The 288,358-nt window shown below is 43.8% G+C and overlaps 1 protein-coding gene and 1 non-coding gene across 2 annotated transcripts; both read right to left on the reverse strand.

Moving 5' to 3' along the window:
- Positions 1 to 14,329: 14,329 nt before the first annotated feature.
- On the reverse strand, positions 14,330 to 215,649 carry TPK1 (thiamin pyrophosphokinase 1). Its single transcript, XM_090286846.1, has 9 exons — positions 215,573 to 215,649; positions 215,187 to 215,245; positions 176,524 to 176,595; positions 145,825 to 145,894; positions 136,399 to 136,471; positions 120,041 to 120,136; positions 105,780 to 105,926; positions 78,330 to 78,441; positions 14,330 to 14,742 (listed from the first exon to the last, which is right to left on the reverse strand). The coding sequence occupies exons 2-9, from the start codon at positions 215,227 to 215,229 to the stop codon at positions 14,624 to 14,626; spliced, it is 732 nt and encodes a 243-aa protein (XP_090142972.1). The 5' UTR covers positions 215,230 to 215,245; positions 215,573 to 215,649; the 3' UTR covers positions 14,330 to 14,623.
- A 51,192-nt stretch (positions 215,650 to 266,841) lies between these two features.
- Positions 266,842 to 267,003, reverse strand: LOC150002299 (U1 spliceosomal RNA). The gene has a single exon (XR_016513242.1). It is a non-coding gene; the product is annotated as a U1 spliceosomal RNA (small nuclear RNA).
- Positions 267,004 to 288,358: the final 21,355 nt, after the last annotated feature.

A 288,358-nucleotide genomic window follows, 5' to 3' on the forward strand; every position in this document is an offset into this window, starting at 1 on the left:
GCAATGGAAGGAGACAGAGCCTGAGAAAGGGAACCAGGTGCGGGGACGACAGGGGAGTGGCAACAGAGGCTGACGGTGGCCCCGGGAGGGGGCAGGGGACCGGCAGACGGGCGCGCAGAGCGCCTGGCTCGGGGTGAGCTCGCTGAGCCTCTCGGTGCTCCGTGTTCTCACCCATGTGTTGGAGTTAAAACAACCCGACTCCTGGTCTTACTCGGGAATTACATAAGATCACATGAACACACTTGCTAACTAACGGATGCTTCAGAAGTGCTAACTTGGCGTGCAGGGCGTGAGAAGGGAGCAGTCTTCCATGACCTGCCCAGCGGTCATGCCAAGCACACGCGGCCACCAGCAAGTCCTTACCGAAGCCGGCTCTCCTCGCGGCACAGGGGACCTACCCGGACAGGAGGAGGCTTATCATTAAGCACCGTCCGCACCGGGTGAAGGATGGGCTGGAGCTGTTTTGCTCATAGAAGTGTCAACACCCAGTGGCTGGCAGGCCACCGAGCGGCAGCGTGGAGAGAGCTGGCTGGCATGTTTGCCGCACGCCGGGCTGCGTGTTAACACGCAGGCCGATACGCCTTGTAACTGACAGTCTGGGGTGGTGGTGTGTTCTCACAGCAACAGCGGGGGACGGATCTGAAATGCGATTTGAACGTAATCATTTGGGTGAGGTGGTTTCATGGCTGGCTAATCTAGCAAACTATTTTTAAAGGGTGCTAATTAAAATTTGCCCGGGGTTATCAATTTGCTGCCAGCACCGCAAAAAATGGGCATGGGAGGGTTTTGGTCCAGCTAATTATTGACTAAGACCTGATTACCACACCAGGGGACTTTTTAAATGGGCATACTTCGTGTTTTCATTTGGAACCTGTCTTTGCTTTGGAGTTGTTGAAAGATTAGCATTACATAGTGTCTCCTGCGATTTATTTTGTTCACTGTTAATTATATTTAGTGTCATCGGGGAAAATTAGATTTTCCATCGTGGACGGAGGGACCTCTGCGTCCTGACTGTTGTCTCTTGGCTGTGCTGGGATAGCGGGGAGGCCTGGACCGAATCCCGTGGCTACGGTGTCCAGTTCAGTCCCCAGAGGCTGACGGTTTAGCTGGAGCATTGAACATGCTCTGAAGTGTGGCCGATATAATCCTTCCTGGTGCTTTCCTACTTTTAAAAAATGTTTATTTATTGATTTTAGAGAGAGAGGAAGGGAGAGAGAGAAACGTGCCCTGACTGGGATTGAACCCACAACCATGGTGTATTGGCTGACGCTCTAACCAACTGAACTACCCTGCTGGGGTCTTCTCCCACTTTCTTTTGACTACAGCAGTCCCTCTCTATATCGGGGTTCACTTATCATGGCCTCACTGTACCATGGGATTTTAAAAAATATTAAATTATTTATCGCGGATTTTTCGCTCTATCGCGGGATGTTGCGGTACCGTATACGTATGTTGTTAAACTGACGTAGGTTTAAGAGTGTAGGATAAATGTAAGGTTCCTACTTTGCGGATTTTCACCTATTGTGGGGGGTCTAGAACATAATACCCGCGATAAGTGAGGGATCACTGTGCTCTAAAAATTATGTGTCCCCAGGAACCCTCAGTAAGAATTAAGACTCTAAGGCCCAAGGGGACAGTCAGCATGGTTGTCTCATTCTGTACCCAATTCCCAGCGCCTGACACCTGATAAATTCTCAATAAGCCGGTGTTGGCTGCAGAAATTCACGATGTCCCAGGAGCCTGGGATACATCAGTGGTTAAAAGAAAAATCCCTGCCCTAGGGAACATTGCATTCTAACAGGAAGAAGAGGGAGAACCTAATAAAAAGTAAATTATAAAGTAATGCTAGCAGGTGATAAATTCTCTGAAAAGAAGAAATGAAAGCAAAGCAAGGCGGACTATGTGAGCCCCAGGGACAAGGAGGGGCGGAGTCCGGTCCATTTCCTTGTTCAATAGCACCCTCCAGGTAGGCCTTGTAGAGAAGGTGAGGGCTGAGGAATGGATACCTGGGGAGGGTATTCCAGGCAGGGAGAACGGCCAAGCAAAGGCCCTGAGGCAGCGCGTGATGGGGGTGTCTGAGGCCCAGCCAGAGGCCCGTGAAGCTTGAAGGGAGTGAGCAGCCGCAGAGTATAAGCTGAGTGGGAGGTTATGAGGGGCGTGGGCCGGATCACCTGGGCATTCTGGTTCATTTAAGGACTTTGGCTTCTTCCTAAGCACCGCGGGGTTTGGAGAACAGAAATGGTGAGGGGGCCATGGCGGCCACAGTGGGAAGAGTTGGGGAGGAGAGAAAAGACGCATGGGCCACCGCGGGTGGCTGCCGTGATTCGGAGGAGAGACAACAGTGTCCTGGACCCATGGGACGATGGCAGAGATGGGGACAGTGGTCAGTCCAAGTGCACCTCGAAAGCTCAGCTAGAAATCAAGAGAGAAGAAGAGAGGAGAGGAGCGGAGGCTTTGGGCTTGAGCAGCTGGAACGGTGGGCTTGCCATTGCCCAGATGGGAGGGTGCAGCTGCAGCTTCGGGGAGAAAGCGCAGGGCGGGCGGCGGGCGGGCCAAGTGGGGGACAGGCGGGTTTCCATGCCGACGCCTGAGGCCACAGACAAGGTCACTAGGAGCTGAGCAGACCCAGCAGGTCAGACCAGGGTGCAGACTGAGGCAGGAGCCATCCCACAAGCAACGGCTGGAGGAGAAGTGGAGGAACCTGTAGGGATGGAGACAGCAGTGGCCAGGAGGTCGGAGTAGAACCAGGAGAGCGTGATGTCCCGAGGCCGGGGAGGAGCGCGCTCGCTGTGATGGACGTTCCCAGTGGGTCAAGTCCAGTGAGGACTGGACGTCGTCACTGCCGTTAGCAACACGGTTGCCGTGGGCTCCCCGGGAGACGGTAGCCCCATGGGGTAGCAGGGCCACGCACTGGGCTTAAGAGAGAAGCGGGAGGTGGGGAGTTGGGAAAATGTGCGCGTCTTTGGAAACTTCGTGAAAGGAGTTTAGTGCAGAGGAGACTAGAGAAATGAGGTGCGTGCGGGCTGCTCGGTGAAGTGGGGCCAGCAGAAGGCTCTAAGACACCGTCTTTCTCTGAGCCCAGCGGGAAGGACGCGGGCAGGCCGAGGGAGAGGACCACGCAGGGCGGGACTGTGGGCAAGGGCCGCTTCAGGAACGCTGGGCGTGCACGCACGTGCGTATTTAGTTTCAGGGGAGGCTGTCATCGTGGCTGCTGCTCTTCTCCAGCTGTTTTCGGGTCAGGAGAGGCAGAGGGCTGGCTTTCAACAGAGCTGAGGGGACGAGCAAGGGTGTGATCGCAATGACTGCAATGGACTTTGAGAAGGAGGTGCTCAATAATGGGTCTTTAATTTTTTTTTCAATTACAGTTCATACCATATTAGTTTCAGATGTACAGCATAGTAGTTAGGCATTGATATAACTTACGAAGTGAGCCCCTTGATAAGGCTAATGCCCATCTGGCAGTTATTACAATATTATCGACTGTATCCTATGCTGTACATCACAGCCCCATGACTGTTTTTATTACTGGAAATTTGTATACCTCCCCCTTTTCACCCCACCCCTCCCCAATCATCCTCCCATCTGGTAACTATCAGTTTGTTCTTTCTCCGTATGAGATTGTTTCTGTTTTGTTTGTTCATTTACTTTGTTCTTTGATTCCACACATATGTGAAATCATATGGCATTTGTCCTTCTCTGACTTATTTCACTCAGCAAAATACCTTCTAGGTCCATCCATGCTGTTGTAAATGGTAAAATTTCTTTTTTACGTCTGAGTACTACTCCGTTGTATGGATGTACCACAGCTTTCTTATCCTCTCATCTAGTGATGGGCACTTGGGTGGTTTCCATATCTCCGCTGTTGTAAATAAGGCTGCAGTGAACATAGGGGTGCATGTACCTTTTCAAATTGGTGTTTTGAATTTCTTTGGCTGTATACCCAGAGGTGGAATTGCTGGGTCAAGGGTACTTCTATTTTTAACTTTTTGAGGACCCGCCATACTGTTTTCCACAGCGGCTGCCCCACCAGTGCACGAGGGTTCCCCTAGCTCCACATTCTCACCAACACTTGTTGTTTGTTGATATACTAACGGTAGCCATTCTGACAGGTGTAAGGTGATATCTCATTGTGGTTTTAATTTGCATTTCTCTGATAATTAGTGACATTGAACATCTTTTTATATGTCTATTGGCCATCTGTATGTCCTCTGTACAGAAGTGTCTATTTAGGTTATAGGTATGAGTTCTTTATGTATTTTGGATATTAACCCCTTATTGGATGTATTATTGACAAATATCTTCCATTGGGTAGGTTGTCTTTTCATTTTGTTTCTGTTTGATGTAGTTCCATGTGTTTATTTTTCTTTTTGTTTCCCTTGCCTGTGGAGACATACCCAAAAATATATCACTAGGAGCAATGTCAAAGAGTTTACTGTCTATATTTTCCTCCGTGGTTTTATGGTTTCAGGTCTTAACATTTAAGCCTTTAGTCCATTTTGCTTTGATTCTTGTATATGATGTAAGAAAATGGTCTAGTATCATTTTTTTTGCATGTATTTGTCCAGTTTTCCCAACACCACTTTTTGAAGAGACTGTCTTCACCCTATGATATATTCTTGCCTCCTTTGTCATTTTAATTATGACGTGTCTTTGTGTAGACCTCTTGTGGTTCATCTTCTTTGGGGCCTTTTGCACTTCCTGGACTTGTATGTCTATTTCTTTTGCTAGGTTAGGATGCTTTCCATCATTACTTCCTCAACTAGGTTTTCAATCCCTTGCGCGCATGCGCTCTCTTCTGGTAACATTATGATGAGAATGTTTGTGTGCTTAATGGCCCAGAGGTTCCTTAAACTATCCACATTTTAAAAATTCCTTTTTGTTTTCTGCTGTTCCTGTTGGGTGTGTTTTGTTACCTTGTCTTTCAGATTGCTGACTTAATCCTTTGCCTCATCTAATCTGATATTGATTCCCTCTAATGTTTTCTCCCTTTCAATGATTGTATTCTTCATTTCTGACTGCTTTTTTGTTTCCTATCTCTGTTTATGTTTCCTGTCTCTTTGATGAAGTTCTCATTGAATTAATCCATTCTTCCCTTTAGTTCACTGAACATCCTTATAACCATTATTTTGAACTCTACATCTGGGTGATTGCTTATTTCCATTTCACTTAGCTTTTTTCTGGAGTTTTGTCCTGTTCTTTCATTTGGGACATATTTCTTTGTCTCCTTATTTTGGCTGCCTCCTTTTCTGTTTCTGTGTACTGGGTAGATCAGCTATGTCTCTGGGTCTTGGCAGGGTGTCCTGTGGGTCTCCCTGTCCTTCTGAGCTGCGTGCTCCCAGTGTCCCATTTGGGTTGTGTGTCCTCCAGCTGTAGCTGAGCCTTGGCTGTGGGTGGCGCATCAGTAAGTGGGACTGACTTTCCAGCCGACTGGCTGTGAGGACTGGCCGTGACTCGAGCAGATGAGCTGTTACGCGGGGGCCGACCCATGGAGGGGATTTGCGTGACTAGGGGCTCTGGTACCCATGGAGTCCATCTGCTTGGTGGGTCATTTGCAGACCTAACTGGGTGTTGCTCTGCCATGGTCTGAAACCATCCTCTGGGTGTGGTGATTGGGGGACCTCTTGGGAGGGGTTCTGGTGCAGGTCAAGGCCAGCCACAGCCTGTGTCCATCCAGGGGCCACAAAGTAATCTGACGTTGGTTGCTGCTTGTACTGGGCACGGAGGCACCTGGGGGAGACTAGGGTGAGAACCCAGGCTGGCTGCCACTAGTGCCGGGCTTGGTGCCACTGAGTAGGAGGGATGGGGCACACCAAGGCCCGTTTTGGGGGGTTTGTAGGCCTATGAGAAATGTTAGGAAAGTTTGCCTGGGTGGGAAAGTCACTGGGAGAGGGTTGGCCTGCTGGCACTTCCGTCCCTGGGAGAGAACTGCTCTGATCCCTGTCCCTCTGCCCTTGCTCTGAGGTCAGCCAGTTTAGTTCTCCCCCCCCGCGCCCCCCCCCTGGTGCTTTCAAGCTGCTGCCTCTCACTGGGGCACAGTGATGAGCTCGTGAGTGAGGGAGACTCTTCCAGGTCTGCAGCCCCCGGCTCTCAATTCACCACCATCCCAGCTGGGTTTCACAGCCAGGTGTTAACTCCTCTTTCTGGGGCTGGTGCCCTGGGCTGGGGAGCCTGGTTTGAGGCTGGGACTCCTTGCTCCTCCGAGAGGACTTCTTAAAACAAAACATCCCTCCTGTTTCTTAACCCTCACACCGTGGTTGTGGGATGTGCCTGTCACACACACCCCCGCCCCCCGCCCCAGTGTCCACGTGGCTGCTTCTTGATAGCCTTAGTTACAGGGCTTCTGTTAGTTACAGGGCTTCTGTTAGCTGTTCTCTGGGTGGTTGCCTATGATGGCTGTTCTGTAGTTCAGCTGTGATCCTGACGTGGTTGTGGGAGGCGGTTGGCACAGCATTACGTACTGTGCCATCTTGACCAGAAGTCCAGAGTCAGGACACATCTGTCAATAGCTTTTGTTAAATGACTGTGATTAAAGGATAAGCTGAAGTTTTGTTCATGAAAAATTAAAAAAAAATGTTTTTGGAGTAATAAAACAAAGGTTATTTCTTAAAGCCTGAAGAAATACAGAGCGAATCAAGAGAGTGGGGCTCTCCCTGCTGGCGGACGTCCTGTGGACGTGTGTCAGTCTTTGTCACTGCTCCGTCCGTCAGTCCTGGGCCCGTCTGTCTGTCTGTGCGCTCCTGTTTACCAGGGCCTCTCAGACCGCACCTGCCTCTGCATGTCTCTCTGGGCCTGTGCCTGCCTGTCTCGGTAATGCTACAAAATGATTTTAGTGAAATGCGATGATTAATTTGTCTTACGTCTATGGATTTTAAATATTTGTTTCTGCTTTACTGAACGTTAGCTCATTGTGCTTTGTTTTTATTTTTTATTGCGGTAACACTGGTTGCTCACATCATGTAAGTTTCCGGTGGACAACGTTGTGCTTCTCTGCTGTATACACTGTAACTAGTACGCTCACCACCGAACATCTGGTCCCCACCCGTCACCAGATAATTGACCCTCTTCACCCATTTTGCCCTCCCCACACCCCCGTCAGCTTCCGATCACCACCAATCTGTTACCTTTATCTATGAGTCTGAGTTTTGAAATTATAATTTTTTTTTTTTATCCTTTTCTGCCTGACTTCACATTTAGCACATGACCCTCCACGCTCTTACAAGTGGCAGTATTTTGTCTTTTTTATGGTGGGGCGGTGTTCCATCACGCATCTATGGGTGCGTACGTCTTCTTCATCTGTTCATTCATCAGTGGACACTTAGGCTGTTTCCGTATTGTGGCCGTTGCAAATAATACTGCAAGGGGCAGGGGCGCGTCCACTCAGTGTGACAGTGAGCCCGCCCGGGATGAGCCCTCTGTCTGGGCCCTGGACCTCTCCGCGAGCCAGGGAAGCTCCTTTCCACCTTTGTTCTTCCCTCCGCTTCCTTTCATAGGCTGCACGCTTCACCAGCTCTAATTCTTCAGCCTAGGACCCTGACTAGCTGATGCCACCGTAGTAAAATTGCAGTGGGGCTGTGGGAACACATTTGCAAAATATGACAAAGTTAAGATCGCTTCTGATGATTTTAGCTAAGCAGTACAGCTCTCAAAAGCAGCCTATACCTTCCCCCTCAGACTTCATACGGGCCTAAAATCTTGGCTTTCCTGGGGAGTTATTCAACATAGAATCTTGGGGATTGAGAGGCCGGATCCACTCGTGTCTGTCCAACCTTGGAGTGAACCCCAGGGAGCGCGCCGTGCTGAGAGGGAGGGAGTCCTTTCTGTGGCTTTCGGGTGGCAAACGTGTTAGGCGATTCTTTTTTTACACGTAGGTAAAATGTGCCCCGCATAGAGTCTACAAAGGGACCTGGTATATAGATTGTTTTGAAGAGGCTAGAATATGAATAATTGGGACATTCCATAACTCAGGGCTTCTGTAACTCCTAATTGTTTGTAGTTAATCCATTCACCCTGTCCCCTTTGACCTAGTATTATTTTTACTTGGTTTTTGTGCTTTGAAGGTTCAGTGCTTATAAATTACACATCTACCAATAGAAAGGTTAAGCCTGGGACAACATATGGAAGGCGATTCCTTCCAGAAAACAGGAACAAATAACAATAGCATCAATGTGACTAACACCATGTTTGTATTTCTGTGGCTACACAATTACTAGCAAACATCTGATCTAGAGAAGAAATTATGAAAATGATGTGAATATTTTCTTCTTAAAATTTAGGGCAAATTTTTCTTTTATGGACAACTTACTTTATTCCTAAAAAAAAAAAAAAAAATCTCCCCTACCTCCATTGAGCCTTAGAGAAAAGACTGTATCGGCTTCTTCATGATTTAATCTGATTTTTTCCACATGAAAGTCACTGTTCAGTACCCTGGCACACAAATGTTCCAACTGACCATACTGCTCCATTCCTTGCAACAGTGTTGAATAAAAACTTAGATTAAAAGGTCAACTTTAAAATCGTCATCGTCGTCGTCGTCGTCGTCGGCAGCCGTCCGTCTCGAGAGACGATGGTGTAGCTTCTTAAGAGTCCATCTGCACCGCCGAGAATGGCTGTGCAGTCCCACTCGGGAGTGACATGGTATCTGTCTCCTCCCGTGTTGAATCGACATCTTGTGATGACGCTGGAGTGTCCTCTCCAGTGAAGCTGAAGCTACAGAGCCTGGGCAGGGTGATATGGAGGGTCTGCTGTTGCCCATGCAGCAGACTCCCCCTCTCTTCGCAGCTGAAGGGTCCAAGGGAAAGACGGAGTCGATACAGCTTGGCTTCAACTTTAAAATATGCATAATAAATTCATGGTCGAAAAGCCATCCCAACAACATTCTGCTCCGTTTCTCCTCATCTCGTTACTCAAGGAGGCATCCCTGAACCCTAAAGAGTGCCGATAAAAGGGCAGAGTGTGTCAACCACTGGGGCCTGGGGATTTGTTTTCACGGATAGGGAACGAAAGGGGGAGTGAAAAGGATTGCCGTTATTCTAAGAAAGCTCTTGCTCTGCCCTTCACATATTTGGTTCCACAGCCATTGTATTGAAAGCCTCACTAGACTGTTTTTCAAATTTTATAACTGATAATACTTAAATTATTGGGGTTATACAGCAAGTGAGGGGGGGAACATAAGAGTGGGAGTTCCTATAAGGGACAGGTGAGTTGCATATCTTAATATTACACAAAGCTGCGTTATGCATTCTATAGATATTTGCTTTGTATTTGTGTTAATAAAATAGTATGAAGATACATTTTTTTTTGGAGAAGAGAGGTTGGTTTTTCTAATAAAATAATTCTTTTATGGAATTTATTTTTTAAAAGTTTGGTAACAGTGCTATTTATTATAGAGAATATGAAATCAAAATAAGAGATAATGACGTTTAGTGTGGGTAATTCAGCTGGTGACAGCGTATCATTATTTTTCATGGTTTTAGAGTCCTCAGGCTAATTTCATATGCATTAGTTAAGGGTCTAATTTGTGGAACAAGTAGATGCAAACACAAATAAGGAATATGTCAGAACCAGATGCCATGGTTTCAAAAGTATTTAAAAATAGCACGTGTTCCTGTCCGTTGTTCACTCATGGCAACCAAGGTCATTCCCTGAACCCCCACAGCTGGGGCAGCTCCTGCTACACACGTCCCAACTCCGAAAAATTTCTGTTAACCTCTTATGCTCTGTTTTTTCCCTGCAAGTCAGGCCAGTCAAACATGCTCTTGGCATTTACTTTGACCTTGACTGTTTTAGGCCACAGAGACCTTCCTGACCTCTGTCACTGCTGGCCTTGCGGCTTTCCCTTTTCCTTATCCATCCATATCAAGCAACTCAAAATTCCTTGGCCTTTTGCTTTTCCTGGCTGTGCTCCCCGCCATGGGTCCCCCTGGATGGCGTGCGTGAGCCCAGCCTCGGGACCGTGTGTGCCGTGTGTCTGTCCTCGGATCTGCGGGTGCACCGCTTATGTGACCAGGACTACCCGGTGTAGAGTCAGAGCCCTTGTCTTTAGGATGGAGGAACCTATTCAAGGGAAGCCTGAGCACATCTTCTTAAATCGTGCATGGTCACGAATCCAGGGAGGAAAAGAAGACGCGTTCTCAGGGGTGTGGGATGCTGTGGACTCCGTCCCTGGGGCCTGGGTACACACGGGGAGGCATCCCTGCAGCCATGGCACCCCCATGCATTTCCTGTGTACCCTCTGCACACAGCAGACAGTGAGGAACCCAGAGCTCCCACTCCCATGGGGTTTACATTCTAGCAGCGGGTTGAGGAAGACAAGCAACTGAGCACAAAACTATACCGTCCTGATGGGACTCGGCTCATTTCCTGCAGAATTTTATACTCATAGTTTCCCATATTTATTGTCCAAAAAAGTAAATAGCTATTAACTATTCACCAGTCTTTTAAAAGAAATAAGGTACGATTTTAAATCTCTTAACAATTCCTTTTACTATCAGCTAAAAACACTTTTCAACATTTGGGCTAACACAATATTATATGTCTGATTTCTCGGTCCCGAGGGACAGCTGTAAGTCCATTATCAGAAATTTCTTATTTCTGAACGGTAGATGATCTCAGGGCCCTGTTTATGTTTTCAAGTCACCTGCAGGGACGGCACCCATTTTTATTTCACTGTCCATAAAGCCCTTGCGTTCCGTGGTGGAATTCAGTCCACAGGGAACAAGTCCTTGGGTCGGTTCACTTCTCCGTCACTGCGAAGCAGCACGGTGCCGTGTGACCCCTGGCCAGGCGGGAGCTGTTTTGTGTGCAGTGGTAAATCTCACGTGAGCCGAGCCTCAGGGTGCCAAGCCGATGGGCAGGGATGGATCCTGGCTGCTTGGAGAACCGTTTTGAGATGGGGCTCATCAGAGAAGAAAACTATAAGTGAAATCTGCTGCAGGCAGGGAGGGGCTCACTTGAATGTCCAAGAAAATTTCCGTTTCATGTGTATTAACTCCCTGGCAACGGCTCGACCTTGCGGCTTCAGTTTTGACCTCCCCCAGGTATAAGGACCATTTATTTTCTTCCGAATCGGATGCCCTAGATACAGTTTAGTCATCTAGGGTCCCCATTCCTCATGAAGTTGAGTTGATTTTATTATTCCCAAACAGCATTGCGTTCAGCTCACTGTCACGGGTAGGTTAGACCTCTCAGCACACGCAGAATACAAACTGCTATTACTAAGAGCAAAAGTGGTAAATTATACTCGTCCTACATTTCGGAACAGGGATGTGCTGAAGGCAGAACTCTGGCGTGGGCACACACACTTTAAAAAGCCCTTTGATGCATTTTACCCTAACCCTTGGTGTGTTTTTCAATCTAGAACAGATTTCCTGGTGTTTTCTAATTTGGAATAAAATTACTCGAGTACTATGTGTATGTGTGGGAGGGTGTGCTGGGACTAGGTCACAGGACAGGGTGTTTCTGGTGGGTCATGGTGAATAGTTTGAAAGTCACTATTCAGACCTCGCCCCTTTTGTAACGATAGCGGTGGGGAGAGAAGGCTGGTTTCTTCCTGATCGGCGACTTGGCACAGGTTGTCCGCCTCCATCACATCAGACCCATGTGCTGCTTGACTCTGATCATTCAGGCAAATCTTTGGAAAACATGAGCGTGAGCAGGAGCCATAGGCAGGCCTGCTGCGGATGCACAGCACGTGCAGAGGCGCCGCACAGACGCTCGGGCAGGTGGGGAGCTGATGGCGGCCCGGCCTCCCGGCTGAGCGATTCTCCTGCGCCTCGTGACGCTGCCCTCGTTCCCATCCCAAGCGAAACCTGCTGTCTGCTTAGCAAAAATTAAGGAATGAAGATATACAGGGGGCGGGGCAAAAGGAGGTTTACAGTTCTTCACATAGAAACTAATACAATCATTAATAAATAATCAGACAGGAATAAATTGTCTTGCAAACGCGAAACTGTAGACCTACTTTTGCCCGCCTTGTCCTACGCTGCCCGACCCACATCTGGGGCTGTGGCCCCCTCCCAGTTCCTGGGCCCACACGGTCACCTGGGACTCCAGTAGCGACAGCCATTGGCATATTTCTTCTGAAGAGAAGAGCGACCAGAGCATGCTTTTTACTAATCAGACTCAGGGAGCCCAGGCCACTTTGGGGTGACCATCACTAGATTCATAAAAGCTATAAAGCAGACCCATGTAAGGAAGAGAGATTGAACTCAGAGGGACCCAGGAAGCCCGGTGGCTTTTCCAGGAGGGCCTAGCAAGCTGGAGGTCAGGACGGGGCCTGGACAGGAGCGGGGTCTGCGTGGGAAAGGCGGCCGGGCAGGCGACCGGGGTGCACCGGGGACCTCGTCATGTGCAGGCTCACTGTGTTAGCATAAAAAAAAATCAGTGATGCTTCTTTAAATGGCGTGGTCGGGCGGCGGAGAACTGCACTTCAGCAGCTTTGAGGAATGGGAAGGGGTCAAAGAGCCTGTTTGTGAGCGGCCGGGTAGGAGTGGGGAGGGTGCCCCCTGCCGTAGGAGAAAGGACCCATGGGCGCCTGTGTGACAGCGTGAACTGTGATGGGGGGGGGGGGTCTCAGTGGTCCCCGTCAGTGCTGAGCTTCAGCAAACGACATTCTTTTTGCGAATGACCCACTTATTTTCAGAGTAAATAGCACGTGCTTTCTTGCGTAGTGGAGTCTTAAAACAACGGACACGTTTCTCTTGTACGTCGTGAATACGTTTCTAGTAATGAAGACGCAGCCGCCGAGCCTGACCTGTGAGTGAGGCAGACGGCGTTGCTCCGTCGGGTGCCGAGGGGGCCCGCACTCACCCCGCCACGGCTGCCGCAGGGGTGGCCGGGGACAGCGGTGGTCTTAGGTCAGTTTTCCTGCTGGGGTTCCCACTTAAATGAGCCAGAGAAGGAGCCATGGGCCAGCTGACCTCTGCTGGGCTGCTCTGCATTTGTTCGTGCTGGGAGTGGGGAGGGGGGCAGGATGGGGACAGACGCTCTGGGCCTGAACTTGGGTCCTCCTCCACCTCTTCCCTTCATTTCTCGACTAAGGCAGGTCCTTCTCTCTGGTCACTCCGCTCCTGTGCACAGAGCTCTGCCTGTCCATCCTCAGCCCTACAAGGGAAGCAGGTCTGCACACGGGTCCTGGTTTATAACGGGGTCACGTGGGATCTGGAGAGTAACTCCCGTGGGGAGAGATGAGAGGATGTATTAACGACAATCCTGGGTGGTTCCCAAAATCAGATGAGTGGAATATTGTTATCAATCATCCTTTGAGCAAATCGTTTTAAAATCTAGAAACATGTGAGTGATGGGTGATAATGAAATACAGTTGAGAAAAGAAGGTTTCCTTAGAAATGCACCGCAGACATGCACATTAACTAAATATTTTTATTTGGCATCTGGATTTGAATGTCACGTGTATTTGCGTAAATAAAAATGATCTCCAGCGATGAGCCGCCCCAGCTGCGTGCTGGTTCTGCAATGCCTGTCACCGGGAGGGGCGGAGCTGCCGGTCCCTTTTCGCACAGCGACGTGGGCTGCGTGTGGGAAACCTGCTGGGCAGGTCCCCCTTGCCCCAGAGGTTACATGGCAACATGTAGTTTGAGAAACGGGACAGAAGGGGTAATAAAAGTGACGTGGCTACATCTCAGGGCCCCGGGGGTTCATGCGCAGGTCGCCCTGGACGTCACCTGCCCGAAAGCCGTCGGTGTCAGAACCGCAGTGTGGGCGGCAGCTCAGGCCTCCGGTCCCAGCCGGGGACGGGGCTGCAGGGACGCCGGCCTCAGAGCCAGGCTCCTCCGCACCCAGTGCTCGCTCACCCCCGCGGCTGCCCAGCTCACTCCCCGGCCACGTGAATAACGTGCTGTCCACGAGCAGTCAGTTTTCTGTCCATGGTGTGTCAGGAGCAGCTCCTCACCAAGCCTGTTTCCTGTGCGAGGCTGTGACGGTGACAAGGGCAGGCTGGCTGATCACCCCCCCAGAGCGTGGCCCTGGGGCACGTCATGGGCTTTTATGAATTGTCACGAGTCTCTCATGCAGCTTCTCTTTCCAGCGAGGGTTTCCAGAACAGCCTGTTTTCAAATCTAGTAATTGGGTCCGTGGTTCTCATTTTTACAAGACAAGGCCAAAGGGTCACAGCCACAGGGAACCGGTGCAGTGCCCGCGTCCCAGCCCGTGTTACACGGAGGGCCCGATACCGACCGCCGCTCAGAGCAGCCCTCGGGGCGAGCGTTGGCGGGGGTGCAGGAGGACGCGTGCGTGATGGGAACCGAGAAGCCCCACCGCGCCTTCTCAGCTTCAAACTAGAGCCATTTTCTGGGGGAAATGGAATGGTTGGTTCATCAATCACAGAAGGGGAATGAGCACTGACCTGGATCGTGGAACGGCCCACGTTAGCTTTCCAACTGGATGGAGTCGCTCTTCTTTATTTCCTTCAAAATGACTTCCCCCCTCACTACAAAACTGGGGCCTGTCACGTTTGTCACCTGAATTATCTAAACATTAGCATCTTGACAACGAGCGGGCCTCCCACGCAGAGGCTTGGATGCCTGCAACCCTAGGCGGCCGTTGCCGGGCAGCGGGGCGGGGGCCGATGAGGTCAGTCGGAGGCACCGCTGGGAGGGCCGGCCCCGGGTCAGTGTTTGACGGCCATGGTCCAGAGCAGCGGGCGGTCCGTCTCCACGGTCACGACGCCGGACCCGTCGTAGGCGTTGGACGTGCTGACCAGCGTTCCAAAACTGAGCCCGTGATTCGCTACAAGACAACGAGGGAAAAAAAGTCTGGTCAAAGCCAACCTGTGTCCAGTGTGAAATGACTGGCAACAGTTACCCAAAAGCAAGTCAGCACGTGTTTTGATAGAAGATACAGAAAACGTGGGACAGGGATTTGGAACCGAAAGGCTTCCAGCCTGCGGGAGCCACGTTCCCTGGAGCTCGTCACCGACACTCGGATAGATGCCATTTCCATACAGAATTGCATTAAAGCTTTTTCTTCCCTTTTTTTCCTTTACCAACTGTAAAACCCAAATCCATTCCTGTAATGTGCTACTTAATGCCATGCCTGGTGCAATTTTAATTTTTCCTTGACGATTCAGAACACTTTACCTCAGTTATTAAGCTCCAGAGCGACACTGTTTCAGCGTCAAATATAAATGGCATCAGGCAGAAAACTAACTGCTTCCAGAACGCATAGGATTTTGATTATTTCTCATAAATCAAGAAAAGCCAACGCGGACAAGGATGAGTTTTCTGAAAAATTAATAGGAACTCAAAGGGCAGAGCAGACTTCCCAGGGTGCAGCCCTGAGCGCAGCTGCAGAGCGAGGGTGAGAGACGCAAAAACCCTACAAAAGACTTCAGTTACCCACGGGGAGGCTTACAGGCTAAGTCACACAATAAGACGACACATTCGCCGGTGACGCGTGTGGGAATCTCTGTGTACCAACGGCACAGATGGCAAGGCTCACGTGGTTTATACAAGAGCAGTTCACTTCATCAACATGTCTATTTCCTCGTTTTGCTAAAATTCAAAGAGAAAAGTACACAAATGCTATGGAGCCCACCCTGTCAGAGTCAGAATGGCCCCCCTGCCCCACAGTGTGAACCCCAAACTCCGATGTTGGGGGAGTAATTCGGTTGTAATGCTCCCTCCCCACCAGAGGGAGCCTGTTACCTTCCTGAGGAAGCCTTTGAAGAGGCCACTTTAAAGTTCAGCGATAGCAGGATGACAGAATAATGTATAAATAGTATTATCAGCTCACACAGCTTCCGCATTAAAACTCAAATTATTTTTCAGAGCTGTCAGCACCTTCACGAGCGTAAACACAAAGGTATAACGGAAACCCACCGGGGGGAGCGTGAACCTCACGTGGCCGGTGCCCTACCGTGTCACTTAGAACAGGGGGCTCTCGCCTGTCCCGTAACACGGAGTGTCCCAGCGCTAGCCGTACGCACGAACGTCGGATGTACAAATCCAGGCACTGTCACGTGGAGAGCAGGGTGGGGTGACTGAGGGCTGCAGAGATTCGCTGCAAAGCCAACGTGGGGCCTGCTAGACAGAGGCCCGATTCTCCTGACAAGCAGGCCAGGCCGAGGGGGAGGGCTGGGGAGCAGTCTGGATGGGCCAGACCCTTATTCGCAAAGGCAGGTGTTGCTCACACAGGGTGCCCCCCGGAGGCCCGTGGCCCTCAGAGCGGAACCCCTCTAGTGAAGGGCCAGGCGTGCCCCGCCCACGTGACATGGACAAGGTGCGCGCTAAGGTTCTGGAGATGGGTTAGATTCAAGTCCCAGTTTCTCTCTGGGCTCCGAGGGTTGCTGACTCGAGTCCTTTCTTTTTTCCGTGGTCAGCCTAGTTCAGGTTTGTTCATTTTGTTTATCGTTGCAGAGAACCAGCTCTTAGTTTGCTGATCTTTTCTACTGTTTCCCTGTTCTCGATTTATTTCCCCTGTAATTTGTATAATTTCTTTTCCTCTGCTAACTTTGGGGTTTGCGCCTCTTTTTCTAGTTCCATAGGGGTAGAGTTAGGCTGTTTAGGTGCAGTCTTTCCCTATTCGTTTTTTTTTTTAAGTTTATTTACTGAATTTTTTAGAGACAGAGAGGAAGGAGGGAGAGAGAAAGTGGAGGAAGAGGGGGAGAGAGAGAAACATTGATTTGTTGTTCTACTATTTATGCATTTGCTGGTGGCCTCCTACATGTGCCCTGGCTGGGGACCGAACCTTCAACCCTGGTACATGGGGATGACATTCTAACCAACTGAGCTACCCGGCCAGGGCTCTTTCCCTGTTCTTGGTGTGGGCATTCATAGCTACGAACTTCCCTCTTGGAACCGCTTGGCTGCATCCTGTACGCTGTATTTCCAAGGTCGTTAGTCTCGGAACCCTTTTATTTCCCTTTTAATTTCTCCTTTGATCCATGGTTGCTCAGGAGAGTGTGGTTTAATTTCCATGGATTCATGCATTTTCCAATTTTCTTCTGTTAGTGACTTCTAGTTTCATACCACTGTGGTCAGAGAAGAGGCCTGGATTTGTTAAGACCTGTCCCAGAAAATGTTCCGTGTGTTGTCCTGGTCACCTGCCAGACTGCAGGCTGAGCTCCACAGCTGCCTTGATTTCCCGGGACTCCCCACAGGGGCAGGGCTGGCCCTCCACTCCCAGTTGTCCCTCAGCTTCCTGCTTGGGCAGCACCGCAGCACGCCCCAGGGCCAGCCCGCCCTTGTTTGGAGACTGAGTCAGGCAGGACTGTCCTGGCCGCATGAAGCCACCAGCTCTGCGCTGCAGATAGGGGCAGTCCCGTGCCTCTGTGAGCAGGGCCGCAGGACGGGCTACATGTCTTCCCGTGGGCTCTGGTGAGGGTCCCCGGCTGGGTAGGCTGTAGGCTGTATCCCGTAGTGGGCAGGGTTATAAATCAGTGTCCCTGCCTGTGTATGGCGGCTGTCCAGGCTGCAAGACCAGCAAGGCTCATGTCTGGGGACCAAGTTAGGTAGCATCAAGCACCAAGTTCCCTGGCCCCATGGGTGCTATACTGGCTCTGCTCCAGGGGCCACTGTAATTGGGGGTCACGATGGGCTCTGCAGATTCCTGGGTCTGGTTCGCTTGGTTTCTTCCTCAGGTGGGACTGGAGGGCGCATTCAGCAGTGGGCAGGACTACAAACGATCTTCCCTACCCAGTCAGGGCCACAAAACAGGCCCCAGGGCTGAGAAGGTTTTTCTCTGGGGAACACATCAAGCCGGACTGTGCACCGAGCTCCCTGGCTAAAGAAGCCACCATGAGGCTCTGCAGAGGGTAGGGCTGCTGGGCTGGGACCTGCACTCCGTGCAGGCGGGGCTGTGAATTCGCTTCCTGCCTCGGAGGGGCAGCCCAACCTGCTCTGGGGCTGGCGTCACAGATGGAGTATGTGCCACACCGGCCTTAGGCAACCATGCCCAGCCTGCTGGGAGAAAGGCTGCAGAGAACAGAACTCAGAGTTCAGTAGCAGAGAAGCAAACTGTGCTGCCTTTAGAATCAGTTCACAATAGTTGGTCTTCATAATTTTTTGAACTCCAGAGTTAAAAAGGGTCTTTATAATTTTTTGAACTCTAGAGTTAAAAAGGGGCCTTTTATATAAATGTGGGAGGCAAACTTTTTTTAAAAAATGGTTACTTTACACTTTTAAAATAGGAATCCTCGCTCTGACTGGTGCGGCTCAGTGGGGTGGGTGTTGTCCCGCAAACCAAAAGGTCAGCTGTTTGGTTCCCGCTTCCTGGGTTGGGGGCCAGGTCCCTGGTTGGGGGCGTGTGAGAGGCAGCTGATCCACGTTTCTCTGTCTCTCTTTCTCTTCCCTTCTCTCTAAAAATAAATAAAATCTAAAAAATAAAATAGGAACCCTGGGGCGCATTATTATTTAAATTATTTCCTATAAAAAAGCATTTATACTTAAGGTTTTCTGGAATATTTTCAGAAATTAAAGTGAGACACTGCCTTCTCATTGTATCCAGAAGGCAGAAACTCAAAGCAGGCCTCGTTTAGAGGAGCAGGGCACATGCCTTTTGTGTATTCATGTTGACTGAAATCTTAAAAAGGAATGAAAAGTCTGAGACCACAGATCAAAGGAATACAGTAAGTCATCTGTGCTAGCACTGTTGACTGGAAATATGTGACCCAAACATCCACCTTTTAATTTTCCAGTAGTCACATTAACAAGTGCACAGAAGTAAAACGTTAGTACGTGTACGTGCTGTTGTGGAGATACAACGGACGTATTAGTTTCAAGTGGACAACACAATGATTCAACATTATGTATACTCGCACGAGACAAGAACTTTTAAGATCTTTCTTAGCGGCTTTCAAAACTACAACGCAGTATTGCTGCCGCAGTCCTGGCCCTACTGCACATTAGGTCCCCGTGCCATTTATTTCGTCACTGCGCCCGCCACCAATCTGTTCTCTGTACGAGTTGTTTGTTAAGATTCCACATGTAAGTGAGATCATAAGGCATCTGTCTTTTTCTGTGACTTACTTCACTTCGCAAAACGCCCTCCCTCAAGGACCATCCATCTCGTGGCAAGTGGCAAGATTTCCTTCTGTTTTACGGTTGGTATTATTCATCGACGAACACACAGACTGTTTCCATGCCCTGGTTATTGTAAATGACGCTGAAGCAAACACGGGGATACAGATACCTTTGCGGGTTACTGGCTTTTTTTTTTTCCTTCAGACAAATACTCAGAAGTGGAATTGCTGGATCATGTGGCAGTTCTATTTGTAGTTTTCTGAGGACCCTCCGAACAGTTTTCCACAGCGGCTGCACCAATTTATATTCCTACCAACAGTGAACAATCTTTCCTCCACACTCTAGCCAACACTTGTTATTTCTAGTCGTTTTGATAATAGCCCTTCTATCAGGTGTGAGGCTATATCCTAGTTTTGATTTGCATATCCCTGATTAATTATGTTTCGTGTACCTGCCGGCCATCTGTATGTCTTTTTTGTAGAAATGTCTATTCAGATCCTCTGTCCATTTTTTAAACCAGGCTTTTTCCACCCCCTGCTATTGAGTTGTATGAGTTCTTTGCATATTTTGGTTACGGATCTCTTATCTGATAATTTGCAAATATTTTCTTCCCTTTAGTAGGCTGTCTTTTCATTTTGTTGACGGTTTCCTTTGCTCTGCAGAGAACATTAATTGGTGTAGTCCCACCTGTTTTGTTTTCACTGCCTTTGCTCTTGTTGTGAAATCAGAAGAATTATTGTCGAGGCTGATGAAAAGGAGACTCCTCCCTATGTTTTCTTCTAGGAGTTTTATGGCTTCAGGTCTTCTGTTCAGATCTGTGACCTGTTTTTAGGTCATTCTTGTGTGTGGTGCTGGATGGAAGTCCAGCTTTCCCAACCTGATTTATTGCAGAGATGGTCCTTTCTCCAGTCTACTCTTGGCTCCTTTGTTGAAAACAAGCAGCACGTGTGCATGGGTTCATTTCTAGGCTCTTCGGTCCATTGATCTAGTTGTCTTTTTAAAACGCCAGTACTATACTGTTTGATCACTAGCGCTTTGTAACACAGTTTGAAACCAGGAAGGGTGACGCCTCCAGCTTTGCTCTTCTTGCTAAAGCTTGCTGGGTCTATACGTTTCTACAACAAATGCCGTTGCAATTCTGGTAGGAATTGCAATGAATCTGTAGATCGCTTTGTGCAGGAGGGGCATTTTATCACTATTAACCCTGCCAACCCATGAGCGTGAAATAGCTTGCCATTTAGTTGCGTCTTCTTTAATTTATTTAATCAGTAGTGGAGATCTTTCACCTCCTTGGTTATATTTCTTCCTAGGTATTTTATTTTATGCAATTGTAAACGAGGTGGTTTTCTTAAATTCTCTTTATGATGGTTTGTTATTAATTTATAGAAATACAATAGATTTTTGTATCCTGTGTGTTTACTGAATTTGTTTATTATATCTAACAGTTTTTTGATGGAGTCTTTAGGGTTTTTTTGTTTTGTTTTGTTTCGATAACATACAGGGTGGGCAAAAGTAGGTTTATAGCTGTGAGTCCACGAAACACAGTTTAGATTTGTATTCTTATTTACTGATTATTGTATTATATATAACTCTAAGCCTGTTTTTGCCCACCCCTGTATAATATTACATAATCTATCTGAAAGTAGTGACAATTTTACAATTTTACTCCTTCCTTCCTGATTTCAGTATCTTTTTTTTTTTTTTTTTCCATTTTGTCTAACTGTTCTGGTTAGGACTTCTAATATTAAGTTGAATAAAAAAATATCAAGGATAGGCCACCTTATATTCATTTAATCCCAAATGTCTAAAATGTGATTTTGACATGTCAGCAATATAACCATTACTGAGATGTTTTACATTCCTTTTTCATATTTAGTCTTTGAAATGACACATATTTACACGAACAGCACAGCTCAGCTTGGACAAGTCCCATTTCAGGTGTTCAGGGTGGCTGCTACATCAGTTGGACGTGCTGATGGAGCTTATTGATGTGGGAACCATACTCAGGACTCCTGTATCTAGTTTCCAGAGAAGCATTGTTTTTGGACTCATTATTATAGAAAGTGATGTTGACTTAGGTTATACTGGGACTACTAAATTCAAAATGAGAACCTTAAATCATTTAAAGATACTTAATATACACAGTCAGCAGTGAGAAAGACAGTCCTCTGTCCTTCAAGTTGAAGGCTGAGAAATATGTAGACCTTTAGAAAACTGGAAGGCAACATCTCAACCAACCTAATCTGAAATTACAGAATACATACTCCACTCTCTAAGGAATATAACGGGTAGACACCCGCCTGGACACACACCAGTGACCTTCTGATTATACTCATTCCAAGCCATCCGCTCTCCTTCCCACTTCTCTACAGTCCGTCTCTGAGTGTGTCATTTGCACGTGGAAGAAGAACTGATAGGACCCCTGCCCCGTCACCTCGCTGTCCCAGACCCCAAGCCTCTTGGCCTGGTATAGGAGGCCCTTCACTGTCTGGCTGCTTCCTCCCATGTAAGCTACTGGCCTTTTCTTTAACAGACCAGGAGCTTCCTGCTCCCCAGGGAAGTTCTGATGTGCCCTCTCCCCCGGCACATCTCCAGTCTTTTCTACGCTTGCTGTGTCCTTCGAGGTGAAAGTCAAATGTCGCCTTCTAGCCCGCACAGCTCTCTTTGGTTCCCTACCCCTGCAGGTGGAGAATAATTCCCTCTTTTCTATTTACAAATGGCTTCATTGCTTCCCTATAACATACTTTGTATTGAAAGTGGGCTATTTAAACTCTTGGTCTAGGGCTGGCAAAGAACAGGGTGAATCTGAAACATCGTGTTCCAAAAAGCAGGAGAGAGCTTTAAAACATTAGGGTCATCTGCGATAGAGGAGAATGCTAAGAGCGATGCAAAATAACGTGTCAGATAATAGAAAGAAGCCCCACAGGCGAGTAGAGGAAAATCTCTTCTAGGAAGAGTGCTGACCACAAAGGGAATGGGCAGTGGAATCAGAGATGAGCAAGGCAGGAATCATCTGTCAGTGGCTCTAAAACCACTGGGCGAAATGTCACAGGGGAGCATGATATTTATGGTCTCAAAGAACCACTCCACGTATTATTTTTAATTAAAACAAAAAGGTAGCAGACAGATGTCACGAATATCATCTTAACCAAATGGTCAAACTTAGCGTCACCAACGAAAGGACAAACCGACATTATTATATGCATCCTGATGTGATGCTGGGATGGATACAAATACAACATCACTTATGTAATGATTTTTGCCAAACATGCTTAAGCTGAGTCTAATCAGGGGGAAACTTTCAGGCCAATGCAGGATCCTGGACACTGGACAGGCCAGCTGGCCTGGGCTGTTCAAAACGGTCAGTAGTAAGACAGACTAAAACGGTGTGTGTATGAATGGCAAGATGTGGGCAAAAGGCTAAAAGCTTATGAAGGGAAGTACCTTCCTCTCGTTCATCTTTAGTTCCTGAAATGCTGAAAACAATGCCATTACAAGAATCAAATCAAGACATGCCCAGTGATCTGAAGTGCATTAAGATAAATCCAAATTCAAGCCAATGGGAGCCAAACTGAGGACGAGCTTGCCCAGGCTGTGAAATCGGCATCACAGCTCCTTGGAAGAGCCCACTAAGAGCAGAGACGCTGAGCGCCCAGCCCGGCACATGAGAAGGAGTCCGTCCTCTGTCAGCACCCTGGGGATCACCAAGGATGACCTTTCCTTACCCTTACTGATGCAGGAGGGCCTGAACGTAACCCAAATTACATACCGTGCCTGCCCAGCGCAGGCCTCTGATAAGAGCAGGCTTGTTCATTGCTGGGCGTGCCCCAGATAGCCAGCCCTCAGCTGGGCCTTCTTTGTGGACACTCTCTCAGAACCCTGATTTGCTGAAGACTCCTTCCCAGGTGAGTGCTGGCCAGCTCTCTCTCCTGACGCTCAGCCCTTCCTGAATTCCGGTGTCTCAGGAAGGGCTGTAGCTCTGTGGACAGTGGTTGTGTTCACCTTCGTCTCTCTCAGAAGCCACACTTATCCTGCGCCCTTGGATTGGGGCCGGCAATATGAGGTGGCTTCCGATGCTCACTTACTCTTCCTTCTCTCTCCGTTTCCGGTGTCATGACTCAGCACGCTGCCCAGACAGCAACGAGACCAAGAACATGCTGCTGCTTGAAGGTATCACAGCTGGTTCTGCCAGTTAGAAAATGTCTCCCAAGATTAACATCTTCAAACGAGCCAAAAAAATGGTACTGTTTTCTTTGCTGAAAAGAACCCCCTAATGTGTTATGGCATTAAGTCTCTTCTACTTGCCCCCGGCCGCGGTGAAAGAGCCAGGAGAGCTGTTTTGGGGGTGGGGAGCTTACTGAGCTTACAAAATGGAAAGGACAGTTGGAACTCATAAAATGAGGTCTATTTACAGTAATGATTAGTGGTAAAAGGAATGACAGGTGCAGAACTGGTCAAACATTTTCAGTGTGAAAAGTCATCAGATTTAAATGCGTATGCAGAGGGGAGTATTCATCTGCCCAAAGGCTGCTTGGAACTGATTTTCTTTGCTCTAGTTACTTCCTTCAACTCCTGGGGCCCTGCCTTGAGGGCACTGGCCTGCCCCCAAAACACGTGAGAGCACGAGAGGATGACCACACGTGGCGGAGAACGCTGGGTCCCAGGCTCAGGGTCCCAGGCCCTACCCAGGGCCGAGTCACCGTGTGCTGCTGGCCCCTGCCAGCTTCCCGCTGTGATGTCCTCACGGCTCTTGCCTGAAGTTCCTCAGGTGACCTCGGCATCTAATGCAAAGGATCAACAGCACCTGTCCTGCTGTCCCTGAGACAGCTGTCCTGAACACGAATGAGGCCATAAAAGGACCGAGAATTTGTTATCACCTCACCTGCACCGAGGAAGCGTTCATTTGCTTGTATCCTTCAAATGTCAGCAGATTATTCTAAGGGCATCCGACGATGGAAATGGCATAGAAAACGCAGGAAGAAGAGGACGCACGCGGTGGCCCAGTGCGGTGACTGACCACCCATCTCAAGCCTGCAGGCGACACCTGCTCAAACCGTGAAGGGGACACGGCCCGTGCTCCTCTAGAATTCACCAGACAAAGCGCATAACCCCAAACTGACAGACACATGGAAAAACACGGGAAGAAAGGCAGCGCCGTCGTGCGTGGGATGTGTGGTAAAGGCTGTCCCAGAGGCTGCCCTTCCGCGCACTGTGTGTGAGCGGAGAGCCTAGCAGGAGGGGACGTGGGAAAAGTGGGAGGCATCGCCCCCACCCCCCAAAAAACCTGCTTGGGACTGCATTACAAATTTCGAGATCTGACTGGACCAGCATGTTTCCGCTTCCTGTAGAAGTGACTTGTCACATAACAAGAAGGACTTAGGCTCCATCGGAGCACCTAGGAGCCTTCTCTGTAACCACACAGGGTTACGTGGCTGTGGCGTGCGATGGGCGGGACCTGGGTTACAGCTGTCACCTTCAGTACAGATGGAGGTGGCGAAAGTGTGGCCATGACACCCATTGGGTGACATCAGAGAGGACAAGCCCAGGGGCAGCCAGGCAGCTATGAAAGGGGATGAAGGCATGGTGAGTCTACTTTACAACCCACGGACAAAGATGCATTTGCATTTAGTTAAAAGCAAATTTCTTCCCGTTTTTCAGTGCCGAGCTAGTATTATGCAATACACGCTACCCCAGCGGGGAGAAGATAACGCACTCGTCAGAGGTCATGGCAGCACTCATGCTGCCTAACTCGGGCATGTAAGAGAGAAAGCCACGTTTCAATCTGTACCTCGTCCACAACTGGGAGAACACGTTCATGCGGAGAGACTGAAATTTTCTTACGATACATGTCAGCAACAAATGAAGAAAATGGAAGGCGTGGATTTTCAGAGAACCCATGTGAGGACGGACTACCTCCTGAGAACGAAGAGCAGGACCGCTTTGGAGAAATGTTTCCAAATTCTGAACACAAGGTACTCATACGAGGCTACGATGAGGGTGTTTCCAAAAGTACCTGTATTATCTCACACATTTGCACATAATCTCACAGTCTTCCCATTTCTACCACGTGGGAGAGTCAGAAAACCACTGCCTCTACTGGTGAGTCTCCGGAGTGACGCTTGGGTGCCATTAGAAGTGGACCCTCCTAGTCACGCCAGGGACCATGTAGTCAGACGGATCAGGGGAGCCCGGGTCTACAAGAGCGCCGACGTTCCGCAGCGTTTGCCGCGCCAGTCCCTCTGGGAATCGGGCTCCATCTTGGTGAGTTCAGCCAGGCAGACCCGCTGCTCCGCGGAGGAGGCCCCTGGCTGACGGAACGCCCACTTCTCTCATGAAGGCACCTCCCTGCCACCTGTGTCCCTGCAGGCTCCCTGACTTTCTCTCCAGCTCCTGCTAGGGTCCCTGTCACCTCCAGTACCTCCGAGCTCCTGTCACCCCTCCCTGCTCCTCTCTACTGGGGACATCGGTATGACTTGTCTTCAGTGCCTTTAGCATAATGATCTATCTGATACCCCTCAGCCGGGAACTTGGTGAGACCCCTGAAAATGAAATCCCAGTGGTCACAGTGACTTTCACTTGCTGAAAATCTTTCCAGAACAGAAATAATAGGTGGATGCTGACCACTAAGCAGAACTCACTAAAGTATGTGGCTGTTTTTAGAACAAAACTTCAGTAGTGTGGGTCTGACCACTGTCTTTGAGGAAAAATAGCATTTAAGTCAGATGTTTCAATATTAACAGATATGATTTGTTATATTGAAGGTAATAACACAGTACCTTACACTTTGCCCATAAACCTATAAGTTTCTATGCTTGCTCCACGTGTATTTCATCATGACCTACTTCATTTTTCATTTCCCCTTACTGATCTACAATGATAATATTTCATATAAGAAACAGCTGGCATCATATTATGAGTATTCTAATGAGTCTGAAAATATTAGCCATTCTTAAAAACATGCTGCTTTGCCTCACATTACTGTATTCTCCCTGCTGTAGTTACAATAATCAATCCATTTTCAATATTCACGCCCTGGTTCCTTTGCTGATGATGACAGCCTCAACTTCTCTTTCCTGGATGAACTTTCTTTGTATTTACTCTTTGCATGCAAAGTTGATGTTACATTATCGCAGCCTCAAATGTGTAACTTTCTGCTGAGCATTTATGATATTCCTGTGGGGTGGTGGCATGTATATTTCTATGCTGCATGTTAACTGTTCGAATGTCTTTTCCCCCCAGGCAGGTATATGACCTGGTCTAGCTTACTTTAGCATGGAATTTGTAACCTGAAAGGGACTTTATTATCTAGTTGCGTGGCTTGACAGATAAAAGTGAACTGTTCCTACCTGAACCAACTAGGGTGCCAGGCTCAGGGCCCTGTCCACTTGGCATTACACCCCGCCCACACTAGGGTGGCCTTAGGGAATGTACCAGGTCTTTACGGCCTCAGAAGAGGTAGTCCAAAACCACTGCTCTAATACCCAGCCCTTTATTTCTAGTCTTGGAAAACAACACAAGACACCTTATTGACCTAAGAATGCACAGCACCAGACCTCTGACCTCCAGCCTAGCGTGCTTTCTGCTGTCACGGAGTTCAACTAGGCTGCTTAACCCCCAGAGGGGTCCAATCTGAAAATGATGCTGGAGGGCCTAAGTTAAATGCTTTGAGCTCCGTACCAAATATTTAAATTGCTTGAAATGTGGCCATGTTCCCTAACTTTTTCTAAAGCTTGGTCACAAAACAGAATAAAGTGATTCCTGTAGTTTGACCAATACTGTTGTCTTCAGTCCAGCAGAAAACTGAACTGAGGGTTTTCACCCCTTCTCTTTGAGTGAGTAAGCTCACGGGGTGCAGACATGAAGCCCTAACCCACGCTCTCATTTAGGAAATGCACTGCGAAATTCCACTACTATGACACTCTGTAGGAGGCTTGTTGTCAGTGCTGACCATGACTTAATTAAGTAGTATTAACGGTCTAGACACGGGGGAGGAGAAAACCACTCAACAGGATTAGCAGCTAGACGTGGTTCAATACTCAGCTTTCAGTTAAAAACATTTTGCTCTATCTGTAGAAAACAATAAAATCTAAGGTAAAATTCAGGTAATCTGCATTCACTTTTAATAGGGGAAGACAATTCCACTGTAAAAAGGAAAGATTTAAATTGTAGAGTGTTTTTTTGTAATTCTAGGGAAACTGATCTATATTTTTACAGCAGATAAATTCATTTGTAATAAGTGACTATTTACAACTATCAGTGAAAATTAATGCTTTTAAAAATCTATATCAATTACACCTAAATCGGATGATTACAAAATTTTTATGTAGAAAAAATATTTACTTTGGAGGGAGGGATGGAGAATGGGAATTTTGTTATGCGAAAAAAAAATCATCCCTTCAAAGCCGAGTTACACGCTACTTTGTAGAGGCCAACGTCACAGCCAAGCTGCAGCGTAAGAAGTCATATCCACCTCGCAGGATATAAACTAATTTACAACTCTGATCTGTTCGACAAAAACCGTCACTATGATATTAAACTAGTCTTAAAAATCTAAATCACAAGTATGTTCGTGTGGAAATAGCTTATAAATAGGTGTTCTGCATTAGTAAGTAAGAAGTAAACAATGCCATCTAGCTCCTGCCACGATCGAGGCTGTCAGTGAAAAGCCAAAGTCTCCCTGGTCCTCTGGTGCCGCGGGCAACTAGAGGGGGTGCGGGGTGCGGGGGGCAACTCCGATTAGGCCCTCATGGCACCTCGTTGGCCAGCAGGGCCTAAGCTACTCATTTCCATCCAATCAGTAGGGAATGGAGCTTCTGAACCCGCCCTCCTGATGGTGACAACCGAGACGTCTTCCTCGTCTACTCTGAAAGACATTTTTTCAAGAAGCCATCTGGGAGCAGCAAGTCTCTCCCTTCTCTTCCTAGAACATCTCTCCCGCCTCGGAAAACGCGAGTATTGGACCTGGGCTCCTCCGGGCTCACGGATGAACACTCGCCAGGCAGCTCTGCTGTCCTCGCGCCTGCTGGCCGAGCCCGGGCGGCAGACGTGACAGACGCAGGCGGTGTCCCTCTCCTACGCGCCGCAGCGGAGCCTTGCCAAGCGGTGACTGCGGATGGGCTGCTGCTTGGGCACTTGAGACCGTCCGACAGACATGGAGTAACGCCTGCCACTGATCTTAGAATGATATACGAGCAAAGATGTCCCCAGGCCTTCAGTGCTCGAGTGCCCCTTTCTGTACGCATGGATGGACATGTCTCCGCTCCTCAGAATCAAAGGGGCAGTTCCTCCAGGACACACCACAGGGCTGGGGGCTGCTGCGGGCATCGTCTGACGACAACATCTCTATTCTTGCCCTCACCCCATAGAGGCCTTATCCTTCCAGACGAATCCAAAGATACCAACACCTTGTTCCAGGCCCCGCCTCCTTCCAAGGGGTACAGAAGACTGTCTTTCCTTCTTGTTTGAGAGACGTATGTGGAGAGTCGCCCTGGGAACGGCAGGTCTGCGTCGCCCACCGATCCAGGCATGATTTTAGGTTTCCAGTCACACACTGGCCCAGTGCGTGCCCTGCTTTCACCGGCTGCCTGGCAGAGTGTTTGACCTCTTCTTAATTCAGGATTTAAATTACGCCAGCATTCTTAACACGCTACTGCTTACTAACTTTGCCTTTCAGTCGGTCTTTTTCTCCCTATGTTTCCCTAATGATCTAAATTTTTTAATCAAAAAGGAATATAGACCTTCATGTCCTCTGCCCATTATTTGATCAGATTATATTTTGTTATTGAGTAGTATGAGTTCCTTACATGTTTTGGGTACCAACCCCTCATCGCAAGGTACATAAATGCTGTGTCATTGTACACCTGAAACTAATAAAAAGATTGTATACTTTAGTCAAATGTTTTTAAATTAAAAAAAGATAAAAAGGAATAGATTTTAAAAATGCAAGCTAGTTTTTAAAGAGGTAGTTGGACCTGTATACCTCTCCTCATGTGCCAGGCAGGAATGGTGGTGTGTCTTATGGTTAGTGTAGCTTATGTACACGGTTTTATATGTCATGAAGAAAACCTGTAAAATCAAGGTAAAAAAGCTCTCTCTACTCTTTTAGGGGGAGAAGGTTCGTATATTAATCATACTGAACATTAATCGCTAACAGTCCCGGTGATGTGAGCCTACAACCCTAAATATATCGGTATACTCCGTGGGCAAACACGGAACTTTTCACAGTGCAGCTGACTGCGTGGAGTTCAGTCCTTAGACACTACGGTGGTATGTGATACGTTCCCTGTTTCGTAAATGCTAAGATGAAAGGATCCACTTTCTGTTGAGATGTAGCCTAAGCCCAGGCTACAGAGGGACTGATACAGCCTCCGAACAGGTAAGAGGCCCTTGCAGGAAACACACAAACAGCAGCCTTCCGGTCTGAGTTCCTCCCGCAGAGCTAACTGTGACACTCGGGATGCACGAGATGGTATCATTCCCACGGGAAAGGAAGAGAATGCTCCTGAAAGACCTCGCCCTTTAAAAGACTGCAGCACCCTTCTATTGGGGCCAGAGAGGCCATTTTAGGGTGCCTGAAATCTCTGTCCCTTCGTATATCCTTGAATTTTTTAACACTGTAAAAATTATGAAAAACACCAAATTACTGAGATCTACCTAGACATTCATAGGCTTCATTTTGTACAAGAGCAATTCTTAGGGGTAGAGTGGGAAGCTGTGTGTGTAATTTGAAAAAATATTCTTAAACTTACAATTATGTTAACCTCTTTTTCAGTGCCAAGTTTACTGAGAAGAGTTCAGACAGTAAGGGTGATCTTTCTGTGATAATTTAACAGTTCCGAGGCCCTGGCACAAGCAGGCAGTGAGCGGAGGATGCAGGCAGGTGCCACCCAGCCCGCTCTGCACAGACCTGCCGCGCCCCGCCTTTCAGGGGGCTGCCGTTGTGACGCGTGGGCAGGGCTCACCGCGGGAGTGAAGGGCTCTGTGTGGGAGCGCGTTTCCAGCCCCGGTGTTACAAACAATGGCCTCTATCAAGATGAAGTGCACAGGCTGTTTTATGGTCATGCTTGGGGCTATTCTCAATGAGTAGAATGGGGTCTTCCAATTCAAGAAACTCCAATAAAAAGAAGCAACCCCTAAAGGTATCTCCCTGTTTACATTATACAAAAGTATTAATATTAAAAGCATTATTTCTACCGTTTGCTCCCTGTCCTGCATCATGGAAGCCCACAAGAGACCAGGTTTGTTTAGCTTTCCGTGATACCTGCCTGCTTAGCATAGTGCTGAGTACCTAGCGGACTTATTATAAATATTTACTGAATGAGTAGATGAATATCTGAATAAAGCAACCAACATAAAGACTAAGAAAGCCTTTGGTATTCATGAAAAAACCACCAGACCTAGAAGTGGTGTCTGCTCTATAGACACCCACCCCGGCCGCGTCGAGGTGTCAGGTACTAAGTTATCCAGAAAGTTCAGACACAGCCAAACCCACGCTATTCCTTTGTACGGGTTCTCCCTGAGCTCTCAAATCACGGGTCTTTGGCTGACCTCACAAAAGATTCCTCTGCTAGGACTCAGCACTCAGCATTTCCTTAGTGGGTCACTGCTGATCGAACCACACCAAGCCCAGGTGCTCCCGGACCGAACATTGCTTCTAGGCCACCGGACTGACACAGGTGCGTCCGGAAGCACTGGGGTGGGGGTGGGGGTGGGGGGAGGAAGAAACACTTTCCTCAGTGGCTAGACCCTCGCTGCCCATTTGGTCCCTCCCTCTCACCTATTAGTTACCCTTGAGATCATTACCTTCTTTTGACCTGTGAAGTACCACACACCCAGGGATGGAACCCCGAGAAAGGTTATTGTGTTTCTGATCAACTAGGTTTTCGGTTAAGCTTTGCGTTTTAGCACAGCGTCAGTGGAGAATTCATGACCCTTCCGAGCAGGAATCAAGGTGTTTCTCACCAGAAGTAAAACGCACTTTCTCTGCGGCTCAGTGGTCTTACTTCTGCAGGAAACAACCCATTAAACTTCCCTGTCAGGCTGGAGGGAGAAAAGAGATTGATTATGTGAAGAGAGACAAGGTAAAGGTTTACTATATAATCAATCAACGGTAATACGCCCTTGTTTTTCTTATCAGGGAAACTGCCCCTCAAATATCTTACAGGAGCAGGGAAATTTCTGGAAGAGTAACAATAATTCTCAAAGTTTGCCTACTCCAGTAGACAATTAATCATAACATTTATCATGCCTTACGGTTATACACTTCTAAGTTTAAATTCTCCTTGAACTCCCGTAAGCCTAAACAGCGAGAACAAATAATAGGTATTCATAATAGCTCCATGGAGTAATTAATGGACTGTTTGGGTCGATGTCCTGCACTGTTTGAACAGCATGATTGTAGATTTGAAAAGGAAATTTGCCACATGCCTGACACGAGGGCCAGCGAGCACACGGGGTTGGAAGTCCGGCCTCAGGCAGCTGCGAAGGACCGAGGCAAGTCCGTGTTCCGTCTGGCCCTCGGCGCGAAAGGTGTGAGTCTGCGTGCGGTGACTTGTTAAGTCTCTGTCCTCTAGTCCACTAGTCTGAGAGATCTGGCCTGACCCTCCCCGTCCACGGCTTGGGTTTCCCTTGTCCAAGGCTCAAATGTACGTGATACAGTTTAAAAAAAGGACTGTCCTTATGGTACAGCTTCAGCTTCCACTTTAATTCCTGAAAGTATTCCTACAAATTTCCTTACGTCTATTCCATTATTGACTATTTCCCAAGTCTCTCCTCTCTCAGGTTCTTTATTCTTTTAACTAAAGGAATAATATAGTCTGAATAGAAGGACAGTTTAAATTTCATAATAATCAGGTGTTGAAATAGAAAGACGGAACATAGAAACGGACAATGGCCAGACCACAGATGAAAACTGAGCTCTGACCCCAGCCTTCAGAAATGTGCTCAGAAAACCAGCCCCTCATCTCCCATAACCAGCCAAGGGCGCCGGCCTACTGGGAGGCAGACTCATGGGAAGCCCGAGTCCCAGTTCTATTAACAGCGCAGGAGACCAGACAATAACTTCACAACGATCGACCCCCCATGGCGGACTTGATGAGTGACTGAGTCTACGCTCCCAACCCCATGGGTGGCGGGAGGGGACTGACTACCACGCTCAGCTGCCACTCGAAGGTGCGCCGAGCCAGCCCGTGGCTGTGTGCAGGGCGCCAGGCCTCATCCATGGCTCTGCCTCAGCGCCTCCTGCTCCTCTGCCAGCACACGTCACTCTGCAAGTGACCCTGTTTATACCCCCCTAAAGTGTCAGCCTCTGAGAGCGATGCAGTGAAACATGCCGACCTACACCTCCATCTTGACAGGAAGTTTGGAGTTGACAAATTTGAAAAAAAGGAATACAACGATGGAGGTTTCTATAACTTGATCATTTCTTAGTAGAAAAATTAGGAAACGGAGTTGTTAAGGCCAAAAGCTAGATAAGAACTACTCCTCAGGTTAAAATTTTCTGATGCATTAGTCATTTAAAAACTAGGTTTTGTTTACCCCCCAAATTTCTCTTAAAAACATGATAAATTTACCTACAGTACCTTGCTATCTACAGCCGAGACTTTTCTGAGTACAATAGTTGTTACAATTTTGGAAGAATTGCCATCGGCCGCAGACTCCTAAGCCCCTGGACAGAGGGCAGCGTGGCCGGCAGCGCTCGGCTCCCGAAGCCCCGCAGGCTCTGGGTGCTGTGTGCAGCATCTGCACTGGCCCCAGGCCCGTGACAGACACGAGGAGCCAGGGGCTCCAGGCGTCCCGCGCCCGACTTTCAGAGGTGCTGTGAAACTGTCCAGTCTTAGGGCCACCAAATCCCACCGGAGCCACAGCTAAGGGGGCAGCATGAATGACCGGCTTTGCACCCCGGCGCAGTCAGGGCGGGCGAAACAGCATCTCTGTGCTAACAGCTCATGGGTGCAGGGCACGCGCGTCAGCAGGACCCAAGTTTGCGGGCTCCTGTGTGAATGCGGGTCGTATGTATCCCTGTCCCTGCCCACACTGTGGCAGAGAACTGCCCTTTCCAGCAATCTCGGGTTCTGGGCTTAACGACCTCACTTCCCACGGCCGCTCCGACTGTCAGCGTGCACGTATGTCCCTATGGCCTTGGAATCAACTTTTCTACTTCCACGGCACTTTGTTTTCTTTCTTGGAAACCTAAACTCTTTAAGACAGTGGTCTCTTCCTCTAAGAAGTGCTTCCACCTTAAGGCTCTCACAGACCCTGGGGGAGGAAGGGCACATTAATAACAATCTGTTACCATCACTCTGGCTTTTGCTGGATCTTAACCAGACCAGGTTGTGACGACTTAGGGGATTCCTCCACGACTTGCTCTGCTTTTTTTCATTAAACGGCAGTTTGTCCATCAGAATGTATGAACGAGAAATGCAAGACTGGAAGCGCATCCCACGAAGTGCTTCGGCCGCTCTGGCAGCTGTAACTCATCACCATAAATTACCGGGGGGAGCTGCAAAGCTTCTGTCCCGGGGGAGACAGGTAACTGCCTAAATCGCTTCCTGCCCTCTTGGATAACCATCTTAGGTTTCGCAACCTAGATATCCCAAGATAAAACACCCTGATGCACAGAGAGAGAGAAACGCTCAGATTTTATGTACGTTAGTGTGCACCCACATGCTGCTCTGTGCATCTGCAGATCTGTGTCTTTTTTCTGTCTGTCTGGACGTGGCCGTAGGTTACCTAGGTAGGAAAATGTGGGCAGGAGGGCCCGGAGAGGAAGCTCAGCAGGGGCCAGTCAGCTGGCCTCTGGCTCACTTTCCTCTGAACCCACGAAGAGACCCGATACAATTCGCTGTTGGCTTCTGAGGGGGAGGTCCCACAGCACTAGGGCAGGAGCGCCTCTCTCTCTGGAGCATCACACTAGAAGTTAATTTTTAAATGCGCACACTGGATGTGTTCCTAAAGGCACCATCGTTTGGCAAACAGTGTGATTAAGTGTCTTTGAACTGCTTTAGAAACTTTAAGCGCTGATATTTCTCATTTTCAAAAATATCTGCCTTTTAGAGGTATATGAGTTACGCTACCAACCAAATGAAGAGTTTCATACGCGTTCATAAACACCTCGTTTCCTGGATGTACTGAATTCCAGTGGACTTTCTAATCAAGAGATGAGCTGCAGGCTGGTGCCAGGCCCCCGTGAGCGGCAGACCCCCGCACTCCCTCTGCTGTGCCGCGCCGCCCCAAAGGCAGTGCCTGTCCACGCCCGCCTCGTCCAGGAAGCCGGCTGTAAGCCTGCTTACGCCCCGTGATGCCCAGCTGCTGAGCCTCTTTCCGCCAGGATTACAAGAACAGAAACTTCTGTCTTGGAGATTATAAAACAGGCTGATTAAGAATAATTTGCATGTTTACTAAGCTTTCTGCCCTCATAACTGGTTCCACAACCCAGAAGGGCCACAGGGACAAGACCAGACTTATTCAGAGTCAGCTTCTTTGCGAGTCCCTGCAATTTCACGAGCCGTCACCGGATGTGCCGCAGCGCCAGCCTAGCTAGCCCGGCCACCTGCGGCGCATGGAGTCCCCGCTGCCCGAAGACGTCCGTCTCCTAATTCCTGGACCTGTGAATCACGCCTGTTACATGGCAAATGGGGAATTAAGCTGGCAACTGGGACTACGTTTTCTAACCAGCTGGCCTTGAATAGAGAGGTTCTCCTGGATTCTCAAAGTGAGCCCCGTGTAATCAGAAGGGGCCCTTAGAAGTAGAGAAGGGGGGCAGAGGAGGAGGCCCGAGTGGCGACTCAGTCCAGGGCCGCTGGCCTCACAGGTGCAGGCAGAGCCACAAAAGCCAAGGCGCGTGGGTGGCCTCCAGAGGCTGGGAAGGTCGGACGCACAGACTTCCCTAGGGCTTCCAGGAGGAAGCAGGGGTCAGCTGACAGCTCGGTCTCAGCCCTGCAAGTCCATTTCCGACTTCTGAACTACGGAACTACAGGACAATACATCTGTGGTGCTTTAAGCCATCAAGCTGGTGGCAATTTGTTACAGACGTTATATTAACTCATACACCATCTTACTAATGAGATGTGTTACCATCTAAATTACAGCTCTTAGCTCTCTCGAGGCTACACGATAGATAACTAAGAGGCAACAAGAACTTAAAATAAAAACGGTATCTTATTGCAATAAAAACAGCTTTATAATAGAATAGCAAAGCATGTCTAGCCAAAGAAAAAACAGATGAACTTGTGCTTCGTCAAAATTTAAAAATGTCAGGCTTTACAGGACAGTACCCAGAATGGGAAAAGACAACCCACAGAAAAAGAAAGTGTTTCCAAATCATATGTCTGCTAAGGGTGTCATGTCCAGAATACATAATGGGCACTTGTAACTCAACAATATATCGACAACACAATTTTTAAAAGGGCGAAGGATTGAAAAGGTCTGTTTCCAAAGAAGACATACGATTGGCCAATAAGCATGTGAAAAGATGCTCGGCATTACTAGTTATTAGGAAAATACAAATCGAAACCACAATCAATCTACTATGATGGCTATCTTTAAATAAAGCCACATTGTGGGCGGGCCTGTAAAATGGTGCAGCCAGTGAGGAACACCGTTTGGCTGTTCCTCAGAAAGTTAAGTAGGGAGTTACCCCATGACCTAGCAGCGCCACTCCTAGGTGTGCACTCAGGGGGACTGAAGACATATGTGCACAGAAAGACGCGTGCATGGATGTTTACAGAAACATTACTCACAATAGGCAAAAAGGGAAACAACCCAAGTTTCCATGAAGTGACGAATGAATTAAAAAACGTGATGTACCCACACAACAAACTATTATCCAGCCACACAAAGGAATCGAGTGCTCTTCCGTGCCACCACGACTGAACCTTTAAACCTGTATGCTAAAGTGAAGGAAGCTGGATGCAAAAGGCCACGCACTGTATGGTTCTGTTCATATGAAATGTCCAGAATCGGCAAATCCCTGGGGACAGGAAGTAGATAGTGGTTGCCGGCGTGGGGGCGGGGGGGGGGGGGCTGGAACAGACTGCGAAGCCATTCAGGGTCTCATTTGGGGGACGATAAAGACATTCTGTAATTAGGGGGTGGCAATGCTTGCACAACACAGTGAATATGCCAAAAACAATGAATCACATGCTTTAAAGGGGTGCATTTATGTTATGTAAATGGTCTCAATTTAAACACCGAAAGGAATAGGACCCATTCCCTTAACTCGCCTCAAAGCTCAGAACTAAGCATCTAGGTGGTAACCATCGTCTGGCACCGTGCTGAGGTAAGGTGATCTTGCTTTTGGACCACGTCTTGGCTTTCCCTTGCACGTTAAGGTCCACCAAATGCTGTCCTTGATCTTATGATGAACTCAGCTCCATTCAAAATAAAAACATTGCTTCAGCATTTTTAATTGAAATCTGACTTTCTGGGGTACTTTTTCAATTTCAGCTCCCCGTCACAGCTTATGGACTTGAGTTTTCATTTGTTCGCATGTCTGTGGTCTCCTCATTGACAAGAGGCTCCCTCGACCGTATGCGACCCTTATTCTTTTTAAAAGGGAGAGGGAAGAGAAACATCAATTTGTTCTATTTATTTATGTAGTCATTGGTTGATTCTTGTATGTGCCCTGACCAGGGATCAAACCCGCAACGTTGGCGTACTGGGACGACACTCTAACCAACTGAGCTACCCGGCCAGGGCCTACCCTTATTCTTTATCAACATCAAATTCCCTAATGACCGCATTCTTAGTAACTATCTACCTATCTGTCTACTAGTTTGGAAGTCAGGTGCTGTTTCTAGTCTTTTAGTAGTTACCTTAGGAATTTCCACATACGAATGCTGACAAAGCCTGATATTGGTCAATACCTCTCCCCCCTCTGGAGAATACAGCAATCTCAGGACACTCTAACTCCATTTAATCATCCCAATTTACAGGTGCATATGTTCCTATTGTTGTGTATTTTAATTGTTATTTTCCCTTCAAGTTTTTAAAAAACCCTTTATTTTGAAATAATTATGGATTTATAGGAGGTTTTAAAAATGCACAGAGAATATCGATGTACTGATAATTCTATAATATGATCCCCCAATCTATAATGATAAAGAAGATTATAAAATAATAATCTATTTTACTCTTGTCTGTACTAAAAGTAACGTAGAGATTACAGCCCTCTGCTTCACTGTCAAAAACTTGAAAAGATCAAACGATTTTGGTTGTGATAAGCATATACCATTTTATTACATTGTGCCAGTAGGTCCAAAGATCTATGGAGAAAAACCTGGTTAATATATTTATCATCTTCTTACGTTTCTTTGAATCAAAGAGGATTCGTGTTTCTATTTCCTTAGGAGACACTGAACTTCCTCATCAGGTCATTCCCAAGTGATCGTTACAAGTAAGGGCAACTCTCCACCTCCCACCCACGGACGTGTCCAGCGGGCGCAGCATGACACAGAGGGATGGCGGGCCGGCTGAGTGCAGAGCCAGAGGCTTCCTTTCCTTCCCGCAGAGATGGGAGGGGGTGCGGCAACAAACGAGACCCCGTTCCCTCTGCAGGGAGGGGGGTGGGTATCAGCAGAGCTGTGAGCACGGGACGTAAAAACAGCAGCATCTTTAAAATGAATCTATAATAACGGCCCTTGATGGTTTTGACTCATTTTCTCTGCTGTCTTTTAAAAACCTTTTAAGTGTATTATTCACATGAACTAAACCATCGCCACTGTTTGTCCTGCCTAATCAAGCTATCTCAGCAGTGAGGATACGCGGCAGCCCTGAACTTGAGTTTTAAACTGCCCTTATCGGGAAGTCTCCAGCTAGCACACACCTGTGTCTATGGCTCCGTCTCCTACACAGGAGGTGCTGAAATAGTCGTGACGGGTGTCAGAGGGGTAGACTTGGCTTCCCAGCCTCATTTGAAGTGCCCCGAAGGCCCCATCAGCTCCACGTGGGTTTGTCAGAGAAGCAGAGTCCCAGGCCTCGCCCCAGGCCTGCAGAACAGAGTCTGCATTTGAACAAGACACAGGCGAGCGTGAGAAACACGGGTCTAGGCCATACTTCAAACAACGGACCCCTCCGTCAGGCGGCGCCAGCATCTTTGTTTCCTTGACCACTTCCTTTCCTTCCTTCTTGAAACAAGCCAGGGTTCGTTACTGAAAATAAGTAAGTAAAGGGAGTTTCTCCCCACTTCCGCCTGCAGTGACTGATATCTCCTCTTTCAGGGATCAGACTACCCCGGTTTCTCTGGTTACCACGTTCTTGGAACAGTTCTATACCCTACTCCTTTTATTTTTAATTCACTTATTTCCTTCTTAAAACTGTGAAACTTGGCTTTCATTCCCATGGATTATAGTTTGTACACACAGCACTGCTAAAAAAAATGATACAGTTAACACATTGTTGACTGGTCATGAAAAAACTTGTGTTTTCAAGCCCAAACGTTGTTGATCGATAATGAGTTGCCTCGTGTTTGTACCTGTAGTACCTTATACAAGTCTTAAAACTGAGCCATATAGGATTTTGTAAAAAAAAATTGTAAATTGTTTCCTTTTCATATTCAATCACACACAAAAAAAATAGTCGCTAATATGGGATAGCTTTTGTAAAAAATTGTCAGTGAACAATGTGTTCCCTTTGGTGAGCTTAGATGAACCTTTAAAGCATCTCTAGTCCCTACACTGACTGGGAAATGTTAGCAGCATTTGGTGCCTGGTGTTTCTGCCGGGCCCATGGTATCCTGCACCTCCCGAAGGCCACCTACAGAGATCTGTGCTCCCAGCCCGATTGGCCTTCGCGGGGCCAAAGCTACCGAATGCCCCCCCCACCCCGCAGCATTGACTCAACCTTGAAAAGCAGAAATTTTGTATCCCGTAATCCCAAAGCACACGCAGACACAGAATGCAGAGCAATGAATCGCCCCTGGGGGGACCCAGTATTTACTCTCAGGCATCACACAAAAAGCCGACACTGTTGAAGAAACAAAATAACAACAGAAGCAAATTCTCCTCTCAACTGCAATGACTTTTCCCTTTTTCTTTCCTTTTTACTGCGGTGAAACACAATGTGAAATCTACTGTCTTAAAAAAGTTAAGCGCACAATGCGGTACTGATAACTAGAGGCTCGGCGCTCAGCGTCCTTAGAATGGATTCATCTTGCAGAACTGAAACTTGAAACCCACTGAAAGGCATTTCGGACAACAGAGGTGTGAAGGTTGAGATGCTTTGAAATTTACTGGGCACCACTCACCTTCTACGGCTTCTGAGCAACGGGTTCACGAGTGATCGGATGTGGACCGATCATCAGGTTGGCCTTTCATGGAGAAAAACGAAGAGCATAAAAGAAAAGAAGCACAGGGAAAATAGGGGTGTGCTGAAAGGTTAATGCGCTCTTCAGCCCACCTCACATAGATCACTGGGCGGCCACACAATCTGTTTATCTGATGCACGCAGAAAGAACTGTCACGCGTCACCTTTGGAAATGGACCATTACTCCTGCTGACAGGTTATGAATTGTGGAATGTGGTCGGCACCTGGCCAGACAAGGAAGAGTTCATAAATCAGACTCAACAGAGAAGTACTTAACTCAAATCCTTGAATTCTTTAGGAGGCTGAAAAGGACGTATAAGGAGAGAATCAGGTAAGCCTACATGTGTATGTGGGTACTTGGGGGAGTGGGCAGTTGTGATTTTCTACAGGCTTTTGTTTAGGTGCTACAATGAAGTACTTTTGTTGTGGTTTTTTGATTGACTGAAGAGTTCTGCTTCACCGTGCAATGGGGGGAAGGGTAGTTGGGATAAAGATTTTGGTCTTGAACAGGAAATTGGCTTGGCCTTCCATAGGAAGAGAGATCAATGCAACAAAAATTATAAATAGTTGATTCTTAGGGGTCAATGCTTGTTCTTTACAAATAATCCGGAAAACAGGCCCATAATTAGAAAACAGCCACAATGTGGTAGATAATCCTAGGCAAATCATTAACTGGTGAGAATAAATTAAAAGAAGGGTTTATAGGTATTTGAAAATAGCCTAGAAAAACGTCAACTACAATAAAATGTTGACACACAAATGCCCTTGAAAAATAATCTAAACCATTTGTAAGGGGATGGGCTCAGAATATTTTTTATGACGTAGCAATGAAACTCAAAAGTAATTTTTAAAACTATTATTTGAAAATATGTCCCACCGAGTCCCCAGTTTCATCACACCTGGTATAAGTCCAAGTGCCTTTATACCTAGTCTGTTGAAAAAGAATGTTAACAGTCTTGTTCTGATTTTTCATTTTGATGTTATCCCACGATTTCCTTCTAACAGGTCCCCCAAGAAAATGATGGTCAGACATGTATCTCAGAGAAAAAAATGATTCAATAATTAATCCTCAATCAATTGTCAGACCATCTTAAAAGTAGCCAAGAGCATTATAAACAATACACATCCTGAAATATAAATTTCTGTGCCTCAGAGAAATAATTATATTTTAAGGTTTCTTATGAAAACCTGTCTTTAACACTCAAGCATTAGTGACTGAGTTCCCTGCCCCACGTGGAAGGTGTATAAGTCATCATGTTCTGTACTATGAAAAAAATCCTCCAGGTACATGAAATGCAGAATGGGACACAAGCTTAAATTCATATGACTTTAAAGTTCAATATAAATATATAAAGAATGTTGGAAGTTAGTAGGCTTACCAGATGAATTTTAGAAAAAAATAATCATTATAAAATTCACTCTATTGGCATCGTGTAGAAAAACTGTGTGTAAAAGATGGGAAAGAGCTGCATCTTGAAGGGAAGGACCCAGAACATTCCAGCCCTAAAGCTGCCACATTGAGTGGAAGACACAAGGAAACAGCAGAGTCACAAAGGGGTCTCTTTTTCTACCCCAAAGCAGGGCATAACACTTCCCGTGACAAAGGTGCCCTCTCTGCACTAGGAAGAGAACATTCTTATCACTGGAGACCAGAGTCAACGCCCGGATGAATCTGGACAAACAAAACTACCAGGACACGCTCATCTTCCGTTAGTCCCCTCCATGTGTTCCCAGGTCCCTTGCCCACAAGTTCCCACCACGAGCCCCACCCCTTCTCCCTTTGTCTTGAACACACACATCTGCACAATTTATCATTCTTTGCTAAAATAGTACGTGAGCTCTCAGGCTCATCTGCTTCTTTGGGTCTTCATTTCTCATATAGGAAGGCTTCCATGTACACATAGAAATATAACATCAAGTAAAATTTGTATGCTTTTCTCCTGTTAATCTGTCCTTCATTAGTTTAATTTTCAGGCCTACCCACAGAACCTAAGAGGAAAACGTCTTTCCTCCCCTCCAACCTTAAATGGAGGAGTAGCATATGTATAAGATATTTTGACTATGAAGGATTCATTTGTTAATTCCACTAAATCTTCAAAAAGCAGAGAAGGCAGACAGAAACAATACATTTTTTGATGTGAGCTAATATAGCTCTAATACAAAATATAGAAAGATCCAGTTATTTAAGATAACTTCAAGAATTATAAAATAATTTGTGACAAATCTGACAAAAGGTTGTAGGCAATATAAACTAAAAATAATAAAACACTGCTGAGAGGAATAAGTTCTAATCTAATGGAAAGATAACAGTGTTCTTGGGCCATGAGACTCAGTATTGTTAAAAAGATTAAAGTAACAAGACTTATACTACCTTATTCCGAGACATTATAAAGCTACAGTTCCCAAGGCATTTTGGTACTGGGGTATACACAGTCATCTAATTAGTGGGACAGAACAGAAAGTCCAGAAATAGACCCACACATAATTAAACAATTACTTTCAACAAAGATTTCTAAGCAATTCAGTGAGGAAAGGAAAAAAATTTCAACAAATGGTTATTGGAACCATAGGATAGCCAGGTAAAAAATATAAACCTCAAGCTACAACTCACCATTTACCGAAATGAACTTGAGATGAATCATAGATCTAAAAATAAGAGCAAAACTATAAATCTTCTAGAAGGTAATGTAAGAAAACATTCTGGTGAGCCTGGGTTAAAGACTTCATACGCAAGAAATAAAAAGCGTAAATTATAAAATTTTTAAAATCAATAAATTGGATTTCATTAAAATTAAAAACTTTAGTTCTTCCACAGAGAAGGAAAACTCTGACTCCAAAAAACCTCCGCTGCCTTGCGGCATACCTCTTCAGGGGAAAGGCTAAGGGAGTAAACCCCGACAGAAAATCCGGAGCCGGAGTCCCTAAGGCGGTTTGACATTATAGTCAACACCGGCAACTCCTGCGGCGCACCTGAAGCCAAGCTGTATTGACTCCGTCTTTCCCTTGGACCCTTCAGCTGCGAAGAGAGGGGGGGTCTGCTGCATGGGCAACAGCAGACCCTCCATATCACCCTGCCCAGGCTCTGTAGCTTCAGCTTCACTGGAGAGGACATTCCAGCGACATCGCAAGATGTCGATTCAACACGGGAGGAGACAGATACCGTGTCACTCCCGAGTCGGACTGCACAGCCATTCTCGGCGGTGCAGATAGACTCTTAAGAAGCTACACCATCGTCTCTCGAGACGGACGGCTGCCGACGACGAGTTCTTCCAAAAGGACTTTTAGGAACATTTGTGCTAAGTCAAATAAGCCAGTCAGAGAAAGAAAAATACTACATGATTTCACTCATATATGGAATTTAATGAACAAACTAACCTAACAAGCAAAAATAGAGGCCGACTCATAGATGGAGAGCAGGCTGACAGTTCAAGGGGGCGGGCAGTTAGAGTCGGAGGTTTGAACAAAAAGGAAAAATCCTGGACATGTGGTGACTGCAGGGAGGGGTGGGGAGTATAAGGGAACTAAATGGTAGTGGAAAAAATGCAATAAAAAATCAACAGGAAATGAAAAGTTAGCTCCAGACTGGGAAAAATACTTCCAGGACTTGTATCACCGAAGGACCTGTATCTAGAATGTGTACAGATCTATCACTGACTAATACAAAGACCAACAAGCCAATAAGACTGGATTGTGTTTTTCAACTGCGGTATCACAGACACCCCGAGCTGGACCCCACTCTCCCCGTGGGAGGCTCGCGTGTGTCCTGCAGCACGTTCAGCAGCGTCCCCAATCTCTAGCCGATAGATGCCGATAGGACCCCTACTAGTGACAGCCCCAAATGTCTTGAGACATTGTCAGAGGTCCCATAGGAAGCACAGTTGCCCCAGATGAGACCCACTGCTTTGAATAACATTTCACCAAAGACGACATACAGATGACAAGTCCACCTGGGGGTGTTTGATCAAGTTATATAATATACAAATGTTAAAAAGAAAACAAAATGGGGACATCTGCAATAGTGTCAACAATAAAAATAAAGAAAAGATAAAAAAGCAAATATAATGGAAGGTAAGCTTTCACACTCAATACAATAAAAATCTTTTAGAAAATGTCAGAAAATTTCTCAAAAGAATTAAACCTTTTTGAGGTAAACTAAATTACATACACAAGTACATGTCAGAAAACAAACTACAATTTATAATACACATGTGTAATAACACTAATTAAGAGAGTTTTTTCCCATCACTGAGAAGACAAACAGTGAAACAGGAAACACAGCAAAGACAATGAGCAGGCAATTCAAAAACTTTACAAAGCCTCTAAGTGTAAGGAAAGATGCTCTCTTTCCCTAATAATTAAACAATAATTTGCCTAATAATGACACTTACCTGATAATTTTCCCCACTGACAAAGTTCCTTTTGGCAAGCGCGTGACCCAGCCACGTCACTGTGGATACCGGGTCATTCTGGCCACTCCCACAAACACATGTGCCAGGGTGTTTTGGCTGCACTCTGGTAATAAAAATCCCAGACAGACATAAGCCATGTACATGGCAAACGGCCTGGCTTACTAAGTCACGGCAGGTCTCTGTAACGCGATGCTATGTATGCATTAAACAAGTTAGTTGAATGTGTGTTTATAAAATATGGGAATATATTTAATAACACATAATGTGTTTAAAGTGAAAAAGTAAGTCTAGAAGAAAATATTAGGGCCATATTTTTGGTTAAAAATATACACGGAGAGTAACAAAGTATAATGTTCTAGGAAGAGAAATACCGAGGTTTTAGAAGCAGGGACCGGTGGCTGCTAGACTGCGACGGGCCTTCTGGTTTCTGTGCTGCATGTTTCTGTCATTTCATTACTTTGACAATATAAGTTTTGGAAAAAACAAAATTTTAATGTGTTTTGAAACTATTTATTTTTGTAGGAGCTCAGAATCACAGACATGGAACGTAAGTGGAATGGGAACTTGAAAAGAATTTCACAAGATTTTACATAAAAGGAGGCAGAAAATATAGTATGTATTTCTTTAAATGATATGTTATGTATTTTATACTGGATGTAGAGACTCTGTGATTATTATAAATTCTATAAGTTATAGCATTGTGGCCTTAAATTATTGATTGCTCTCCTAAGGACAAGTAACTATAAAGAAAAATATATACAATTTTCTACCTGAATACAGTATTTGGAATGTTTATCTATATGCAAAGTAGGTCATATTTCACCCAAGTTGTCATCAATTCATCTAATTCTTGACATGATATATAATTTTTAATGATGTGCAGAGTAATTCTGGAAGTACTCTACCCAAAATCATCTAAGTAGGAACAAGACCAAAAGTGATAATGACGAGAAATATAACCAGAGCTTAGGCAACAGTCCCGCTCCTCTGCCACAAATAGGAAACGTTAACTCACAGACGCACAGCCCAGGCAACAAATGGGAAGTTCCTTCAGCAGCTCTTGATAAGTGGTGCCACGAACCCCAACCACGACATTTTAAAATGAGCCCTCTAGCTGCCAGTTCCAAAACAGATCCTCTCCTCTACGCCAAGGCTGAGCCAGTCTTAGAAACCAGGTGGAAAGTTCGCCTCCTTTCTCTCCGTGTCTGAGTGACTCAGGTACCCGGCAGCCCCCCCAACGAATCCCCTTCAAAGTCCAAGATCAGAGCCCTTCCCGGTCTCTGTCATCTCGAGCAGAGAACCCAAAGCTCTCTCTGGTCCATTCTACTTCAAGTGGACTGGCATGGAGTTAGGGGTGTTCACAACCCTACCCCCGCACAGTCGAAAATCTACATGTAATTTTCGAATTCCCCCTAGCGTTTGTATTTCATAGGTATCGTCGTTGGCAGCCGTCCGTCTCGAGAGACGATGGTGTAGCTTCTTAAGAGTCTATCTGCACCGCCGAGAATGGCTGTGCAGTCCCACTCGGGAGTGACACGGTATCTGTCTCCTCCCGTGTTGAATCGACATCTTGCGATGACGCTGGAGTGTCCTCTCCAGTGAAGCTGAAGCTACAGAGCCTGGGCAGGGTGATATGGAGGGTCTGCTGTTGCCCATGCAGCAGACCCCCCCTCTCTTCGCAGCTGAAGGGTCCAAGGGAAAGACGGAGTCAATACAGCTTGGCTTCAGGTGCGCCGCAGGAGTTGCCGGTGTTGACTGCAACGTCAAACCGCCTTAGGGACTCCGGATCCGGATTTTCTGTCGGGGTTTACTCCCTTAGCCTTTCCCCTGAAGAGGTATGCCGCAAGGCAGCGGAGGTTTTTTGGAGTCAGAGTTTTCCTTCTCTGATGTGCCCTGACTGGAAGATCGAACCAGCGACACTTAGCTCGCAGGCCGACGCTCAATCCACTGAGCCAAACCAGCCATAAACTATGTACGTGTATATTTTTATCTATTATGTTAACCTTGCTAATTATTATTCACATCTTCTACGTCTTTTTGTTTACTTGCTCTGTCATGGGCTGAAAGAGGTTAATTACACCCTGTAAATACTATTTTGTTTCTGTGAGTTCAGTCTTCGACTTTCCTGTTTTTTTTTGTTGTTGTTGTTTTTTGTTTTTTGTTTTTATTTTGGTTTTTCAATTACAGTTGTCCCCTTTTCCCCCAATTTCTCTCCCCCACCCAACCCACCCCCTCTCCCGCAATCATATCCCTCCCCGTTGTCCATGTCCATGAGTCTTTTATACGGGTTCTTTGACTAAACCCTTCCCTTACTTATCCCCCTTCTCTCCCTCTCCCCACCCCCCTATTGACTGCTATTCTGCTCTTTGTTCTATTTAGTTCCTTTGTTTGTGTTGTTCTTGAGTTTCCTGTATTGGGTGATATCATATGGTATTTTTCTTTCTTTGCCTGGCTTATTTCACTAAGCATAATTCTCTCTAGTTCCATCCATGTTGTTGCAAATGGCAGGAGTTCCTTCTTTCTCTCTGCTGCATAGCATTCCATTGTGTAAATGTACCACAGTTTTTTGATCCACTCATCTACAGATGGGCACCTAGGCTGCTTCCAGCACTTAGCTATTGTAAACAGTGCTGCAATGAACATAGGGGTGCATAGGTTCTTTTGAATTGGTGTTTCAAGATTCTTCGGGTATAATCCTAGCAGTGGAGTCGCTGGTTCAAAAGGCAGTTCCATTTTTAGTTTTTTGAGGTAATTCCATACTGTTCTCCATAGTGGCTGCACCAGTCTGCATTCCCACCAACAGTGCAGTAGGGTTCCCGTTTCTGCACATCTTCAGCAGCATTTGTTGCTTGTTGATTTGTTGATGATGGCCATTCTGACTGGTGTAAGGTGGTATCTCACTGTGGTTTTTATTTGCATCTCCCTGATGGCTAATGATGTTGAGCATTTTTTCATGTGTCTATGGACCTTCTGTATGTCCTCTTCTATTTACGTTTTATGGATTATGGTATAGTAGTATTAGAGTCTAGACTTACACCCCCGTCACGTCCTTTAGTACTGTAAATTCCTCTTTCATATCTCTCGTCTTAGTTTATCTGGAATCCAGCTTTGTCTACTACAGAGCTCAGCAATAACTTCGTTCTTCTAAGGACTTCTAACTTTGTTTCTAGTTCGCCTTTTTGGGTTACTTTGCTTTAAATGGATCTCTCACAGTCAGTAGGTAGATTTTCTTTTTGACCCAGTCTTTAAAAACTTTTTAAACTAGTTTTGTTTCCTTCTATGTATGGTTTTGTTTTTTGGCCCAAAGTTAGAACCCACACAGCACACATTCTTACACACGAACGTGTCTTTCTGTCTTCTGGATGGAAAGTTTCTGGATAGGTTCATGTTTATTAATTTCTGGATCCTCTACAATTCTTTGAGCTGTCTAAGGATTGGATTCAAAATATATTTGTTAACTGAATTGTACTGAGAACTTGTCAGCAGGCGTGAAAACCCAGTGGCAGAGTTGGGAAAGTAATCATGAGGCCAGAGGTGATAAATTTGGGGCAGGCGTCTTCCTGGCTCACCTTGAAGCACAATCCTCGGTCACTACATCCGTCAGCAACATGCACCCGCTGCGTCTGAGCTTGGCACGGACTAACCAGATAGGCGTGTTTGTGGCCAACAAGAAATAAAGTACTGTCCCCTCCTCTTCAGCGACCTCGTCATTGCTACCAATCAATCCAGAGGCAGTTCCAATTTGGGATGAGATTTTAACTGCCCTACTTGCTTCTCCTAGATCAATGTGATAGCTGCAACAGCAATAAAGGGAAAATTCCAACGAGTGTAAAATTCGCTGGAACGCCGAAGATGAGAAGGCCTGAGAAACAGCAGCACCCGAAGCCACTTTGTTCTGACGTTCCTGCTTCCCTGCGCCTCTGGCTGTGTCGGCAGCTTCCCTAGGCCGTTCTCCACAGGCTTCCCATTCACTGTAAGCTGGTCTTCCTCAGAGGCCCTGGAGAGACGTATTTCTGAATTCTTCAAAGCAGCCTTTGAAAGAATGAGACTGTAGTCCCTGGATTATATTCCTAGACGAGGCTCAAGGAGGGAGAGATTGTAAAAGAAGGAAAAGCGACGGTCAGCTCACCTGTCCTACCCACAGTGGGAGCATCACCTTCAGCACCCAGAAAGGGACAGGGATGGGGGCGGGGGTGGGAGGGGGGTTGCTGCTAGGTTTCCTTTGTAGGAAACATGATTATATTTCAAAAACAGGCATGTACACTTAGAAGCAATTTTATTAAGAGATAAGTTATGCTTCTAGATACAGGCCAAAAACACAATCACAGCTAGATAGAAATCCAGCTGCTGGACCGGGAAAAACTGTGCCGAGTGAACGCTGCCTACTTACCAGAATGGAAATGCAAGACAAATGCATGGTCCTGTGTTTTTTTTTAAACCTCAAGGAGAGAGCCAGTGGCCTAGGGAAAGGAATATTTACACCCTCTCCCGGCGCCCTTCCTTTCAGTACTAGGGAGAACCAACTTTGAAAGGCCGTGACACATGGGTCTCTATGACCACGGGTCGCCATCTTAATTAGCTTTCAAGACTCTATGGGTAATTGCTTCATAACAGCTCAAAGGACACTGTCTTCTGAAAACAGATATCAAATCAATCAAGCTTTGCATTCTCTGGTATGAAGTGATTCTGAAAATAAGCTAAAACTGGAACAGTTCAAGAACTGGAAAGGGCAGAGGGAGGGAAACAAGGAAACTGTAGCAGGCAGCTGAGAAAAAAGGTATGCAGATGTGTTCTTCCTTCCGTGCTTTAGGTAGTTTCAGTAGCAACAAGTTGAGAAGAAGACAGAACACCCTTTATTTCTCGAACTTTGGAAGGCTGTAAATTTCACTCTAACAGCTCGGAAGCAAAGATCGAAAAGAAATGGAGCAACAGAGAGCTCTCACATGATAGACGTATGTATTTGATAGAAACTACACAAATTCAAATCCAGGTAAATGAATATCGTTTTCTCTTAGTAAGTGTCCAAAGAAAATAGCAGCTGGTGTCCAATTCATTTAGATACTGTGGGTTTCTGTATTCTTCACCACTCTTCCCAAGTTAAATTTCCAGACTTAGCAAATTAGCTGTCAGGCCGTTCACTGGTGAGGACAGAATGGCTGAGGAGAGCCTGGGATCCCCAGAACGCTTGGACACACACTGGAACTGCTCCTCAAGGGAGAGGCTCCCTTGCTAGGGTTCTCACGTTCTGATGGGACTGACATTTTGAGTCAAGAGATGATACCTGCCCCCAGTCTTCCCTTCATATATAAAATAAAAGGGGGGAGAGGGAAAGCAAGTAGGCTAAGTGTGATAGACATCTGACAAAAATTCATCCTTCTGAGCAGAAATGGGTGATTTAAAATATCCACTCAGATTAGTAGGCTCTTTGCGTCAAAAGGCTCCGTTTCCCCCTCTTTACCTGCATTGGACAGACTGGTGGCCGTGGAGAGAAGGCAAGTTCGTAGGGCCCTGGCAGGCTGCGTGGTCTGGAGAAGTATCACTTTTCTGCCTTTGTCTTGCACACACAGCGACTCTGCGAGGTTGCTTTTTCTTACTGTTACTCATCATGCTTTCTAAACAAACTTCTTCATTCGAAGGCGGTAGATCTCGTATGAAACAGGATGTAAACCCCAAAGTTTATAGATCTGGGTGGCAACCAATGTGACCCCAAACAGTTCTCCGGAGGCGACTTAGGAGTATACCATCTGTGCAAAGTCCGTCCGGGGTTACATGAGGGGACGGTGGGACTTGGAAGTGAATGACTGAGGCGGCAGGAGGGAAACCATGACCGGCAGGAACTGCGCTGAACGCATCTCTAACCCAATCCAACAAAAACTCAGCCATCTCTCTCCTCTCTCCCTGGTTTGGATCCAGGTCCACGGGCCCTGGGAGTTTTGAGGGGAAAATACAAAACAGAATGATCCACCTCCTGTGGCATTAACAGTCTGGGCAGAAACTGCTCACAGTCCCGATACCCCTGTTCCCCTTCGTCCAGGAGAGCCACACCACCGACGATCGGCTGGGTACCCTGCTTCTGCGGACAGAGAGGACACTTCTCAGTCCCTCTTTCTACTACTATGTCCATGAGATAAAGTGCTGCCTAAAAAAACACACACACGCAGAGATTTTACAGCAATTTTAGGGGATTTTTTTTAAAAGAGACAGCTGAGGCGTTTGCTTGTTCACTTCCACGCCGCCATCTGGATCCCACGTGGCACGGTTCTGGCTGCCACCAGAGGCCAGAAGCCCAGCGGGCCCGGCCCTGCCCGGAGGGAGAGTAAGGAACTGATTCTGCCCCACGTCAACCTTAAGATTCTCCTTCAGTGACAGGTAAAAGTGAACTAAGTTTGCTACCCAGCCCTTCAGCTGCTGACTGGGCTCCGTCCCACACACGGGTGAGATTTAGCATGGAATCGGTGTTTTCCTGAGTCTCATTACTGTCTCCCCACGCCCTACATCTCCTCCTGGGATGCGTGTGTTCCCAGTCTGCTGGACTCCTCCCACGCGTCCCCGCAGCCCAGTGCAAGGTGTCCTGCCGGGCCTCAGAGCCACGCCTGCCGGCCGCCCCTGCAGATCCCCCCCACCGCAGAAGAGGGAGCCATAGTTTGTAAAGATACAATGATCTGCAGTGGTTTCACAAGCCTGGATGCAGCAGAGGGCGGACACACTGGCCCGTGATGACCTGTGGTCTTTTTACAATGTGGCAGCCCGAGTATTTTTTGTGAAATAGAGGTCAGATATGTTATCCTTGGCTGAAGACCCTCCACTTCAACTCCACCCCAACGGCATGTAAAAAGCTGAACTGAAAAAGCAACCACTCTTCTTTGATCTGCAAGGAAAGGGAAGTCAGGGGTCAAACTGCTGTCCCCAACACTGGAGAGACCGGCGGGTGAAGGGAGAGGATCAAACGTGTCTGGAGCCGAAACCCCCACGGAACCAGTGCAGGTTGCTCAGTAACTGATGAACTGCTGGTGGCTTCGTGTGGACAAGCCCGAGAGGTAAAAACTCCCGGGGGGACCCAGGGAAGGTGGTCACAGCTCTGTGAGCTTTACTTCAGAGAAGAATCCTGCCCCCACCCCCACGTCTGGTGCTGCGGCGCAGGGAAGGGAGCCAGGGCACTCCACTCGTCTCAACAAGGCTGCCTGCAGGAGGAACCACTGAACCACAGCCTACCCTGCTGGGCGGAGGGAAACACCCAACTCCAGCCCACGTGAGCCTCCCTTGCCCACCAGGTGTGGGGTGGGGTGGGGCGGGGCGGGCGGCAAAGCAGCTGAGAATCGCGTATAGGGTGCGCAGTCCGGAGGCCCGGGCTCGTGGGGCTACAGGACGTGCCCCCCTACCTCGCCATCACATTACCAACAGCCCATTTACAGCAGCTCCTTTTCCCTCGTATGTCAAATCCAACTATCAAGAAAAGAATTATAAGGTATATTAAAGGCAAAAACAAAAAACAAAAAAACTCCAAAACGGAAGGGGCAGAGGCAGCACCAGAACTAGACCCAGATATGGTAGCGATGCAGGAAATTAAAACAATGTGATTAATATGCTAATAATTCCAGAGGATAAAGTACACAGCATGCAAGAATGGCTGGGAAGTGCAGAGAGGTTAAAATCCTAAGGAAGAACCAGAAAGAAAGGCTGGAAATGGAAAGCGCTGGAGCAGAAGCGAAGCCTTTGGCAGGCTGACCGTAGACTGGGCACGGCTGTGGACAGACTCTCCGAGCTGGAGGTGCCTGGACAGAAACCTCTTCCAAACCGAACGGCAAAGTGAAAGAAAACAACAGCAGCAGGAACGGGAACAGAATCTCCAAGAACCAAGGGACAGCGAGAAAAGGTAAAACGAATGTCTAATGGGCGCACCAGGAGAAGCGAGAAGCAAACAGAGGACTGCTCCATTTAAAACAGTGATTGGGGATGTCCCCCAAGGTAATGTCAGACACGAAACCTCGGATCTGGGCGGCTCAGTGAGCACCAAGCAGGATAAATGCCAAAAAACGACACGTGGACGTATTTCCAAATTACGGAAAATAACAAGATAAGAGAAATTCCTGAGGGAAGCCAGAGGGAAAACTTAAAAATTCCCCTCTTACCCACAACAAAAGCCCGTGTTTAGAACCCCCTCCAGTCCATACAGGGACCAGATGAGTAGATAGGAATCTATGTACTTTTACACAGAAGCAGCAACACACATTTACTTATGATTCTTACCAAACTGTCCACTAGAGAGAGAAACGCCCAGGCTTCAGGAACATCATAAAGTCAAGTCTTTAGGAGGTAAGACAATGCAGTGCTTTCGTTACTTATGGTCTTATCGCTATTCTGTCTTCTTTCATGACCCTTTATTTGGACATGAGCGCAACGGGTCCTCAAATGACATTGTTGCTTTGGTTCAATGTCATTTTGCTGTAATGTTGGCGACATGCTCTAGGGACTTAACTCTTGCTCCGATCAATTAGCCTGTGATAAAACTGGTTTCCTGATACATCATTCCCCTTGAAGTCACAAAGCTCCTGGATAGCAAGAGAGGACTTACTATAGTTCGTTTCCTTACTTATCTACTGGTGAGCATTTGGACTTTACCTCATATAGAAATTCTATTTTAATTAGGAGATATTGGCCAGAAACGATAAAACCTTGTGAAAATTAGAAGTCTGAAGAGTTCTAAGTTTTTGTCCCCGAATCTGTAGCTATCTGAAATAGTATGCGGTGAATACCTTAAAAATGTAAAGTACTTTTCTTTTATTATCTTTTTTGAATTTTGCCACATCCCTGTCTAGGTAAATCGTTTGCTTTCTGTCTGACACATCTGTGGTCTGATTTTCACCCTGGTTTCCATGTCTTCCCCTATTCTGGCATTTTATTTTAGATGACTTGTACGCTCTGCCCAACATTTTGTGGAACCAAGATGATGACAGGGAAAAAAGAAAAAGAGTAAGAAGACTCTCACATTAGAAAACCAGGAAGCACACAGGAGACGTGGGTGGAACCAGGTCCTCTTATCCCAGGCCCATTTCTGCTCTATCATGCCCCCCTCCCCCCCGCCTCCCCAACGTCCTACTTCCTTCCTCTTCCTGCCCAGAATCCTGAGCTCCCCAACACCAGGGACCGGCAGAGAGCAGCGCTGACCATGCAGCAGGTCCTCAGGAAGCTAAAGTCTGAGTAATTTTTACCAGTTCCTATTTATCTTCTTGACAACCTCACTTTAGCTCGGACTCCTGGGTTGGGCTCAAGTTCAGAAAGACGGGCCAAACACACAGGATTAAGTTCTCCGGATTCAGAGGCTACGGGAAACCTTGCACACTGTTTACAGAACTTTGGGTGCATGTCAGAGGCCTTATTTCCTGGTCACGCTTTCTGTATTTTTCCACCCTAATATATATATATGTTGCTTGTATCTTTGTTTCAGTGGGTCAAATATACTCAATAAATATGATCAAAATTTGTCTGCCTTCCCCAAATACGCGCATGCGCACACACACACACACACACACACACACACACACTCCATTTGGAGAGATGGGAAGAAATGCCACTTTACCTGAACAGCATTAGATGATCTACGTAATTGCTTTCAACTTCAGGCAACGCAGTACCACTAATATATTTTTTCAGCCCGTAGGCCAGTGATCCGTAAACCCAGAGGTACAGGCTGCCCAGCTTGTAGTGCTTGCTGGCTGCTCTTCAGCGAGACCTCAGCAGTGCAGGGACTTTTACATCCCCACGCTGGGACCCTGGGCTCCCTGTCAGGCCCTTTTACTCTAAGTAGCCACGACCTGACACATGAAGTGGTGACATGGGGAGAGACAGGGAAACTGCCCCAGTCCCCCTGGGACATGCCACATCCCCGCCCCCACCTACCCTGCCAGGCAACCACCTGGAGCGTCCGCATTAGACTGATCATCCCCCTTTCCAGGCTGTGTTTCTGGGAGGCCAGCGGCTGTTTCCAGGGGTGCAGAATGACACACACATAATGCCATCATCAATCACTCAGCAGCTATAATTACCATTTGCATCCATTTATCTAATCACAGCCTGGGGCGATGACCACCCAGGAACAGTTCAAAATCAGCTGAACACCGAGGGTGATTATAACAGAGCCACCCATGGATGCTCTCACACCATCAGATATGCATATTCATGTTTCAGTTAAGAGGCCAATATGCGTTCCCCCTCCCCCATAGCACACGCTGAAGTGGGGGGAGAGGGTAGACTACGGGCGTGCCGTGAGAATCTGGGGGTGATTACACCCCACACTCCCGCAGAGCAGTAAGGAACGTGTCCCTTGAGGGGCCAACTCCCGGATTGCGGTTTTCGGCACATTCTCACGTCCAGGGCATCACTTTGCAAAGCTGCTCTGTCCTTGCCTCTGTCTCTCTCAGATCGCCTTCCTTTATTCCCGTTTTTCACTTTCCCCCCTACCAGGCTTTAGCGCAGTGGGTTTTATTTAATATTACAATTAGCCTTGAAGTTTCTATGTGTTCACTGTACCCACGACGTCCTCTGGGAATTGCTACAAACCACCGTGGAAGCACCGAAGGTGAGCACTGACGGAGCCAGTGAGTGACCTTTCCTTGCCCTCTACGTGGAAGCCTCTCGCGCCTCTCCTGTCACAACCGTGTGTGGTCGTGCGCACAGATCCGACTCCGAATCATACGTCACCGGCCAGACCTCTACTGAACTGATTCCTGTTCACATCTTATGTCATGAATGTGCCTAGGCACTTGCTACTGCACGTGACATCACAGAAGGTCCTTCGACCTCCAAACGTCACGCTTTGTTTTAGGTTGAGAGGAGCTATTTAAACAATCTAACGCCTAAGGGACAGCGAAATGATTTTGTTGTTGAAGAATAAAGTTCTCATGAGGCCCACACTGCACGCCTGGGTGCGTCAGGTACACAGACCTGCGGCAGGCGGCAGGGTCCCCGCCGGCACAGGAAGCCTCGGTCACTGACCTCTGGCCCTGCTACTGGTCATGTTAAGGCAGCCATGACACCTTTGTAGGGAGTCATGTTACATTGAACCCATGCAATCTTGTAACTTTAAGTAAACCCACTAAACTGAGCAATGAGGTGGGGGGCCGGGGGGAGATGCAATGGGTCACCTGCCAAGCCGTCCCCAACGGAGTTACCGGAACCTCTCTTGTTCTTCAGCTAAAAGTCTCACTGCTGTCTGCATGCGTCCTGCTTGGAAGCCTCCTCAAGGAACTTGAACACTCGGTCAAGACCGAAAAGTGCGCTCTCCAGGTCAGTTCCTTCTCCCATTTCCCTGCCCCACGAGGCGGGACTCTCCAACTGGTCGCACCGGGACGCGGGGGGCAGCACAGACACTGCCTCCCGTGGGCTCCACGGGGGGCCTGGCCTCACCCCGAGTCAGGTAAGACTGCGGGCCCTTCTAAGGAGAAGAGGAGGGTGCGCAGTGCCCGGCGTAGTCCTGCTTTCACGTGCATTTTTATAGTCTTCCTCCTGCCAGGAGCGCTCGTTCTCTCTTTCTTTCCTTTTTCCACCTGTTCATCTACCCAACCACAAATGGAAGGCCAAGTTCAACTCAGTTGTGAACTGTGAGGCCTTCCCAGACCACGGCCGTGATTTCTCCTGTATGTGTCCCTTCTTGCATATTTTCTGGAACACGTGACGGAATTTTATTACACAGTGCATTTTTCATGTATGTACAAGATCATGTCTCTTCCAAGGGACAGCAGTGAGCTTGAGATCAGGCTCACACAAGCACTGGGCTCTTAGGCTGAGGGAAGACAGTGCTACTGAAATTGATGTTGCTTAGAACTGGGATATTTAAATTATTTCGGAGGCAAGGACAATCTTGTATGCCTTAGTGCTTAGAAAGGGGATATTTTTAGATTTCTGGGAAACTATCAAAACAGGTAACATCAAAGCCAATTAGGATAGAGCTGCAGTGTCTATGTGTAAGTCACAACGTGAATGGGTTTATCATTTAATCATGTTTTCAAACTTTAAAATGCTTTAAACGTAGGTATATTATGATACTAGAATCCATTATAAACGTATTTCCGGTAATAAAAAAACAGGTTAATACATTCACCAACAGTTAAGCAAGATTATCTAAATGAGTAATGGGACTTATGAGCCATCAAATGTTTATCTAACTATAAATACATCATTTCTTAGAGATCACATACAAAATGAAGTACGCAGGAGAAAAAACTGAAAAATATCCTTTGTTCATTTATTTTAAGACATGACATTAGAGTGCCTTATTCATGAGCATCCCATGATATATTAGTCAGCATGCCGCAGGGGATTCTGGAAAAGCAATGGAGGCCCAGTAATTCGAAGGCTTTTCCCGGCCTTCTCTTCTAAGAAATAAATGAGGTGAGACTTCTTTTTCAGCTCCAGACTCCAGCTCTTCCTGTTCACAATCCGTCATGCGCCCTGCACATGGGTAGACCTGCCGACCCTTCTGTGCAACTGCTCCAGCTCCTCTCCCGGCGGCCAGCAGTGCCCGTGGTGAGGGAGGGTCTGGGGGGCAGGGGCAGAAGGCCCTAACGCCAGGTGCGCAGGCTGCGCCAGGTGCGAGCTGGCACTCCGTCACCATGACCTCGTGCGTCCACACAGCTCTCTTGATCCAAAACCCCCATCCAGCGTTTACTGACTCTACGCACCTTCCGGGAAACTCATAAGCATATAAGGACAAATAGAAACACGGTGCGATGGTTCTGGATCGTACCGGGAGGGGCAGGAGTCCCGGGGCAGCTTCTGCTGCTAAAACGGGCAGAGCAGGGCGCGGCCGGGCGAGGAGCGGGTGTAAAACAACGGACCGCGCCAGGAAGACCCCGGCGAGCTGATTTCCGAGCACGGACTTCATCTGATGGGCGCAGCGGGCACCCCTCAGACGGCTCAGGAGGGAGACCGGGCAGCTCGAGCGTCTTCTCCGGCCGTTCTGGGAAGCACGCATTGGAAGGGACAGAACTGAAGGCGGGGAGGCGCATTAGTGGGCGGGATGAGAGCGGAGAGACTTCCCTAGGGCAAGGGCATTAGAGCCGGATATCGGGGGGTGGGGGGGGCAGGAGCTACTCTGGAGGTGTGATTACCCCATCTCTTTCTCACGTGCGTCACGCACGACTCCCTGGCTGACCACCCCCCACCCCCACCCGAGACAGTGCCCTGCAGCGCTCCCAGGCCTCCGGGCCCCCCTGCGGGCCCCTGTATTTCGTCCCCACGCCCAGGCTACCACCGCCCCGTCCCGGGTCCCGGGCACCCTCAAAAACGCCTCCCCAGTCTCGCTTCACATTCGTTTCCCGTCTTTCCTAGAATTCTCTTCCCTCAGCTCTTTTCACGGCGAGTTTCTTCTCATTCTTTCCGCCCGCCCCCCGCCTCCCCGAAGGGGCGTTCCGTGGAAACCTTATCGAATGTGGCCTCCTTTGCTTCCTCTATATTTTCAATTTGCTAACATCCTCCATAAACCTATCCCAGCGTCTGATTATCTTAATTCTCGATTGTAATTGTACCTGACCTGTTCTATTAGCTCCCCCTCCCCAGATGTTTCCTGGGCACCTTGAATTAATTTATCAGGATCAGCACCAGCACAGTGGTGCTTGGTACCTGGATGCTCCTCTCCCCACCAAATATATATAAGTTAATGAATGACTGGCTGTAACACTTAGAAGGTGAGTTGGTGGAAGAGCCAGAATATGCTCCTGAGACCAATCCCAAATTCCACTTCCAGCCGCCATCCAAAATACTCCCGCTTTGTTTTAGAGTGAATGCAATTCCTTCATTTGCACTGCAGCGTAAGCGCTACAGGATAGATGATAACGCAAATAAAGACACTGTCTCTCAAGACAAACCAAACAGAAGAATGCCTGAAAATATGTTCAACTGGCCGGAGAGATACTTATGTGCTGTGGAAGCATCTGCCTATCTACCTACAAACCTAGTATCACACACAGATATGTTTCACTTCTTACACAGTTCATCTGCAAAGCTGGTCATCTTGAAGACACGATCTTTCCCATTTATTTCTCAAAAAATGCTTTAGAAAACAACATGGCAGATAAAGAGTCTCAATGCTCAAGAGCTAACTAGTTTTATAATATGCAAAAGCATATTAATACACTGTATAGCATTTTAGCATACAATTTAAGTGGCATTTCTTAAATGAAACTAAAAATGAGTCTTATAAAAGCTTAGGTATTTTTATTTTTGAGTGCTTTTAAAATTTTTTTTATCCCATTTGCTACTTTGTGAAATATATGTAAAATTCTCTAAAATTAAATATTTTGCATGTTTTAATGGAATATTTGTTTACAGATGCCTAGATCCCTATAGTCTAAATTTCTTATGAAATTAGGCAGTGCTCTACACCATAAACTAAATAATAAATCAATTAAATTTTTCTATATTTTACTTATGACAAGGAAATATATCCTATCAGAAGCAACTCCCTATCAGGAAATAATTGAGGAAGGGGCTGTGTTAAAGAGGTAACTTTCATTTAGATTCAATTCTACTTCATCCTCTTTTTTTTTTTATGCCATAAGTTCTGAAACTTTAGTATTCTTGAGGATCATCTGAATTTTTCTTAAAATAAACACTGGTCCTACCTGATATGGGCTGGAGCCAAAACAGGTACGTTTTAAAAGTGCCTCAGGAAATTGTGTGAAACGGTTACATTTTCTCCATTTCTAGAGCTCTTCTAAGAATAAAAGATGATACTTGGAAAAAAATGCCTTAATTTTATAGTGCTTATGGTTTATAGTACTTTGCCATCCATTGTCTCATTTAATTTTTGTAACAACAGAAAGGAAGGAGAAGCAGCTATTGGTGTCCCCATGGTAAAGCCAAACCCTAAGGTTCAAGGACAGTAATGACCGCCTTTCACCGTCTGTTCCTCTCGGGAGCAAAGCACAGTCTAGTGATATTTACTCGTCTGCACAAATATGCGAGTTGTTGCTTTTGTGCGGGTGTTATTCTAGGTTCTTGAGAAAAATTAGTACATGAAATAATTAAAATCTCTCCCTCCTGGCGATTATGTCTGGCAAGGAAAGACAGATATAAACCATAGATGTCGTCGTCGGCAGCCGTCCATCTCGAGAGACGATGGTGTAGCTTCTTAAGTGTCTATCTGCACCGCCGAGAATGGCTGTGCAGTCCGACTCGGGAGTGACACGGTATCTGTCTCCTCCCGTGTTGAATCGACATCTTGCGATGACGCTGGAGTGTCCTCTCCAGTGGAGCTGAAGCTACAGAGCCTGGGCAGGTTGATATGGAGGGTCTGCTGTTGCCCATGCAGCAGACCCCCCCTCTCTTCGCAGCTGAAGGGTCCAAGGGAAAGACGGAGTCGATACAGCTTGGCTTCAGGTGCGCCGCAGGAGTTGCCGGTGTTGACTACAACATCAAACCGCCTTAGGGACTCCGGCTCCGGATTTTCTGTCGGGGTTTACTCCCTTAGCCTTTCCCCATAAGAGGTATGCCGCAAGGCAGCGGAGGTTTTTTGGAGTCAGAGTTTTCCTTCTCTGAACCATAGATGTAATTAATAAATAAATCATGAATCTAATATGAAGTCCAGTGCAATCTATTCAGAGTAACCAGGAGGTTAAATACTACATCTAACACAAATATCAAATGGACTTCTAAAAAAAATGGGCTCTCCAGTTAATGTAATAAAAACCAAAATGAAATGCAACACTCCATTCCCGTAGGAGTCTAACTAAACAGTCAACCATTCCTTAAAAGCACCGGGGTGTCAGCGTATGAACAGGGCTAATTATAAACACACCGGCACCAGCTCCCCTGGGCTGCGGGCCCCGACGTGCGCAGTGGGGCCGGCAGTATCTCATCTCTTCTGCAGGTGGCACTGCAGGTCCAACGATGGGTCTTGGCTCACTGGTCTCATGGTCACGGCCAGGCACAGCGAAGCATCACCTTGGACGCTACGAAAACCACAGGGACTCCACAAGCAGAAATCTCTTTGCCGTGGCAGACACAGCTCTAGCTTATAGTTTAATTAAAATTTTCCTTACAAAGTACTAGATCCCGCAAAGGCTGAGCTGCTAAAATGATTCTGTTGACTCCGCTGTATGTGTTCTGGTTTGCTGCCAGCGATAGCATCGTGTCTTTTCTCAAAGTGGACAATGATTCACCGATAAACCGATACATAATAGACCATTCTTGTGGGTTCTGCCTCGCACTCAACCAGAAGAATGCTTTCTGTGGCGTTGGAATTGGGCTCCTGACCCAGGGAGGTAGGTGACATTCTGCAGGGACACGGATTTGATGTCTGCTGCAGGCAAAGGGCGAAGGACGTGAGACAGGAGCACTGGGCAGCAGGCAGGCCGCAGCGCCGAGGACGGGAGTCTGGCATCTTGATGGGAGCAAGAAACTGCCCTAAGTCCGCTCAAGTGTTTAAGAAAAAGGTCAGGGCTTCTGGTCCGGAAACCCAGACTTTTATTTTACGTCATGTTGATGGACTGATGGATTAGCCTCTCGCAGGGGTCCCTAAAGGCCAATGTAACTGCACCGGGGACAAAAGAGTTCAAACTACACCACAGGTTCGGATGACTCCCTTCGCCCATACACCTGAATCACACTTGTTTATTTCTGGCTCAAGGTCTAAGCTCAGAAACACGTCACAGGTGACCAGACATTCAACAACAGGTCTCAGGGGCATGCGCCCATTTCCTTACAGGTGAAGCCTGAAACATATGCAGGATGGCCAAGTCTGGCAATGGATCGTCATGGCCATTTGAGGGTCAAGGTCAAGCTTCTCAATCAAGGACACGCTCTCCTCCGTTAGACTGCTAAAGACGCAGCTGCCGGCAGTCATCACTGTCTCGGCTCTTTAAGCTCTGGACCGAAGATGATGAGCATCTAGCTCTTGCTCTATCACAGGATACCAGGTCCCTGTACCGCCCGGGCTGGACAATCTCTCGTGTCCTGTGTCTGAGATGGGGCCTTACAGAGCTGACAGGGCAGAGGTGCGCTGTCCTCTGTCCCTTCCCTGGAGCTCTCCCACTCCTCCTGCCTGCCCCTACGGCCAGCTGAGCCTGAGGGAAGGGAAGAGTGAGCAGTAACGCGGATACAGGTGTTTCAAAGCCGGGAGCAGTGAGCACGCTAGAATGATGAGCACACAGGATAACACCTGGGACAACGGGAGACAGAAAGGACCCATCAATCCTGATCCCCAATTCCTCCAGCAGGCCACAGTGATTGCATTTTTCAATTATCCAGGAGGCGAGATATTGAAAGGAACCCGGCAAGGACCCCAGGGCCCTCGGCATCACGACAGGCAACAGTTTGTGGCAGGAAACCAACAGATAAACTGTCAGAGCGGCGACATTACTCTTCGCCCCTGCTTCTCAGGCTGCGGGGAACAGCCAGGAGGTTTGTTTTCAAGAATTCCCCCAATGTGATGACATACAATCAGTGTGTCACTTGACAATAATTTCAATAACTCTCATATCACATGTGACATTTTAATTTAAAAATTTAAAGAATAACTTTTTAGTGATTCAACTAAAGTCATAGTCAGCAATTCCTAAGGGGAAAGCTGAGAGAATTATGCCCTTCTGCCCTCCAGCCACAAGGGGGCACTGCAGGCTGACGCAAATAAACTCAAATATGTAAGTTATTTTTTTCCTCCATTCATGTCTTTCCCAGGCAAGTATTTGTCTTCATGCTTCCGTGGATTCCGTTAATCCACGTTGTAACAAAATCCACAGAAAAGAGAAAATTTATCTACAGTATATATAAAGTGATACAGAAAAATTATAAATGATAATCTGAATGTGAAAAGGGACAAAAGGAATAAATCATAGTATCAATTCTAATTTGTAAATTAAAAAGGAACCACCTTAATGTGACAGCAGAGTGCTTACTGGAACTGAATAGTGGTGATTAAAAAACCATTACATCACAACACACTAGACCTGGCATGTGTGTGGGGGGGAGGCATGGATCTTTGCGGGGAGATGGTGTTACCCCACAAAACAAAACAAGCATTTGTTTCCTGAAATGAAAGTCACTTGACGGTGTATAAACTACTTGTAGTTGTTTCCAGGAAAACAGCATGTTGACTCCAGATGAAAGAGTAATTGCCTCTACCTGTGATCACAGAAAAGAACGAATCTCCTTGTCCCAATAATAATTTAGTGGTAAGCAAGCAAATAAATCTTTTCCTTTTTCTCCCCCCCCCCATGTATCAATGTATGTATAACCGGGTACATGCATGCTAGGGGGGTGAGGCCCTCCCTGGACACTGATCGTTTTGCTCTGCTGCAGCCCCAAAGGGGACTCTCTGTATGGCGTGCCCTCTAGCTAAAAGCAGCAGTGTGAGCCACTACAGAAATAGGGAGAGCTCCATACGAGGAGCAGGTTCTTAACCACGAATGCTATTAATTACTTTAATAAACAGATGTTCCTTCTACAGAACCATCCCATTCTCAGTCCTATGTTCTATTATCCGAAACAGTGCTTTTCCAAACTTGATATTTTATTGCTTTTCACATCACAAACAAGGTGCAGAGCAAGGGGTCATAAAACATAAGTACAGTGAGTAAGAGCACCTAGACCGATTTTCAAGGACCCTTCAGAGCTACTGGGTTGCAGCGTGGAGATGAATAAAGGAAACCTCGTTCACCTGGGGGTCAAGGTGCCCTGCAGGGGGCTCTGCCACCTGCTGCATGCTCCTGGCAGCTACATCACCAGCAGATGAAGAAGATAAGAATGAAGTTTACAAGAGAACATTTTCACACAGGAACCTCCTCTCCTGCTTCTCACAGAAGGAGGCGGCTGGCTCCCCACCCCAGCAGGGACGGGCCACCCTCCACGTGCACCCAAAGAGAAGCTGCCGCAGCCTCCGATGCCTCTTCCTCTCCACGGACTTTTGATCAAAACAACCCTCCCCAGTTTCCTCCGCAGAACTAATGAAAGCCGACCTTCTCTTTCTCACCTTGGCCTTGCCTGTCCACACTGCCATTCTCTGCTCGTCCTGAATAAACTCATTTGGCTGGTAAAACAACTATTTTGTTTTTGAGGTTGGCAGATATGAAGGACAGTGGGGTAAAGACTCAGCATTACTAAGTGGTCCTGTTACAGGAAAACTTAACCGGGAAGGGTTTTATTTTAGGGGTCCATCCCACTGTGTCAGTTACGCCCTTCGCATGGGGGCCTAGGGGAGCCAAGGCACGAGCACAGCAGGAAGGCAGCGTAGCTCTGAATGTAGCCCTTCGTAACCTTGACTGCCCAGGACACACTTGGAAAGCTTAAAAAAGAAAACCAAAACCAGTGCCAGGGCCCTGCCTGAGACCAATTAAATCAGACCCGCCACGTGGGGAACAAAAGTACAGGCCTCAGTATATTTTACAGCCCCCACCCCCCCGTGATTCCTGTGCCCAGCCACGGTCAATACCTGCACTTGTTTCAGACACAGCTCCAGGGGCAGCAGAGAAGGTAAGAATAAAAATAAAAATAAAAACAACGCTGGCTTACAGGTTAATTTATCCGAAAGCCATAAGACAAGGAATCCTTGTAAAATCCTCTTCAAGCACGTCCATAGAAGCCCTGTCGATGCAGGTAGGAGGTGGTGTACGAGTGGTTGACTACACGGGTTTTGGAATCAAACGGCCAGAGAACTGCCCCAGCTTCAAGGCTTGGTGTGCCCAGGCAACAAAGTTGACATCTCTAACCCTCAGTTTCCCCACCTGTAAAACAGCCCATGACACTGCTGGATTATATGAGACAATTCACAGAAAGCACTCAAAAGAGCTTCTGACCCATAAGGAAATACTCAGTACTCCCTTGGTATTTATTAACGATTGTTTCTTACAGAAAAAAATAAAGCTAAGGCCTTAAGTTAGAGATATATGTACAAAAACATAAATTATTTCAGTGACTTGAATACAAACTATGCGATAAAACACTGTATGTGATAGGATTTGTATTGCACTTACTTCAAACAAAAGGACTGCTTATCTGCCTTTATGGCTTAAGGTTCTAGGTAAAATTTTTAGTTGAGCAAAGAGTTCTGCAATTTAAGAAAAATGTTTATAATTTTGGTGTTAACATAATTCACCCATATTGTACAGATTTAAACACATCACTAGGAACATTCAGGGGTGATGGAATGTTCTTTTCTGAGGCCTCTCTGATTATGCTAATTAGATGGATGCCCACCATGAACATGGGTGAGGGTATATCATATGGCCAAGTTCTTGGCTTTCGGGTGATTTACAAAGCATTTTGCTTGGTCCTGTACTTAGGAGACTTTGCTGACAGGGATAATGATACTGATAGGACTGCTCTTGGTCACTGACTTGAACGGAATTAAAACCACTGAGAACATGATAGGCCCCCTTGCGTCTTCAGAAGCTTCTAAGATTTTAATATTCAGGGAAAAAGTCTGATATTCAGTTCTGGTGGAAGTATCCTATTTCAGCTGTCCATCATGATTTCGGTGAAGACAGAAGTGTAATTTATTATTTTTATTATATTGGCTGGTGACAGGAAACACACTACCAATGTACAAATTAGAGGCTCTAATTCTAAAGTAATTATCAGTTAATTTCAGAGTGGTTAACGTGATTAAAATTATGACTACATTAGCTGATCCACCCTCACAAATCAAATTTTGATTAGCTAATACTGCATGCCAATATGTATGACATTCAAATTTCTTAAAGGCTTTTTAGCATAAAAGCTCTGATACAAGTTCCCCACCATGTATGCAGAGCTAGCAGGAGGTGAATGAATGAATGATGGACGGGTTTTTTTCTTATAAGCCGTATTAAAGGTCCTGATTTAGTTGGTCTCCAACTGTGTGAGCCCAGAATTAGGAATTCCAGTTTGATTATGTACGGCTCATTTGCACCAGATTAGAAAAACAGCTCACGGAGCTCCTCAAAAAACAAGTTAACCGCTAGAAACACAGCAGTGATGGAACAATACTTCACATGGAAAGTTCCTGGAGATTCTGCTGCTTTTCAATTTATTATAAGACATGTGCCCTTAAAGATGCGTCAAGGAAAGTCAGTTCCTACGTAAGCACATATTAAGATACATTCACTGCCCGTAGGTAGTATCTGAATGCTCCCCGCGGGCGTGATCCTTCTATCATCAGCAGCAGGGGGCTGAACACAGGAGGGAGGCTGCGGTGTGGTTAGTTTCGGGCACGTAACTGACTCTCTGATGCCTGAAGAACTTCACTGGCGGTACAGCTGGTCATTTAAACTGCAATCACTCTGTTTGAAGTAAAAGATCCTTAGGTCATTTGGTTGGGTCAGAGCAACAGGACAGAAAAATGCCAGAAATAGAGGTTTGCCACATTTCCCAGAGAGAAGAGACACTCAGAATTTTGTGTTTTTCTGGAAAGAACCAAGTGATTCCACAAGTCAGATGTCTGAAGAAGAGACTCCTTCTTTCATAAGCAGACACAAAAATTGAATTTCGAATTTGAAAGGTCAGTGATACATGCGGAAAAGACTGTAATGTACTTAATGTAGACATATATTTCAAAAGTTGCTCAGCAGATCTTACCCTTTAGAATGAGTAAAAAGTGCATCTTCGGGGTGTCCAATCAGATAACTGACACCAGGTTCTTGTTTCATATACAATCTAGTTTTTAAATAGGAAAAAAAAACCTACTGTTTAAAATCTTTCCCCACTGTTGAAGAGTACGCCCAAACTCCTACTTGCAGGGCCCAAAGCCACCCACTCGTGGTCCGATCCCACCTAAGTTTCTGCAGCCTTGCTCATCCTTCCACCGCGTTCTCCAGCTGCACAAAGACCTCTCTGACCTAACACGACATGTTCTTGCAGACGCTGCCCCACCGAGCTGGAATGTATTACTGGGTCTTTTTATAGCTGCTCCAAAAGATTTCTCTTCAAAGATTGTTTGTAGTTGTAACACATCGTGTCTTCCCAAGAGAACAAATTAGCATAGAAATAATGAATCTTTGGCATCAAATATTCACTATATGGATATATGCTTTTATACATATATTACAAACTATTTAAACCCTGTGTGAAGAAGTCTGTGTTTCTCCAAAGTTAAAAAATAAACAAAAAACTTATCTACTGTGATCCCATTCATACCCAAAGGCAAAACAGAAATTACTGTAATAACAGACTCACAGAAATACATGAACAATAATAACAGACTTAGAACAGATTTAATATTTTTCCATGTTCGGCAAGTCAAGTTGATATATTTCATATCCCTGCTCTCCTGGTTTTATGGTCGTTGGCAATTTTTTTTTGATTACTTCTGTTCACAGGCAGGGTGGGTCTCCTCAGTCCCAGCTCTGGCCCCGCAGCCAGCACCCCTTCGATGCCACAGGAGGAAGGAAGCCCCCCAACAGTCAGGTGTGCGGGGCAACAGCACTTTCCTGGAGTCCCTTCCCCTTAAACAATCAGGTAGAACACGGCCTCGAATATGACGGTCCCTCAGCTGCTAGCTTGCTTCTGCTTTTGCTCTCTCTGCCTCCTCTTCCTGGGTGCCTTGGCTTTATTTATTCAATTATATAACCATAAAATTTGTTCTGGAGTATACAAGGACATAAAATACCGGGGTTGTCATATCTCTGGTTCCCATAATGGAAATTAAAAGATCTGATGTGCTGGAAATAATTGAGTAATAATTTTGTTAAATAACTAAATACACCCTACAGTCTACAACTGAGTATACTAATCCTTAGAACTTAAAATCGTGGTGCTACACAGCATCGGAGAGGTTGATAAAACCTTTGCATGCATTTCAGGGGCAAGGCTGGCAAGTTTCAAACTTTTAAGAAGTTTCTGCAAAATTATGTTAGCCTCGCTACACCTCGTTGCTAGCAATTTAATCAGAATCACTTTTCATTCCCTCCGGGATCCATTCCATCCTTTGATAAAGTTTCCAAACCAATAAAACCAATCCGTACTTTGACCGGAATTTCCTGTTTTATAATCCAAATTACGTTAAAAACAATTTTAAAATGTACGAGATGCCGGGGTCTGTCCTCCTCAAAGGTCTAAGGCACAAAGCAGGCCTCAGCAATACTTCTGTGAACACCAACAAGGGAGACCCTGCAGCACATTTGAGCACATTCTCCCACTCAGGAGGTTCATGCATATTTAAATGATTTAATTTATTTTCTGCAGTTTGCTCTTTAAGAGCTTAAGTGGCCATTGCTGTTGCTTATTTCAGGATTCTCTGCCCTTGTTCTCTGAGTCACCAACGTGTAGCCTGAGTGTTCCAGGTGTCACTATGCTCCCAAAGTATTTTAAATCACCCATTAGGAAACCCAATTTCCTATTCATAAGACTCATAACTGATAGTCCACTGTTCACCTTTTCTTCATTAAGGATACAGGCCTGTATTCACAGCTGGATTTGTGGGTCTGTATTTATTGTGGGCTCCATGACAGTCAGCTTCTTAGAATGCCGTCAGTATCAGAATCTCAGAGTCACTTGACACGGGCCACTCTTGGATTCTCTTCAATGTGACATTTGGGGTAATCATAAAAGTCACCCTTGTAATAGCTACCGCTCTTACACTCTGGGCCAACCACTGTGCACACACGGCCTCATTTAACCCTTTCAGCAGTCCTGTGGTGTGCTGATCCGTTTCAGGGATGAGAAAATGGAGGTCACAGCCCTGGAAAGTAGCAGGACCCACACTTAAATGCACTGCCTGCCTCCTGGGCAGTGTCACGCTGACTCATTAAGGGCTAAGGCATGTGACTGTGCTTCAGAGGGTCTAGGATTAAGGGCCCAGATTCTGCCTGTAAGGGACCTGAAATCCAGTCAGCGAAAGGGACCTAAGACAATGATACAACTATTACAATCCGAGGCCATGGATGTCTTAAAGCGACACTCACAAAGGCTTTGAAGATCCAGAGACACGAAAGGTCACCCCTGGCTGGGGTGTGATTCTTCAAAGGGGAATGCCCGCTTTGAACAAGGCTGGGCAATAAAGTGGGCTTCAGAGCACGGGAGCTGTGGGTTTCAGGTCCGGGGCGCCGGCCCTGAGCTGCGGCTGACTGGCAGCGGGGGGCTCCCCTCCAGCGGCGGACCCCACAGATACAGACCATTCCTGCATTTCGGACAAAGCAGAACGGGGTGACAGTGATGAACAGGGTTCCTTTAAGACCTTTGTTTTGAGGAATTTTTCAAAGCACGTCTTAGCAAGTCAGACGGTTAAAGAGAAAACTACTCTTCCTTGGCGGAAACTACATTTAAGACTCATTTCGGGTGCTGTCCCTGGTTCCGTCCTGGGAGCCGCCCCCCACCCCCCAGGGCTTTGGCTGAGGAAGTCTTCCTGGCCCTGTGCCCACCCCATGTCGCCCTCCGGCCCCGGTCCTTCCTGGGAGAGGGAACCCCGCTCACTGTCGGTGCTGCAGTCAGGACACGAGGAGGGTCCCTGTCGCCCTCGCCCTCTGACCCTGTCCCAGGGAGAGCTGACATGCAGCTGTGTGCCGCAGCCACACTAAGTGCTCGAGACACAGCACAGAGCGAGGCAGCCCCGCCCTCGCTGTCCTCAAGCGTCCTGTCCCTCCGTCAGGGGAAGACGGACAGCTGGGACGGTGGCAAGTGGCATCGAGCGGGGGTGACCGCAGTGGAGACTAGAGCGGGGCCACGTGCTGGAGCGGGTTCCGCCGGGACGGGCGGGCTGCTGCCCGTGAGCGTCTACACCCAGAAGCGGCTGCACCTCAGCACCCGACTCCAGGTCCCGTTGGTCTTGTTTCTCGTTTCCGAGGCGCAGGGAGCTCAGCACAGCTCTCTCTCTCCCTCAAGGCCAAGTTCTCGTCTCTCCTGGGACGTCACTCCCGCACTCCCCCTCGTGCTCCGGCTCCGGCTCTCCCTGGGCCTTGGGGAGCTCCCGGGCTCCTTCTGACTCTCACCGAAGGCCCCTTCGACCTTGGCCTTACAAAGGGCCTCCTTCATAGTGAAACCTCCGTACCTTACAATGTTTCTCGTGTCTCTGACGAACGTGTTAAAACAAACCTAATAAGTCTGCTGTTACTGCGCTCTCCACATGCACCGACTGACTCTTTATAACCCCTGTGAACACAGAAGTCTGGCTCCTGTCCCTGCTATCCTACCACTTTTATGAATTTTCAAGAGTGATCAAAATATTCCTTTAGTGAAATCCAACTCTTCTAACTGTTCTGCATAGGACCCACTCACTGACCCCTCCCCGTCCTGCTCGCTGATCCTTCTCCGCCATTTCTTACCAACCTGTAAATATAACCCTTCCCCAAGGCTACAAAACCACGTCCTTAATTACTTCTACTTAATAATGTTCCAGAAATATATAAGGTCTGAATATGAAAAAGTAGCAGCTTTAATAAAGAATCCTACTATTAACCAAGTCAATTAGATACCTAATATTAAAAATTTCAGCAACAGGATGGGGAAGAAAACCTGAAGGGATCATAAACTGAAGAAGTGGACAATCTGATTAAGGGGATAAAATAAAGATACAAAGTGACCGGAACAACTTAACCGTCTTCTCACATTCACACAATGCTGGGGAACGCCCTGGAGGGCACAGCTCCGTGATCTGAGCTCGGATTTTCCTGTTTTCCTTTTTTTTGGCAAAGCAATACTGTACGTTGCAAGAATAAAGACAGGAAAATGAGAGAATCAATTTCATTTGCCTTTGTTTTTATCATGATACCCTCAAATTATAGCTTTAGACCATTTTCAGTCTCTAAAAGGGGAATCTAAAAATGAAATGCTTTAGACCTTGCTTTGTGCTCAGAGCAGTAAAAAAAAAAAATGAGCCAGAGGGGAGTAGTCAATTCATTTAAACTCCAAATCCCCAAGACAGGTATTTCTACAAATCCGTTCTCCAATTGCCGAGTCTCTGGACAGGCCCCTCTCTCAACACACACACACACACACACACACGCACGCACGCACACACACACGCGCACACACACGCGCGCACGCACACACACACGCACACACGCGCACGCACACACTCAGAAACCTTTCGGTAGCATTCATACGCTAGCTGGCACCGCTGTAAACTGCCTCAGCAGCAACTTCTGTTTTCACCCTGAAAATTCTATGTATCCTTCATTCTTCTAATTGTTTGACAAGTTTGTGATCAAGAACTCTCACTTCCACATCTTCTACTGCCGTGCCATTGACTCTGTCCCAACACAAAATCCATGTGGCGAAACGCACCTGCTGATTGCAAAAGGGTTGCTGATGACCTAAAACAGGCAGGGCACGATCCCAGATGATGAGGGGGAGACGGAGATGACAGGCACCAAATCCATCCTGAGACAAGCGCATTCTAGTAAAAGGATGGAAAAATCTGCTCCTACGACGACACCAACAGCTAATAACGCTGAAGAGCGCACAGCCTCATTAGGGATCCCAGGGAAAGAAAAATCACAGGGAAGCGTCAGCAAGGATGTGACCTGAAACGCTCGGGGGGCGGGGAGGCGGAAAGGGAGTGGAGGAAGGGAGCACACGCCCTGGGACACGGGGAGACGGGGTCCTGTCTGACGGGAAAAGAGCGTGGGTGTTGGATCGCCAGTGCTGCCACAGGCATTCGGGAGCAGAGAACAAAACAGCCCAGGTTTGCTTCTGAGAATCAGGAAGAAAGACCAGTGCTAGAGACGAAAGACACCGAGACCATTTTGCTCAGCCACCATTTCCAAGGCAGTGCGGGGGGTGGCTGCGCGCAGTGTTCACGTGTGTGTCCAGCCGGACTGCAGGGGCGGCGAGTGAGGACGCGGAGGCCACCTCTCTATCCTTGTCCACGCTGTCCTTCAAGCACAAGCCTGATTCCCCCCCTTTAGTAACGGGTCTTTCTAGAAGGCGTGAGCCTTATTTATTTAATTCACATGGCAATTAGCATGTACCAGGCAAGACAGTAGGAAATAAAACTTCTTCATCCTCATCTAGGGAATATCAGCCTTCGGTGGGATACAGGTTAATTAAAAACACCACGATTTCAATGTGTATTTTTCTTAATTATATGTCAGATTCATGTCCTGGCTGGTTTGGCTCAGTGGATTGAGCGTTGGCCTGCGAGCTAAGTGTCGCTGGTTCGATCTTCCAGTCAGGGCACATCAGAGAAGGAAAACTCTGACTCCAAAAAACCTCCGCTGCCTTGCGGCATACCTCTTCAGGGGAAAGGCTAAGGGAGTAAACCCCGACAGAAAATCCGGAGCCGGAGTCCCTAAGGCGGTTTGACGTTGTAGTCAACACCGGCAACTCCTGCGGCGCACCTGAAGCCAAGCTGTATTGACTCCGTCTTTCCCTTGGACCCTTCAGCTGCGAAGAGAGGGGGGGGTCTGCTGCATGGGCAACAGCAGACCCTCCATATCACCCTGCCCAGGCTCTGTAGCTTCAGCTTCACTGGAGAGGACACTCCAGCGTCATCGCAAGATGTCGATTCAACATGGGAGGAGACAGATACCGTGTCACTCCCGAGTTGGACTGCACAGCCATTCTCGGCGGTGCAGATAGACTCTTAAGAAGCTACACCATCGTCTCTCGAGACGGACGGCTGCCGATACGATATGTCAGATTCAAATAGCCACTGATATATCGCAAGTGAATTTAAATGGTTAAAATAAAAGTTGGTTATCAGTTGCAGCTCTTACAAAATATCAGAAAGCCTTCTTGCTCTGATCATTTCTTCGAGGTACATTTTGAAAGACACACACACATACATGCACACACACACACAGAAGAAAAATCAGATTTACGGGTAGAAAGCTGAGAGAGACAGGTTGTTAATTCGCAATCACATGTGGCCCAGGAAACAGAAGCCCAAGAAAGGCCAGTGCGACTCCCCCAAAGTGAAACCTTACGATTCACCCGAGGAATCAGCCACAGTGAGATGCTGGCACCGGGGCTGCCGGAGGTCCCAGCCCCAGGGCGCATCCTCATCCGGGAGCATCTTACAGACTCCCACGCGGTCTCAGCGTAAGTGGGGACTGGCCTCGCGGTGAGACTCTGGAGGACGAGAACTTCAAGCAGGAGACCCTCAACTGTCGTGACGACCCAGGCGCCGTCCACAGCTTCCATGGGACTGCGGCCCAGGACTGTGCACAGCCACACGCTGTCCACGCCTGGCACAGCTTCCACACACAAGTCCCCTGGTTCTGGTCCTGGTACTGCTCCTCCCGGGACTTTCCGGGCCCCCACAGGGGCGCTAAGGACCAGAGGCATCAAGCAAGCTCCTGGCTTTTTCGCTCTGGACGCCCCCACTCCTCTGCGGCTTCATCAACCTGTCTTCAAACACAAGGGGCCCCGTGACATCACCCATCCCACCCTCCCCGACAGTCCGCATGACGTCCCAGAACGGTATCATTCAGACCTTTAGAGTCAGAACTTGAACCTGATTGTCTCCACTCCTCCACATGATTAACTGAAGTAAACAGCTGCATACACTTATTTTTTTTTTTCCTGCCAACATTTCAAGGGCAACTCAAGGTGTGAATTATGGAGAGAGAAGGTAAGTTACATCCTATACATTAATCTCCAGAGAGTTTCTTTGTCAAGGGGCTCAAAGCATCGATTCGTCCCTTTCTGGCTGTTTCAGAACCTCAGCCCCACTGTGTGGTCCCATGATGCACCCCGTTAGCTGGAGAGCTGACTTTCTGTGTAATTAGTACCTGTGGTTTCCCTTGAACTGTAGGGGGGAAAAAGCGAATATTTCTTTACTAACAATGCTATTTGAGGCACACAGACATATTTAAAAGCCCTGTTATGTGGCTGTGCCTATTTTAGTCCACACACTGGCATTTCCCCACCTTGATCTCCCCCGTTCTAAATTCAAGCCTAGCACTCCCAACTATTTTCAGCCTTCCCACAGCCCGGCCTCCGAGGAGGCTACAGGACAAAGCACAGCTCGCTGCCGAGAAACCGACATGTGGTCTCGACCTCCTGCCACCCAGCTGTCCTGCCCTGTGGCCACTGTTCCCTCTGCTTCATCCCTGACTCTAAATTCACAAACCCTGTTTTGACCCTTCACCCTCCTCTGTGAAAGGTAAATACATCTTCTTTTCTTGACCCCGTCAGTACCTTGAGAATGACAAGGAAGGTCAACATCCGGTCTATAATCACCCCAGCAATCACCGTGGGCATAGATTACCCTTCAACTGTACACTTGCAATCTTCGGAGTATCGGCTTGTGATTGGTAGCTTGCGGAGTGGAGAGGTGGGGCTTACAATGTGACTTTAATTGCTAAGGTGTTAATTCTCTATTCATTTAGGGTAAGGATTGTGAGATGCGTTATCTCACCATGTTCAGCACTTTGAAAAATACACACCTAAATGACCCATGATGGAGCCCTTTACGTGCACAGGGGGCTAGGTTAGGGAAATGAACTTGGACAATTCATTTAACATCCTGTATCTCAGTTTTCTCAGCTATATGAGGGGGAACCCCCCCCCAAAAAATAGAATTATTTTCTGGAGGGTGGTCCCTTGTAGTACAGGCTTCCCCTGCTAGGTGAGTGTTCTAGGAATCCATCTGTATCAGTGCGCTGGCTGGCGCTGTTGTGAGAGGCTGTCTTCACATCAGTGAATTTTTTTTTGAAGACTCTTTCAATGAGTTTGCCCATTTCATGATGGGCGATTTGTGGGCACACCTGCCCACACTGGGCTGAGTGTGCAGCAGTTTCTGACCCAAAATGGCAATGACCCCCGTGCCCCATCCTCCCTATTCACCTGACCTCACCCCAAGCTACTGTTTTTTGTTTGTTTGTTTTCAGGGATGAAAGAAGTCCTCAAAGGGAAGCTGGTTTGACGATGAGGAAGAGGTAAAACAAAAAATGGCAGAAGCACTAAAAGGCATCAACATTGATAAGTGTAAAAACTATTTTGAACAGCAGAAAAAATGTCTCAATAGGTGTATTGCATCAAATGGAGAGTACTTTGAGGATGACTGAAATGTAAACATGTAAGAATAAACACACGACTTTTAATAAATAAATTCTTTCTGGGTCCTCCCCCCTTATAAAATGGAAATACTACTACTTCCTCTGCATTAATAAAATGACTGAGGTTATCCCTCAATGAGAAAGAGCGTAGAGAAAAGATAGGTAGGGGATACACGGAAGTGCTATCAAAATACAAAGTAGGCTTATTTGGATCCAGTAGAAAATTATACCCACTAAGCCGCCCCCATAATAAACGCGTATTCACCTGCACACCTCGATTCTTTTCTATAATTCATACAATCATCAAAAGTTACAGCCTGCTCGTCTCAGGAGACTAGCTGGGTGGCTGAATGCATAGCACTCGCATCTGAATCGGCACAAAACTGGGGCCTGGAGGAGGGAAAGCAGAAAGGGGCTCTCGGGCTTCCACTGAAGTCACGCTCATCCGTCAGCCCGTCCCCATAAATACCAGGAAATCAACTCATTTAAACAACGCGGGAGGCAAACCTGAGTTATGACAGCGCCCGTGAGCGCGGGTCAATGAAATACCGGTCTGCTCACCAGCTCCCATCTATCACATTCCCTCCAAACGCACATTAATTGTTTTCATATTTAAACGCCTAGAATCAACCGTAACAAATGTGTGTTGTCAGGTGGCCGGGAGTTTTCTAAAAACAAAACAGGATGATTCTGGCGTATAGTAAATTATTGTTGGCTCCTTGTAATTCTCAGCAGAGTCACAAAAGAACTGGAGAGAAGAAAAATCATTCATGCCTGGTTCAAAATCTACAGCACAGAAAACAGAACTGGAGCTGAGTTAACGAAATATATATTTAATGCAAGTTTTGTAGTCGGCGATATGTCATTAGTCTGAAATGTCTGAAAACGTAATGTTTGTTTCCAAGTAGAATATTTGAAAACGCTTCAGAATAGCATAATCCAAAAAAATAATCTTGTTCCTCTTTGTACTTTTTCTTCAGAAAAACGTATCTTCTGCTTATCAACCTCCCCCTCCCCAGCGACGCCTCCCCCATGGAAGCTGGGTCCTGGAGGGTCCCGTGATTGTCATTTTGTGCAATGATTCCTCAATGCTCATATTCAGAAATAATCAAAAGTGTCCATTCATAACCCCAGAACGAGTCCATGTGCACAGTAAGAAAACCCAAACTTGTAACACGCAAGTACAAATACATGCATGGGCCCAGGAGTCTGTGTGCGCGCAGGGGACAGAGAGGAAGGTGCTGGTGGCCCAATACTTTGACGGTGCGTGTGTGCTCCTAATTAATTCACAAATACTTGGTTGATCTTAACGACCCCAAGATTCTAATAACATGTGGCTCTAAGAGCAGTATGTGTCAAATTTTCCACCCTTTATTTTTTCCCCCTCTTAATCTCCCATTTGATTGTCGCCTGTTATTGATAGAAACTCTGTTTTTCGTAGCCTCAAAGGCTAAACAAGAGAAGAAATACGGGCAGGAGAGGAAAAAGGAATCTCTCTAATAAGAGAGTGGCTTTCTCTCTGATTCCTTCATGGTCCCAGGGATCAGACTAGACACGGGGCTAAACTTGACTATGGTCCTTGAAGAACAGAAATCAGATTGAGAGGAAATTGTAATCCTTTTTCTTTCGTGGACACCATATACATCGTGCCTGCAGGATTTGTTTTTAATTTTGTTTTTATTTTTGTCTTGAGTCTTGATCACAAGTTATCTGAGGTCAGACGAAGTGAAAACGTAAGAAGTCTTCACACATCAATTTCCAGAATAACTATGAAGATCCAATGATATCATTGTATTTGACAAGTATTATTTCGGAAAATTATTTCATTCATTGGTCACAGACCTGACATGACAGGCTGAATAATTGCTCCCCCATCCAAAAGCCCACACTGCCCCTGGGGCCTGAGTACAGGTTGCTTACATCGCAGGAGGGACTCTGCAAATGTGACAGAATTAAATCAAAATCTCGAGGCGGGATTATCCTGGATTATCCGTGGGGTCCCCGGGTAGTCACACATTCCCTAAAGAAGGAGGGGACGGGGTGGGAGTTAGAGAAGAGGATGAGACAGTGGCAGTGGAGAACAGAGGAGAGATCTGACCAGGCGAGGCGGCCAGCTGTGAACGTGGAGGAAGGAGTCGTGGGCCAGGAAACGTGAGGAGCCTCCAGGGGCTGGGAATGGTCACACAGCGGTTCTCCACTGGCGTCTCACGGGAGGAATGCAGCTCTATCAGTACGCTGACACTAGTCTCCTAACACCAATTTTGGATTTTGACCTCCCCGACTGTAAGATAATAGATGTATTATTTTAGGCCACTGGTTCGTGGTAATTTGTTACTGCAGCAATTTGAAACTGAAATATCTGAAAAGTTAGATCATGGAAATTTTAATCTGCCTTTCAAATATCACATATTTTAAGTTATATATATCTAAATCTATTGTCAAACATGAACATTTTCTATATGGCTAGTAGTGAAGAAGACCAGAAGGAAAAGCCCTGAGCCGAGAATCCAGACACCTGCACTCCAGGTTGGCACTGACCCTCGGCAGTTGTGCGCTCTGTGGAAGTCATTTTTAGATCTTAAGTTATTTCCTATGAAAATCATAGGTCTAGACAAACAGCGGTATGCCTTTTCACATTATGATACTCTAATTATTCTAAAACCTGAGTAAAGGGGACAGCATTCATACTGTCTGGCTTATACATCATAGAAACGACTCTTTGCTGGCACTTGCTATGGAGAATATATAAAAACATCAGGATGTGGTATAACAATTAAGGTTTTTAAATATATCCCACTAATAAAGAATGTAATGTTTTATTTCCATAATGTAGTCTGAAGTATAAGAAATCACTCAATGCAGCCTAGAGTAATGAACTCAGTATGTACTTTAAAGTTTCACCAAATACCTGGAAATATTCAGTGCCCTAAAAATAGGAATGTAAGGCTTCCTTAAGAAAGCTCTATAAAAATATTTATTTAAAATTATCACTCCAAATTATACAAATCATATAAACAAATGTAAAATTGTAGGTACAGACACCTATTATGAAAAATAAATTTTTCATCCCAAACAACGCATTTAAATTTCCATAAATCTGTGAGAGAACTTTTCTTTTTAAGGTTTGAAAGACTCGTTATTATTGGAGAAAAATCCATACTGGAATTTATAGCAAGCGCTTTCCATTTATAAATAAAAATGGCCTATGGAAGCATTAATGACTTTTCTAAATTAATAACAGAAAGCCATGGAGATGAAAGCCACTGATGGCTGACTAAACGCAGAGCGGAGAAAGGTGTCTCCTTACCCATGTTCCGAGATAAGAGCTTTTTAAAAGCGCACTTACAGATTATTGGGTATAATTGTCCTGCAAATGGGACTTCTTTCCCGGCAGGCATGCTTGCATAAATGGTCGGTGGCCTGCACTCCCTCCTTAGGAGGGCCAGGCAGTCCCTGGGGTGCATGAATTAGAAACAAGCTGGCCCCGAGAGTCTCCCTCTCTGCTCCCCTCTCTCCGCCCCCCGCCAGCAGTGAGCACCCAAATGGCAGGGACAAGGTGCAGGCACCCCCCTAAATCTGCGCCCTGCCTGCGAGACCTGCTCCGCTGTGTTCTGCTCTCGCTGCCTTTATTGACCTCCCTCTGTGTCGGGGATACCCTGATACTAAAATCAGCCAGAGAAAAGAAATCTACAAGATGGTACATCTCAAGGACACGGAGGGAAGAACCCTCAGCAAAACGCTAGGAATCTGAATGCAGAAGAACGTGAAGAGCATGGCCAAGTGGAATTTACTCCAGAGGTGTCAGCTGGGTTTACCATTGGGAATTCAATGAATGCAATACATGGTATCAACAGAACTTTAAAAATTCACGTCATCTTAATAGACAAATGAAAATGCAAAAGCCAACACCCTTTCGTGATAATAAAAAGACACTCGACATACTACAAACAGAATGGAATCTCCTCGATCTGATGAACAGCGTCTGTGAGAAACCCACAGGTAACATCATGCATGATGGTTCTTTCGGAATCACCACTATTTCATGAACAGATCCACATCCTTTTTTTTGTTCTTTTCAAACCAGTTTTCATACAACTAGCACCTGATACAGTTAATGAGCACTGGGAAAGCATGTTAAAATGCACTAAGAGCAGCCGGTCTTATAAAACTCTCAGGCTTGACTATGAAAAGAACTTGCTCCGTCAGGCAGAATAGCTACCTCTCTTGGAAAAATAAGGTTGGTGTCAAGGACACAAAACCATGCAGACAGCTGGGCAAAGGGGCAGTTCACCAAGGAAAAACTGGACTTTGTCAAAATTAAACTAATGAGTTTAGTTCATGAAAGTTCAGAAAATCAAGAGATAAGCCAAAGATTCTGAGAAAATATTTGCAAGTCATGTATCTGATGAAGTACTCGTGCCTGGAATATATATAGGAACCTTACAACTTGACCTAAAAGGAGAAATAATGCGACCCAAATAGGGGCAAAAGATCTGCATGGACACTACTCCAAAGGAAATATCCACATGGTCCATAAACACACAAAAGGATGTCCGGTGTCATTGGCTTCCAGGAAAAACCAAAAGAAAACCACAGAGAGACGGGACTTCACACCCACGCAGGTGTGTATTAGAAAAGCCGAGGGCAGCAAGCGCCGCAGCATTCCCACTCCCAGGGGGACAGCAGAGGCCAGGCTCCGAAAGAGAGAAAACCGCGCTCTGTGCGAGGGCGTTACTTACTGAGGTTCCACTTCAGGCCCGTTGTGGTGACCCGAGTGCACGGCTGTCCCACGGGAATGAGGCCACACCAGTCCCCTTCCATCCCAGTGTTGACATGCAGCGTGTGCTTCCCCTGAGGTAGAGAAGGAATGTCCATTAAGATGGGGACGAGAAAGGGAGGGACATTAATGGGCAGCGGAGACCGGACAACAGATTTATGTCGTATGTGCTGAGCAACACCCGGAACTTCCCCCTGACTTAGTCCGAGTGACAGTTTTATACGCTAGCTTATTGTTAATTACCACTTTTACATACAAGGAAACGAAAGCTTGCAGGGATGAAACGTGTCCAGGGCCAGGTCGGTGCCCAGATAAAAGGGGCAGGTTAAGGATTCCTACCCACACCTACGTGCCAATTCCAGAGACTGAACTGATTCCACATGCTAAGGACACAGAGGCCCTATGCGATGCAGAATCCCAGGGGCTTAATCTGACACTTGCTCAGCGGTAAAAACAAAAAACAAAAAACAAAACATTGGTTGCTAAGTAAAACCTCTGTTTTTCTGAGAAATAAAGTTCTAAATTTCAGCTTTGAGTGTCAATCCTACTGGGAATTAACCCGCTTCCTACCTCACAGACAACTGGGAGGTGCTCAGTGAGAGGTACCCCCACTAGGAAGCAGTACCTGCCCAAAGGAACGAGTGTGTTTCTTCCATTTTGATGTTAAAAACTTACATAATTTGCCATGCTCTCAAGTTTTTCCATTTACGAGAAGATTAAAGTTAAATGTAATAGTCAATCAAAGCCGCGATGTTTGCTTTTAAAAGGATATTTGGAAACTCCTCTTCTACAAAGTAATGATTGTCCCATTTTTGTTGTAGTCATTATCATTAGGGTACATGGTCTTTATAGAAAGATACTTCAAGTCCTTATTGGAAATGCCAAGGCATACATTCAACAATAGAATTTAAAAAGTATTTTTCACCCTTCATATATCCCAGAAGGAATATGTTCCAAAGGATATTCTTCATTTTAATAAATGCATGTTTTAAAGTATATGTAATTAGGACTTGTTACAAGTCTAAGGTATCCTTTTATAGTCATTTTATTTTTATTCCAACGAGGCCTTTTATTCTGTTATAAACTTCTAAGAACTTTATTTAAGCCCTCAATGTATGAGTAGGCTCTTTTCATCTTAATCAAAGGATTGCTGTTAGTAGGAAAACAATTCTCTAGATTTCGTATCCGTCCTTGAAATTTAATACAAGTCCATTTGGATCTTCAGTACCTATATAATTCATACACATAGGCGTGCTTTGAACACTCATTTAGAGGGCCTAACCTTGATCAGAAGGGCTTAAAGATACTCAAATGCAAAGACAAATTTTAAAGGAAATTTAAAACATATTTTGAACTTGAAAAGATAGGCAACACGTCAATGGAGAGCAAGGGTGGAGTCGATGGACGCAGAGAACCAAGGGGGGATCAGAGGACAGTGTGCAGAAGGAAAGGGAATCGGGGTGCGTTACGTAACACATCTACGCCAATCAAAAGAAATTCAAACACAACACAGCACATTCTCTAATAACAGAATTCTAAGACTATTATTCATACACACGAACATGCTTGTCTACGGGAAGGGTAAGGAGAATGACCATGGTACAGGGACAAAAGGAAGGAACCCCGCCAGTCCGCGAGGAGTCTTGCCTGAGGCCATGAACAGATGAGACTACCGAGTCAACGCCGGGATCTTGGGAAAATAAAATAACAAGTGTGTTTTCTAGATACAAAGCAACATAAGACTTAGAAATTCTTAGACTCTTCTTGAGAAAAAAGTAAGTAAAATACACTATAAATTCTGAACAGTAATTAAAGAAAAAGGAATAATTGGAATACAGTCATAGATAAACTCAAGGATGAAATAAAAACTGATCTCATTCCTGAATAATAATCCTTGATGATTTTCTTTTTGTACCAATTTAGAGCGAAAGTGTAAAAATCATTACTGAGTACAAACTCTACATATGACAGTGTAAAAGTCATGCTACGATTGTCACAGGCCCAGGTGATGAAAAGTGGAAGAAGGTATACTGGCCCTAGATCTGTCATTATTTCATGGGTTTGGAAATCAAGGAATCATGCCTAAAGTAGTAGATTTTGAGAAGGAAGATTTAAAAGCAGCTCCTGGGCAGAGTACCTGGTAACGTGGCTAACAGGTGGCTAACGCGCCTCACCTGCAGCATGGACTGGGGGTGAGGTCTGAAACAGCCCTTGCCTTCAGCCGGCTGTCCTCTCATTCCTGGACCCCCATGCTAGTGAGAGGGGGCGGTTGTTCACACAGCTATGGCCATGAGGACTGTAATGAGCCCACAGCGGGTGAAGCACAGAGGAACAGAAAGGCTACAGATCCACGGCCTGATCAGGTGTATGTGTGTGTGTGGGGGGGCAGGCTGCCCTTTATTACGTATCAAAGATGGACTCGTGTGTCCTTGGGCTGCTTTTAGTCAATTCCTTTTTTAAAAAATAATCTATTTATTTATGTTTGTTTATTTGTAGAGAGAGGGGAAAGGAGAAAGAGAGGGAGAGAAACATCTCTGTGTGGTTGCTTCTCACTTGCGTCCCCAACTGGGGACCTGACGTGCAACCTAGTCATGTGCCCTGACTGGGAATCGAACCAGCGACTCTTGGCTCGCAGGCTGACGCTCAATCCACTGAGCCACAGCAGCCAGGGCTCAACTCCTATTTTTTAATTGAAGACTTTCCCTGCTCTCTGTGGCCCATTTAATGGCTTGGTAGTGGCCCTCTGTACATATTAGTATGTGTGGTGCCCCAGCTCACTGCAGTGAAGAATGATGAAGGAAATAAGGGATAATTTCTCAACTCATGGATCTTAAGTCCCTCAGAGAAGATCCTTGATTCTTCAACTTGTATCAGACCATGCAAAGGCAGCAGCACATGGGCATGCTAAGTTTTACCGTCTTGGGAGAGGGTGGCTGTTAGGAAACCCACTGCTGAACTGTTCAGCCCTGCTATGGAGTCCCTGCCTTCTTCATTATTTTAAGATTCAACACGCTTTGAAAACTGTAATTGAGAATAAACGAGTGTGTGAACTCAAGAACTTACAGAGAGGCCTTAGCCTACAATCAAGTAGCATTTTTTCTTTTGTTCCAAAAAGATGTTTAGCCACATGAGCATGGTCTTTGTGTTTACCAACATGCCAGTCCAGCTTTGTACGGATAAAGGAGGATGATAGCATGCTTTTCTCCTGTATCCTCAAGTGTCTGTGACATCTTTCAAAAATGAACAGCAAAAGGAATTGTTATTCATGCCCCAGGGTTCCTGATGTGTAATATACACTAGCCGGGCTACAGCCAGACAGTACAGAACTTCCCTAAAGATTCATGCCCTGACTGGCGCTTGGAGGCCCCAGAGCGAATCCTGACTTCCATCCGCTCTCAGGAATCTCAGCACCGCCTCCCGCCTCTGTCCCCATTCTGAGCCTTTGCAGACAAAGGCTCTCTGTATAGTCAAGACTAAAGAAGGGAACAAGATTCAGTTAGACACTATGCTCCTCCCATCACGGCTATTTTTAACCCACTGACTATCTCAGGAAGGTATGAAATTGTAATTGCGAGAAAGGGGGTACAGATGTTGCTTGACACCTATACTAGGAATCACCCTGATGAGTGAGAGTGTTAAGGACAGGCAGCCTCAGGGAAGTGGTGTCTCTCTCCCTAGACTGTGATGCCAAAGATACAGACAGGTCCCTAAGGAAGGCCTAAGAGATCCCTGAGGCATCTGAATCCTGCTGATGTCTCTAAATCCTCAAATCCAATAACTATGTCAAGTTTTATGCAAAGTTATCTTGGTGTGGATGTCAGAAAATACATGGCAACTCAACAGGATCATTCACAAAGCACCTGCACACAGAAGGAGCAAGAACGTACTTTGTACTTAGTGTGAAAGGTCCAGAAGCAGATGGTGATGCCAGTTTATAAAGCGGATAACCATCCATCAAACGCTGTTAATGCTGAACTGATGCCCCAGGGCTAATTGCAGCTCAAATTTCTAGCGCACAGGCAGCTCCGGTAGGAGGGAACCCCGCTGCACACTGATTAAATACGAGGCTAACCTCTGGCAGCCCATCCTTTGCTAGTTTGTCCAGGTACTTAAAAATGTATCAACAAACGCCACAGGAAATCCCATTGCCTGCAGGAGAGAACAGTGCAAGACGTAAGTGGAAGGCTCCACACCACACTCACCAGGAGAGCAAGTTACCTGTCCCACACAAAGACAGATGTGGGTGCTGGCATGCTTTCCCGGTGCGGCTACTCACACGGATGAAAGCCATCACAAGAGAAATGGCCTCCCTCTGGGAACTTGGAGCTGAAAAGTCTCAGAACAAGAAGCTTATATATTCTCTTTTATTCTACCCCATCAGTGTGGAGCTCAAAACACAGGTGTACTGGTTTTATCCAGAAGAGCCTACATTGGGTCAACGTTACATGTAAATAGACTTTCCTATTTACTTCTTTAAGTTAGCATATTTCCTTCTGAAAATGCAATGTTCATGTACAGACAGCTTTTAGAGTTCCAAATCTTGGCAGAACCACATCTTTCAAAGGGCGTTCCACAGAACACGACTTCCATTCTCTTCCGGAATTCACGGTGCACATGGTCAGCACCGGAGACGTTCTAGGCCGCGCTGCAGCATGAAACTGACTCCCTGAGCCAGGGTCCCCGCACACGCGTCACTATGGATACCCTGCGTACCCCTCAGACAACCCATGGACTCTGCATTTCATGAAACCCACCTAGAAAAACACTGCCTCGGAATACTAATTTGCCACACGGCATCGAAAACTATGATGTTTTGGTTTTATATTTCCACAGCCAGAACATTTCAATGATACATTTTGAAAATTATTTCATAACCTCAGGCTGAAACCAGATGAGTTTTGACATGAGGTAGGCGTGGTCTCCGATTGCATGGTTAATGCCAATATTGGATACTTATCTAAAAGAAAACCTCCAAATGCTATTTATTCGAAGTCAACAATATTTGTGAAGTATCTAATATTTTTAGAGATAATAAAAGACTATATTTATCAGCTAATTTCCTCATCAAGCCCTGAACACTAGACTATTTCAAAATAAAACTGATGAAATAATGTTTATCCTTTGTTTTCTATCATCTCTGTATCATGCTTGCTTTAAAAGAAAAAATATATATATATCCCATCCTTTCAGTATGCCTCCCTTTCATTTCAGTCTGAGAAAATAATCCAGGGACTGCTCTCACACTGAGTTGTCAGAAATCTACTCATGGCTCTCCAAAACACACAGACACTTTAAATGACGACTTCCAAAGACAATACGTATCCTAGGAGCAAGAATTTCAAGCCAGCCCAGTATTACTGCATCATCACGCTTTCCTAGACCTCTAACTGCAAAGGGCAGTCAGAAGGTGTCACCCCTTTGCTGCTCTTGTTCTTGCTTTTTGCTCCCCCATATTCAATCTCCAAGTCAAGCTTTTGTATGACCTGCCCCAAATGTATCCTAAATAATAAACACCTGAGCAGTAAATGAATAAATAAAGGAAGAACTGTCTTGTCTTGCCGTCACCCACCTGTCACCTGTTCCCTCCTATTCACATGTCCCCATTCATTCCACTGTTCTTTGCCAGAGACGGAATTTAGGGAGGGTGCTGATAAGAATGTGTGAGTCACTCATCTGTGTTTCCAAAACACGTACTGGGTTTTCCAGAAGTTCACAAAGCATGGTTACAGCGACGCCAACGGCTGGGCTACGATTAAGGACATGAGCGTACACAAGTATTGTTTAGAAGACTTGACCGCTTCTAGCCTGGAACAAATAGGACAGTTTTGTTTCTCCCCAGAGCCTACAGAATATTAATTAGGAATGGCTGGGTTAACACTCAGCATGAGTTTCAAGACTCCATTCAGACCTCATCGCCTACATCACCGTCCTCCCAGCCTGCAGCCTGGCCCCACCGCACATGGTCTCAGGTCTGCGCCCACCGGAAGGTAAATACCTGAAGGAGAGAAGACCCAGCTCATTGATTTCTACATCTTTAAAACTCTGTATACCATGTTAAGACACATAGTAGGACAATAAATATTTATCCCACAGGGAGCACTTTTGGATCAGTAAACTTACCTGTTTTTCATGCAAACACTCACCTCCAATCCATGTGCAGCTGCCACCTCACTATCCTAATCCCGTTTCTTTGTTCCTCTTGCCATTACAGCCCCGAGAAAGGGTGTCTAGATTCCCTGTCTCCAAATCGCTGCATTCGTTACAATTAAGCTTCTTTCCAAACTGGCTTTCATGGAGACAACCAACCGCCTCCGAAGCGCTAAAGCCTCCTGTCAACTATCAGGCCTCTGCTGACCTTACAAGCAGATTCGTTAGGGGCTGTCCCTCTTCCTCCTCGACCTGCCTTCTTCACTTTGCCTCCAGAACATCCCCTTCTCTTGGTTTCCTCTTCACCCACAGATTTTCTGGCTGTCTCCTCCTCTTCTCTCCAAACTGCTGAGGTTGGACCGCCGCACGGTGCGCGGCTCCTCAGAGCCAGCCCGACCCTCCTCCCCCGCCTCCCGATATCTGTGCCCTTGGTGATCTTAACCACGCATGCCCTGCAGGTCTGTATCTCCGGCCCAGACTTCTCTCTAACTCTGGTCTTGAACACCCAGCTGCCTATCGGACACACCCTGACATTTTACCGCAAACACACCCCATTCACAGCTTTTGATCTGAATTGATATAGACTCCATCTTTCCCATTGCTTGGATGAAAAGGTATTTTTTACCCATAAAAAAATCCACTTACTGTATGTTCTGAATACACTCAGATTCCTATCACGTCTCACAATTCCCTTCCCCACCACCCTGTCCATGTCACCGTAACAAGATCTCCCCTTGTCCCACCAGAGCCTATTCGCCAAAGTGACCCTTTTAAAAAATAAGTCGGTCCTACCTACCTCCACACCAACCCCACCCCTCAAGAGAAACAACCCCAGCTTTCTGAAAGTGTTCCACCACCCTCCCCAGCCCCTGGCATGGCGTGCATCTGAGAGACAAGGTCATTGCCGATGAACCCTGGCTCTGAGCTGGCCGAGCGAGCCCGCTGCATGCACAGTGCTGTGGGGACGGACAAGGGCAAGGGCGCGCTCGAAAGTCTTCGTGGGCCTGGCTCCTTTCCCACCAAGTCTGAGTTTCACTGTCCTCACCTATAAGAGAATAAAAGCATTGCAAGAACGAAATGACTTGCTCTGTGAGGTATTTTGATCATACAGAAAAGGAATAAAATGGGCAACAAGACAATGTACTGCATTTAACTTTAGATGTTCAATTTACCTGCCTCTTATTTTTCATGTCAAGAATATTAGAATAATTGTATCTTCTCAAGGCAACTGGAAAAGTACCCTATGATATTCTACATGTTATGTACTGGCGAAGCGTTGGGACAAATATACCTTTCAAGGCTTATCAACCACAGTTTTCATTGTTATAGGAGTCTTATTTTGCTACCTCTTACATATAAGGTTAGAGTCTTTAACATCAGGAAGGTCGACATGCCAAGTTTTCCCAGGCAATGGTTTTGATGTCCTGAGGAAGAACCACGGTAAGATTTCAGAGAGGAACCCCATGCCTTCACACAGCGTTGCCTTCCAGCTCTGAGCTGTGAGCCACCACTGAACACAGCAGATGGGGCGCGTTAGGTCTGAAGGCACGACGGCCACCACAGTGGTCTGCGCGTTTGTCACAAACTGGGTGCGCTGCGGGACAAGCGCGGTCACACTCACCTCAACTGAGCCCCCTCTCCTGTTCCAGCACGTGTGCCGGCTCACGTGTGTCCACCACTCTCCTACCTTCTCTCTCTGGGGGAGTCAGCCCGGCCACGGCCCCGCCCGGCCCCCTGGCTCTCTGTCCTTGCACAAGCTCCCACGCTGCAGCGCACTAAGCTGTGTGCATCCGCAGAGAGGCCAGTGTGTGGCTTCTCTAGGCTGCATCATGAAAACATGACAGCTGCCCCTTGCTGGTTTGCTCCTGTTGCAGATCGCTTGCTCGGGGCAAAGTCTGTCACATGTCACGATGGCACGAGGGCATTCAGGAAACCCTGCAGAGGCCAAACAGAGAGCAACAGAGCTGCCCCCTCCCCCCCAGCCAGCCCCGACCTGCCGCCTTGGCATCATGAGTGACATCCGGCATCACTGAACTTCCGAGACCCCGAGCTTCTAACGCCCAGAAAAGCCAAATTCTAGACACACAGAGAAACTCTGAGAGATACTAAATCTTCCCTGTCATTTAAAAAAGAAACCCTCACCTGAGGACATGTGCACTTATCCCAGCGAGAGGGGGTTTGGGGGAGGGAGACAGAGACAGAGACAGAGAGACAGTCACGAGAGACAGACACCGAGTGGTTGCCTCCTGCGTGCACCCTGTCCGGGGATCGAACCTGCAGCCTAGGTGTGTGTCCGGACCAGGAATTGAACACACCACATTTTGGTTTATGGGACAACGCTGCAACCAACCGAGCCACCTGGCCAGGGCTGTTGCTTGTCATTTTAAGCCAGAACGTTTGGGGGTAGTTTGTTACGCAGCGACGGATAACTCACACCCTCCCGACCTCCCGCGTTCCCGTTCCAGACGCGTTTGTCCGCGGTGCCTTATCTTCCTTTCCCACTGGTGTTTCCCTTCTCATCTCCTGTGTTCTTTCTGTGTCTTCAAATGTCTATACAACAGAGCGGGGATACACGGAACAGTTTACATTTGCTCAAAAAAAGGGATTGGATCCTGTTAAAAAGTGCAAGGAACAAACGTTGTATTTTGTTTGTTTCTAGAGAAAAACGGCCAGCTTCTCGTTCCCCCCTGCCCTGTGTGTTCTAGGAACTGATTTTCTCCTCATGTTTCTTCTTTCCTTAGCTTTCAACTGGGGAAAGGTGAGCATGGAGTTGGAGGAAAAGGTTCCCCAAGAATCATTACGTTTCTTCTTAACGGACAAATACCATATGACCTCACTCACATGTGGCATCTAATGAACAAGCTGAACTCACACGTGAAACAGAGACCGGTTCGTAGATGGAGAGCAGATGGCAGCTACGGGGGACGTGGGGAGGGACTGAGCAGAAAGGAGAAAGGACTCAGGACGCGGGTAGCAGTGTGGTGACTGTGCTGGGGGGCGGGGGGTCAGGGGACTAAGTGGTAACGGAAAAAAGATCAATAAAACATAAAGACAGAGAACACAACCATTAAAACCGAACGCTTTATGCTTAACGACAGCGCATGTACGCAAACCTGCCATGCGGTATGCAATTATGTGAAAAGTTGACATCTAAGCAAGAGTGAGCTGTATTTCATGAAGAATTCTTCCTGGGGGGGGGGGGCAGGCACTAATGTGTGTACATTAACTATCTCACTTCCTACTCCCAAAGTCACTTATTTAATATCACTTAAATAGAGGACACAATGTGACCAAACAGTTATTTTAAGTTTCATTTGGATACTCCGAAGTTTCCAAAACTCCAGAACGATTCAGGAGCACCGACGGGCTGCTTCCTGTGTTCTCTACCTCATACCTGCCACTCTTCTCATTCTCTTTATAGAATAAAAAATATTGTTGTAGTGTTGCTGGTACCAATTTATGGCGTCCTGGGAACCCCACAATGACCGAAAAGAAGAGGTAATCACAACCGAGCAGAATTACCAACGTATTTATGGCCTTAGCATCTGACAGGGAAGGTCGAAGCTTCTAGAGCTTATTCATAACCCTGCACCGGCTTTCAATCCTCTGAAAATTGCTCCCTGATCCCCAGCTGCCCTGAAATCACAGAGAGGAGCAGCCACTCTCTAAAGGCATCAATCAGATCCCAAATAACCGATGGCACTTCTTCCCTCTCGACCTGTCCATGGAAAGCGCCACATTTTCATTGTTGAAGGCTGGCACCCGGGACAGCCAGTGCGCCAAGGGTGTTTTGCGGGTTTAATTTGCGAAGTTGTCTGTAAGGAAGCAGTCTTTGGGGCGATAAAACACAGGGATTGTGTTCTTGAAGGTCACTGGAATTTTACTTTCTTCTCTTCTTCCTTTCTCCGAATCCAAATGAAATATTATCACAGACTTAGTACCTGCTCATCACAGTTAATCCTATCATGACCCTTTTGGTTCCAAAGTTCAAATGTGCAAAGTGTGAGCTATTTTGGCACAATGTAATACCAGCCAATGATATCATGGCAAGTGAAATAGATGCATGTATGCACATGCAACTAGCTACTTAGGGAAAAAACTGCAAATATTAAAGAGAGATGTTTAATGAATAAACGGCAGGACAAAATATTTTGAATATTTAAAAATCGTCGTCGTCGTCGGCAGCCGTCCGTCTCGAGAGACGACGGTGTAGCTTCTTAAGAGTCTATCTGCACCGCTGAGAATGGCTGTGCAGTCCGACTCGGGAGTGACACGGTATCTGTCTCCTCCCGTGTTGAATCGACATCTTGCGATGACGCTGGAGTGTCCTCTCCAGTGAAGCTGAAGCTACAGAGCCTGGGCAGGGTGATATGGAGGGTCTGCTGTTGCCCATGCAGCAGACCCCCCCTCTCTTCGCAGCTGAAGGGTCCAAGGGAAAGACGAGTCAATACAGCTTGGCTTCAGGTGCGCCGCAGGAGTTGCCGGTGTTGACTACAACGTCAAACCGCCTTAGGGACTCCGGCTCCGGATTTTCTGTCGGGGTTTACTCCCTTAGCCTTTCCCCTGAAGAGGTATGCCACAAGGCAGCGGAGGTTTTTTGGAGTCAGAGTTTTTCTTCTCTGATGTGCCCTGACTGGAAGATCGAACCAGCGACACTTAGCTCGCAGGCCAACGCTCAATCCACTGAGCCAAACCAGCCAGGATTTAAAAATAAGGTATCAGTAATTCTTTATTGTAGGGGACATTAAGAAGCAGGTCATGAGTAACCTTGATTCTGATCATTAGTAACAGTTTTTCTTAAATATCTGGCATGTAACGTCACAGTGGTCATGGCAGGTGGGCATCTCCTCTGAGACACGTGGAGGCACACGGTGAAGGGCCTGAAATCACCCCGTGTGAGAAACAGGTGAAATTTCAGGCTCTTCCACCTGCAGCCGTCGTTGTCAGTCCATGAGTCATCTCTTTACTTACCTGTGAAAATAATTTGATGTTGCTTTTCCATTTACTTGTTTACCACACCATTCTTTCACTTGCAGAAGTACGTTATTTATGTTAACAATATTTAGATACTGCCCTCATTTGAGGACATGGGATGCTATCAAGGGCCATGCAGAGGGCTTTCCCGGACACACCGGCGTTCGATCTCAGCGGCTGCACTTGCGCTGGCGCGGATCGATGTGCCGGCGACACTGCGGTGAGACGCAGTGCAGCCCCCGGGGTCTGACACCCGGGATCAAGTGAGGCTCGGCCACTCCCCGGCCGCGTGCTTCTGGCCCGTTAATCTCCGTACATCTCAGTTCCCCCGTTTGTAAAACCGGGGAGCCAGGTAACATCACGGAGCCGTGGCGACAGTTAAATGATACACAGAAGGCACGTGGAACACTGCCTGGCACACAGCTCCCGATGAACACATCTCCGCTATTTCGTTATCATTATTTTGGCCTGGCAAATAAAAAAATGGCTGAGCGATGGACTTTCAGGGGGACGGGCCCTCTGTCGCTCATCTTCAATTATTCCCTAATTCCGTCAGATGAGCCGTGGAGAAGACAGAGGCAGAGGGCAGCGTATGAGTTCCATGCGGGCTTCTACACGAGCCCCGTGACCGTCACCTTTGCCTCCGTCTGCAGGGCCCCACCCAGCCTCACTCTCCACTCTGAGGCCAGGCTGCACGCGGTGACGTCCCTCTCCCCGTCAGACGCAGGCCACCCCAGTGGGTCTACAGCCTGTCCCTTGAAAGAAAAACCAGTAAGACCAAATGATTCTTTGTCGTAAAGATGGCATGATCTTACTGCCTTATTTGACGTTCTAGCGGCCTCCGTAAATTTCACCACACACGGTGCTGCTCTTTGGAGCTATTCTCCATGCAGCCATTAAAATCTGAGCCCTCATCTCTGCTCACAAGTTGGATCCCACGGCTGGTGGGAAAAGTTACTGGAAAAAGGTAATTCTGTGGTAAATTTAAATGCTCAATGATTAAAAAAAAGTATTACTCACTTAAAAATTAACTGTTCAATTTTTAGAAACATTGGACGCTGGAGTAACAGGGGCTGGGCTGCCACTGTACCCAACGGAAACACGTTAGGGTTCATTCCACAGACACCCTCTTACCCAACTTCCTCTCTTTTCCTCGGGAGACAACTCGACATTTGGAAGCAGAAAAGGAGAGCTTTTAAAATCAGGCAGTTTTTCCCATTAAGATTGTTTCTATTTATGTCCCTCCTCTGAGTGCTTAAGAATGATGCCTTATTAGCTTTGAGTATTAATAAACGACCTCATTCAATTCTTTAAGTAACTTACAAAAAAGAACGCCTTTTAGAAGGATAGATACTACTTTCTCAAATGAGGGCAGTATCTAAATATTGTTAACATAAATAACGTACTTTTGCAAGTGAAATAATGCTATGTATAATCTATATACTTTTAAATGTACATAGTAAATTTTAACTGCCATTCTCGGATACTAAAGAGTAAATAAAAAAATATTCCCAGTCCTTTCTCTAATCTAACCTTGTATACTCAAATAGAATAAATTTGAAAAATTGGAGTACTTCTGTTATATGAGAAGCCAGTGTAGTGTGGTAAAGGGCTGGCACGGGACGGTGTAGAAAGAATGCAAAATTAAGGTAAATACAATGATTTATGACTTCACAGAAATCTCATTCTCTAGGCCGATCTGCGTATGACAAAGTGCTCCTCTCTTGACCACTGTGATTAAATTGTTAACGCAAGAGCAGCAGGCCTGACACATCATTCTTACCCAATCGGAAACTTCTAGATGCACCTGGTTTTAAAATAAGGGAAGACGCAAAAGCTAAGAACACCACACAGTCAGGAGCGATGGGTGGAAACCGGGGCAGAACGGGGTGCAGAGCTCACACACCGGGCACTCAGGACTCCAGCTGTGCAGGGAGGAGCTGCTCACGTTAAGATGCGTCGGGACTTGCCGTGTGGGACCTTGGGTCTGGATTATGACAAGTCTTCCGTGCATTTAGAACTTAAATGCATACGGCCTGGATCATGAGACTTTTCTCCCTCTAAAATGTAAGGCTGATGGATGAGGCGTGGAAGTACCACCGGTCAGTTTTATGAGCGCTCAGCACAGTGCTAAGAGGCTTTTTTCCCTCCTCTGTACATTAAAATAAAAAGGACTGTCTTTGTTTGGCTTCTCAAGGATGGTTACAGCCCCTGTTGGAAGAAATGTCACCTCCATAAACTCAAATAGCTAAGATAATACACTTTCTTCCTAAATAATAAAAGTCAAACTATGAATGTATTTTAAGATATAAAACCATGGATTTGAGGTTAATGACTGAATACCCTAATTAGAATTTCAGTATTGTTTACAACCAAAAGGCTTTGTTTTACTTAAAATACATGTATACGTGATAATGAATCACGATGGTTCATAAAAAGACAAATGAAAGAGGGACATACAATTGTGTGTAATAGAAATAATTCATTTAATGAAAATTAAAAATAAATAAATTTTGTAAAAATCATAGTCTGGGAGGAATCTAGAATTAATGACTTTTTTGAACTTTTTAAAAAATTGAATAGAAAAAGTATTTGGTTGGTTGGCCAAAAAGTCCGTTATGTTTTTTCTGTAAAATAACAGATACATTTTTCATTTTCACCAATAACTTCACTGATTTGGACATTTTGAGTATATCATCCATCTCCCACTATTGGCTTCTTGTGGGCAGAGGCCAGGGTGCTGCTAAGCATCTTCCAATGCATAAGACAGCCCCACAGCAAAGAATTATTTGGCCAAAATGTCAATAGTACCAAGAAACTTCGCAAACCATTTCTGACATGTTTGATCAGTCACAGCACCTCCTTCATACACTGCACAAATCTTTTTTTTTTTTTTTTTTTTTTTGCATTTCAGTTGCGTTTTTACCTTTCTGGAAATAATAAAGCATAATACGCTGAAAATACTGCATATCTTCTTCCATCTTTAATATTAAAATGGCTGCACAAAAATAATTCACCAATATCGTTTTTTAAAAATGCGCACTGATATGACAGCGGTCACAATACAATCTAAAAAAATTGTTTCAAATGAAATTCCAACCAACTAAGCACTATTATAAGCACTATTAGAGCCATCATGTGGGAAAAATTAAACGAATTTTTTGGCCAACCCATACATTAGTATTATTGTTTGACTCAAATATTTTTCTGTTATCTACAAGCACGGAGATTACACAAGATAAATTTCTGACATTACAAACCTGACATGAAATAAATGTATAAAGTGTCTTGCTTTTACTTTTAAAAAGCATCCAATAATTAAGGTTTTGCTTTTAAAAATAATAATCTTAAAGTAAAAAGTGTTTCTGTGTTTAAAAGATGCACATTTACATACATGCAGGCATTTTCCTCTCAAAAAAGATGATTCTGAAACTATAATACTCAATACTTGATAAGTGAATCCTATTAACATATTATAGACTTGCATCAGAACTATTTTTATAATAATTCTAATGAGTCACCTTGAGTTATTACTTATAATCTAAACATGAAATGAAGAAATGTTATTATTTATATGGTGAATAGTAGAAGTTCTACTAAATATACCTGGAGAACCCTTTGGACAAGCCAGAGAAGTTAGCGGCAGAGGACGAATAGTCTCAGAACTGTCCCCTTTCCTTAGGTAACTATACTCATTAAGTATCTGGGATTCAAAAACACGAAATTATGATTGAAATTTTGTAAGTGACGAAAAACTCACAACAACACAATTCAAAGTCCCTTCAAATACAATTTTTTAAGAAAAAAATTCCTCAGTAACTGAACAAGACCCAAGATTTAAAAAATAAAAATAGAAAATCTTTAAGGAAAAACAAAATTTAAAATATCAGCACTAACAAAATCGCATGTTCATTCCACAAACCCAACTTCCTACTCAAGAGTCCCAGCTGAAGGGTCAGTCGGCACCCCTCCCTTGACAGGCAGGTGAAGCTCCCGAGTCCCCCCCAACCCCCGCGCACCCTGTTCTTCTCCCAGTTTCCATCATGCCCAGAGGAAAGAGTGTGACTAGCTGTTAAAGATACAAAAAAACGCCCAATCTCATGGATAAGGAAAATGCAAATTAAAATCACTCTGGGATATTGTCTCTCGCCTCTCAGACCGCTCACATCGAGGGAGAGCAGGGACTCTTACTAGTGCTGTGTACAGCTACGGAGGAGCAGCCCTGGGAAGTAACGACGCTTCTCTGGCTCTGTCCAGACGAAACACTGGCAAAAATGCAAAACACAGCCAAAGACTTTTCATTGCAGTTGACAATGTCACACCACTGCAGTCCTGACTTAAAGACAAACGGAACCATCAATGCCTCGGGGCTTCAATAAACTCTTACATTATATTTTTAAAATTTAGTGTTTATAGATAGATATACATAATTTTGGGGAGAAAGTTCATGGTTTTCTTCAGAGTCCCAAACAGGCTCATGACCCTGCAAAGTTACAAATCATTTCTCTAAGTCTAAAGGATGGAAATCCCAATGCCTTCACATGATGACCTTGAACTTCTTCTCTGCCTGCGTTCCTTCACCTCTCGCCATATCCTTTTTTTTCCTCTCCCAGAAACACAGGGCTTTCTCCAGTTCTCCCCAATAAACTGGGCAGTCTGTCACTGCACACCTTTGCTCACGCCCTCTCTAGGGGCCTTCGGACCCCTTTGGTCTTATACCCGCTGCTCCTCGGCTAGTGTCTCTGAGACCCCGGTCACACATGGCCCCCTTCAGGAGCCCTTCCTACAGTCTGTTATGCGCTGCTTCTCTCAGCTTCCAGCATAGCCTGATATAAATAAGTCCTTAATGATATGCTAGTTGAATATATTTAAAAAGTGTTCAAGATGTTTTATTTTTCGTAAGGCTTGCTCTGCTCCCGGAAATACTTCAGAGTGTGAAACATGCTCAGAAAGAAATATTAAGCTCTGTTCATAGCTTTTCGGCTACTATTATCAAAACTTCAAGAGGTGCCCACTTCTTAATAGGCTAGTTGCACCCAGGAGAAAACAAATCCTCCTTCACTGTCCCTTGAGAGGTCCGTACATCAAACTTGCCTGATGAAAAAGACCCGTTTCATGCTCTGTCTTTTACCTCGAGGGCTTCAGGATGGGAGAGAAATGGGCTTCCTATTACCAGACAATTGGAAAGGCCAACATGTACTCAATCAATCAATTTTGAGGCTCCTCTATCAACGTGGCTTTTTCCAAAGAGGACAGACTCCGGTTCATTATCATTACTTACCTCAAAAATAACAGAATATCCATCCTCCTTGATAACGAAACTGATTATGCTCAGTCACTTATTTCTATTTAAAAACTTACCTTCACGCTAAGGTGCATGTGAAAGCCCTAGTGCAGTGAAGCCCTACTTCTCTGTTATGGAAGAACCATGTGGTATTTATTGTCTATGCTTCTGCAACGAGTTTCCCGTTTAAAATTGTTGCTCTACACTGAAAGGCATCATGCCAACCACATGGATCATGCAACTGGAAATAGAATAATGCAGAGGAGGGAGCTAACGGGTAAGTCTGCCGTGGATGTGGAATGTGGCCTTACTGCTAACTGGTGGAATAACCCTGACAAGTCAGTTCATCCTTTTAAGACTCAGTTCACTCATTTTCAAAACTGGGTCATACTGCCCCCATCTCCTAAGGGGTTTTGAGAGTAAAATACGTCTCTGACGAGAACTCACAGAGAATCACCCGAGGACCATTGTCACAGTGTGCATGGCCACCACTCGAAGAAACCACCTAGACTGAATTTGCAGTATGTTCTTTCAAGAAAGGCGCGCAAGGGTAAATGGTGGCACATTGGGCACTGCCACCGGGGACTGTGCATGGCAGCCATTTAGACACGAGGAGGACCTCTGTCATGGAACAGAGGGTGGTCTCCAAAATATATTACTAAGTGAGCAGTAGAGACAGATGTATTGTACACAGAACACTAAATTCATATTTTTTAAAAAGGAAAATAAGAAACTATGAACATATTTGTTGGTTTACTTTTAATTTTGCAAGGACCTGGAAGATGCTGGTGAGGGGGGCAGGCATGAAGGCCAGACCTCTTCCGAGGTCTTTTCTATCTTTTTATCAAGCTTTGCCTACTGAACTGTGGGATTATTGTAAAATATTTCAAAATGATAATTAAAAAATAAAGTCTTTTCATTTTAAATAAACTGCAAAAAAAATGAACTTAATTTTTAAACTAGTAGCATAACAGCAGAAAGAACAAAAGTTAATATTTCAATTGACAGATTTTAGATATAATACTCTGGTTGGGATATAATTTAAAGACAGTGACTTGCGAAACATTTTAAATTTCATTCGGTAGTTTTCCTATTTGTACTAATAGGGGTATTATAATTTTGAAACTAGTTACTATATATTATGGAACGAAACAAGTTATTTCAAACCAGGATTTGTGGGGGGGAGGGTAAAAAATAAAAAAATACAAAGTAACAGTTTTAAAACTGTATTAAAACTGAATTCGAAATATCAATATGAACTCGTGATTTACACACACACACACACACAGACACACACAGCTTTACCTTTTTGTTTCTCAGTCCACTGAAAATGTCTAGAAATAAAGCCACCGCAGTGGCAATAAGCCCACCTATTACCTGGATCTCTCTTTCTGAACACATTTCTCATGTTGAAGTATTTAGGATAATGAGGTGTGATACCTGAATTTTATGTTAAATGATTACCAGCCCCCCAAAACACATCTATGAGGGGGGACTAAAAAAAAAAAACAAGAATTTATTTATGAAAAAATTGTGTATTTATTCTTACATGTTTAAACTTCAGTCACCTTCAAAGTCCTCTCCATTTGATGCAACACACCTAGCAAGGCTATTTTTCCACTGCTCAGAACAGTTTTGAACTCATCGGTTTTGATGTCTTTTAGTGTTTCTGCCATTTTTTTGTTTCACCTCTTCCACACTGGCAAAACCTTTCCCTTTGAGGACTTTTTTCATCCAGGAAAAATTAAAAAAGTCACTCCGGATGAGATCAGGTGAATGAGGAGGGTGGCGTAGGGGGGTCATGCCGTTTTTGGTCAAAAACTGCTGAACACTCAGTGCGGAGTGGGCAGGCGGACTCGTAAATGACCCATCATGAAATGGGCAAATGTGTTGAGTCTTCAAAACAAAAAAAAATCTCTGAAGCCAGACGCAGCCTCTCACAACAACGCCAGCTGGTAGGCTGACACAGATGGGTTCCTAGCACACTCACCTAGCGGAGGAAGCCTGCACTGCAAGGGCCTGCCCTCCAGAAAGTAATTCCCTTTTTTGCCCCCCCCCCCACTTGTATACCTAGATTGATAGAACTTGTATGATAAAATGTTAAAAAATTAAAAATGGTTGGAATGTGTTCTTCATTATACCTTCTTCCAAATTCTCCACATGCATGACACTTTTTGTAATAAAAAAGTTGGACAGAGAGGAAAAAAAAGCTACGCAGGTGATTTCAGTGCATATTCCTGGGTGAACCACATTTCGCGCAGAGAAGATACTTGCAACTAATCACGTCTCCTCACTGTTTGCAAGCCCCCACGAGATGGAGTGGCATTTAGAGAGGAAGTGTGGATTCTAAGCGACAGCTATAAAGCCGAGGGTACGGGACTAGGGCCGGGAAAACCGTAGACTGTCGTGGATTCAGCACACACCTGCAAAGCTGTCCTACATGTAGTTTCCTCATCTGCGAAACAGGAACGAGGTAACTTACTGCTGGCTTAACGGGGCCGCTGAGAACTGGGGGAGGCAATGATGAGGTACTTCATAAACTCAAAGTAAGTGCTGTAGAACTCTGACATTGTGATTTTGGGTAATTTCCTAGCCGTTGAGGTACAGAGGCTATTTTATAATTCATTCAGGGCTCTCAAGAGATCTCAGCTGTATATTAATATTCAGTATCTTTGACATTTGGGTTATCCTATCTACTGGGCATCATATCAGCACGATCTCAGTCTTCTTCAGAAGACAGTGCTAAGACTGGCAACACCTTTAATCAGTATCACTCTCTCTGTCTCTCTCTGTGTACGGGTCATCTTGGATTATATTCTGCTTCGTTAGCTCTGTTCCTGGCTCTGGTGTATTTTTATAAATTCCATCGTTAAACTCTTCCATATGCATTAAGTCAAATTCTTAATTCTTATCACGTCAACATTATGAAGGACTAAGTGGGGCTCTTAAAAGACAACTACACAGGACAGTAGTTTTCAAAAACATATCGTCTTCACCCATCTGCCACGCCCCCTCCCATCTGGAAAGCATCGAAATACTCTCTGTATCCATGATTCTGTCTCTGTTCTTCTTGTTGTTTAGTTTGTTTTTAAGATTCAATTGTTGATAGATATGTATTTATTGCCATTTTATTGTTCGTAGTTTTTATCTTCTTTTTTTCTTATATAAGAGGGGAGGGGATTAAGAAGTACAAATAGGTAGTTACAGAACAGCGAAGGGGATGTAAAGTGCAGTACAGGACATGGAATAGCCGAAGAACTTACATGCATGACCCATGGACATGAACAATGGTGTGGGGACTGCTTGAGGGAGTGGGGGTGCTGGGTGGGGGGGCAAAGGGGGAAAACTGGGACAACTGTAATCGCATAAACAATAAAATATAACTTAAAATAAAAACAAGAACAAAAACATATCCTCACCCAAAAACCTGAGATAGAATACTTACTTTCCTTCCTGTCAGTAAGACTGGCTTAGAAGAGGTGAGATTCATGATAGGTGGGTGTGAGTATGCACACGTATGTAGATTACATGTGTTACGCATGTGTGTGTCTGTGTGTGTGTCTGAGGGTGAGGCAGTTTATGCCATCCCTTGGGAAACCTTGCAAATATCCAGGGTGGATGTATAGTTTGAGTAAGTGCCCTCAAATTTCAGCCCTCCTAGGTTACCTTTACTTGTATAAATTTTATCTCTTTTTCTTCCTTTTCAGTTCTGATCTCCTGGGAACAAACAAACAAACAGCTCCCAGCTAGAGGAGGAGAAGCCCTAACTGGATGAGGTGGAACGCAACCCAGCGGAGCTGCATGACGCTCTCGACACCCAAGCTTGCCTTGAGGGGTCTTCCTCCCAGAGCCTCACTTGATCTCCCCACTGCCAACACGCAAACACGTCACAGCTCATTGATACAGTGTCGGCAACCTTTGTTTTCAATCAAAAAAAGATGCTGAAGCAACGCTCAACTGAGCTAAGCATTCATGACAGGGAGCCTGTGTCCCTGCACAGGGGTCGGGAGGCAGGGAAGCCGACGCCGGACCCCGGTGTCCCCTGACTTCAGCCAGCATTGCATGATAAAGACAATGACAGAGCGCAGAGCAACGCTGATGTGGCCTTGTCCAGGGCTGCACCTGCACACAGCCCGCTTACGGACTGCTTCCCGTCTCTAAGACCAGTTCTCGGTCACTCATGGTTGCACATGAAAGCTGATGTTCAGGTAAGTTTTTAGACAGTTTCTAGGTGGACTGAATTTGGTATTTCCTCCCTTGCCACTTTGGAATCAGGGAACAAGCACCACAGGCTTCTGCTGATGGGCATCTTTCTAGAAAGCTCCCTGAGTGAAAGGTTTCTTTAAGGTCAAAAAATGCGTATGCTGCGTGGGTGAGCGGCAGGTATCGGAGCTGTCATTTCACTGCTTTCCCCTTGAAACGCCCTCGGAGGCAGGCTGCTTTGAAACCTGCCACCCTGCCACGGCCACCCTCTTTCATTTGCTCGAGATACTAACACAGGACCGGCCACTCAAAGAGGCTCTGGTTCCCCCTAATGAGCTTCCAGCAAACTATGACGACAGCGCCTGCCAACTGGGAAGTTGGGGACGAAGTCGCAGCCTCTGGCTTCCAACCTGGGGTGCCAGGCCCCTCCCTGTATTTTACAAGAAGCGGCAATAATGAACACTTTCGAAAACGGAAGTAATCCATGAGAGCATCTACAACTTCCTACTTGCATGGATTTGGGTAGCATCGGATGAACTAATTAGGACAACTGTTATTTCGCCTTTTATAAAAAATATGCATTTGTATCTTTTTAAGGTTTAGAAAAGGAGAAAAGTGTATCTTAATACATTTCGTTTTACAGATAGACTAAGGCCCACAGGTTTTTAAAAGGGGAGAAAATAATGCCGATAAGGGAAGTTTAGAGAGGTTTATTTGGAAATTCTGTGTAGAAGACAGACATTTTTGAGAAAGGATTTAAAGGAAGAGAGTGACTTAAAAATATTTTTGGCAGAGAAGAGTGGTATCAAGTGTGCAGGGAGAAGGGTAGCTGTGATCAGTCTGGACAACGCAGTTGGATCAGTGTCCCCTGCCCGCGTGACATTGAGAAGACACCAGAACAGAAAGAAGGGGACTTGAAGTTCGGACTCAAGGGCTCACGCACGCCTTCTGCCCAGACCAAGGGTGCTCACGGGAAAGAGCAGGAGGCCCGTTGGCACTGTGGAGCTGGGGGCGGGCCGAGGGAGCCTTCTGCGTGCTTTGGAAGATGTTATGGATTTAAAATAGGTTGAAAAGTACTTCACCAGTGTATTGTGTATGATTCATACCAGCCATCTTACATGTATCTTCTTCTAGCGTTGTAGGGGTCCACTTGCACGTTTCCTATTTTACTGTGTATATAAAATAATGATCTTAAGGTATACCAGCAGGCCGGGATCTCTTTATGTATATGTTTATCTTAGGCGGCTCTGCTCAGTTCCAAAGCCAGATTAATCTGCTTCTATCCCAAATCGGCTGCCCATCCGTCCATTCTGCCTGGTGTCATCGCTGCCGAGACTGTGCTGACCTGTCTACACGAGGTGGACAGACCCCAACCTTCAGTTCTCAGCAGAAACTGTCACCCAGGTCAAACGTGTATCATGAATATTCAGCTTCTTCTATCAGACAGTTCTATCATTCACAGTCATTATTTTAAATGTGCATTGTGTAAAGTATCGAGAATCTATAGAGTAATTCACTGATCTCACGAGAGGAAAAAGAACAAGCATGATTAAGATCGCGAGGAAGAAAAATTCCCAACGTGTTTAAAGTCTGTTGGCGTGAGACAGAAACGGACAGAAGTCTGCTCTGTGACACGCTCTCCTACGTCAGCCCCTGAGATCCCCAACGGCAATCACGGGACAAGGTTCAGGATAATGGAAGAGGCGCGGCTCATTAACTCCCGGACATCTCATTTCTTGGTCATAAATCCTATTAGCTTGCATTACCCAGTGCCACAAAGCAGGCAGATGAAAGAGAATCTATGCTCAGTGAACGGAAGGTACGTTTCTGTGGAAGCACAAGCCAGAAAATGAGCCGGTACGTACGTGATGCCCGGAGCCCGCCCACGCCGCACGGGGAGCGGGAGGAGCGTGGCCCTGAGCGCCTGGCCACCCTCACGGGGACCCGGCCTGGGGAGCAGCGGCCATCGGGGCGTGGGGTCTACAGCGTCTCCCACCAATCTCCACTCTCCTGCTCATGGAACTCGGCCATGATGTCTTTTTAAGAACACGTTTTTGAAGTAAAAGAGCAATGCTTACTTTTAAGGGAGGATCTATAATGCATTCTATTTTTAATTTTCTATTTTTAAGTGGCAGATGAAACATTCCTTCACAGTCAATGCTCCCTGCTGAGGTTTTCACTCATAATGACATTTGATCCATAGCGATGAAATACACCAAAACACAATGTAAAAGGCATTATATACCAAAAGCCAATCAGCTAAACATTTCCAAACACTGTACTATATTCATACAGACCTCAAACTACATTACTGTCTCCTTGTTCAAAATTCCAATTTGTAATTCATAAAAATAAACCACAGGAAGGGGACTGAAAAGAGCGTGGAGATGGAAGACTTCAAGATGGAACACGCAGAACAACGTTAAGTGAACCACTCCTAGGCATGCAGGCCGGTCCCAAGTGGCTACAACGGTAACTCTGATGGCTGGAGGGCGATTTCTCAGTCATACACACATTCTCAGGAGAGACTCACGCGTAGACACAAAGCTGATCCGAAGGGAGGGGTTTTTAGAAAGATCAAGAGCAGCACATTTTAGCCCCACGGTCCCCAGCCGCCCCAGCAGACAGAGCAGGAAAGCGCTTCTTGGCCAAACAGTTCCCAGACACTGTCCCATCATTCCTCCTGCTGTTATCTTCAATGTCAGACAACTTATAATTACAGAACCAACTCTGGAAGTCACTGTCCTTAAAAATAATACTCGTAAATAATTAACATTTATATTGAATTTTCCCACTTCGGAAGTATTTTAGCAAAACTCAATGATAATCTCATTTCATTAACTTAAGTAATAAAGATACTGGTGGTGCGGAGATTTTGTTAAGAGTTGAGGGATACTGAGAGACATTTTGGGTTAGTTTAGGGGTACGGCAACAAGGTAGGATATACCCTTAGGTGTATACTAGATTTATCTTGCTTAAAAGTAATATTGTCGTGCCCTGGCCCGGTAGCTGAGTTGGTTAAAGCATCGTCCCCTTACACCAAATAGCAGGTGTGATTGTTGGTCAGGGCACACGGAAGAGCAAACCAATGAATGCATACGTGAATGGGATAGCAAATTGATGTTCCCCCCTCTTTCTTGCTCTTAAATGAATAAGCAAAAACAATACTGCAGAGATGAAAGCTGCTTAAAATATGGTGGACTGTATGCGACTGGTTCATATCACAAACCCTCAGACACAAGCACTGGCCTCTTGCATTTGTGCTAGTAATCGCCTTCCTGCCCTCTCAGTGACAGTGACTGAAAAGCAGGGACCTAGGATGTGTCTGTGGAAGGTGGCGGTCCGGGCCTCCCACCACCGCTCCTCTACATGACAGGGCCTGTGCTCCTGCAGGACTTTTCACCCCACGCTGGGTAACAGTTACTTTCTTAGGAGAAGGTAATGTTCTAATTGTTTCAGTGACACAAAATCAAAATCACCAGAGAACTAACTCAAGTCTATAAATGCAGAAATTGCGTTCCTAGAAATGATGGAGGCTATGATCCAGACTTTCTTCCCACGCTTCCGCATCGGGCTGTTCAGGAGAAACAGTGTTCTGTGGCCCCACAGCGTGGCCTCTTCCGGGCCGTGGCCTTCCTGTCCTAAACCGCCCTGCAGCCGAGCTGGGACAGTGCAACTGTGTTCCCACCGGAGGTGACACAGGACACAGCCCGGTGGGGCCGTGAACACAGGCAGTGCCTCTGTCTAGCATCTTTTTCTCCTGTTGCGCACCGTGTCCCGGTCGGCTTAACTCCACATGGAGGATGCTGCCCAGACCACGCCAGATCTTCTAGGGATGAGGGAAAAAGTGATACTAACCTTGGTTAAGGCTCTGAGATTTTGCAGGTTAATTACACACACCACAACATAGGGCAGAAAGGGAGATCAGTAATCCGACCCACGGAAAAGAATTTTTAAAAGGCTAGAAAAAAATTAACAGGATTCTTTCAAAATGCATCAAATGTCCACTTTGTTTAAAAGCATCCTCACAAGTGAAAACTCAGTTTTCACTGAAAAAGAACGCCAAGTTGAACTTTCGTGTTTTATGCTTTTGGGGTTGACCCGATCAGATGAACTTGAGCTTCAGTTTCGAAGGCCTCCAAGCATGAAGAGTCACGAGGCCGCAGAGCTCACGGCCTGCCCGTGGGGGCGGGGCACGAGGCAACTGCTCCCTGTGAGCAGGACCCCCGGGGTGCAGCGAGCATGAACGGCGCTCCAGCCAGATTGCCCGGGGCTCGGCCCGGCTGACCCTCGGCACTCACCGCAGGGCTGAGCGGCAGGGCCACGTCTCCCCTGAGCCTTTGCAGCCAGTCTTCAAACTCCCGGCGGCATTACTTCCAGAGCTCACACCACCGAATGGTCCCGAAAGCCTCAGACAAGATGTCTTGGTTATTAATGCCTACAAATAAGCTGGGCTAGGCAGCTACTCTAAATTATCCTTGGACTCACTTATAACTCACCCTTCAAATAATTCCTCCAGGTAAAGTCCCCAGAAATATGAAACCATGGCCAATAGTCACAAACCACAGAAGGAATCGAGGTTACAAAATACAGAAGCGGGAGGGAACATAGAAACCGACTTACAGTGACAGCAGATGTGAGGGTTATTCTGAACGGTAAAATAAGGAGGGCCGTTATCTTTTCGCAAAGAGCCTTGAAGATGTGGGTAAAGGGTGAGCATATAAGAAAGAAGAGTCATAGAAGGAATTAAAAACTCAGCAGATGGTTTAGCAGCAGAACGGACAACACTGAAATGGAAAATAACGGTGATGGGGAATTTCGGGATGCAGCCAGGAACCTCAGGACACAGAAAATACAAAGGAGAGGATCTTATATTCATTTAACTGGAGCTGCAGAAGAAGGGAGAAGAAGAGGGCAGCGACAACCCTGGAAAACATAATAGCTGAGCCTTGGGTCTCCCAGGCTGCAGACGCTGCAGCAAGTCCACAATTATTCACGTCATAGTGGAGATACAAACACCAAACACACTGACAAGACCTTAAAGCATTGAGGCCGTTTTTGAGATGTGGATTTTTCTATCACTGTATCTTCCAATTTTATTTTTTAAAGTCATTGTAGTGCACCGGGAGCTACCCAGTGATGTAGTCACAGAGACAAGTCACAGTGGCCTACGTTAGCGTCATATCATCCGCTAATATAATACCGTGGAGAAAGCTCAACGCATCACAATGGTAGAATATTTCAAACTTCAGAAGTTGTAGGGCAATGATAGGTATTTAACAAATCACTAGAAATCTGAGAGGTATGTCTGAGCAAGCCGCACGGCTAAATGAGGTCTCTGAATGGCTTCCCATAACTTATGGCAAACAGCTCACACTTCACTGTGCAGAATTCAAGGCTCTCCGCAATCAGCGTGCAGAACAGTTCTCTAGCCTTATCCTCCCGCATTTTTCCACTCTGCTGTAGGTCCTCCATCGAGTCCTGCGCCTGCACCTCTCTCTTCCTTTGGTGGCCCCTCTGGCTTGAGTTACTTTGTCATCATCTCCCAGAGCAAATATTTACTCATCCTTGAAGATTCACCACAGTGTGAGCTCAACAGAACGTATGCTCCACAAAGTCAAGCGGCTCTATCTGTCCCGCTGGTTGCTATATCCTGGAAGAGGTGCCTGGCATATAGTAAGTGCTCAATAAACGCTTGTTCAGCAAACCGAGCGAACCAAAGGTGAGTGCCTTACCACACCCACGACCAGATTATATCATCTTTCAACATCTGTATGCGGCAGTGTTGGAACCTTGCTTTATATTTATGTTTCACAAATGTCTGCTCCACTGAACACGTACTGCAGGGCAAAGATGCTACGTCACTATATTTATTTAATCCTCAACCGCCTAGCAGTGCACCGGGTAGGGAGCAGACACACTGTAACCATGTGCTGGCTACATAAACAGACAGTACATCTTCCACACCTCAAAGAAACTAGTCCAGAAAGCAACAGTGCCAGGCAGTGCAAAGAACCAGAAAAAATGCAACTGTGGCTGAAGAACGGTGAGCATACATTATACCCACTACATTAATCAAATAACAGATTTTAGGTAATGACTGCAGGTGGAGGAGAAGCAAGACGGTGGGCAGTACATCGCCATGAGACGCAAAAAGAAAAAAACTGTCCACTGTCTTTAAAAAAATGTTACCAAGTTATTATTTTTCAAACTGAAATACACCAATCAACCTTATAAAAGTTCATTTAATAGGAAGTCTGTTCTAAGCACTACATGAAGAGAAAATTTCCATAATGTTTATCATTGGAAATGATGTAGTCATTAGAAATTTGTTCAGAGGCAGTGAGATTAATAAGCAGGCAACCTAAGAACAGTGAAAGTTACAGATTTTCTTTTAAGTGCTTAAAAAATCAGACCCGGTTTCCAATTATAATGATGACACCAAAAATATATGAGAATTCCATTTAAAATATTTGCCAGGCTTTCTACTTCCTCTACTGAGATTTTTCTCATATTCCGCTGCTCAAAATGCAAACCCGCTAAAGTGTAATTCTTAGTCAATTTAATGAGGAGTTACAGCCTTTTTTTTTATAGGTACAATAAAACGACAACTTTGAGGCTTCTCCTCTACCTTTTCCTGTCCAGTGAGCAGAGGCAAAGATGCAGGTAGCAAGCACACAAACATGGTCAACTTCACTAGCAGCTGAAAGACACCAACAGGAGGATGTTTCCTCCGAGTCTCTACTCAAACGTTAGGCGTTTAGTGGCGGCCAAGTAGTGACATTGTGTTTATTCTTCACTTACTGGTTGGAGCAGGTAGATGAGAGACTCCTCTTGGAGGATGATCACGGGCAAAGGCGTGATGCGGGTCGCCTGGAACAAGGTGCTCACAGATGCCATGATCTGGTCAAAACGCCCAGCCAGTCCGCCCAAGGTCACAATCACGTCTACCTAAGCAGGGAAAGTACAAGCAGGAGTCACATATTTAAAGGGTCTAAACAACTCCACTGCGTCAAACACCTAAATAGAGCGTTTCATGCTACATTTTTATTGGATAAGCCACAGATAAATGGTAGATATCATTTCTGTTGTTCAGATGAAGGAATTAAGTTGCTTGTTCAAGGCTACATTATTGGTAAGTGGCTGTCGGGTTTCCAGACCAACTCTTTATAAAGTAGACATGTTACATTTTCCCCACCTGCCTATTTACCTGGCGAACTGCCAGCCCCTCCTTTAACACTATTTTGTGCTTCTCCCATTTGGAGTTTCCCCTGACCTCGCAGCGGGTGCCTCTCCTGTGCGCTCCCACAGCGCACCAGCGGGCCCTCCTTTCTCAGCACCCGGCACATGACATCGAGCCCGTTTTACAGGTTTGTCACCCGACTACAACCCAAGTCCCTTCAGGACCTGTACTGTCTCTCCGCTGAGCCTAGCAAGTCGCCTGAGCTCCGTGCCTCATTTTTATGTCCACAGGTAAACACTGGGTAATAGTGAACCAACAGAGCGGCCATGGGATTAAATGAGGTCGTCAGGTGAGCTAATAAGCATAAAGCACTTAGAACAGGTTTTCTAACACTGTGACCGTTTTTCCTTGGTGACCCTCAGGTTCAATGTCACCACCCTGGCCCCTGGCAGAGCACAGGAGAATGGCTGAGTTCTCTCCCAGGATAATGAAATGCTTCTGTGATTTCCTTACCCTGGGCAAGTCTTTGATTTTTTTTTTTTTTTTTTTTTTTTGTTAAACATCTCAGGCCTGATTGTAGGAACAGTGCTGTCTTCCCTTACAGAGCCATCCTGACTACTAGTATTTCTTTGATTGATTGGACTACAGGTTCTCAAGCCATGCCAATGGGGTCCCTGGGGTGGGGTATTTTTATCCACAGAAACAAAACAACAGAGTGATGGATATAAAAACGTGGAAATGTGTTATTTTTCCTTCCCATGTAAATACAGCAAGTGGTGGCAAGAGCATATTTGCACGTGTTTACATTTCTCTGTATCAGGAAGTGAGTTCCAGGGAGAGTCGCACAGAATAAATAAAACACCCTCATGGTTTCCTTTCGGTACATAGTTTTACTCTATTGTCTCTGATGACAATTAAATTATTTAAAGAGAAAAATCAGAATATATTTATAAGTAAAATTATATAAAATCACAGTCTGTATTAAGTAAATCACATGAATATCATAAATCTACTGCAGGTGATTATGGTCTCCAAACCTCTCACACTGTCAGAATATAAAGATATTTCTACGAAAAAGAAATTCAAAGGAATTCCTTTCGAATTATGGGGTTCATAAAAAATGGAAAGATGTATTACTCGTGGTTTAGGACACCCCAGATACCTAGCAAAGCATCTTTAACACAGCTGGTATTTATTGCAAAATGAAAAATCTAAGTATGATTTATATCATATTCAGAAACAATTGGCTATTAAGAAGCGGAGTTTGAAAAAATATTACAATTCGTTTTATATAAATGTTGTCCACAGAAGCTACATGACTGCTTGGTAGATATGTGAAAAAATTCCTATCTGCATTCTTTGACCATCCTACTAAAAACAAAAACAAGAAACAAAAACCCACAGGTATTTTTAAGTCTGGCTAAAAATCCTTTCACATACGGGATACCCTACTCAAGCTGAATAATTAGAATGTTAGGAATGTTTACAGCACTAACCAATATGCTTCCCGTTCTGTTGAAACTGGGTTATGAGAAACCGGAACACGGATGTAGCTTCTTTCTTAGCCATTCCCACCACTGAGCAAGTGGGAAAGAAACCAGTGATTTTCCAAATCTTTTTGCAAACAGATTGACTTTGGTAAGAGATGCCCTATTCCAGAAGATCGGTATTTCCGCACATGTGATCATTTTTTAATAGCAATCACCCTGTCTTGCATCATCATGATTCATTTCAACCCAACAATATTTCTTGCTTTGCTTCAGTCATAAAATAAATCTTTGCTGCGTATTTTTGTCCAAAGTGATAGATGAAACTCTCAGTTTCCATGTGTGGATGGATTAGATTCAGTTCTCTGTGGCTTGTTGAGGGCATTATATGCCCAGATTTTAGTGGTATAAAACTTTCTTCACTGTTTATAGACCAGTTTATAATAGGCGGCTTTCAGACTTGCTGTAGTGCAATCTGGAGCAATATAAATAGTTTATGTTAATTACCCTCTTTCCACCTTCTGGGAGAATACAGAACATTTTGCTTGCAAATTTTGCACTTGGTCATTAACACTCTGGTTTCTAGTTATGCACTGGGCCATTTTATAATGCCAAATGAGGATGTTAAAAACTGTTACTGCAGTGACATTAATTACTTAAAGCTCATTTTTGCCATGTAGTAAGTTTTCTTCAGCTAATACATGTGTATAAAATAGCTGATCACCTCGTCATCCTCAGTCAGGTTCCCTTCAAAATTACAAGCAAATGTATTCCATATTCATGAGCATCATAGTAAACTGAGTGCAGTCTGTGGTAAAATACATGTTCAAAAATAATTTCCTCTTTATAAAATAATATCCTTTATTTATATGGATGCTTTAAAAATATCAGAATCTTTAGGGTCAATTTTATAGGCATCTAAAATCTCTAACAGAAATGGATGAGGAAACAGAATTAAAATGTAATCTGTCTATTTTGAATCCAGAGAGTCTCATTTCTAATGTATTTTGAAATATCTTGATCCATCTGTCCAGACTGGGAATCACATTCACGTGTCACGCAGACATGGAGAGGGGAAGGCACACAGCACATCCAAGAGAGAGGCTGGCACCCTCTGATTCTCACTCTGTGGATCTGCACTTCAATCCGCTGCCTTCGGCTCTGGACCAGCACCTTGACCTTGGAATGCTACGTTGACCTTCCACCAGGAAAAGAGGGGCCTGGAAGCGGAAAGACATCTTCCACATCTGGCTATTAAGACAGGAAAAGGATGGAAAATGAATACTACAGGGTTCCATCTTTTCTGATTTCAGAGGAGCTTTCTGAGACACCTCACACACACACACAATGTATTTCTATGTATAGACTTTTCTTCTCATGAATACTTAATTAAATGCCACTGAAAATACATTGATCTGATAGGCACGTTCTCATGATAAACAGTAACATAATTTCAGCTCTTCAGTCATGACTTAAACTATAAGCAGATCATTTCTTTAAAACACAGGTGTTATGAGCAGTGTGGATAATCATGATTACAGACGCAGGTACTAATATATGTAATATGCCTTGCTAAGGGATACTCAAAATGAAAAGAAATTTTATAATCTACTAAGCATTTTCAGCTTGTTCGATTTTATGGGTATTATTCTTACAGAAGTCCTCAAGGTACACTTTCCTCCTCCAGCTGCAATTTCGGTATCTTCGCAATGCAGTAATTCAAAATGAAAAGTCCTTTTCACATAAGGTCAGTATTCTCCTGCAGAGCAGCTCCGCCCCAACGGTTGCTGAAATTCTCTGCATTAATAAGACATTTTATCCGGCAAGTGAGTTGCTGGTAGGCGGTTAACCTCCACCTCGCCCCGGGGCTCGGGAAGCTCCTGCGCCAGTGGGAATGGGGGATGGAGGGGGCACCTGGCCTCCAAGGCAGGAGGCCCTTTGTATTCCTAGCCAGGGGTCCCGAGTCACTGGAAAGCACTGGCCCTCTCTGTTCTCCGGCTGCAGGGCTCTCCAAAGAAGACTGCTAGTCTCTGAGAAGGAAAAACAGAGATGTGACTTCCTCTTTTGAAGGCAACTCCTAAAGGATCTAGGAAACGGCCTGCTAGTGCGCGCAGGGCCCAGGGCGCCTTTTCCTTCCCCTTGCTTCCTCGTCTGACACTTGGTTTGCTCAGCATCTGCTCCACAGCATGAACAGAGAAGTAACAGAAGGCTTCATCAATACAAGCTGCAGCTTCATTTTTTTAGAATTACTCTATTCTGTGTTCTGAAATGAAGATTAAAGCATGAAATAGAGGAGGGCTCTATGAACAACCTATCACGAGAAGCTGAACGTCCTCGGAAGAGGCACGCTACAGCATTTACAGTCTGAAACCATGACAGTCGCCTGTAATGTGCCTCGGCTATTGGACCAGGGCCACCTGGGGCTGCAGACTTCGTCTGCAAGTCACAGCACAATGACTTAGCAGAAGAGGCGCAACCCACAAGTGTCAAACGCATTGGGAGGAGCCCCCCAGAGGCTTCCGCGGCGCATCTAAGGGAAGGAAGTCCGCCTCTGGGGGTCGGCACCGGACTCCCACCCGACCTGCCTGGGAACAGCAGGGCCTCAGTGCGCACACGGGGCGCGCTGTGTCCACCTCAGGAGTTCAGAGGTCAGAGCACCGCTCCTTTCTCTCCATGAAGGCGAAGGGCAGACGACGGGGAGCTGGGCCTCCCTGCTGCGTCCTGTTACTACACTTGTAGGCACTGTCCCCAAGGGGAGGGCAAGCTGGAGACCTCTGCTGGCAAACACTTCAACAGGCAAGGAGTACTCCACTAACTCCACTTTCTAACATGAAGAGAATTCTTCTGAAATGGAAATATGTCCCACATTAACAATGCTAGGGTGAGTCCATAAACTTGAGCTATACACTGAAAGTAAAGAGATTTCTGAAAACACTGATTCTAAAACCATATTAGTCCATGAAATTTATCACAAGATCAGAAGATCACAATGTTTTATATATTTTTATCTTAACTTATATTTTACAAAACACAATAAATTATATAAATACATTATATAAAATGTGATAATATCACAAGAGCTATGTTGTACATGATAATATGGTTATTAATATCACGTCTATAACTGTTACTTTGCATTAAGGACTTTATATGTGGCAGCCACCAAAGCAAGTACACTAACCAATAACTTGCGGGTATGTGGGGACTATTATTCTGACTTACATATGAGAAAACTGAAGCTAAAAGAACCTAAATAGCTTTCCACTGTCATGCAGCTAGAAGGAGTGTCAGGCCCACCTCAACTATTTGAACACCTAACCTCTAATTATGATGGATTGGAGACTAATACTTTTAATGATAAACACGCATTATTACAACTGGCACAGATAACAAAGATGTTCACGTGTGTGGACACATGTCACAGAAGAACTGCCATGACATCTAGAACGCTACTAAGAAGATCCCTTCAGAGACTCTACCTGCCGGGTAAGGATTTTTGCCACGGTGTCCTTTTCATTCTGCACTGATGTTACTGGAAACACATTTACTCATTGAACAAATACTTATTAACTAAATAATGTGGGAGACAATAAAAAGTTTCAAGCCAATGCACATTTAAGGTAAAGGATCTGAATTTTCGTTGGAGAACAGAGTAAAGGGGGCCAACAGAGTGCTAACCAAACAGCCGAGGTAAAAATGACAAGGGTCTGGACCAGAAGAGCAGCAGTAAGATTAGAAAGCACAAAGTGGGCACAAGAGGTCCTGTGGAATAAAGGAGCCATCGTCACTAACTGCAAGGGGACATGTAGTAAAATATGAGGTTTCCGCTAGGTCTCGGCCAGGTGGATGGATGGTCGTGCCACAGGACGACAAAGAAAGTAAAGAACGAGAAAACGGGGCTTTGTGAGGAAGACGGTGAATTCTGTTTCAGACGCTGACAGGAAGTCCCTCTGGCTTTCCAGGGAAGAGGTGGAAACATGGCATTGGACATGGCCTTGGGGTTTCAGATCAGAGGCGTAAATGAGGGGGTAAGTGGCACAGCGTGCAACAAGAGAAAGGCAGGCGTGACGGAGTATCAGTGTGAGAGCCGGGGAGAAAACGAAGGTGGTGATGGAGACCACAGGGGTCTGACAGGTGAGGACGGGGCGCGGGAATAGGCAGGGTCACCCCTTCCACACGCAGCGCTGACCAAACACCGGGGGCCAGCTCTGCCTTCGATGAAGCCCCACCCCTCCGGGCTCTTTCGGGAAACTGAGAAGGTGGAGAGTAGCTGGGTCATCTCCACCTTTCAAACACCATCAAGTCTAAACCGCACCCATGAACATGCGGCAGAGGCGCCCCATTTGAAACCTTTTGAGGACGCACTTTAACGTGAGAGAATGCACAAGAAGATATTTCTATTTGCCTAAGTGCTAAGAAGTACTTGCCTTTTTATTCTATATTATTATAAGTCATATCACAAAAAGATTATATCAATCTATAATTACAGCATATTTGAAACAGTGAACCTATTTTTTAAGTAAAATTTTTACTTTGGAATAATTACAGATCTAGTAAAAAGTTGCAAAGATAGTACACAGATTATACACTTCACCCAGTTCCCACGAGCATCAACAGCATAAATAACCATGGTACATTTGTCACAACTAAGATTGATGCTGGAGCCACAGCAATCAGATAGGAAAATGAAATAAAAGGCATCCAAATTGAAAAGGAAGAAGTATAACTGTCATTATTTACAGATGATGTGATACTATATATGAAGAACCCTAAAAATGCCACCAAAAAGCTAATAGAATAAATGAATTCAGTGAAGTAGCAGGATACAAAATTAACAGTCAGAAATTGGTTGCATTTTTATACACCAATAATGAACTGTCAGAAAGAGAAACTAAGAAAGCAGGCTAATTTACAACTGCATAAAAAAAAAAAGTAAAATATTGGGACAAACTTAATCAAAGAGGTAAAAGACCTATTGTTGGAAAACTATAAGACACAGATAAACTGAAGAATACACAAATACATGGACAGATACACCTTGCTCATGGACAGGAAGAGTTAACATCGTTAAAATGTCCATCATACCTAAAGCAATCTACATACTTAATGTAATCCCTATCAAAATATCAAAGGCATTTTTCACAGAACTGGAACATCTGATCCTAAAATTTACAAGGAATCACAAAAGACCACAAGTAGGCAAAGCAATCTTGACAAAGAAGAACGAAGTTGGAAGTATCATGCTACCTGATATGAAACTATACTATTAAAAGGCTACTGTAATCCAAAGAGCGTGGCATTAGCAAAAACCAGGCACATCGATCAATGGAACACAATGGAGAGCCCAGAAAAAAAAAAAAAAAAAAACCCACTCCAATATGGTAAACTGGTCCATGTCAGAATGCCTATTGCTAATAAATTGAAAAATAAAAAGTGCTTCGGAAGATGTGAAGAAAAGAGTACCCTTGTGTACTGTTGGTGGGATTGTAAATTGGTGCAGCCACAGTTTAAAACAGTATAGAGTCCTCAAAAAATGTTAAAAAGAACCCCCATATGACCCATCAATAACACTTCCAGGTATATAGCAAAAAAAAAAAAAAAAATTCAAAACACTAATTTGAAAGACATATGAACCCCCGTGTTCATTGCAGCCTATTTATCATAACCGAGATATGGAACAGCCCGAGTGTCCATTGATAAACAAATGGGTAAAGAAGATGTGGTAAATATGAAATCTTACCATCTATGACAACATGCATGGACTTAGAGGGTATTAAGCTACATGAAATGAATCATACATATTTCATTTATATGTGGAATCTAAAAAAGTTGAAAAATAGACAAGCAAAACAGGAACCAATTCATAGATGTAGAGAACAAATTGACGGTTCTAGCTAGAGGGGGACTGGGGTGATGGGCAGAAAAAGTAAAAGGGGTTAAGAAGTACAAATTGCCAGTCACAAAATAGTCCCAGGGATGTGAAGTCCAGCAGAGGGAATACAGTCAACAATATTGTAATAATTATGAAGGTATCAGAATGGGCACGAGGCTAAATGTCTAAGCTTTATGTTGTACACTTCAAACTAATATAATACTGTATGCCAACTGTAACTGAAAGTAATTTTTAAAGAAAGACTGACACTTATACATTGCTATTAATTAAACTGCAGACTTCATTCACATGTCACTGATCTTCCACTAAATGTCCCTTTTCCACTTCAGGATACAAATCCAAATGCACCCTGCACCTAGTTTTCATGTGTCTTTCATCTCTTCTGGACTGTGACAGTTTCTCAGTCTTTTCTTGTTTTTCACGACCGTGAAAATATTGGACAGGTTTTGTAGAATGACCTTCAATGTGGGCTTCCTGACGTATCTATAATTAAACTGGGACTCCGGGTTCAGGGAAGAACTCCCCAAGTGCCCTTTTTCACCTTATAGCTGCAGAGAGGGACAAGTGATGTCAACATGAATTATCACTGACGACGTTCATTTTCATTACTTGAGTCAGATGGTATCTGCCGGGTTTCTCCACTGTAAAGGGAGTATCTTCCCTTTCCAGAACAGGTTTACACACAACAGATGTATTATGTTTTGCTTTAGATGAGATCGGAATCTTGCTGAAGACATCAGCTCATCAGAACAAGCTGTACTACAGAGACCAGAGTACTAACGGACGGGTACTAGATGAATCGGGGTGACCACTTCGTAAGTTACATAAATGTCTAATCACTACCCTGTACACCTGGAACTGATATAATAGTGCATGTCAACTATAGTTGAAAATTTTTTAACTTTTTAAAAAAGACACCAGAGCACCTAGGAAGATATCTCTCAAGCCACAATCATGGTTCCTCCTGTAACCCTTTATGAGGCAGGTCTTATTATACTAATGATTAATTAGTCCAATCAAATAGCCAGTCATAAATTTAATTTTCAAGTGAGGAGCAAAAGATATTTAGTAGGAACATAAATCAAAGCCAATAGTCCATTACAAAATGATAATGTACAGTTAACCCCATTACGGATAATTAGTAGATATAAGTAAGTATTTTACAGGGCAGGGGGGAGCACCAAGGGAAAAACTGGGACACCTGTAAAAGAACAACAATAAGAAAAGGCAAAAAAAAATAAATAAATATTCTAATAACTCATAGTATTTCTAGATATATATACTGTCTCTGAGAAATGTCACGTAGGAATCAAAGAGAAAGATTAATATTCCCTACAAAAGTCCTAATAGCTGAGAACTTCAATTCAGACATAAAAACACAGAAACTTATATGTGTGTGTGTGTGTGTGTGTGTGTATGTATATATAAATCACAATTCATTATTCGCTCAGGCCATTAAGAGAGTAAAAGAGGGCAAAGGGCGACTAAATGGTGGCGGACAAAGACTTGACTTTGGGTGGTGAGCACACAGTGCAGTGTGCAGACGCTGCATCACGGAGTTTACACTTGAAACCTGTGTCGTTAACCACAGTCACCCCAGTCAATTCAATTAAAAATATTAATCTCATTCAAAAACACTCCCATAAAAGAAAAAAAAAAAAGAATTAAATACATATGTAATAATCCTGTACTCTTTAGGTAGTATTTGATCAGTCATCATTAATATCTTGTGTATATAAATAAAATTCAGATATTTGTTTTCATCCGGAGTACTTAGTTAGCATGATGTATCTTTTGATTGAACGTTGTTTTATTTATTTTTTTGTTTTTTATTGTCCATGCAATTACAGTTGTCCCACTTTTTCGTCCTCTGCCCCCCTCTACCCAGTGTGCCCCCCCCACCTCCATAGTCGGTCCCCGCTCACCGTTGTCCAGGTCCATGGGTTCTTGATACATATTCTTTGACTAATCCCCTCACCGACTTTCAATTAAACATTTGTTTTAAAAAATAAACGTGGCATTAAGAGAGCTAAATTTTACTGAAGTTTTAGTAAATAAAACTAGAATGAGTTTCAAATGTATGAACAGGCAGTTTGAAATTAATGGCAACTTCTCTGCCCAAATTTTGCCTAATACGAAGTCTGGGTTTAAAAAAACCAGAAACAAAGTGTCTGGCCCGACTGCCATCTGATACTAGGAAATATCCTAAAGACACTGCAATTTTTAGGGTCTTATAATCTGTATTTGTTTCTTCTTTATCCTCCACAATGTACACCTTACATTTTAGAAAACACGAAAAAACAGCTTTTAGTTTTCCCCCTGAATCCAGGCTATAGGTCTCAGCCGTGGACCACAGCCTCGGGAAACAGTGAGGTAACAGGAGAGCAAAGCACCACAAAGACACACGTCAGAGAGCCATGCAGAGGAACAAATAAACAAATTTTAGGGGAAACAATTTTCTTAAATAATGCCATGTGCTAGAGTCAGCTCCTCTAGGATGAGAACAGGTCCTAACCCAAATTCTATAAACTTCTAATATGTTACACTGTATGGTTACTTAACATATTAAATATCTAATTAAATGCAATTTATCTGGTATAATTAACATTGTAGAGAAAATGCTAATAAGATCAGATCTTACTATACGATACAGACACTTTGATTACAAATTCATATTTATAACCTAAGTGGAAAAGCAGAAACGCATGGTAATTTGCTCAGATTTATTACTTGGATGAGGGTGAAGGGTATTTGGATACAGTTCGCGAGTATTTAGGGAGAATTTTTCAAAGCCCTCACGATGCTGTCATCTGCGGTGAGAGGCTGTGTGGAGAGAAAGCTGGTGTTAGTTCCCTCTCTGCTCTCTCTAATCCTGCTTTTCTCTGGCTGTTACCTGCAATCAATTGCAATCTTGTATTTCCAGGTTAGATGTTACGTCAGGTGGAAGCTCAAGACTCTCTATTTGGTCAGATTTAATACATGTCGGAACGGGAGCAACCTGGGAAGGTTTTCACTGCAGGTAATGGGTCGCCCAGTTTATCGAACAACACTTTTCAAAGCGCCGAACCCAGCACGCTGTTTGTTCTCCATCTCAAACCCACTCGGACACCAGCCGCCGGCTCCCTGGAGCGGGATCCATCCTCTGTACACAGCGCTTCTCCCTGTTGCCCTCCAGCTGCTATTTGTTTATTATGCGTCAGTTTCCCTCAAAAGCTGTTACCGAACTGTGTTACATCCTCCTGTCCTGTGCGTTCCCGGGCGCTAATGGGGGCCCAGCATCCCCAGAGCCATTCTTACAGTACGCCGAGTCTGCTGCTCCGCCGGGAGCCAGGCAGACCCCATCCCAGCGTCGAGGGCTGTGCAGTTCGGCTGGAAAGAAAGGCCTCAAGGAACAAAGAGAAGTACTGGCTTGGCCAAAAAGTCCGTTATCGTTTTTCCTGACAACGGCCCTAGTGGCGCTTAGTTGCCTTTAACTTCATTGGAAACAATTCTGTTAGATTGTATTGTGACGGCTGTCATATAAGCCTGCATTAAAAAAAAAAAAAAAACTTATCGAAATTGGTGAATTTTTTATGCAGCCATTTTAATATTGAAGATGTAAGAAAATAGGCAACATTTTCAGCATATTATGCTTTATTATTTCCAGAAAGGTAAAAACACAACTGAAACACAAAAAAAGATTTGTGCAGTGTATGGAGAAGGTGCTGTGACTGACTGAATGTGTCAAAAGTGTTTTACAAAGTTTCTTGGTACTACTGACATTTTGGCCAGATAATTCTTTGTTGTGGGGCTGTCTTACGCATGGGAAGATGTTTAGCAGCTCCCCTGGCCTCTGCGCACGAGAAGCCAATAGTGGGAGAGAGCCGGCATATTCAAAACATCCAAATCAATAACGTTATTGATGAAAATGAAAAATGTCTTTGATTTTACAGAGAAAAATGTAACAGACTGTTTAGCCTGCGCAATAATTAACAAAATCATTAGACGTGTCTGAAGTGCCTTGAAGGAAAAAAGGGGGCACAGAGATGTAGAGTGCTAGGACCTAACCCAGGGGTTTGGTGAAGGAAAGTCTGCCTTCAGCATGTCAGGTTTACTCCGCCATGGCGGTCTAGTCAAGACAAGGAAAAATACAGAAAATCCACAAATCCTCAGTAGGGGCGCAGCGTAAGCGAAAACACCTCCAGGCCAGGCAGAACAGAGAATACAGCACACGGGGTCTGTCCAGAAAAAGTCCAGCCATTGTTAATGTAATGAGAACAGTTTGTGCGACACCGATGTAACCTGGTGGCCAAGGAGCGCGGACTGGAATGCGCATACGTGAACAGTGATGACTTCACTGTACTAGTCAGTGGGGGCGGTAGATGCCATTGAGTGAGCATGTGCACTGTGTGGCCATTGCATTCTAAATGACAGAGCAAGCAGTGCAATGAATCTGCATCAGATTTTGTGTAAAGCTTGAACATTCCTCTGTGGAAACCATTCAGATGATTCAGAGGCTGCAGCTGTGGGCAACCGGTGATTGGCAGCTTCATCATGACAATGTGCCCGCTCATACATCACATCTCAAGCAGTTTTTTTGCAAAACATAAAATCATTCAGGTGACTCAGCCCCCCTACAGCCCAGGTTTGGTGCCCTGAGACTCCTGGCTTTTCCCAAAACTAAAAGCACCTTTGAAAGGGAAGAGATTTCAGACCATTGATGAGATTCAGGAAAATACGACGGGGCAGCTGATGGTGACCGGGAGACTGCGTGAGGTCCCAAGGCGCGCACTCTGACAGGGACTGAGGCGTCATTGTCCTATGCACAATGTTTCTTGTGTCTCGTATCTTCTTTAATAAATGCTTCTCTCTTTCATGTGGCTGGCTACCTTCTGGACAGACTTTGTTCTTTAGGAACAAAGAGAAAGTGCTGTACAAGAGGAGGCTGGAGAAGGCACTGGGCCCAAAGCATGCGGAGGCCTATGGCAGCCGTGGGGGTGCACCGCTCACTCTCCCTTAGAGAGAACCCGCTGTTGGGCCGTGAGGACACCTGGCTGTCATGACACTTCAGGATGCAGCTAAGCAGGCCACCAAGGCCACACTGTTCCTGGGCTGCGCCCACTCCATGGCTAGGCACGGTGGGAGTCTGGATCTTTCTCTCCAATGCAGTGGTCCTCTAACAGGTCCTCTTGCTCCAGTTGTCCCCACCAGACTGGCCAAGACTTGGTCAGGTTTGTTTGGCGATCATATATACCTGCTTACCCCCTTCCCCAGCTTGGGGCTCTCTCTGGAGTTTGTCTGGTTCAGTTTGAGATATGCTTATCTGTTTTGAGATCCAATGCCTGCCTGAGCACTGTATTATGGATACAATCAATTAAACACAACAAATGAGACACATAATTGCATTCCCAGGTTTCAACAACTTCAGTGATATCTCTGGGGAAACTGAAACTGTTGTGAAGATGTACGATTTTTTTTTCCCTAAGAAACTAAAAAAATCAGCTATGTCTGGATGAAGCAGATAATTCTCAATGGGCTGTGTTCTGTTTTCATTAAACAAATATTTAATGATAGCAATTTATTGCTGGAAATAGCACAATACATTTGGTATAGTTCAAGCTACAACAGAGATGAGAATGTTTGCTCAATTACTTTTGCTGAGTTTGCACGATGAGCGACTTGCCATTTGTGAAGTTAACAAGGCTTTTCTTCAAAGGGAGAAAAGGATCGTCTACCACCTCAGCTTAGTAACTAGATGCTAGAATAAATCTCTGATGTACCTTTGCAAGGGAGTAAGTGTCCCTCAGGGTGGCATCTGCAACACCTGTCCTGTCCTGCCACAGGTGTGTTAGCTTTGTAGTCAGACCACGTGAGACGTGGGTGGAGCCCACTTCCCACGTCAGCCTCACACAACCCAGATACTCATCCTCCTTTGCCAAAACCAAGAGTGGCCAAAAGCAGCGGTCCCCAACCTTTCTGGCACCGGGGACTGTTTCCGGAAAGACAATTTTTGTATGGACAAGGGTGGGAAGCAGGGATGGTTTCGGGATGGTTCAAGCACATTACATTTATTGTGCACTTTATTTCCATTATTATCACACTGTAATAATTATACAATGCACCACGCACTAGGGTTAGCATGTGGGCTTCCCGAAACACACAGCTTTGCAGGGCAACCAACAACTAGAGATGAAAAGCAGCTTCTCACCCAAAACCAAAAATGAGCTGCCGGTTTTGATTACACACGGCCCACTTCACCGGGTCTCTGACCGCAGCACCGTAAGGTGTTCACACCCGTAACCTCTGCTTTACAAGGTGTGCATGCTCACGTGTGAGAGGCTAAGTACAGATTTACTGACTACCCTGAAAAGCCATGACCGGGAACCCCAAACCCGGCACAAAAGTAAATAATGATTTCTTATTTTAAGAAGTAAATAAAGTTTTAGGTGAGTAAAGGCTTCCGGCAGGATCTATAACGGACTTGGTAACAGGACTTTTACCACCCAGGTGGGGCACATCGTACCTGCAGGTCTTTCTTTTCTATCTTCTTTTGAAGCACCTCAAGGCACTTGGTGAAGTCAGTATGGTCTTGATCAGGAGTTGAAATGAGCTCACATCCCTGTGTTACAGAAGGAAAAAGGTGAGGATACGGAATGATGTTAACCTCACGAACAGCTCGGGAGCGATAAAGGAAACAGAAGGTGATCAGCAGGGACATCAGAATCACTGCCATTATCTTTTTTATTTCCTGTTACAGGACGGCTCAGGAATGGTGCCGGAACAGCGCAACGATGATATGATTGTGACAGTTATTTTACCCAAGGAAAGTACAGATTCAACTACATCAATCGTCTTTAAAATTCCCTGCTATGACATTTAAGATTAACATAAGAACTCTGGTACAAGTATTATAAGATATGTCCACAGTGAAATTACCTTAAGTTAAAACTATTTCTATTTTGGTTCCATTTTCCCAAGGCAGGTAAACAAGGAACAGACTGACAGTGACCGGGAAAGGGGGGGGGGGGGAAGGGGGGAAAGAAGGGGGAGGGTCTAGTCAAGGAACTGGTAAGAATGACCCATGGACGTGGACAATGGGGTGGGGACTGACTGTGGGGCGGGGGTGCAGGGTAGGGAGGAGCAATGGGGGAAAAAATGGGACAACTGTTAATAAAAACACAATTTCTAAGGAACTTTAAATTTCTTTAAGCAGACCTCCTAAGTTTACTTACATTAATGGAAAAACCAGTATTAATATTAAACTAATGATAAAACTACATTTTAGGTAAAATCAGGTTAGGTGTCCCATAAAGTCCTTTCCACACCTTCTTCCACGTAAAAGCAACATCAAGGGCTCTGCCTCTGTGAATATGTCGCTTGGATCGTTTTTGAACATAATGAAGTGAATTTATACGTTTTCTGGCTCCTTCTATAACAGATACCTTACTTACCTAGTGAGAAACACTAAAATATATTTATAGATATAAAGCCACATAAGTGACAGCTTGTTGGCACCCGTGAACTTAGATGACTAAAGAAATGATGCTTTTGAAATGAAACCTTTTCTTCCAGTGTTTCCCACAGGGAAAGGTATGTAAAACCGGAGTGCGATGGGACTTCAGACTTCTTAATTCAGGAATAAGACAGTGTGTGGTCTCCAACAAACAGCTGAGTAAGGGCAAGTTAAACATAATCTGCTATATAAAGTTGCCATTCAAAGAGTTTTCAAGGATACAAAACACCCATACTGCCTCTTAAATTATTCCAAGAACCATTCTCAGTAGATTTAGAGGCTCTTCTTTAACTTCAAGGTCTCTTTAAATGTGTCAAGTTCAACCTGTGCTTTTTTCATTTATGACTGCCCTACAATGCAGTAACCAATGAAAAAACTAACTTCTCATCATTCAGAAATATATTATGCCCTAAAAGGTGTATATGTCATCTTTACAAGATCATCGACACGTCCTTTCCCTTCCCTAAAAGGACAATGAAATTTACTCTAATCACCGCACAAGGGCATAAGGAAGCTGACGCTTCTCAGGCCAACACTTCTGGAAAAGAAGACATGGAAGTGCGCCAGAGCGTCCAGGAACTCCTGGGACCAGGGCTGAGGACACTGGACTGCCACCAAAGCAAATCCCACCTTTGAGAATGTTCCCTGAGGACGGGAATTATGTTTCACTCATCACCGTTTCCGTTGCCTGACACCAGTCTGCTATATAGTAAGTGTTCAATAAATGTTTAAATAATATTCTTGAGGAATAAAAACGTTATGTTAGCAAAGAGGAAGGAGAGTGTGGCATCTCATTGCTAGATACAATATAAATGACAATGGGAGATGTCTTCTTGTAAGTGTTAACAACAGAAATCATCACTCTGATAAAAGGGGGCAGAAATAAAAAGGCAAATAGAAATAGCAAAACAAGAGATGATAAATAGATCATTGTCTACCTTAAAAGTTATCTTCACAGAATCAATAAGATCCAAAGGAATAATTACAGCTAAAGAGAACCCCAAAATAATCTATCTGGTCCCACTATAACATTGTGGAGATTGAGAAAATAAAACCGAGAGATTTAAGTAGACTTGCTAACCACCAGACAGCAAGGTAGTAAGCAGCATTAATGTCACATCTAGGAATCCTATATTTTTACTCCCATCAAGTGGGAACAAATCCCTAGACATCTAATAGAAAAATGTCATTGCCCACTTCTTGAGTTGGTTCCACAGGATGATATTATAAAGTAACTTGAAACATATGAGCAAGACTTCAATAACATTGTACTTTACCTCAGCAATCTAAGATGGACCCACAGGAAAGCTTAGTTCAGGACATGGAGACGGATTACCAGCACTGAAATATTTAGACTACACACCAAGAACCCCTAGCAACTCTGATTGGGGTGTTGATCAGCCATCCACAGCTTCTTGGAATTCCCATGAGTTTGAATGATTCTAATCTCGTCCCAGATGGACGACGACTTCACCAAAAGCAGAAAGAGCTCTAACAGCCCCGCGGGAGAGCCTCCCACAGCTAGAGGGGAGACCTATGAAACAAGTCACTAGCTCAAGTGCAGCGACAGGCCCTTGGCCAACAAAAGATGCTTTCACTGTTGCCTGAGTCTTAGGAAGACATATTAAGATCTAACAGAGAAGAAATATAGAACCAAACTGATACACTATCAAGACCCTGTGGACAAGGAAAAACACATAAATGGCTGCTAACAGGTATTAAGCTATGCTCACCTATTATACATTACCATATATTTATAATGATTTATGGTATGGAATAAGACTCAATTTCCTGGAGTCAGAAGCACTGGACTTGATGTTTTCTAAAAAAACAAAACAAAACAAAAACACCAAACACCTCACACTCATAATCCACGGACCCTGGAGATATAAAAGCTGAGATATGACCAATTAAGGAAGTATATCATTTTTCAATAAAAATTTCTAATATTAGTTTCCTAATAGATATATGTATATTCTACCTTAAAATATACAGAAACCTTCCAAACCATTAACTGTAGAACTCTTTAAAGAGTCTGAAGATATCAATGTTTGAGTAGAAACTTGTTTCCACAATATACTACTATCTTTGTTTTTTTTTCAATTGCCTGAAATATATTAGGATACAAATTATTGTTTTGTATCCTCATCTTGTACTATGCATTTTGCATACATAGTATTCCAATAAAACTGAAATCTGAATTTCGTATAATTTCTATGTGTTAGGAAACAGCATTCTGTGACTTTCCCCCAATCAGTCAATGTAAAAACCATCCTTCACTTGCCGGCTGAATAGAAACAGACAGCGGCCAGATGCGGCCTGCGGGCCATAACTCACCGAGCAGTCTCGGTTCCCAGGTCCCAGTTAGCTCCTGTGATTACGACTAAACCCTGTATGGGTGCGAGCGACTTAATGGGGGGCAACAGGGTCAGAGCGCTACGACAATCTCCCTGAGCCTCCTTTTCCTCATCTGTCACACAACTGTGGCACCAGCGGCAAGTGCTGCCGGGGTCCCGTGCGATGATCTGCAGAGCGCCTACGCACCACGACGGGCTCAGGGCAGAGGCTCGCCCAGCGCGTCAGACGAGCCGCCAGGGCCCTCGAGTGTTGCTACCCCCAGCACGCAGCGCCGCGGAGCTTTTAGAGCAAACAAAACGTATTCTCCGGAGAACTGCGTGTGGGTGTGTACAGAAGTATTTTGAATTTACTGACAACTCAAAGAAATTATTACAAGGCAATGAGTGTCAGTGATCGACCGAATTTCAAGAGCAGTGCAAAAACCATCTCCACCGCTTAAGTTACTCTTTGCCAATCATTTAACTACTTTCACATTTAGCATGCACAGAACCTATCATACTACGTTTCATCTTCAGGTACTCTTTTAATGGAAAAAAAGAAGACCCTTTAAAAAATGACAGTAACATATCAATTGTCATCTCATACACTGTGTTCAGGGAGAGACTTGTCCTCGTTGAAACAAGAGGCAGGGGGCTAAGTCTGGTGAAAGTGTCCCCAGATTTGGTATTGGATTATTCATTCTAGGTTGAGCCCCTCAGTGCCCGCCCATCTGCCAGGACATGAAAGGACTTGTGCAGACGATCCTGCCAAGACTTGTGTGGGGCTCTAAGACTTGTGCTGTTAACGTTTTGGACTGAATTTATAAGGGTAAGAATTCAGAGGTGTTCTTTCCTCTTAGGTACCATGTACCATGCACACCAATTTTAAAAATTTCTTTGGAGTGACTGACATATAACTAGCTTCTCCCCTAGCATAATACAGTATGTACACAGTTATAAAATAATCAGTACCTCCTCAATAAATTAAGACTTTTCCCAGAAAATACAATCCCATTCTCTGAAATATCAGATGTTAAAAGTTACCTAATCTTAAATCAGAATCTTAAAATGATCTCTTGATAATTAACTATCTTCCTCACTAAATAAATAATAGTAATAAACTGATATCAGAGTACCCTTTGTATTATAAATCGGTCACTTTCTATGACTTAGGTTCTTGAACCCCCTAGTTGCTGTACCAGGTAGATGTGGTTACCACATTTTACATATGCAGATTGAAGAATGTGCTCAAAGTGACGGCTGGTAAGGGCACTCACGTGACCTGAAGCCCATACTCTTTACCCAACATGCTCCGTCCTCACCCTGCTTAATCAAAGTTGGAGTCCTCTGGACGGTGTAAGCAGAAAAATGCCTTTGTAAGTTATACTGGACTTTTATGTAGTTTGTTTTCTCCAGCTTCTTTTTTTCTTTAAAAAAATCTTATTTATTATTTTTACTTTTTTAGAGACAGGGGAAGGAAGGGAGAAAGAGAGGGAGAGAAATATCGATGTGTGTTTGCCTTTCATGCGTCCCCAGCTGGGGACCTGGCCTGCAACCCCGGCATGTGCCTTGACTGGGAACTGAACCGGCGACCCTTTGATTCGCAGACCGGTGCTCCGTCCTTTGAGCCACACCAGCCAGGGCTGTTTTCTCTAGTTTTAAATAACTGCACATCCTTGAGCACTTAAGCAGATGCGACCCCTGCCCAACTTCGCGCTGCTTCCTGGGGAGCCGAGGGCTAGAAAGCCGCAGGCTCTTACAGCCACGGGGAACGGGGGCCTTCCTGCTCTCCCAACTCACTGCGTTAGCACCACGTTCAGTATGTGTTCATGACGTGGCTTACTTTTTCTTTGCTATGAAACACACCATTATAATCACTAACTATGTTTGTTTCCTTCTGGTTGTCTCCTTAGAATTGAAATCTACAAATAAAATTGCTGGGAAAATCATAAACACATTAAAAAAAAAATCCTTGGTAGATACTGCCAGAGTGCTTTCTAGGAAGGCTGCAAAAACATATATTCCTACTGGTAATATATGAGGGTGAAGAGTTTCTTCTTTTAAAATACAACTAACAGTAAAAAACACAATTCATCCTGGATTTTTATTGTAAATTGATTTAATTGACTCAACAGCAAACAGAGGTCAGGTTCATTCACAGAGCTGTCCTCCGTTGGAAAGGAAGGGAAGAAGAAGTTAAGAAAATTCTGGAGTGGTGTGAAGCAGGGATGGGACTGGGAGTGGTTCACCCCACTGCGGACTTAGGAGCCAGAGAACGGTAGGAAAGAGATGGACCCTGCGGGGAGGGGTGGGATCAAGAGGACGAGATAAGAAGCCACCAAACGTCATCTTTGAGGTGGTCGGGAGAACCATGAAACATACCATGCTGCCCCACGACACGAGAACATCGACGTGGATTTTTTTGGTCCATAGACCATGAGGTGAGTGGTCCTGCTAGCCATTGCTGAAGCTGTCTTTCTTCTCGGATATAAGCATGGCATGAACTTTGAAATATTTTGGGGGAGATATATTCAAGAGTCTTCTAAAAACTGAATGTATTAAATTTTTAATAATGAATTTCCACAATCACTCATTAAGCTGAGCTGACCAGACCCCATAATAAGGAGCCGCCAGCCAGGGTAAGAGCGCAGCAGGCATAAGGCACAATGACGTATACGCTGGATAATCAAAGACACAGATCTAAAATTAGCCCAGACTCATTCTCAGATCTGCTAAGAGGAAAACGGAGATAAAGCCAATTGGAGTCTAACTGATCTATGTTCCTGACAAGGGTGTGAAAACCTCCTTTAACCAGCAGAGAAGGAATCACAAAGTCCCCATTTCCGCTCTCCTCTCGATGGTACACAGCGCTCTGGGGAAGACGGCTCCCTCAGTTTTATTTACCAGCCTCCTAAAAGCACTTCTACTTTCCAAACTAAAAAGATGTTTTCAAACCATCAAATGACAGCCTACAAATAACAATTTCTTCAATTTCCCGTGATTAGACTCTAAGTAACAAGTTGCCTCTTTCTGCGTTCCTAGATGGTGTATGAAAGGAAAGAATGAACACAATTTAACCTTGTAGCAATTCTCCATTCAGTCCCAAACACAAAGGGACATTCTAATCTAGCGTGATCTTCACTGGCCTGGGTGTTACAAGATAACCTTTCCTTTGAACAGGGCACTGCAGGAGAACTGGAGCATTTTAAACAAGAAAGTCACCGCTTTGTTAATGGAAGTCGAAAGCCTTTTTTAAACAGCAGAAGGTTTTAAATGGGGGCTCCCTTACCAGAAGCAGAGCCAGAGTTCTGGACGGAAGAAGGTGCCCGCAAGTGGAGTTAACAGAGCAGGCTTGCGACGGCTGTCCTTGCAAAGGCCTGCTGACATCGGAGACCCTGGATGGTAAGTGGGTCCCTATGCTGATTACAGCCACGACCCTTCCCCAAATGCTAGTACGGGCTCAGGTGCCCAAACTGTTTGTGCGCACTGTGGTAAGCACCTGCTTGCCGTCTGGCACTCTGGCACATCCGATGCACAGGGCGGGGCTGTCTACATGTATGTGCTCCCAGTGAAACCGGGCACCGAGTCTCCAGTGAGCTTCCCTGCTGACAACACCTGGCTCCTGCCGCAGTTAGATGACTCACACCCTGTGTGACTGCACCAGGAAAGGGCACTTGGAGCTGGTGACAGGTTTTCTCCAGACTCTGCTTGCCCCACTGTGCCCCGCCCTCCCCCGCCTTCTGCTGGTTCTGCTTTGAATCCTTAGGCCACAATAATACCTCAGAGCCAGGAGCAGGACTCTGCTGAGCCCTCCTCGTGAATCACCTACCTGGGGACTGTCTTGGGGACCCCCAAAACAAGGAGCTAACAACGAGGTTCTTCCTCAATGCCATGTATGAAGGAGCTATTTTGTACTATTTCTGAGATCTGCTTTGTCTGGGCGCTGTCCCTTTATGACCACTAGGAATAGGCTGAAGAAAGAACCAGCTTCCATCAGGGGCCTCTACCAAGTCCCCCAAGAAAAACAAGGACGTCGCGCGTAGGAAGGGAGCATGGAGGAGAGCCTGGGTGTGTCTGCTGCTCGATTACTCTGAACTAAGCAGAGACAGAAAAGGAAAAGTTAAATCCTGATGCAGAGAAAAGGAGGCACAGGATTTCCTCAGTGTGTGAACCTGACCCTCGCTTTGCTTCGAGAAATAGCCTCCAGTAACCTAGAGGATCATGGCCCAGTGTTACAACAGCCTGCTTGGCTCCCAGGCCAACCTGTGCCCTCTGTGAGCTCGGGCCAGGCTCTGGCTCCATACTCCCCGATCTCCGTCAAAGGCAGCTACAGTTCTAACCTGATCAAGGTTGTTGCAAGGATTCAAGGAGTTTATAAATAAAAGTACACATAAAAGTGTTCTGCGTATGGCAAGCACTTTAAAAAAATGGTCGGCTATTATTATGTTCAAGGTTGTATGGATTATTTTCTCTTACCAGCTTTTAAAATAAGAGAAAACCTAGATGGCCTGCTGAAAAGTTTTTGAAATAGTAAAACAAGCTTCTAAGCATCCAGATCCATTTTAGCCTGCCTGGAAACCAATAAACTACATGAGGTGTTGGTGGGTAAAGAATAGTGTTATTTGGACAGATTCACCTGAAGAATACCAAGGTAAACATTCACCTGAAAAATACCACGATGGACAAAATTAGGTTTTTGGCAGACTCCCTTAAAATGAAATCGCGCGCAGTGAATTTCCAAAAGGGGCAGTTTTCACAAACTCGTTTGATCACAGAGATCTTTTTTGTACCACGTATCTGTCTCTCCAGTGCGTGCTGCTCTGGCTCTAAAATTAGGACGAGATACCTGCCCCCGTGTAAATGTGAAACAGAACCTAACTACCGGGGGCGCCAGGATAACAGCCATAGACGTCGGGTATTAACAGGGTTAAGGAGGGAAATTAGGATACATTGTTTATATCAAGCTCTATGAGGACAGTGCAAAGCAAAGGAAGGCTGCACCCAGCAGCCATGTAGCTGGGGACCGTGAGGGCGGAGAATCAGTAAATGGGGGTCCCCTGGGCCACGTGAAGGAGGGAAGAGGGACAGCCGCAGAGACTCTGGAGAACAGACAGTAAGGGGACTGAGGAGAGGCAGGCAGGTGCCAATGAGGTCATATGGGAGGCATGTGGGAATTCTTAAAACATAAAGGCCACAGGCTCTCCCTCTTAGATGCCTAAAGTTGTTAAACAAACTCAAACAAAACAGGCTTTGAAAAATAAAGACAATATAAAATAAAGTCAGTTTGAAAGGACTGTGGTAGAGGCACACGTAAGAATTAAGGTATATTCAAGAGACAGCTTCATCGCTCCCTCCCCGAGAGGCTAACAAGGCTGAGCCAACCCCTTGTAAGAACAGAAAGTAAAGAACCTGTCACTCAGCCGTCCAGGGAAACCGCCTGTCGGTAATTCCCTGAACAAAGCCTCTGTATCTCAGTGTATGTTAATTCCCTTAATGCTGATGCCTAAAACTTTACTATACTCAGGGTTGTTGTCTAAAAAAATTTAAAGGAAATGTATTCATAAATGAAGCTGAGCTTTATATTTCTCTGGCGGGGCAACGTCATGCCTCGTTCTAGTTCTAGCAAGTGCGGGCAGTCACGAGCAAGCACCGAGGGCTGACACATCTTTTTCTCGTCAAAATGCGAGGAATACAGGGCGAGTACCGAGGCACGACTGTTTTGTAGAGCTGCCTCTGCCTGGCCCCGCGGTCAAACTTGCTACAGCCGTCCCTCGCGATATCGCGGTTCACTTATCACGGCCTCACGATGTTGCAGGGTTTTTTAAAATATTGTGTACTGTTTTCACAGTTTCCAACAGTCCAGTTTTCCATTTTCTCTAAATTAATAAATTTTACCGTATCTGAAGGCTGCTGCACGTGGCTGAGCAGAACTGGCAGAGACTCAACTAAAAGGAGGATCAGGCGGAACAATGCAGAGGCTTTTCACTGGAGATGAAACCCGCCTGTGGAGACTGACATTTAACTAGAACTGAACCCGAGGCTTTACAAACTCAAAAGGAGATTTAAGTGAGTTTGATTATGAATTAAATCTAGCTTCATAAACTGTACACTTATGAGCTGATTAGAAATCTTTTAAAAAGCAACATTACTGAGAATTTACTAAAAACCTCTTAAGTAAAAATTTTAGGAAGTACAACAAAATACTCCCAGCTTATACTAAAATAGTTTTGCGGCACTTCTATGGCACTTCCAAATGTACAACATTATTCGGTCATGGCTGCAGGGGCCTGAGAAAGCCACGACTATGTAACATGATTCAATGTCATGTGCCTCGGTAAGACTTCCACGCATGCAAACTAACAACTCAAAAAATAATTTGCATAGTTAGTTCAAGGAACCATAACCACTTTATTATTTATAAAACATAAAAACTAAAATGCACATTACTAATGGCCAGGGCTAAGTATTAGTTATCGGACATCTCTGCCTGAGTACGAAACTTACCTACACCTCCCTTCCCCACTATTTGAGAACCAGTGTTTTTAAAGTGGAATAAAAATACAAGCATTTCCAATAGTCCATTTATAAAAGATCAGACATTCTATTCAAACGTCAAACCAGAAGTCAATTTCCCATCGTTCTGACTGGTAAAAGTTATATTCAAATTCAAATCCTTGATCTCCTAAAATATAAGGGGAACGAACACCTTTATAAAAGTGACAGCCATGATAATGAGATATAAAAGATGAGCAATTCCCTTCTATTATATGTAACATTTCTGGCATCTTATCCTTATCCAAAGGAGCGCAGGTTAAAGACATATCACCCTTACTTACCAAAAATAGTCTTCAAACATTTGGATATGGTCATGCCACTGCTCGATGACAATGGGAAAATACCACCAAGAGACACTGATTTAATATAGGATACTCTTCAATAACTCATGTATTTGCCTTAAAAAAATCTTATCTTTCCCACCTCTGAGAAAGATGCAATGAAAGACTGGCCTGGATCTCCATCTGCCTTTCTGGAGTTCACAGGGCGGGAACGGGCAGGTGGCCCAGCTCATCCCGTGACGTCTCTGACAGAACCCTTCTGCCAGTCTCACTCACCCCTAACTTTGGGTTCCTCATCCCTCTCCAATCAAGTCTTGCCTTTATAACTGTGACTTTATCAGGGTCTTTGGCCCACGTCATGCTCCAATATTCTTGACCACTGTCTAGAACGCGGCCTTCTGTTGATGGCAACACTTTCTGGAATGAATGCCAATATGCCCCCTCGTAGCACAAACGAAGGCAGTCGACTGACAGACCACCCATGGCCTTGCTGATTTTCTATTACCTAATCGCCCCGGCTCTTCAGTGTTCTATCCTGGCTCAATACTCTGTCCTATAAATAAATAGCTTTTATGTAACCAAATAATTCATCACTTTGTTTAGTCATTCTTGGTCTGGCCCAACTACTGAACCCCTATGTTTGCCACCCCAGAATTGAGGGTAAAAGGGAGTGACATTATGACAATGAGAAGGTAAAGAGTCTGGCTACCACACTGACCATTATCACACTGATGGTGATACTGACATTCACGCCCAGGGATGCTTGTGCAGGGAACCAACAACAGTCTTGCCCAAAGGCCAGATGTGATCCTGACAAGCAGTAGTAGCAACTGAGTACCAGCTCAAAACATAAATAGTGACCCCAGCACTGTCTCTGCTCGGTCTACTATTTTCTTCAAGTCATTAAACTTTATGAGCCTCAGTTTCCTCATCAGGGAATTGGGCTAAATATTTTAAAATTTGTCATATTTTAAATTATTTTACATTTTGTCACTATACTTATATTTTTATATTCTATCCTACACACCTACATTTATGGAAAAGAAACCTTGTTTTTCTATGACTACTTAAGACATTAGCTCAATACTGCAAACTAGTTCCTTAGCCTCCTAAATAGTAAGGAAGATGCTTTAAAACCCCCTTCCCTATATCCAGTGAAGATCCCACAGACAACAGAAGAATACCAGGAGTTACATGAGAGATTACAGTTTCTTCAAAAGTTCTCAGGAAACTGAAATACACGCGGGCACAATAATGGAATAATTAAGAAGATTGAAAGAGGTGATTTTAGCCTTGAATCAAGGTAGCACTGACTAACTCAGAAAGTGAAAAAAATATATCAAGGGGGAAATCTATAAAGAAATTCCTCATTCTGAGTTAATATTAGTAAACAGCCAGGAAGAACGAAGACAAACGGGCGAAAGGAGAAGCCCAAAGATTCCACAACTACCTGAAGAGGACAGCTTTATGCAGTAAATTAAGACGGGCATACTGTACGCAGCAGGGAAACGGATTACGGGTAGTTGAGCTATGTCTCTATAATCAATGTTTATTATATCTATGAGTTTAATATTGAAACAGGTTAAATGCAGCTATTGGCACAGAGAAGTCTACTGATAGTTACAAGGCATGCTGTACCGCACTCGAGAGTCCAAATTACAACTTGAGTGTTGATTCGGGGGTAATAACACTGCACCCCTAAACGTGCAGTTTTCACACTGCTGCGTGTTCATCAACAAAGAGTAGATTGTACGTCTTGTTTCTCACCCTACGGACCATACGGAATTGCGTGTTAGACCGAAGCTTTCCTGTTTGTCCAAAACCCAGAGAAAAACCTCCTTAGGGCTGTGGACAGAAACACCAGCAATTGGGTTGCTGGTACGTAACTTATCTTGAAGCAGGTTTAGCTGATAAAGACGGAATCAGGGAGAAACTGCACATGGCTAGGATTCCTTCTTCCCTCTCACACATCACTAATTAAAGACCAAGAGTACACCAGGACATCACCAGCCCCTCTCTCACGGCCTAACACTCAGGCTCGGTCGGTACGAAGCCTGTCCGGTGGTGGGCGGGCGAGTCCTGCTTCTCGGGGCACACGGCCCTGTGCACGGAGCCGGAGCCCACCTTGCTGCGGGGTGGGCGCGTGTGCACAGCAGCGTGACAGCGACGGTGGGACGGCCCCTTCTGTCGGGGCGCCCCTCTTGCAGGCGAGTTCCCTTCTCACTCGGTATCTGTCTGGCAGGCAGGCTGCCACGTTGGGGGCCACCCAACAGCCAGGGGCCGATGCCGCCCGCCGACAGCCAGGCAGACGGCCCCACGGCCCCGTGGCTAACTAGCCCTGGGAGAGAACGCTGGCCCCAGCGAGCCTTGAAACGGCTCAAATCAGCTCCCCTGTAATCTCGGGAGAAGCCTGAAGCCAGAACAACCCAGTTAACTGACTCTTTACCCAGAGAGACTATGCGAGAGAAATATGTCTGCTGTTTTAAGCCGATAAGTTTTAGGGTAGATTGTTACACAACAGGTAACCACCATCGCCCCTTGAACAACATGGATGGGTTGGAACTGCGTGGGTCCACTTCTATTGTGGATTTTCTTTTCAGTCATACACTGAAATAATTTTGGGAGATTTGCAACAATTTGAAAAAACTAGCAAATTAAGTAGCCGTGAAATGTGGAAAAAATTAAGAACGAGTTAGGCATGCCATGAGTGCATGACATATATGTAGAAACTAGTCTACTTGATCATTCCCTACCACAAAATATACACAAATTATAAAAAGTTAAAATTATTCAAAACTGTGCACACACCGACCGCACATGGTGCCATTCACAGGCAAGAGAAATGTAAAGAGAGATGCAGAATTAAATCATAACTGCACAATATTAACCACAGCACACATCCTATAATCCTATCATAAGTTCTAGCTACCTGCTGTTTTATCAAATGGCTGCTTTATTATCAATGCATGAATTGCCGTATCTGTCAATAAATATGAATTTTTTACATTATCTTTTCATTTTTGATGTCTACTATTAGTAATACCTATAATGTCTATAGTGTTTTGTACCATATACGACAGTGTTGATGTAGGCACCAACAGAGCGATGATTCATCTTATAAACAGAAGGTGTACACTTATGTTACTGTAATGTACATGCATTTTCTCTCCCTTATGATTTTCTTAATAACATTTGCTTTTCTCTAGCCTACCTTCTTGTAAGGTTACAGTATATAATACACACAGCCTACAAAATATGTTTTAATTGACTCTGTGTTATCAGCAAGGCTTCTGATCAGCAGCAGGTTATTAGTCATTAAGATTTGGGGGAGTCAGAAGCAAGGCGAATTTTGGACGGCGCACAGCATCAGCGCCCATAACTTCTGCAGTGTTTAAGGTCAGGGCATTAAGTATCCTGTTTAAAAGCTGACAAATCAAATACTTCATATTTCAGTGTTCTAAGAAATTAAGCAGGCAAACCAATTTAAAATTTTGATTGGTCAGATAAACCTGGACTGCTTCTGTCAATCAAAGATGTACCTATTGAGGAAACTAGCTTGTATGAGTAAATGCTGGTTACAACAGCCACTGTATAACTTTATGATTTTAACAAACCTTTGGCATTTTCTATTTCTTTTTTATATATTTTTTGTTTGTTTAACTTTCTCCATTAGAGTCCCAGTTTCGGCTTCACTGAGACCCAGACCAGGTGGGAGAAAGGAAAGGGAAGTGACTATAACCTCCTTTAATTTGTAGCAGAGCAGCTTAAAGACTGTTTAAATGGGAGATAATGGCTTATACGCATTGTGTGAAATGCCGCATTAACTTGTCCTCATTATCGGCATTATCAGAACCGTGGCTAACGTCCGCCAGGGCCTCTGTCGGGCACATTAGCTCTATCAGACATCATCAATACCCCGGCAGGGACAGAGCCAGAAACTTCCAAAGCAGTTCGTTCTCATCGATACGTGAGAACGTGGACTGTACTGTATTGACTCACAGCTCTGCGATGGAGGAGTCAGAAGATGCAGCTTACTCTCCTTTCAAAATCAAACCTTAACAAATAATAAATTAGCTCTTGAGGTTAAAAAAGTAAAGCAGAAAATGTAAGAGAAATTCATCAAAAGAGAGCAATTCAAATTTTTCTTTTATCCCTGACTTCGTCTTACTGCATTCGGAAATTAAAAAGCTGGTTTCCCCGTATCTCCTGTTAGTTCCCCATCCAGGACAGGAGTGACCACCAGATCGGCGAGCCGGCAGCTTTCACGGGAGGAGGAAAGCCACATCTGACCGGATCTCCAGCCTGTTTCCGAGTCTGCCTGGCTCTGCCTCTCCTGCTGTTCTTCGGCTCCCGAAAATATCGTTCATGTCTATGAATCTGTAAAGCCCTGTACTGGAGGTAAGGCTGAGGGCTTCCCACCCCAGTGCGGCGGGGGTGCGCAGTTAATGGGAAGTGAGAACGGGGAAGGAGCAGAAACGGGCCAATCTTAAAGTAATTGAGCGTGAATGTCAAGCCCTGACTTGGGAACAATCTTCACTTGCTGACGGGAAGTCTGATCAGCTGGTGGGCAGAGGGGTGTACGCGGAGCTCCGTGCACTGCCAGCCCCGGGGGTGTCCATCGGGGCAGCCTCGACTTTCGGACACGGCACCTTTGCTTCCCTGCCCGGAATCATATTGTCCCTTTCCCCTTCTCTTTCCTTCTTTTCCTCCCTGCCTTCAAAAGGGTTCCTCTCTCTTCAGTATGATTTTATCTCATCCATCCCCAAGCCTTATAAAGAATTTAAAGTTTTACTATTTCACTTCCTGCTGTTTCTTGTAAAAATGTGTAATTTGCTAATGCCAGTTCAGAATAACACAGAGTAACACAATGCTGTGGCTAGAATTGCTGACCCTATAGTTTTCATTTTTAAAACTCTGCACAGTCCTTTAAAGCAAGTGAAGGCTTGAATAATTAATCACTATAATACTCCTATGAGTCTTCTATCCTTCTCAGTTAGATCATTTGTATGTTCCTCCTTAGTGGCAAGGATCCCTGGAAGACTCCCACAACAGCAGTAACAAAATGAACATCTTAAGCTGTATATTACTGTTAATTTCAAGTTGTAATGAATAGTTTTATTCAGAACAGGGAAATAATAGTTTCAAACATCTAAATAGTAAAAGAAAAAAAACTGTGGTCCTATAATTATGCATTTTTGTGAAAATTCATTTACAAAGATTTTTTACTAGTTTACAATGCAAAAAGTGCACACAAATGTCAATCAATTGGGAATTGGTTAAGTAAAATACAGTACGCTCATTAAATAAAAGTAGAAGTGATCTGTGAAAAATGTATAACAACTAACGAGGATGTAGGCATGTATTAAATTAGCCTAACCCCTGGCTGGTTTGGCTCAGTGGATTGAGCGTCGGCCTGCGAGCTAAGCGTCGCTGGTTCGATCTTCCAGTCAGGGCACATCAGAGAAGGAAAACTCTGACTCCAAAAAACCTCCGCTGCCTTGCGGCATACCTCTTCAGGGGAAAGGCTAAGGGAGTAAACCCCGACAGAAAATCCGGAGCCGGAGTCCCTAAGGCGGTTTGACGTTGTAGTCAACACCGGCAACTCCTGCGGCGCACCTGAAGCCAAGCTGTATTGACTCCATCTTTCCCTTGGACCCTTCAGCTGCGAAGAGAGGGGGGGTCTGCTGCATGGGCAACAGCAGACCCTCCATATCACCCTGCCCAGGCTCTGTAGCTTCAGCTTCACTGGAGAGGACACTCCAGCGTCATCGCAAGATGTCGATTCAACACGGGAGGAGACAGATACCGTGTCACTCCCGAGTCGGACTGCACAGCCATTCTCGGTGGTGCAGATAGACTCTTAAGAAGCTACACCATCGTCTCTCGAGACGGACGGCTGCCGATGACGACGATTAAATTAGCCTATAAACTATAAACTTATGTAAAATAGATGTGCTTAAGGTCCCCAGCATTAATGCTTATCTGATGGTTACAATTTCTACAATCGTATTTCTAGTTGTCATTTAAAAAAATTCCATTTGAATGTGTATTACAGTTGCTATAAAATTTTTATAAAATGACCCATGAGTTGAGTCTCAAGCCCTACTCATACACCAAGGAACCCAGAGAGAACATACGAAAAGCAATCAGCAATCATATGAGAAACAGGTTAAGTATAAAAGTGTCGATGGCTTACCTTAGCAGCATAGTAGTCTCTAACTTCAGGTCGAATAGAATCAAAGTCTCCACTGATGAATTCAGGCAGAAAGCTGAAAGAAAGAACACTAAATTAACTAAGACTACTTACTTGGTAACCTTTAAAACTATGATTATATAAGGACCGGAGAGAGAACTAATGTACTCGGAAGGGAAAAGAAACCGAGAGTCTATTCTTACAGTGAACGGGATGTCAAACTTATACTCCTGCTTACAACCTAGTATGACGAGGGGAGGGCGGAGGGGGAGGAACCCCACATAACCAATTAATTCATCAACTTAGTCAACTGTCAGTCAGTATTTATCATGCTTCAAAAAATAAAGAAGATTGTTGTTTTAAAAACCTCCCAGGTCAACGACCCTAAAACCAAGCCTCGATCTTTGTCTATCACCTTCTACACATAGTCTAACCTTTGTATTATTGGCCCCTCACAGAAGTTCAGGAATGTCAGCAGCTTGGAATAGAACAAACGAGGAGGGTTAGGCATTCTTTGCAGACGAGTGAGTTCAAAGCCATTTTCCAAATACCCTACTGACCTATTTCTAGGAACAGGAATCTTTTAGGTAGTCTGAAATACTACAAAGGTCACGGTTACGAACTAGAGGGAGCAGGTTCCCAAAAGCAATCTTTCTAATTCTATCACAATTACGTCATTTCTCCTCTTCTCTGCCCTTTTTATTTCCCCAAGCTCATTTCAGAGAGCTTACCTTACTCTGACTGCTTAAGCCATCCTTTCTTTCTTTCTCTTTCTTTCTTTCCTTTTTTCACACAGCACCTCTTCATGACCTGGTAGAATTTCTTCCCACGTAAAGCACCTGCCTGTGGAGGAGTGAACTTCTCCGGATTTCTCAGTGCTCCTGCAGGAAGCCCGAGCCTCCAGAGCCACTAGAACGTATAGTTGTATATGTTTTAAAGAAGGGACTGTCTGCTATACGTCGTCCAGAAATCGTCTATACCTACCATGAGAATCAGATCTGTAGCTGTTTATGTAATTAATTGTTCTGATTCGTAAGAATAGTAACACTTCTGTATGTCTTCTCCAGAGGGCCAACTCATTACATAATGGACTAGGTCCCCAGGTAAAGGGAGACAGACGGGCACGTTCTCTTCCTGGATATTATACGTCAAAGCAGATAAAGCCCCAGAACTTGGAGACATCTCTGGGCCATAAAAGCCAAGATACAGGAGACTCCCTGGCTCCTACAGAGATTTTTACTGATGATGAATATGAAAAGCCCACTACTAACATCGTTCTTTTGTATAATTTTTCCAAGTTCTTAACTCAATTAGAAATATTACTTGATACGTCTAACCTAATCTCACTAATCTGCATTGGACCAATGCTTCTTTGAGCTGTGGCTTCCTAGGTCTGAACGGTCAGAGCAAGTTCTAGCTCACATTTCCTGAGGCACCTGTCGCCATGGTACCTGGCCGTTCTAAGGGGCGCTTATTGGGAATGACACTTCACAGGTGCAGAGGCATGACATAAAAGGCAGTGCACAGGGGAAGGTTATTTTTCAGAGCTCTTTGGGGACAACTGTACATAGCAACTGACTAAGGGTCTACAGATTTGTGTCGCCACTGATCCCATATCTGTCTCCTGCTGAGACAGACCAGACCAGCACTCCTCTTCCCGGCATCCTCAATCTGTGGGCACTGACTTGCTGCTTCTAAAAGGTGTTCCAAACTCTCTGAAAATGGTGCAGGCTCCTGTATATTTACACCCGACTCTTACAGGACCTGCCACCCACGCTTGACCAAGTAAGAGTTCAGAAAGGACGGATGTTTCCGAGACAGAGCTGAGGTAAAACGACATCCCCGCGAGCCCTCCACATACAGGATGTTTAGCTCACCTCATCAAACATTCATTAACTATATACTGCATGGGCCTCACTGCAGATACAGAAGTTGTCACAGCCCCAAAAGGTTTCGAGTCTCAGTGTGTGTATTACAGGGCACAGTCACCAACACTACAAGTCCCATACAGACGGCTACAGAAGGACCCGAATGGGGTGGGGGAGGGAGGAGAGGGTTGGGGGGCACATGGTGCCCTGGGGTGGTAAACACCTAGCCATGTTTATAGAACCTAACAGGGTGGAAGTCTTCAGTGCTCAGTGGAATTCTAAATCACAGTTTAGAAAGTAAGTCTACATTTTTAACTTCATGATTTTTTCATTCGTGTTTCTTTCATTTAAAGATTAATGTCCCCTTGTCATCATTCAAGTTCCCCTGCCCTGACTTTCTCAGGCTGTCTTCTACGTCCCAGGATATATAATGCCCAGAGGGAAGCATGTAAGACATATACACACAGGCACAGATATGGACATATACATACACTGTATGTACACCCACGATGATTTTCTTAGGTAGTAAAGTGTTTTCTGTTGTATTTTAAATATCCTTTCTGAGCGATTTCAGCCTGTCCCTGAACTCTCCGGCTCTAGAGGCCAAACTGAAGTCTTCAGGACTGCGGCCTCCAACAGCGCGCAGATCCCTGGTCCACGGCTGCACGGGATAGCTCAGAGCCCTTCGCGGCATAACTGCCACTGGACAGTCCCCACAAAATGTGCTGACCAGCCCTGGCTTAACTTGAGCTCCAGCTGTCCCTTTTCTGCGCCCTGACAACAGGAAGGCTGCAGCTGGCTCCGGGGCAACGGCATCTTCAACGCAAATCTCAGGGCCTGGAATGCAGTGTGAGCAAATCACACCCCGTCTTGCTGCCGGAGTTATTCTGCTTATTCTCGGTCCGATGATATAAAACCAAAGTGTGACTAGCAAGGACACCATGCAGGAGGCATCTAGGTGTGTGTGTGCGCAAGCATGCATGTATACGCATTCACGTAAACATACATGGGAAAGTCACAGTTAATTATATCTGGGTGTGCATAGATACACACATAGAAACTCACGCATGGTATAACGTGATTGCTCTCAATATTTGCTTTTTAACACAGCAATCAAATAATATATTGAAGATAAGCCCAAAAATGTGTGTGATGAAAAACTTGGCTCTAAAAGCACATGAATGAGTGCTGAAACAATTCAATTCTTTTTTTTTTTTTTTAAATAAGTAAAATTAAAGGAGCAATGTATTACATAAAACTTTTGACAGATGACCCAGGCTTCTCTTAAAAATCTTCTGCAGGTAATTTACTTCCGAAGACCCCATACACAGGGCAGGAGAGGAAAAGGGGTTTGTCTCAAACATGCTGTATGAAATGGCCTCGCTATAAAGAACAAGGCCTCTGATTAAATTTAGTTCTAAACTGACGTTCTGCAGTGCCTGAAAATGATCTCACACTAAAAATTTATTGTGACTCCACACGTGATCTGACAAACACCGCATCTCTGCATGCACATCCCCCCCAAACCCCGGAATGATTCAGAGCTATGCGTGGACAACGTTGAGATTTCTGATTTATAGCATTTGATAACCAACAGACTCAAATATATCACTAAACGAATCCAATCAATAATTCAAGATAAATATGTCCTCAGAGTTTGTTGTGCAGAGTTCTTTAATACCAAGACTCGCGAGTATAAATTTTCATTTAAATGTGCTAATCATTTTTGCCTTCCATCATTTTGATTTAAAGACCAAATAATGTTGACCTGCTTACAGACTTCAGTAATTTGATTTCATAAATACTTTTAATAGAAACTGGCCAAAGCAGGCGACTGAATGTTGCGTAAGGCTAGGTTTATAAAAATCAAGCTAAACCAAAGACGTCTGGTTTTCCTTACCCAAAGCGCGTACTTGATTCCTTCCTATACAAGGTGGGCAAAAGGAGGTCTGCAGTTGTTTGTGTGGAGAAAGACATGCAGGTGAAAACAGCTTTAGTGACTCAAGAGAACGTCACCGCGGCCCAGGAAGCCTCCTTGTGCCCACCCTGTATATGTTACAGCGTACTGAAAGCGCCGTTTTTGACTATGCCATTAAATGCTTGGACGTTACTTAAAACAAATCTAAGTCACTGAGAAAACAAGAGCCACAGGTAGACTGAAATCAGCCGTCACATACATTATTGGAGTTCATCAGGATCACAGTGTAGGTGCGGATCCTTAACACGGACTTATTTCACGAAAATTTCCTATTTATTGTCTTATCCCATTCAACCTAACACTGTTGAGCGAGCTTTTACAGAATCTTCACTAAAATACAGCCAAAACAGGCTTTATATTTGAGCCTCTGCTACTATTATACAACCTCTAGGGATCAGTTGACAACCTTGATTTTTGGGGGGGGCGGAGGGGGTTCTAAAAGAACTAATGTTCCTCCCAAAGACACACTTGAAAGCGGTAACAGATTCCAGCTAAAAGGGCAATTCTTAAGAATCACCCATCAACTGTACTGAATAAACAGAACTACAGCGCGCCATGCAATGAACACTTCTCAGCACGGAAAAGGGACAAAACCACTGATGTAACAACATGGGGGAAGCTCAAAAGCATTCACTCAATAAGTGAAAAAGTCAGACACGGGAGACCATCCTCCCAGCTTCTCCAAATCTTTTCTAACCAGCCCAGACAGCACATGTCCTCGCCAGGACTTCGCTGAATCCTCCAGGAGGAGAGCTCTCTCCTTGAACTGTCAGACATGACGCCACTGCAGCCCTAGGAAGGGGCATTACTTGGCCAGGCGCCTCAGAACAATCGAGTCACAGAAGCAGATTCTGAGTCCTGACCTACCTGAGAGTCCTGCATGCCCTCTCACCACCCGACTCCCAGCCTGGGGTGGGGGAGGGGAAGGGGGGGAGGGAGGGGCGGGGCTGGAGTCACCTGCAGTGGAATGGATGGAGCGAATCTCTTACTCACAGGTAGACTGAGGGACGAGGCACTGATCTCTCCGAGGCTGTATCAGATTGTTGTTGCCAGATGCCTGCTTTAATGACACTGATGAAGCCTTTGGAAGCTAATTTTTAACAGCTACCCTCCCACATTATTTAGTTATTTAAGTTATATTTTGGAATTGGTTTAGGGGACAGAGTTAGTTTTAGAGTTAGGAGCTACAGCAGGCACCCTCTCTTCCCACTCGATCGCTCTGAAAAGTGGTATTGATTTACTAATGAGAAAGGAGCAAGAATGTATAAAGCGAGCAAGTGTGAAATCGTAACCATGAGGGAATGAATGGAGAGGAAGGGGAAGGCGAGGAGGACTCTCACTGCTCTGTTCGGGCCCCGTGGGCGCTCCCGACCCCGCCACCATCGCTGCGCACTTAACCGAACGCTCCTTCACGTGAACTCAGGGGAATTCTTCTGGGGCTCATCTATCACATTAAACAGAAAAGCAACTCCTGAACACCCGAGCTGACCCAGAACCATGTTTCTGTAAAAGTATCTTCTGCAGGACCTTACATTTAAGAGGTTATATTCACCAATTACACTGAGAAAATGGACCTAAAAATAATACTCGCCTCCATTTCAAATTCCTACGCTCTAATAGCACCAAAATTCACAGCAGTATCTTAGACTGTTGTCCTGATGGGCCTGAGAGTCTCTAAGTCCCACAGAGTCACAATTATAAAAACCTCCCATACTCAGCACTGATATTCACGCTGCTCTCAAAATACCAACGAATTTCAAGACAAGGATCTGTTTCATGGCAAGAGGCCCATTTAGATAGAAATTAGAACGCACGGCCATTCTACAAATAAAGTGGAACTTATTCTACACATGATTTCAGACAAAACGTGTAATCTTTTTAGATGTAAGACACTGGTTTATACACACTAATAAGATACATAATTATCGAAATTTTCTTCTCTACAGCAAGATACTACTAACAACTGATATTATAGCTTAGAAATTCCTGGTTGAAAAGAAAACAGCTTAGTCTTTGTGACATTTCTGCTAAGATATTAATGAAAAATCACTGATTCAGTAAATTCATGGATGCTCGTTAGGGTTCTAGATATTACGAGGCATGCAGGGAAGATGCATTACGTCCGCCTGCTTGAAGGGGTTCACCACGCCGAAATCAGATACACCTGCCCATAGGTAATCACAAGATAAAATGAGAAAGTAAGTAATTATCAAGGATTATGCAAAGTTAAGGAGCCATCGATCACTAGAAATTTATAACCCAGTAGAGGATGTACGCCTTCGCAGCTCTAATTCAAGGTGACAGGAACCTAACCCTGTGATGCACAGGTGTTATCGCAGTGGAAGAGATGCCACACACACCCCCACCCCGGCTGGAAGGGGAGGGCATCCCGGGGAGCAGGCAGCATTTCAGCTGAGCGGGCTGCCCCGGGAAGGCCAGCACGTGCTGTCGGACCACCTGAGCGCCGGGACAGCCCGGGGTCTGTCACCACTGATGGCTCGGGCGGATGGCAGACGACGGGACTGGACAGCGGGCAGTACCGCGCCACTGCGTGTAGCAGAGGACCGGCCTGGGCAGGGCCTGCACCCAGGCGGTGAAGAGAAGGCTTTGGGGGGGCGAGGGGGCAGGGAGGAGGCGGGAGGTCAGGCAGGGCTGCAGAGTGAGCGAGAGTCGCCCCCTGATTCTCCTGGTAATGAACTCGGAGTTTACAGGAAGCGAGGGACAGCCTCCCCTCGTCTGGACCAAGCGTCTGTCCTCCGAGCCTCCTCTGTCACAGAACCTGTCACGCTGAGCTAGAATCTTCTCCGTGCGCGCCCTACACCCTGTCGTCCTGAAGACTAACTTCCCCTCCACCGCTGCTGCCCTGTAAGCTTCCTGAGGGCAGGAGCTGTGTGTGATGCGGTCACGATCAGGGTCCGACCACAGACGGATTCTGGAAGTGCCTGAATGCACGACGCGTTAATGCCACACTCCTCCTTCTGCCACGCGTTGTTCTGGAGGCCCTGTCTCAGGCCACTCCTCTCTCTCTTCTTCATTTTTTGACATTCCGGTCAGTTTACCTTAACTTTCTAATACATTATGGTTTACAAATGTTTACGTATCTTTTAAGGCATTATTTTTAAAAAGGAACGATCAACATACGGCCAAACCACTTTGTTGTACCCTCAATTCTGTGAGTCCGGTTTGCTTCTGAACAAGCCTTACTCTCTTGTCTGCGATGCCACCCCTTCCCCCCCTCCCCACCACCAGGGTGGCCATCATTCTCCTCTAAGAACCTACAACAGTCTTTCCTGATCCTTTTTCAGGTTCAGAGAACTACCCAAAAGGTCCATATGCTCAAAATTCAACATATGATGATTCTATTTCACCTCACAATAAAAGAACAACATTTAAGACTTCTTAATGTGAAAAGAACCACCAGCTAAACAGAGGTCACTTTCAGGGCTGAAACAAGGAGGCACACAAGGGTGTGGTGGCGTGAATGCACCCGCAGAATCGGACCTGAGGCCGGCGCGAAGTTTGCCCCCAGCGCTCTCCCTCCGCTACTGTCTGCATCCGCCCACCTGCCATCCTACATGTGTCTTCAACTGGGGATGATTTTCAAAACATTCACGTTTCATCGCATAATTTTAAGTATTACAATGTAGATATGTACACAATAAATAAACGAGTAAGAACCAGCAAAGCAGGGGTCCACGAACCATACTTGGCTTTTTAAAACACATGAGTATTGTCTTCCTTTTTCCTTGTGAAGCCTTTAGGTTAAAAATACGACGACTAGGAATCATGTTTAGTTGCCTGTATCCAATTAAGTTTCACAAGTTAGGGTTTGGATCTCCTAAGATTTATTGCAAAGGTTTAGTTCCACGTGAGCGGTTAGCTCCACTTAACTCCCTATCAGAGATGCAGAAACTCAGCCCTTTCCCGGGCCAGCCACCCCTCCAAGTATCAGAGTAGGAATCATGGCAACTCTATTATTACAACTAGGAAGTCAACGAAAAGTATCTTTTCTTATGGAACATTTTCATTTATGAACAAATGGCTATTAGAGAAACCATATAAATCTTCTTAGAAGACTTCCAGAAGACTACTTATAAACGGGTTAAGAAATATTGAAAATGATTATTTTGAAATTGAGCAAAAAGAACAGTACTCACTTCCCCAACCTAGGGATCTGCTTTGCTTTTACATGTGGATTAGTTTTCTGTATTTTCTTTCTTCTTTGTGTCTGGCCCAATCCAGTAAAAGCCATCAGCACAGAAGTATTGTTTTCCACAAGTGTTCTAGATGGTCCTTACGATCAAGGAGGAGCTGGGAAGCACTGTGTAGTATCCCTCCTCAGCTCTTGCTTACATAATTATGTTCACGAGCTACACCTCCCATCAGAGAAACAGTTCTCAGTCCTAGATCACCTGCCAGCAAGCAAGCTTCAGCCGGGAACAAATATCACCCAATCCATCGTCTCAGCCTCGTGGGCATTACGCTTGTCCCCGAATTAAGTAGGCACGTCTTGTAACACATACTTGAGTCCTTTTTCACACGCAGTCCATCTCAAGCTTTACTGAACACAGTGAGAGGAATCCACTCAGTTAAAAACGAATGAAGCACCGAATGTGGCGAATTTAAGTAGTTTCCTAGGCTGTTACTATCGCTGTATTCTTTGATAAAGCACTCAGTCCCTAGACGTAGCAGGCCTAATCTCAAAGGAGACAGGCCTTCCTCCTACAAGCAAACAGCTGCTCTCCCGGGGCAGCTCCAATTTCAGAAACCTGGCGTTAAAAAATCCGATGCCGTCAAGATGTGTTTTACATCATTTCAAAATACATGTCCTTAATTCACACTTATGGTTATTGCATCATAATATTTTCATTTTAGTTTTTGCAGCACAGGGGTGATTTCTCCATCTTTAAACATCTCATTTCATTTAACACCATATGATAGAAGTGAAACTAAATTTCATAGCTGGTCTACTTATAGCTAGACTATAAATTCTTGTGTTTGTCAAGAGGTTGAAGGATAAACATGCTGCTAATGAGCTAGACGTAAAATTCGCTTTCATCGAAGTATCCCTTCTTCTGAAAAGAGCTCACCATGCCGAGATCAGGAAAGCCAGACAGCACAGATAACAAGTCACTGAATAAATTATTCATCGCCTAGAATATACACGAGTGTCTGTAACCCAGAAGTAACTAAGAGTAAATTGTACTGATCTTTACTCAACACTAAATATAAAAATCCCCCATCTTCTACAACAGAACATGTATTTTGTTTGTAGAAGACCAGTTTTCTTTCCTTTAAATTGCATAACAACTCCAATTACCATAGAAGTTGTATTTTAGTTCATGTCCGAAAGCTTCGCAAACAGCGATATTTGATAAAGCTGCTGACTGAGGATTCTGAAGTAGCAGAATGGGTTTTTTTCGTTAAGACTACGACTGGCCCAGCTCTGAGAGAGACCGTGCAAAGCCCCGCAGCACGGGGAAGCACCCGTCTCTAGCCGAGATGCTGAGACGGCTCTCCATTCACTCTGAAGGAAGGGGACCCGTTCCACGCAGCAGAAGGCATGGCCCACAGACAGCTCACCTCTCCCTCGTTCCTTCCGTGACGTCATATAAGCGATTGGCGCCTCCGTCAGCACAGGCTCGGAGAAGAGCTGCAAACAGGAAAAAACAGAGCGTGTGAACACAGGAAGCCGAGAGCACTGGCTTCCACATGGGAAATGCTGAAGAACAGGCACTCAGGCACACACGCCCCGAGTCACATGCCCGGCGACATCATGTCCCACCCCGCCAGCAAGGGTTGTGGTTCGATTTCCTGTTAGGGCACAAACCTAGGTTGTGGGTTCAATTCCTAGTTGGGGCATGTGTGAGAGGCAACCAATTGATGGTTTTTTTCCTTACATCAATGTTTCTCTCTCTCTTTCTCTAAAATCGATAAACATAGCCTTGGGTGAGGATTAAAACAAAAATAGAGTCTACAAAGCCTTGCGTTTGCCAGAAAAGTAAAGCCTGACATCTAAGATGTACATCTTATTTTGGCAATTACTGACAATGCACAGTTCCTTATAAGGAAAGGCACCCAAATTCAGATTAAGCCACAAAGATCACTTGCAGAAGATTACAGAATGTTCTGCACATTTTAAAAAATCTCAAAATCATCCAAATCTAAAATGGAGAGATCATCTCACAGATAAAATATGGCTTAGAAACAGATGGTAAACTGTTAATAATACCCCCAGACTATACAAATGATTCTCTGTAAACAAAGCTAACAAGGACATGGGATCCTTTTATATAAAAAGTGATTCGCTGAACAATACGAAGATCTAAGAAATAGCTTTTAGTGGCTAAGATGATGAAACAGAATAACCCATCAATTTTTCGCAGTGTGTTATTTTCCAAGATCAGTTGAAGTCAACATTTACAACCAATTACGTGCCAGGCCTTACCTGCAACAGAAAACATGAAAACCAAACAGATCTAGTCCTCCAGGCTCACGCTAGAGTAGAAAAAAAGAAACAAGCAAATACATGCGCAGTGTACTGTAGACCCTAATGAGCGCTCTAACGAGAGCAGTAAGACGCAGGGGGACGGGGAGGGAAGGAGAGAGGAATGTCCGTGGACGAGCCTGTAACACTGCGCACTGCCAGTCTGGTTCGGCTACGGTCAGTGTTACTTTTACCTACAAAACCTTTCTCCAATGCCTGTTCCTGCCATACCCAGATTTCAATGGACACTTTAGAATAGTTTACGAAAAGAGGGATGACTAAATCAGAGGAAGGAGATTTGTCCACATTTATTCCTGTCTTAAATGCAAAGAGAGCCAAAATATCCATGATGAAATTTCTAGACTGTCCTCTCTTTACCTAGAGGTTGGGGTGCAATCTGTCTAAAAGGAACAAGTGCCAGTCTGTCCCTAAAACTACTTTTTAACAAAGTTTGATAAAATGATGTATTCTAAACACATTTAAAACTTTATTAAAAATGTTTTAGCTAGTTCAAAATGTTCTCCACATACACACTTAAATAAAACTGCATTTGAAAAATAAAAAATCCTTAAAGCATATCATAAATTATGTTGGCATAAATTCACTGATACCATTTTGAAAAAGGAAGGGAAAAACGCCACTGTTAATGAAAGTGACCAATAAAAGAACCAAAAGTAAGATGGCACTCTTTAATAAAATATTCTTGGTAAGTCACAATGAATCAGCCTCAAAAATATGCTCACTCCATCATCATTTAAATTGTTCCAAGCTTTAACGAATAGAAGTTACTGCATGAGTTATTTTTTAATGTAAAAATTACCTTGGCTTCCTTGGCAAATTTTTTGCAGACCTGTCACATACTATGACTTCAATGGTTGAGCAATGATTTACTCTGCATCAGGCTGATAAACAGCTGAAGACTAACATGCATGAAAATCTCTACAAACGTTTACATAATGGCACTACCAATAAATATATTAAAGGCAACTCCCCCCCCCCCCCGGCATAATGGAAGTTAATGTGACAGACATGAAGAGTTTCAATCACAATACAGGTTAATTGGCTATTTCATTAATTTCCCCTGAAAAAGCTAGATGGATACAATCTGACTTTCTGCAAAACAGACCATTAAATTAGTTCCAAGCATTAAGGCAGAATAAAAAATAAAGTAAAATTAAATACTTTTCAGTTTTAGTTAACTGAAAGAACAGCAGATACAGGAGATTTCGATTCTAGTTCAGACCAAGTACTTACTAGTCCGATCACTCTGAGCTAATCCCAAGAGAGCTGATTCTAATGCAAAATGAAGATTATTACATATGTTTTACCAGATTCACAAAGTCTTTCAGAGACTGGAGAGCGTGGGGAAACAAACTCTCTTAGCATCGCAGTGCTGAGGCTACAACACTGAGGACAGCCTGGCAGATACAGATCTTGAGAACGGGTGAGAGGAAGACGCGACGGGAAGTAATGAACTTGGCTGGGAGCCTGCTGCAGAGCCCAGGGAGACAGTGCCTCGGATGGAGTTTGTAGCCTGTAAGGAGGGGAAACGCCACGTGTGTCAGGGCGTACCTGGGAGGAGGACGGGACTGGATTGGCTAAGACACTGCGCAGGAGGGCTGTGAAAAGCAGTCAGAGACGCCCCTTGGGTTCCTGTCGTGAGCGACAAGCAAACATGGCCCTCTCTACAGCGGGCGTGGGGCCAGGGCGCCAGGATTAGAGCCGAGGTTCGCTTGGCAACGAAGTTGCTGCTACACAGCAAGCCTCCGCGGGGCACGTGAGATGCTCAGGGAAGCACGCTGAAGTTCAAGGGTGAAACAGCAGAGGCTCAGAACCTGGACCACCAGCTCCCCCAGGGACAATCACACACGTGGCTTTTCCGATGCAACAGGACCACAGTCAGGGCCACAGAGCTGCTCATACCTGCGGACCCAGGAACCATGCCGAGCGCTAACCTCGGGTCTTACTGAAAACAAAACAAAACAAAAAAAACAAACAAAAAACAGAAAACAAGCTGAGATCCTACGAGAACTTTTAAATATTACTGTCACTTTTACTGACTTCAGCATCCTGGAGAAAACAGTTTGCCTTCGGTCTCCATTGGGTCCCATCAAAGGATACCAGGCAGAAGGTGAACCAGAGGAGGACACTTGTGGAAGTGACTGAAGAGAGAAAATTACAGCGGCTGCAGTGACGGAGGGGGGACGGCGGAGGGCAGAAACGGCGGAAAGGGCTCAGTGGAAGGGCAAGCTGGAAATCCTCCCTCCTACGTGGCCTTGACATTCACCACGAAGCCCCCTGAAAGGGGGCTGGAGACGGCCGCACAAGGAAGGGGTCCCACTTGGCAGTAACCTGTGGACGCCACCTGATGGGGGTGCCAGGGGAAGCCGACCAAAGGGAAGGTGACGACCACAACAGACCCCAGGCACTGCAGGAAAGACTGGGTGCTGCAAGGCGCCTGCCAGGAGAAAGACACGGCCCTGGAGAAGAAGCCCCGCCATCCAGCAATGCCCTCCCCACCCTCTGCTGATACCACAGAGCATTCTACCCACTGCAGAGGAGAAACTCGGGGACGGGCGGCTCTGTGGTCCCAGCGCAGGTCATGACGCCCGGTGCGGAGCTGGGAGGCAAAACATCGATGACTCTGGAAAGGTTATCTGACAGTCAGTGTCCGTTTATTCAGCTGGTCACATTAGGGTATTGTTTCAATACCCCAAGAAGGCTAAAGGGGTCCCTTCCTGCTTCCCCTTCCGCCGCACTCACTGTCTCCAGTCGGTCGCCCTCAGGCTGATGCCACCCGGCATGCACAGCCTCGGCAACTGCCTATCGCACTGACCTGAAATGCACCCCGGCCAAGCCAGCTTTAACAGACTCGGGTGACTCTAGATTTTAAAAAAACACTATTTATCTTAACTCATGAGGGTAGAAAAGGTCCTATGGGACACTGAGCGTATTAGGCATTTTCCCACGGGGTGCTAAAATTCTAGCCTGAAATACAGAGAACAAAGTAAATCTGGTTGTAAAGCGCACCGCTGTACCTGTGCCCGTCAGGGGCACTTCTCCACCTGCGTACCCTTAGCAGCAAAGGACCGGAATAATTCACGTGAAGTGTGCCGATAAAGAAAAATACCTCGTGTTTCTAATCGTAAATTTTTCCTTTCAAAAAATATATGGACCCGAAGGAGATCCTCTGAATGTATACAACATATAAATTTAGAACCACACATGAAGAACAAGATAACATTTCCATGACCTCCAAGGAGAATCGCCAGTTTTTATCATTCAGCTCTTTGTGTTACAAAAAAATGGCTTAAGATTTTATTCCCTAGACCCTAGATCTTGCTCTAATGACCAACCAAAAACTACAGCTGGTTTTATCGTCACAGTTTTTTAACTTCTGTATGGTATGCATTTGCACCAATGAACACGCGATAATATTGTGTAATGTGTGTTTAATTATTAAAAATATGATGTTCCAAAGTTCACTTTTATCCCTCAACATTATGTTGTTGAGGGAAAGTACAAATAGAGTTCCCTAGATTCACTTAACTCCTGTAGAGGGTTAACAAATGTGTCAAAAATATCTATCTGATCTCCTATGAACAGATGGTTGAGGGGGTTGGTATGTTTTTAGTATTTTTTAAAATGCTGCAAAGACCGTTTACATCCTCCTTGTGCACGTAGGAAACCTCACCTCAACAGTACTTCCCTAAGGGGGCCATCGCTGGGCCACTGAACCTGCTCGTGACCGTTTTCACCGCAGAAAACCGAAGCGCTGCCCAGACCGCACCGACTCACACCACCGCAGCGCTTTTACTGTTCAGTACCAAACTGGAATACAATTACTTTGGGGGAAGCATCTTAGTCTACCCGTACAAGCGAAAGGTGCTGACTGTCCGGCGCCCTGAGGCAGGGGTACCAGCTGGAAAGCACACCGGGATGGAGACTCGCGCCCTCTTATTTCTGCTGCCATCTGTCCCCTGCAATCAATCCTCGGCAACGTGTCTCTTCAAAGCTTGCCCCCACTGCGTTCTCCATCAGTCAGTGCGTCTTAGTTCTCTTACCAGGAGGCACAGATATATTAGTGACCAGCGCCCATCTATATAATAATCCCCCCGGTATATTTTGTTCACTTGTTCACTCGTTTGTACGCACAGACTGAATGAGCACCAACTGCAGCCAGAAATACAGCACAAGCCAGACACGGCCCCAGCCCTCCAGGGGACCGCCGTCTAGAACTACGCAGCGTGGGGACACCAGCCAGGGCGGGACTGAGCAGCTGAGGTGCGCTACAAGTGTAAAATAAACCCTGGAATTTTTTTAGGCTTGGTACAAAGAGAATATCAAACTTATCATCAATAATTTTCACACTGATTATATGCTGAGCTGGGAATATTCTGAACATACTGGGTTACATCGGACAGTACAGTTTCTCCTGCCTCTCTTTCACTTTTTAATGTGGCTATAAGAGATTTAAGTGCCTATCGGTGGCTCACAGCGCATTTATTTTAACGGGTCAAGAAGGTACGGACAAGTATAATAATGCAGCGAGATGATCCCGAAGTGGATTAACTGCCAAGCTCGCGGGAGCTCACAGGAAGGACAGAGCCACCTCAGCAAACCACGGGAGCAGAGACCACAAGTAACAAAACTAATGTCTTAATATTGCTTGAAAAGTGTGGATCTGCCAAGTGGAACAGGAAGAGGGAAGGGAAGCAGGCCACAGCGGGAGAGAGCAAACTCCCAGGTTAGCCGAGCCTGGGCTGGATCAGTCCCACTACCCTGGCAACCCTGGGCAAGGTCTGCCTTTTGATTTAGAATATCGACGATCATCGTTTTGTTACTCCTTCCTTGAACAACTTCGGATAACTTATTAGCTATGTCACGGTACCTATTACCTACTTCATACTTTCAGAATCGCCAAATCTAAAAACCAAGCAGTTGTGTCTACAGCATCCATGATCAGGGACTACAGGACCCAGAACAAAGCCTCCCTCGTCTGTTACACAGAGGAGCCCGCTACAGCCCAAAGGAAGGAGCCGCAGGTATTTTATACCTCTGGGGCTTTTGCAAGGGTCTTGACTCAAATCTACACGAGAACCCTTAGGATCACCATTTTATAGCAGTTTTTAAAAACACATAATACCATAACTAGCATTTCTCTGTTCTAAAGCCTATAGGTGACTTTTTTAAAAAATGTGAGACAAAATTGATGCAAAATTAGAATGCTAATTGGCTGGGTGAATGGAACAGTATGTCACACAAAGATAAGAGTAGGGATGCCTTTTATGTGTCCTAGTCCTACTCACGCACCAAGCATCCCTGAGAAACACTTTTATTCGTGTGAAAATAAAAATGAAATCGATGGGAGTGTAAAAAGAGCAAAAAGAAAAAACAGTGAGATTTGTTGTTAGATGGCAGTTTATAGCAGGATCTAAAAAAGAATTAATTTCAACAGCTGGAAATTACATTTGGCACAGGTTACAGAAATGTTGCTGCTGCTATTTGCAAACATGATGAATGGAGCCCAGCTTGCAAGCATGATGGATAAAAATAAATATTTCATTATGCAAAATGTGTTTCATTGTTGTGCATGTAAATTTGAAACAATTATAAACTGCATGGCAGACACATGCTGTTAGTCATTTTCAATGACTGGCAGGTCATGGCTGTTTTGTTTTGTGTTTTCCTTTTTTCGGCTGCAGTGAATTTGAAATAACTTTTGGTATTTGATGATAGAAACTAAAATAACTATCTCCTTTCCCACCAAGGTCCATAACTTTTTCTCCCTGCAGCTTTCACCCATGGAACACAGAAAGTAACACTAAATAGAATTCAATAATAAAAGGAAACCAGTGCCTCAGGATAGAAAGGCAGGCAAATAAAAGATACTTCTATTTTCTTTAAAAAGATGTATTCAAGCTGGTTTTAATAATTCATAAAATACGCAACCTCATAAATGCACAAAGAAGGACAATGTAGCCTGGAGAATGAGCTGAGATGGGACATTTGATCTCTACACCGGTTTTGTGATGTGCGTGCCATGGTGTGTCCCCAAACGAGCCCCCCTCACAGTGCCATGATGCCTCTCCTGTCCCGTTAACCCACCCGGGAACCAGAGATAATGAAACCCAGTCCTCGCGTACCACAGTTAACCATCAGAGGAAAAGTCACCAAGCAATGAGAGGAGCCAAGAAGCCAAATCCTAAGTATCACTCCTCGGGAGGCCTTTGTTAGCTGGAATAAATTACTGAAAATTTTAAAGAAGAAAAAAATTAAAAAGACAGCAGAGTGGAGAAGTCTCCATCCTCTTTCCTTCCCAAAGCAATGGAAGGAAACAGAAATGGAAATGGCGTCTTAGGAAACATGGGGTGAAATCTCTCACTGCTCACTGCCCCAGGCAGGGAAGTCCAAGCGGGGGTGGCGAAGATGCTGAGGGGGCCTCTGGCTCAAGATCTAGACACACAACCGACGCACGAGACACTGTCGCTGAGGCCGGGGGACGGCACTGAGTGGTGACGAGCCCTGGCTCCCACGGCAGTGGCACCGCTGAGCAGGCGTTAAACGCTCTCAATGTGGAGCCCCGTGTTGTGAGGTGCTTCCGGGAACGGGGAAGAACTCCTGCTCCCCCTGCCCCCACATCCACCTGTGTCAACTCTGGGGTCCAGGGGGATTCAATTCACTCAAAGATCAATAAAGAGGAACAAGCAGAGGATCTAGAACGGACCAAGGAGTTAAAGGAGGGGGAGAAGGAGGAAAGGCAAGGGAGAGAAGAAGAAAGAGACAGGAAATAAACAGGAAAAACATGAGGAACGGTCACCAGTGAAACGCTGCCATCAAGCAATGAAAATCCAGACTAGAAATATCACTGTAACCCAGAGAACTTAATGAGAAAGGAAAAAAATCAAAGGGGTCCAAAGGCTGTTGAAAGACAGGGCAAAGTCACGGAAGATGAATAATGAGCCAAAGTGTTCGTCAAAGAAATTAAATCTAAACCAGAAGTTGTTGGACGCAGAATGAGCATAAGTGACATAAGTGAAACAGTCTGTACAAAAGACAAAGGAATGTGTATTATAAAAACACTTGATGGTTAGCTAAAATAGTCCACGTATATACATTGTATTCAAGAGTTTTCATCAACAGGTGTATGTGAAGGTCATGCCATGTGTCCAGTATCGTTTTGAAAACCCCCTGTATTCAAGAAGATATCTATCCAGTTTAGAAACAAAAACCCCCAAGAAAATTGAAACAACACAAGCAAAAGTACAACTGAAGACTGCATGCCATCAGCTAGCTGGTCCCACTGCACGTGAACTCTGAAAAGGAAACGGTCAATACAGGCCTGGAGTCATCAAGGAGGACTGGACAGGGGCGGAAGGACAGAAGCTGGACTTGGACGGAAGGGAAGATCAGAGGCCCGAGGAGGGAGGGGACAGATGTGCAGACCCCGGAGAGAGTGCCCACTGCAGCAGGGGGGCGAGACGCGCGTGACCCGCGCACAGACAGGGTGTCCTAGGAGCGGCCGCCAAGGCTCGTGTTGCTACGTAAACCAAGGGGAGGTGACCACAGCGTCAGCTTATGGAAGAAACTGAATATCTGAAACAGGAGTCTGAATGGGGTGGGGTGAACCCCGGAGCCCCGCAAAGGGACACGGTGCAAGCCAGGAGGGGCGGCCCAGGGACGGCCGGCCACAGGGAGGAAAATGGGACCGGAACAAACAGCTCGCGGGACATGAGGCCAGCCAAGGACGATGGCTGCAGTGGGCGTCCACAGTTAAAAGTACACAGACGTGCAAAGAATAAAACCAACCCACAGACTGTGAGAACGCACCAGGAAGCAGGAAAGGAGGAGCAGGAAGCCCCAAAGGTGAGTCGGTGTTTTTCCGTGTGGGGAAGCAGAGTGAAAGGCTGGGGCGCTTTCGAGCAGAGCAGCTAAAACACAAAACTCCCATCTGTTTTCACCTCCTGCCCGGCGTCTGGGTAACGCGCACATGCCAAATGAGGCCCTGCGACGTCCTTCCTTCGGAGAAGCTTAAGTATGTTACACTGATTGTTAGTGCCGCTGCGTGAAACCGAGACCAGAAATAAATCCTTGAAAAACGTCCTCGTGTGTGCACGGAAACGAAGGACACCTGGCATGTGCTCTCCCGTAAGCCAGTGGGGGAGAGCACCCGTCGAGCGGGACGACCGATGGGCACACGCGGACGTAGTCGGCCAGTCTCTCCACGTGAGAACAGAAAGCTCCTCACCACGTTTATCTGGTCACGGGAACGCACTATTCGCTCAGAGCTCCCTTCTGCAGGAAGTTCTTGTAACGTGTCAGAATGGCATTTGTAAGCAATTTTGACAAAAGGGCAAACCTAACGCATTACAGCCATCACTAAACATAACTGCAGAAGATAGAAAACAAACAAAAAACAAACCCTATCAAACCCTACCGATACTGCCCTTCCACAGGCCCCTCTGCACCGTACCTGAGGTCAGGATGAATTAATACATAGAAAAGGCGATTCAGATGTTAAGGTCTTAAGAAACGTTTATGGATTAACATCACAAAACACGAACAGTCAGCACTGGGGGTATATACACAGTCAAGTTCTGCACGTCCCGTACGTGACCTGTATGGGGCCAAACGTATTTAGGAAGGTTTACACCGTGGGCAGCTGTAACTCTCATGTCTGAATATTCATTGATGTAAGTACTTTATCTTTCGTCATTGCATCCTAATAAAAATGTGACATACACCAAGTATTAATCATTCACCCGAAGGTGTAAGATTCAGCAAACCATTCCTGATAAAGTACAACGGTTCACCGAAACCTGGAGGTAACCTAAGACGCAGCAGACCCCAGAGCGTCTGCCTCCTTCCGATCGCTCCCGGGAGCCAGAGGCACGAGGCTGCAGGGCTGAGCAGGGCTGCTGAGGACGGACGGGACGCTGCGGACGTCTCTCACTCCTGGGTCATCAGGACTCGGGGCTGACTCAACAGCACGTGATGCACACGTGTTTAGGGTACATTTTCCATAAAGAAAAATGTAAAGCACTGGACTTTTATTATACTTCATAATCATCAACTTTTCATATAATGGGAGGAAATGGATCGCCAGTGACTTACAGAAAGTTCTGCTGTCTTGTGTTCGGATACATATACATGAGGAGTTGGATCCCAGATGGGCTGCTTGTTATAGAACCTTGAGCAAGTGCGATTTGCTATGTGACCTTGAGCAAATCATTGAATCTCTTTATGTTTCAATCTCCTCACCTGTTAAGTGGGAACAATAAGAAAGAGCTCCTACTTCCTAAGGTAAAAATTAAATGACTCGATCTATGAAGAGATCTCAGGAGAGTGCCTGGAACTTAGTAAACACTTAAAAAAATGTTAGCTCTCAGCCCTGGCCAGTGGCTCCGCTGCTTGGAGTGTCATCCATACAACATAAGTAGTGGGTTCGATTCCCGGTCAGAGCACATACCTAGGTTGTAGGTTCGATCCCCAGCCAAGGCGCCTCCAGGAGACAACCTATCCATGCTTCTCTCTCACATTGATGTTTCTTTCTCTCTCTCCCCCTTCCTCTCTCTAAAATTAATCTGAAAAAACATATCCTTGGGTAAGGATTAAAAAGAAAAGTTAGCTACCATCACCACCATCACCATCATCAAACATCTGAATTGCTACTGCCTTCATATACAAAGACGCAAATCAGAGTGCTTCCCAATTTTTTTGGCTGGGAAATGATGGCAAGTTTGCAGTTCTGGACACACAATCCTTCTCAGCCTTCATCAATGAAAAGGGCCAAGCAGTGAAGCTAAAATGGGCTCTGAAAAGGATTACAGCTCAGATTTAATGTTTTGGTCCAAGAGACTCGGTAACTGCACACATGTGATGATACAGCAATTTTCAAACATGGTACTTAAACTTTTATAAGCATATAACTCTCAAGAGTTTTTTCTCTAACTTCAATGAGAAACTGCATGGCCTCACCACCTGCTGCTCTCTAGACACAAACGGCTTTCTTTCTGCTTCTCAAACTCAGCGACCTCGTTCCATTCTCAGGGCCTCCGTAACTGCCGTTGCCTTGGCGAGGGATGCTTTGCCCCCTGTGCATAAGACGGCTAGTTTCTTGTGTTTTTCTTTTAGATATTTTATTTAATTTTAGAGAAAGACGAAGAGGGGGGGAAAGAGAGACGTCAATCGGTTGCTTCCCGTTTGCACCCCGACCAGGGGCTGAACCCACAACCCAAGCACGTGCCCTGACCAGGAACTGAACCAGTGACCATTCGTTTTGCAAGATGATGCCCAACCAACTGAGCTACGCTGGTCAGAGCTTCTTCTCGTGTTTAGATTGCAATTCAAACGTGACCTCCACAGAGAGGCACCTCCTAGCCACCTAACCTTTGATTTAATTTTATCATCACTGGATATTCTGCTTGGGTTCTTTTGTTTACTTTTTCATGCTCTCTCTTCCTCACATTCCTCCCAATAAACTATGGGCCCCAGGAGGCAGAGCGCACTGTATTCCCAGAGTCAAGAAGACTAATCGGTTGATGTGAAACGGACATCCAGTGAACTCTTTGTTAAATATTTTAATTTTGAACTTAAATGTTTAAGTTTATTACACATTATGTTTGTCAATCGTCGTCGGCAGCTGTCCGTCTCGAGAGACGATGGCGTAGCTTCTTAAGAGTCTATCTGCACCGCCGAGAATGGCTGTGCAGTCCGACTTGGGAGTGACACGGTATCTGTCTCCTCCCGTGTTGAATCGACATCTTGCGATGACGCTGGAGTGTCCTCTCCAGTGAAGCTGAAGCTACAGAGCCTGGGCAGGGTGATATGGAGGGTCTGCTGTTGCCCATGCAGCAGACACCCCCCTCTCTTCGCAGCTGAAGGGTCCAAGGGAAAGACGGAGTCAATACAGCTTGGCTTCAGGTGCGCCGCAGGAGTTGCCGGTGTTGACTACAACGTCAAACCGCCTTAGGGACTCCGGCTCCGGATTTTCTGTCGGGGTTTACTCCCTTAGCCTTTCCCCTGAAACTATCTTTGAGATTCAAAATCCACCAGGATGCCAAATTTTTGACCTTGAGAAGATTAGGACCTATCACCTTTCAATATCTGCAGGCGACATTAAAAGCCAGAGGTTACTACGACCCTACTGTTCAAAAACTGTTATGAATTAGTTTAGCACATTAAAAAAAAAAAAAAAAATACAGGGGACAACAAACACCAAGGGAAAAAAACAGACAAAAACCGAGCAGCAGCACTTCTGCTAAAGGGGTGCTTTCAGACACACAAAAACACCACTTCCCATATTCCTCTGCTGCACAGCAGAGCAACGGAAGACTGCTTACACGAATTACAATACATCAATAAAGCAGAGAATTAATTGTCAAATAGCAGGTTCCATTTAAGTAAATACAATCTCTCTCACACTAACACAACACACAAAAAATTAGAAGGAAATACTCCGAGGTGTTAACAGGGGATATTCTGGGATGGTATCATTACAGACATCATATTAAATTATCATTTCCTCTTAGTGCTTTTATTTTTTAAATTTATTTAAACTCAAAGCTCACTCATTTTTCCCAGCCCTCACATAGTATGTTCTGTGTGTGTGTGCATGTGTAACACATATGAGTGAGATCATACAGTACTTATTTCCTGTCTTACTGCACGTAGCATAATGCCCCTGAGGTCCATCCATGCTGTCACAAATGACAGGATTTCATTCTTTTTTATGGCTGAATAATATTACACACACACCCCCAAAAGAAACTGAAGCTATTTTTATGAGGCCAGCATTACCCTAATTCCAAAACCGGACAAAGACGTACGAACACAGATGCCAAAGTCCTCAACAGAACAGCAGCAGACTGGTTTTAACAGTAATGAAAAGGGTCCTACGTCACTACCAAGTAGGATCTATTGCAGGGATACAAAGATGGTTCAAAACCCTCAAATCAGCCAATGTGATACATACCACAGTGACAGGGGGAAGGATAAAGACCATATGGTTATCTCAACAGATGCAAAAAAACAAAAGACAATATTCAACGTCCATTTATGACTACTGCTGTCACAACTAGTCAACAAATTCAGTCAAGTTTCAGGATAGAAAATCAATACACAAAAATCTGATGCCCTTCCTTCCCCCTCCCCCCCTTTTCTTTTACTTTGTCTAAAATCTTAAATCCAACCATTTAAAAACTTCTTTATAATCAAAAGGGAGTTCTCAACGTACGTACGAAATAGAGGCAACGGGCCTAAGGAACAGCAGAGGGAGGGTTTGCAGGCATCCCTGCGGCTTAGTTCTGCTGTGAGAGCCTGGGGGAGAGACGGCAGGCGGCAGCGGGGAGCCCCCCCCCCCCCCCCCCGCCCCCCAAGGAGCTCCGTCCACTTGTATCTGCTTCCCGCCCTGGGGGCTCCCAGCTTTCTCAAACAGGATTTTACTTCGATAAAAGGACTTTGTGAGGAAAGCACTGTAAAAGATTATCGACTATACACATATGTAAATCCTATGTATTTGCATTCTAATCTGCAAAATACACATGTGAGACGAAGCTGGACAGAGCTCCAACCCACACACACTCTAGGGTCTGAATCGGACTGGAGATATTTCTATTGCAACCCCAGCACTTCATTCAAAAACATTACACATAGTCCGTGTAGAGCCTCAGTCAGTGTCTCTCACTCTTGTCAAATTGTTAGTTACAGTGAAATGGGAAGATAAACTAAACAACCCTTCCCAATCCTATTCATCAGGCCTGAATAATAAAACGCCATTCCTGAATCATCGTTATTCTGAACCAAATGTGCTCCATCCATAAAACGCAACACGGAAAGAGTAGAACCGCACATTCTTCCTGAACTTGTTAAGAATGACCATTAAACTCCACTTTACTCTGACAACTGTGATTTAAATGGCAACCAAAACGCATGAAAATAAATGGTCTATTCTGCCTCGTCTTTCTCTTCTCGCTTTCTTTATTTATGGCAGTTGTAACTCCACACCCAATGAAGAGCGGGAGCGAATGTTGCGGGCAGGCAGCGAAGTCAACTTTAACTAATCAAGGCGGCTCTTATCAGAGAAGAGCAAACCCCAGGTTACTGAGAAAATAACACATAAATCCACTGCAGGACTTCAGATATGAATCTGTGTGTGCTGACTGATGAATATCCTTTATATATTTTAAAGAGCTCATTGCATGAGCAAGTCAATATGTGTAAATTTTAAGTGTCATTAACCAGATGTCCAGATCACTATGTTTAATATTAGTGTCTATTTAGGAGGACATATCCGGAGTAATTTTAGAGGCAAGGCTTATTAAGCTAACTTTGGTAAAATGAAGCACAAAATCAAAACAAGCTCAGTCTAAAAAATAGCACACAGAAAAATTAAACTCAAATTATTGCTTCTGCATATATTATACTATAAATGAGTTCCAAAATCATTTTCTAGCATGCATGGAGCACTCATTTCCTTAGAAAATTATTTTCTCTGAACAAGGGAAAAATATTTTCTCTGAACAAATTTTTTTTCCCTAAAATTTTATCCAAAAATAAAGTTCTCTTTAAAGGGATTTGTATGATGTCTCTGAACATTATACGAAACCTCAAAAATTATGAAAGAAGTTTGAAGACGGTGCCCAAATGAGAAGAGTCTTTTGTGTGGTTCGTTATTTCCTATGGGAACAAAGAGTATCACTTTTCAAGTTAGATCTCTTCTCCCCCCCCACCAAAATCAATCACATTTCTAAAAATGACGATGACTATGTGAAAACCAAAACTTAGAACACAATATGACTCACAATCCCTTCAAAGAAATCAAAATACTTAGGTACAAACCCTAAAATACATGTGAAGAATCGGTGTGGTAAAAATTAAGACCTAATGAATCCAAAATGCTGAAGCAGGGACCCCCAGGGGATTCTGATTAAGGTAAATTTGAAAAACCACTGGCCCCAACCACACGGATATATTCTGGAGCGAGGACAAAGTGTCAGACAAATATTGGTATAAATTACAGTTTAAAAAAGTAAATATCCTAATCAAGACAAATAGTAAGTGTTATTAGGATAATAAAGATTAGGAGAGACTCGTCGTCGTCGTCGTCGGCAGCCGTCCGTCTCGAGAGACGATGGTGTAGCTTCTCAAGAGTCTATCTGCACCGCCGAGAATGGCTGTGCAGTCCGACTCGGGAGTGACATGGTATCTGTCTCCTCCCGTGTTGAATCGACATCTTGCGATGACGCTGGAGTGTCCTCTCCAGTGAAGCTGAAGCTACAGAGCCTGGGCAGGGTGATATGGAGGGTCTGCTGTTGCCCATGCAGCAGACCCCCCCTCTCTTCGCAGCTGAAGGGTCCAAGGGAAAGACGGAGTCAATACAGCTTGGCTTCAGGTGCGCCGCAGGAGTTGCCGGTGTTGACTGCAACGTCAAACCGCCTTAGGGACTCCGGCTCCGGATTTTTTGTCGGGGTTTACTCCCTTAGCCTTTCCCCTGAAGAGGTATGCCGCAAGGCAGCGGAGGTTTTTTGGAGTCAGAGTTTTCCTTCTCTGATGTACCCTGACTGGAAGATCGAACCAGCGACACTTAGCTCGCAGGCCGACGCTCAATCCACTGAGCTAAGAGACTAAATTATACCCTAATGTCTATTATTTTTTCTAACAGCTTACTGAGATATAATTCCCATACCATAAAACACACACATTTAAAGAATTCAATGGTTTTAGAAAATTTGGAGTTGTACGACCATCATCACAGTCAATTTTAGAATATTTGTATCACTCTGAGAAGAAAACTCCATACCTTTTAGTAACTCTCCCCTAACTACCCATCCCTCAGCCCCAAGCACCCACTAATATATTTTCTGCAGATTTCCCGGTTACAGGCATTTTGTATGAATGAAACCACAGTGCGAGGTCTTCTGTGTCTGGCTTCTTTCATTCAGCTCAATGTTTTTAAGGTTCATCTGTATGTGTCAGTGTTTATTCCTCTTTATGGCCCAACGATTTCCCATTTTATGGACGTACCACATTTATCCATTCAGTCGTTAATGGACGTTAGTATTGTTTCCACCTTTTGGCTATTACGAATAATGGCGCTATGAACATTTGTGCACAAGTTGTGTGTGGACATGTTTTTGTTTCGCTTGGAAATTGACCTACAAGAAGAGCTGTTGTGTCAGCTGGAAACTCCATATTTAATGAAGGGACAGAGTACCTTCTGAAGTGGCTTGACCATTGTCCACTCCCACCAGCGGTGTGTGAGAGCCACTACCAACACAGGTCTGGCTTTGATGCCTGCCACCTTGGTGGGTGGAAAGCTGTATCTCATTCTGTTTTGATTTGCATTCCCCCGATGGCTGATGATATACAGCATCTGTCTTTTCATGTGCATGTCGGCTGTTTGTATATCTTCCTTGGAAATGGTCTATTCCGATCCTTTACACCATTTTTAATTGGCTCATTTATCTTCTTATTGATTGGTAAGAGTTCTTTATAGTTCTATAACACAAGCCTCTTATCAGATGAATGATTGGCAAGTATTTCCCCCCATTCTGTGGGCTGTCTTTTCATTTTCCAGGTAGGGTTCTTTAAAGAAAACGTTTATGATTTTTGTTAAATATCTCCTGAAGAAATATCAGCTCTTAATTCGCTGTTTCGTGCTAAGTGTACTTAAGATACTGGATATTTACATGGAAAACTTAGGGTTTATACTGTGGAAGTTTTACTAGATTAGGAAAGATACACATACTGCAGACACATGACTCCACTGCCCCCCCGCACCCGGAAGTAACATCTCTGAACTGTCAGAACAGTCTTTGGATTAAGCTGATTAAACGTGACAGCTCTGCCATCACCTATGATATTAACTTATCTCTTTCACTGCCTGAAAGTAATCACAGATATATAGATGTACACAATAAACCATCCATGGGCTTTCTGCTTTTAAATTCTTTAAAATATTACACACGCTATAAGGGTAATTTTTCTCGGCACTGGTTTTGGTTATCTCGGAGGTTTAGAAAAAGATGGCACACAGGAGGGCTAGAAAGAGGCAGTTCTCAGAGGCAGGCAGATTATCTGAGAACGACGACCCCTGGCCGGGACAGGGTCAGTACCTCGAAGAGATTAGCCCGGACAGGGAAGAAGAATGGATGGGAATCAGTAAAGAAAAAACTGGCAATAGCAGGTCCATAGCTGTAAGAGTGAAAAGAAAAAAAAAAAAATGAGGGGTTAAGGACGGTTTCAAACAATGAGCCTTAGTGAAAAATAAAAAAAGTTAAGCCCACAGAAATTCTGATTTTAAGAAAAATGTGAGGCAGTTTCACATTTGCTGAGTAGGAGACGTATAGAGAGAAATCCAGGGGAGGACATGTTTCGGGCCAAGAATAAGAGAGCTGGCATCAGGTTAGCAATTTGGAAACAAATCTTAATCCAATATGGAAAGTTAACAGCTAAAAAAATTCTATTAAATGTAATCCTCCATGAAACACTCCCACACTGGTTAATTAAAATGACCTGCTGCTGTTCTCCAAGCAGAGCTATAAAACGAAACCGGGAAGAGGAAGGGAGGTGATGCAGAGACTGAGAGCTCTGCTCTGCATGCTGACTGTAGCAGCAAAGGAGTTGAACGGAGGAGAATAAAAACCGGATGGAAAAATAAGTTCGGTCCCCATTTCTGACATTAGCATGGCCACTTAGAGTCTTGATTCTTTCTTATGATCATTCCCCTTGCAGTGGTAAGGAATTTAAATCTCATGATAAGTTCTCACACTTTCTTTGATACTATATAATTCTTATCACCCAAAGCTCAAAAAAATATTAATTAGTTTATCCAGCCTTAGAAAATCTGTTCAGGAAAGATTCCATTTCCTTGAGAAAATAAGAAATAAAATAATTTTTGAAATTGGAAAAGGTTCTCTGAATCATCCTGATGTGGGAATTTTGTTTTTGTTGTTTTGGCATATTGAAAAACATCATATTTGTATTTTCCCTTTACAATTTTGATTACCTACAGACTTATTTTCTAGATACTCATAGGTAAAAATATATTTTCCAATTATTTCATTTCCTTCAGTAGTATTCACATAATTATTAAAATATTTTTAAAGAAAATTTCCAATAACTACTTTAAAAATTAAAAGTAACTCTATCGTCTATTATATCATCTAAGGTGGCAAAATAGGATCTTAAAATCATGCCAAATAACAGAGGTAGTAAATAAAAATGGGCAAGAATCATGCGAATTTGAAGAAACTAAGCAGAAGAACGATTCCATAAGTTAATAAAAAAAAAATAAATGTACATCTGATTAGCAATATTACAAGAAGATGAAAATAAGTGATGAACATGGATTAACTTGTTTTGGAGAAATGTTTCTCGTCACTCTTATTTATGGTACCAAAGCGGAAAATGTGCTATTAGGCAAGGTCAAATGAAATAAAGATAATGACAGCATCCAATTAGTCAAGCAAGGGTAATAGCCCCCCAGTCTGATGAACCAAACATCATTCAATGCCAACTGAAGGTTGCCTTCATACACCCAATAAGAGAGAAGGTGTACTGACAGTAACAAAAAGTTCAGTGATAAATATACTTCTCCATACATTTTTAAGTTCATTTAATTTTAGAATTTGTGATTCCACTGTTGCGAATAACGTGTTAATTATCTTTGTAACTTTTCCTTAGTTATTTCGCTGACATATTTATTATTGGTCTGTCTTAAAACAAGTTACAGAACTAGGCCGGCAGCACTCATTAAACTGAAAGAGCAGGATTTCTATTAACTATCAGTAATTTTTACTTTTACTTGAAATACTACTTAAATTTATTGAGGTGCCACGATCCATGTAACACCATGAATAAATTTCCTTAATTTTGATTCAAAACTGAGTATCAAGCAGGTGAAATTATAATTAGGCCAATGTTCAAAAACAGAGAAAGAAAAATAAGAAAGATATCATCACCAATGGTATAATAACATACAATTGTCTAAGAAAAACCCAATGCTCCTTAGTAGCCGAAGTTAATTTTACATTAATACTAAAGTTGAAATGCCAACAAAGTTGTTATCTATACCCCACTAAGGTAGAAATATCCATCAACAGATGACCATTTCCAGTTTATTCCAACAAGTATTTAACAGGTATTAAAATCTTCATATAAAATAGTGTTCCTGGCATAGTAAGTACCATATGGCATATATAACTGAAACCCACTTAAGTGGCCAAAGATCTCCAAGTATCATGGTCAATACTCAAAATATGAAGTTTCATTAGTGCAGAGATAGAATAAAATATTAGAGAATGGATGACATTTCCAACAAACTGTTTTCATACTAATTGAGAGTTTGACAATTACAGGATTCCCTCACTTATCACGGGTATTATGCTCTAGACCCCCCTCCCCCGCGATAGGGGAAAATCCGCGAAGTAGGAACCTTACATTTATTTTAGTATTTATATATATTTTAAGGCTTTATAAACCCTTCCCACACACTCATAAACCGTTCCCAGTCCCTTATTATCCTTTCCCACTCCCTTATTAACCTTTTCCACTTTTATAAACACTACTTATGTTCTTAAACATATTTTACGCTCTTAAACCTACATAACTTTAACAACATACATATACAGTACTGCAAAATCCCGCGACATAGTGAAAAATCCGCGATAAATAATTAAATATAATATTTTTTTAAATCCCGTGATACAGTGAGGCCACGATAAGTGAACCGCGATATAGAGAGGGACGACTGTATGATTTATAACCTCTAAAGTAAGACTGGCAGAGAAATCGTCTAGGTTGCTAAAATATACAGGTAATCAAAACTCACCATAACTAAAATTCCTGGTACGGGATGCAGGTATTATATAGCTCAATCTTCCTTCCAGACACGGAAATACCAGTTCTGCTTAATGAAGAGTAAGATATAAACATTCATACCACAACCTCAGATTTTTTTCAAACTGAATGAATGAGAGAGAAAGCCTCCAGCTACTGTGAATGGCCTCAGGACCCCACTTAACGACCCGAGTTCGCTGTGGCGTGTCCACAGATGGTAACAGATGCCACAGATGTGGATTAACACACATTTGCTCCTGTCCAAAACATCCACAGAGACATTCGGTCCATGCAGAAAGGTCCTTAAATGTGGTCCCATCAAAAATGTCCATGAGCATCTCTAGTCCGTGCCAAATGGGCCTTTCAAAAGCATCCACTCTTAAACACCACCTCCAGGTTCAAAGCGCCTATAATGTTCGGCTCTACTTTTAGCTTTAGAGAATCTGCATATAAAAGTACCATCATGTTTTATTAGTTCAAACACTGTAACGGCTGTAATTACCAATAATAATCCTTCCTGCCTCAGTAGCCTAGCCGATAATGGCACACACCAAGGGCCCATTTCAAAGAACTTTCTGATGCGGACCGAATGCCTCCATGGATGCTTGGACAGGACCAAATGTCCTGCGAGGCAGGCGTGATATAAAAATCTTTCTCTACAAGTGCCTCCCAACCATTCCCACCCCAATTTAACTGAACGTATGTAGAGTAATCCTGACACAGCCTTCAATGCTGTTAAGTATGAAAAGATTACTGTTTTCAAAAAGAAGAGCTTGCATATTCCTTCCAATTAATGTTTCGACTGTGGAGGAAAGAAGTGTGACTTCTTTAAAGCCCAGAAAGCAGAAGTAAGGATTTGATTCTATTCTCTGATAAGTAATTTACCTCTCCAAGAAAATGTAAGTTATTAAAGGATGCTTATAATTCTGTTAGTGTTGGAGAAAAATGTTGAAAATACTAGTTTTAGACTAATTTGTAATATTAACATACTCTTTTTTGCTTTGTTATGTAAGGCAATGTGTGAAAAGGCACAAATGGCATACAAGTTGTTTTGGGGGTCTCTGCTGAAAATAGCCCAGAAAACCCAGAAACAGTGTTCCATTTGAAACATTATGACTACTCTGGGTGGAGCCACTAACAACTGCAAACCTCCTTCTGCCCCATCCTGTACTCCTATCTCATTCCCAATGATAAGAGATGGTACTTTATTCAACCAGTAAGGGTTTTGGAATATACTACTCACAGGCCTACTGAATATAATGACTGCAACCTCATTTTCTTAAGGGCATCTTCGATTTAGTAATAATCAAGATTAATAAAATTAAAAATTAGGAAAATAAAATCAATAGTTCTGCCTACATAATTAAAGCAAAGGAGAATCTGGTGAATCTGAGCATGTGGACACGGATAAGCCACATCCGCAAGAGAGAGCAATGAAGTCTATTGGGTTAAATAAATATTCGGTTGTTTAAGTTGGCATATCTGTATTTGTCGAGCTTGCTAAACTTACTTTCCATATACATTCACTCGCATTCTTCTACAAACATCAGTTTGCCATTTTTCCACTCTCCAAGGTGACAGATCCCGCCTACCCCCGGCCAGTGCAAAGATAATGCCCCGCACGTTACGCCTGCCATGTTCTATATGCTAGTGAGTATGAGGAAGACACAACACTGTGAATCACGATTAACTGCCAGTGATACCCAGGAAAAGGACCTAAATTGTGCAACGCATCATCCTGCAAACGGGCCACACCCTGTGCAGGAGTGGGGAAGCATTCAATGTGACGTTGGTCTTAATGTGAAATGACCTACAGAATACCCGGACTGGAGTTTATAATGAATCTTTCTAAACTAGCGTCTCACGAGAAAAGCAAATTCTTCTCATGTTTATAAAGGGCAACGGATCAATGCCCCAAATAATCATGGATAATTGAGTTATCTAAATTTGTGCTTTAATCTGTTGGTCTATACTTTTTTCTATATTGGTTTAAAGTACCCAAAATTGATTTCCCAAACTCTGATTATAACCATCAAATTAATATTAATATATCGATTATTTCTACTGTTTTCTGAAGTCAGTGAAATGTCTTCTGTAAACAAAGAAGGACCAATATCAGTTTCAGGCTACAGCACTGAATTCAAGGGAAGTTCAATGCCTATCAGTTATTGATTGGAGCTGCAATGTACAAGGTTGTAAGACCAAGACTGTCTATAATAATGCCTAGCACCAGACTTGCAAACAAAACAGGCCTTTGAGATCAATACTCTTCTACAGAGAGGAGAGACCTGAACGGTCCGCAACGTGCCAAGGAGGCTTATATGTAACAGTGTTAGTTTGCCAAGGCTTCCCCAGCAAGGAAGCACAGAGCTGGGTGACAAACGACAGAACCTCATTTTCTCACAGTTGAGAGTCTAGAAGTTGAAGATCAAGGTGTCAGCAGGGCTGGTCTCTCTCCCAGGGCCTCTCTCCTCGGCTCACAGACAGCTGCCTTCTTCTTCCTCCTCACGTGGCCTTTCCTCAGGGAGGGCCATTCCTGGCATCTCTTCTTATAAGGACATCAGTCCTACTGCATTGGACCCCACCCTACGGCCTCAGTTAACTAAATTACCCCCTAAAGGTGCCATCTCCAAATGCTGTCGCTTGGGGTGTGGGGCTTCAACCTGATTTGAGCTGAAAGTGACTTACTGCACAATAGAAACAGACTTTTATTTGCAGGGAATATTACAATGCTCACGTTCTGTGTGGATCAGACACTAGATTGCAGGCACTTTAAAAACAGGACCTGTGTCCTTCCCACTGACAGCCCAGTCCTTGTACACTGCTTGACACAGACAGAGCTAAAAATATAGATTAAAAAACAAAACAAAATAACAAGAGTTTTGGGTTTTTGTTTTTTTTTTGCCTCTCAGTAAACCTATAAGAAAATGTAATGCTGTGAAGGTTGTTATTTAAAAATGACTATTCTCTTTTAGAATGTCACACGTGACAGCTCACATAAAGTACCATGGAATCAGGACATATAGCAGAAGGTTCACAAAAGCATTTCAGATAGAAAGTACTTGAAATTTTGGTGCAAATCTCTAAATGCCCTATAATACTGTGATTAGTAAAACAAACACAACACAAAAGCATAGAAGCGAACCCTGGGAAAGAAAGAAACACAGAGGCGCACACTATCAGGCAATATTTGTATTACAATGTTCATAAGGATAAAAGGTCTAATTCAATAGAAATATACCATCACCTTTCGGATGGGAATAGCAAAATGTATCTCTGGTCTCATATCATACAATATATATTTTTTGTTCTGTGCTATTAAAATGTCTTAAATATTTAAATAATCTTTTTATAGTCCCTACATATTTCTGTATGCCTGTTATAGATCTTCCAGCCTTATTTACAGGGGCCACTTGTATGTAATTGTTTTTGCTTAATGGACCTGAACCAAGTATGCAAATTGCTCATCAGATCTTTGTTCACTTAAATATGCTCAAAGCATCAGTTCTGTGAAACACTAAGCACAGAAAATGACAAAGTAGTGTCGATTTGGTAGTTCAATGAATGGTGATAAGCCTAACGATTATAGGATTCTTAAGTCTAGTGACTAAGCTTCTCATGACTAAACTATGAATACCCTAAAACCTAGAATTTTCCAAGGTAACATATCTGTCAGGTCTTTGCTGGGATGCGTTTAAGTGACAGGATATTCTGCCTCTGCAGGTACTGATAACCAGCAGATCCCTGAAAGCTAAACTCCTGGTAACTAGATGGCAAAGGCACCTTCCCAGTAGGTCTCGCTGGTTCACTTCCAGGGAGACTCTGCCCGTCGATGTGTCAAGCAGTTCGCACTGAATGGGTTCTAGTGAATGTTTTTTAAAAAAGGTATTTCCTTCCCCTACTGTTCCTCTCTTGGTAGCTTACACGACTGTTTTACCTGTGATTCCCCCTACACGACCCCACTCAGCCTGTCCCAAACATCACCAGGGAACTCTGCCCACAGAAAGAACAGGGAGCGCATTTTCTCCCTGCCCAGCGTCTGTCACCCAGCGAGGCGGGGCAGGTGTCACACACTGGCACGACCTTTCCTGCACCCGGGGGGCATCTCCTTGCCAAGCACCCACGCAGCTGCACTACACAAGTAAGAGCTCAGAGCGGCTCAGCCTCCTCGGAAGCCTAGGATGACAAAAAACGCTCCGGTTATCTTTTCAATCCATAATCGCACACAGCTAGCAGCCGGCGGAAATACCCCCGTGCTCCCCTGTCCTCCGTTAGCGAGCACAGCCGTCTAAGTGAACACTCGGACGCAGCCCCGAGGGCATGTCGTACCAGGGAGAAGCCGCTAGAAGCAATGCGGGACGACAACACACAGACGACACTGTCTAACACATAACAGCACGTACGTGGAGCCTACACTGCAAAGCGGGGCCAGGGGCAAAGCGGGGCCAGGGGCAAAGCCACGCTTCCAGACTCAGGGCACGGTGCGCCCCGCAGCGCGGGGGAGAGCGAGGGGAGCGACCCACGGCCCCCCCTGAACGCCGGCGAGGAAGCTGCGCGTTACGTTACACCTGCGATGGCGAACCCCCGGAGGGGCGCTCCTTCTCAGGCATGGGGACCTGGGCGGAGCTGCTGGACGCGACGGCGCCCGAGGATCGGGAGGCCATCAGGTCCCGGGCGTTCCTATGAAGAATGACGTTCTGGAGAGCTGGGCCCCAGGTAGCCCCGGGGCCGTCTGCTTGCCCTACTGGCCTGCAGGCTGTCGCACGAAGGGCGCCGCCACCAAGGCTCAGCCCCGCTGCAAGGCTCCCCAGGAGTCCTGCGCGCAGGCTCTTCTCACCTGGCCGGCGCTCGCCCTTAGCCAGAAAGTGTGGGTGCGCGCAAGGTGGGGGGGACACAGGGAAGGGGCGCAGCCGTCACCGTCACAGTGAGGCTGACGCCACACTGACGACACAGACCCGAATGGCATCGCGTCAGGCGGCTGAAATGTCTGCGCCAAGTTCCCCAAGCGTCGCGTCTCGGGGCTGGCGATCGCCATTTTAAGGTCATTTTCCCACTGAGTAGTAGTGTTTCTCCTATTACCGTAACTGGGGGTTAGAAATACATGTAAAAATCATTTCAAGGGAACAGTTAAAAAAAAAAAAGCATAAAATAAACAATAAGGGGACTATCGTGAATGGGGACTGACACTTTTTCATTCGTAACTGTAATGGTTTAAATGTTTAGAATGCACACATATTTCTGTAATTAAACATGGGAGTCTAGGGAAAAAACTCAGAGCATTTTTATATTCTCAAAGTAAGGTTAAGCTAAAGTTCTCACAAAAATTATTTTAAAGGAGTTTTAACAAGGGTTACAATAAAAATATGATAAATTCCTTTATACACTAATGTTAGACGATAAGGATACAGCTAAATTGAATAATTTTGTATCTTTCTATATGATGAAAAATGCACTTTATCATAATATCTTAGTGAACACAGAAGTTATGCTTTAACGACACATTTGTTAGTGCTTCAACTGTCAAAGGCTTATATAACCATAGGGTCAAAAAAGGAACACGTTCCTGCACACGAGCTATGAGGAAAGAAGGATGCATTAACAAAAATATCAGTTCTTATCGGCTGGAACGGGCAATACCAAATGAGCATCTGGGAGTCATAGAGCAAAGGGGAAAATCATGAACAATGGAGCTCAAGCTAGTAGAAATAGAAAAGGGACCCAACCCAGTCTGAGGACCAGAGAGCTACCTGGGGGAGAGGGAGGGAAGAGAAGACAAGGGGTGTAGTGGGGGTGGGGAGAGAGGAAGAGAGAGAGAGAGAGAGAGAGAGAGAGAGAGAGAGAGAGAGAGAGAGAGAGAGAGAGAGAGAGAGAGAGAGAGAGAGAATGAGAATGGAGGAGACAGGATTTCCAGGATCTAGAAAGCATCAAGTACAGACACTGACCTTCAGCAACTGCCAGGATGAGCTATAGTAACTACCCCTCAGGCTAGTCTTCCAGGAACTAAAAGGAAAACACCTTCGCCTAAGCGTTTTCTATCCATTCTCAAGAAGCTTATCTTCAAAGAGGCAGACAGTGACACTTATCAGTAATAGGAACACAACAGAAACACTAGGGAGAAAAATCTCTCTCTATCTGAGCAAGGTATGGAAGCCTTCCTTCACGAGAGGCAGCATTTGAGCCGGACTTGAAAGGACAAGTGGAAGTTTGCAGAATGAATAAAAATCTATTTTTGGCCAAAAGAAAAAAAAAAGGGGCTGTTCTGTGTCAGTCATTAAGTACGCAGGAAGGGGTAGCAGTGGGCAATGAGGTCAGAGAAAGCACTGTATTAAAAGAATACTCTTTAAAAAGGGGAAAAAAAAAAAAAAAAAGACCATGAGTAGCCTTCCAGAGTCAGCTTTAGGAATAACCCTGAGGTGATTTCTAAATTATAAGGCGATTATCAAAACACAAAACGTGTTTCCCCTGAAGTTCCTCTGACAGGAATGATATGTACAAACAGATTTAATAGGATTAAAATATCCATTGATCCCAGGCATTCTAAAGCATACCAATGTACACATAAAAACCACAGGTATCCGATTTCTTTGAATGAGAATAAACATACTGCATGCCAGAAGTGAGGTAAAGAGGCCCACGGAATTGAGAAATGGGAATAAAAAAGGAAATTTAAAAAAACTTTAATATAAATTTGCTAACTTTGAGCTTAACACCAAAAAATCAGTTTTAAAGAAGGCTTACAGGGTCCTGTGTGTGTAATTTCTGAAGGAAAAGGGTCAGCCTAACCAAGCCTCTACTGAAGCAAGCTGCTCCCCAGCAGATTTGGTTGAAACTTAAATCCAGTGGCAGCACTAATCACTAGCACAGGATCAGTGTAATTAGCAAAGCATGTCACAATTCTGTTAAAACATGTTTTATTCGGGTAAGGTGTTTTTGTCTAAAGAAAGAAAGGAAAACATACAGACGTGAGCAAGGCAGATGCAGTTCATCCAACAGGACAATACATTCAGCTCACTAAGAAGCAGAAACAGAGCAAGTTCCTTCTAGGGACCTGGGGCTTGAAGAGCCAGCCTCTCCTGCCCTCACCACAAACAGGCTGCACCGTGCGTCCAACTCAATTCTGCCACAGCTGAGAGCCCACAAGGGCCTCCCAGCTTCTCGTCCACCTCCTCCCACATTAGGGCATCAGCAAGTGCCAGTCCATTACGAACAGGGCAGAAGGGAAAGCTAAGGTTATCAAACCGAAGACCTTGCTAATATTTCAGTTCATGAATTGCCACTTGTGTCTCCCTTTAACCTAAGAGACCTGCCTGATCGGTCAAATATTTTATAACTTAAGCCTCATCCAAAAACAAAAAACAAAAAAAACAGAGTATGTTGCCCATACCCTGGTGTAATCTTAGGGTTTTTCACCAGAGACAGGAAAAAGAAAGAAATCAAGTAAGGAAAAGTAATTCTTTATCAGAGGAGAAAACAATCGCACTGGAGATAAACACCTGACATTAACATCATCTGATAATGGATTCATAATCTCATCAACACGATCTCCACTGTTCTGAAGGTCATATGGAGGAGACAGGGAAAGGCTGTAAGTTCCAGGTAAAAATGAGCATACACTTTAAGAAGTCCAGCTCCTACACACCTATATGTGGTCCATCTATGTAACCTTATCCCAGGCAAGTGAATATCTGTTAGGATATATATATATATATATGCCCTGGCTGGTTTAGCTCAGTGGATTGAGCGTCGGCCTGCGAGCTAAGTGTCGCTGGTTCGATCTTCCAGTCAGGGTACATCAGAGAAGGAAAACTCTGACTCCAAAAAACCTCCGCTGCCTTGCGGCATACCTCTTCAGGGGAAAGGCTAAGGGAGTAAACCCCGACAGAAAATCCGGAGCCGGAGTCCCTAAGGCGGTTTGACGTTGTAGTCAACACCGGCAACTCCTGCGGCGCACCTGAAGCCAAGCTGTATCGACTCCGTCTTTCCCTTGGACCCTTCAGCTGCGAAGAGAGGGGGGGTCTGCTGCATGGGCAACAGCAGACCCTCCATATTACCCTGCCCAGGCTTTGTAGCTTCAGCGTCATCGCAAGATGTCGATTCAACACGGGAGGAGACAGATACCATGTCACTCCCGAGTCGGACTGCACAGCCATTCTCGGCGGTGCAGATAGACTCTTAAGAAGCTACACCATCGTCTCTCGAGACGGACGGCTGCCGACGACGACGATATATATATATATATATATTTGTATTTTAACTTTTTAAGGTAGCTAAGCCGTCTCTCCTACTATCTTTGAGGCCCCTGGTAAGCCTGATGACCCCAAGTTGAGAAAAACTGACCTACTAGAAATAAGCAGAGCTGTTCAAATACAAACATCCCTTTTTTTTTCTTTCTTATCACATATTTCAAGATAAGAAAGACATTTACTGCAAGAGAAGGCCTGATGTAAAAACAAAAACAAAAATAACCCCACAGATTAAGAACTCTAAGGGCAATCAACATCCATTCACAAATGCCAATAATCTCTGATAGTTTTAGAAAAGTTAGATACTAAATGTTTTTCTACTTGTCTTTTTATCTACCTACCTACCTACCTACTAATCTTATATATCCATATTAAATCAAGTATACAGAACCGCAGGACGGGTAAGGATATATTACAAGGTTTGTGACCAAGAATATCATTGAGTCTTCATGAGATAGTAAAGAGAAAATACATTTTAAAACTTTTATACTTTTAATCTCCCTTGAGTCTCATTTTTCATCATTTGAACTAAATTTCATGGCATGTCAATTAAACATTGTAGGGAGAAACCAAAAAGATAAATCTTCAAGTAGTCTTGCCCCTGAAACAAATCCCAGGAGATACCCTTCTCAACAGTCCTTGGCGTGGGTTCAAGTTAAATTATTGATTTGATATGAGAGGTTTACGCTATGCAGAAGGCTTCAAAATCGTCTGTTTTGGTTTAACAGCCTGCTTTTACCCCTTGATTTCTGCTCTTCACAGTCTTCACGGCCACAAAACAGAAGTTACGGGAACTTGCGAGTATGAGCTAACGAACGGGTCACAGGTCCGACAGCCTCCGGCCTTTCCTCATCTGCAGAAACCCCAAACCACAGTGCTGTCTCGTACTTTTTTTCTGGGCCTCTTTTGGAACAAATGAAAAAATGCCTTTTCTTGGAAGAAGACCGACACAGACATAAAATCACAGCTTCCGTTCTGAGGATCACAAAGAGCCCTGCTCCCCCTCTTCCTTAGCATTTATTAACAAATCTGCTTTGCATAATGGTAATGGATCCCAAAAGCGAAGAATTATCCTAGAGGTGTATATGAAAGAACTTAATGCTTCAATAACCTAAAGAAGAGTCCTTTTGGAAATGAGAATTATTAACCAGTTCAATGCACCTGACACTGTAGATACCTTTCCTGCTCTCCTCGTGTATGTGCTGACCACGTGATCATTTTGTACGCAAATCAAATGATTAGTGGGTTTCTGTTGGGTGTGGGGATTTTTCAAATCAAATTCTTTACAGAAAAACTAAGAAAATAAGGAACTTCAATTAGCTCAGAAATGTACATCATTTCACACCTTGTGCAAAACAGAAACCCTTACCCCTCTTGAAATATGACTTTTTTAAATGTGGTTTTTATTATCCAAGTTTCCAACAGATCCTATCAGTGATTATTTTGTCTGTTTCTAATGTTTGAAACAAAACAGAGCTGTTCACACACTTTCCTAAAAACCACAATAAAACCTGGTATGATAAGTTCAGATGAAAAGAATGTACCTACAGTACTTTGGTATTTATTAGCAATAGGAACACATTAAATTCACTGTTTCGTTTACTGTAATTAGTAGCAATTATGTACTAGTCACAGCCTAGGCACTAGAGACAATGTGACAGAAAAGGACCTGACACACTTATAGCACCCAAATAACTACCTAATTACAAGTAAGCAGGCGGTAAGTGCACTGAAGGACAGGGTAATGGTTAAATGAATTTCCATCTTAGAGGGCAATGTTAGTACAAATACAGTGTGAAATTTTAAGCTGGCCAACTTAAAGGTGGCTAAATTTAGAATATCAAGAGTTTTCATCACAATTTTATTGGACAAGAAAAATTTACTATACAAAAACATGTAATGATTTATTATTCCCTCTATCCACAGATGAAGCTTCTTAACAATATGTTTGCATTCTGAGACATATAACCTTAATGTTGAGAATACTAAAGAAGTCTGCAATGATAAAAGAGGATGAACAATATGCATCGATATATCAAGAATCAAGTTCTTCTACCCATGTATAATTTGGCCTAAAACTTACACTGAAAAACTTAGCAGAAATATGCCTTTGGAGGGGGGACTCAAGATTTCCCGGGAGAGCAGAGGTTCAAAACAGCAAACAATATTTAATATTATTTTCTAGCCTGAAGGTGATGCTATAAAAGTCCAGGAATTAAAAAAAAAAGTTAATAAAGTCAGTTTCTTGCATAAACCTCAAAAAAGTATTAATTCTTTGAAACTATTCCATTTTAATTGTACTTTTCAGCATCCCTAGAGATTCTAATACACTGGGGACATGTCTTTTGTTTTTTTTAGTTTTGCAACTCTGGTCACCCTGCAGGTATCTTAGTATTGCGAGCTGGGAAGAATGAGATTTGTTGACGCTTTTGGCTGTCATTGTGCCAAAAATATTTACACTTGAATACTTGAAATACAGAGCAATGCTACTTTGTAATTTTGCCCTCAGGGGGGCGCCCGAGCTGAGGAAACCACATATATAAACAAGTTAACAGAGAAGCAATGATGGATGCTTCTGATAATTCAATAATTAAATCACCCTATTATGAAATCCACCATTTGCTATTATATTGAGGTGCTAGAGCATTTAATAGCTAATCAATCCCAAGTAGAGTAAGAAAGCAAAGAAATATACACACTAATTAAGATTACCTTTGCTCCAAAGATGACGAAAACTTTGGTCCAAAGGCTGATTCAAAATCACGAGGCAGAATTTCAAATTTCCTATGGAGAAAAAGAAGGAAAATACATAAGTAAACTGAGATTTTTGCTTCCCTCATTTGAGTCTGGAATCATACGCTACTAGTCCGGGTTTCCAATCTACACAGAGCTAAATCCCAACCACAGCTAATCTCTCACTCTTATTTTTTTCCTCATACCTTAATTTAAAAGACACCATAGATAAACTATATCTACTTTACTCACTATGTCTGTCACATCACTCTATTTATTATTAAAAAGTTTCTAGTAAAAACTGAATTTATTATAAAAACAATTTATCATAAAAACAAACTGGGGAAGCTTTGTTTCTTGCAGTTTACTGTGCCCAGTAAAAGTAAAATGTCCGATTTTTACATAAACAAATCTTTGCAAAATGGCTGAGCAATTTTAAAATATTCTTCTACACACACAGAGGATAATACAGATTCTGTCAAAGTACAATCCTACAAGAAAATGGCAACACTGAGCACTTGTACCTCCTATAGGTGACTCTTAACAAGCTTCAGGTACAACCTAGCCAGCACTGACAAGAAGGGAGGCAGGGGGGTGGGGGGAAGGGAGGAAAGAGGAAGAAAAGAAGGAAGATCGGTTATAAAAAAGATGTGAACTTGGGTTTATATACTTAAGGGATAAAGCTTCCCTTAAACATACAGAGTAGTGGACCTGAACCTCACTGCCCATCAGTCACAGATTTAAAAAAAAAAAAAAAAAGCCTGAAAGTACACTTGCTTCCCTGGAGATTTTTATCAATGTTCCTGAGTTACACCTGTGCATCACAGTTTTTAAAAAGCTCCCTAAGAGAGTCTAATGGGTAATCAAAGCTGAAAGCCTGGTATGGAACCTTAGACTATTAACCAATGATTGTGCAAAGCTATCATAAATTGTAACGTTATTTTAAAATACTGTTCAACTTTATTTTGGCCTTTTAATCTGTTTTGTGTGTGTGTGTGGAAAAAAAATATGTATAGCCACCATAAAAATTATTTGTAATCTTTTATAAGTAAACATAAATGGTTTGCTTTCTTCTTTAACTGATATGGTTTAAGTGTTTTTTCTTTACTTAAAGGATTAAAGACCAGTAGTCGACATGAAAATACATTGAAATAAAGCACAGTTTACAACAGAAAAAATATACTGAGAGGCAATAGCATGTTATCAAGGGTTTACGATCTCTGTTTAAAAAAATATTGGAACTCAGATAAAAATCAATATTAGCCAAAACACATGCCAGTCATTATACCTGTTTTGTCAGAGGACCAAAAACCATTATTATGAGTCTCTCATCCCTGAAAGTATTTCAATTAAACAATGAAAACCCCAGGGCATGGAGGTTCATTTTCATATTGCACAACTTCGATTTTTGAGAGGATATTTTTAAAGTGTGCACTGGGAAATCAAAACTGTCAAATCAATTTATCCTTTCAGGAAATAAATTGCATGTGGACAAAGCAAAGCTATTAAAAAGCTCTGAACAAATATTCCATACCAAAGTCTATTAAAATAATCGAATTACCCATAGACTAAGAATTGGTAAGTCATATAAGAAATTGCTTCTGAGAAAGTAAACACAGCCGTAAACAGGTATTTCTCTGCAAAACCTCTCTCGTCCCCTTAGCCCCACCACCAAGAGGAACTACGGGACACAGCCGGGCGCCCCCTTCATTGCAGTGTCCTGCTTTGGACGGCAGATTAGATGGTCACGCTACCCTACGTCACCTTCAGACCCTGTTTCTCTGTTGCAGTCTTCAGCGAGGCTCTCAGCCCACCCTGCCTGGAAGCAACTGCTGCCAGGGTCCTCGAGGGCCCTCTCCCGCAGAAGCCAACGGCTCAGCCTCGGCGCTCCCCTCGGCCAACATGTCCCCGCAGCAGAACAGAGCAGATCGCTGTTTCCTGAATCATGTTCTGCCCCTGACTTCTTGGAAACCACTCTCCATGGGCTCTCTTCACATCCGACTGGCCACTCCTTCTCAGCCTCCTTTCCTACTTGCTCCTCACCTGAGGATAAAGCCCGTACACGCTGAGGATCCCCAGCTTCCATGCCAGGGGTACCGCAGGTGTCCTTCCTCGGGCCTTTTCTATATCAGTCTACAGTGACTCCCAAGTAACGCGCTCTAGACTCACGGCTTCCGATACCATCTAAAACGATAACTTCTACATTCACATCTCGAACCTGAAAGCTCTTGTCCCCAACTCCAGGACTATACAGGTTCACTTGCTTATACAACAGCTCCGCCTGGGTATGTATCAGGCAGCTCAAACTTAACATGCTCACAGTGAAACACCTGTGAGTTCTCTGTCCAAACCTGCTCCTTCCAGTCTTGGCCATCTGCTACCAACGCCACCACTAATGACCTATTCACACGAACATTCCCCATCTCTAGATTTTACCATACAGCCCTCTAATCGGCCTTGCCTCCACCCCTGCCTCCCCTAAACTCTGTTCTCCACTCAGTAGCCAAATGAATCTTGTTAAAATAAAGTCAGATCAAGGCATTTCTCTGTTCAAAACCTTCCACTGGCTTCTCAAGGTAAAAGTCAAAAATTGCCAACAAATCCCCTACAAGGCCCGACATGACTCCACTGTTCTTTCTCTCCCTATCTTACATTATATCCTACCCCTGCCCCTCCGTCTCTCTGTGACAGACACACTGGCTTCCTTGTTGGGCTCCTCAAATACACCAAGAACAACATACACCGTTCATGTCTGCACTCTAAAGCGTCACATACGCAGCGAGCGCCTCACTGTCTCCCTCATGTGAACCCACGGGCCTCTGCTCCAGTGCTGATGACCACAGAGCTGCCCTGACCAACCTCCCTTAAAGAGTGACACCTCCACCCCCTGCTAGTGGAGATGGTCCACAGAAGTCCAATTATATGAATAGCTGATAATATTTTCTTTGATAATAGGTTAAGCCTTTTCAAGCTAAATTGGCATCTACATTAACTACCTATTTAAGAAGAAAGAAACCCAAGTAATATGACATTGAGCCCTAGAAACCCGGGAATACATCTAGTTACGGTCGTTCAACCATTCAGGTTGAAAGTGTAAAGAGATTCTGAAAGGATAAGTCCATTTCCATTTAGGAGCATTACCTCCCGTGATGCAACGGTAACGGGTCTGTCCAAGTCTGGTAACCCTAACATTACAGAAACTACGCCTCTGAAAACAAAATGCCCCGGTAAATTCTCACGGGCACCCACGTATGCTAGGAGTGCATGTTAGTTCAAAGAAAGAACATTTTCTATTTTACAGCTAGTAAGCTTCTGTTGTGTAGGAAGTAAAGGCGTGGGGAGGGAGGTACGGCTGACAAAGTTTTGAGTCTTTCTTGACACAGAAAGAAACGACTACATCGAGGAATATTTTCTTCACTCTTTCAAAGGCGAGCCGTACTCTTGTCCCCATTCAACACACTCGCACTGAAACGGAGATGAGGGAAGCCGAGTCCTTCATCTCGGCACACAGACACCGCGCGAGCTGCTGACAGAGGCCGAAGCTGCGCTGCCGGCTGTCCGGGGTGACCTGCGGCACAATAAACTATGTTTCCCATCAGTCACGAAAATCAACCCCTGCCTAGCACTCTGTAGACGGAATGTCACAACCCTAAGGGTTCACCATAACGGCCTAGAAAATTACAGCCCATCACATTGGTTCTGACGTGCTGACAGCTGGACCCACAATAATACTCACTCTTGAAAAGTCGGTTCAAAACGTTTTCCGAAGGCAGACGGTCTGGCTAGTGCTCCTGAAACACACCCGAGGCCCCCCCTTTTATCTGAGGCTGCTCCTGAGACTTCGCTCCCCTTCTGACCTCCTGGAAAAGCATGGAATCCCTCTGATTGCCCAGCAACAGGAGGGTCATAGGTCCATTATGACAACACAGTCTCCCTCTTCAATACCTTCTCTGGACCTCCCACTGGGGCCCGGTTGGGTGGGGGGAGAAGTGTTTTGGTGATGGGTGGGTTTCTAAGGTTTGGGGCCTCCCACATAACTTCTCTGTGAATGAATAATGACAGTATGGATTCCTTTTAACTATTCCCTAACAGGATTTTGATTCAAGGCTCAAACCAATACTTATATCAAAATATGTCCAAACTAAGCTAAACTCGGACATAGTCAAAGCACAGATTGATGTTTTCTGAGACCTACAATTTGTCAGAAGGACACTAGTGACATTTATTTGGCTTTTCAGAGTTTACTAAGCACAGTCAACCGCCTCCCTACACTGGCACTGATTACATAGCACACCACCGTGGGGTCAAAGGACTCCTGAATAAAATCGCAGTCTTCCTGCTCACTTTTTAAAACAGAAGAAAATACATACACTTAAATTCAAAATAACTGTGTGCTCTGAATCCTGACTGCACACGCAAGAGTCCATCACACCAGGAGTCAAACGCACACTGGAGGAAATCTTAGGAAACTCAGGGGAGGGGACATTTCTATCTCCTGGGCACTGAGGGCTCTCAGGGAATTCAAGAGGACCTCCTCCGATCGACAGGCAGAGCTTTGGCACCAGGGCACACGGAAGCCCCTCAACACACTGCTCCTTAGTGGCCCTCACTCAGACCCAGGTCCGGGTGAAGAAAACAGAACTACTGCTTTTTGTTCATTTTCACAGAATATGTACACAAAATAATCTGTAAGCAAAGATAGCCACAGGCTTTGTTTTTAAGAGAAAAATAATGGAAACAACCCATGAGCACAGGATTATACTAAGTCCCACACAGTAGAACAGTTCTGTATGATCTAATACGGAAAAATCTTCAAGATAAAAATAAGTAGGAAAATCAAGGTGCAAATGGACACATCACAAAACCATCTGAATAAAAATTTAAAAAGAAAATTTAGACATATGTTTTTGCAAATACCAAGAATATCTATGAAAGAGTTTTTTGGGTTTTTTTTGCTGGAACACAAAAATATAAGGGAACATTTCTTTTTACCTGTTAGTCTTTTGTATTTAATAAATGTGGTACCCTGTGATTAGCCAAAAAAAAAGTGAAATAAAAGAGCGTAATCGATGAAAAGAGAATAAACCTCCCCAGGTAATGCGTCCTGTGCCAAAGAAGATGATGGCCAATAATCTTGAAACATCACATTGGAACGCCACCAAGATTTAGTAAACTACTAGGTTATCTGGGTTTCACAGTGAACATAAAAAACAGATAACCTGTGAAGCACTATCTAGCAGCCTTTCCTCCCCAAAATGTAATTAGAGCAGATTTTACAATTTTGGGGTTTTTTTTGTTTGTTTTTTTAAGAAGCCAGGGAAAGGGATTTAAAACAGGATTCTCAGGGCAGCAAAGGAAGCTGCAGCTCCCTCTACTTTACAGAACAAAATGCAGGGCTTTTCCTCTACTGAACTATGTTGGAAAGAACTCAGAAAACATTTATTCTTCAAACTTTAGGGCGATACTTTTATAAATCAGTGTTACACTGAAGAACTTACCCATGTCCCTATTCCCAATTCTATTAGTATTTTCACACTTTCCTCACACAGAACGTTGCTCTTCATGAACAGTTACCAGATCTGAACATGGAAAAAGGCGTACGTAACACGTTCAAGTTAATTACCTTAGAGAATGAGAAGGGGAGAGGGCAACCATTCACTTCTTCTGCGTCTGCCTTTGTATCACACTACCTTTAAAAGCTTTTTCATTTTCTAATTTAAAAATTTTATAGTATTTTTTCCATTACCATTTAACCCCCTTAGAATAGGTGAGCAAATTCATTAATCATCCTCACCTACAAACCGCAGAATTTAACTCTTTCTGCTAATAACACTTATACGCTTCTCACTTAAAAACAGTTTACACACTTCAGGCCTGTAGAAAAAAAATAAGTCACTCATCCCTTCCACCTTCACAATTTAGCCCGGGTCCTGGCACAAGGGCATCATGAAATAACTGTTTCTAACTTGAACTTTGAAAACATTCCTTGTGGTTTCCTGCGTCACTGAACCTCGTTCGCTCTGTGACACTGGATTGTTGAGGGGAGCTGGGGGCGGGGAGCACCTGAGCAGAAATCAAAATAGAGCAGAGAGAGGTGCCTGACCACAGAGGCCTGTCAGTCTAACTAGACAGGGAACCCATCAGAAAGCCATGGAGGCTTGGGAAGTGGAATAGTTATTTTGAAAAAGCCCCTGGTCTGCCCCAAACCTGAGCTGATATAATCCTAGGGGCACAGACACTCTCTCGCACGTGTACATGTTCTCTCTCTCTCTCTCTCTCTCTCTCTCTCTCCCTCTCTCCCTGTGTGTGTGTGAGACCCGCACTTGCCCCATGCACTCACATGTCCTCTCTCCATACCCACGTGGCCTTCGCAGCCACGGGGCCCAGGGGCCCGGCAGGGCTGTGCGGACCGCAAACGCAGGGTGCCGGCGTCAGCCTGGGTACCACGCACAGCAGACTGCAGCCAGGACCACAGGCCAAGCCGGCCAGATGGAGAGAACGGCTGGAATGGACTGAGCTTTAACAGGAAACGAAAACTCTGGGCACCGGCCTTGTCCTGGGCTCTTTCCAAGGCGGGACAGAACGACAAGACGCTGGGATGGCCTTCCACCCAAACACCTCTCCCACAGCACGCTCTCCCGTGCAAGGGTCCGTAAAACGCGTTTCTCTCTATCCTGTGAAAGCCCCCCCCCCCCACTTCCACCAGCAACAGCTGTAATGTCTTGGTAGCCCAGGAAAGCAAACCAATCCTAAGCCAGAGGCAATGGTATGCCCCCTCTGAGAAGAAACTTAAGAACACCCAATCACGACCAGCAACCAGGGCAACCACTTAGCTACAGCCAATCAAATAATCTCCTTACTTGGCTTCGGAGTCGGCCCTAAGAGAGCCTCTCCCCAGCTCCTGCCCCAGAAGCATCCCTAACTGCCGTGGGTCTGGCACTGCTTCATGCGAAGAGATGCTTCCTCAAATAAACTCCTGAAAATTTTTATTAAAGATTTATTTTAGAGCATTTTAAGTAACAATCAGTAGCTTCCCCTCCCCACCCCATTAATTTTAGCTGGAGATTCTAAAGAATTGAATAATTGATTTTACTTTTCAATCTCCATTCTGCGATGGCTATTATTGGCCCTACTGCTTAGACCAATGTCAACGTGTTCCAGGTGGCCGTAAGGCTGTGGCTGTCTTCTTTAGATCTGACGCACTAAAATTAAAATGAAATCGTTTTTAACATTATTTTTGTTAATTAGCTCATGTTCTTCAGCATTGTGACTTCAGTAGGTAAAGACTTCTAAAACTAGACTTCTCAAACAAGCTGAAAAGAACTTCTGAACAGGATTATGAGTGAAATCTAAAGAAGACAGGTTAACTCAGACCTGAATGTAAAAGCCAAAGAATTATCCTATTAGTGACAGAAATACTAAGTGGCTGCCACCACAGCAAGCTGTCACCTGAAACTCCCCAGGCCCCTCCGCTGAGTACCTACGGAGCAGGAGCCAGAAGGTGGGGATGCCCGAGGAGATCATCAGAGCTCTCACTTCCCCAGGTATTGTCAACCCCCAAAGAATAATAAGATGCTATTACTGCATTATACAAGAAGCTACACCATTCCATAAACTGTGTTATACAGTGACTTCTTACCCAGTAAGGGAGTATCGACTGCGTGCCCAGTGTATCAGGGATTGACACCTTCCCCTCTAGGAAAGGCGCTCAGGGAGGACAGGGGTTTTCATCCTCTTATTCACTGATGGATCCTCATGCCTGGAGCAGAGGAAACGCTCCCTCAGTAAATACTCATTGACTACAGGAAATAAAAATAAAATTAAACTAAAAAAGCACAGTTAGAAACTGAAGTATTGTACGTGCACTCCTTCACTTAACCCCTGCAAATAATGGGGAAAGTCCTACTATTTTTCCCATTTTGCCAAAGAAAAATTAAAGCTTGAGAAGCAAACTCACGTGCCAAACGGCAGAACAAAGCCAGACTTGCACCCCAAAGCCCCTCTAGGGGGCCCCCTCCACACCTCATACTGATTTCTACTTATTATTACACTTCATGCAAACCCTGAGGCTGAGCCCTGGAGTCTGATTTAGGAAGAAAGTCACCGAATTGAAAGATTCTTATTAATCCATCAACAACCCTGTCCTTCCAGGAGAACAGCAGGCTGCCTATGAGCCTTGGAAGAAACAAAGATGGGAAAAAGGAAAGGAACCTCAGGATAAAAGGCAAGTGTGGTGGGGATTTCAGCATTTCAAAGCCCTGTTGTTTGAGAGTCTTCAATTTTCCTGATTACTAATGTAAATAAAGTTTTCCTTCATACTATTATTTTTTCTTCTATCAACCTTAAAAATTGTTTCCCAAATTACATGTATTATTTTACTTTTTTAAAGTCATATTTGTTTCATGAAATCTAAGCCCAGCCTTAGATTCGAAGAATGGGTTTTCACACAACTAGGTCGTGACTGCCACCTGGCTCACAGCAATTGCAAGAGGCCATCTCAATTTTAGGGAGGGTCAAGGGTGACAGAAATTCTCTAAGAATCCTTGGAAACAGAGAGAAAGCAAGAAAGGATGCGGGAGTCAGGAAGACTATTTTACGCTCTTTTCAAAGAGGCTCACACAAAATGGAGCACAAAGTAGCAGCTCAGTAAATACCAACTGGGTAGCTTAGCTGGTTAGAGCATCGTCCTGACACGTCAAGGCCGTAGGTTCGATCCCCAGTCAAGGCACATGCAAGAGGCAGCCAATGAATGCCTAAATAAGTGGAAGAAAAATCAATCTCTCTCCCCTTCCCTTTAAAATCAATCAATAAAAGTATTCTTAAAAATTAAGTAACAATTACTGATTTGCTTTGAAATTCTGTGTATGTCAATGAATTCCTTTTTTTAAAAGGAATTATTATTAAAATAATAATTAAGGTAAAATTTTCAATAGAAATGTGTGTTAAATCTTTTTTTTTTTTAAATAAAGGGCCAGATAAACTGGAAACATGGGTTATTTCTAAACCTCTGGGTGTGTTAACATTTCAAGAGAGACTGAATACATAACTTTAAAAATAAAGAAAATGGAAAGAATACATGGAAGATAAGGATTATTCACACAGATGCATGCTTAGTACATGCTTAGTGCATGTAGGGGCACCTACAAATGATGAAAGCTTTCAAAGAAAACAAAGCAAATAATTTTAATTGTACAGACAATTGATCGGGCACTCACTAAGGCAGCTGAATGACTGTGATCATTGTGGATTTCCATATTATGGTTTCTCTGTCCACTATGCCCGAACTCTGGGCTTCCACGATCACCTCTGCACTGTCCAGTTGTGATGGGAATCCTGCTCAGTCAGTGGAACCAGTACCCGGCAGGCTCCCTGTGTGACCAGGTTCCTCGTCCTCCACCAGCACCTCCCCCCCACCCCCAATACACACACACTACCTGAAACCCCGGCCCCTGGCCTGCCTTCGGCAAAAATCATGTTGCATGGATTTGGCCAGGATTCCCCTTACCACTGATGTTTCCTTAATACCTGTCCACCGCCTAGCTCCCGCCCTGATCCTTGGCTATAAATCCCACTTGCCTGCGCCATGTGCCAGGTAAGTCCAACCCCTGCCCCATACACAACCCCACTGCAGGGGTCCCCACACCTACTGCCGTGGCCCCTTCCGGAATAAAGTCTTCCTTACTCTCCTTTAACACGTGTCAGTGAGCAATTCTTTTTAACAGTTTAAATATTTTTTTTCTTTAACACCTATTAAGAGAACGTGAAATAAATCCTAGAGAGTGGCCTGGTTATTCATTCGAGGATGCCCTTCTCTTTCTGAACAGAAACTGCTTTTTCCAGACTGGCTTTCCAGGGCTGGTACGGAAGACAAAGGCAGGGCTGCTTCTGGAGCGAAGTGCACGCGTGCTTCCTTTCTGCCACAGTAAAAACTGCACCTCCTTCCACAGCACGCACTTCCCATTACATAATAAAGCACCGGCAATTCATAGCTCTGGGGTCCGACCTCCTCTTCACATCATCCTTTGGGAAGCGAGGACCAGGAAACCAGCACAAAACGCTAATCCTCCGGCCACCATGAGCAATAAAGGGCCCTTCATCTCTGACCTGGGAGCCTCCCTGTCTTGTACCAGTGTCCATGCAACTGCGGCAGCTGACTCGTTAGCATGCCAGAGGGGTAAATCCTGGGGTAGATCACAGCTCTTCATGTTCACTGCCTCAAAAACAAATTATCATAGTTTTAGGACAAGAAAGAATGAGCTGCCTGCAACCATTTATGAAACCCCTAAAAAGTGTTTCTTTTAATGTTAATAAATTTAACAAAGCATGCACCAAAACCCCCTCTACTCAGCCTCCCCCATGACAAGTCATCAATATTTGTGAGCACGCAACTGGATTACCTGTATCATGCCATTTGAACTTTATAAATTTCCAATACTTTACTTTTGCTATGAAATTAACAAGAGTTGAAGTCACAGGGCTGAAGCACCCTAGAAAATTGACTATCAAAGACTTATTTCAAAAACTTTCAGGAATTAATAAAAGCACTGACTGGTCTAAAATATTGTCTCTTGGGAAGTTATCGTTGTTTTGATATAAATTTTTCTCAGAGTTTACAACTTATATCCGCAGAGGATGAATATCATAGAAGTCACCGTCCTGAAACATGTACGAATACCACGGTTTATAGAAACAGTAAATAAGTCAGAGGAGTGTGTATTCAGACTTACAAAGAGCAAACATATCTCAGTGTCAACAAGGCTGCCGAAAGTGATCGCTGACTTCCTGTCCTCCACGAGACGGTATTAACTATCCCATAAAGCACAAGGCACTTTTGCTCACGTCATAAGCTACCACGTCCAAGTCCGTGCCTATGAGGATACCATGGAATATGTCTCTGTGAATGCCAGTTACCTTCACCATAAATTTCTAACAGCTCATTATAAACAAAACTCAGGAACAGGACTCAAAATTACATTATTTTAAAGACAGGTCATTCACGCTAACTTCTATGCACAGCTGAGGTAGTGAAGTAAATCCCAGCCATCCTATCATCTCATCTGTGTCTTTTTTGGAAGACACAATATCATCGCATCCAAAAAAAATGAACAATGATTGCTTAAAACAATTATTCAATGTGTTCAAATATTCTCGTGTATCAGAGGTGTTTTTATACTTCATTTATTTGAGAATTCAAACAAGGTCCACACACGTGTCTGCTGAGTCTCTTATAATCCAGGTTTCCCTTCCATTTCTTTCTATTGCATTCCTTGCAATTTATTTGTTGAGAGAACTCGGCTGTTTATCCACATTGTGACTCTTGCCGATTGCATTTAATGCGATCACTTGGCATAGTCCTAAATTTCTTGAAAGCTGGTCATTTCTGTTAGTTAGCAACTCCTGCCTCCCGGCTCCGAATCCGCCCTTCCTGGCCTGCTCCGAGACAGCGGGGCTGGGGGGCTACTCCCTGGACCTCTCGCCAGCGGCCGGGGCGCAGCTTTGTCAGTGGAAGGACGCTGAAGACGGGATGTCTCACTGGAATGGCACGTGGTGCTGCCCAGCCCTGCTGGACGGCCAGCGTCCAGCAGACCCTCCCAGGGATGGCTTCCATTGGCACAGCGCTCTGCGCTTCCTTCCCGGCTAAGTGCCCACAGGGGGCACCTCCCTGTTCCCAGCTTCCCCAGCACGACCCACCCGGGTGGTTTTGTAGCTAAGTGCCAGCAGCTGCCGCTCCCCTTTAATGGCCTCCCCTAAAAGTGATGGTGGTAACAGGTGGGGCCGCTGGGAGGCGCTTAGGCCATGAGGGTGGATGAGACCAGGAGACCCCACCACGTGAGGACCCAGGGAGAAGGCGGGGACGGTAGCCCACGAAGGGGCCCCTCGCCAGGAGGCCACCATGCCGGCACCCTGACTGGGACCTGCGGAACTGTGAGAAATACGTTCCTGTGTTTACAAGGTCCCCAGCCAGGGTGTTGTTATAGCTGCCAAGGCTGCCTGTCCACTGAGAAGTCATAGCGTCATTTAACGATCACCTCAGAGTAAGCAGCTAAATTACTCCGCGCTCATGGATGGAAAAAAGGGGAACGCAGACTAAATGTGGTTCTCGTACACCTAAAACTTTATACCTCCTCTCCCCATACCTCAAGGGCAGGAAGCTGGTCTTTCTTTCTTTCCTGCCTTCCCTCTAGCACCCCATACAGGCCTTTGCACTCAGGATATGATCAATAAATGCTTTTTCACTAAAATAGCTAAGACCCAGACCCAATATCCCATGACTCCTCTGCTTTCCTAAAAGATTTATTTTATTAGTTCCCACGTCGTGGGCCACGGTTCACTGAGACTCAATTACAATGAACCGTTTTACAAAAAGGTCTCATTTTACAAGCAGCTCTCTCCCATTTGCAGTAAAACAGAGCATTCACTTGGTACACTGGCCTGAATCCTCCGGTAGTTCTGAATTTGTACTGGGGTGCTGGCATATCAGTAAATGAACAGCCCCCCAAAACGCCATACTTCCTCGGGATATAAATTTGTTGACTTTGTAAAAACGAATGAAATCACCAGTTTAGAAGAAATTTCTCGTTTCAGGTACACACATAAGAGATGATCTTTTCGTTCTGCATCGCGAAAGCAAGAAGTAACTCGTGAGGCGTTTTAGTCACTAGACAGAGAGTAATAATATTCGTGCGTCCGGGCTCCTGCGCTCAGCCAGTCCTTGGTGGTGAGCTGGGCGGAAGCCAGCCTGACGCGGGGCCGCCCACGGAGTCCCCTGCGCGGTAACGGGGACGTCCTCGCCGGGGACCACCATCAGCTCCAAGGCGCATGGAGGGAACCGGTGACTATTACGGCAGGTGCGCTCTGGGCCCACCTCGCTCCACAGAAGAAAGCTAAAAGTACGAACCCGAGTTTCACACTTTTATATGCTGCACATAAGCTGAAGGGACCCACGGGAAGAAATCGTACCTGAACAAGGCCATCTACTTCCATCGGGGAAATTTCTTCAAGCTCACTCCGCTCAACGTGGAAGAAGAAGGGCGTGCGTAACAGGCCTTTACAACCAGCGCTTCTGTTCCAAATGTTCTAATGCTCACAGTACGCTGCGGGTAACTCCGCTTAGCTCATTTGCTCCCCAACTCCCCTCCCCAAAGAAATTCATAACAGTGAGGGGTCTGGCCCAAATTTCCCGCTCTTAAGCCCTGCACGACATTAAATTCTATAATTTCTGGACTGCGTCCTTGGGAGAGTACCGAATAAAAGATTTTTTCCTCCAGTTTTTACAACAGCAAAGCTACAGAGCTCAGGGGCATTTTCAACACATTTGAATGGTACCCGGAGGTTAAATTATCTGGAGACGGATAGGAATAACCAACTTCAATTGAAATAAAAAAAACTATTGCAAGCAGCTGATACGCTCCTCGGGAACCGAGCGAGGGCAACTCTGAGCTAAGGGGACCCCCGGCCCTCACAAGGTCTGTGCCCCCGACTGTTAAACCAGCGATTCCCCCACTTCGCCTTCCCCGCAAGCCTCCTTCCCCACTCACGCTCCCCCTTTCTCACCGTCACACCCGCCTTCAGAGGTAACACTGACTCGGCGGGAAAACGTGCACGAACTCACACACACACCCCCGCCTCTATGCGTCTCTGCCGATACACCGTGACCTCCCTCTCCAGACAGACAACTGCTCACTCCCCTGACGCCCACCCCCCTTGGTGCCTGGGGTCCTGGCCAGAGGGGCCCTGGACATTGTTACGGGGCCCCCTCCTGCTCCCCCTCCGCGGGGTCACTATCAGCACACACAACGCTGTCCGCTCTTCGCGCTTTCGTACACACACGCATGTCTCCCTCCAGCTGCCACCCCACGTCCGCTCTGCATTACAGCAAAATGCCTTTTTAAAAAAACCCTAGGAGCTCTCTTCTCATTGCTCCTCGCCCCCTAACCCCCCATTCCCTTTAACGCCCCCAATGACGACGCTCCCAGCCCCCATCACGGACAGCGCGGACTCCACGTTGCTGATCCTGACGCCCATTCCTGCCCTTTCCATCCCCTAAACGGCGCGCAGGCCGGCCTCCGGGGGGTCACCCCCTCCGCCTGCGTCCGGAACACGACATTCCTACTTGTCCTCCAGCCTCACCGGGACTCCCCTTTCCCCCAGTCCCTCAGCGTCACAGGGGCCCAGGGCATCAATAAGACTTTTTAAAAATAGTCAACGGACACAAATTTATAAATTAACGATCACTTAAATGAACTGTAACAGGGTCACTGGTATATTTTTGTCTTTTTATTCATTGAATTTAGACAGAAAGGAAGAGAGAGATGGGTAGAGAGGGAGAGAGAGAAGAGCATGACGTTGCCATTCCTTCCACCGCCCCCACCCCCACCCCCACCCCCAACCCGGTGTGCTCACTGGCTGCCCCCGCACGCATCCAGACGGGACCAAACCCGCAACCCGGGCGCATCCGGAGGATGCTCCAGCCACCTGCGCCAGCCGGCCAGGGCCTCAGGGGCTGATTTGTAAAAGACGTGCAAACGTCCTCTCGCTCTGAGCCCACATTAGAAGGCCGGGCAGGTGAGTAACGGGGACCTGGCGTCACTGATGTCCTTTAAACGTGAGCTGATTAATGAGAGAGCTGCTCTGAATTCCACCTCCTGGCGTTTTAACGAACAGCTGACTTCCTGCTGCTGGTACTGAAACTACCTGGAACTATACAGCCTGGCTCATGACCTTTCCTTTCACCTTTCAACCAAGGCACCAAGTTAACGTAGGCAGTTAGCTTTGGACAGTCCACGAATATCCTCCCTCTGCAACACGCCACTGGTGAGAGCCTTAAACTCTCAACATTTCAATACTTTTAAAATTACTAAACAATATGGGGCTTTAGAATGACGCTAGTCTCTCTTCATTGCAAATTTTCTCAAACTGATGTGATCTTCATTGTCTCCATTCTTTCGGGTCAGAATATGTCTGTGTAAAGGGAGGAGGGGAAACAGCTGCCCCAGCCTTTCTGACCGCAAAACCCAGTTTAAATTGTGTACCTCCAGCCTCTACCAATCAGCATTATGCAAATTACAACATACCTCAATACAACATAAAACCTCAGTTCTAACAAAAATTTAGGAAAAAAATTCATTTTTCAAGAATCAGAATTTTACCTCAACAGAAATATTTCTAAAGTAATTACAAAAACATACACATTTGTATACACTAAATGTCAGTTATCCCAATTTAACATCATAAAATTCAAGAAACAGGCAACCACACAGATTCTATACCCTTAAGTTGAGCAAGCTCAGGCTTCTGGATTTGGTTGTTAATAAACAACCAATTAAATTTATGCAAATTTCTTTTTGAAGTGAAATTTTAGAGTAATGAAAAGTCTGACTGTAAAAAAAATGGTAAGCTAGTATGTACTCTTGTGGTTATGGCATTCTATTAAAATAATTCACACTGCTGCAATTTAAGTTTCATATCTGTGTTTCTTAGTTAAGTGTGTAACTAAATTTAAAATGGATTCTAACAAGTATATATAAATATCACTGGAGGTCCAAATAAAAATATTTTCATAGCAGGTTATACTCATTCCTCTCTATGTACTCTTCGGTGGCAATGAAAATATACTTAATTTTTTGTCTGTATATTATCATAAAGTTTCACATCAGAAAGCCTTTATTTTGAAGAATGAAGTCTCTGAAAAACTCCAGCTCTACATGCAACTTCTGATAAATCTTTTCTTTTTAATGATAGATCTCTGCATATAATTTCAGAGCCCGGGATGGCATTTTTAGTACTATATTTCAGAGATGTCACTATTCACATTCTCCTACTATTCTTTGGGAGGCTTAGTCAAAGGCTCAGGGATAAAGGCCACGACGGATAGTCTGCAATACCTGTAATTGTATTAAATACAAAACCCATCACTTTTTCACTAAAAATACCGTGTTCAACATGTTAGCTACCTCTTCCTCTTTGGTCAGAGCAGAAGCCGTGTGTGAGCTGCGGGCAATTCAGGCCGTCAAGTCGGAATTCCTTAGTTAACAACCATTCTGTATGATAAGAGTCCCCGTTCTCCCAGCCCTTTTATCCCAGGAGACAATTCCAACTCCTCCATCACCCCCAGCCAAGCTCTCCAGAATCCCTACCAGCTTCCTGGGACCACAGACACCATGCGGGCAGGGGCAGCCCGGGGCCACGGGCTCCTGGGTGGGACGTGCACACGATCTAACCCAGCCGCCCGTCCTGTGGGACGCCACAGCTCTCCCAAGGAGAGGCCATGAGACTCTGCTTGAACACCTCAAGAATAGTCAAGAGAATCTTAAAAAAAAAAGAGAGAGAGAGAGAATTAGAACAGAAAAGTATCCGTCTTACAAGGATAAAGATGTGCAGGGAAAAACCTAGTGAACAGAGAGGCCAAATCTGAATTTAATGACTATTTCAATCTAAAACTAATGGTCGAACATCCAGTCTGGCCAACAAGCACAGCAGGATAAACCAGAGGAGAAGGCAGCTGTCTGAGCACTGTTAAACCGAGCCCAGGTTTCCTTCGTAGCGTTCACATCCCAACACTGCGTTTCTCTCCATGGCCAAGAAAGCTGGTCCTCTCAGGGCTAACCACAGCGTTATCAAAATAGCCTAAAAAAACAAAAGTTTAGGGAAAGAAGGCAACAGGAATGAGAAGGTTATAGCTTTGGAAGAAACCCGACTCAGCCATTCTTTTGGAGGACAGAAACCCACTAGAGACAGAACCGTGAAACCTTTCATTTTGGAGTAACTCAGCTTCTTCTGTCATCCCTTAGAAACTTTACATGGGAACTTTCAATAAAAATGTAATGAACTTTAAAAGTTTGGCACGTGCAAACTGTCAGATCAGCTGCCTACACTGCATGCTTGCGTAAGGACTGAATATGCCTGAAATTACATGCGCAAGGGAGTAACAGTTACAGCCCACAAGAATTATTTGTATCATCCTGCCGCTGGTTTGACAGTGTTGCCACTAAAAAAGGAGAATTACTTTTCAAGCTTCTGTGAAAATTCAGCCTGCTCTCACTTTGTGAAATTCTGACATTCCGGGGAAAAAGAATAGCTCTTCTGAAAATTAGTTCTTATTTTAAGAGCTTAAGTTAAGATACTGAACAAAGATAAAAGAAATTAAAGTAATTTTGAAAGAAAAAGCTGTCAATATATTCCCCGCTTCTTCAAGAACACTCAGATTTCAGTTTCGCGTTATAATTACCTTTCACAATTGAAAGCTATAATTGCTCATACACAATGACTATGTGAAGGGGGAATATCTTAGTGTTATTATAATGCAGCTTATGAGCTATGGGGCAAGTGCAGCTTTTATACAAAACTGAAGCCCAGAGAAGAAAAATGAGTTGGGGCGCGCAGCACAGGAAGTATCTACCGGCTCCTCGCGGGGATTTAAGGCCCATGTGGATCAGAGCCGCGCCATAGTGTCCCCTACGCCCACTGCTGGAGTCCCTGCCAGAATCCCAGAAGCTGGGGAACACCTGTTGCTACAGGTATTAGCATTCTGCCACATGGTGCATTAAATGGGCTTTCATGGGCTAGCCCGAGACCTTATCCAACATCACAACTTTGTTTCCATGAGAAAATACATTCTGAGTTTAAAACTAACAAACAAAAAATACATTTTGGGTACAGCTCCCCATACAAATTTAAAGTTACTACTTGGACATTATTTATTTTCTATAAACTTAATATACAGTTATTTTCAATAAGCTGGGTATTTATATGGCATATACCGTATTTTCTGCTCATTAAGACGCACTTTTTCCCCTCCAAAGTTGCAGGAAATGTCTGTGCGTCTTATGGAGCAAATACTGCATCACAGACTGTGATGTGTGTTACCTGACCTGTCAGCTGTGGCGACAGCTGTTAGAAGAGGAAGCGGTGGGCCCACGCGAAACCCCTGGGGACGCTTAAATGTCCCACTTTACTGCTGAATCTCAGGGCGTCTGGTCAGTATGAAGGTAGAGAAGAAAGTGATATCAGTGATTGTGAGCAACTGAGCTTCATAAATTCTGACACTAGCGATGATGAGTTCTTGGGGTTCCCAGAAAACTAGAAGAGTGCTTGAACCTTAAAGTCTCCTCATTTGTTAATGACAGTAATGATGGTTCTTAATACCGCTGTTGACTGCTCTTCACTTTACATGGTTGAAATAGTATTCTGTTATATTTTATTAAATATTTTAGTACACCATTTGGTTCGGAATATTTTTTTCTTGTTTTCCTCCTCTAAACCTAGGTGTGTCTTATGGTCAGGTGCGTCTTCTAGTGCGAAAAATACGGTACCCAGATGCTATCTGATGGAGTTATTTTTTCAGATGACTAGACTGATACTGTGCATATAAACATTCTGCTATGAATTATGACTCACATAAGAAATATGCAAGTCAGAGCAAATATAACTGCTACTGTTTTTAAATCCCTTTTAAATATGCAGTCACTCTCTCATCTTACAATGGCTTTCCAATTCAAATATGCTTCTACTTAGTCCAGAATCCTATCCTTGTCTGACCTTTCCTAAGTCATTTCCAATGACCCCTTATTCCATCGTAATCTTAGTTTATTCAGCGTTTCAGTCACTACCATGCACTACTCAAATTCGATGCTCCGAAAGATAAGAAATCTTTGGACTTTAAGGTTTTCCCTCTCCTAGCCTTCATTGCCTTTTTTAATTTGGCTACCCACACATAACCAGCAGAAGAGCTTTCCCAGTCTTTCTCAAATCCAGTCTCTTCTAGAAACCTTAACAATAGTTTGGCCACTGTAAAGAGATATTTAATGCATCATGCCACTGACCTCCTGCAAGAACACTAGGACATTCCAGCAAAACCAGTAAAGCTATTATTAAAGTAAGAAAAAATAGGTTACCCAATTATTTAAAAATAATTGGCAAAAGGGATCAGGCTGAAAATGCGTCATGTGCCATTTTCATATATACTATTACCTAACCTTTGACATGCATATCAAAAGGAAAAATAATTGACCTTGCATATTTAACAGTTTTAATAATACATCAATTAAAATACACAAATAAAAAGTTTAAAAACCATTACTACATTCATTTCTCTGGCAATCTGACAAGTGAATCAAAATTATCTATAACACCTCTGAGTAACCAACACAGAAGACCAAAAGTCTAGGAATTAAAAGAAATATACTTAAACATGTACACAATTTCCTCAAAAATTAGCCTTAATCCCTTCATTTACTACATACTTTTCCTTAAATTTTTTTTCATTTACTCCTGCTTTTGACACAATTCTAACAACTATTTGGTTCGTCAAATAATAGCACATTGAAAGTAACTTAAGAAAACAGCATTTTGACTGGATACTGTAAGGATCGAGACAACAGGAACTGTATACAAATTCTGTCCTCGAGTCAATTTGCTTCTCACGGGCCGCTGGGTGAGGGATTCTGAAAGCGCTTTCACGTAGCCAGGCTGGACAGTAAGTAAACATATTGCAGAAAATGAGAACAAATAAGGAAAGCAGGAAGCCTAGAATGACTCCTGTGATACTGGCTTGTAATCTGAGAGACCCGTATGAACTCACGGTGTCTTAAGAAACACACAGATCCATACACACAGAAATATGTAAGTACGACTCTGAGCGTGTGCAGGAGTCTGTCCACACACCCTGCTGGCTCCGTCCGCTGCGAGGGCCTTAAAGCAATGGACGCAAGAGCAGCAGTGAGCACAGGCCGCCCCGGGATCCTGGCTTCTAAACACCATTCTCCAATTAAACGAGATGAGGCTCCCTGCAGGGGCTGTCTCCGGGGCTGGGGCAGGAAAACACAAGCTGAGCCTGGAGCCGGTGAGCCAGAAATTAAGAATGCTCAAAAAGTTTGAGAATACGGCAAAAGGGTCCACGAATCCATCTGAACTCTCAATGGTCAAAGCTAGAACAATCTGGGCAACAAAATAAATAATCGTGTTGAATTATAACTCAACAAAAGAAAATATCCATGGGTTCACGCTGCTAGAAGGAAGTAACTGGAGAAGGGGCAGCTCTTCCTGACAAAAGAATCCTCATCAGTAAATGGAAACGGGAAGAGGGAAAGAGAAAATCACCCTCAGAACACGACACTAATAACTCTTGCAAACAAAACTCACTGACGGACACAAAAACAGTGAGCCAAAGTTTAAAGGGAAACAGGGTAGTTGGGTAATTTCAAAATATCTACCTGAAGGTATTTATTAGCTGTAAAGGGGAAAATAGTAACCTTGTAGCAGAGAAGACTGAGAAGCTGCTGTAATCAAGTGGGAAGAAGGTCACCAGTAGCAGTAACCGAGACATTGACTTCCTGGGCCCGAGACGAGGCTCTGAGAAGGACACACACCTCTTCCAGCGCACAGCTGCAAAAAATGCATCACCCCAACCTAACTGTGGGAAAATGCAAATTGAGGGGTAGATAGTCTGGAAAATAACTGACCGTTATCCTTCAGACACGCGCAGGCTGTGAGAGGCTGGAAAGGTGACGGAGACGTAACGCACGCCGCAGGGCAATGAGCACAGGAGATACAGAGAGGAGGAAGAAGACCTGCCACTGCCCCCCAAGGGCTCGGCAGGCGTCCTGATCAGTCACGGCACCATCCAAGAAGTGGCATCACCTTGCAATCCTTGACCTGCTTCTTTGATCTGAAGTCCCTTGACACTCCTCTACTTCAGAACCAGACAATCCTTTCTCTTAGACATAAACAGCAAACTCAGAAATAGAAAAAAGAATACTGTGAGTGTAAAGATCAAAACTAAAATGATGCTCTGACCCACTATGGTAACATTCTAGGGAATGTCATGTATCACTCACTTGTTGAGTCAACATGTTGTAACACTGAGAAATAATTCTTAATGTAAACTTGCATTTCAGATAATAAATCATGTTTAGTATAACGACATCCCATATAATATTTGCTTACTTTGGTAATAGTAATCATTGGTAATATAGGGTCAATCATTGATAATATAGGGTCTCTACTTCTGGGGCAGGTGGGAGGGGGATTTCTCTATCCCGGTGCTCAGTTTCAGTTTCACTGATCAACTATCTATGGATCTGCTATCAGCAAAGCACTGGTGGGATGCTACTGTCATTTTTATATGCTTTCGCACATAATCAGACTCCCTAATTATCCCAATGATCAAGAACACAATGAATGGAACTATTGCTTTAGGAAGGTTCAAAACAGATTAACCCAAGTTAGTCTGACAAGACAGGCAGGTCAGGCAGGAGAATTTTTTTAACCTTGAGGTAGGTAATGCTTGGAGACAAGAGGGAGCATCAGGGAAAGGCGGCCTCTAGTCAGGCCTCATGGCTGGGCTGGGATTCAGAAGGACTCTCACATCTGAGATACTTCAGAACGGGAAGAAAGCTGGGAGCAAGGTAAAACCCTGGATCTAGAGCAACAAGGCTCCTGGGAGTGTTGTCCAAGGGTCTTCAGGAAACGTGCCATCAGGGCAGCAAGCTGCTTCATGGGAGATGAGAGACGGTAAGTACATCCTGCCAATTCTCACCAGGGCTGAGCCTCAGATCCTGGCTGCAGGCGAGACGACAGTGGTTCCAGACCCTGAGCACCAGGCAGGAGCTCCTGGAAGTCCTCCTGCGGCTGGCCCGACCCAGTCACGACAACACGACCCCGGGGGGCTGGGACGCTGAGAACGGCCGTGTGACCTAGTGTGGGCCAAGACGGCATTTAAAAAAGTCCATTGCGTGAATCTTCTGGAAAAGCCTTTTCTTTTCCAACATAAAATACAAATAGGCTGGCTGCCTCTTTTTCAAACCCCTGCCTCCTGTTCTCTTCTTTCTGCTTGAGGTGCGTTCTTGATGCCTAGCGTCGCGACAACCCTCTGGCCTCGGTGCGACAAGATGAAGCCGACGGCCAGCATAGCACGGCTGGGAGGGCGCAAGGAACAGGCCCGTGTCCCCGTCAGCAGAACTCAGCAGCCGCACCAGCCCCGCGCTGCCCACCACAGCCCTCTTACCAGCCAAGAAGGAAAAACCCTCCTGTTTAACCTCCTATGAGATGGGGTTTTTATTACTTCCGCCGCAGCGCATTCGTGACGGACACGCCCGTCCCCAGGGAAGGACACGGCGCTGTCACGGACACGGGTAAAGCGCCCCAGACAAGACAAGAGGCTGGCAGGCCCTCACCGCAGAGGGATGGAGCTACGTGGGCCAAACCGCACGCACCGCACCGCGCCTGTGTGTCGGGTTCTGCAGCCACTCTTCCCAGCTGTGACCTTGGGCCAGACGGTCAGCCTCTCTGGACCTTGCTGTCCCCATTTCTAAAACGGGAGCCAGGGTACACTGCTGTTCATGAGAACACACAGGGGAACGACACACGTAAAACTGCAGGCCGGTACGGCCCCCCGCATACAGCACGCTCCCTGCAAACACCCACAAGCATCGCAGCGGTGCTGACGGTGCAGACGCAAGCAGCTGTCATGCAGACACAACAGATACGGGTGAGTGAGTGCATCTGCGCAGCTCACACGTGGCTCAGAGTGCGGTCAAGTGAGCAGGAAACGCCTCAGAGGCTTCAACCGTCTCGACAGTGTTCTGGCCTCGACGGGGTACTTCTTCCCCGCCTGTTAGCAGGTGCACCAGCAGCTCCGGCTCTCAGACGCCAAGAGAACTGACCGAGAACACATAAGCATTTGCACTTCAAAAAGCAGTTCAAGGGCGCAAGCCTAATGTCAGCTTTCATCTCAAGGGTCCTTCTTCCCCGGCAAGTGGGAACAGTGACTCATCTGCTAACAGTGACAGAAAGGGTGAGTTTATGACCAATTTCAAGTACTCGGTACTACAGTCTGTGTAATCCTTTCGGTTCTGTGACATCACAGTCATTGGACCAAATCGCTAGTTTCTGAGAATGGCATTATATGAGCTGGTGTGCACACGGTTCCCTTCACATGAGATCCTTTTTTTTGAAAGATTTTATTTTACTCTTTAAATTTATTTTTAGAAAGAGGGGAAGGGGGAAAGAAAAGGAGAGAAACATCGAGTGGTCGCCCCTCGGGTGCCCCCAACTGGGGACCTGGCCCACAACCCAGGCTTGTGCCCTGACCGGGAATTGAACCGGCGACCCTTTGATTCACAGGCGAGCCCTCGGTCCACTGAGCCACACCAGCCAGGACGACATGAGACGTTTTAATCTTTCCGAGGAGCTCAGCAGATCAGGAGGGAACAATGAAAAACAGGCTCAGATGAGCTGGTGAGGAGCAAAAGCTCCCACCTCTACCCAGTCAGTCGGCGTGTTACAGAGGCATGGGCTGGGATTCCTACCCTGGAGCCCCTTCCCCCACGCACAGGAGGGCGGCCCAGGGTGCCAGCCCACACCCCCTCTGCCAGGTGGGAGCTGGGCACCACACGGCTCTGCTACTCCTCTGCCTGTGTCTCCCCCGAGCGTGCGGTGTGGCGTGTGGCATGAGGTGGGGGAGCGTGTCCCCCCCGCCTAGCGCCTTCTCCGGTAAGGATTTATGCTGTTCTCCCTGATGCATTTCACTTTGAATCCTCACAAGCTGTGACAGACTGTTTCCAGACAAGGAAACTGAGTTCAAAGAAACTTGTAACTATCTACTTGCCTTTTAAATTAACAACAAAATAAGAATTTAACTGACGCTAAAGCATAATTTTCACAAAGTTTTAAAACGCGACTTCCGGGCACATATAAAATGAAAAGATGCTGAAGACAGAATTCAACTCAATGAATGAGGGTATCATTACAAATATGAATCTAGGCAAACAGGATGACTAGAACGAATTTGCTAATAGATGCAAAAATACTAAATGTATTATAAGAACGGTTATCAAAATAAGTCCCACGGTGCTCAGGCTGACTCAGCGAACTAACAGGGACAATGTACAACCTACCACTAAGTTCCTTAATAAAAGGAACTCTTAGATATTTCTTTTGGCCTCACGGCACCTGGAGAAAAGTCTTGCAACGCTACGAGCACCAGAAATTGAAAGAGTTTAGAAATCTCCACTAGAGGGCAATAAAATATCTGGATAGCTCTTCAGAGTAGAAATCAACTCTATCTCAAAAAATGTTTGGATTATTATACGTAAGAATCATTTTCAAGACTCTCAGCCAACTTCTACCCCTCCTCAACCCCCCCCCCCCCCAGAGCTGCCAAAGACCTACTTCCATAAAGACTGGCACAGCATGCCCTGGCTGGGTTGCTCAGTGGGTTGAGCACCAGCCTTCGAACCGAAAGGCAGGGCTGGATTGATTCCCAGTCAGGGCCCCTGCTGGGGTTGCAGGCTGGGACCCCAGCTGGGGGCGAGTGAGAGGAAACACTGCTAAAAAATAAGTAAAACCTTTTAAAAAAGATTTGCCAGCAAGGGCGCACTGAAAGCAACATTCTAAAACACTGCAATGGGAAGCATGCCTTGGTACAAGTTTCTGGAAAGCCATCTGGTAACATGTACTAGAAACCACCAAGGCTCAGATCTTTGCTTCTGTAATGCCACGCCCCTAAATTTTCATTCCACATATAATCGGATGTGGACTAAGATGCACATCTATCTCACGGGCAGCGTTAATTACAAAGTGTAGAAGTTATGAAACAACTTAAGTAGATTTCCCAGCTTAACTATTCTTCCCAGAACCCTTCCCCAAGTCCGCAAGGCCTTCTAAGAGCTCCACCTAATTGCAGGATTTCCGCATGCCGCCTCTAATCACACTGCAGACTTCCGCTTTACCTACCCATTTGCTCTGTTAACCCATAACCTCCAGGAGGGCTTGGGCCATGTGTTTAAATTGCATGGATGTAGCAACCTGCCACATGCATTACTCAAATATTGGTTCAATGAATCAAAGATATTAGGCAGCTGAAAAAATAGGTATGAGTTTGTTTTCTCTAGAGAGATAAAAAAATGATAAGTACTAACAACATCAAAACAAAATTACGCACGAGAAGAGTCTCGCGTTACACCCCAATTATATTGCTGGACTATCGGAATCACATGCTGACATTTTGAAAGGCGCACAGACCGACAGAGAGGACACGCACTTCCAGGCACCGCTGGGCAGAGAAGGGCATCGGTGCTCCCACGCGGGAGAGCCGCTCCTGCGCCGGATGTGCACCCTGCCTGCATCACCATCATGCCACGCATGTCCACAGATGACAGGGAAGCTCAGAGAAAACCACGTGTGGGGCCAGCTCAAAGGAACTTTTGAATAATGATAAATATTAGCTTTAGATGGGATAGAGACTTCTGTTTCAAAAAGGAAGCGGATGTTTTTTAGGCCAGTGCTCCTCAAACTTTAAGGAGCCTAAGACTCACAGAGGACTTTTCTTCAAATGCAGATTCTTAGTCTGTCAGGTATTTAAAACGGGGCCTGAGAACCTGCATTCCTTACAAGCAAACTTGCCCTCACACACACTTCATTCCCCCGTAACACCAATGCTGCTGATCTGGGCGCTTTAACTTGAGTAGCAAGGCCTTACAGCATCACACAAGGGGATTTATAAATTTAAAGAATGGTATGAAAGGCTCCACTTTCCTGTTTTGTTTTTGTTTTTGGTTTGGAATCCTGAAGCACTATTCCTCTGATGATTTATCAACACCTTCCTGATCAGGATTTTCAATATCCTGTGGATGCTACCATTTGAAATAACGGTACACCCAGACATAAAAGAGGAGTCATCAATATGGATGCCGTGGAAATTAAAACGATATTAAAGGAATACTATGCGCAACTCTACATCCACAAATTTAATAATCTAGACGAAGTGGACCAATTCCTTGTAAGAGAAAGACAATCTGACAAAACTCATAGAAGAATAGATGATCCAAACAGACCTACGTCTACTGAAGATCTTGAATCAATAATTAATAACCTTCCAGCACAGAAAGCATGAGACCCAGATGGGTTCACTGGTGAATTCTACCAAACACTTAAGGAGGAAATGATACCAACTCTGTACAATCTCTTTCAGAGGACAGAAGCAGTGGGAATACTTTCTGATTCATTCGATGAGGCCAGCATTGCCCTAATACCAAAACCAAACACAGACACTATAAGAAAACTGCAGACCAATATGTCTTGTGAACATAGATGTAAAAACCCTCAAAAAATATTAGCAAATTGAATCTTATGTACAAAAAAATTTATAAACGACCAAGTGGGATTTTTCTCAGTTATGCAAGCAAGGCTGACCCAACAACTGAACATCAATTCATGTAACCCATGACATCAACAGACGAAAAAAGTAAAACGATCACATGACTATATGCAGAAAAGCACTGGAAAAAAATCCAACACCCATGTATGACAAAAATCCTCAGTAGACTAGGAATCCAGAGGAAATTTCTCAACTACATAGAGACAACCTACAAAATAACTAAAACATCTTACTTAATAGTGAGAAACTCAAAGCTTTCCCAGAGTGATACTGGCAAAATATTAGACAAATACTTCAATGGAAAATCAAAGAGAGCCCAGAAATAGACCTTCATAACTATCTCTGACAAGGAGCAAAGGCAATACAAAGGGGCAAAGATAATTTCTTCAACAAATGGTGCTGGAACAACTGGACGTATATTATGGAGGTCTATCCAGAAAGAATCCAGCCACGCAATATGAGAAACAGACATTTGCTTAAGAAGGTCCAAGATACAAGAAACATTGCACACAGGGCAATGATGCGTTGGTCCCCTTCAAAGTAGGCAGCTTGGGACCTCACACGGTTCTCCCGGTCGCCATCAGCTGCCCTGTCATATTTTCCTGCATCTCATCTAGTCTGAAATCTCTTCCCTTTCAAAGGTGATTTTAGTTTGGGGAGAAGCCAGAAGTCGCAGGGCGCCAAATCTGGGCTGTAGTGGGGCTGAGTCGCCTGGGTGAGTTGATGTTTCACCAAAAAATTCTGCATGAGATGTGCTGCGTGAGCAGGTGCGTTGTCGTGATGAAGCTGCCAGTCACCAACTGCCCACAGCTGCGGCCTCTGAACCATCCGAATAGTTTCCGCAGAGCAATGTTCAAGCTTAACACAAAATCTGATGCAGATTCGTTGTTCTACTCAGTCATTTTAAATGTGACGGTCACACAGTGCACAGGCTAACTCAACAGCATCTACTGCCCCCACTGACTAGTACAGTGAAGTCGTCATTGTTCACGTATGCGCATTCCAGTCCACTCTCCTTGGCTGCCAGGTTACATCGGTGTCGCACAAACTGTTCTCGTTATATTAACCTTGGCTGAACTTTTTTGGACAGACCTTGTACTAACAAAAAAATTTAGATATACGGTATTTCCTCACTTATCAGGGGTATTACGTTCCAGACCCCCCCGCGAAGTAGGAACCTTACATTTATTCTACACTCTTAAACCTACGTAACTTTAACAACATACATATACAGTACCGCAAAATCCCGCGATATAGTGAAAAATCCACTATAAATAATTAAACATAATATTTTTAAAAGTCTTGCGATACAGTGAGGCCACAATAAGTGAACCGTGATATAGCGAGGGACTTCTGTACACCTTAAACTCTTTACAAAACTGATCTTAAAATGAATCACAGACCCAAATGTAGAATGGAAAACTACAAAATTCCTGGAAGATTACATATGCATGGACCTAGATGACCTTGGTACAGTGTTAGATACAACACCAAAGACACACTCTATTTAAGAAATACTTGATAAACTGGTCTTCATTGAAATTTAAAACTTCTCTGCAAAAGACCACACCAAGAGAATGAGAAGACAAGCCACACAGACTCAGACTAAATATCCGCAAAAGGTGCATCTGATACAGAACTGAGTTTCAAAATACACTGATAACAAAACTTAACAAAAACAAAACCCCATTATAAAATGAGCCAAAGACCTTACCAAACACCTCACCAAAGACATACAGATAACTAATAAGTATATGAAAAGATGCTCCACACCCTATGTCCTCAGGGAAACGCAAACTAAAACAACACTCCCACAGATACTACTACACACCTATCAGAATGCCCCAAATCTGGAACACTGACCACACCAAATGCTGGCGAGGAGGCGGAGAACGGGAACACTCATGTTGACAGTGGGACTGCAATAGTACAGTCACTTTGTAAGACAGTTTGGTGGTTTCTTACAAAACTAAACATATCCTAGCATACGGTCCAGCAATCATGCTCCTTGGTATTTACCCGAAGTTGTAAACTTATCACTACACACAAACCTGCACGTAGATATTTACAGCGGCTTTGTTCACAGTCGCCAAACTTTGGAAACAACCAAAATGTCTTTCTGCAGGTGAACGGATCAACTGCTACACCCAGAAGGAAATAAGCTATCAAGCCGTGAGCAGACATGGAGGACGCTGAAGTGCCTACTAATAAGTGAAAGACAGCGATCTACATACCTACATGCTGTATGATTCCAACTCTACAATGCTGGAAAAAGGCAAAACTACATGCAGTGTGGGCACAGTGTGCAAATAGCAGAGCGCAGAGGATGTCTGGGGCAGTGAAAATATTCTACATGATACTGTCATGATGGATACATGTCATTACTGTACACATTTATCCCAACCCATAGAATGTATACCATCAAGACTGAACCCTAATGTCAACTGTGGACTTTGGGTGATGATGCACCAATGCGGGCTCTGAGATGGGAACAAGTGTCCCCCTCTGGGGCACATGCTGGTCGTGAAAGAGGCTAGGGAAGAGGGGGTTAAGGGGTACATGGGAATTCTGTGTGCCTTCCTTTCAAATTGTTTGTAACCCTAAAACTACTTTAAAATAACATTTTGTTTTTTTAATGGTAAACAGGCTCCCAGTAAGCATTCTTGAAAAGAAAATCTGATTTTTCAGAAGTAAATTACTGATGCCTATACTGGGGTAATGGATCTGAAAAGTATGAAATGTAAGGAAAATTGATGATATGTCTTGTAATGCTCAGAACAGTCCTTGGTACATGGCAGGCAAGCAATCAAGTAATTGTTGAACAAATAACTATAATATTTAGCCTGGGAAAAAAATACAAAAGAAATAAGAAAAATCTGGTTAAGGTTTTTCAATATTTGAGGGCAATTCAGTAGGAAACAAGTAAAATTCTGCACTGTTTTAGTTAGAAAACAAAGAACTAAAGGTCAAGTTCAGCTTATTGTAAATACACGTTTCTAACCATCAGTTGTCCAACGACAGTACATGTTTTCTCAAAAGGAAAGAGCTACCTGAACACGTTCAAGCAAAAAGCTAGGTAGCCATCTCAGAGGGCCACTAAGAAGACACAGTTGCCCTGAACTCGAGGGGTTTCCAAGGTCCCCTCCCCACACAGAGGCATCACTACTTACACCATTGTACGCAGATTAGGAAGACATTGCAAGCGCAGTTTTCCCGTTATAAAAAAGAAAAATAAAATTGCCTCCACATAAACAGCAGCAACGGGGCCAGAAGCCACGGCCTCACGCATGACCTTAGAGTAAATCAAATGCTTAAATTCTCTGGAGTCATAAAAACAAAAGAAGCTGTTCCACAGCGATAAACAGGAACCTTCAAAGACAACAGTGGGATAAAGATGCAGGAGCACTCTCAGGGTGAAATCCATTTGTCTGAGCAGTTTTCTGCCACCTACAAAGAATAACTCTTTCTGATGCATTTAACCACCCAAAAAAGATGATCAAGTTCATCTGATGTTCGGAAGTTAATGCACAAACGCCTCTTGTTTTCCTAGAATATCTCAAAAGGCATCTGGTGTTAATGTATAAAAACCCACAGATTAGATTTTTTTTTTCTGGTGTGACATTTTAGCACTGTGAATATTGAAACTGCCCCCACAGCTTCCCCTGATATTTTCAATTGTTTCATCTGAAGGAATATTTTCAAAAATGCTACAAAGTATCAATTTACAAAATTCTTTTATGGAATTGAGATTATTTTAAAACTAACTCTAGAAGCTTTCGTTTATAAAGGCATATAGCCATGAAAATGGTAAAATGGAAAGATGAGGGGATGCTACAGAGGCTTCATAAAGTTAGTGAGATATTCCTTAAGGCAAAAGAAATCATTTGGCCATTTACAATGAGGACAAAGCAAGCATTTCTGCCATCAAATATGAGGAAACTAATTAAAAGGGCAACAAAAATGACGGCAAATAGGAAAACCAGGTAAAACACAGGGAGAAGCTAAACCACGTCAAACACACACAGAGCAGTGACGGCAGCATGTCATAAGGAGCTGGACATGAACAGACACGCATGAGGAGGGAGGACTCCCGCCAGGAGGAGTTACAGGCCGAGGATGGCAGCAAACGTCCCATGAACACTCAGGAGACGGGAGGACAACCCGGGACAGAGTCTCACTTTAGAAAACGGTGGGAGAGGAAAGGAAGAGGGTTATTTAAAGCTTGGAACTCAAAAACCCGCTACGTGGTCTCTCGGCTCTCTTCGCTAGCTCTGTATTACAGAAATATCCCAAGTTGTATGCAGCAGCTTTGGTCAGAGGTCTCTGTCATCCAGAGGTAAAAGTTTCTTTAAAAACACTGCTGGCTTTACAAGTCTCAAAGCAGCCACAATGCTTGTAAGTGACAAACAGAAAACAAAACAGGACAAAGCAGCCACGTTGGTATTAGCAAAACAACAGTCTGCAAACGCAGGTTTTAGTCCCAGTTCTAGCTCCGATGCCTGTCAAAGGGCTCTTCCTTAGAAAAGGAACACGCTACGCCATGACTGAAGTTTGTTCCAAAACTGATGCCACAATTACGAACAGAAGTTTTGATAAAATTACCACAACACATATCACTAAACACAGAGCAAGTAGATTTCATGTGCAGCGAATGTCAACTGCAGGTAAACAACTGCAGTAATAATTATTCATCATGATTGGTTGTTGAAATAACATTTTAGGTATTAGGCTAAATAAAATCCATAACTAAAATTAAGTTCACTTGTTCTACCTTTTAACGAGGCAACAGGAAATTTTTAAATGCCTATGAAATCACCTTTCTAAGGTATTGTATCAGATAGCCCGCTGCGGAGTGAACTCCTTCATGGTAAGATTTGTTGGTCCTTTTTTATTTTTCTACAGCCTCTACTGGGGTGCGGCCCATAACAGATGATACTCAGAAAGTGTTAAATAAACAGAGACAATTTTGTATATAGTATAACATACAACTAGGTTAAGACTGAAATTGACTTTCTGATTCATACACCAGCTATATTCTATTGGAGTGACATTAAACTCACCCTTAGCTGGTAATCATGAGAATTCAAAAATATGGATCAAGTCAATGTAAAAAATTACAGCTGAAATGTAAACTAGCATACATAATATGTTGTGGGCTGAATCGGGTACGTCCTCCCAAAATCCTCATGTTGAAGTCCCAACCCCAGAATGTGGACTATATTGGCAGAGAGAGCCATTAAAGGGATAATTATGGTAAAATGAGGTCATATGGATGGCCCTAATCCAGTATGACTGGTGTCCTTATAAAATTAGGAGATCAGAAGACAGGTAACACACATTAAGGGGCAACAGATGACCCAGTGAGAAGGCAGTCACATGCAAGCCCAGGAAAGGGGCCTCCGAAGAAACCAGAACTGCCAACACCTTGACTGTGGACGTCTAGCCTGAGAACTGTGACAATGTAAATTCCTATCATTTGAGCCACGCAGCCTACGGTACTTTGTTGCGGCAATCCTCGTACACTAATATACTGTTCCAAACACTTAAAAATTGTCAGTAATTCGGTGGAGTGTTGGTTTTTACACTTAATTACAAATGCATTTCCTCAGTCACACTAGCCATATTTCAAGTGGTCGACAGCCATATGTAGCTAGTGGCTGCACGCACAGCTCTAGAGTAAACACGAAACCAGAAGTTTCTAATAAGATGCGTAATTGGCCTTGACAGGCAGGGCTCAGTGGGTTGAGCAAAGCGAAAGGTTTCTGGTTCAATTCCTGGTCAGCGCACGTGCCTGGGCTGCGGGCCAGGTCCCCAGTTGGGGTCTTAGGAGAGGCAACGGATTGGCGTTTCTCTCTCCTTCTTTCTCACTCCCTTCCTCTCTCTCCAAAAATAAGTAAATAAAATCTTTTTTTTTTTTAAATAATGCTTAATGGGTCAGGAGATGTGACCAAGAAATGTCCCTTTATTACTAGTATATATTGAAGCAGTTATGTAAGTGACTCAAATCTACCCCAAGTCACTCCTACCGTGATTTACTGAGATTAAAGAAGGGAATTAACAGTTTAAGGCTCTGTTTGGTGCATGTGAATGGCATCACCCAGGATTCTTGAGAGGTCTCTCTGTTGATGCAAAATGCAGACTACGTACTTACATTGGTGGCCGGCACACACTTAGCATTATGAGAAGTTAGAACTCTGGGTACAGATCACCCAGGGCCTCCCAAATCACCCACTGGTAAATTGAGGAATGCTAACACCCATGTCCAGGTTCTATCAAGCCTTTCATGAGCTTAATCAGGCATTTTCAATGGAAATTAAATTCCAGAAATATGAGAGATGGCATGAATATATACTGAACAGAATCTCCCATAGTCATTACCAGTTAACCATGAGGCACCAAAAATCTGGGTCCACTATTAATAATTTCATGCATCTATAAATCAAAAGTTCGGCAAGCATGGAAGAAAAATACAGAATTCTGGAAACAACGAGAATAGCTAGCTTTGTCTCAATACTCTTTCACCTAAGTGGACTGAACACACGTAAGTAGGTAGCTACCTCCTTTACAAATGAGAAAAATGAACCGAAGGATTTCAGAATTTAATAATGAGTATAATAAAGTTCACTAGTGGAAAGTATTTTACATGTGCATAGGGCTCCACTTAAACTTGCTCTTTATAGTTTAGAGTGTCTTAAATTTGCCCAAGGACTTCATGTTTGGATACGCTATTTTACATAAAGAAACAAAGGCACTGAGGAATTGACATATGTAAGGCCACATAACTAATGAAAAAGACCCGGGTCTCCTAGTTCCAAAGCTTTTCTAGAGCTTTGCCCTGTGAAAACACCAGAACTATGGCCAGCTCAGCGTCATGCAACAGTTACTACAAGTATCTGCAATTTAATTACGCTGACTTAATGAACTGGGATACTTTAAATGATAATTTGATTCAGAATAAACCTAAAAAATAAACTAATCCTCAACAATAGTAATTCAGTTCAGAAGAAATAACTCCCAAGAGCATTACGGTCACAGGCATCTTTTTCAAATTAAAATATGTATAATCTTTTGGCAAAGAACTACAGAGTGATAAGATGAAAGGCTTCCTAGGATAAAACTTACAATGACCACATTACGTGGGGAAAAGAAAACGGAACTTTTGACTCAGTTTATATTAATACATGTGTTCAAGCGAATGCTGTTTCATATCTAATTGCCGGACCTTTGTCCTCTCAGACCCATTGAAGAGCCACATAAAACCTTTATGTACAACGTCAACAGTCCATGTGAAGGGGGATTTAAAATGTGAGAGATGGCTGTGCTAGATTTTAAAAGACCCAGTGGGGTGCACAGGCGGTCGGAGTTTGGAATAAGCCACTGCAGAAGTTACTCTGAAACAATGGAAGCGTTTAAATAGGGATGGTGTTAGATGCTTTATTTTCCACACGAACAACTGTGAACCTCCCTCTGCCCCACCCTCTGTCTGTATTATAAGACATTTTAAATAACACCTGTGTTTTTATTAAACCGGAAATAAATTAAAACCTCCACGACTGTTTGCTTCGTGTCTTAAGACTGTGAAATAGTAATTCGGAGAATGGTGTGCCTCTTGGCTTTTATTTTAGCTATAAAGTGTGTAAAATAAATCAGCTTTACTTTCAAACACGTGGAGTTCTGAACATAAAGCTGTATGATAAACACTGAAATGATCGTACGCTGAAGAACAAAGCAAAACAAAGCCCGGATTTGTAAGAATGTTTTGAAAAGGCACCTATATTTACAGAGTGTAGAACAGCAATAGCCATTCCCCTACCAGTTACATATTATTCTTCCTTAATTAAAAACAAAAAAAGAACTTGAAGTAAAAAAGCAATGACTAAAACACAACCCAAATGGTTGCACCCTTACTGTATATCAGTGTCCAGTGCTTTTACACACTCTTTAATCTTCTCGACAGCCTCCCAGGAACATGTCACTCTCCCCATTTTATTGATGAGGAAATCAAGATTTAAATAGTTATATCCAGAATATATAAAGAAACTCCTAGTTGGTAATCATCTTTTAATATACACAGACATCAAACCATAATGTTGTACACCTAAAACTAAGACAATACAGGTCAATTATATCTCAATTTTAAAAAGACCCCTACAAATTGATTTTTTTAAAAAAAGGAAAGACAACCCAGTAGAAAATGATTGCAGACATAAACAATACACAAAATATATTTAAAACGCCAATAAACACGGGGCAACATCAGCATTTCTCATGAAGGGAAATGCAAACCAAAATCACAGAGATAGCTCTATATGCCCACCAGAATGGCTAAAATTTAAAAACAGCAATTCTAAGGGTCAGAGAAAAATATTCCGGGTGATAACTTAGCATGAGCTGAGGCCAGAGCAGGGGCGCCTGAACATGTATGAGTAGCTCAGTCCGGCTGCGCAAAGGTGGATGATAAAGGTGTTCTGGAAAAGTAGTCCTAGGAATCAGATCTGGAGGACCTTGAAGGCCAAAATAAGGACTTTAACCTATAGTACATGATTAGCAAAGCAGAACCAAGATACGGATGACACCATTTAATTGAGTTTCAGGGTATACAAAAGGCTGCTTTGTATGAATGTTCCGAGGGGATTCGACAAAGAAACTAAAAAACTTTCCTTCTCCTACTCTGCAAAAAATTCCTCTGTTCTCCACAACCTGGTTCACCCTCATTGCTCAGCCGCATTCTTTCAAAATCTCCAGCTGCACTTCCGGCCTAGTCAGGCCTTCCTGGCCTTCACTCCCCACCAGGTCCCATGCAGCACTGAGCTTCCACTCAGGGACAGCCCGTCACCTGACACGCTCCGCGTGTCCCCTGGGCCGCGCACAATTCAGATGCAGTGCTGTTCTGAGGCCCCGTAGGTGTCTGTCTGTCCCGTGATCTCTGTGCCTCCTGCAGCCCGTTCTCCCCTCCTTTCCCGAGTCCCCACGGCTCCTCCGTGGGTTCTAAAACACAGAATACAACAGCTAACGAGACATCACCTTGCTTTGTTCTTGAGTCTCCAACGAGACTATAAAATTCTAGATAAAACAGCTAAAAGCGATCACATCTTTCACTTTTGCAGACCCCACAGCACCCAGTATCAAAGGGCGCACACGAGCTAGCTGTTGCTTTCTCTCTATAATAGAAACGCAAACACACCCTTTAATCCAACAGTTCCACTTCTAGAAATCTATCCTCATGTACTCACATAAATGCACAGAAGTACTATGATCAGAGATATGCACTGGTGATTAGGACAATGAAAACTAGATATAACCTAAATATCTATTAAGGAAGACTAGTTTGTTAGAGTCTGTACTGCGTATAAAACAAAACCTGGGGAGCCTGTCCATATGGACCATAACAAAGCAGCAAGTGAACGCAGCTGAGAAAAGGGCGTACAACTAACTGGTCCCACCTGGTCTATTTATATGTACACACAATTTAGAAAAGCAAAAAGTTTTAGAATGATAATCTCTGGTAACTGGGATAGACTTTGAAATTCAGGAACATTTCTATTCTGTTTGAAAAAAATTTAACAAAGAGCAAACACAATGTTGGTAGTAAAAAATATTTAATTTTTTCACCCACTGCCCCTCCCCCAAATTTTCAATTACAAAACAATTCATAATGTGAATCTACTTTGTTTAAAATGAGAGTAATACTATGCTGAGGTATACGTATCAAAATAAGTGATTAGAATATAGGCCAATATATTAATAATGGTTATCTCTACAAGTGGAATTACAGGCGACTTTTACATTCTAGGTTAGTTGTCTTTCTTTTTAAAAAATAAGCATTTACTTTAGTTATAGAAGTAAAAACAATTTTAATTTCTCTCTCTCTCTGAGTCAGCGATCATCCCAAAGAGCATTTTGGGCTACCCAGCAATTTGTTAATCAGAAGAGAACAAGCTTAATTTTAATTGTTGGATTACCCAGGATACTAAATCTGAGAAAACACTACAGGTGAATCTTACCTACAAAATAAGTTTAGAAAATAAGAAAAACTACTCCTCTGCTAGGTAGTAAATGTATGTTTCATGAAGGGCATTCACCTTGTGTAAAGTTAATCGCAAACATTTACTGAATTACTTACCAGCAATACAAAGGGCCACCACTGCCCAGGCCCTAACAATACACTGTTCTGTTTGTAAGTAACTCTTCAGTATCTAGAGTCAACCAGACCCCCACCCCCCCCAACTCGAGGGAGCGCTGGTAGGTCTCGGGATGGCATGGCTGGTACAGGTCGCTATGTGCCGCACTCCAGTCTGGAGCTTACAAACCTCTGACTTAGGGGTCAAGGCCTTCTCCAGCAAGCCTTTGAGGGGCAGAGAAGGAGCCCACCTGCCTGTCCTTCCTGCAGGCTGTTGCTCCAAACCTTCTCCATCCTCAGCAGCGACCCAGCTCCAACGGCCTTGCTGCCCCCTTCGTCTTACAGAGGCAGGTACAGCCCATCACTACTGGCGCTGATTTGCATGTATTACAGCTCATTAACACTGTGCTCACAGTAACCCTGCCAACTACCCCTATTTTACGGAAGAAGAAACTCAAGTACAGTTGATGCCAGCATCTGCATCCACGGATTCAACCAACTGCAGGTCAGAAGAATTGAGCGGGAAAAAAGTTACACTGTTGTATCAGAACTGACCCTGACGTCTTTTTTTGTTCCTTGCCATTATTCCCTAAAACATTACAGTATCACTATTTACATTGCACTAAGTATTATCAGTGATCTAGAGCTGATTTAAGGTATAGGGGAGGATGTGCGTAGGTTATATGCAAACAGGACACCATTTTATACAGGGGACTTGATTTCGGTACCTGCAGGGTGGGGGCTGTTTCTAGAACCACTCTCTCAGATACGAGGGACAACTGCACAAACACGGGTAACTATTAAGTGGCAAAGCTAAGACTGAAACCCAGAGGCTCTGACTCCTGCATCTCGGCTTTACTATGGAGCACCCACCTCTCACCTCTCTTGTACACTTTTTTCAACCTAGAAAACACCGGGAATCTTCAGTCAGCAAAGCACTTGGATCTGAGTAACAAATCTGCACATCAGCAATGCCTCTGGGTCCCATGTTTCCTCTTGGAAATGCTGTTGGCCTGGCCATCACACTGGATAACTGAGAACTAAGAAATCTAAATTTGCAAAATGTTTATGTTTGCCAAAGCGTAGCTTTTGAAAAGCTGTTTAATGTATAAAAACCCAACCTCTTCACCACATGAAACCTGTCTAGGCTCAGTCTAGTCTGCTGTTTCCGTCACCTGTAAATAAGATACAAAGGGACAGGTAACCACTGAGCATAGGGAATGAGTGGAGACTGGGGAGTCAGTGTCCCCTACTTTATTACCACTGTCCTTTGATTGTTTTACTACCATTTCTCCCGGGATGTAGAAAAACTAACAAGGTCAAACCAAGTTCAAAACCTTAAACCAGTGATTTTTCAAGTGGTGTGTCATGAGAATTATTAAAACATGCAAAACCTGACTATTTAGTCAGGGGCACTGACCTCTTTTCCCTTAGATTGTCAAAAAAAAAAAAAGAAAAGCCAGCCAACACAATCACTGCCTGGTGTGAATGAATTGAAATTATATATATATATATATATATATATATATATATATATATATATATATATATATTTTGGTTGGATCAGCCAAAACTGCATTTTCTGGTGTGCCTCAGAATTTTAGCAATTAGTTTATGTGTGCCATCAGATGAAAGAGGGTGAAAATCAATGCCTTAAAAAAAATGAATTTATGTATTTACAGAATGCAAATTTAAACATTAAAAAGTGATACACTCCATATGAATTAAACTGATAAACTAGAGAAGCTCCATACAGCACAAAAACAATAACTGGTAAATAAATATTCAGTATTGCAAAATTACCACACAAGTCAATTACTCCACTGAGAATAAAAGCTACTGATCACTAGCTTCATTACGCATTCCTTCCATCTAGTTCCACGTGAATTACGGCCACTTGAAACTCAAGTAACAAAAACCCTTAAGTGCGTGTTTTATCTTTAAAAGTTTATACATCCACTTAGCAACCTTTCACCGGGTAATCTCGGGCGCTCTGCAGCAGGGACAGGCAGTAAATGGCTGATCTTTACACCCTTGAGGTCTAAGGTTCTGCTGTGTTAGAGATTAGTCCACGGAGGTTAAGAGGCCTCACATCTAACACCACGAGGAGCTGTAACTCCTCTGCAGGTGGAATGCATACAATGTAGCAAGTCGTCCAGTCCTCACTACAGCTCTGCGGGGCAAGGACAAGGGGACCGGGGCGCGACAGGTCGAGCCGTCCGTCCGTCCCAGGGCGCAGAGGAGAGAAGGCAGAGGCGGCCTGGAGACTGCGGGGTCCAGCTAGAGTCCGGTTTTTTTTTTAACTCTTCCGGACTCTGGGCAGGAGCCCGTCAGTGGCACGGGCAAACGTGGGAAAGCATACGGTACCGGCGGGAAGCAGGGGCTCCAACGGCGTAAAGCCATGCTCCATAGCGGATTATGGGCCTCTGCAGGAAAAACATCAAAGTGTCACGTTAGAATTCTATCTAAACAGCACATTTGGCCCCTTTATCGCGCGCTCCGGTCGGCCTGGCCCGGCTCCGCTGGGGGCGACGCACGGGGAGGAGGAGCAGAGACGCTGGGGGCCGCCCGCCCCCCCTCCCCACGTGGGTCTCCAGGGCGCTTGGGGAACAACACGCGGGCACGGCGCGCGCCGCTCGGGGGCCGCCCCGTCCAGCCTCACCATCCGGGAACTAGACAGCGAGAGGCGACCACCCCCTCCCCGCGCTCGCCACCCCACTCCGGCCCGCGCGCGGAGCCGCTGTCGCACTTACACAATGGCGGGTGGGGCCCCCAGCGGCGGAGCGCAGTCGGCGGGAACGAGCACAGCGACCACTCGGCGATCGGCTGAGGCTCCTGGGGCGACGCGCAGCTCCAAGCTCGGGGCCTTAAGTGACAAGCCCGCGAGGAGGCCCCGCCCCTTTCCGGGTGGGGGCGGGGGCGTGGGTGGGGTGGGGGGGGTGCGGCGCTGGCGAGGCGCGCGCTCCGCTCAAGGCGCGCGTGCCCAGCGCTGTCTGCGCCCCGGGGCCCCTCGCCTACTTTCTGCAGCGCAACCCTGTGTCCGTCATAGTTTTGTTTTGTTTTTCATTTGGAAGAAACTTGAAACCACCTACTGGCAGCTCCAGTAGCTGCAACACGCCCCAGGTGAAGAGCCAGGTCTGTTGCCAGGCAACCTTTATTTTACAAGGCTGAGCAAGCCAGAAGTTCTCTGGGCAAAAACCCCCTCCTTGAACCTGCCGTGGCCCTCCCACCGCCCTCAGGACCCCCACCGCGCCCCCGTTGGCGGAATTCCCTGGTCCTCAGAACCATCTTACATGTATCTGAACACGGTTGTGCCCCCGGGCTTTAACTTTCCTCGGCTGAACGCAGTTTGCACACGGTTCTTATACGACGGCCTTTTCAGACTCCAGTACCGTGGTTCCCATCCTGGGTATGTCATGTTGCTTACAAATCATTTTCCGCAGAACTGGTCGGACCTGCACGGCTCTCAGCGCCTGACAAGGCATGCAAATCCCTGCCCTAAGAGACCCGATGAGCGCGGCTTCCAGTAGCATTAAGTGTCCCCAGGATGACCCCCGACACGGGCACGGCCATTAGCATGCCTGGCTGAGAAAGCTCGGGGCTGCCTGGACAAATTACTCTTTAGTCAACACCTGATGGCAGGCCCCTGATCTCCCAAATGGCTCAAGACGGTGAATATGTATCTCTTAACGAGTCAGAAGGTGACAGTCAAGGACCTGTGTGCATTCCTTTGGCGTGTGATCATCAGGAAGGAGGGGGCCTCTCTCTCCCAGTCTCTGTGGGAGCACAGAGTCCTTACTTTCGTAGGTGCCAGCTGGCGAAGAGCTGGCCTCAGCGCTCTTGCACTGACCAACTGTTTGTAATTTTTAACTTCTCCGGCCCTACTGAGAATCTTTCCCTCCCCATCTAACCCCTCCCTTATCCTCCCCTTTAAATGTCCAAATCACCTCTGCACAAATCGAAATGGAGCTCAGCCCTTTCCGCTACTGTCAGCAGTTACTAAATAAACTATTTTCACTGCTTTCACCACTGGTCACAATGTCCAGGAGTGATCCGACCGTGAAGCATACCCCATGGCCAGTGCTCATTACCTTTGCTCGTGGTCAGATCACATAGAACTCCAGGCCTTTATCACCATTAAGTCAAGTATATACATATCTCAGACTCAATTTGAGACCACAGTACTAGGGACTATACGTTTCTATTTGTAAAGTGAAATATGATGAGTTTGTGCTCACGGACAGCAGGCCGTTTCAACCACGTCCACGTCGCCTACCACTGTGGGACCTTGGAACTTGACCTCAGTACCCTCAGGTATAAAAGGGGAACACTGCTGCCAACTTGGCAAAGGTTCAGCAAGGATCAAGTGACTTGATTACAAACAAACACCTGGCCAGGTGCCTAGCACATACAGACTTCCAACAGACGTCCCCTCCACGATGACAGTGCCCCAGATAGCCCTAGCTGAGGTTACTGTTTATATCTCAAGCACACATCCTCGCGAAGTGTTTTATGTGTATGTAGGTCCAGTTTCTCCCAAAGTCGGTGGGAAAATTGAAACCTTTAACTACAGCAAATTTCAGAAGTCCACACATCTGAAGATTCTATTAGTGAATCTAAAATTCGGCAGCCAACTGGAGGTGGAGAGAGAATATTTGCACACGTACCAGACAAGTGCTTGCTAGGTTGATGTCATATGATGAACTGCAAATCCATCAGGAAAAGGCAAACAAACTAGGGAAATGATGACTGAGAATATACTCAAGCAAATTACGGAATATATTCAAATGGCAAACAAACAGGTGAAAAACACACCATCCACTAGCCTGCAGAGACGCAGGCTTGAACAATGAGATCAACTTACTTGCCAGCTTGCAAACCATTTTAAAGTACTCACTTCCATTACTAAGCAACTATTGTATTTCAGGCACTGTGTTAAGTACGGTCTTTTATTTTATTTCATTACGTTAAAATGTAGGTCCCAGGAGAACAAGGGCCAAATTTGTCATTGTTTACCTTTGAATCCCCTCTCTCGAGCACAGGTGCTGGCCAAGAGGAAGCAACCGATGAGTACTTATTGAATATTAAGGATGAAATGGATGGCAAACGCCTAGAATGCTAACTCCTCCACGTCTTCTCACAGCGGGCTCATCTATCAAGTCTCTGCACAGCACGGACTTCCCTCCTTAACTAAGTAACCACTTTGTTTCACCTGAGACTGTTTGTTTTCCTGCTTTGCAACACTCACAGTCCTTAGTTAATTAACTTCTTTGTTTACTTGTTTCTGACTGAGTTGTATCCCTTTCCCAGCTCCCTAAAAGCAGGAACACACCCGTCTTGTTCTTTGCTGTTTCGCCAGCCAAACAGAATACCTCACTTCCGGTAGGGGTTCAATAAATATTTAACTGGATTAATAAATGATGGGGAAAATAGAATTTATAGAGCATCATACCAGGAGTTATTTAAAAGATTAAGCTAATCAGTATGCCCTCATGTGAAAAAAGGTCCAGGATGCAGTAAAGCTTATAAATGCAAGTGGTGGGATACTCCACTTATATGTATTTCGGTGTAGTTAGTTATCTTTAGAGAGAATGGTTAACATTGACCTCTGAGAAAAGGAGATGGTGTGTGTAGGACGCAGAAGGCTGAGGGAAATATTACTTTTTATTTCATACACTTTTGGGTTTTGTTACGTTAATACTTATTTTTGCAATAAGCATATTAAAGAAATTTGTTTGTAAAAATGTATGTTAAAAGAAAGTTAAAGCATCGTGCGTCATTAGCGTTAATCCTTGTGTATTTCTGGTGGAGGTGGGGGTCTTCCAGGGAAGGTGATGCACATACAGATATGGTACAATTTACAGAGGGATTCCATGGCTTCCACCAAATCTCCGATGGATTCTATGACCCCCGCCCCCTCAAACCCACAGGGTAGGAAGGAACTCCTGCTAGTAGATTATATGGTTCTCTCCAGGATACAAAGGTGGCTGTACTGTCTCCTACACCAGTTACCCTCCACTCTGCCCCATTTCCTTGAACTGGTGGGGAGCCAAGTATCTGATGTCTTCAAATTACGCATAAGAAAACTTTTAATATGTTATTTTTCTGAGTCTGTTAGTAGAACCTGTTCTATCATTACTTCTTGACCTACATATTATGTTGTTGTTTTTTTCAATCACTATTTCACATCATTTAAAATTTTGCACAACAGTGTTGCTCCAAACAACTGTTGGGGAGAAGCTACGAGACTCTGAGCCCAGGTGCCAATTCCTCTTTGCTGCAACAGCTGTTCTCCTTGCTGATGCCACCAAATGCCACCAAGTCGTCTTGGAGTTTCCGGCCATCGGCTCATCTATTTCCGCATTGTTTTCAGAAGATCAGATAATTCTTTCAACTTCAAGAGCATATCTGTTCTGATCTCACTTAGCAGCTCAAGCAGTAAGTCTAGTCACCTTTAGGATATCTCCACTTAAATATTTCACCACCGCCTCTGATTCAGGAGGCTAATACTGAAATCACTAATTTATCGCTCTTCTTAGCGCCTCGGTTTCTCTCCTTGGTGTCATTATTCTTCTGCCTTCCTTGATAAATACCTTCAATTTGCCTTTTCTTTCACCCCGTAAACTCAACAACTTGTCAGCTTTTATTTTATTGATCACTTACTCCAGCCTGTTGAGGTCAATCTGGATCAAGATTCTATCATCCTTGTCATTTCCTCTCATCCATCAATCAAAATTCCCCTTATTTGAAGGCCTATCTAAAGTACCAACTTTTCTGAAAAGTCTTCCCTGAGGTTCATTCAGACCCCTTACAAATAATCTCATTTTGCTCTATAATCTCATTATATCTTTTAATAGCTCGTTCTACAGCCTGACATACAAAAGTCCTCCCCTATACATACATACCCTACAGATATAGTTACATACATAGATGCCTGTGATGAAGCTTAATTTATAAATTAGGCAGAGTAAGAGATGAACAACAACTAATAATAAAAGAGAACAGTCGTAAAAATATACTGTAATAAAAGTTGTGTGATTGTGGACCTGGAAATTAGGAGACAATTTTATTCAGGCTATAGAATCAAGAGCACACCCTGGGTCCTAAGATCCGAGGGTCCCCACAATGTGGTTTTGCCTTAGCTGTCTATAGGGAGGTGTAGAAGAGTCTCAGGTGGGTTGATGTATAGCTGCGATCAGGGAACATCTTAGTCAGCTGGATAGGAAATGTTTCTCTCTGTGTTCATCTATCGGGGTCAAACAAACATTTCTAGTATAAGCTCATTGTTCATGAGACAAAGCATGGAGAGCTGTTGGCTATGATTGAAACTAATGTGATGTTTATGCCAATTATGTTCCAGTAAAGAATGGGGAGTTCGTGGGACTGTCTGACCTCCTCACAGGTTCAAGGGAAAACAAGGGACACCTGAGAGTCTTATGGGCGTCATGAGAACACCTGGATGCAGCCTCATCGTAGACAGATGGGGAAGTGTAGTTCTTCGAGGCAACCTTTTCCCCGGAACACAAAAAGAGGAGAGCGGCTCAGGAAACAAGGCAGTGGGGGCATTTCGTAGCCATCGCTCTTCTCCTGGGGCACAGGCTCAGGGGAAGTTCAGCAGTGCTAGAAGTTTCCTGAGAGTTTCACACAATACTTTCACTTAAACCTACCCGCCCAGGGCTTGACAACGTGGCTCCTTCTAGCTTTAACTGAGCTGGAAATGTAGCCTTTTCGATGAGAGGCGTGAACAGGGGCGTTACTAGGTGGCGGGCACACAGTGTGACCACACAGATGATGTGTCACAGAATTGTACGCTTGAAACCTGTATAATCTTATTAACGAATGTCACCCCAGTACATTTAATTTAAAACTAAATAAAGGAAAAGTACTGGGGGAAAAAATGGGTGTCATTACTAAGTAGGAGAGGGAGGCGGGCTGTTGAGTGGGAAGTAGCCACCAGGCCAGACTTTCAATAACTGCTGACCGTTGCCCTTGTCCAGCCTTCCACCTCTCTCATCGGTCCTCACACAGTAGGCACAGCTTTTTTTTTTTTTTTTTAATTCTCACCCAAAGATATTTGCGTTGATTTTAGAAAGACAGGTGGGGGGAGGGAGGGCAGGACAGAGAGAGAGAGAGGGAGGGAAGGAGGGAGAGAGAACATAGATGTGAGAGAGAGACATCGCTCAGTTGCCTCCCATACACACCCTGACCGGGGATCGAACCTGCAGCCTAGTTATATGCCCTGACCAGAAAAGGAACCCGGGACCTTTCGATGTACTGGACGAATTTCCAACCTACTGAGCCACCTGGCCAGGGCACCACAGCTTGTAAAACAGATTATGTTCCTGCTTCCTTAAAACTCATTAGTTGATTTTAGAGTAAATTCCAACCGGAAAAGGCCCTGAATAATCTGGCCTTTGCCTGTCTCCAATTTCATTTCATACTCATATTCATACATGGGAAGCTCCAGGCAAACTTGCTTTTGTCATGTTTTTGTTTTTAGACAGAACAAGTCTTTCCCACTCCCTTTTCCTTCTCCTAGAATGTTCATGTCCCACCCCTGCCAAGTTCTTCATATAATTCATGCTAAGCTCCAATGTCACTTCTTCAAGGAAGCCTTCCTTGGTTTTCCTATCTGCAGGTGCTTCCCCTGGTTATTCTTATCTTAGCACACTATCTGTCTTCTCTAGAACACATATCCTGTTAATTTATTTGTTAACCTCATTTTCTATGACGAGGCAAAGGGCGTGGCCTGATCTGTTCACTACTCTATTCTCAGTGCTAAACCAAGCACATGGGGCACCGTAAGCGGATACACACAGAATTTATATAACTTATATATGAACAATTTCTATGTTATATAGTATCTATAAGTATTTTTGAAGGATTTAGTCACCACGAAAGATCAATTTGTCACTGAAAAACACCTATTATAGCACAGACTCTCTATGCCAAAGCGGCCTATTTTGGGAGGTATATGCTACCACTCTTCAGTAGTTAGAAGCCTTACCTAATGTATTGTAGTCTTGATGATGATGTGTTCTTTAATAAATAGATGAGAGAGGTTTGGGGGCTTACAGAAAATGTTAAAAATTGGTCCTTTTTAAAAGATAAGACTTTTATAAATAAGACATACATGTTTTTAATCAAGAAGACTCATTATCACTAAAAGATTTTTTTCCCAACTAAATCTAATTGATTTAATGCAATGCTTTACAAAATCCTGAAAAAGGTTTTATTTTTCTTTTTTGTATGTATGTGTGTGTAATTTTACAGATGAATATGTAAGTATACCAGAATAATAACTTTAAAAAAAGGTTGACAACAGACTTTTCCTACTAGGTATAGAAAAATTAATGTTACCATAGTAATTTTTAAAAGCTAATGTTAACATTGAAACAGATAATCTGACAGAACAAAACAGAGCTCAGAAACAAACTCATATGTAAGAGTTTAGTTCATGATAAGTGTAACTTTTAAATTAGAGGAAAAATATATTGGTATATTTAATAAATATTTTTTGATGCAATTTTTATATGAAAATAATTAAAAGTCAATTTCTACTTCACATCAGAGAAGGAAAACTCTGACTCCAAAAAACCTCCGCTGCCTTGCGGCATACCTCTTCAGGGGAAAGGCTAAGGGAGTAAACCCCGACAGAAAATCCGGAGCCGGAGTCCCTAAGGCGGTTTGACGTTGTAGTCAACACCGGCAACTCCTGCGGCGCACCTGAAGCCAAGCTGTATTGACTCCGTCTTTCCCTTGGACCCTTCAGCTGCGAAGAGAGGGGGGGTCTGCTGCATGGGCAACAGCAGACCCTCCATATCACCCTGCCCAGGCTCTGTAGCTTCAGCTTCACTGGAGAGGACACTCCAGCGTCATCGCAAGATGTCGATTCAACACGGGAGGAGACAGATACCGTGTCACTCCCGAGTCGGACTGCACAGCCATTCTCGGCGGTGCAGATAGACTCTTAAGAAGCTACACCAAAAAAAAAAAAGGAAAAAAAAAGAAGCTACACCATCGTCTCTCGAGACGGACAGCTGCCGACCGACATCATATAAAAATAAATTTCTAATGTCTTAAAAAGTTAAATATAAAAGTCAAATCCTTTTTCGTTTCTGGCAGGTGAATTTGACAATATTCATATTTTTTAAAAGGCACACGCCCTGAGATTCACCTCTTCTAAGAATCTGTCTCAGAATAGTACGTGCATACTTTTTCTCCTTGTATAAGCACACAGGTGCTACTGTTGTGTGGTATGAAAGAGCAAAACAATTAATTGCCCCAAATGAAGGGATGAGTAAATAAACTTTTTAGCACACAACCTGATGGAGTGACTAAGCAGAGTAAAACAGATCTCTACATACTCACATGGAAATATCTCCCAAAAAGCCAAAGTGCAGGATAATATGTATAAAAATAAGCTTCAACTTTAATGTTCAAAAGAGTCACCTGAGGTAGTTACCAAATAGTCCCAGGATGTAAAGTACAACATAAGGAAGAAAACCAATAATACCGTAATAACTCCGTGTGGTGCCAGGTGGGAGCTGAGAATAGAGGGCAGAACCCTTCCTCAAGTATATGACTGTCTAAGCACTGTGGTGTACACCTGAAGCTCATACGAAATAATATTGAATGTAAATTGTAATTGAAAAATAGTATTTAATAAAAAACAACAATAAAAGAGTCACCTTAGGAGCTTGTTTTACAGTGTAGGCTTTGAGGCCACACTCCCAGAAATGCCAGCTTACTAGGTCCGGGATCTGATTTGCTAGGCCGCCTTTTAGTGAGCAATCCAGGCTAGGCAGATGTGTTCATAACCACCCTTCGGGAACCCCATCCCAAATTAAGGCCTTTTCTTTCAATAGTTCAGTATATATGCGTGCTCCAGGAAGTGGAGACGGCTCACTGGAACAGTATTTATGTGTATATACTTACATACACGTTATGTGCTCCTATCTACCCGAGTTTATTTTCCAATAACTGTGGCCAGATGTGCTGTTTAAAGCCACCTGACCCGCCCACCCTATCCTCCATCCATCTCTCCCTGGACACAAGACTCATTTTGGATGTCACTCTAATTCATAATTTTCTGGTCGCTCTCAGTATTAAAATGTGTTTACTATCGAAATTCAATATTACATTAAAAATCAAGTGTTTAAAAGAGGCTCAGTTATTCATATTCAGGGCTACTCATGGTAAAACTTGGATCTCATATTTGATTCAAAACCTCGCCTCCTCTCCCGCCTCCCAAGACGAGACTTGGGGGACTAGCGGTTCTGAGTCTTCCCTTCCGCTCTCCTTGATACTGTTTTGGGATTAATGCTCAGCTTTGGGGTGTGAAGAGGGGGAGGGTGGACCAGCTGCCAGGATGACACTGGGGACCCTTCTCCATTGGTTGTCGGGAGCCTTGCGATTGCTTGCAGACGTCAGTGTGAACTGAAGGAGGAAACCATCTTGATGCATCGCTCATGGGTAGAGGGACCACTTCCAAATAGCCCCCCACCCCCACTCCAGGCATAGCTGGGTCCCACGCATTCGCTGCACGGCTAGCCTGCGGCACGATTTCATCATGACGTCCTGAAGTCTAGGCCACGCCATGGTGCCTCATGTTTGGGTTTGGGCTTGGGTTCTGCAGAAACAGAACCTACAGCAGGGTCAGGGCGGAAGTGGTTGACCCAAGGGTGCAGGACCGCTTGTAGGGAGCAGAGCTGTCAGGGAAGGCAGCCAAGGACGGGGGCGTGAGCCGGGCGCCCTCGGGGAGACCGCAGCCCCTTCCTGCGGGGAGCGCTGGGACGCATACTTCAGGCTTATCCCACAAAAGGGATATTTACATACCGTTATACATCCATTGTCTCCAGTAGTAAATAGAACAGTTGTTTTACACTGGCTTTGTATCCTGTGATTTTGTTAAATTCACTTATTAGTCATTTAACGTTTTTGGTAGATTTATTAGAATCTATAGATCATGTTGTCTGCAAATCTACTGATACCGTGGGCAGTAGAGTTTTATTTCTTCCTTTCCAGTCTGAATGCCATTGATTTATTTTAATTTTTAATTTTTATTTATTTTTATTTTTTTGTGCAGGTAGGGCCTTTAGTGTAATTTTGAAAGAAACCACTGAGAAAAGACATTCTGACCTTGTTCCAACTCTGAGGCGTAGAGTGTGTATCAATTTTACAATTAATTTTCAGGCTTGGTGTAGGTTTTTCATAAGCGCTCTTTATCAGGTTGAGGAAAGTCCCCTCTATTTCTTAGTTGGCTGAAATTTTCACTGTAAATGACTTAATTCTGTGAAATGTCTGGGTTTTTTTTTTTAACCATTGGATACATTCTGGCAGCATTGTAGAAGTTATTGATTCTTACAGCAGAGGGCAGTAGAGGAGCACATCTGAGGATGAAAATACCGCCCCATCCACGGTCCCTTTGACAGGGCTCCCCTTGGAAAGAGGTGCGGGGCCTAGGTCATTTAGAGGAATATTTAAGCAATTCGAGAAGATATAAGTTGTGAAGATATACTGACTATAAAGTCAGAAAAGTGTCTCAAAATTTGGAAAACCCACAGAATTTTAAACATGTTGATTTTGAAAGGATACATTTTTTTAATCTTATTCTCGCGAATAGGAACATGCATATTATTATTGGCAATAGCAGACACTGCCTTTTCTTAATTTTTTAAAATGACGAACCCCTATTTTTATTAAAACACCGAAGTGATGAATTTTGACAGATTGGTCTTGTGTTCATTACGTAGACAGAGGGAGTTTAAGTATGACCGATAAGCATTTTTGATCTTTGCAAAGATCAGGTCTAGCAATTTGTTTTTACATGATGTAGTGTAATGTTTTTCTTATTTGGCCGAGTGAACCAGGAAGGTTTCTGCACTTAGAGAAATAAATTCTGCAGTATTGTAGCCCTGGCATTATCAGCCACGGAGAGGGAATCACGGAGGGAAAGCACATGCAAAAGGATTCAAAGGTACTTCTACTGACGGGAGAGCAGGTTCGGTGAAATTTATATAAAGCCCTAAAGTCTGTAAAGCTTCACAGAATGGAGCTGTCATTGTTTTAAGGTCCCTTGGCACTGGGAGGGGTTGAATTTCAAAGAAAGCAAGTAGAATGGCCTGGCTTATACAACTGGGTGTCCTTATGGGTCAGTGTCACAGAGAGTTACTGATCACGGTTCCTCATCCTCCTTAATTAGAAGGAACCACTTTATTCCAGAGGAGTGCAGTCCCTGGTATCCTGAAGTCTTTGGTAGCTCTGGGTACAAAGGCAAACGACGAAATAATTGGATAGCCAATTATTGATGATATTTGGTCTGAGAAGCCTCCACAAAAAATGTGTACTGAGGAAAGGAGCCTTTATTTTCTCTACTACACTCAAAAATGAAATTTAACACAATAGTTTCTGTAGTGCGGATTCTCTTGGGATGTTCATTTCAAAACATATTGATCTGTGGTATATAAATGATTTTGATAAAAGTAACAACCATAATAATAACAAGAAGAACACTAATTATTTGTATTGATAATAATATAATTCTGTACTTCATGGAGCCAAGGAGACATTTTTTCTTCATATATTCACACCTTTGACTCTGGGAGGATCTATAATTAACAGCAGGTTGTAGTCATTGCCATCCAGTTTCATGCTTCCGAATTCACTGTTTGATTATAGGTGTGTGTGTGTGGTTTTTTTTTTGTTTTGTTTTTTTTTGTTTTTTTTTTTACTGTGTACTGAGATTATTGTGCACACAGAAAATCATGGAAACAAATGTGTGACATATGATTAAATGTCTAAAAAAGGCCGAAAAAGACCTTCCACAACTATAGCAATTCTAACAACAAGAAAGCATTATAGTTTAAGCAGGATTTTGTTTTCCTTAATGGTACATAGAAATAATGGTGTGTTACAGTCAGCGGTGTCTTGGATTTGATAAAACGGGCTATTTTTATATCCATTTTATGAGTGAGAAATCTGAGGCCAAGAAAGGCTAAAAAAAATTTCCAAGGAAGCAGTAGCATATAGGTCCCCATCTGTTGCAAGCTGCCACATGTTGAAACAGAAAGGCCAAAATGACTACCTCACTCCCTCATTCTTACCTTCTTCCCCAAAGAAACCTCATTAACAGCTGCTTACATGGTTATACCTACTAGTATAAAAAGAAAGTTACTTCTTCCTAATCACTTTTAAAAATCCATAATGCCTATTTAAAACAAAAGGAGCAATTGGTATTATGATTCTGTTATGTCACAGAAAATCAATTCTTAAAAAGCTAAAAGTTTAATTTAATTTAATCATTAAATTACCACACAGAATAAGTCTACATGGATATAGGTAATTCACAGAGTAAAGTTGCTTAAAACCCATAACAAAGTTTAAATGTTAAGCCTGCTCAAAACTTGATTGCTTGAGCAACATTCTTCAGTGCCTATAATGTTAAAGATGCTTAGATATAAAAACAAATGAAATATTTTATTGCAAACATTATATCCTCTTGGGTCAATAACTTTGTATCTCCTGGCTCTCCAAGTAAAGTCTCAAAGTGTGGGATCGAACTTACAAGCCAATACACTTAGAAGGCCAACTGGCGCAGTGAAGCAAATATCAGGCATAGAGTCGTCCCTCTCTATATCGTGGTTCACTTATGGTGGCCTCACTGTACCGCGGGATTTTAAAAAATATTATATTTAATTATTTATTGCAGATTTTCCGTTATATCGCGGGATTTTGTGGTACTGTATATGTATGTTGTTAAAGTTACGTAGGTTTAAGATTGTAGAATACATGTAAGGTTCCTACTTTGCGGGGTGGGGGGGTCTGGAACTTAATACCCGCAATAAGTGAGGGAATACTGTATTTTATAGGATCACCCAACAGATTTAATGTCCAAATAAGCACCTGGCTTTGGATTTGGTTCAAGTTCACGATTAGCCTTGACTTCTGGCAACCAAGTCTCCAATGCCGTCCTCATTGATCACATCCCCACAAAGGAGGAGTTTTCAGGTGCCCTGGGCAGGCCTCCTCATGTAAGCTGAGGATTTTGTTTGACTCTGGACAGAGCAAACAGAGATGGAATTCAGTTTTAATACAGTGCTGGCATTCGAAAGAGAAAGGAATGTTACCATGTAGCCCGGAGGACAATTTCCTGCCAGAGAGGTAGAGGCTATCTCCTGTTTGGTTCTGGTGTTCGGACATTTTTTTTCTGCAAAGTGCAAAGCTATTTGCAAGTACCATGCGGTTGTACATTACTAAGCAATGTGAATAGCTCTCTGTATTATCCCCAGCGGCTTACTTGAGATAAATGAAAAGAGGATTGGTTTCTTGGAGTGGTAAAAAGAAAAAAAAAATTAAATTAAACCAACACCAAAATATTCTAGGTGTACATTTATTTCACCAGTGAGATAGTCTCGCAGTCTAACAAACATCTCTTTGGAATAACAACATCTTTTCGCTTCAGCCAGACGGGAGCCCAGCTGAATCATTCCCAGCAGCACAGAGTTATGGTTTAAAGGGAAGAATGAAGAAATGAGGTGAAAAGCCACAAAAGTGGGAGAAAAGTATTCACGAATATACCTTTCGCCTCTCAGATGTCAGCAATTATCTTTTCTTGATATTATGATTTTCCTTGCTCACTGAGATTCTTGTAAATATTCCATGGTAGGCTCTTGTATATAAACTGGGCTATTTCCTAAAGAATTCAAGTAAACTAAGTTTGAAATGCATTCTTTGGCATCTACAATTTTATTTATCCCTTGAATTTAGATAGATTTGTGTTTCTTCATGAGGCAGGATGAGTGGAAGTCACAGAAAGCTGGTTTTGATTAAACAGAAGGAAACAATGTTCAATCTGGACTCTTCAGTAAGGCAGGGTTCAGTGCTCTGTAACTCAACATTTCCGCGCCAAGCCCAGCAGCCCGTGGTCAGAGACAGGACAGGAGGATGAGATGCTAAAATGGTTTAACCTCTAAGACTCCAATATTTCCCCATTCTTTTTTAAGACAAACCAGAAAGTGACAAATCTTCTGCACGCTTTCATTTCATTCAGTAGGAAAATGCACTTAAAACATGTGATTTTTAAATCTGTAGAAAGGACCAAATCTTTGGACCTGTTGATCATATAAAGTCACTTGTCTAATATTGTCTCAGCTCAGCGAGAACATGAGAGTTGTCTGTAACTTAAATTTTAATGTATACACTCCATGGGGTTTTCAATTATTCAGTTTAGAACTTTCTGGGCTGAGGATTCTATAGGTCAGCCTTCGAGAGAAATGTGCTTCCCTGATCTGAGAGGCGGAGGCATCATCAGTGCTCCCAGGATATGGAAATGTGCTCTGTCATTTAGCGACAGGCTATAAATAGCTCTGCTCAAGTGACAGAGAGCATCCTAACTCATCTGTAGCAGAGGAGGTCTTCAGCGCATTACATCTGTTTGATGGGTCTGGTTATATAGGTTCAGCCATAGGCTGACATGACAGTTCCCATTTAAATCTTAAAAGTAAAGAGCTTCAAAGCCACCTTATTACGTTTAGTAGGACGAACGTGCGATGTCTGTGGTTGGAGAAAAGGCAATGAGATGCTCAGTAAATAGTTCGTCATCCCTGGGTCTGCAGAGGAAGCTCAACCAATGGATTATTCCAGTGTCTGTAATGAACATGACTTAAAATATTTAGGTACTCAAATATAATATATATTCTATCGTTTGTTAACTAGCATTTTAAAGGCTTATTAAGTAAACATATTATCAGGTACGTTTTATTAAGCATACTACATAAATGAAAAAGGTTATTGTAGTTCTGTGTCAGCCCACGTATCAATCACCAAGTGTATCTAAAAGGATATATAAAAGTTTTGAATTAATCTGGGATGTTTCCCTTCTTTTGAAATAAAAATAGACTTGCAAGTTTTGATTTGGGCTATTAGCCATAACAGTTTGAATCAAGTCAAGGCACATGGATAAAAAGAAATCTTGCAATGAAATATATAGAATTAACCACCGCCATACAGAAGGAAGAAATAAAATATTTAATCATGTTAATATTTTGCAGCACAGTTGAACAAATGAACATATCCGTGACCAAGTTTAAGTTCGGCTATTGGAAACATTTAAATAATTCAGTTGGGTATTTCAATTGTTGCTCTCTATATTATAAAGTGGCTGGCTGTTGGTTTTTAACATCTTAAAATTCAAATGATAATATATTCAGACTGTTCATTCCCCCAGCTCACTAATTAGTGAGGGTTATTAGCTTCATTCCAAGCATTTGTCCAGGCAAGTTAGTGTGATGCTGCCATTTACAGTCTGTGAAAAGGGTCTTGGAGAACTGGTTCAATCACAAAACATAGTATTTAATAATGCAAGATGGATCCATCACACTTTTGTGTTTGTGTCCTTCAGGGGAGTGTTTGCTGAGCTCCTTATTAGTGAAGCAAACTGAAAAGAGAGTACAGAAAAGCAACTATTGTTATTAAATATTATGAAGCTTGGGGAAAGAGGAAAAGAAGGCAATGTAATGGTGACCGATTCAGAAAAGTCAAAGAATGTTTCTAGGAAAATGTGCGAAAGAAGAGAAACTGTTACAAAAATTAGTTGAAGAGAAATATTATTTTTCTTAATACCGAGAATCAAATACTTATAGAGGTACAAAGAGAGCAATTGTTTCATTGTTATCTTCATTGTTTTATGTTACTAAAAATTAATTTGTAATCCAGTGGAATATCCCATTGACCTCAACACAAAAAAGTATTGATTTAGGGAGTATAATTGTAGCATTTCATGAGCATAATTATTTGGCCATGAATTTCCTCGTGGGCAGTATGGTTTACTCTCTCAGCCAATATATGAAATTATCAGAAAAGCAATAGCAGGCTTGGTTACTCTCCATGAACATTAACATACTGTTTTTACCCCTATGCATTTGTGAAGACATGTAAGAAAATCTTTCCTTCACATACTCCTTATTCCTATCTGCTTCTTCTTCCTTCTTACAGTATTGTTCTCTACTGTCAGCCGAGAGCCGAGGTTCGTCTGTGTAGTTTTCTCTAACCTTGCCGATCAACAAATATATCCTGGGATATCTACAATGGGAAAGGTCCTGAGCGTTAGTGCTGTAGGTGAAATTAAAAAATAATAATATAGCGTATCATTGACCTTTCAATGGGAAACATCATTGTTATGCACATGAAGTGATAATTAATAATAAACGCAGTCCGTTTCGGGTGCTGAGCAGTGGAATACGCACAGAGAGATCACGACAGATGGGGCGTGGAAAGGTCATTGTACGTCTCTGGGAAGAGACCCAAGAAATTGGCTGTTGGTTGCCTCCAGGGCAGGAGACTAGGAATTTGAAGTAGAGAGATCTATACCTTTCACGTTATGCTCTTTTGGTTTAATGGTGTCCATTATTTGCTTGTGTTCATACAACCCTACCTGCAATGGAGATGTTTGCATCGCTGGTGAATATCTAGGAAAAGGCGAGGAAAGCCCATCTCAAGTTCTCCATGATCTGTGAGCATGCAGTGAGTGAAGTATTATTCAAGTTTGATTAGCCGCACATAAACAGATAAGGAAAGCAATGATTTAAGCGATGTGAATCTCTAGAAACGTAACATTTCGTGAAAATATAAAGACGTTAATGAGTTGTGTGTCCCCCCTGGGTTCCAACTCACAGCTTTTGAAGACAGTTGGGTTTTCTTTGTTGTTAAGGGGCGGGAAGAGGCAGGGGGGTCAGATCCCATTCCCTTCTTTCTTTTTCCCAGTTCCTCACTTAGAGCAGAACCCGAGCCTCGGCTCTTCCTGGCTGCAGCGTGGGCGCAGGGGCGGGGGGCACACACTGGGGCAGCGCCTTCTAGCCGTCAGCTAATCCCGGCTCTAGCTGTCTAGCCTTGGGGACGTGAGAAATCCCAAACAGATGCTTTTTCCAAAGATCAGGGAGAAAGGAAACTCTGATCCTGCTGAAAGAGAGATAAAAATAAAAAGTACACCTGTGTACTTTTTCAGCCCAGCATCGGAAAGGCGATGCCCAAGATTTCATTAGCAAATTTAAACACTTCCTTGCAGGCTCCTGATAATTATCTTTCTTTCAGCCACTTTATGCAAGTTTATGCTCTAGTTGCTTTTTGACTTTATCTTCCCTCCTGCCCAAAGCCAAATACCGTACGCTAAAGTGAATATATATGAATTATGTATCTAATCTATATGTCTATACTGATATCCTTACTGTATAAAATCAACCAGCGTGAACGGGACAAATTGACATACTGTTCGATTTTCAGTCAGGCGTGCGACGGAGCTCCACCGTCACCTCCCCCGGGCCAGGCTGGGAGGGCGCTGTTGCCACAGAGAAGGCGCAGAGGACGCATCAGAGTTGAGCACCGAGCACCGTAGGACTGGAATCGTGGCTTCCCATTCATGTCACGTGTCCTTAGAGAGAAGTTTCTTCAGTGGAGAAAAGGAATCCACCCTAAACAGCTGCTCCCAGATGAGCACAGAGGAGCACCTGGCGGTGGGGCTCCCCACTCCCGCCCCCCTCCCCCAGCCCCCCACCATCCCCAGGAGGAGGAAAGCTTGGGCCTGCACAGGAAGCGGTGGCATCACTGTGAAGGGAGGATCAGACCTGTGGTCTCCAAATCCCTGACCCCAGAGAGAGAGGCGCCTGCAAGAAGCCAGGCTGCCATGGCCAGTGTATCTGTTTGCTAAGACTGCCCTGCACAATGCCGCAGGCTGGGGAGCTTCAACGGCAGGACCGTCTTTGTCCCAGTTCTGCGAGTGGGGTACCAGAGGGTCTGTTTCCTGTGATGCTTTCCTCCCTGGCTCGCAGACCACTCACTGTCTTCTGGGTGTGTGCTCTCCTGGTGTCCCTCTGTCATCTTATAAAGACACAGTCCTATTGGATGAGAGCCTCACCCGAGGGCCCATTGCACCTTAATTATCTCTTTAAAGACGCTGTCCCCAAACACAGTCATATTGTGGGTTAGGGCTTCTACCTGTGGATGCTATGGGGACACAGTTCAGCTCATGAAATGCCAGGAAGCCATCTAGTCTATTCTATAACATGCATGATGACCGGAACCTGGCAGTTATTTGTACCATAGCCTTTACCGACCATTGCCACTCTCACTGTCTCCCTCACACGGGCACACACACACCACAGACACACACAGAAACACCACAGACACGCACACCGCGCCCACCACACACTGCAGCTATACACGCCACAGACACGCCACAGACATACAGACACTCCTGCATACCTCACAGGCACACAGAGAGCCTTGGCGTAGTTATTACTTTGTCTCTAACTTCTGAATTTCATACAAGACTTTCTGACATTCATAATACATGGCTAGTGACCGATCGTTTATTTTTCCAGGACACTGTTCTTCCTCATTGTACAAATCTGATTGGATAACAGTAGTAATAGTAATACTAATAATAACAACAACAATAATAATAGTTATTGAGTGCCAAGGACGGTGCTTGCATGATTTCCTACACTTCCCCATCTTAGTTCAGATGAGATAAGCTTTGAGAGGCAGTGACTCGCCTAAGGCCTCATAGTTAGTAAATTCCGCGCTGTCTGACTCCAAGCCAGCGGCTCAGCCTCTGTGGAAAGTGAACAGTGACAGGATTCTGAGAGCCCTGACCAGTCTCCTCGCTCCTTATCTTGCACCTGGATTTGCAGTCTATTCCGTCTTTGAGCTAATTTTCAGTCTCTCCCTGAGTGGGCGGAGCACTGGGCAGGTTCTCTTGTCTATATATCACTAAAATATTGAAAGCAGTTTATTTCCATTATGTTTACACTGCTCACTTGTAAGCTTTCCCTCCCTCCCTGTCACCGCACTGCCCCAGAAGGACTAGGAAGATGAATAAAATACTGCTCCTGGGAGGAACTAAAAGTGTCATCAGGTAAGAGATGTATCCAATCACTTAAAATCCATCATGATGTGGGTGATCACTTAGTAAGTTATATAATGTCCAATCACTGGGTTATACACCTGAAGCTAATGTAATATTGTATGTCACATGTAATTGAAAAATAAAAAAATTATTTAAAAAATAAAATAAAATAAAATACATCATGATGAACAGGGTACTTGTACGTCAGTTCACACTGTTGTGGTAGCACAGAAAAACTAGACAAAAATACCTGGAAGGGCCCATGAAATAGTTATTACGGAGTAGCTTTGTGGCATCAACATAAGGGAAGTGGGAGCTTGCCAGGCAAGGCGCAAGGCATCAGGGTATTTATGTTTAGCTGTGGATTCCGTTCTGTGACATTTAAGAAAAGAAACAATGTGCCCCCACCCCAGCCCTTCCACCTCCTCACGCCCCCAGCCAGTACCATTGCTTCCTGTCCTGCAGAGACGTCCGCCAGGTGACAACAGGCTCCAGGTATCGGACAAGCTATCAGTCTGGCAAACTCAGGATTAAATGAACTGGATACACAGTGATAACAACCCACCCAAATCCTTTTGCTTTACTTGAAATATACCTTATGAATTGATAATAATATATCAGATACCGTATTTTTCGCTCCATAAGATGCACCTGACCATAAGACACACTTAGGTTTAGAGGAGGAAAACAAGAAAAAAAAAAACCTGAACCAAACGGTGTACTAAAATATTTAATAAAATATAACAGAATACTATTTCAACCGTGTAAAGTGAACAGCAGTCAACAGCGGTATTAAGAACCATCATCACCGTCATTAACAAATGAGGAGAGACTTTAAGGTTCAAGTGCTCTTCTAGTTTTCTGGGAACCCCAGGTCAGGGAACACACATCACGGTCTGTGATGCAATATTCACTCCATAAGACACACAGCCATTTCCCCTCACTTTCTGGGGGGAAAAAAGTGCGTCTTATGGAGCAAAAAATACAGCAACTATATTATTGAATCAACAGTATGATTTGAGGTCAAAGCGGAATGTGTGCCACGTCTTGAGGGGAAATACAATGCTCACCCACCCAGCGTGAAAGGCCTCTCTCTGGTTTTCTCCTTTACTCACACCCCCTCAGTCTGAGGCTTATCAGGACCCAGCTTAGTTTATAAATAAGGGATTTTATTTCCACACCTCAACCTGCATCACTACCAGCAGCGAATAATCCTATTTTCTAGTACCCTGGCTGGTTTGGCTCAGTGGATTGAGCGTCGGCCTGCGAGCTAAGTGTCGCTGGTTCGATCTTCCAGTCAGGGCACATCAGAGAAGGAAAACTCTGACTCCAAAAAACCTCCGCTGCCTTGCGGCATACCTCTTCAGGGGAAAGGCTAAGGGAGTAAACCCCGACAGAAAATCCGGAGCCGGAGTCCCTAAGGCGGTTTGACGTTGTAGTCAACACTGGCAACTCCTGCGGCGCACCTGAAGCCAAGCTGTATCGACTCCGTCTTTCCCTTGGACCCTTCAGCTGCGAAGAGAGGGGGGGTCTGCTGCATGGGCAACAGCAGACCCTCCATATCACCCTGCCCAGGCTCTGTAGCTTCAGCTTCACTGGAGAGGACACTCCAGCGTCATCGCAAGATGTCGATTCAACACGGGAGGAGACAGATACCATGTCACTCCCGAGTCGGACTGCACAGCCATTCTCGGCGGTGCAGATAGACTCTTAAGAAGCTACACCATCGTCTCTCGAGACGGACGGCTGCCGACACCGACAGGCCACAGATTTCAAACTTCCTGACAATCTGGCACTAGCCCGTTGGCCACTTCTTTTTCTTTTTCTTTTTTAAATCCTCACTCAAAGATATGTTTATTGATTTTAGAGAGAGAGAAAAAAGGAGAGGAAAAGAGAGAGAAACATTCATCAGCTGCCTCCCATAACACTTTGGTGTAAGGGACAAAGCTCCAACCAGCTGAGCCACGGGCCAGGGCGCCCCCTGATGATGCTGGACCCAGCTTTATAGGTCTTTCCCTCCATCTATTTTTCTCACTCTTTTCTCTGGTCTTGAAGTACAAGGCATCGATCTTTCGACGATGATACCTTTTCTACCTGTGCCAAACCCCTTCCCCACTTCTGTTCTCTTAAAAACCTCCCGCCATTATCTTTCATTGGCCGGCTTCCTGCGAACAAAGCAGCAGCCTGTGCTGGGAAGAACACAGCAGGGAGCTCCGTAAGTGGGTGAGTTTTCAGCTCTTTTCCTTGCTCTCTCCCCACCTCCCAAACAAACACGTGTCCGTGGCCGGACAAGGGGCCGCAGGGCACGGCAGCCAGGGCAAGTGGGCAGGTGAGGAAGCAGGAGGAGCAGAGCGGGCAGGTGGGGTCTGGGCAAAGTCAGCCGTGGGGGGCTGGGAATTCAGGATCTTTCCGTGGCATTAGTGCGAAAAATGGGCAGAAGGACAAGGACCTACAGAGAAATCAGCTGTCAAGGCAAATAGTAGTATGTGAACAGGTTAATGAAATACAGCCCACGAAATAAACGTTTGGTTTTCGTTAAGGGCAGATAGCCTTCAGAGGCAGAGACAGAAGCTGAAGCACAGTGCCAACCGACGCCGTGACCCGCGTGGGAACAGAAGAAGCAGAGCTTCCGTTGTCCGAGGTCTTAACTGACCACCTGCTCCGAGCAGTGATTCCCGCACCTGCCCGGTCATCAGACTCTCTGACGAGTGTAAGAAACATGTGGAATGTGGCCCTTCCAGGACGTATTCAACCTGAACCTCTAGATGTGAAGCCCAGGATTATGTATGTGTGTGTATATAAAATTGTCATCTTGATCACTTGAGATGCTTTTCAAGGATTCAGATGACCAGTAATTTTGGGGTCAAATTCTCACATCATCTTCTCCATGAGCCATTGAGGTAGGCTAAGGAGAATGGGCTTCTTCTTGATAATGGACCAGGGACTCTTGTAAGAATGCAGCAGGGCTGCCGGAGGTGCACAGTGACCGTTCTGCCTACTGGGTCTGGTGGTGGATGGCATAATGGAGTGAAGAAGGCTCACTGAAGCTCGGCCTATCGGGCCACATCTGCCGTGGGCGACACACTCAGTCTCAATATTTGAGACTCTGGCTTCAGGATCTGCCTTGAGAAGAGTTCCAATTGATCAGCTTTTTTAAAACAGGCTGTTCCAGTAGACCGATCATCCCTTACGGATAAATCCCGGGACAGGGAGCACCCATGAGAAGCCGTGTGGTTTGTCATCACAGTGAACAGCTTGTCACGATGCCTTTTCACAGTAAGGGCTGTCCGAGTTGAGACTTGGGGCTAGATGTCAGACTTGTGATTCCTGGGTCCATGGTTGCTGCTGTGTGACCTTGGGCACACTCCTTAACCTCCATAGGCCTCAGATTGCTCATATGTAAAGTGGGGGTTATAATACTAATGAGGAAATGCATGTAAAGAGGTAAAGAGCTTAGAATAGCGCCGAGGGACGTGTTATGGGCTCAACAATAAGACATGCATATTTCTTGAAGAATTCTCTAACACGATCCTTAATGTATAGTGGAAAATTCAAAGATCAGAATGTGTTACATGGCAGAAGATCACGCACTTGGTAAGCGGCAGATTTAGGTTTTAAATCTGAGACTGGCTGACTTTAAGCCAGTGCTCCTTCTGCTGCTCAGGAGCGAACGCTGGCCACAGGAAATAAATGATCGCAAGTCAGTGGGGTCAAAGCATGGTGGTCTGAGTGCCCAGGATAGCACCTGGACAGACAGGAAAAGGATGCATCACAAAAATAAGTGCAATGACCTCTGCCACCAAGAACAATCCAGAAACTGAAGGAGATAAAAATGTGAGAAAATGCTGGAACCAAAATACAAACTGCTGAGACAGTAACTGGTTCTTGTTTGAATATATGCTGTGACCAAGAACCTGAAAAAACTTTCAAATATGGGAAAGACAAGTAGTGGAACAAAAAATAATCAATTTGAAATTCCAAGGAAACAAATCATAATACAATGGAAAGAAAATCACAATATATTGCTTTGCTCTACGGTAAGTAATAGTACATATTTATAGTACTGTAACCACGGCTTATTGATTTAGCCTAAAGAGTGATGTTGTTATGTTAAGGTAGATTGAAGGAAGAATGTGGAAATGGCATGAATTCCATGCCCATCTATGATAGCAGAAAATCAATAGGTAATGCATAAAATGGAAAAAATAAGAGTTATATAAGCATCTTGTGTTGAGGAGGGAGTTAACTACAGGAAGGCAGAAATTAAAGGGTCACAAATGCTGCCTCTTAAGAAAGAAGTTAGAGGAGTAGCACCCGGGGGTGTAAAGGATTTGCTTTTCCTTTAAAACTTCAGAGTAGTATTTGTTTTCTAAATCTCATCTTCCTATTCTTAAAGTAATCATTAAACTATGACATCCTTAAAAACAGTTTCTGGGTTTCGCAGGATCCACACCAACTGGCTTGCTTCACCGATAGGAAGATCCGGTTGTGTTTTCACCTCTTTTTAAGGTTATGGTTATTTGTAACTTTATAACGCTGACTGGGTTTAATCTAGAGGAACAGAAGAGAGTTATGTTGTTGGGAAAGCTCTGGTGGCCTTTGCTTTGGCTTCGAAGGAGAAGATGGGTGGGAAGCCTTAGGGTGAGAGAAGGGGCATCAAGAAACCCTATAAACCCTGGAAGAGTAATGAACAGCAAGAAAAAGGAATAGTAATGGTTAACAATTATATAGCCTTTCCTAGGTGCCAGGCACTGTCCCACGCTCTTCTATACAAAGTAATTCGATCCTCACAACTCTGTGAGATCAGGTACAATGATGATCTCCGTTTAACAAGGGGCAAAACTGAGAGGGGAATGAAGTCATTCTTCTCAAGATCACATGACTAGCAAGTGGCAAAGTCACAATCTGAACCCCCGGCCTCTGGCTCCTGAAGTCTGAGATCTTAGGTATATACTCCCGACCTTCTGAGGTTACGCATACGTCTAGTTTCTGGGTTCACAAGGAAGACAGGAAGGCTCACCCCAGTGAGTACAGGACTTGTAAACAGGTAGGGGGAGCTTCTTGCTTCCAAGTGCCAGTTTTAGCTGGGTGACTGGCGAGACTGCCACTGGCTTTTATCAGTTGACAACACAATACGGGAAAAACCTCAGTAAGTGTGGTGAACACTAAGTTTGTTCTAAAGCGATGACAAAGATTCTCTCCTTGACTTAACTTCAGGCTGTTCCTCTGAGCCCTCTGCGGGACTAGTTCTGACCGTGGGCTCCCTCCACTTATGTCCTTGTAGAATCCACTTTCATCAAGAGTCCTGCTAAGTCAGTTTTGTCAGAATTCCCTCCGCCCCAGAATATCTGATCACCCTGGATATCTGATCAAACTTCCTTTCCCACAATCCTCCCGTTGATGTCTGGTCATTCTGGGCTGCTTTCAGCAAGAATCCCTCTTCTGTGATGTTTCCTCTTAGTAATTTTCCATTGAATGACAGCCCAATCCCCAATCTGCTTCTTGGCTATAAATCCTCATCGGTCTGTGCTATATTTGGAATTGAGCCCAGTTCCATACTGAGCTCTCTTTTTCCCTATCGCAATAGTTCCAGAATGAAATCTATTTTTACTGCCTCCACTACTGCCCAGCTCTGGTTTTCTCTGACAGTGATCAATCCCTTGGCATCTGTGGATGGCCATCTTATTAGGAGATTGTTGCTGAACTACTTACTCCATGGTATCACTTTAGTGGGCTTTGCTCATTTTGATCAGACAGCTCTTACTTGCCTGGTCCCCTTCCACAGTCCCCTGTCCTCTCTCCCCCATTCCCCCGTCTCCCCAGCTCGCTGAAGCAGGTATCTGGGAATGAGAATTGCAAACCAGAGGCATCACTTATTAAAGTGATGAAAGCCCAGTTTGGCAGACGTTTATAAAACAGGAATACAATCATGTTCTTAAGTCGCCACTTTACTGATTTTAACTATTTCAAGTACTGTCAATAAAATTATTTGATAAGCATTTTGGAGCAAGTCTAATGCACACATATATGGTGTAAAGCTACCCAAGAAGCTACTTGAGAAAAATTTCCTGTTATAATTAAAATAGATCAATTTCATGCAAGCCTAACTAGAGGGATCCACTTCTCGATAAAATCCTTTCCTACTGCTGGTGCCTTCTCATCTGTCTTTTGGTTCAAGTTGTTGTTTTTTTTTGGGGGGGGGATGATGTCTTCTTTTAAACTCCTAACTTTTCAATGATCTTTAAAAAGTGTTTTTCCTACTTTATTTGTAGTTTCCAAGAACTTTTTCTTGATTTTAAAATATTCTTTATTTTTTCTAGCAATTTGTTCCTCTTTAATGAATGCAATTATCTTTCGTCTCACAGAAATTATTAAGTACAATTATACATAAGTCTTTCTAGTTTCCTTTTCTCTATACTTCAAGTATTTTTTTTTTTTTCTATTTTTGTCACTGTCCTTGATGCAACAGCTGTCATTAAAATGTCTGGTGATGTGTTGTCCATGAATATTTAAAATAGTTATTAAAAAGCCAGTCTGGGGGCAAGGAGCATACGTGGCTGGAGGGTTGGTCAGCTTCAATCTTGGACAATTGATTGGAGAAACAGTTCATTCAATTAAGGGATATCGAAGTGTCAGTATTTGTAGGTCATTTCTCTTGACAGTCAGTCACTTTCACCAGAAAAGCATCCCTTTATAGCCTGTGTAGGCTGACCTGGAGGTAAGTGGGATTAGGAAGGGTGTCCCCCACCCAGAAAGCTCCTTTTATTTTACCCCCTCATTTATGTACAGCCCTGAGCTCTGCCTGGGGCTCCGAGTCCAGAGACTTGCTGATGAGTCACTCAGATGGGGCCAGTCGCCTGGCTATGGGGACTGGGACGGGGCGGGCCGGGTGGCATATCTGCTCCTACCCCTGCTTTCACCTCTACTTTAAATCCTACCCCTCAGTTTCGTTGTGTTGGGGTCCTCCATTTTTGCCTTTGGTTTCCCCACATCCTGGCTTGGTGGTCCTGTATCCTTAGTTACGTGCACTCTGTGAATTCAGTATCTGCTTATCCTCCTATTTTCTTTCTCCCCAAATTTCATTGCCACCGTCCACCTACTGTTGTCTCATTTCGTTATTATTTTTGGGTGGGGGGGGTTATACCTTTTAATGAAAACATAATCATTTAATACTGTTATTTTGGTGGGGTTTTTATGACAGAACAGAGACAGACACATCTCATACCTGCCATGTTTATGTAGAAGTGCCGTTATTCACTCTTTTCTCTTTGGGCAATAGGTTAGTGGTGATATCAAGTGAAATTCGAAATTTCACTAGTATTTTTGAAAGCTATTAATGTCATTATCAAAGAACAGGGCATAGTGAATCCTTTTTTTTTTTTAAAGCAAGTTTCTAGATGGCTCAGGTTAAAATTGAAGATCTATAAATTTATTTATCAGAGCCACTAAGTATTGAAAGCGAAATCCAAGGTCATGTAGCATCGGAAAGGACACTAGAAGTTATAAGCTCTCAGATAAAGATATATCTTTGCCATCGTGGGCAAAACACGTTTTCCCTCGGCCTCAGCAAATGTCGGAAATGAAAGCGCAAGGTGTCTAAGGTCCCTTCCAGACAAAACATTCTGTGACTCTCAGAGGTAATTTTAAATCCCTACTTAGGTCCACCCAAAATGCAGTTACCCAACGTGTGAAATGCACATCATTGGCGGTCAAGGAAGAAATTTCTAATTCTATAAGAATTAACTTTTTTATTCATCACTAGTTTTGTTTAAATAGTTATGAGTTTCTTTTACTTTAGTATCAGAGAAAATTGTAATGTGTACAGCAAAACTGAGATTTCCTCTATAAGTAGATTTACTTAAGCCTAAAATTATGGGTGGATTTAAAGAAAATTCTGAACTATATAATGGCCCATAGTGTGTGCATATGATAAAAGTTGGGAAGGTAGCATGCAAGTGAGTGCATTTGGGGAAACATGACCCTCTCATGACATGACCTTTCCAGTCCATCTATGCACACACATTCCTGCTCCCCTTAGCAAAATCTCCGTGTGTCCCCCTCAAAGGCTGCTCGCTTACTGAACCCAGTCACAGTAGAAGACTTCCATTTTCTGAAACAGGACAGCTCAACGTAACGGGCCTATTTACACAGACCGAATTTTGCATCTCATTCATTTTGAATCTTGAGGACGTTCAAGTGCTTGGCTTCTAATGGATGCACAATCAATACTTGTTGGAAGAATGAGCCACAGTATTTGGATAAATATAACGGGAAAATGTTTCCTGTAATTGACTTCTTTTCAGCATGTATCACTGACTCCGTGTCAATGGACAGTCTTTACCTTATTAGTTCCAGAATATAATGCCCATAGGAACCCAAAGCAAAAAAAAAAAAGGATTAATATGAGAGATTAAAAAATAAACAGAAACACTGGAAGCTTTTGAGATGAGTCAATGATCGCTGTAAATTTCAGGAAGGAAACATTTCCAACACCACTGAATTCTGAGATTCTGAGACATCGGGACACTGGCCTCTTCCCTGGAAAGGGGTGTGATCTTCCTTGAGAGCAATTTATATTTTATAGGATTTATACTATAGGATCTAAAATCTTCAGTAGTTTGAATTTATTGTACAAAGCATTTCTACACAGATCATTTAGTATCATCCTTACAATAATGCTTCGATGTTGATATAACGGAAGGGAAAAGTGAGGCTGGAAAAGTTAAATGATTTTCCAAATGTCACTGAGCTGGTCGTTGGCCACAGCAGGAGTTGGCCAATGATGGTATGAGGTTGGGGGACAGAAAGGTGCCTCCAGTCCGCTGTTTGTCTTACTGTGACACAGACTCACCCCTGTGAGGGGTTCACTCTATTCCACACAGGAAGGAGAAATTGAAGCAAAGATACAGTTATTACTAGGCCACGTCACACGGCTAGAAAGTGGTGAATTCAGGAGGACTGAACCCTGGCATTCTGACCCTGGAGCCTTTGCGTTCACAACTGTGCCGGTCTTGGGGTCCAAATCCTGCCTCTGCCTCTGTGACCTACGGGAATTTGCTCCTTCAATATCAGGTAAATTAACACTTGTTAAATGCTTAAAACAGCTTGACACATTAGAAGCACTCAAGAAAGTATTATCTTTATGAACATTCAAAGCCTTTCATTGTTCTGTTTCTTTCCAGTAGTAAACATTACAGAATTATGGACTAGATGTCCTACATATAGAGTCTTAAGGTTTGTAGTACCCAAGTCTTCATCCCATTTCAGGAGGGAAAAATGGAGGTTCTGAAGGGTTATGTGACCTGTTCTGTATCCTTTGTCTCTGGTTTTTAAGCCCTCCTTCACAACATTACTCCTAATCTCATCACTTCCCTTAAAGGAAAACAGTGCTTGGAAAAAACCAATGAATGAATAGACCATCTCTTCTCCCCGTCTTGACCAACCAACATACTAGTCAGGCATCACCAACAGGAGGCAGGTACATCCATGCTCTCAGATTCATCTTCGCTTGCCTGCCTCGTGTCCTTTAAGCAACCTGTTTCTGGAATCGCAACTCCCTTTATTGAAATTCCTTTATCCTTTGAAGCTAGTTTCAAATAGCACTCGATCCTTCAAGACTTCCCTGATCACCAAAGACCGAAAGGGTTTGTTCTCCTACAAACCCAATAGTGCTCTTGTCTGCCCCATGCTCATGTTTATACAACATATGCTGATTTATGCATTATTTTCATACATGCCTTAAAGTACCCTCAGAAACTGGTGACTTTGAACCCTTAGAGGGAGACAGGATATTTAGCCCTCCAATGGAATATACTAGAATGTTTCTTTTTAAGAACTATCTCAAATTATTACTTTGAATGCACTTACAAAGATATTCCCTCTGTAGTGTCTTGTCCTGTATTATTAAATGATAGGCATTCAATACATATTTACTCACTCTAGATCTCAAGTTCTTTTTATAATGCTAATTTCTTATTTTCATTAGCTCAGAGCAATTAATTGAAAAGCAACGAGATAAACATAAATAACATAGACAGAATAGATAATTTATTAACACCTTATCTCTGTGTTCCTCATCTGAAAGTGACTAGCTCTAATTTATTATACATTCTGTGTTAGTAGCTTAAATATACTTAAGTTCTTTTAAAAAAAATAAAAACAACCTTTGGAAGATTTCAGCCTACTTTTGAAATGCTCATAATATGAGTGATCTATCATTTAAAGTGAGTCCTTTCAAAAAAAAAAAAAAAAAATCAGAGCGTGGTCATCTATTTGTGTCCAGACTTTATCAGCAATCTTTATAATCTCCACTTACTGTTGCAGCCTCTGCTTTATTTTTAATTGGATTTGCCTAATATCATTCCTAACTGGAAACGGAGAAGACCACAACATTATGGGGTGGGGGGAGGGGCAGTGTGAGAGAGTCAGGTTGAGTTAGTGAAAAGCTGCATTAGAGAAAATTTCTTTAAACAAATACATGGTTTCAAGTACATTGGCAACTAACGGCTAAGAGAGTAGTTTTCAAGTAGAGGCTTTAATGCTGATTTTTAATTACAATTATACACATGCATGAGAATAATTTAATCTCCAAATTATTCAAAATTTTATGTTTGTTCTTAAAATGGAATTTGATAACCCTTTTTGAAAAGCAGAATTGTATTCTGCCTCCAGATATTGAGTTGTAAGAATCTCCAGGATGAAAGGAGGTTGAAGGTTGAATCAAGCGCCAATGGGCAATGATTTAATCCGTGGTGCCCCTGTAATGAAGTCTCCATAAAAGCCGGAAAAAGGGGGACGTTTGGGGATGTTCGGGTCGGTGAACACACGGAGGTCTGGGGACAGTGGCGCGCGCGGGAGGAGGTGGAAGCTCTGCGCCCCTTCTTCGTATCTCGCCCTGTGCATCTCTTCGATCTCTCGAATCTTGAGTGGTATCCTTTTATAATAAATCGGTGATCTAGTAAGTACAATTCTTCTCTGAGTTCTGTGAGCCTCTCCAGCAAATTAATCCAAGCCAAGGATGGGACCACGGGACCCACTCGGTGAGAAGCACAGCTAATAACCTGGACCTGTGACTGGGTCTGAAGTTGGGGCGCAGGGGATGGTCTTGTAGAGCGGGCCCCTAAACCTGTGGAATCTGATGCTGTCTCTGGGAAGAAGGTGTCAGGATTGAGAGGACTCGTAGGGTACTTAGCTGGTGCCCGAGAATTGCTTGTTGGCGTGGGAAGCCTTGCCTCCCCTACAACTGGAATTGGGGGGGGCAGAACCTGTTTATTCCCAACACACATAATGCACCCACTTATCTTCCCAGTTTCAAACATGTTCCATTAGTATAAAGGGACTGTATACTCAGAAATGCCCTTACCCTCTCTGAAGAGGGACAAATCCCAAAGTCTCATCCGTTCAGGTCCTGGATTTCTGGGTGATACATTCTTCTTGGTTACGTGCACGTGTATTTCCTAATTATGTAGCCAGCTACACCTAAATTATACACTGAGCCAACCTCACACACCCAGGAATAAAGGGCAACGGACTGCAGAAAATATTTCCCTTCCAATAACAAGAGAAGGGAAACAATGCACATGGTCATTGTCCCCAGGGGGACATCATCTTGTGTGGCCACGTCCGAGGGGAGCTTTTGGGGAGCATTTTCCTGGCAGGGACCTGATAATGTTTTCAAGGGATCCTTGGTGTTTGCCTAAATATTTGTTGAGTAAGTGCCTAAATTTATTTATTTTTTATTTTTTATTTTTTTTAGAGTAAGTGCCTAAATTTAAAAAAATAACAAAGCATGGTGCTGATTAGCTGCTGAGTTACTGAGCTTGCTAAATTATCCCTGCCACTTCTGAGTCACAGAACTACTCCCACGGAGGACCATGACATGGCATTTTAGGAGTTTTTGATCTAATAGGTCCCTTCAAAAGCAAACAGCTCAAAGTACTATACTTGTTCTGTTGATTGTCAAATGTTCTTCTGTTTTTTCAACAAATTGTAAGGGTTCACAGAACGCACACCAGGCTGCTGGGGTTTGCCAATTAAAGCCTACGCCGAAATGGTACAAAAAAGAACAGTTTATCGTAATCACAGATACTGTACATAACCTAGCAATTTGCTTCTTGAAAGCTAATTACAAAAGTTGTTTGAAATAATCAGGCCCTTATTCAGCAGCTCAGGGATGAAAACAGCTGGATGAGTACTCACCACCTTGGCAATGGCAGAAAAGTAGGGTGGAAAAAAATAGGTTAGTTAAAAGTTCAAACACAGAGTCAGAAAACAGAATGGAAATGAATTCCCTTAGTTCTTCTTAGCGGCTGTAATAAACATTCAAGGATGTGACGTTCCAGGTTTTCAACGTAACATTGAAAGACACTTTTGACAAGACAATGGCTTCTATTACAATTATAAAGCCCTGAGTATCTATTTAATTAATTGCATCTAAACTTCCTGGAACACTCACACTCATAGGAACCTCATACAGCACACTGAGTCATATTAATTTTCTCTAGAGAAAGGGGCAGAACATGTACCAACACAACAGATGGCATTTAAAGGCTATTCCACAAAAAGGTGACGCTTCCTTTTCAGGGACCTCACTGTGCATGCCCAGAAGAACCTGTTTCTTGACTGGGTGAGCAACAGGACTTTCAGAACATAATTCCGTCACTTGAATTCATCGTGAGAGAAGGCCCACACACATTGTCCCCAGAAGGAACAACCACAATCGCACAAGTTAGTGGAGCCCCGACAGCCCCCAGGACATGTGCCTTCGGGGATTAAGTGCAGCCACAGTCTGACCCTGCCACCAGATCGCCAGAGATTTCGCATATACAGCAAGGACCACTTGATGTACAAAGCCTCTTTTTGACCAGCCATAAAGCCAGTTCCTACACTTAACAAAAACTGTTCCTATTGTTCAAGAAAACATTTTTTTTTTCAAAAGAGAAACTTACTTGGGCAACAGAAAAATAAGGTTATTTGTTGAGTTAAAAGAGCCCAGTGGAGTCTAAATATATATGCACACTGCATAGATAATCTCTACTGAGCTTCACGTCTTTAAGCTTCTTGAGTTAGCGCCCATAATAAATCCTGGCCAGGCCTAATTAAATTGGGATTCCAGATCGCTAGTATTTTATCTTTTCCTGAACTTTTAACAGCCACTTCATTATTCACCAGAGTGGGTGGAATACACATATAAATAGTAGAGAGTGATGCAATATTTATTATCTTCTTTGTGGCAGAATATTTTGCACAGTTAAGTTTTTGAAAGCGCCAAATTAGAGATGTTTTCAGTATGTAGTCCATTATTAGGTAAACAGGATATCATGAGTTTTATTAATGGATTAAAAATTGAATAAAATATTTTGAATGAATTAAAAATTAAATTGAAAATATATTTTGGCATTTCGGGCTATAATACATGGTATTTTGGTTTAGAAAATTTAAAAAAGTATCTGTCAGGCTATGGCTTATCACAGCACAAGAATTAAATGGAGATCTTACTAAAGAAGGCAAGGCTTTAAATATGTCAAATAATGCAAAAGGTAGAAATCTTTAATATGCAATATTAATATATTAATATGTAACATTAATATACATATATACATATATACATATGTATATATGTATCATGTCTTATATGCCCAATTCGTTTTTATTTTTTTAATAATATTTGGTAACAGTGACTTCTTATTTCACATAGCTATCTGTTTATCTAGAAAAGATAACATTTGCTAGAAGAATCTGTGGACGTGATTCTCCCTCCATTAGAGAAGCAACGTTCTCAGGGGGAGTGGCTTTATTCTTCCTCATTCAGACGGCCTAGTGTCAGGAATATAACAGGCTGTAAAAATTTACTGAGTGTGATTAAATAGTGAATAAACATTAACGAATGAATTTCCTGTGTTCTGAAATGTTTCCCTTTTTTGTTCTTTTTGTTTCTATGGCAATGTATTAAATCACTAAATACAATGTTTATTACATGTTTTCTATGTGCCGAGTACTGGTCAATATCACAAACACACCAGAAAACAAAAAAAAAACATGGTCCCTTAAGGACCATAAAGGAAGTGCAAATGTTAAGAAGTAATGAATAGTATAATAAGTGCTGTAAAAGTGGAAATATGAAGGGCAGTGAAAGTTTATTACAGGAGATCATAAACCTACTCTGGGGCTCTGGAATACGCTTCTTTAAGGAAATGAGTTTTTAACTTAAGACTTGGAAAATGCAGAAGAGTTGGCCAGATAAAATATAGGAAGGAGAGCAAAGAAGGAAGAAATTTGACAGAGGGATCAGAAAGTTGAAGGACTCAACTTCATATAAGATGAGAAGTCAGCTTCTTTGTTACCAAAATAGTTGGGTGGGGTTAATGAACAGGCGATAGAAGAGGAGGGCGCTGGAAAGACAATATCACGGAGGTGCACTATGATTTCTGAACCTTATTCATTCCCGAATCAGTTAAGACATGTCTTTTTAAACCAGTGTAATATTATGAAAGGCTATCACCAAATGGGACTTAGTTCCAGAAAGCCTGGAAAGAATACCTAATATAGTACTTTGTATGTTCTACGCAATGTCTACTTCTTAAGTCGATTTAAGTAGCCATCTGCATAAGATTCTGTGTAAAATGATTAGACAGATGCAATTCTGAACTCTTAAACGTTTTCCTCTAAATGGGACAGGATGAGTGCAAAAAATAAATAAAATTGAGAGAAGAAAATAGAATAGTGGAAAAGTGTTTGACCCATAGAAAGTGGACTTGGTTTGGTCTTTGTGTCATCAAGTTTGTATCTGGTTGTTCGATGGAAAGCTTCTGAATTGTTCTGAGCCTGTTTTATCATTTTTGAAATGCAAAGGTATCTGTCTCAGGGTCTGTGAAAAGTTAAGAGACAGCTCTTTGTCAGCAGGAAATCGCTACATAGATTTGTAGGACGTACCTAATAGTGCGGCATGTGGAATGCACAGCAACACCTCAACCCTATCCCTCTCGTCAGAAAATTCCTTTGTAGAGTTTTCAAAAGTTTAGAAAACAATCATTAAAACTAACATTTGTGTTCTTTCTAAAATAATTCAGATAGGGTACTAAGTCAGAGCAGTTAAAAACGAATCTGCACAGTGAAAGGGACCATTTGCTCCAAAGTCTGAGTCTCACGCGAATGAGAAAATATTTTCTTTCTCAATATGGCCTTGGTCGTGGACTGCTTGAGCTGCCACACAAAATATAGCCCAGGGGGCTTAAGTTACAGAAGTTTAATTTTTCCCAGTCTGGCTGCTGAGAGGCCAAGACCAAGGTGGAGGCTCTTTCGGTTTCATGGCAAGGGTTCTCTTCCTGGCGTGCGGACGGCCACCTTCTGGCTGGGTTCTCCCATGGCAGAGAGAAGGACAGAGCTCTCTGGTATCCATTCATATAGGAAAATTAATCCAATCGGACTACAGGGCCACCTTTATGACTTCATGTAGCCTTCACGATGTTCTTACTCCAAATACACTGGGAGTTAAGCTTCCACATGGATTTGGGGAGGACGTGATTCAGTCCACAGCAACTATGGAGTCTGAAAAGGGTTAATGAGAATTTTAAGTAGATGTACTTACTTAAAGACTCCTTGATAAAAGTTTAAAAACTGAGAGCCGTGTAGCTCACACTGGCAAGGATGCAGAACACAAGCTTGGACTAGAGGATCCCAACCCAGCCTTCCAATAGCACTGGAGGCCCCTCTCCCTGCAGCTGTTTAGATGATGGATGTCATTGACCATCCGGCTAAAGCCTTCCCAGGAGCCCTCAAACCTGCCCGGCTCACACGTGGGCAGGTATTGGGTAAAAGGAAGCACATGCCATAAGGAGAGGTTTCTTTCTATAGGAAGAGGCAGGGTGTTTGCCAAGGGAATAGGGTTGGGCTTTCAAACAGAAAGATTTAAGCGGCCACTTAGGAAGTGAGATGTCATCCTGAGGATGAGGGAGTAGACATCCTGGAAGGGAGGGTTAGAGTTTACATCGACCTTCCTTTACCTTAGAGTTAATTGCAAGGGGAAGGCCAGTTTAGCTAGAACTTTAACCTCTCCCCTCCTACGGCACAATAATTCTCTTTTGAAATTGTGTTTACTCTTTAGGAGAGCAAGCCACATATTCTTGAGGCTAATATCCTGTTACAATGTTATTATGGCCAGACTCACTGTTAAAAAATATTTAAATTCTCCCTGCTTATGCTGACCTGGGAGTCCCTAAATGTTCCTTTGCCTACCATCCCAGTCCCTCTAGACTCTTCTTAGGACTGTCAACCCCCCCCCCCCAGCAAGTAAATGGTTAACTGCTGGCCTCTCAGGAAGCCTCCAGGACCCTATTCTAGCAATGAAGACCCTCACCCTTTCTTACAGGTCCTTTGTTAGATGTTTTGAATATCACTCTATCTTGCATCTGAACACACCGATGTACTAATTTTGTGGATTATGAAGGAACAAAAAGGCAGGAAGGAGAGAGAGCTCGTTTTACCCTCCTATCTTTTCAAAGTTTACTGGTGATAGACATCACCTTATCAAATACGCTGCTACTGTTAGGTCATGATGACCTGACTTCAGATGCTCAGTCATTTCTATTATTTAAGCAGGAGCTGAAAGAAGCCCCATAAACCTAAACAACACACCAGGGAGAACAGATGCAAGACAGATACCTTCCTGCTCACCCCTTAGAATAAAGGGCGGAGAGAGAATACTCCTGGGTTATAGCAAAGAATGCTGGGTAAATATTTACATAGGCATGCCAAAGTCTTGTTTGTAGCATTTGCTCGTCTAAGTCAACAGCGAGTTCAATGGTGGGGTTAATGCATTTATGGTCCTCCTGCTTTCCCAAAGGTTTCTTTCCAGTGTCCAAAATTTCCACATAGTAGAGATCTCGGAATACTCGCATGGGTTCAAGCAGTCTCCAGCCACAGGAAGCATTTGGGAGAAGCTGTCCAAGAATTCTCACTTGATTAGAGAGTGACTGGAACCAGTATTTTAATTAAGAAGAACACAGGTCTGAACTGCCTGGGTCCACTTATATGTGGATAGTTTTCAGTAAATACTATAAATGTATTTTCTCCTCCTTACAATATTTCTTAATAACGTTTTCTGTTCTCTAGCGTACTTCATTGTAAGAAAACAGTATATAATATGTATCGCTTACAAAATGGGTCAATCGGCTGTTTTTGTTGCAGGGAAGGCTTCTAGCCAACAGGAGGCTCTCAGTAGTTCAGTGGTGGGGCATCAAAAGTCGTATGTAAATTTTTGAATGCACAGAGGTCAGCCTCCCTCACTCTCGTGCTGCTCAGGGGTCAACTGTCTAGGTCGTGTTTGGTTTACCTATTCATTCGCTCTTGGACATCTGGGGAGCAGTGAACTCTGAGCCATCTCAGCAATGACACGGACGGTTCTTTGGGAGGGGATGAGATTAAGGATGGATCACGACGTTTAGCCGCACCGCTCCATACAGCAGCCCCATACTCGCCACCTGAAACGTGGCCAACGTGAAATGAAACGAGGTGTAAGTGTAGGATACATACTAGATTTCAAAGACATGGTGTGAAAAAAAGAGAATGTAAGCTAGCTCACTGATAATTTTATTCCACGTTGAAATGATAATATTTTGTCTACGTTGGGTTGAACAAAATGTATTCAAATTCATTTTATCTATTTCTGTTTCCTTTTGCTTTTTTAATGTGGCTCCCGGGACAGTTCAAGCGACAGGTCTAACTCACATGATGTTTTTATTGGGAGGCACTGATATGGATGCAGGTCGGAGGAAAACTGTCCTCAGGTTTTCTTTACTGATTGATCTACTCTAATGCATTACCTTCGGTGTAAAGAGACAAGGAGACCAACCCACAGGAATGACTCGCCAGCTGTGAAGCACCAGGCGCGGCAAGCGTCAGGAAGTCCTCTTCAAGGTTTACGGTGTAGAAGGTCACCTGGTCAGGAAGGGGTCGTGATAATATTCCTCGTATTCAATAATTAATAGAAACGTGTAAACCGCTCCCTCTCCTCTTTCTCTCCTCTTCTTGCATTTCCCCCTTCAGTGGGAACTTTCTGTTCACAGGGACTCACTTCATTTATTAGAAAATGTTCCTTATGGTCCTATTAGGCATGTGCTTCAAAGGTTCCAAGGTAAAAAGCACACTGTGAGCACACTCACCGCCCCTGCTGTTCTGGCTGCTTAGCCCCCCGGAACAATGATACCTGTCCTTAACGGGGCGAAAGGAAACACATTGTCCCTGCATTCAAATCAACACCGGAGTGAGGGTCAGGCAGCCCGCTGTCTCTCCCCCGCCGGCCTGCATGGCCTCTCTCTGCCTCTAGCACAGGTTTCAAGGGTAAACAAGGTCAGACCGTGAAGCTACAGCAGTGAAAGAAATCGTGAGTCCTAATTACTCAGGTAGATGGCATACATCACATACTTTTTCCTACTTCAGCTATTCTCATAGAGAATCTTGTTACACTGACGTGTTATGTTTTTCCCTCACCAGATACTCTATCTGAATATATTCGTCTTTCCAGCTTCTTAAGTTCAGACCCAGAGAACGCTTTCTGTTACCATGCCTGATTTTTAGATATTTTAGGCACTTTTCATTTAAATACAAACTTTTCTTCACAGACATATGCAGATTCCAGCATCGTCGTCCAGCGTATAAGACATTCAAGTGTTTACATTTGAAATTTCCCACTTATGATGGTCTGAGTGGTGGGATTTCCCCAGCGGATGAACAGAGGGAATATAGATTCAAGATGGTTGATTCTGTTTTAAGAAAATTGGTTTTTTTTTTTAATCCTCACCTGAGGATACATTTACCGAGAGAGAGGGAGAGAATGCCAATCATAAGCCTGCTGCACATACGTCAGGACCAGGGATCGAACCAATAACCTTTTGGTGCACAGGCTGATACTCCGGATACTCCAACTGACTGAGCCACCCGGCCCAGGCAAGAAAATTCCTTTTTGAAAGAGCCAGTTAGAGGTGGGGAGACAGAGGGGGTTAGCAGCAAGTGTAGGCAAGGAGAAGGCAGGGAGGGAGGGCGGTGCGTGGGAAGGAGAATCCTGCGGAATCCGGGGAGGTGGGAAATTGTGGGAGGTAAAGTAAGAGGAGGGGGCTGACAGATGACTAGAATGTGGGGAAAGGGAAAGGGAAGAGAAAGGGGAACGTGCAAAGGAGAGACCAGAGGGGAGAAAAATTAAGGGAAAGGAAGGGGAGGTGTCGGAGGAGATGATAAGGAGTCCAGCTTCCTATGGTTTATTCCTGTTTTCTAATCCTGTTTTACTTGAAAAAAGGATTCCCACGGTGAAATGGAAACAATATCACATAGGCATTTATTAGTTCAGTGCTGCTGCTGAAATAACATACAGGCTTTTCCCATTATCAGGGATTAGTGCTATTCCTTTTTTTCTTTTTTCTTTTTTGATCTGTGCAACAGCTACGAATAGTCTCACATCACTGAGAGTCTCAATGATGTCAGATTTTCATTTCTTTTGTGCTTTCATTGTAAAAGACTAAAGTGCTTCCTTCCTGTCTTCCACGGCAAAAAGGAAAACCCGGCAAGAAGTCCACACCAGTTGTTTTAGGGGTGATCTGGCCTCACTCTCAGAATTTTCCGAGAACTCACAGATCTCTAATTAGAAAGCCGTCACTTTCCAGACTCCCTAGCAGGGAGGGGCTCAGGGGCCGCCGCCCCTGCTGAGGTCGTTTTCAGGCCCACAGCGACTTACCGGAACACCCAGCACCACTCCGTCGCTGTGGGGGGGTCCCTGCCAAGCCCCATCCCCACAAGCCCGTGGGGCGGTCGTTAAGCACACACTCAGGCCGGTGTCAGGAGCCCCCAGCACTGGGAACACCCCCCCCCCCCCCCCCCCCGCCCCCTGGCTCGCAGGTGGTTCTCTGCGCTCTCAATCCCGAGACCCTCCTTGGATTAGTATTTAGGAACAAAATACTTTGTAACTTCTGGAGGAAGGAAGTAAACTTTCTCCACTCCAGTGAATCTAAAGCAGTGGAAATACAAAGCAAAATAATGATTTAATAGGTTACCGTTCTATAATATACATATATATACATTTATATGTTGCTAAAGGAACAAAATGTTTTCTATAAGCTATATTATTTAATGCTAAAAATCCTGCAAAGGTAGTTTATTTTTCAAAAATTTATCAGACGAAAGAACTGAGGTTCTGAGAGGTTAAGTAATAGCGCCCGGATTCAAGCTCAGATCAGCCCTCGGAGCCGGTATCAACTGAAGAACAACATACATCAAGACATACTTAAGCCAAGTGAAATCCAGGTAAACTCCGGGCATTTGAAAGCCTAGTGTTTTAAAGACCCATGTTAAAACAATCGTGAATTATAGGCATATAAATCAGAGGTCTAGTTACACTTAGATAGACATTTATATAAGATCAAAGACATCTCTTCTTATACCAGTTAGAAATCTCTGGGAAACTGTTTTGTTTTCAAAATAAACTTTCACCTATTTGAAGGTAAAATAACAAATAAAAACCCAAATGCTCAAAAAGGGGCCACAGAGTATGTGAAATAAACATCTTTTGTAATAATAATAAATAATAATAATAAAAATTGTAATAACAAACACCCGAGGAAAATAAGTAGAATTTGAATTAAAGTGGCAAAATAATTAAGGAAAAAATATAAAGAAAACAGATTTCAGGTAATCGGGTCCATAAAATATATCTGAATGTGTGAGATGGCTTAGTAGAGAGCCTGACACATATATTTATCAGACTATGAACTTTAATATTAGTAAAATTACTTTTATTTACTATAAGGAAAAAAAGACTGTTCTTTTTTTTCCCCTCGGGGGTGGTACAGGGTGTGGGAGGGCTCCTAGAAGCTTTACCTGGAAACTATTTAGTAGTGTGACCCGACAAAAAATTGTCATAGAAAGAAACTGTTGCCCTGGCTGGTGTGGTTCAGTTGGCTGGAGTGTCATCTCATAATCGAAAGGTTTTGGGTCTGACCCCGGTCCAATCACGTACCGGAGACAACCAACCGATGCTCCTCCCTCAAATGGATGTCTCTCTCTCCCTTCACCTCCCCCTTTTCTCTCTCTAGAAACAATGAGAAAATATCCTCAGGTGAGGATTTAAAAAAAGGAAAGAAACAGCTAAGATGCTCCATAAATTCAACATCTCAGCATCACGAACATTCCTGAAATAGAGTTTAGGGTTTCTCTGCCAACCCACTTCCTGACCCCCTTTGCACCCACCATTTTTGTAAATCAATGACTTAAGTCCCTGTCCCTGTGGCACTTAACACGGGTGTAGATTTATGTTTATCTGTGTAATTATTTAATTGATAACTTCTTCCTCACTATATGGTAAGTCCCAAAGGGGCAAAGATTTTATCTGGTTTTGTTCACATCTGGAGTTCCAGCACCTTCCATAGTTCTGGCACGTCTAGTAATTAGAACACGAAATTAAAAACTAAGTTTTTAATCTAGTTATAACTACTCACTACAATGGTCAAAACCAAAAAATCAAATAATAACAAGTGTTGATGGGGATGTGGAGAAATCTAAACCCCCATACACTGCTGGTAGAAATGTAAAATGGAATGATAGTCACTTTGGAAAGTCTGGAAGTTCCTTATATAGTTAAAGAGAATTATCATACAACCCTGCAATGCTCCTATGTATAGAGCCAAGAGAAATAAAAACATATGCACACAAAAACTTGTATGTAAATGTTTATCACAGTGCTATTCAAAATAGCCAAAAGGTAAAAATAACCCAAATGCTAATGAATGGATTAATGGATAAGTAAAATGTGGTATACCTATGGAATGGAATATTACTCAGCCATGAAAAAGAAAGAAGTACTGATGCCTGCTATGACTTGGATGAACCTTGAAGACATTATGGTAAGTGAAAGAAGCCAGACAGAAAAGTCCACATATTACATGATTCCATTCATATGGAAATCCAGGTAGGGAAATCTATAGAACAAAGAACAGATTAATTAGTGCTTCGGGTTAGGGGGAGGGGCTTGGAAGAAGGGATAGCTAAAGGGTATGGGGTTTCTTTTTGAGGTGACTGAAATGTATGAGGATTGCACATATCTGTGAATATACTAAAAACCACTGAATTCCACATCCTAAATGAGGTAATGGTACAGTATATGGATTACATCTCAATAAACCCGTCTAAATAAAACAGCTGCGTTTTGTACCCTCTCACTAACGCTCAGTGTTGATGTGAAGCACAATACTGTCAGAGAGTCCAATGTCAAGAACATGGGCTTGAGGTCACCTAACTGGCAATTGGCTCTGGCAGTCACTGAACAGCTCTGAGCCTCAGGTTCTCCTTTGTAAATTGTAAAATACAGTAATAGCAGCTCCCTTATAGAGTTTCTGGCAAAGTTCTGGATAATGTATATTAAGTGCTTAATCAACAGTAGGTGTACAATAGTATCATGTACAACTGCCTATCCCCTTTCTAAACCGAAGAAAGAGAAATATTTACCCATACAGAATTTACAGTTCAATAAAAAGGTCTGCTACCCAAGAAACACATTTATATCTTTCACGGAAGTTGATTCTATCACCAGCCCTGTCATGGCAAAGCAAGTATGTGCTGTGTCAAAACAACATTCAATATTTGCATGTTCTGTTTCGCGGAATGTAAATGAGAACCAGATTTGCCACTTGGCATCAGGATACTTATCACAGGCTTGGTTTCCTGTGTAAAGACTGTTGTGTTTCCATAAGCATGAAAGTGTTCTATTCTGCATTACTCATAATAGAGAAAAATTGGAAACATCCTAAGTGCCCCAAACTGGGGAAAGGCCAAGTTAATTATCCTCTTGAATCATGATTACACATTCATTTTGTAAAAGGTTTTATAAAATTTTGTAGAAAGATAGAAAAGGGAATGAGATTTTTAAGAGAAAAACAGAACAATAATGAATACAAATACCCGTAACCAATACTATACTACAGTCTTCTAAAAAGTATAGAGAGATTAAAAATAAATAAATATGAGGAGGAACATAATATCAAATGGTTGTGGTTTTATTATGTTGGTGAGAACATGGCTGCTTCTTATTTTAAACATTTTACATTGTTTTAAGCTGGTTTAATAACATACAGAACCTGTAATAGGTTAAAAGTACCCACTGCTGCTTGTCCCCTGTTTTATGGACTCTATTAAGAGAGATAACACAAAAGTTAATTATCAAGGAAGCTAGTCAGACAGTATTGGCCAAACTCCGAGCTCTTAGGGAAGGAGCTTCCTTAAGGGTAATAGCTGATAGTCAACGACATACTGAACGGACCTGTTTAAGGTTGATGAACGGTGTCTGCAAGGCTGCTAATTAGCTGTGTCCCCATGAGCAAGCCGTTTAACCTCTAAGAATCTCCCTTCCCTCATCTGCAAAATCAGAGATTAAAGAGAGAGAGAGAGAGAGAGAGAGAAGCATTTCCGACGTGCAGGGACGGGGAAGTCACTGGCTTGAGCAGAAGCTGCCATCTTTAAATCTCAGGGGAAACGTGAGTCCTGTAAAACAATGTCATTTTCACTGCACTTCTGTGAACAGGGCCACGTCCTGAGATGGGGGACCCTGCCTGCTTTTTTTCTCAATCTCTAAGGACTGCTGCACCTTGTCTTTTGCACTGAGAACACTATTTAGAGAGATTTAAAAAACGTAAGTATGAAGGAAGGTGAGCAGTACAACTCCCCAAAGGACATCACAAAGAAATAAGTCTGTGACATAATTTTGCATTTAGTATTTCTTACAATAAAAAGCACTTATTCAGTACTTTTATCTAAGCAGTAGAATGAAGCAGATCCTCTTTCCTATGGTAACCTACAATTTAAGACATCACTCAAAGATTCAGTCAGTCCTCTAAGAGTTACAGGAACAAATCCGATGACGATATATCAAATGCTTATTTAACTAATTAGTTGATATCTTAATAAATAATAAAGTTCTTCTTATACTCCTACTTTTTTATGCTCTATTGCATAGGTAGGTAAATTTGTTTTAATCCATTGAGATGGAAGAATTAACTGATTTGAACAAATGTCTTAACTAAAGCCTGTATTGTCCTATCAATCACTGGTTACATATTAGGATTCCATAATAATATATTATATCCCTTATTATGAGGTGTATGCATGCGTGCATGTATCTGATATCTCGATATAGAGTGCTATTTCTAGTTTGTTATAGGTAGTACAGTATTCCCTTGCTTACCGCGGGGATTATGTTCTAGACCCCTCCCCCCCCCGCCCCCCGCGAAGTAGGAACCTTACATTTATTCTACACTCTTAAACCTACGTCACTTTAACAACATACTATACAGTACCGCAAAATCCCGCGATGCAGTGACAAATCCGTGATAAGTAATTAAATATATTTTTAAAAACCCCGCGATACAGTGAGGCTGCGATAAGGGAACCGCGGTATAGAGGGGGACTACGTAGTTCAAGCCCTTTAAGATCACAGTATCAGCAGAGGAACTGAATGCGCTTCTTAATCAAGGCAAACAATCAAGAGCCTTTAGGTGGTGTCTTAAGTAACTGCAGGACCACTCTCTAAAAAAATATCTGAATGAAAGGGGAGAATTAGATTTCAACATGAAGCTGGCGGTACCTAAGTCCATCCCTAACTTAGATGTGAGCTTGTCCACATTACATCGAAGTCAGCTGGCCAGTGTCTACACCGTGGCTGTCTGTCTGTCTGGAATCCTAGCTGCGCATCCTCTCCTAGGTGAGCTTTCCTTCAGCTTGACATTCACCCAAACCTCTTTTTTCTGTCTCTTATTTTTACCTCTTTTCCTCAGTTCTGAGAGCGCCTTTGTGCCAAGGGACAGAGCAGTATTCAAGGCAGACCTTGAGGGGGTCACCAAATGAGCAAACGGGCAATCCCAGTTTGTGCAGTTGTAGCGGGTGGGAATCCAGCCTGTGTCGGGGGCCGGGGAGCCAGGAGTGGCATTTCGGGGGCAGAAACCTTTGATCTGAGACCTGGAGAAAGAGAAGGACAAAGCACAGGGGACGCGTGTGCACAGGGTAGACAACACACGAGTAGGACATGTGAGAAATTCAAGGAAATTCAGCCTCGCTGGGCTGCAAAATGAGGGCTAGTGGAGCAAGAAAAACGCCTGGGGGCTACTGTTGACCCAATAGCCTAGCATTTTACAAAAAACAAAAGGTGTTGAACTTTTTCTAAGAACCGCAGAAGAACTTTGAAAGGTTTAAGTAGGAAAATATCCAGACTGATGGTGTATTTGAGAAACATAATTCAGTCCCGGGCACTGGAAGTGGATCAGAGGACACCAGAAGGCGATGGAGTCTTATTACAGGTGAGAAACAGCAGAAAGGTTAGTGCAGTTTGGGCTCGGAGTGTGAAGTGGCTCCGGACCCTTCAGGTGCAGATCACTGGCAGGGAGAGAAATATATAGTTTCGAGGCTGAAGACAGAGGTTTGAGAGTCCTCCCAGAGAAGTCTGGAGGTGGATGAAATCCTTCCAACACCGTGGTAGGAAGCGAGGATCTTGCAGAGAATTCCAGATGATACCAGCATTTGAAAAGCAGGCAGAGGAAGAAAAGCCAACAAATGACCCAGCTTATGGTTTTCACCTGTCATTTCTCTGCCCCTTACCTGGTGAGCTTCCTCAGCCGCAGCTAGACGCATCCTCCTCGGTGTAGCCGACTCCCCCTGCTCCTAACCTGCTGCTGTGACACTTATTGCACTGTATTATAATAGAATTGGTTGTTGTCCTGGTTGTCTTCCCTTCCAGATGACACATTCCTTCAGGATAATTGTGGGTCCCTTCCAAACTTTCTTGATACCCTTGCCAGTCTAATTGTAGTTGCCAAAGGGTTCTCTATGTTTATCGAAAGAGTGAATAAAACCTAATACAGCTGTTCTTAGTTACAAGATTATATTTCCCTCCTTTCCCAGTAGAAATGTGTGAGATATCTGAAGTCAAAAATCACGTCTCTCTTAACTCCAGTCCTCAAAAAGTCTACCACACGTGACGCATGCTGTGAATGCTAAGGAAGTTTCATTGATTGATTAACATCGATCAGAGACCCTAGGATCTCATTTAACATGCAGAGAGTGGGCAGAGCCGGGAGGGATGCTGGAAACATACTCACCCAAGGGTAGGACACGGGGTGGCCAAAAGAAATGAAGGACAGTTTGGTTCAATGCCCCTGAAAGGAAAATCACTAGTAGGTTGGTTCCTTGTGACCCTGAAATATTGTTCACAAACAGACTAAGTCTTTTATTTCACAAATGCAAGGATGACTCTTTTAGATTACGGTAAAAAAACTTTTTGATTTTTTTTTTCTCTTGTAAACCAGTGGCCCATTGAAACTAAATTAACTTAGGGTCACAAACAAGTAAAAGTAAATGTAATTGATTTTTGAGAAGGAAATACAATACACCCACGCTACATGGCAGGTTAAAATAATATCTCTGGGCAGTTAAGGAACTGATAGAGATGGTAGAAAGGAAAGAAGAAAAAAATAAGGAGAAAAAAAAGGAGGGAAGAGAAATGTAAAGGGGAAGGACAAAGAGGAGCCACGAGGGAAAGAAGAAACAGACAAGAAAATAGGCTTCAGAAGATTTTACTAATAATCACAAGTATTAGTATAGTTGAGGGTCTGCTGCATGGGCAACAGCAGACCCTCCATATCACCCTGCCCAGGCTCTGTAGCTTCAGCTTCACTGGAGAGGACACTCCAGCGTCATCGCAAGATGTCGATTCAACACGGGAGGAGACAGATACCGTGTCGCTCCCGAGTCGGACTGCACAGCCATTCTCGGCGGTGCAGATAGACTCTTAAGAAGCTACACCATCGTCTCTCGAGACGGACGGCTGCCGACGACGACGAGTATAGTTGTAAGGTACGTCCTTTGGAAGAGTTGACACCTGTTCCTTTGTTTCTGGTGATGAGGTCTGAGTGTTCCTGTTTTTCTGGGAAGAAGACTCATACAGTCAGCGGCAAAGCTGTTCATTTCGAGTCCCCTACTTCTCTGCCGTTTGGTGGATGTAAGTGACACGTACGGGGCAGTTCACCTGGTCTGAGGGTCTCAGGATAAGTGAGCACATGTGAGCTCCGCTCTTTGAAATTCTCACGACAGGACCTCTGGCCGCACAGAGCCGCGTTTTCTTACACTCTGTGAAAACAGCGTGTCTGTTTCAGGGCCAGACTTGGAAGTTCAGCTTTGAAATAAACGTTGACTTTCCCACGGGCTTCTGAATCTTCTGCACGGGTGTGAAGGGATAATTCGGACTTTAGGAAATCGGTTTGGGACAGCGTTGGCATCTCTCCACTTCCCAGCCCTCGCCTCCAGTCCCTCCGCATGAAAACCGTCAGACTGCTCTGTTTTACCCTTTCAGCCGTCCCTGCTCATTCAACACAGGGAACTTAAGGGTTAGTGTATAATTAGTGTCTATTTGCTGTGAAATGAAAGGTTTTTCCCTTTATTTATTTGTGAAACCAAAGCCAGAGGCCACATTCACCCTGTTTAATAAGAGGTATGGAAAGGGCAGCATCAGTCAGGAAAACGCCTCCCCAGCTTTCCCACTGAGGGCAAAAAGCCCAGCTCTCTCCGGGCTCCTGTTGGGAATAATGCAAACGGAGTGCCTGAAACCCTATGTATTTTCCACTGATAACATCTTTCAGGAGTCAATGATATCAGCCATAGTGTTAAATAGTTTGACCCCACCATCTGTCTTACTCTGCCAAGCCCACTCCAAAGGAAGCAAGATCACACTGAGGGCAGAGAGCGGCGCAGAGGTCAGGGATGGAGGAACGTGGGCTCTGCTAACATTCCCAGAGGCCAGGGTGTCTCCTGACCTTGAATTCTCTAAGAACTGCAGAGCCCTGGTGAGAAATTTCCCTCTTTTTAAAAATTAATTGTTTGACTATAAGATATGGATGGAAAGTAAGTCAACTGTAGTTGAAAAACAAAATTTAAAAATAAAATTAAAATATATACAAAACATGTGTAAATCATAGTTGAATGGTCATCAATTTTTACACAACACACACACACATGAGTAGCCACTAGCCAGGTCAACACAAAGACTATCCCTCAAAAGCCCGCTTTGCTCCCTTCCCAGTTCCTGTCCCCATTTTCCTTGCCAGTGGTATCACCCCGACTTGTAACATTGCAGATTAGTTTTGCCCATGTTTGAGTTCCAGTTGCACAGAATCACAGGGTATGTATTCTTCCACGCCCTGCTTCTTTTGCTGAAAGCTGTGTGTGAGAGTCATCTGTGTTCTTGCACCGAGAGAGGGCTCACTCACTTTTATCGCTCTGTTGAATTCTATTGTATCAATATACTGTAATAGACACCTTTCCTGCTGTTGGTAGACTTGCGAGTGGTTTCCAGTTTGTGGCTCTTGAGAATAATGGTGCCGTGGGCGTTGGTGCCCACGCATGCATTCCTGTTGGCTATGTACTTGTGGGGAAATAAAACATTGCTGGATTGTTCATGGGAAAAGTCCAAGCCATGGAAACAGATACGCTATAAATGTAGAGGTGTTTGCTTTCATTTCTCGTGGAAACATACTCACATGCCATGAAGATTAGATTTGTAGCCATCTGTTTCCCTAATGAAGGCGATTTTTAGGTTGACTTATATTTTTATTTTTTTGCCGTTATTTCTGCTTGGGGTTCATTGTACACTTGGAATCTGTGGATGGATTTCTGCATTTGGAAATTTTAAACCACTTCCTGGACTCAGATCTCAAATACTGTCCTGTTCTACTTTCCCTCTCTCCTCTCCTGGAACTCCTATTATACTTTTCAGCATGACTTTTACGTATCTTATGTCCTTTTCTGCATTAAAAGTTTTTTTGCTTCTTTGTCCTTCACTTTGAGTATTTTCTCCTGACATATCTAGTTTACTAAATCTCCAGCTATTGCTACTGTTTGTAACATCATCCACCTACTGACTTCTATGAGCAGTTACTGCTGTTTTCAGTTCTAGAATTTCAATGTGATTTTTTATTTTATACTTTTCTACACTTTAACATTGTGTTCTGTCTTATTAACTATATTGTACATATCATCAGCATTTAAAAATCTCTATCTGGTAATGCTGATATCTATACCACATATATTTTTCTTGATTTTTCTTAATTATAGTTTTTATTTTTTTAATGTCTGGTTATTTTTCAGTGAGCTTTTTTTTCTTTTGATTGTAGGAATAATGTATGGTTCTTGGCCTCATGTTCCTTCACTAAAGGCTTCCTTTTGTTTCAGGCAGGCAGTTGGGCCAAGGACAGATCAGAAAGTGACCCAAGTCAAAGAGGGTCTTCAGTCCTCAAAGGTGGCCTATTTCCAGGATACTCTTTCCCTAAGGTGCCATTCTTTGTGCTGACTGATGAAAGCGGGGGATCCGTACCAGGTCCTGTCTCTTCTGCCCCTGAAGTAAAGAGTTCCCTGCCCGAGCTCTGTGATACTGCCACCTAAAGCTCTTTTAGCTTCTCAGCCTCTACTTTAATTTCATCTTGAGTCTCTCAACCGTGATTTCCATCAACACGTCCCTCATGGGAGAAAGTCAAGCCAAATACGGGTTTCCCTCTCTGAAGCATTCAAACAGATTTTTAAAATATCCTTTTGATGTCACTTAGTCTTAGTGGGATGGCTGATCTGAAAGAAGCTGGTTTGCCAGGGCCTCAGTGCAATCCCACTGCCAACCTTTTTACTCCGCTTCAGCCAAGTCAGATCTCTTTACATTGCTTGTGAGCAGTCACTGGGTTTAATGCAACTATAGCAAAACGACCCACCTAACATAAAAATTGTTCTCATGTTTTCTTCTCTTTCTGTCTGCTTTCCTACCGTTGACCCTCCGGAAACCACCTCCGATCTCTGCCGATATCCGTGAACACTTTCATTTCTAAGGTTTGATGTCCATTTTCTGTCTGATCTGTCACCACTCATCCCAGTCAATTCAGGTTATTTCTCTCCCCTCGCCTTTTTCTGAAATTCAAGTTATTTCTCCTCTTTTTTTTTTTTTGTTTGGGGATTGCTCTTGAAATCCTTCCACTCATTCTTAATACTTCTGGATTTCTTCAATGAGAACACTTACAACCAGAATACCCTATAGCAGAAAAGACCAAAAAAATTACAGCGGAACAGAAAAAAAAAAACACCTTTACAAATTTCTGAACATTCGATACGCCTCCGTGTAGTGGTTGTGGTACCAGCTGGGTTGAACGACTTGACTGAGACCTATGGTCTAACTGAAGGTTTCCACGCCCACCTCTGTCTAAGATAACTGGGACTGCGGTGCGGCCTACAGTCTTGCTTACCCTACGGATGGTTCATAAGGCAAACAACAGGCACAGTTATGGGTAGAAACACCTTACCCACGTGCTTGTTAATTGCATCAAGGAAGGATGTGGCAGCTCTTCTCAGGGCGTGCCAGCATTTCTATATAGAGATCACATCCACCAGCTCATTGTGGTGCTGGAGATATGATCGCCATCGACAAGTCAGAATTTTAATCCCTCCTCCCTGGGAGAGAACTAGTGGAGGCAAGATGGAGAGACAGAGAGACGGAGAGAGGGCTTGGTGTTTGTCCTTGCTCGGTTTGTGTCAGTGACCTCTTAGCTCTTCAACCCAATACCCGCTTCCTAGTTCCTTCCTTGACACTGAGAAAAAGAAGGACTGGTGCCCCTTGAGTTTTAGGGTTATATTGCTAAGACTACGAGAAAAAAAAAAAAAGAGAAAGATGATAAGCAAAGAACTTTAGGATAGTACAAAGTTTAAAAAATATCCCACAGAGTTTACATATTCATTTTCCCTTGTGGGTATCTTTTTCCCATGCTAAGATGTTAATTAAAAGTCCCATTAGAATTCTGGCCTCTGTGTTGATGCCTGAGGTTGTAGAATGGCTATTTGTTGGGTGCATCCTTAGCACACATTTTCCTTTTTCTCCCCCTTAATGACCCTGAATTTCCCAGCTGTGCAGTTTGGGCAGGACCGACCCGTAGCTACAGGCTCCCAAATACAGATGGTGATTTCTGATCGCCTTAAGCCCATCAGTTCACCTTCACGCTGGGCAAAGGTGATGGTTTAGAGGTGAGGCCCGGACACAGGTAAGGCTAATGAGACACGATGAGGCATTTGGTAACATGTTTTGGATACAGAAACTTCCTCTTCATTCCATAAAAGCAGCCAAAAAAAGACATACTCTTTCACCAGCTAGTCTGTAGAAAGCATAAGCGTAAAGTTCTCGTTAGGAAAACCACAAGGGGACTCTTGTTAGGAGGAATCCAACACCGTATATGGAAGGAAGCTGGGTGTTCGTGACATTGTTGATCCAGGAGTACCTACTGAACTATCTGTGAGCTTTCCAGTGTCGTTAATTAATACAGTATGTTTATCATTTAATATAGTTGGAACTGAATTTCATGTTGCTTGCAGTCAAAACCAGTCTCACCAATCCTGGTGGGTCAGTCGAACACTCTCCCAGTAGAAGGTGCAGTGCCCTGTTCCTATCTTCTTGGTCCTCTGTGTAGGTCACCAGCAGCTTTGGTCAATTCCTGTCTTAAGAATCTGCAATTCTATGTCTAAGTGATACCAGGAGATCTGATCAGGCCCCTGGGCAGGAGGAGGAAGGGGCTGCAGGAGGAGGTGGCCCCAGGCAACGGTAAACAGCCCAGCGTAGGATTGGCTGAGAAGCCGAAGGCCTCTGGGGCACGTGAAATTATGGGCTAACAGATCTGAAATCAAAGAGGGGCTCTCAGGCTCTTCATCAGCATGAACATTATTCCTGATATATTTCATTTTATTTTTATACCAAGTCTTCGAAATCCAGAGTGTATTTTATATTTACAATGTATCTCATGTAGAATGAGCCATTTTTCACGTGCCCATGAGCTACCTGTGGCTAGTGGCTACTGTATTGGGTATTGTAGCTCCTCTCTTTTTGGAAATAAAAAAAATTTTTTTTTTAATGCAGAGAAAATGCACAGGTAACCCTTTGATTATTCTCTATAGGCAAGGCTCTGTCCCCTCCAATCTCTATGTGAGAGCAGGGTTTTGTTCTTTGACCTGAAGTTGCAGTCTGTTGTTCTAATGCTTTCTAAGAAAGTCTGTGAGAGTACAGAAATATATTCGTTTGACACACCTTAAACCAAGGCAAATTTAAAATTAGAATTTCTTGGGGGAGGTGGGGAAAATAAAATTAGAATTTATTTTGCTAATTGAATAAGAGGAAGTGACATCGCAAGGTTGCTGAGCTCTACATATCTTATTACTATTTACGATGAGATCATTTCGTTTTGGAAAAAGTTTTTATAATCTACATTTTTTTTCAATGAATACAGAAGACATTTACTTATTTTTTATCATTTGAAATTGTATCTAAATGATTGACAGATATCTTGCTTGAGTATATACTTTTTATGTCTTCTCTAACATTCATTAGAGAAAGAAGAAATTGATTTATGGATTTTTCATTAAATTGCTAAGTATAATATGAAAGGTTTCATATTCTTAAAAATAATCTATGAAAGTAGGCACATTTTTCACAGCTGTATTTGTACCGCGGAAATAAAAAAGAAATCAATAGTATCTCGGTTTCCAAATGGCAATTTGGATCGAGACAGGGTTTATTATGTTGGTCTTTCATTCACGAAAGCAAAAAATAAATAAATAAGTAAAATCCATTTTGTGGCTGCATCTATACAAGCAAAATTAAATCAAAATAAGTGAAAATAAGATATCTTTCTTAAAGTCTAATGTAGTGCGTATGTTCTAGAATGCTCTACCTGCTCTGATTTCACTGCAATAACATCAGACATACTTACTGGTATAAATACAAAGGTAGGCAGAGAACGCAATCGAATCTCATGGGGGCGAATAAATAAAAACTCTGCCATTCTTCTCTATATTCTTTCTCAAAGAAATTAGCCATAATGTTATGATAGCATTACAAATTAGCTCCATAGAGTTATAGACTTATTAGTGAAAATTAATAGCTCCTTCCTTTCTCTTTTCTCTCTCCCAGGCTTCTCCAGTTGTGTCGACTATAAAATTGGCTCAGCCAATAAGACAGCTAGGAAAGTGGGAGGGAATTGCCCATAGACCAAAAAAAAAAAATCTTCTAATAACAACACAGTTATTTAGTTATTTATTTATTTTCCCCCACTACCACAAATTCTGCAGTCGAGTTTCCCACATTTGGGGAAACCGCAGCGGGGTCAGCACATCCGGAGTGCAATGAATAAGCCTCGCCCTGGGAAAACCACCTCCGTGATCATGGTATCTCCCCTGCCAGGTAAGTATAGCACAGTTATTTTTAATATATAGTAAATATAAGCATGTCTAAATTCACATTATTGCTTAATATGATTCAATTTGTATTTATATTTCTGTGTATTATTTTTACTAACTCACATGCATTAACATTTTTTTTGAAATTTAGTAGCATGAACTGTGACTAATTCCAACACTAAAGCCCCATGAAGGCTTTGCGTGGCATATCCCATGGAAACAATATTGCTAAAAACTGAAACTGTAGCATTACGTAGAAGTTTTTTCTTACTATTTTATTTTTTTGCAAAATAGAAAGGGAAAGATGTCTGGTTTACTTAGGCGAAAAAAGCCATAAGCCTGTGACAAAGAATTAACTGTACGTCTGACGGCCGGTTGCTTGTCTAGCAAACTGGTCAATGGCATACTTTCATACTCTGTTTTTTGTTGTTGTTGTCAGAAGCCCGTAATCAGCCCACAGTTAAGCTCTTCCTTTTTTACCTTCTGAAATGATTTTCATGAGTTTCGTGTTTCTTGTCATCCCTGTCACCATAAAATTTCAACATCCTGTCTTCCACTTTCTTCAAATCGTACGCAGTGGCAGCTGCCCTACCGTCTTCTTCAGCGAGATGCTTTAAAGTCGCCCATTAACTCCGTCTTCTGCCCGCTGATAATGACAGATGCTTCCTCTTCTTTTCCATATGACCCAGTCTTTAACTCCTTTAAAAATTTTTACTGTTCAGTTAAATCCAAGTCACAAGATAAAAACCCAATCATCGGTCCTGGTGCAAGCACCTGGGAGCGGCCTTGGGACAGAACCAACCACTCAGGCCAGCTCAAGGTCAGGTTTGCTGCCAGCTGAGTTCTGGCACAGAATTGACAAGGCACTTTGGATTTTTGTGGTTCTCAGAACTGTGGCTAAGGACTGGTGCAGCTATCGGTGGACAGTGACACTTACATTCTTATTCTGAAAAGTGACCCACTGGGTCACCCTTGTTCAGGGGAAATGATAAAAGCATATGGTTGGAAAAACCTTTGGTCATCAATTATATCCAAAATGTTGGCCCCTTTGGCTTCACGCAGTACATAGTAAGCAACTGTGTACAGGATTCCAGACCCCGGGTGACTTTGGCCTCACGGGGTGGGGCAGAGGAGGTGAAGAAAGGAAAGAAGAGGCCCGCGAATGTGAGAAGAGACTTCCAGTCCTGACCATGAAGGAGTAACGCATGTCAGATTTACTCTAGCTCCGTCAACAGCTGTCACGCGGCCCAGAAGACGCGAAGCACCTGCTTCCAAGAATTTGGCGACAAGTGTGCGGGGTGCGGGGCTTGAGAGAAAGGAAGCGCTCCCGGGGAGCGTGCTCCTGGGGCTGCGTTCCCAGCTGTGGCCTCGGGGACTGACGTGACTGAAGGCTGGGGCCGGGGCTGGGGGTCGTGGGCCGGCACAGCGGGGAGCTTGGGGGCATCCTGCCCGGCCTGCCTGCAGCGGTAAGGACCATAACGCGGGCAGATGACATGTTCCCTGCCCACTCAGCCCTTTCCTCCGCCGGCCTCCCGCAGTGCTTCGCCGACGTCCTCGGAATAGATTTTAAGTTCTTTGGGATGTTGCAACGCGCTCCTGGGGGCAGCCCCTACACAGGTCAGGAACTCTCGTGTTTCAGGAGCACCCCATTAAATTTCCTACCCTCTCCGATTTTGTCCCAGGTACACTTGTCTGCATTTCTGGGGAGGAGAGCGGGGGAGGGGGTTCAGCTGAAAATTACTGGTAGCATAATGATTTGAGGAATGAAAATATTTCATCACATTAGAACTAATTTTTTAGCTAGTTTTGAAGGTTCCTCTTGAAATATGCAATTTCCATAAAAGCTTTTAAAGCTCAGTAAATTAAACTTGAACCTATCCAATACTAAAATAATGAAAGCTAATTAGCTCCATTATTAATTTTTGACACTGCAGTCTTCCTCAGCATCTTATTCATCCATGCACTATTTGATAGAAATTCAGGAGACCGTCTCCCAGAGAGCAAATTATATCTCTCAGAAATCGATCACATTTCAGGACAACACAAACACTATACATGTTTTTATTAGGAAACAGAACCACAGGATATGGTTAGTAATAAAACTGGAATTATTTTATTGGCCGAGTCCATAAAAGTATCCAATAGATTTCAAAATCAAAGAGAAAAACGTATCCAAGGTCTGCTACCGAACAATATTAGCTGTGTCCTTTTTCCCCAAGTTCACCTTCATCTCCTCTCTCCGATTCTGATACAGTGCACAGATTTAAAAAGCCATGTGTTATTTGCTTACTCCCCAGCATTGGAATGCGGGGACATTTTCTCACATTATTCTGCTGCTGGTGCCTTAATGCTACTCCCTCTTAATTGATTAATGAGGGAGGAGAGAAGGAACCATGCTAGAAAAAATTTCATTAGGTGTAAATTGCAAGACATTTGTTTGAATGAACATAATATCTCAGCTCTGTTTTGATGGGTCTTAGGGGAAGGCTTTACACATTACTCTAAGTACCAGACCAAGCACTGAACAATTTAATGGCACCATCAGAGCGTGGCCTTGTGTGTGCTTTTCGCTTCAAAACGTTCTTGGAGAGAACTTCACTGCCTGATAATAGGGAACAAAAGAATTCCTTCAAGTTTATGTGTTACCAACAAATATTTCAGATGGGAGTAACTTAAAGTAAACCAACAAAAAGTCTCTTTTGAAGCTAAAGCCATCCTAATTTACCTCTTCTATAAAAAAGGAAAGCCTAGATATCTCAAAGCTGTATCCGATAAGCAAAGCTAGATCCCCCAAGCGACTTGTGACTTTTGACAGTTTTTGCAATGACCCAAGATTTCCTCAGTTATTTGTTACTTGTTATACAAACAATGATGTTTTTAAAACTTTAAGACATTTAAAAGAACACAGAGTATAAAATTAATACACAATTACTTACTTTTTCCATCTAGAATTGACAAATGTCAATATTTTATTACCACTCTGTTTTAGTACTTTTTTCTCTTACATCAAACACTATGTATTTAGCAAAACCACCCACAATTTTGCCCTGGGAGTGGATTCTATGATTCCATCCCTTAAAAGCAAATAAGCAAAACAAACATAGAGACAATACTATTTCATGTAATGTATTTGCGTATATGTGTGTGTTATATATATAATGTATATCATATTTATAATCTGCCACTATCTCAGGCTCAAACCATGTTTGTATATATAGATTTAGTTCATTTAAAAAAATTGCTACGATGTATTTTATCATAAGAATACTAAAATTGGTTTATTCTTGTGTTTATGTACAATTAGATTAATTTCCTCTTTTTTTTTTTTTTTACTAAAAATATTCTGCAACAAACGTCCTTGAATAATGTTCCCCTGTGCACATATGAAAGCTTTCTGGGGGGCGGGGGGGGGAGAAATTATGCATCCAGAATTGACGCGGCAGGGGCTCTAGGTAATGAGTATTTTCAGTGTCATTGGACTCCGCCTCATCCCCCTCTGACGCGGCTGTTCCTGTTCTCACTCCCCCCTGCAGTGCACGGCAACTCCTCTTCCTCGCGGCTTCCCTAGCTCTGCACGCCGTCAGACTCTTTTCTGTCTGACTCGATGGGGGAAACGCGGTGCCTCATGTCTTCAGTCAGCAGTTCCTTGACTGTCGTTGAGGTTGAGTGGCTTTTTGTATATTACTTTCCATTAGCATTTCCACTTATTTTTTAAAAAATCAACAAATGGAGGCTATTTCTTCATAGGGAACAAGCTGCATGATTGGAAATGCCCCGTGCAATTTCTAGGTTGTAATGAGGCATGCGTTCTTCCCCTTGGTGATCTTCTCTTAGGAATAATGTCATGTCGACATAAAAATGACCCATGGACATGGGCAGCAGGGTGGGGATTGGAGAGCAATGGGGGGAAAATGGGGCAACTGTAACAGAAAAGCAATTTTTAAGAAGTACTGGAAAAAATTTGCCGGTATCATATCTCCATTGCTAATCATAGAACTGTAATACTTATTTTTGTCATTTGTTTATAAAACTGCATGCAATCGTGATTTTTCAGCAACTAATTGTACTTTTAGTTTTCTATTTATACTTTTAACAATTGCTGCTTTAATAATCCCCTATGGAACATCATGTCAGTATGGCCTTATTATGACATCTCTTTATCACCAACAAGTCCAACGGCCATCCAATATTCTGGTATAATTTATAGATTCATTATATAGAATTACTCTCTTTCTTGTAGTAGTGGCACTTAAATGTTTCATATTATTAGTTTGAGTAAACATCATGGAATAATCATTAGTGCTGTGTATATTATTTCTAGGGAGAAGAAAATAATGTGATGAGTTTACGGTGCAACTAAGGTTGTTTTGTTCCATTTAAATTATAGTTTTAAATTTCCAAGAATACAAAGGATGAAATTCTTTAACAAATCAATTTCATTAAAGTCACATTGACAGAAGCTGAATGTTTAGATAGAGCTCCTCTAGAGAAACATCTTTTTAATAGAGATAGAACATTCATAAAGAAGACAGGTGTTAACTAAGACATCAAGGACTTGGTTTCCAAGGATTTTTTGGTCTCTATAGTCTTATAAAGTCTGTATTCAAGTAATACACAAATATGTCCTTGTTATAAATAAAGTCAAGATAAATGGAGTGGATCTTTCTCCCCACAGTTTATGACTGTCAAGAATTTGGCATACCTCTTTCCAGACCATCTTCTAGACATTGCATACGTGTATGTACAAAAAATATGTTCAGACATTTTCATATTGGTACATAGTTATTTACCAAAGACATTTTTAGATGATTAGGAGGAGAGTGTGATTGGGTCCCGTTCAGAGAAGAAAGTGAAACTCATGATCTTTTCTTGTTTTATTTTTCTGTGTTGACTTTGAAAAGAAAAAGTAGGCGGGAGAAGTCAGAAGGAAGCAAGCTCTCCGGGACCCTCACTGAAGCCACCTGGGTTAACGCGTACTGGACAAATCACTCATCCTCTGCGATTTGCCCTTTGACTAAACACTGAGGTTTCGACACTAGAACTTTTTTTTATGCAGGCCATTTTCAACTCCCAAAGTATGATCAAAACAATACTCTAGAGGGAATGGAGAAGTAATAAGAGGGAAAGAAAGTGAATGCCGAGAATGACCTTGTGGAAAGAGCTGACCTCTCCCCCAACCCAGACCAGCTGGAATGATGTATGAAGAGAAATTAACTTCTGTCTCATTCAGGCACTACATTGGGAGGCCTCTTTATCAGGAGCTTAACTTTCCTTAAATAATAAATAAATGTCCCAAGTCCCAGAGCAGAAACTTAGGCCAAGAAGGAGGCTTATTCGTGGTGATGGGGAAATAGAAGTGCCAAGCACACCAAAAAAATAGTGACGCTTGAGAAGATTTCAGAAATGGAGGGAGAGAATAGAGGCCCAGATAATGTAAGTAATCTCTGGGGCAAGAACTGAGTAGGACTTTTCTACGCCCTATCCTGCATTTTAAAAATAAAATATCTCATGTTAATTTCCACGGTAATAATTACAGGATGTTAAATTTTTTTTGCTGTGGCTGTAGTGAGAGATTTATTTACGATGTCAACTGCTTTATTCTCCAAATGTATTACAGAAAAGTTTGCCAGGACAGAACGTCAGGATTTTTGCTGATTGCAAGTAATATATTTAGTTATGCCAATTGGATTCATACAGTGCTATGGGAGGCAGAATAGTGGCGGACCAAAAATAGGCTCTGCTCAGGTAGCTGAGCTGCGTATACATGAAGGTAGAGAGAAAAAAGGCAAATTAGTAAGGTCTGCATTTTGAGCTAACTATAGAAAGTGTTACTTTTGTTTCATGCACAGACAATTTTTTTTTCTGCACACTGGCCTCATTGCTTGTTATCAAGCATTTTTTTGTGTTGCGCTGGAGAAAGCAGTTCCAAAAATGCTGGAGTAGCTTATTAGTGTCTTAGAGACATAAAAAGTCCAAGCTTGAAGGAAACTCAGAGGCCATCGCAGGTCAAGCGCCTCACCTGGCAGGGAGAGATAATGAAGCTCAGTGGGGGTAAGGCGCCTGCCCAGGTGATAGAGGTCTGAAGTGGTCCAGCTGGCAAGCTCTGTCCGGGCGTCTTTCCTCGACACCCACAGCCGTCTTAGTTGGGTAGAAGTGAGCAAGGACCCTGAGCCTGATGTGACAGCCAGGAACAGAAGTCCCAAGTCTGCGCACAAGTGCACTGAAGGCTGAGGAGCTGCTGAGCTGCATCTCAGTCAAAATGTCAGATGGATTTGAAATAAATTTATTCTACTTGTTTGAAGAGGTAGCAGCTCTCCAAACAAGTGCCTGACGGGATTCTCTTCTTTCTAGTGTGCTATTTTATAAGGACTTAAAAAAAGTGCAAAATCACATCTTTTAGTGAAAAATTTCTAATACTTCTTTTTGAAAGTATTCTGGAGTTTGAAGGTTTCTTTTGGTTTTTATCAATTTTTGGATTAAACAAATAAAAAAACTAAAACCTTGGTTATTTCAGTGATTTCTCTAACAACATCTTAACGACACAGCCTGGCTTTTATCATTCCCCCAAAGTCTGGCTCAAGCCTACCTTTCCAGCTGTATCTCCCACCTACACCCTATGGTCAAGCCAAAAAGGTCACCTTTGATTTTTTAATGCCTTAAATTTTCCCCTATTCCATTAATTTCTCAGACTGTTCCCAGGAGCTAGAATGCCCAGCCCAGACTCATGGTCCCTACCCATTAAAATCTTATTTATCCTTTAAGGGCCAGATCACAGTCCCTGCTCTCCCAAGCCAGCAATGAAATCTAAACCTTAATGGAAAATTCCAGTACCTTTACATATATTAGGATGTGCTTGTCTGCCCTCCCCACCTCTAAATGGCTACGTGTCTGGTGTTGGCTTGATGTTTGCAAAGAGCACAGAAGAACGTGATGTGCTACCTGGTTGTGTCCCAATGATGATGATTTCCTGTTACTATAGATATGCTGAATCAGTATTTTTCCATCTCGAATAGCCTTTCTTTGAGAAAAGATTTCCTGGAGTTAAATATAATTAAATAACTTAATCCCTTTTCTATATTGCAGGGGTGAGTCATTTCAAAAAATTTCTATTTTCATTTTAATGAAACCATGTAAATTGAATACCATTTTCTGAGTAAATTTTACAACAAAGATTAAATGCATCCATCAGTCCAATAGTAGAGATTACAATTGCCACTACTATTAATTTTCTTTAGTGTCTGTTATTTCCCATGTGCCAAAAGTATTCACTTTTCTTGAGCCAAATTTTGCAGGTCTATTGTTTTAAGAAATTTTTGATACTTCCAACACTGTGTTGTCATTAGTAAATAATAAATGCGTAACTTCAGTTAGTCACTTTTGTTTTACAGTGATTATTCGTGCAAAAATTTATTATGAATTGGATACAACATTATATTTAATTATTGACACAAAGAATGAAGAGAATTAGTAGGTCCAAGTGGTAGAACAGGAGGCAGTATGGGTGAAACAGCACCCATGGGCTGCTCGGTGATGAGGGGCCGACCGCCCGCTGCCAGAAGCATGACTCTCCATACCAGAGTTTGGTGAAAAGAAAAAGAATTGTTTATTTAAAGGTTACACAGACTTAGATTATTGGTGGATTTCTGCCGTTAAGTCTTATTTTCTTTAAAACTCCCACAAACACATAGTTCTGCCTCCTCCTGCCAAACCAGGCTGGTTCTAGAAAAGTCAGAGATACAGTCTTCCTCCTTCCCAGACACAGCTCAGCTTTTCCAGCAGCTCCCAGTCACTCGAGCCTGATGGGGAGGTTTTGCCTGTGCTGTGGTGCCTGCCCTCCAGCTCTTAATGCAGAACCGCGTGAAGTTCCCAGCCTCCGTGTAAACTGCATGGAGCTCTCCCTTTCCTTTCAAAGCTGTATGGTATCTCCTAGCCAAAATGTCTGCTGTTTATTTTTAAATCCCTGACTGTGGCCTGTGACGCAGTGGGCATGGTAACCAGTTCTGACCATTCACAGAACCTTGTGCAGGCCCTGTATGCTCTTTCCTCACAGTTCCGTGGTCAAAACCCCTCCCATCTCCTTGGGGCCTTGGAAGAACCAAAACCATTTGCATAACTGAGAAACTAGCTACTAGTCATAGTCATGCAAAGGTATCTTGAGAGCTGTTCCCTTCTCTCCATCCCCCAACCCGCAGGCTCTGGGGATTTTGGGGGACCCCCCACTCTGTAACATGGGGACAAAATTTCAGACTTGAAATATTCTGCTTTGCATAAGACCTGAAACTATAAAGCCCCTAGAAGAAAATATAAGGGTTTAGCTCCCTGACATTGATCTTAGAAACACTTTTTTTTTTTTTTTTTTTTTTTTTGATTTGACACCAAAAGCAAATCCAACAAAAGCATGGTGATGGGGTAACTCAACAGTTGGAAAATTTTTAGTTTTCAGTTATAGTTAATAAGCTTAGTGAGTAATGCATGTAGAAAGCTGTTGTTCCGTGAAGCAGGGTGCCTGGGCCCGCCCTGACTTCAGGAGACCCGCAGGGCCCAGAGGGTGTCTGAGCCGCTGTGCTCCAGGGAGAGGTGTCCACTGCCCGGAAAGTAGATGCAGAATCACTGGTCAGCAGATGAGAGGATGCTAGGAAATTGCCAGACTGCAGCTTTTATCTGACTAACTTTTTCCCTGAATTCCCAACTCCTTACCAATGCTTTTCTTCTCCTTACAAAAAGGTTCAGTCTGAGATGAGATGTAAGATGGTCTTTTCGGGTACATAGCCCACCATCTTCTCAGTTCATCAGCCATCTGAATAAAGCGCCCCAAAAGTTTCAGTCCTTGTCTCTACTCATTGGTTCTGGCAGTGATGGGCAGCAAAAACGCCAACTTTTCCACTTCCCTGGGGCTACATCAAACTAAAAAGCTTTCATATTGCAGAGGGAACCCATCAATAACACGGAAAGGAAACCTACAGAATGAGAGAAAATACTTGCAAATCATATATCTGATAGAAGGTTAATTTCCAAAATATATTTTAAAACTCTTACAACTCAATCGCAAACAACAATACCAACCCCTCAAAAAACAAAACAAAACAAAAACCCAACAATCTGATTAAAAAATAAGCAGAGATATTAGCAGACATTTCTCCGAGAAGAGAGAAGAGCCAACAGGTGCATGAAAAGGTGCTCAGCATCACTAACCATCGGGGATGTGCAAATCAGAGCCACGGTGAGCATCCCCTCACACCTGCTGGCACGGCTGTTACCAAAAAACCAAGAGGTAACAAGGGTTGGATAGGACACGGAGAAAACAGAAACCTTGTGTGCTATTGGTATGAATGTAAATTGGGGCAGCCACTATGGGAATAGTATAAAGGTTCCTCAAAAAAATTAAAAATAGCACTACCATATGATCCAATAATTCTACCTCTGGCTATTTATCTGAAGGGAACAATATCACCAACTGAAAAGACATGGGGCACCTCCATATTTCTTGCAGCATTATTTATAAAAGCAAAAACAAGAAAACACAAACTAAATGCCCATTAATGGATGAATGAAAAAAGAAAATGTAGATACAAAGGAATATTATCCAAACATAAAAAAGAAGGAAACCCTGTCATTCGCAAAAACATGGATGGACCTCGAGGGCACTGATGTTGTACACCTAAAACTAATCAAATGTCATGTCAATTACATCTCAATTTTTAAAAAAATTCTGTTTGATGAATAAATGAATAAGTAATTAGATGAATATTATACGGTAATTGCCAACCAACAGAAAGAGGCTCTGTCTTGGAATTCTGCTTCCTGCAGTCACAGAGAGCGTCTTGGTTTCAGGCATGGACCATCAGTCTAGGGCTTTCTTGTTTCCCAGCCGGGCCCCCTTGTTTTTCCTTAAGACTCTGCTGCCTATCTCATCAGTTCTAATGCTTCTTATAGATTGTGGGTTTTTTTTTTTAAATTTTATTTAACTTATTTTTCTCATTCAACCTTATTCTTCTCTCTCACCCTCGAACTTTCTACCCCAAGTTGGCATATTCATTCTACTTTTAAAAAACTACGTATTCTTGGAAGTGTATGCATCTTCGTAACACTCACGCTCTAATTTTGGTTGTATGTGCTCCTTAATTACATCATGCACTTGGCTGAAAGTCTCTCTCTGTTCTTCATTGAGAGAGAATAGCAATATCACGCAGTGAGTGGGTAAAGAATACGATCTTTAGAGGCAGGCGTCTGGTTCTAAACATTTTTCTGGACCACTTACTAATTGTTTGCTCTCGGACAAGTCACGTAATCTCTCTGTGTTTTCATTTGCTCACATGTAACCCTGGGAAGGAGATTTTGAAGGGAAAAAAAAAAAAAATCCTGCAGCACTGTAGGCATGAAGATTTTTTAAAGTATCCATTCTTTTTGGTGAGCCATTGCTAACATTTATAACCAACTTCCGTGATCTCTCCCCTGTGCGTGGCCTCACGGCTTGCGCTCTTCCCTCCCAGGACATCTGAGAAAGCTTTCTTTCTTTTTATTCTCACTGAGAGTCCCTCCTGGGCCCAGGTTCAGTTTTCCCACTGGACGCTAAAGGAACCTGGTTATTTTTGTTTGCCCTGCGGCTGCATATTTTGCTGCATCCTGCTTCTGTGACTCTGAATGGTTTCCTGGTTGCATCAGAACCTCAGGTAAACTTCAGCTATTGGACCGGAACGCTTCTCTCAGGAAAGAAGCTAAGGATGGAAGTTTTAGGAGACTCAGAGGCTTCTGCCTCTAGAGACATGGTCCTACGTGGGCTACAATGACTAGTAACCAGTGTACAAACTTCGGTTGGATGGGAATCAAATCACTTCTCCGGGCTGGAGACCCTTCGAGTAAAGAAGAATGACCCGAAGCATAGCCGCCAAGGGGGTGATTTCTGTTTCCCCAGATAAAACTAACACAATGAACTAGGAGAAAAAAAATTGTCTGAAAGACAGAATCCTGAGGTTGCCTCAGGTCTTTCTTTTCTTTTCTTACTTCTTTGACTGTGACTTCTCTGATCCCAGCTAGGTACGCACAGCCCTCTGAGGTTCTCAGCACCCATTTGTGACCACCCTGTTGCCTCTTCTTACTTGAGTGGCATCTAGTCAGGACCCCACTGTCCCCTGTCTGTTCTCTGTCCTACTCTAGCTCATGGAACAGTCCTGTCCTAATGCTGGTGGTGACTCTGATGCTGAGATTACCCCTTACTGAACCCAAGCAGAACCTTCTAGATAGGGTATCTCTCTACATCTTGTTCTTGCTTTAACTGTGCTGTGTCCACTTTCCTTCTAGGTCAGACATATTTATATACATAACTTAAAAAAGCCATTGCTAAGATCAATGTCAGGGAGCTAACCCTTTATATTTTCTTCCAGGGGTTTTACGGTTTCAGGTCTTGTGCAAAACAATATTTTGACTCCAAAATTTAGTCCCCATAAGTGCCTCATGTTCTACTACTTTTACCTACTAATTCTCTTTGGTCTTTGTGTCAAGTGTTAAATGTTAATCTTGTATTTGATTCAAAGTGAATCTTTCCATGCGTGAATGATCACTTCCAACTAAAAGCGATAACTAAATTATACGTACACAAAAGTCCAGGGCTTGACTGCCAAGAAGATGTGGCACCACGGAGGGGCAAGTTGAAGATTCGGTCTGAGTGGATCACAAACCACAGGTCCTGCTGGCATAAAACTCAATTGTTTCTCTTCATTAAGCCTCGGTTCCCCTCCTCTATAAGTCTCTAGGAACATCCTTTAATAAATCTTTATATTTATTCATCTTACGCTCTACAAAAAAAGGTAATTTACAGTTCTTCGGCAACTCTAACCAACTCATAAAAACTTCTCCTAATAATTAGAAATTTATTGTGAAACTGCCCAAAAGAAAATAGCATTTCTCCCATCCTCTCTTCAGACGTGGATTGGGGGCATGGAGTGAGTTCAAGGGGAGTTGAGCCTTTCGAGAAGCAGATTTTTAGTGCTATCACTCATCAAGCTTTATTAGGCCTCTGATCAATTTCTAATTAAAGAACACATGAATCCTCATATGACAAGGGGAAAAGGTGATTCCTAAGGAAGGTACTGAATGTCTTATCTCTAGAGTTCCCAATTCATCAAAAAGAGATCAAAACACTCACTGTTAATTTTAATCTAAAATTTATTTTACAGTATTTACTCTGTTTTAGGTATGAGAAATCCTGAAAGTTCTTCCTTGAGTTTTTGTTCTATTGCTTCAGATCATTTTGGGGAAAGAAATATGCTTCAGATCATTTGGTGAAAGGATGACTGATGTTAATTTCATTTCAGACTGTATAAATATAATTTTATATTATTCATTTGAGATAGATTTATTATTTTTAGTTTTTTGCTTTTGTATACCATTATACTTGATCCCATATTTCTCAGATAAATCAGTAAGAAATATATCACTTTGATACAGTGTAATTCTATAGGAAAAGAAACTATTTGTTTGTCAAATACCTAAAGTAAATTTGTTTATTCAAATTCAGTTGGAAGGCAGGTGGGAAAGGAGGAGGAAGATGATTATGAAATACTAATAATAAAACCAAGTTCATGTAAATGACTAATGACTGGAAATAGCATTTATCAGATGACAGGTGTTTCCACTTTTAAAACCAAGTCTGCTTCTCAAACCAGACTTTCATAAATAAACTCTGGATTTGTTTTCTGTTAACCTTCTATCATAAAAATTTTATTTATGCTTGATCTATCATAGAACTACCAGACTAGAGGTGATCTTAAAAATAATTCAGCCAAGTCCTCATTTTATCCATGAGAAAACTGAAGAAAAGATTAGACATCATCTTTGTGAGCTCTGTTACTTTGCAACTTTCTTCGATAGTTCTTGCTTAATTCAAATTATACAAAAGCTTATACCATGTGAACAAGATAGAGACCAGGAAAAAAAACACCTGCCAGTAAACCACTACTCTTTTGCCATGAAGATTTTTGGGAATCTGGTAATCCAGCCCTTGAGGCAGGATGAGAATGATCTATCCCCATTATTACTAGACTCCTCTCTTCCTGAAATAGATCATTGAAACTGGTAAGTGGTCAGCTGACTCCCATTCCAGTCTTTCCCTTTATTACTGCATGTTACCACCTTTGCAAGACATACTGGGATTTATGCTTTCCGGTTATTGTTCCAGAAAAGAAGCAACAGACAGTGCGGTGACGCAGGCCAGCAACATGGCACCCACATCACTGAAGGCGCATGAAGGGGGGGTTAGCCAGTGGAGGCGAGTTAAGTGAGGGCTGAGTTCAGCAGGCGGCAGAGTCATGCACTAGAAAGAGACTTTAGCTAAAAGTCCAGCCTGAGAGCTATTCTAAGTTTGTCACTAGTTATGTGATTCTGGGTTAGCCAGGTAAACTTCCTGGGACCAGTTTTCTTAATCTATAAATGAGAAATTGGCTGAGATTAGTAGTTAGTAGGCTAATGCAAAAGCCTCCAAGGGCCACGGACTTCAATTGAGAAGACGAAATGGCTAGGAATGAGATAATGAGGAGTCGTATGGACTGAGGAAGATGCATGTACACCTCAGACATATTCAAAATGTATTGAACACACTTTATAGCATATTGATGAGGATGCAGAGCACCTGCAACTCATACATTGCTAGTGAGTATATAAATTAATTTACTTCTTTTGGAAAACTTTGTGGCAGCTGCAAGCACATTTATAAACTATTTATAAGCTGTGACCTAGCAATTTAATTCCTGGGTAGACACACTGAGAAATGAGTGCTGATGTCCATCAAAAGACACGTATGAGGCTATTCGTAGCAGCTGCATTCACACACACAAAAGGCGATACACCGAGTGATTCCACTTATGGAAAAGTTAAAAGCAAGTGAAGCTAATCTGTGGGGACAGATATGAAAATAATGATTATTTGGGGGTATTTTGGTTATTTAAGAGGGCAGCGAGAAAACTCTGGAAATGTTCAGTATCTTGATTGGAATGTGGCTCACACAGGTTTACACATACACAAAATTCACGTAGGATCTGGGTACTTTACTATATCTTCAGTCCTATCTTGATTTTAAAATAAGAGAAAAGTAAAAATGAGCAATAAGTTTAAAAAGGGACTAGAAAGAGAAAGAAAAATTTTGTTGGGAGAAAAGAAATCATCTGTAGATAAACTTCTGCCTAGAGACTGCCGCACTGCTAACTCTGGGTTTCATAATCTCTATAACCCTCTTCAGCCATCATTGTTAATAATTGTGTGAATAAGGAAAAATTAAGGGGGAAATTTGGGAATGGCAAAGTCAAGTTAACACCAACTTTTATGGCCCACTGTTATGACTGTCAATGGACGCATTGACAAGAAAATGATACTAACTATAAAAAGTCGAAACTGCTGTGGCAAGCCCCCACATCTCCCACCTGAGAGCTACGGCTGCCTTGTGCATCATAACACTGACTGTAAATTAGACACCTCGTTTTACTTCCCCATCTGCAGAGACCAGCATGCCAAGAGGGTGTGCTTGGGATGGATTTCACAATGCAGATTCAGTTGCACCAAATCTCACCCCTCTGAGCGAAGATGAAAACCTTCCCTGCTGTTACACTCAGAACGATAGCCTTGGTTACAGATCAGCTCTATGTAGCCATTGTAGCCAGAGTGATTAAAGTTTAACTCTGAGTCAAACATCTAAGAAATAGAGGGTCAGGTGAAGTCAGCAGCTGTTTCAGACTGTGACTGGAATCCACCAAGTCATGACTTCCAAGAAAGGACTGAGTCTTGACACGGCACAATTCTTCTTTCTTTTGTATGAATATAGGACCTTCAAATTAGGATAAAATACTCTTTGTATAAATAGAGGAACTTACATTTAGTGAGTTAGTGATATATATTGAGGATTTTAACTACTGCCCCTCAGTGATTCTAGAACACCACTCCCACTTTACAGAGGGCTACAGTGAGCCTTGCAAGGCCACGTGGGACCACCCTGGGTGTGTCGGACTCTCAACCACGATCTTCTTCCCCTGCAAGGGTCACGCCATTTTCTCTGTTTTAAAGTCACCTACAACTATAGCTAAACGCTAAGTACTGACATAAATACTAGGTCACAATTTCAGTGCTGATTCATTTCCTATGAATCAAAATTATTTTATCTTTGCCCTCATTCTTCTGTTTGGTAGAGATGGGGCCTTAATCAATTCGAGATGTCATAAGTCTTGGGCGGTTGATGAGTGTAATAAGGGGTTAGTACCTGTTGAGGATGGCTTTGGTCTCACCTCTTTACCCACACAAGTTGGAGCTATGTCATCTAGAGTTCAGGACATTCTCAGCTATGACTCAAGGTCTGATAATTTCTTGATCCTCTCTTGCTTTTCTGTATACCAGGTCAAGGGAAACCCTGGAGGCATTTTTCTCTAACAACGTGACACTTCAGGGCTGCGTATATTTGTCTGTCAGAATGGGGGTTGTTGAGAACAGGGAATGACTGAAGATCTCGCTCTTTTTTGAGCCCTCCTCTCTTGAATGTTTAAACTTGTCCTGGGTGCTCTGTTACTTTTCCCTCTTCACCCTCAGGATGGACAGTATCTAGTCTGAGACAGGAGAGTGGGTAAAGGTAAAAGGAAGGAAAACATGATCGCTGTTCAATAACACATTTTTTTCAATTAACTTTTGTATTATGTGGAGACTTCTTTGTCCCTAGAGGCAATGAATGCCCACTTAGGGTTATGGAAAACTCTGGTGCGGGCGGGTATTTTATATACTGTGATATATTGACTATATGCATATAGTCAACACTCAGGAAATATTTATTTAAATGAAATACTATACGAGATGACATATATTTGCCAGCCTGAATGAGCATCAAAATCACCTAGGAATCTTTTCAAAAATTCATATTTCCAGGCCTTATACCTGGAGCATTAAATTTAATAGGTTGGAGGAGGGATTGAGAACTTTTTAAAAACACACACCTCCTCAGGTGATTGGACAAGCTTGAGGTCTATTGGCGTAGCTGATCTGATTACTCAGGTTTTCCCAAGCAGTATCCTAAAGGAATGAGACGCTAATAGAGACATTTTGGTAGGAGAGAAAGTGGGAATTTGAAACTCAGTAGAACATGCATGAAATATATAACATAAACTTTTGTGCAAAATTTCACTTGTCTCAGTACCAAGAAATGGAATCAGGGCATGAGAAACCCTATTGCTTTTGGGACTCATCACCTTCTTGGTTTTTAATCCTCTCCTGACATCAAAATTTGAGACAATTTACTTTAGTAATTAAAATAATTTACATAAATGTATTAATTTCCAAGTCATTTGAACTTTAGCCTTTTAAAAATCTAATATTAAAGTGAAAGGTTTGTGTCCCAGTAAAATACTGTCATGAGCTGGAGTGGAGAGGCAGTCTGAAGGACATGTTTTGGGCTGGAACAACATTCTTGTTTCAAAAATCAGACTGTACCTGAGACTTGCTCTGAAATGAAATCTACTTCAGTAATTTTACTTTATATGTGGTTGTGGAGGAGGAGGATAAGGATGGAAGAAAGAGGATAAAGATAGCAAAAGCCTAGAATTATCTTGTTTCTTCCCTTTATGTCAGTTAATTGTAATTTCAATCATTCATTCATTTATCCAAATACTAATTGCTAGTATTATTATAAACAAGAACATCAGTCAGCTATGGTATTAGGGAGAACTCATAGGCTAGGGAAGAAGTTAGATATGTAAACACAAATTTCAATAAAACATAAGTGGTATGATAAAGATCTAAATAGAGAATTCTCTTGATCATTCATTTGGGGTCTGTTTCTTTGTCTTCCCATTTTGGCTGCTTCTTTGTATTTGTTTCTATGTATTAGGTAGATCTGCAAAGACTTTGGTTCCTACTTACGTCAAGCACTGCCTGTGACAGGCCCCGGGCAGCCTGTTTGTAGCTATCAGCAATCCACAGTTGATTGCTCCCTCTGCTGAGCCTGTTTGTGTGCAGAGAACCAGGCTGCACATCAAGGCTGGCTTTTATGAGCACTGGGCCTGGGGGAGGCGCAGCTAAAGTCTCAGAGTTCCCAGAGATCTGCCTCGGCCTGCAGACTTTCTGTTAGGCTTAAAGAATGAAAGTCTTCCAGTAACGCGTGGAAGCAGCCCAAGTGTCCATCCGTAGATGAGTGGATAAAACAACTATGGAACATTTGCACCATGGAAATCTACTCGGCTGTCAAAAAGAAAATTTTACCCTTTGTGACAGCATGGATGGACCTAAAGAACATTACGCTAAGTGAAATAAGCCAGTCAGAGAAAGAAAAATGCCATTATGATTTCACGCACATGTGGAATCCAATGAACAAACTGAATAAACAAGCAACATAGAGACAGACCCATAGATAGAGGGTAGGCTGACAGCAAGGGGCGAGGTAGAGGATGGAGGGAATGAGAAAAATGGAAAAAGCACTCATGGACGTGGACACCAGTGTAGTGATTACGGGGGTGGGTGGAAGGGGTTACAAGGGGACTAAATGATAATGAAGAATATAATAAAAATCTCTGAACAGAATTTTACATCATCACAAAAGACATATAACCATGCTAAGAAAACTAAGGACTGTTTTCTAGAGACAATTATCTGAATGAGGTCTTAAAGGATAAACAAGAGTTTCTGAGGATGGGAGGGACAGAAAGAGGGAAGGGCACCCCATAAAGAAGAAACAATGTGTAAAAAGGCAAATGTTCTGAAACTAAAGGGTGAGTGTTTAGGAAACATATAATTAATTCAATGTGGCCGGACCATGGAAAGAATGGTGGTGAAGTCTCCAACAGTAAGCCACGTAAACGTGGATATCAATTACTATAATTTAGTGGCCAAATATTTTATTTTAAAATGGATATTTACTGCCCTGGCTGGAGCATTGTCCCGTAAATGGAAAGGTTGCAGGTTCGATTCCCGGTCGGGACACATTCCTGGGTTGCAGGTTCAGTCCCAGTCGGGTCGTGCGAGAGGCAATCAATTGGTGTCTCTCTCACCTCGATGTTTCTCTCCCTCTCTTTCCCCCTCCCTCCTCCTCTCTCTAAAGTCAATAAGCATGTCCTCGGGTGAGGATAAAAAAAAAAGATATTTACTATTTTAAGCAGGCAGCCCGTGCACACATACAAAGACAACGGAGCCCTGACCCCAGTGGGAAGCTCCGGTGGGACCTCTGGACCAGGGAGTCCTTGGTCCCTTTAATTTACATCTGTGACGAGTGCTTAGCTAACTGGGAAAGGTGGCTTATTTTTCCATTAAGTTGACTTGGTTTTCCTTATATTTACTTTCTGAATAGTAGGGTACTTTTAAACATTATAACTAAAAATAAAATAGGGTAAATAATTTAAAAATCTATGTATTATTAAAAATAACCAGAATAGCCATCTGTTGTGCTTAAATACATAATTTGTTTTAAAATATGAGTATGAAAATACAGTAATTCAGAAAACCAGCATGGGAAATCACTGAAAACATAATTTTTAATAGGCTTTCCCACCTGACTACTGCTTTTGAAAACCTAGCAGGATATAAAAAGAAATTAGTATTTAATAAATAATTGCAAAGAGTGGTTAAAGATTTATATAAGTAAACCAAGTAGATGACTTTGACATATAAATGAATAGCATCAAGGGTATCTGGAAGAATACTATTAATAAAGTCTACTAAGTTCTAAAACATTTTGTGGGTTTTAAGCACTGCTAATTCTTCTAGGTAATGATGCTCCATTTTAAAAGTCAATATTTGAATGACACAAGATTAAACAACAGATTGTCTGAATTGTCTTTACTCATTTGACCTACAAGATAATATGCCCCGAATTGAGAAGCATGTATTAAAATTCATTTTGAGTTCTGAAGTACCGAACTAGACCACAAATGCAGACTACACGTGGTAATGCAAACTTGGACACACAGAAGCCACGTACAGGGTCAGGAAACAAGGAGCAAAACCCACGAGAGCCAGCAGCTTTAATGTCAGTTGTTCCCGTGGAGTAACAGCTGATGGTGGGAACAAGAAATCCTTTATAGGGAAAGGTGGTGAGAGCCATGTAACCAGAGGAGGAGCCATATAAAGCTTTGACAGACAGACGGTGTATTCAAAATATCTTAGGCAATAAAAAATAAAAATTGTGAAACATAATAATATAACTAACAAATCTGAAACCATCACTTAATCTTGGCAAAAGAATTTTATCAATGCCATTGAAACTTCAACTACTTCTCCACCCAAATTCCTCGTTGTCCTCTGTCCCAGAGGACTGAACTGGATGTACTGATCACCATTCTCTCTGTTTCTCCTTATAACGTTACCACGCATCAACGTGTCCCTAAGCAGTGCATGATTTCGTCTTGTAGTTTCTGAATTTTTAGAAGTGACTTCATAGTCTATGTGACTTCTAAAATTTGCCCCTTTCACTCACCATTTTAAAGATTCATTCGTGCTGATGCGTGAACCTACAGGAGTCTACCTTGTGTGTATGTCTTAAGTTGGTTATCCGGGCCTCTGTTGGGGGACATCGTTCTGTGTTTACAATGAAGAAACTCACGGATAACGCTCCTATGAAAATTTCTGTAGTATGTACCTATTGGTGCACCTGTGGGAGAGTTTCTCCAGAGCAGCACCCATAGTGCAGGGACCCAAGGATCTCAGCGGCCCATCCCATATGCGGTCCTTTTTCTCGCTTCAAGTCAATACATTCATATTCTAATTCTATATGTTAGTTTTGTGAGTTTGGTTAACGTGACTGCCCCCATCCTTGCGCTCCCAAACCAACACCATCAACCTGCCTGGCCTTGGACTGGGACGACTTAGTTAAAGGTTTGCCACCCCATAACACAGCTCGGGAGCTGGAAAGGGCTTTCCTTTGCTTAGTCAACTCTTGTTCCCTCTAATTTATTGTGATGGTCGACACAATCCTTACCTGCTTGAAATTCTAAACATATAATATGAAATATAATTTCAAGGCAAAAGTATTTAGCCGTGCTCAGTTGATGAAGGAGGGGACAATGTTACAAATGTTTTGAAAATAAGTATTCAAAAATTCAAAAATCTTCCTGAATCTTTGCTCTGCCTAAGGCATTACTACTTGAAAAAGATAGCACTGGAGAACAAAATCAGTATTGGTCTGTGACAGACCCAAGTGGAAACGTCTTAAATGAAGTCTGACATTCAATAGAAAGTCCACAGTTGCGGACTAATAAGTGCCCAGTGAAAGGCCATCCTGATTCTTGACCTTCTTTAGATCACAGACCCGTAGAAGAGTTTTGTAACTGTGAACAGGAGAGGAAGGATCAAAATGGGAAATTAAAGGGCTGCCTAGAAATTACTTGAAAGTTAGTAGACAAAAAAAAAAAAAAAAAGAAAGGAAAAGGTTCGGAATAAAACTCCAAACATATCAAAATATTAATTTCAAATATATATTGTCTAAATAGTAAGCACAAGAATAAATTGCTGTGGCCACGTTCAGTTAGTTCACACTGTATAATGTCTTCAGAGACTTGTAATCATCATGGAGGTGTGGACAGTGTGTAAAGCCCCCACACGCATTAATGGACTTCATCCTGGAGAGTCTCTTTGGTTTTCAACTTGCAGAGGGAATTTATAATTTTATTTAAGTCAGGGTCCTTAACGTGGATGCTTACTACTTCCTCGTATTTTTATTTAGATAACTTTCAATGGTTTGCCGTTATAACTTTTTATTTTAACCCAAGGATGTCTAATTCCCTTTTCCATATCTTTTTACCTGATGCTACGTGCAAAATATACTTCAAGAAATAAACTAAATTTCATTAGCTTAATACATGCTTAAAGAAAAAGAAAACAAGATTTTCAAAATTGTGAAGTTGAACCCTACCACATATCGGGGAGGATATTAAAACATCAGAAAACCATTTATGGAGCATCAATTGGTAAAAGTTTGAAAACAATTTGGCAATATCTATATCAATAGCCAGGCTGAAAATGACCAGCAGTTATATAATTCACGGCCATGGGCATGAAGAGATATATAAATAAGTATACAAGAATATTCATTACCGTGTTATCTGCAATTAAACTGAAAACAACATAAATACTCATCAACAGGAGATGAGATAAACGCTCATAGGCCCTCATAAGTGAATACTAGTCGCGGTTAGAGTGAACGCGCCAGAAGTATGTGCATAGCTAGGTATCAATCTCAATAACGATTAAGCAAATAAAGCGATTTGTATAAAGCTATATAAAGAATGACGCAATTTCTATGTAGTTTGGATACTTGCAAATGATACTTTATAGTTTAGGATACACATTTTATAGCCAAAGCATAAAAACACGAAATTAACGAATAAAGTCAAAATCAGGGCAGAGACTCCCGACA

Source organism: Furipterus horrens, unplaced genomic scaffold (assembly GCF_987537825.1).
Source record: "Furipterus horrens unplaced genomic scaffold, mFurHor1.1.pri manual_scaffold_9, whole genome shotgun sequence".
NCBI lineage: Eukaryota > Metazoa > Chordata > Mammalia > Chiroptera > Furipteridae > Furipterus > Furipterus horrens.

Excerpts from the sequence above, each read along its gene's own strand:
- TPK1 (XM_090286846.1), bottom strand. The coding sequence starts at position 215,229 with ATGGAGCATGGCTTTACGCCGTTGGAGCCCCTGCTTCCCGCCG. Across the intron at positions 105,927-120,040 it reads TAGAAAAGAAAGACCTGCAG|GTAGACGTGATTGTGACCTT; the intron begins GTACGATGTGCC and ends TTCCCTGCTTAG. Across the intron at positions 14,743-78,329 it reads GGGCCTGAAGTGGAACCTCA|CGAATCACGGGCTCAGTTTT; the intron begins GTAAGTAACGCC and ends GTTGTCTTGTAG.